Source organism: Diabrotica undecimpunctata, chromosome 6 (genome assembly GCF_040954645.1).
Source record: "Diabrotica undecimpunctata isolate CICGRU chromosome 6, icDiaUnde3, whole genome shotgun sequence".
In the NCBI taxonomy this organism is placed as follows: domain Eukaryota; kingdom Metazoa; phylum Arthropoda; class Insecta; order Coleoptera; family Chrysomelidae; genus Diabrotica; species Diabrotica undecimpunctata.
Genome location: NC_092808.1, coordinates 136,888,153 through 137,176,510, shown reverse-complemented (window position 1 = coordinate 137,176,510; position 288,358 = coordinate 136,888,153). Strand labels below are relative to the sequence as shown.

At 33.2% G+C, this 288,358-nt stretch overlaps 5 protein-coding genes and 1 long non-coding RNA gene across 8 annotated transcripts; 2 read left to right on the top strand and 4 right to left on the bottom strand.

Annotated features, from left to right (window-relative positions):
- Positions 1-39,982: 39,982 nt before the first annotated feature.
- Osi2 (DUF1676 domain-containing protein Osi2) lies at positions 39,983-91,158 on the bottom strand. Its single transcript, XM_072535520.1, has 6 exons — positions 90,859-91,158; positions 81,596-81,744; positions 76,098-76,247; positions 61,133-61,274; positions 52,882-53,076; positions 39,983-45,108 (listed from the first exon to the last, which is right to left on the bottom strand). The coding sequence occupies exons 1-6, from the start codon at positions 90,974-90,976 to the stop codon at positions 44,852-44,854; spliced, it is 1,011 nt and encodes a 336-aa protein (XP_072391621.1). The 5' UTR covers positions 90,977-91,158; the 3' UTR covers positions 39,983-44,851.
- Positions 91,159-119,091: 27,933 nt separating this feature from the next.
- Positions 119,092-128,449, bottom strand: LOC140444636 (uncharacterized). The gene is made up of 2 exons (XM_072536400.1): positions 128,433-128,449; positions 119,092-119,962 (listed from the first exon to the last, which is right to left on the bottom strand). The coding sequence occupies exons 1-2, from the start codon at positions 128,447-128,449 to the stop codon at positions 119,092-119,094; spliced, it is 888 nt and encodes a 295-aa protein (XP_072392501.1).
- An 8,071-nt stretch (positions 128,450-136,520) lies between these two features.
- Positions 136,521-283,235, bottom strand: Osi24 (Protein). 3 transcript variants are annotated; one of them, XM_072535518.1, is made up of 6 exons: positions 283,063-283,235; positions 246,379-246,780; positions 219,819-220,095; positions 201,639-201,791; positions 196,722-196,883; positions 136,521-153,222 (listed from the first exon to the last, which is right to left on the bottom strand). In XM_072535518.1, the coding sequence occupies exons 2-6, from the start codon at positions 246,755-246,757 to the stop codon at positions 153,012-153,014; spliced, it is 1,182 nt and encodes a 393-aa protein (XP_072391619.1). In that variant the 5' UTR covers positions 246,758-246,780; positions 283,063-283,235; the 3' UTR covers positions 136,521-153,011. The 3 variants fall into 3 exon arrangements, with proteins under 3 accessions (XP_072391619.1, XP_072391618.1, XP_072391620.1); XM_072535517.1 differs by having other exon boundaries at positions 219,819-220,200; positions 246,394-246,780; XM_072535519.1 differs by having other exon boundaries at positions 246,394-246,780.
- Positions 213,722-217,814, top strand: LOC140443972 (uncharacterized). The gene is made up of 3 exons (XR_011951289.1): positions 213,722-213,895; positions 216,303-216,525; positions 217,770-217,814. It is a non-coding gene; the product is annotated as an uncharacterized lncRNA (long non-coding RNA).
- Positions 251,154-251,693, top strand: LOC140444635 (uncharacterized). The gene has a single exon (XM_072536399.1). It carries the CDS (start codon positions 251,154-251,156, stop codon positions 251,691-251,693), a length of 540 nt encoding a protein of 179 aa, XP_072392500.1.
- A 1,772-nt stretch (positions 283,236-285,007) lies between the features above and the next one.
- Positions 285,008-287,420, bottom strand: LOC140444634 (protein FAM200C-like). Its single transcript, XM_072536397.1, has 2 exons — positions 287,127-287,420; positions 285,008-285,022 (listed from the first exon to the last, which is right to left on the bottom strand). The coding sequence occupies exons 1-2, from the start codon at positions 287,418-287,420 to the stop codon at positions 285,008-285,010; spliced, it is 309 nt and encodes a 102-aa protein (XP_072392498.1).
- Positions 287,421-288,358: the final 938 nt, after the last annotated feature.

Sequence of the window (288,358 nt, the reverse complement as noted above, 5' to 3'; positions counted from 1 at the left end):
CATATTTCTAGAGCCGCTAACTTCTTTATAGTTGCTACTGTTAACGTCCACCCTTCAACTCGGTAAAGTAGCGTAAAGAGTACGTAGCATTTCGTGGCGCGCCATCGGAGGTTAACGCTTAGGTGGCGGTTGCTTAAGAGCTTTCTCATTTTGATGAATTTGGATGTTGCTATTTCAATTCGGCTCTTAATCTCTACGTCTGGGTCCCACTTATCATTTACTGTATATCCCAGATATTTAAATCGGTGTACTCTTTTAATACGTTCGGCTTCAATATTCAGGTCGATATGTTGAATGTTCTTTTTACTGATCACCATATATTTAGTTTTCTTTCTATTGATCTTCAGTCCAAATTGGTTGCCAGTTGTATTATTAAGCATCATCTGTAAATCTCCGATGTTATCGGCCAGTATAACAGTATCATCTGCATATCGAAAATTACTTATTGGTACGCCATTAATCTTGATTCCCTCGTTGTACTCTTTCAGTGCCTCTAGAAATATTTGTTTCATGTACAGGTTAAAAAGCAGTGGCGAAAGAATACAGCACTGTCTAACCCCTCTCGAAATGGTTACGTTTTGACTCACCATATGTCAATTCTTCATGTGAGCTGTTTTATTCCAATATAGATTTTTTATAATCTGGATGTCCTTAGTGTCAAGTCCTGTAAGATGTAATAGTTCTATGAGTTTGTCATGTTTTATAGTGTCGAATACTTTCTCATAGTCGATAAAACAGGCGTAAATATATTTCTGTTGATCCAGACATTTTTGAAAAAGACTTGTATTACAAAAAGTTGCATCGAGTTCCAAAACCGCATCTAAAACCGAACTGTGTTTTATATGCTGTGTTCTAATTTTGCTCGTACTCTGGAATAGATAATGCGCAAGAATACTTTAAGGGTGTGACTCATTAAAATTATAAGGCGATATTCACTACACGTCTTAGATTTCGATTTCTTCGGATCGATTCGATTCGATCTTAGTTATTTTCAAAAAATATTATTTGCTTTACTTCAATATTTAAATCAATTAGTAATTTTCTTATAAATAAATTTTCTGTAACACAAGCATATAAAGCTACTAGTTCAGCTTCAGTTGTTGATACAGTTTTACAGTTTATTTCCGAATAATTTTATTATAGACCAAGTAACTGACTTTTGATCAACTCGGACACTTCCCCAATCAACATCTAAAAAACTCACTATTTTATGTTCATTTTTTCTACAATATTTCATACCCACATTTTCAGACTTCTTTAAATATCTCAATAGTCTTTTTAAATGAATCCGTATTTCATTCTCTTTACTCCTAACTTTTCCATCTTCATCTAGCATTATCAATCTTATAAAATAAAATTCATTTTCATTAAACTCTCTATTCCTGGCAATAATTATTTCGTCTTTAACTATATTCCACAACCCATAACCTGTAGGTGCATAGCCCAACATTATACACTTTCCTGCATCATCATCAAACATACTCCTTAATCCATAAGGAATGTGAGCATAACAAGTACTTCCAAAAACTTTTAAATTTCTAACATCTGGTTTTTATTGTTCCATATTTCAGCTGGTGTAATGTCTTCATCCAGCCTTTTCGAAGGTGACCTATTTATGACATAACATGATGCCCTTATAGATTCTCCCAGAAAAGACTTAAGAACCATTGAAGAATTCATAACGCATCTAGCTCTTTCCACCAACGTACGGTTCATCCTCTTTTCCTTACCATTCTGTTGAGGTATGTACGGCAATTTATAATCTAATATAATTCCATTTCCTTTACAAAACTCTCTATAAAACATATTTACCCCCATTGTCACACCTTAATTTGGAAACCTTTTAAATTAAATTTTGATTCTACAACCCTCAAATACTTCTTAAATTTACTGAAAACCTTACTTTTATTTTTAATTAAAAAAAAACATAGTAAAATTTGAAAAACCATCTGTAGAAGTGACAAAATACTTACAACGATCAATTGTTTGTAGGCTGATTGGTCCGCATACATCAGAATGTATTGTTTTTTTATTACTGTTTGTCCTGTATACATGGTTCACAAAAATTTACTCCGCCAATATTTATTCCGTTGTCTTCCATTAACTAAATTCTTTTTAATTAATTTTCTAGTGATTTAAAATTTATATTTGAAAACCTTTCATACCATCTAAAAAATGAGTTTTTTTATATATTTTACAACAACTTTTTGTTCCTAATCTTGTACATTTTAGAATCTTGACAAAGGCAAGGGTTACCTGCTGAAACGTTTATTTCAAGAAATATTAATTATTTTATTTTATATAATATATATATATATATATATATATATATATATATATATATTAGATAGTATATATTTTTGTACAAATTATTTCAACTTTGCCTTTCAAAATTATTTTCAACTCAGTAAATAATTTAATTAAGAGTCACTTTAAACTTAAAATAGCTTTTAGTAATTAACAAAAGTAAATAATACATAACCATTTTCTATTAAGATGACTGCTTTTAAGAGTTTTATTCAAGTCAACTTTGTTAGCTGAAACTCGGTAGAAAGATGTTTTTACAAGCAGATGCCATAAAGTGCATTGAAAACTTGAAAACTTATTTTATTCGTACGTTAAACATTCTCTTAGCTTTAGAAAATTGTTTGAGGAAGAAATGTAATTGAATTATGTTTATAAAGCATTGTTATTTCCAATAAACAACTATAGTTATTCGCTTCAAAGGTAGGTCTACCTTTTGAAGAAAACCTTTTTATTTTTCCAGCTAAAATTTTATTAAAATTTTGTGAAAGCACCGTTTTAATCACAATAAGCTTTTGTGTCTTAAAAGCTTTGCTTTCTATAACATAATTATTTTAAGAATAAGCTTTTCCCATGCAAGAAAAAGCTTATTAGACAGAACTTTGTAATACCAATGAAAGAATTAGAAAATATTTAATTACAGAGTATAAGCTCTTTGTATAATAAAAATAACAATAATAATACCAAGATAGTCAAGATAGACAAGACAAATAAAAATAGAATAGCTGTACGCAAACAAATTATTAACGCTAAGTTTAATATTTTCGTCCTATTGAACTAACACCATGCTATTCGATTTAGTAATTAAATAGGCTCACCAACTTATACAGCCCGTTCTTGTCGTCACAGTAACTACTTCCACTCTATACTTTGTCTCAAAGTGACTAATCTGTACAGGGTAAGATATGCAATGCCAACCTTATGGGAATTTCGCCAAGACGTTGCCAGTTTTTATGCAGTGAGCGATGACGTTCTCTATTGTCTATCTTTTAAAATAAACGGAATAAACCAGGAGTTCTCAACAAGTCCTGACGTAAAATTTTATGTAATTTACAAATATCGTTTGCTAATAATTTTACATAATACTATACTTTATTTGTTTCTTATAGTAACTTATCAAGTTTTATCTTTTATTAGTAGCAGTAGTATAATAAAATGTGCATTAAATAAACATTTGTTTCAAAGTTTAAAATAATTCCGGTACTAACTGCCAAATTTAAAATGTTATTTATGTCCCTGCGGTGCTAATTACTGCCATAATGTGTAAGGAATTTGTAATTTTGGTTGATATCAACTGCAAATACTTTCTTCTAAGTTATTAAGTAATTAAGAAGCAATTAGAGTAATTCTTGTACAGAATATGTTTAAAAGCTTGATACATCCAGGGCCTTAATTAGTCTTTATTTGTTTTTCGCAGCGCGTAAACATATTCGAATTACGATTATTTGTACCATCTTGGATGTACTGTTACTGTTTTGTTATTGTTATTATTTGTTGGTGGCTGTTGTTGTGATTTGCTGTTGGCAATTATTGTTATTTTCTTTTGTTGGCTATTGTTATATTTGACGCCGAATTTTTACCGCAAAATGGAGGAAATTGTTCAATGGAAACGTGGAAAACCTCTGAAACTCGTGGAGAAGCCGATACTAATGAATATTATTAACTATCATCTTAATCAGGGTAACAACGATTCTGTATCAAGTGTAATTAGAAAAGTGTCAGAAATGAGTGGTGTTTACAGGAAGACTCTGTTTCGCATTCGACAGAAACATTCATCACCTGCTGGATTACAATCTCCAAAGAGCAGGCCCAAGAAGCGAAAGGTTGGTAATTCGCGTGACAACAAGTACGATGAAGGTGTCAGGGGCCAAATTCGGCCAAAAAACACCATATTAACGTAACGGGCCACGCTACATCGCTTGCTGAGTGATATGGAAAAACCAGAAATCATCTCGTGGCATCATCATTATTTACGCACAATTCGTAAATACCGTGCAGAAGGATACAACATAGTGTATTTGGATGAATCATGGGTAAATATCGGGCACAGTGTGAAACAAGAATGGATTGATAAAACAATTACATCTCATTGCGATGCTTTTGTTCGTGATCTGACAACAGGTTTAAAAGCTCTAACAGCTCGTGGTGCATGGTTCATTTTATTGCACGCAGGATCTACCAGTGGATTTGTTGATGGAGCAGAGCTCACGTTTTTGTCAAAGAAAAATACTCAGGACTGCCACGACGAAATGCATGGACCGACCTTTGAAGATTGGTTCGAAAATAACTTAATGCTAAAATTTTCCAGAAAAAACTGTGTGGTAATGGTCAATGCCTCCTGTCACAGCAGAAAGTCAGAACAAATTCCCAACAGTTCAACACTAAAAAAAGATATTCAAGAATGGCTTCTGTCAAAGGACCTATTTTTTTAAAAAGACTACCTAAAATAAGAGGTATTTGATGTAGTCAAAGCCTTCAAAGCAAAATATTAGAGGTACATAATAGAAGATATTGCCAAAAAGCACAATGTGAAGATTATGAGGCTCCCACCCTATCAATGTGAACTAAATCCCATCGAAATGGTTTAGAGTAAAGTGAAATGGTATATACCTGGACTAATTACAGCAGCGTACCAAGTCATTACGCTAGAGAAATGGAAAAACTATGTAAACCACGTAATAGCAACAGAAAAAAAATGTGGTAAATTGACAATTTGTTGGATGATATCAAACCAATTATTATAAATATAAATAACGGAGATAGTGATGACAGTGACGATAATAATGATGATGATGATAGTGAAGTAGAAACTAAATGTGACAGCGATTGATAGAAAAAGGAACTAAATATAATGGTGTACAATTACGATTACTTACACACGAAATTAAATACAATAACTTCATTTATTTTCAACTTATTTATTAGTTTTATTTTCGGATATTTCTACGTTTTGTTACTGCCAACATATACAGTGCGGTTTTTAAAAGTCCTTCCCCCCTTAACCTTCGAACGAAACAATACATAAATAAAATGTTTCTTTATATTTTAGTTTTATTTTATTCGGTTTTATTTAAATCTATAAACAATGGTTTGTATCGCTAGCACATACTGTAGAATTAAAAACAAACTGCTTGTGTGACATAAATAAAAGGTATTTCTTAATTTCTATTTTATTTTAATTTAACTCAAGTATGTTGTAGCAAATATTATTTATGTTTGAGAACCACTGACAGAAGCAAGCCAGGCATTGTCGTTAGTGGACATTAGTACTTAAGCTACCCTTAACACAAAAGATGGATTAGGCTAAGTAGTAAGAAATGACGTTTATTTTAATACAAGTTTGCAAAGAAGTACGGCATCGTTGTACATTTACACTGTACAGACTAGTCACTTTAAGACAATCTATAGTAAGTTCCTGTCTACCCAACCTCTTTAACCTAATCTTTTAACACCGAACATTTTCCCAAAAAAATGTATCATTTTCACTTAATTAATCATAAGCTATAGCACTTTCGGATTGATTGCCATCAAAACCAAATCATCTGCATATAACAAAAGTCTATAACTAAACCATTTATCTACAAACAGCCTCCCAATACTCCATAATTATGACTGAACTTTAGGTAATATCTAGAAGAGAAAATATAATTGTTTTATGGTTTCAGTTTTCTATCACGTATGAGCGTTCGTCTTTTTAATCATCTAATATTCCTAAGATGTCCTGACTGCAACATCTTGACCTATTTTCTTTGCTTTCAACGCCTCGGTAGTAAATTTCCTTTACACCAAATTGTATTATTACGTTACGCCATTGGTTTTCAGATACTCCAGAAGGCAGTAGAAGTTGACAATTAAAACTATTTCATATTACTCGTAAGCTCTTTAGGCACATGTTCTGTTCAGCATTTACACTAGAAGCTCTCATCCTTGCAAACGGGGAAACAATTTAATTTTGTAAATTAGAGAAATGTAATGTATCGAGTTATACTTACGTGCTGTGTTCCATATACTGTTCTCATTTATAATTGGATGTTATTTAATACAATCACAAAAGACGAAAGATATTTACGAGAAATTTTAGATTTAACTTTAAGCTTAGGCTATAAGGGATAAAAACAAGTAATAAACAGAATGCTATTTAACAAAATATGAGATATTTGTGATAGCTTTTAATTCCATTTGAAGTACTTAATAATAAATTAAATAAAATATAAGATACATTCGACCGTTACTTGATGAAAGTTCATTTTATATAAGAATAAAACACTGAAAACTTTTGATGTTTTAAATACAAGAGAAAAGACTTACCTATATAAAAACTTAAATATGGTGACTGTGCAAAAACTTACATCGGTCAAACTGGTAGAACCTTTAACAAACTTATAGCAGAACACAAAAGGGCTGTCAATAATACAACAAAGATCCACGTACGGACTTTACTTTCTAGATTAAAATCATTGTTTTAAAGACCACTTTTCAATTCTCCACATTTAAGATAAAGGCCTTAAGCTATCTTTGTCAGAATCTATGGAAATTGACAAATTAAAAAATAGAGATATAACTCTGAATGACAAATTTAAAATACACAGCTCTCTTCTTTTCAACTCATTATATAATTTTACTAAACAAAATGTAAAATACTATATGGTTACAAAATAGAATACATAGTATCAGCTAAATTACTTACCATTTGTAAACTAAATTTCAAAAAAACGAAAGAAAAACAACAGTCACTTGAGTTACTTAGGTGCTGGCGACAAGTCTAATGGACCTAAAGGGGCTATAAAAATAAAACTATAAATCTGAGGAAGCTACGAGGAATTATATCCCGACGTCTATAGTAGAAACCACAGTTAGAATTCAATGCAGATAAAATAGGCAATGTATTTCCTACAGGAGAATGACCGACCACGTTGCCGGTTTACCCCGAGCGGTGCATCAGGAATGGATTTAAGAATCATAGCACTAGAATATACGCGCTCACAACACTTGCCTACGGTTGTATGAAAGACTATCATTATTGTTTGAACTAAAGCATGATTCAATCGTCGATGTATAAAGAAGAGAGTCACATTGTCGAACTAAACAATACCATGAAGAAAAATACTATAAAAAAAGTAAAATATATCAAAAAGTCGTTGTCGATAGCTTATCTACATTTATCAGTTTTCAATAGAAGAGAAGGGAATCAGTTTTAATGCCCATTGTCCACGCAAAGCAAACATGTCTCTTTGTCGATTTGGGTACTGGCCATTACACCAAAAACTTGTTGACAAAGACTATGAAAGCTTAGTTTTAAATTATTTTCGCAAGCGGTTGAAAGTACCTACATTATGGAACAGTTGCCAGTATCTGTCGTTAATTTCAAACAGGGTATGGCTCTTAGTGTGCAAGTAAAACTTCTGGTGTTAAATCGAAAGAGTACACACTAAACACAGCCAAAAGAATTCCTTCAATTTTCTTTTGATGTACCGCGTAGTGAGCGAACCGTAGCGAAGGCAAACAAATGCGTTTGCAATCTTTTGTTGGGGCGTAGACATTAAGGCCCATACACATTTATCGAACGCATGTGGCAAAAGGCTTGCGACCAAACGCCTTCGGTAAATGTGATTGCCTTCGCTAGAGTTCGCTCACTGGGCGGTACATCAAAAGAAAATTGAAGAAGCAATTCTTTTGGCTATGTTTAGTTTGTACGGTTCTGAGTAAAAGTGTCGAACATCGTCCCGATTTTATTTTGATTTACCAATTTGCAATAATGAAGTGGAGTAATTCTTTTTGTTTAAAACTTATTGGTTTATATCGAGAGCAGAGAGTTTTATGGAATCCACTGCATTAAACGTGTATACCAGTAGCTAAATATCGTAGGGTTAACATTAACCTTTCTGTTGGCGGTATCGCTTCTCAAAACTTTGAATCTTCTTTTGCGATTTTTGGATCAATTTCATTTAATCACCATTTAAATTCAGTAAACTTCATTCTACAAAAATTTTGAATAAGCCTGTACTCCATTCTAGCTTTTAGATAATTAAATAAGTGTATGATTCTATACCGACTTCTAATTTTGAACAATGATGTTGCCCACCAGCGCCGTTTTCGTAGTTTTTTGGGGAGGTCTTTCACTTCTTCGGCCGCTGCCTCACTAATAATAATATACAACGCACTTGCATTAACTATATGCTGATCCCATGTCATTTTTACAATTTACATAACTGCCATACCACGAATCCCCAAAAATACCCGCGAAACTGAACAAATGACTGCAAACGCGATTACAGCGAATTCGTTCGCTGTAAGTAGACAAAAGACCAACTTTTCCATCACTCGCCGAAAACATCGAATGCATTCGGTCAAAGGGCTTCGGTCACAAGCATTCGCCAGATGTGTACGCGGCTTTAACCGAACGCGTTAGGTCGCAAGTCTTTGGCCACATGCGTTCACCAAATGTGTACGCGCCTTAACACTAACGAAATGACTGGATCACAGGCGACCCCACGTTGAGGTTCTAGGGTTTAAGTCGATAAAATGTTCTAATAAAATTTAAATATGATATGCCACTGATTAAAACATATTTTATATATATTTTAGTTTTCTCTACCTTATATTTTGTACATTTTATTGATTTTGGGATCTTGTTATGCTAATAACCATCAGTGGTTGAAGCAAAATACAGTATACTCCCTCTATAACGAACACGGTTATTACGAGTTTTTGCTTATAACGAGGTACATTAGATGTAACGTGAAATTTCTATTGAACTATAACCCTCTATAGCGAGGTAAATTTGCTTAGAACGAGAGAAAATAAGATTGAAAAACGTGTTTTTTTACGTTTTAGCCCAACCGTAGCTATAAATAAATACCCTTTATAAGTGCCGTCCGCAATAAACTTCTTACAATTTATGATTCTTAGTCGGAAATATACAATTTATGATTCACAAGTGTCATTGTAGGGGGTTGACCATTCACACCTAATAATATCTATAGGTCCTAATAGACAAGATGTGGAAAGTGTTTTAAAGGTTGTCAGAAACTGTATCCAAAGAAAAAATGCAAATGAAGAAGAATAAAACTGTTTCACATCTTTAGAAAATATGATAGATAGAATACTGGACAATTTAAAGCAGTTAAAAATGACAGACTTCTTCCAATTGCAGACGCAGTAGTTTATGTTATTCTTGAAAATACGTTTTATACAGATTTACAGAAAACATATTTTTTGTTTTAACGTATATCATTGACAATAAAAGTAAACAACTCTTTTTTGTTTTAATGTATTTCATTGACAATAAAAGTAAACAACTTTTTTTCAAAAACGCCATTCAAACAATATTTATTAGTATCTTATATTGCTCCGAATGGCTTCACTATAGAAAGTTAATGTTTTAAAAAACTACATATTCATATGTATGCACAGTATTATTGTTGTTGGATATAACGAGATCCGCTTATAACGAGGTAATTAGTCTGCCATTTCAGTTCTCGTTATACAGGGAGTCTACTGTAATTAAATAAAAACTCAGTTTCAGAACCTTTTTAGTTCTTATCTTCTCGGTTTTAACGTTTGTGATTGCTTTCCTTATACAAACTTTTTATTATTAGCTTGTTTAGTAAATTTGTTTTCCGTGCAAGATTTAAGCTCATAAATAAATTTGATAATAGCAAAAGCAGCTCTTGCTTTATGACACTGATGTATGTATTATATGCTTTCAATAAATATTTATACCTGCTTCTTTGATTGTCTTACATTATGCCCGTTTTATTCAAAATTAATTTAAAGGAAAACTGTCAGAAAGATTTATTACACTACTAACATCAACAAATTATCATCTACGAAATGGATGTAATTACGCGAACGCCTCTGCTACTTTTCATTCTGAAATCGCGCCTACTCGAGATTCCCATCATCGCAAATTCAGCAATTTCCTTGATCCATTAAGAACATTGTTGAGGTTGGAAGTGACCTTTAGCATAGATTAAATGCAATGTTGTTCTCGTGAAGGAGGCCATGAACTTGAAAGAGTGCCGTCTCTCGTTCTCCGACGTGTAAACAGAGAAATGCATTTCACTAGGCATTTAAGAACCGATACAATAAAAACAGTAATGCATTTTCTATACACCTTAATGAAAATGTGTTAATTACCATCTGGCGGATGTTTCTGAGAGAGGGGCAAGTTTTATTCATATCTTTGATAAAAAAATCCATAAACCAAGAATTATTGCAAAAAGCCTATATATGTATTTGAAGTGAGCAAGATGTTGTGCTTAATTATAAATTTGTGCCAACTTATTTCATATTATTTTTAAATAAGGACACAAACAATTTTAATACATAAGTGGTTTTCACACTATCTAATTTAAAAATTTCGCCCTGTATTATTCCCAATCGACACTACATGATATAGTTCGTTAAGATTAGGTTGTTGAGGAGCTTTTAAAATTTAAAAATAGGTATACAAACTGTTTTATTATGAAAAAATTATGGATTATTTTAGATTTGTGTGAATCACCCTGTACATTTAAATTTATGTTTAAAAAGCGCACATTTATATTTAAAAGATGATGGGTCTGGCCGTTATTTTATAATTTTTTAAAACAAGGACACAAACAAGTTTATTTAACACGTTAACTCCTGGACCATCATGATATAAGTTTCCTGTCAGACCGGAACATTTTTTTAATAATTTTAAAATAAAAATGTGTATAACTATTTATTTCTATTCTAAAATAAAAAAAATAAATTTTTTTAAGTAAAAAACAGCATGTACCAACACGGTACACACGGTATATTTATAATTATTTTTGTAATTTGTTTTAATGTGGACCATTTGTGCCATATTGGCTCACACCAGGAAGATAATCAAATACCTTCTCCCTAAGATATTTTAAGTTTAAAAAAGTTTAATATTCACAAAACACTTAACACACATATATGCGGTAGTAACGGTATATCGTCGCTAAGATGTCAAAACCCCGTATCTCAATTTTCGATGGTTTTGCGTTTTTTGTGTGGCCTATATTAAGAAATCGAGCTGCATCGATTGAGAAACCTCTTATTACAAAGCATGTGAAATTGCACCTCCATCACTCGAATTTAGAAACCTTGTATCTCACATGTTGTACACGAAACCACGTAAGTCAACACGTGTCTGAAAAATTGTTAAATACTGAACATTTTTGTGCAGTTATATAGGTTTATAAGAATTATAACTGTTTATTAGAAGCTATGGTAAGTGAAAACATCTTATTACTTTGTTTTAATAATACGTAGATGCATTGTTTTACGTTAAACAGAAACATAACTATTATTATTTCAAAAAATTTGAGGTTATAATGACTCAATTATTATATTTCAATTGATCAACTGAAACAAATTATATAAATCAATTAGGGAAAAGCAAAAACTTGTCAGTTGGTATAAGAATTTCCAAAATAATGTATTACAGTAAATTTTTAATTGAAAAAAATTGTGATACAAGTTTCTGTTACCTACCAAAATATAATCAAGTATTTACAATATTGATTTACGAGGTTTTTTGGAAACAAAATAAGTGTTTTTTTGTTTTATTTGTAGGCAAGCCGGGCTTCGAGAATGCTTGAATCAACACTAGAAAGTCTAAAAGAGAAATTCTGATATTGACCAGAATGAAAGTACTACCAATCAAAATTCACATTCTAAAGAGGAGGTCGCAGAACTTAAGATCCGTCATAAAGAAGATTGGAAAAAAGCAAATACAGGCTTTAAACAACTTTATGAGACCTTTCGAGAAGAATCCTCCAGTTTCCAGCATCTTACTTCTTTATCACTCTGTTCACAAAACATTCAAGTGCATTCCTGTGTTATTTTGAACCCAAGGAGTACTGCTATTCAAACAGGATCTCTTTTAAAAAATGACGCCCAAAGCAGATGCTTGGCTAGTATTAATATAGAAGATAATGGTATGAATGTCGATGTGCAAGATTATAAATCACACATTAGTTAAAAAGATCGCGCTAAAAAGGAAAAAATCAAGGATAAAGAAGATGCATTGGAAGGAAAAGCTAGCATGCATGCATGCATGGAAAAGCAAGGCCATGCCAGCAGGCATGGTATACTTTAAACAGAAACTAGCATGCCATAACTTCACCATCTATAATTTAACAATTAGTAAGGTAGTTTGTTACATATGGCATGAGGGAGGGGGCAAAACACCTGCCAACTCCTTTACATCTTATATAATTGATTTTTTAAATGAAGAGTTAGATGCCCAAGAAAAGGACAAACCAAAAATTTTTTATAGCGATGGATGTTCTGCACAAAATCGCAATGTGACATTGGCTAATGCACTTCAGCTTTTCTGCAACGCAAATGATACGGTAATTATACAGAACTATTTAGTTAAGGGTCACTCGCAAATGGAGTGCGATAGTGTGTGTTTCACTCCACCATTGAAAGAAAAGACAAAAAATAAATGCATTTATTCACCATCCAATTATGTAGAAATAATTAAAGAGACCCGTAAAAATTCCAAAAATCCAAGTTAAATACTTTGATCACCAATTTTTTAATGACTATTACTATATTAAGTATTATTCATCCATTCGTCCAGGGAAAAAAGTGGGAGATGCATGCGTGAATAATCTGAGGGCTCTAATGTATTCCACCTTTCCAATTCAAACTAAACTTTGACGAGGAGTGGCAGTTTTTACCAGTTCGCAAAAATACAAATAATGCAGGAATCACAAGAAAAATGTATAATGACCATTTGCCCATTACAGAAGACAAATTAAAATCACCTGCAGTCTCTTAAGGCTGTTATTAACCCAAATTATCACGGTTTTTATGACTCGTTGAAGCACTATTGTTGTTTTTTTTTTGTTTTCAAAATATGCAAAATAGTTGTGTTTATTTTATTTTATATCAGAATGCTTGTGTAACATGTTTGTTTTATTTCTTTGAAGAATAAACATTTTATTTTTCTTCGGTAATATTGTTTTTTGTGTGTAAGAATAGCGTAAGAGAACTGAAAATATGCTACCAAAACCTCGTAAGACCTGAAATTAAATACTATTTAAATTTCAAAAACTCGTATCTCACTATTTTTTTCCAAAAAAATCTAACTTTATTTTTTTAGAGTTTATTCACTATCACAAATAATTCATTTCGTGGAACTACCCACATTTCAGAAAAAAAAAATCGGTTGACTGTAAAGTCGGTTTTACGGGCGAAGATTTTACGTGACAACGTCTTTTTCTCGGTAGAATATTTATTGATATGAATATTATTAAATTGCACAATAGGAACAAGGAATTGAATGAAAATAAGAATTGCACAAATTTTAACTATAGAAATATATTTTGTTTACTAAAACATTGTACATGTAAACTTAAACATAACAAATTTCTATTTGAGTGATTTTGTTGAGGATAGGACGATGATAGGAGAAATAGCATCGCACCAGCGGACCGATCATGTTTGAGTGGGAGAGAGACGCAAGGCATTCGCCGGTCCGGCGGGCCTCTCTCTCCTTCGGTGACTCATCGTAACAGACGTGAGCGGGCGTTACACTTTTTCATGAGTGACTCCGAGCCACAACCTAATTTAAGACGTTGTCACGTCAAAAATAAGTTTAAAAGTTATATTTTCTACTATGGGAAGTTTTAGGTAATTTCCCAAAAAACACTAATTTTGAGATACAAGATTTTGACATCTGAACGACGATATGCCGGACAAAAAGTGTACACCCTTTTGGCATTCTTCATCGCTGATGTTCTTCCTTCACGGTTCGAAAAGTCCTTATAATATACTGAACACTTGCTCCTTTTGTCTTTCTCGTCCAAAGTATGCAGAGTTGTTAAAGTGTTTTCAGAAGTTGTTTATGGCATTAAAAGACTTTGACCAATCTGTTCTGAACTGAACAATCTGAACGGAACTCAGTAATTGAGAGATGTTTGCCGGTAACAGATTTGTAGAGAACTAAGTAGTTCACAATTGCGGTATTTGTTAGTAATTCCACAGCCAATTTACGATACCTTTTTATACTTCGTCGAACAGGGGAATTATATGCAGTCTTTTAATCCGACACATCGATAAAAGATTTTGAAGAATTATAGTCAACAATGGTCGATGGTTTGATAACAGGTCCACGTTTTGTTTAAACATCTATCATCAAAAGAATATCCTTGGTCGTTAAAAACAAAACGTTTCGTTTATCTTTCCATTTATCGATAACAACTTTTGTATTACTCTGTAGATATTTCATGTCACCTCTTTTTAATTTTGCATCGACTACCGCTTTTGGATTATGTTTCCTATTGGCAGGTAATGTTTCGACTAAATGGGTTTTCCTATTATTTAAATGATAAACCAAGTCAACACTCGTATAAAAATTATGAGTTTATAAAATTCTGTCTGTATCTAGAAGCGGTTGTATAAGTTCCATCACCACTCTGGATGCTAACGACTTTTCAAATGGTTGCATCTCTTTTCCACCGTATACTTTTACGGCGTACGTATATCCATCTGCGACGCAAAGTTTAAACAATTTGACTCCATATTTGTGTCTTTTTCTAGGAATATATTGCAAAAAACTAAGTCTACCACGAAATGGCACTATAGTTTCGTCGATACATAACGATTCTCTAGGAGTATACATTTTCTGAAACTTTTATAACTTTGTTAACTCTGTTTCCAGGTGGGCAGCTCTCGTTATCTAAAATGTGAAAGAAGTGTAATATTATTTCAAATCGACTTCTATTTATTTCACACATTTTAGAAACTTCATTCTTGTAAAGTAAATTGTTACTCCAATAATCTCTGAGTTCTGGTTTTCTGTCTAACCCCATCCAAATAATGAGAGCCAAAAATCGAAGCAATTCTTCTCTGTCAATTGGTCTCCAGTTACTCATAAGCGAATGTTTCGTTATTGATTCTTTTACAATACCAGCAATTATTATTTGTTCGGCGTATTTATTAGTTTCAGTAACCAACAAATCTTGCACTTGACGGTCGATAAACAGTAGGTAGAAATCTATTGGTTTGTGGTCTGTAAGTTTTTCAATTTCTCCTGATTTATTTCTAAAGTAAAGGATAGTTCGAACTTATTAAGATCATCTGGATTTGGCACATCGCTCCATGGAATTCTATTTCCTGATACATCATCGTCAATAATAGCTTCCAAGCTAACGTTTGCAGATTCAGCTTTTTCTAGAAAGCAAAAATAGTAAACTACAAACAGAAATTGTGCATTCCTAAACAACTTACCTATCCTTCGTGTATCAGGCTTCTTTTGGTTAGAACTAGGACCTTCAGTAAATTCTTTGCAATCTTGTGTTTGCAAATTTTAGCTTTTTTTTCTACGAGACTCATATTAACTATTGCATGAGTCTGCAGAAGCATCAGTAACATTTTTATTGTACACTGGATCGGCATCGGAATCATAAAACGTACTTTCTGGCATACTGATATCATCAAAGTCACTCTCCTCAGCAATTCTTCGAAGTTCGTCTTCCGATAGTCCTTTACGGAACAGTATCATATTTTTTAGTTTCACTTTTGACCAAAAAACTGAAGAGTAAATAGTCTGTCTACTACATTTGACCCCAAACTAACATCTAAGTTATCACTGACATGTTTAAGTGTGAGATCTGGATTATACAGTCTACATATAGTAATTAATATATTTTCATATTTCATCTGTTGGCTTCTCCTATATTAGTATTCAAGTGGACTTTTGGTTAATGTTCACTTTACCATAGAATTTTTGAAATGTGCCTATCATTTTAATTGTGACTGCTCTTTTTATGTTATGATGTCAGATGTCATCTAAGATTTCCATTAAATGACTAATTTCCATTAAATCTAAACGACTAGGAGTCATTATGTCTTCTGCTGTTGCCAACAATCTAGCATTTAAATAATGCTTAAACTGTTTATCCTTTGTCTAGTGTTTTGTGTAGATGTATTTAAATGTTTATAACATACATCGATGTGCTGGATAGCCAACAATTTTTGACGTAGTAAGTATAAAACCATATACAAATTTTTTATCAACCAGTAACTTTTTTTCAACCAGAGTTTTTTCGAAGTTTGCTACTTTTCTCTCACTTGAAAAAACGTTTCTTGGCTTATTTCAGATGTCCCTGAAGATGCTCTGAGAGTAAAAGTACTTGGACAAGATTTAATAAAAAAAACTGTGCTCGATATCTGGCTTTATTTGTAAAATTCAATACCATTAAGCTTTATTGATCGGATGATTTATTTGACACAGTTTGTTAGTTTTAAATATATGCTCAATCTTATATTTTTATATAATTTTATTTTATATTTCAATGATTTATTTAACATTTTTATTCAGCTAGTCTATATAGTAATTTTTTTCCTGTATAATATTTACATTGACCAAAAAAAAAATTATTGTGTACTTTGATGACAGTGTTTGATGTAGAGTTAAATTTTACGATGACTACCGAAAATGAAATACAGCTAGAAGGAGATGGCTGCATTATTACCTGTGTCGGATGTAATTTTTCACGCAATATTTTAGTGTTGGCGTTTATTGAAAGTGACAATAAATAAATGTTTTAACAATTACCCGATAATAAAAGGCGCATTTTTTTTATTTAGCTTATTTCACTATTGTAAAGAAATGTATATACAGGTATAGAAAAAAATATCTGACTATAGGGCATTAAGACAATGCAACGAACTGAGAAAAAATATTATATAGACTTGTATGTCCGAGAGAAGAACAGATAAGCACATGTCTGTGATAAACCCGTAAGCACTATGGGCAGTCTTGTCTACATTGTTGCCGAAAGAAAGTTTATTTTTTAGATGGTCTAGGGAAACATTTCAACGATGTTTTTCGGTTTTTTGGTTGTGACTCTTGAAGAAGGTCCAAGTTCCCCATCGGATTGAAGGTGGATCTAGCTTTTCCGATGCGTGCTCTAATCTCCTGATTGTTGGTCCATTCTTTATTTATTATGGTGCCGAGGTAGTTGTAGTGCGTTACCCTTTCTACAGGGGATTGGTTGACCTTCTGTTATTCTTTTTTTGCTAATTATCATAAGTTTTGTCTTCTTAACGTTTATATTGAGTCCATATTGTTGACTGTAATACGTGATTAGGTTTATAAGAACTTGTAGATCTTCTAAGTTGTCCGCAAATACTATGGTGTCATCTGCATATCTGATGTTGTTTAGCCGGTAACCATTTAGTAGACAAAGCTTTTTCAGTTTCGTGCAAAGCTTCGCTAAATATTAGACAAAAGGAGGAAAGGAGACAAAATACCTTGCCTCACTCCACGCATAATTTTCACATAGTCAGTGTGTTCACCTTCAACTCTGAGATTTGCTGTCTGATTCCAGTAGAGACTTCTAATTATTTTCAGATCTTGGTTGTTAATTCCTGTTTCTTTTAGTATTTGCATCATCTTAGCGTGCCGTACTCCATCAAATGCTTTCTCGTATTCAACCAGACATGCGTATACGTCGCAGTTGACGTCTCTGCATCTCTGGAATAAGACTTGTACTGAGAACAAAGCCTCTATAGTACCAACAGCATTTGTGATCCCGAAACCCGAAGGTGGGGTAGGCACTGGTAAACAATCAGAATGTGGAACAGGTTGAATAGCAGATGCAATATTGGTGTATATTATTGTTCTTCTAATTTTCATGGACAATCCTGCCTTTATGGATGGTGTCAAATAAAAATAGCAGGCATTTGTATGATTTGTTGACTCTCACCAAATCGTAGGTACAGCAAAAGCCAAAGATCGTTACTTAATTGTTAGCAACTCTCTCAATGTAACTGAATACATGTTACAGATATTTGGAGCCCATGGTTTATCCTGGTCTCCAAGTTTTGTTTTAAAGTAATGCTGGTAATTCGTTTTCACAATTGATGTTATGTTACGTTTCTGTGACGAAAACCTTATATCATAACAAATGTAACAAAAACTGTCCACTGATTTTACACATTTCCTTGGCATTTTCAATTTTAAAAACTTTACCTTTTATAAACATTCAAAATCTATTATTTATTAATTATACGATATTATTTACACAATAAATAGTAACAAACACCAAAACACGCTTCACTTTTTCACATACCCTCAAACAACATTAGTTGTTGAGTTCTGTCATTTTACAGATGTGTCAACTGTCGAAAATGAAATATCCCCGGAAATAATAAGTTTTATTTTTGAGAATAAAGTGTCTACTGTATCTCCTCAACAAGAGCAAATTTTAATAATTTTTTATTAACATTTTTGAATTTTGCAGTTGAACAAATGGTTATTTTCAAGTCCGAAGCATTTTTATTGTTGGACAGTGATTATTTGCTTAAGAAAAAGAATGGCATTTACAAAAATGTCAGAGTTTAGTTATCTATCGCAAGAGAAAACGACTATGTTAATAACTGTAAAATTTAACTATTTATTTACGTTTTCATTTTCTAATCGGAAGTCCTTCTCAAAATCAAAAATCAGCTGTCTTATCTTAACATTTTTTATGTTAATTTTTCAAGAGATATTAAAAACCGAAAACATTAAGCCACCAAGAATTTAGTGGTGCGAAATTATGTGAATGCCATTTACGGTTTAGTCAATTTAGATGCGTAACGATAAATTTAATGTGGTGCCATCCTACCTACTTGATTCTCCTGAGCATCTCTCGAATCTCTCTCGTCGGTCATTTTGAGGTTAATAGTACACAACGACCATATGGACAGTATTTTGAATCAATCGACATTAAAAGAACATTGACGTATCTAGAAAATTATTCTCGTTAAAATATATATAAAAATGTAGGTGTGTGATTACGAAGAAGTATATATCTGGGACACAGTATGCAGAATGTGGGAATTTTAGAAGCAATTGATATGAATGAGATTATTAACTGAATTTTAGTTTGTAAGAAAAAATATTAAAAATTTTTCCAAGTACACTTCTTTATGTAACGTTTTATACCGAAGTTTAGCAAACATCATACGATATGTTTCTCGGTTCTGTTCCTCATGTATTATATTTGCATCTGATGGTATTTGGAACCACCTGCTTAACTTTCTTAGCCAGGATTTTTTGTTTTAGTTTATATTTATATTTAGTTCTTATTTTATTTTTTATTTTAAAAGTTGTAGCAGATTTAACTTATTATTACAAAATAGGTGAACCAAATTTGACGTTGATCTTTTAATATTTGTCAATTAAATTAAATTTTGAGAATAATAATACATCTTATATCTTGAGATACCATGATATTACTGATCATTCATCCGTAGTACTAAGTATTATTAATTTTAACAATATAAATTAATATAAATGGCATGCAATCCAAAATGTTATTTTCTCAATTATAAAAAACTAAATTAAGATTTAGAACAAGAAAATTGGTTTTTGGTTTATTCTGAAAAAGATGTTGTAACCTAGGAAACCTTTTGTGGATGGTGCTAGAAAGGTCACCAATGGAGACACTGCGGACGGTGGTGGAGATGGTTGGTGGAGAGCGAGTCGTGGGTTCGAAACTAGCTTTTGGAACCGGGAATGGGTCCAACGGACGAAATAAGTAAAGATATGACAGGATAAGATGTATTAGAAAAGATACCGAAATAAACAAAAAGATAGATGGGTAAAATTACCAAACATAAGATAAGATAGGAACAGGGCGCCACTTAATTTTTTTTTGGGGTTTAAGGAGAACATTAAAAAACTTTAGAAACGAAAAGAAATAAGGAAATATACTTTGGTTCTGAGACCAAACCCACTGAAAGATATCAACAGTTAATTATTATATAAATTTGGTCAACACTATATAAACAAATAATAAATATATTACGGAATTGACGGAGTCCACCTACTTACCTACGAAACTTAATCAGCTTGATCTTTCTTCTGGTCCAAGGTTTAATAATAATTTAATATAATAAGCAAATATTCAGAATTATTATCTTATCAGTAAATTTTTTAGGAGTCGACAAATAAAATTCATACATAAAACAAAAACAATATATTCAACAAAACAATGATGTAGGCGGTTGAATGTACACTCAAGTAATAAAAATACACCATCAATTATTAAATGGTGGTATACGTATAAAAAATAAACAGTATTATGATTGATAAATACCTTTAAAAATACAATATAATGAAATCATACACAAATTAAATTATCAGCGAAGAGAGTCTGATGCTATATGAAAATATTCAACTAAAGTTGATTAAAAAAGTCTCTCTTTGCTATTTAATGGGCATATCTCGAGATACTGGGTATAGTAAATATAAAATGAATAACACATATAACACAAAGTTAATTAAAGTTAAATTAAAAGAATACGACGAGAAGAAGAAGATTACAGATCTCGTGCCATAAATATTGCTAAAGGAATCATAGACTACTCACAAAGCCATAATATAGAACTAAGCAAATTATGTGTTATGGGATGTGACGGTAAAAATGTCAATACAGTCTGAAAATGTGGAATCATTCGGAGTACATTAACCATTACAGTGGAGTGTATTCCTGTTGCACTATAACACTTCCTTACGACATATGCTGTAAAATCTATCAAAAACTCGAAATCACATTCCAAAACCGCATCTGAAGCCGAACTGTATTTTACAGTTTATGGAAATATGGAATCATTCATATTATAGAAACACGAGCATATTAACTATTACAGTGGAGTAAGTGCATTTCTGTTGCACGATAATGAAATTCCCTTGCGACATCTTCTGTAAAAGCTATCAAAAAAAACTCGAAATACCGTTCCAAAACCGCATCTGTAGCCGAACTGTATTTTACCTATACTTTTTAGTTTTATTAGAGTACATCGAAATATTTCAACTATTTACATCCCCGTCGAAATCACGTCTGCATACCAATAATACCTGGATCCAAAAATCCTTTAACCATGCGACCAAGATTTTGAAAATTCTCTGCATGAATGGTTGAGTGCTAATTGCTACGTGACTCCTCATACCGAAAAAGAATAGTCAAACAAACGAGGTATTTGAAATATCTAACTGACCCTGATCGTTAGAATTTAGAACGAACGATTTTCTATCAGGAAGCAATTTGTACTACCACTCCTAAAAAATTTACATTTTTATGAGCTTTACAATGAATATTTGCTTAATTTCTGTCCGATCATACAAATTAATATATAATGTTCTTTACGATCTTTAAATCTGTTACAATCAAAATATATTTAAAACGCGATTTGAAGTTAACCCAACGGCATATTTTACCTACTTAATTTTTAATAATTATAAAATAAGTGATAGATTCGACAGTTACTTGATGGAAATTTATTTTATATAACAATAAAGCGCTGAAAACTTTATTTTCAAAACTCCCATAAAATTTATTAGTACCTTTCTCAAGTGGTCTATTTTTGGTATGTGTTTACACTTTATAGTTTTTAACTGAATAGGTTGAGGAGGGGAAAATTGTTTGTCTCAATTCGTTGAGACAAACGTCTCAACGTTCATTCAGAATTATGTCTGTATTTTTTAATTTGTTACTTTCCATAGATTCTAATAAAGATAGCTTAAGGCTTTTATGTTGGATGTAAAGAATTTGAAATTCGTCATTAAAAGAATGATTATAATCTAGAAGGTGAAGTGCGTATGTAGAATCTGTTTTTCTATTATCTCTTCTAATCTCTCTAAAAGGGCTTTCACTTTTATGTTTTGCTATACGTTTGTTAAAACTTCTACCAGTTTGACCGATGTAAGTTTTTGGGAAGTCGTCACAATTAAGTTTGTAGACTCCACTGTATAGGTGCTTTCAATTTTGGCTCTTGTTGTTTTTAATATATTTGCCTATGTTGTTGTTTGTTCTAAAAGCAGGTGTTATTCCTTTCTTTTTTTATGTATATGTACTGGGTTTTTTTCTACTGGTGGCAAAATTAATTTCATGGCGTTCTGATGTAGTTTTTGATTTAAAATTTTATTAACAATTATTTGTTCGTTGTACCCATTTTTAACTGCTACTTGCTGAGTATTATTTATTTCTATCTCAAAGTTGTATTTAGACGTCGGAATTTCTATTAATCTATTTAACATGCCATGGTAGGCTGCTAATTTATGCTATGTAGGATAGAATGATGAATTGACATCTTGTGTATAGTCGTGTCAGTATGGGTAAGTTTATGAAATAAGGAGAACTCATGTTTGTTTTCAAGTCTCATAATTTTTAAATCTAAAAAAATTATGGATTGGTTTTGTTCTGTTTCTATTGCCTATCTGTTTCTATTCTTTAAAATTGGTCAAGTTGCCTGTTAGTTCCTGTATAATATATCAGTACATCGTCCACGTTTCTGCACCAGTAAAAAACTATTTGAATACGGGATGATTTGAAATCTTTGTCTCTAGTTGATCCATAAAAATATATGACAGTAATTGGCTTAATGGGATAATAGGTTATTCTCTAAGCCCAAGTTTTGAAAACAAAGTTTTCAGTGTTTTTTCAGTTGTTTGTATTGTTATATAATTATAAAACACTTTAAACCAAGTTAGATATATTAATTAATATAAAATATTTTTAAAGATCACAAAAAATACCGATGTATTTATTTTTAAAGAAATATAGGCAAAATGTAAAAACAAAAAAACTAACCATGTTAAAAAAGTACTATATATTTATATTGATGGGCAAGAGATACTAGGAAATTTTCAAACTGAATAAAAACATAAATATGTCAAAAGGGAATTAAGATATATAATTGTCCCAATTACCTTAGAAAAACGATAACATTTTAAAGATTTGATCTCTGCCAAAAGGGTAGAGTTCCTTAACAATAATGATAAAAGTTCTCACAGAATACACTGTATTAAATTGAGCAGAACCCACCCTTAATATTTCAAAAATGCCATATATTAAAAAGAAATGCCTATAGGCAGGTTGATTTTAAAATTTAGTTTACTTTGCAGTCCATTGAAAAGTTACATTAGAACTACATTTTTGAAAGGACGCAATTTTATTTTTTTGTAGTGTAAAGGTGATTAGTTAGTTAGATTAGATAGTTAAGTTTAAGTTTATAGGGTCGCCACTATTGTACCCTGGCCGCTATCTTGGAAAAAGGGCCAATATTTGGAAAAGGGGGACAAAAAGTTTTCGCGATGTATCTCTTAAATTAGCAACCCTACAGAAAATGTAATTTAACATTATTTGTAGCAAATTTAATTGTCTACAACTTTACTTATATTCCTTTCTTTTTGTTAAATGGAAAATAAAAAAGTTATAAACAAAAACATTTAAGAACTTTTAAACAAATTTTCTTTTGGACCATATACCTTTTTCTGACTATTTTTGATTAAAATGACATTAATTCCATATTATAGGAAGTTTTTCGACGAATAATTTTCACCACAATTGTGCTCAAGACCCTTTTCCTTTTCCAACCACCCTTTTCCAAAATGGTGGCAAGGTACAAGGGTGGTGGCACCACAAACTTTAACTTAAGTTTACACTTACCCTTCCAATACATAAAAAAAAAATAAAATTGAGTCCTCTGAGAAATGCACGCTAAGGCATGAAAAATGTAAAAGTTTATTGGACTATTGACAATAAATTGAAATTCTATGAACGATAATATGTATCACTATTGTTTAAGGTTAGTAAGGTTAATGCAAGCTGTTAAAATTATTAAAGCTCATTTGATTGAGACTGGCTGAATGCCAATTTTCCAAGCCAGGAAAAAAAAAAGTGTTAAAAGTCAAATAACTAGTTGGACATAATTAGCATGTATTTAGTTGTAAGGTTGGCTTAAATTGGTTTACCCACACAAAAAATTAAAACTACATTAAAACGAAATATGTAACATTAATAAAAAACTTTATTAAATGTCACAAAAATAAAATTAACTTTATATTAAATTATTAAATTCATAATTTAAAACAGTTTACTTATCAGCTCTAATTATTTAATCGAATCTTCAAAATAATATTCACAAACGCTATGCAATTATAATTTCGCTATTCGAAATTACGACGAACATTTTGAAGAATATCATAAGCTACTAGAATATATTCCTACACTATTCGTAGTCTTAGTTATTCCATTAAAGCAGGAATCATTCAATCTTCGCTTATCCACTGCTGGACATAGATCTCCCTCATAATTTTCCATCTATTTCGATCTTGCATCCAATTCCTATGGTAACGTTTTAGATCGTCAGTCCAACGTGTTGGTGGACGACCTCTGCTTCGGTAGGCATCATCTCTTGGTCTGCATTCCAGTATCCGCTTTGTCCATCTATTATCTGTCATTCGAGCCACGTAACCTGCCCAGTTCCATTTCAGTGTTGCTACTCTCTCTACTGCATCAGCTACTCCTGTTCTTTGTCGTAGCTGGCGATTTGGGATCTTGTCTCGTAGTGAAACGCCCAACATAGCACGCTCCATCGCCCTTTGTCACACACGGATCTTTTGAACTGTTCTCCTTGTCATGGTCAACGTTTCCGCACCGTAAGTTAACACTGGCAAAACACACTGATTAAACGTTTTTCTTTTAAGGCATATTGGTATATCAGATTATCTTTCCTATGCAAATCTCATGACCTAGGTATTTATCGGCCATTACCTGGTCTATGTATGTTGTTCCTATGCATATATCTTCGCTGACTACAAGATTTGTCATCATCTGGGTTTTGGATATATTTATTTTCAATCCCCCTTCTAGCGAGGAAAGGTAGAGCTGATTTAAAAGTTCTTTGGCCTCATCTATCCTATCAGCTATTAGTACAATATCATCTGCAAACCTTAGATGGCTAAGCTTTTCTCCGTTTATGTTTATGCCCTTGTCGGTCAGTTTTGCCCTTTTACATATATATTCCAAAAGCGTAGTGAACAGTTTCGGCGATATGGTGTCCCCCTGGCGTACTCCACGTTGTATCGGGAATTTTTGGGTTTGACGATCACCTACTCTAACACTGGCTGTTGCGTTTTGGTATATGTGTTTAATTATATTTATATACCGATAGTCAATTCGGCATTCTGTCAAGGCTTCCAACATGTTTTGTTGATTTACGGCGTCGAATGCTTTTTCATAGTCGACAAATATTAAAGCTAGTGGTTTATTATATTCAGTGCATTTTTCTATAAGATTTTTTATTACCAGTAGGTGATCGTTTGTTCCATAGCCTTTTCTAAAACCCGCCTGTTCTATGGACTGATAAAATTCCAATTTATTTTCTAGTCGTTTCGTAGAAAAACTAGACTAGAAAATTAAAGCAGGAATGGTATTATAAATTCTGCTTTTTAAGTAACTTCGTAGGAAGAAATCCAGGGGAATTAAATGGGGGATCTTGCTGGCAGTCAATAAAACTTTCTCGTCCAATCTATTACCTTGGAAATCGTTTATTAAAATATCGCCTTACATTACTGCTGTAATGCGCAAATCTTGTAGGAAAACAAATCATCTTCTAAGTACCTGCTATAATTTTCGATAATATTTGTCAAAATGGGATCAACTGTATCGTCCAATAATTCTAGATATCTTTCTCCGATCAAGTTTTGTTGAAAAAGAATGGCCCATCAATACGATACCCATAAATTCTTGCCTTTACGTTTCATGTCAATGGTTGTTGGGTATGTGTTTACTGGAAAATTATAGGATTTTCATAAGCCCAGTAATTGGAATTATGACAATTGACAGTACTATTTAGGAAAAAAAATATTCATTCAAAAAACAATAATTGTTATTATTAAATTAATCATACTAAATTAATAACTATTCTTAAATAGAAAGTTTAGATTACTGTTTATTTTCTCAGTCATAATTTCAGAAAACTGTAGTCGCCTGTTTGGATCATCTTCACTTATTTAGTGTCCAAAGTGTTTTTGGTGGGGATGAAATTTATAACTCTGCGGACAGTGTTGCAACATTAACTGCTTCATGAAATTTTTTAACAAAATTGTATACGTATAGTAAAGTTGCTTATCTTGATGAAATTAATTAAATTATTTCACTGTTCTTGCATATTTGGCATCTTAAAAAAATATTGAAATAATTTTAACGCGTTCTGCGATAGCATAGACTGTTTCAAACGAATATAAAAATACTTAGTTAATATCGTTAATATCACTATTAAACGCTACCAACAGTTTAAATACCAAACCTAAAATTTCCTTTAACGTAGTTTTTGACGTGACGGACAAAATTTGTCATTAACACTAATAAAACATAAGCGTTTCGTTTGGTTTTTAGGAGAGAACACTTTTATTAAATTAATGATTTTGCACACGAACAGAATTAAAATAAAAAGAAAATCTATGTGCCCAAATTTACCCGCAAAATACCTATCTAATAATGTGTCACACATGATCTATTTCTAAAAATTGTAGGTTTGCGGTACATAAAGACAGGGGATTGACAAATGAGAGATGTCTATGATGTCTATCTGCTACTTTATGTTCAGATACTTAGAGATACGTATACTTTATACAAAATTTTTTATAGAGGTCTATACTATCGATTTTAATGAGTTAATAAATAAGTTATTTGACTTTGTATAATAGGATAATAAGCTATTTGCCTCTATAGGCGCCTTTTTCTTCAATTTTTGTTGCCTATAAAGTCGAGCTCTGATAATAATATATTTAATTATGCTCTTTACATTTCACGTCCAAAAATGTAATGTAACGTATTCTTTTTAATCACGACACTATAAGTTGTTATGCAGCTAGCTTCAAATCTAACTTTATTTTATTCGTTTGTTACACTAGAAATTTACAAAACTAATAACGGCCCTTCAAACCTAAATATATAATTTTACTCTACCTAATTTTATAATAAACCACATGTAATATAAATTGTTTTCCTCACAATTTATTATACATTAATCATTGTAAATTGTACTAGTAAATTTAATTAGAATTTAGGTGGAGTCCAAGGGAATGAGAGAATGCTATTAGTGGTTGTATTACTGCGTAATTTAGCAATATAGCTGTAAATGTAGCAGTTAATGTAGATGTCTAAAATGTACAGAATATAAAACATATAAAATAGATTTCATATGAATATATTTATTTGCGAGTATCGTTACACAAAAGGGTAAAAAAGTATTGAATAATACGTGATGCATTGTATATAATTTCTAGTATTATTCTCTTAGTTTAGGTAGAGTATGTTTGTAATCAGATCAACCAGTTAATTATTTTTAACTCAACATTTTTTTACGGAGTGTTCAATGATTTTTCCCCGAGTTGTGGATCTTTTTTTTTTGTTATTCTCCTGATTATATTTATACAGTCAGCCATTTTTGTATGTAATCTGGTTTGAATATATTACCAATATTATTGTTATTGGAAACTTCATTTTTGCTGCTGCTTTAAACTTATCTGTCCACATTATTATCCACGTTCTACAACGCTGTTTGTCATTATGAGTTTTTTTGCATTTTGCATATTAAATTTTTAACATACAGCTCTAAAAAGTATATTTTTCTTGTCTGATTTTTATTTATAAATAAATATAGTCCCAAATAATAACGGATGACATTGCCATTATGGAAAAATACTTTTGCAAATGGAGGCTATGGTCCAATGCAACGAAAATTGAAGTGTGCTGTTTCCTTCTGAATAATGCCCGAGTCAACAAAAAATTTTCCGTTCACATTAAGTTTTAAAGAACACCCACAATGAACAGCAGCCAAAATAAAAACGCGAAATAATATCTACCAATGTGATACCAAAAGCTATCTGGCACCACATGAGGGTGATCGATAGTACAAACACATGAAGATTACTGAACCCAATTAAACCACACAATGTGAATGATCTCAGGTACAATTAGACCCACATCGAACTATTATCGAACTGGAAAGAAGCCATTCTTTTCTCAGAGAATATCGAAGAATCATCAACCATCAACTACCCATCCACAATAATAAACAGACTGCGATCTATATATCCTCCATTGCTAAGAGGCCACTTCTTGCGTCAGAAACATTTCAACCTCACCAACGTTTAGAGAAGACAATGTGAAAGCGACTCACCACAGGAAGCACACCAAATAGCCTGTATCGATCAGAAACCGCCGGGCTTTGAACTGATCCGTAATACATGGACAACATTAAACAGAATAACAACAAGCAGTGGCAAATGTGCTAAGAGCTTAAATAGATGGTAAAAAGCCCTTACTCCTTAGTGTGACTGTGGTGCGCAGCGACAGACCGTCCATCACATTGTTGAAGAATGCCCCCGAAGACGATTCCCTGGAGTTTTCGATGAGTTCAAAAATGACGGTATTACATTTTTGTTTCGATACAAGGCAGCGACAAGCCGCTTATACGTATTTCGACCTCTTTAGGTCTCTTCAGAGCGGTATAGCCACTGCTCTGAATCCAAAGAAAAATCTTTCCCATCTTAGACAATAGTTATCAAAATAACTATATACGGACGTAACTACGCCATCTAAAAACAAAAAGAGAAATCAAACAATTTCTACCTGGCGAAACCGAATTTAAATTTTTACCACTGTGCCTTCTAATACTTGCAAAGCACATTAATTATTTTTGGTGATATTGCGCCAATGTTTATGCTCTTTGGGATATTAACAGTACACTCTACATCAGTAGAATCAACATTTTCATGATCCGAACGACCTGTTATTTTTTCTGTAAGCTGTTCACTATTATTGTTAGCTGAGTTTTAGGACTGCTTTGTTGTAGTGGCATATTTAGCAGCTTTTGATCCCTCGATGTTCTGAAAAAATACAAACCAAAATTAAGTACAATTGAGTTTGGGGAACCTCAACTGTACCTCTGAAATAAACTGTAAACATATGAAGTTACGTAGGCTCCTTCGTATCTACAAATTTATTTATTCACAATATTTCACTTAATTGAAGTTATTTTACAAAATTTTTTGCAGTACGCCTACCTATAATTAATGCAAAACTCCTAATCCAGTTATTTAACGAGCTGACATAACCTATTAAATTTAAACAAATATCGTATCTTCATGCTTTTATTAAACCATTACTATAAACTAACTACTTTTGCATGGTACAGGTTAGGCTTAAAAATTAAATTGTTTTGCACTTACTTTTCCATATTTAAAGTTTAAAAGAGAACTTAAATAACATCAAAATACAACAACAATAAAAGATCGATCAGCGTAGATGCTTCTCATAGAATAACATCATGACAACTGGGAGTTAGAAGTTGTGCCAACATGACAACGACAGACTGTAGTTAAGAGGTACGCTAATCCTTTAATATAACACAGAATAATTTTTTCTGGAGTTTGGAGATTTGTCAGTCTGTAGAGAATTGATTTCTTTTGAGCTTGCTATTAAAAAGTGGTTTTCACCAAAATAGGGAGTTCAGAGGTTCGCTAATTAGGGTATATATAATGAATTTGACAATGATATTATTTTAAGCATATTTGTCCCTTTTTTAAATAAGTTGTTAGTAGTTTTAAATGACTTGCAATAAAAAATATTTTAGACTATATAAGTATATTATCTTTTATTTAATAAACTTTTGTCCGTACCAGAAGTAAATAAAAAGCTGACTTAATGACAACAGTGTCTATATTCTATATAGAGAATATCTTTCTTAAACCAACCAAGATTCTCCGTGGAATATTATCACCAAAAAGTTAATGTAACGAAGTTCCAAGACTGCTCCTCTCTTGTCCATAGAGACAATATTAACTCTCATAAACTAATTTTCGTATATAGCTTGTAACTTTAATAGTAGAGTGACATTATATTAAATTAAATTTCAAAGAATATGTCGTTAATTAAATAAGCGATTTACTAAACTAGACTTTGTTATTAAGAGGCATATTCCCCTATCGGTAGTTTAGTACATAATATACTTGTATGAAATGTTGCTGGAGGTTATAAGATTGTTGGTTAAAATGATTAAATTTAGTCTATTTATTATAAACTAGGAACTCTGGAAAGGGGATTCCTAGTATACCTTGACAAAATTTTAATTAAAATACTTGAAATTTTAGATACGAATTATATACGTTGTAAGTAATTAATTAATTTATTTTTAAAGTGCCATCTCCACGACGATTATTGACAATTATCATAGCTATTCGGACTTTAGAGACGGCAGCTCCAAAAAGTTTAGTTTGAAGTACATCAGTTTGCATTTATAATGCATAAGAAATGCAAAAATGTCAAATTTTGCATATTTTTATAAAAGTGAGCATAAAGTGCATATAATTTGAAAATTTGGTGTTAACTATATATTTTTATATTCAAACACAGATTGCATAAAAATGCGAATATTTAATTTTGTTTTATAATCGCTTGGTATTCAAATTCTTGGTATAGTAACTAATAAAAGACAGCGGCTTATAGTTTTGTCACCTTTTGTCCTGGAATTAAGGGTTTGTGTTTGCCAGTTTATGTCTCTAGGTAAAAATTTTTATTTTGACGGTCAGTTTCACTTGGTTTCGCTTTTGTTGTAAAATTGGAGACATAAACAACGTGTATTTCTAATTATGAATAATTACTGTGCTTTGAAAATGCCGAAAATAGGCAATGTTTCAACTTGGATAAAACCTTGCAAAGAGCTATCTATGGATACGGATAAGGATACGGATAGGGATACGGATACGGAAGTTTATTGCTCATGTTGTGGCAAAACCGTAAGTACATACGTATTATTTTTTATTTTATTTTAAAAATTTACACGGTGGTACAAAGATTTTAAAATAGGAGATTATGTTTAAGAAAAGTACCGACACAAGACTAGTTCGGAATAAATCAATGTATTTTTTCTTTTTTTAAGCATTTTTTAAACTCCTTGCGGTGAAAAATAGGATATCTATTTAAAATTCAAATCATTCAATGGTCTACTGAAAGGTCGCTAACATTTTTTTTGTAACAATAGAATAGTTTGCTTTAATTTTGCTAAAAACAAAAACATTTCATATATTGGACTTAATTAATTAAGTGCTTTTAATTTATGCTCACAGTATTTTTTCTTTAAATGTAAACAGAAAAGACCAAGGGCCTCTTGTAAATATTTCTGGGTTCTTCCTTCTTGCACAGTTATTTCGGGACATTTTCATGATTACTACACCGATTTTTATTTGATTTAATTTGAATATTTTAATTGTTATGCAAAAATCGTTCATTATTAGTTTATTTCTACAATCTTAGATTTTAAAAATGGTTATAACTATGGAGTATTTATATTCTTTTTTAGATTCAATCTGAAAAAAAAATTTCAACTAAATCAGCATGTCAGAACTGCGAAACATTTAGCTAAAAAAGTAAAAATCACATCCGGTGAAAAATATCAACTTTCAGTGTCCAAGTGCTTTTAGTCAAGTTACAAAAAACAAACCGGTCAAGAAACTTTTAACATAGACTTGTGTCGTGCTTTAGTATATTCTAATATATCGCTTTCAAAATTATCTAATGAAAACTAGTTCTTTTTTTAAAAAATATTTCAAACAAAACATTCCTAGTGAACGAACTCTAAAGAGAAATAAGGTCAACTTGTTATACTCCTCAGTTATCCATAACATAAAAGCCGAAATAGGTAATAATTACTTTTACATAGGTGTGGACGAGATCACTGACTCGTCAGGAAGATACATTATGCACTTATTGATTGGTGTACTTAGCGATGAAAGCTTTCCAAAATCGTATTTAATTTCCTGTAAGCAAGTGGAAGAAACCATCGCTCTAACAATATCACGGTTTCTACAAGAAGCATTAGCATACTTTTTCTCCGTGCTGCTGTGTCTAATGATAAATTATTACTTATTTTATCTGATGCCGCACCATATATGGTGAAAGCGGGACAAAATATAAAAATATTTTATCCAAATACATGTCACTTGTTTAGCGCATGGAATAAACAGAGTTGCGGAGGAAGTAAGAAAAAAATTTCCACTAGTTAACAGTTTAATAGCGAGCGTCAAAACGGTATTCCTGAAATCACCTGTAAGAATACAATGTTACAGAGATATGCTTCCTGCTGTTCCACTGCCAGTTTCTACCAGCAACACATTTATTTTGTTTTTCTTTGACACAGAAATTTTTTTTGTTCGTGTTCTTGATACACAACTGAACCAGTGCGGTTAAACCAATTCTTTAATCCTTCAAAGCTTTCTGCTTTAGGCTGTCGTCTCTCAGGAAACCGTTCTCGATCAATTCTGACTGATAATAACGCATTTTTATTGCATTTCTCTAATATCCAGATTATATCTACCATTTCATCAACAGACAAATTTATCTTTTTAACTATTTAGTGAGTTAAAAATTATGGTAAACTGTCAATTTTAGACAACTCTGGATTTGCTTGATATGCACTTCGCTTGTGCCGCTGGTTAATAATCAAACTCCGTGCGAAAACAAAACTGATTTTATTTTGAATTACACAATACATGAATATATAAACGCTTATTAAGTATTATGTCCGCTCGCTCTGAGTGCTGTGTCACCGATCTCGTCTCGTATTTGAGTGCTGTCTGTCGTCTTTGGGGTGCCTTAAGGGACTCGCCTTATCTTCACATATGGCATAATATATCTCCCTACGCCACTATGTTGCCGGATTGTAAAACTGCATAAAATAAACTCGAATTGGATAGAGGCGTGAACATGGCCCCCGCCTTGGCAAACACTGCCAACAAAATCGTCTGCTAATGCTAAATGTTCAAATGTTTAAACTACACTTAGTCCGAAACGGGTAGCGGACACACCTTGGAAAAAGAACGAGTTATGATACCATTGTCTGTCTTTATCCTAAAAACTCTGGCTACACCATCACTGCCGCGTAAAAGTTCGATCACGCGACCTAACCTCCACCTTAATGGAGGTAAATTGTCATCTTTTATGAGCACTAACGTGTTTTCCGCAACTTCACCGTTAGTAGTAGTCCATTTCGTGCGTTTTTGTAGTTCGGAGATGTATTCTTTGTTCCATCGTTCCCATATATGCTGAGAAAGCTGCTAAATATGCTGGAATTTTGAGAGCCGATTAACTGGAACATGACGCAAATCTGGATCTGGATTGGTAATAAGTGGTCTTCCGATGAGAAAATGTGCAGGAGTTAATGGGGAGAGATCATTTGGATCACAGGATAAAGGATGAATCGGTCGGGAATTTATTATAGCTTCAATCTGCACAAGCAACGAATAAAATTCCTCGAACGTTAAGTGCGCGTTTCCCAAAACCCTATGCAAATGATGCTTAACTGTTCTTACTCCGCTTTCCCACAGTCCGCCAAAATGTGGAGAATAGGGAGGTATGAAGGACCACGAAATATTATTCTTTCGCAAGGATTCTCTTATCGCGGGAGTGTGCTGCTCTAAAAATTTTCTTAACAATTTGAACTCCGAACTAGCTGCTATAAAATTGGTTCCATTGTCGGAGACCATCTTTTCAGGCTTGCCTCTTCGCGCAATAAATCTTTTAAAGGCCAACAGAAATGATTCCTTAGACAGTTCTGTAACTAATTCTAAATGTATGGCCTTCGTACAAAAACAAATAAAAAGACACATGTAACTCTTTATTAGTTTACAACCTCGGCCCTTTCTATCGCGAATTAAGAAAGGGCCCGCATAATCTACACCTGTTACAATAAACGGTGGGCCACCTGCGAGACGCTGGGCAGGTAGGTCACCCATTATTGGCTGAATGGATTTAGATTTTAATCTAAAACATTTTACACATTTGTGCACGATACGTCGCGCTAAATTTCTTCCTGATAACGGCCAGAAAGTTTCTCTTACAGTTGCAAGTAAAAGCTGAGGACCAGCATGCATAAGATCCTTGTGAAAATGATTAAATATTAACGATGTAACTATATGATCTGCCGCTAAAATAATGGGATGTTTTTTGTCATACGTAAATTTGGAATGCTTTAAACGCCCGCCTACTCTCATGATGCCCTGATCATCAAGAAATGGAGATAAATCATTTTGTAAGGTTGGTCCGGCCATTTGAATACTATTTAATGAAATGCCGTTTGTAGTTGGCGCACTACAATCGAACACAACGCGCAAACGTGTCGTCAAAGAATTTTCCTTTAATACTGGATGATGTGGCATAAAATAAAATGTAGTATTTACCCTAAAGTCTGTTGCCGCTTCAGTAATTCTGCATAAACCTTTCATATGTCCTAACTCTTTATATTCCTGGATGAATTCGCTATAAAGAGTTTTAAGATTGGCATCTTTATTCAACTTACGCTCGAGATTTAAAAATCTATTTTTTGCTTGACGAAATGAATCACCGAGTGAACTTATCGATTCCTTGAATGGCAATGATACTATGAATTTGCCTGTCGCGTCGCGTTTCACCGTATCTTCGAAATGTTTTTCGCATGCAATTTCTTCGCCCGAGAGTGCAGGTTTTCCATTGAAGATATCTTCAAGTTCCCAGAACTTACTTAGCTGTTCTGTAACTTCGATTGTGTTTGTGAAATTACACTTAGTTATTCGCTTTTCTGATGCTTTGTTTTGGCTGATATACGGCCCTGCTATGATCCAGCCAAACATTGTTTCTTGCATGAATGGTTTATTTTTACCTAAACTAATTCTGTTTGCGCTAATTTTAAATGTTTAGGTATCTGCAAATCGCTAATGTTTATTTCAGATGCCGGCACGCACCCCGTAATTTCTGGTATTACGAAACAATTTAAAGTTGTATGAAAAGTTATATCGCTACGCGACTGTATATTTATTTCGCATTTGAATCGAACGGGAGATGCAATATTATTTATGCCCATGACTGATATGTTCGCGCTTGTCGTTTTTAATCTAAGTTTATCGCATAAATTTTCGGTTATGAATGAGCTTTGTGAACCGCAATCTAACAAAGCTCGCACTATGTATGCCTTACCTTGGCTGTCAAAAATATTAACTAATACTGTGGACAGTATAGTTTGATCTGCAGCGCTAACTGCCGAAACTGACAAATTGGTAGTGTTTAAACTACCTTGTATATTATCTGCAGATCGTATATCGCTCGCGTTTTCTACCGGTTGATGAACTAAAGCTGCGTTCTGTTCGCTTGACCTATCTGGATGCAATAACGTATGGTGTTTTGACGCACATTTCTTGCATGTTGATTGTCTACACCGCTTATAGAAATGTCCAGGTTTAAGACAATTCGTGCAAAGATTGACCTGTCTTACTTTATCAAACCTGTCCCTAGATGAAAGTTTTGAAAATTCGCCGCATTGATAAATGTTGTGTTCCCTTTTGCAAATAGGGCAACACTGTGTATTATCCGATTTATTTAAAGTTCCCTGTGATGAATATAGACCGCGAATGTTATGTGAATATTTCGTATTCCGTGAATATGCGCCCGCCTGAGAAATATTCCGTGTATTTTGTTTTTCAGCTTGATTTACCTCAAGTGATTCTAAGAGGTCCGCCCTTGATTTTAAAAACGTTTTAAAATCATCAAAACTAGGAATTTCATTATGTGTTTTGCTATTCTCCCATGCGCGTAAAGTCGATGTATCGAACTTACAAGAAATAATATGAATAAGGAGTATGTCCCACGAATCAGTAGGTAGCCCTAGCTGCTTTAACGCGTATAAATGCTTTGAAAAAATGTCAACTAATTGCCGCAATCTATTAGATGACTCTTTATGTATTGGCTCTATATTAAATAAGGCATTAATATGATTGGAAATTAATAATCTCTTATTATCGTACCTTTCCCTAATTAATTTCCACGCAACTGCATAATTTTCGGCGGTAAACTCTAATGTTCGTATGACCTGCGCCGCACCGCCCTGTAATGAACTTTGTAAATAATGAAAAGGCCTTATATTGTCTAAGTACTCATTTCTGTTAACTAAAGATTCAAAAAGATCTGCAAAATCTAACCAATTATTATAATTACCATCAAATTTTGGTAACTCGATAGGTTTAAGCTCAATACAATGCCCTGTATATGAATTCTTAGAGCGCTCACTTGCTTTATCGCTTTCTATACAAGCTACTTGTTGATTATCGCGAATGATTTTTCGCGCTACCGCTAATTGTGAATAATATTTGTTATAGAATTCTTCGCGCTCCGTATATTCATCCTCTAATAATTCAAATTGAACCGTATTTTCTATTTGCCCCTGAACCTCATCGAATTCGCCCCGTAAATGTTCTATATTATTTACCATTTCAATAGCCTGTAATACTTCTAAATCTGAAATCGTTTCACCCTTAGTTATTTTATCATTTAACGCTAATATAAATTTCGAAAATATTGTGAGTTTGCATTTAAAACCGCCCCTTTTTCGCTTTAAATTCTCCATAATTTTATAATGAATTATACAGTAAACAGAAACAGAATATAAATCGCTTGATATTCGACCCTAACGTTCTCAGAATTATCACATGTGCAGAATAAAGGTACAAAGACTGATAAATAAAAGGGAATGTGAAGTGGATATGCTCACCAAAATATTTGTATTCTAACAGCTAGCCTCCTGGCGCCAAGAATCTTCGCCTCAGGTCTTCACAGATTTTAAACCCCCAGTTGTCCAATTATGTAACTGTCTTAAGAACAACGTTCGACAGTCTATAACGCGCTCGGGCCACTATGAATGCACTATTTCGCCCGCTAATTTGATGACACAAATATGAGTTCGGAATTCGTTGAATTTACACTGTTTCAACACAAAAATTTGATGATTCGGCTCGAATAGACCATGGATTTGCTTGATATGCACTTCGCTTGTGCCGCTGGTTAATAATCAAACTCCGTGCGAAAACAAAACTGATTTTATTTTGAATTACACAATACATGAATATATAAACGCTTATTAAGTATTATGTCCGCTCGCTCTGAGTGCTGTGTCACCGATCTCGTCTCGTATTTGAGTGCTGTCTGTCGTCTTTGGGGTGCCTTAAGGGACTCGCCTTATCTTCACATATGGCATAATATATCTCCCTACGCCACTATGTTGCCGGATTGTAAAACTGCATAAAATAAACTCGAATTGGATAGAGGCGTGAACAAACTCAGTCATGAATTACCATTGAATACACCTAATTAATAATTAAAAAAAAAAATTTAAAATCTAATAAGTTTAGACATAGGAAGTATTAAAAAAAATTAAAGTATGGTAATGGAACTGTTTAATACTAACACAAAATGCAGGGTGTTCTATTTAAAGCTACTGAGAAAATAATTTACTTGCGTTTTGACTCACCCTGTATTCGATATAAAGAAAATTAGCTATATCAGTCATTTTTTAAAATTTCAACAATCAATAGAAAAATAGAGCACCAATAGATTATTTTTATTGTGATTTTTTTTTAATTCTACAGGGAGTTGAACTTGTTATGAATTTCATAGAAAATTGGTTATAACTTTGTAAATACCCTGTATAATATAAACAAAATATTATTGTGATGGGAAAGTGAAGAAGATAATACGAATACAAAATGAAATACAGATACAGAAAAACAAAAAGACGGAACATAAAATCACTACGCTTAAAAAGGACTGAACACATACTGAGACTACTACACCTAAATATGCTAAGAAGAATAACAAATACGGCCCAGGTGAAAAGAATTATCTAGATTATGGCTAGATTACAAAATAGAAAATATAAGAGCAATGAACATCAAGAAGTGGAAACTTCAATGCAAAGACAGTAATAAACGGAAAGAGACATGGCAGCAGCAAACCCACAGAAATTTATAATAATGGTGGCTTTTGTCAATTTACGGAACTTAAGGAAAGAAGTTATAGATTTAAGTTGCAAATGGGGGTGGTTGTATAATTTTTTTGTTCAATATAATATAGAATTCTTTACTAACTCAGTGGACGGGATCGGTAAATACACATCAAAGCTTGAATTTCTGGTGGAGTAGTAATGATTAGGTCGTACTGGAAAAACATATAGGTATTGCTCTTTTTTGTAATTTAAACATGACATCAGATTGGGCAGCTGTACTAGAACCCAAAAAAGGAAGGCCATATCAAGGATCAGACTCGAATAAAGAAATATGTTATTTTGGAATATGCTAAATTGAGGCGTAGGCTGAGGCTGGTTTCTTACTTAACAAATTGATATGAAGGGAACATTTAAGGTTGCTGTCTATAAAAATACCAAGAAATTTTACGAATTAATTAAACTGATTTGGCTATTATTAAGAAGCAAGGGTTGAAAAGCTCCTTTATAAGATAATGCTACTGTCTTATCCACGTTAAAAGAGAGTAAATTAGAGTTGGACCAGGTTTTTATTTTAAGTAGATCAGAAGTTATAATTACATAAAGAGATGCAATATTAGAGTTCCTCCATCTAATACTAGTATCATCAGCAAAAAGAAAAAATTTTTCCATCGATTTTTAAGTTAGTGATGTCATTTATAAAGATAAGGAAAAGCAGAGAACCCAGTACTGAACCTTGTGGTACTCCACATACAATGCTTTTGTGACTAGAGTCAGTATCATCTGCTCTAACTAGTTGTTTCCTATTCCTCAAGTAAGATTGGAACTTATTCAAAGAAATACCTCGAACTCCGCAGAAATTTATTTTTTTTTTATCAAAATGTCGTGATTTACACAATCAAAAGCTTTGACATAGTCACAAAAAACAGTGGCAGTATAAAGATTATTGTTTAGTGCTTGATAGACCTCATGTAGTACATAAAACTTTACCTTTGTTTTCAACGAGAAAGGACATAAGTTGGGCTTTTATAAGTCTCTCAATAATTTTGGATAGGATCGGTAGTAAGGCAATAGGTCTATAGTTGCATACATTAGATTTTTCACCACCCTTATAAAGAGGAATAAAAATGGCTGTCTTAAGGGACTCTGAAAATATACCTTTTTCAAGGGAATCGTTAATTAGTGAGACCAGGAGTTCCAACAAATTTTTTGGGAGATTTAATAAAATCTTTATATGGATAGTGCATCAGTACTATACGAAGATTTTCTTTTGATACTACGAATTGTTTGGATGAGTTCAGATTTCTCAACTGGTCTAATAAAGAATGAATTCGAGACCTTTTTTGAATTGGGGAGATAGGAAATAGGATCTTGATCATAAGTGGCTCGACAATCCGTTGTGGATCTTGGCCTGCTCACAAAGAAGTCGCCACTCCTGTCGATTCCTGGCAACTTCCCTCCATCTTCTAACACTTGGAATCTGTAGGTCTTCTTCCACATCATCAATCCATCCCATTCGTGGTCGTCCTCTGCTTCTTGTGCCTTGTTGTGTTAAAATAGAATCTTATTGTGGAAAAATAGTGCAGGTTATATTTTTACTCACAATAACGAAGTATTTATTTAGATTTTTAGGGTTTGGAAGAGAAAATGTTTGAGCTGTGTTAGTTTTATTTCCAATATCGTTTATTATGGACCAAGTTTCTTTTGCAACATTTTTAGAGCTTTCCAGACGATTCTAATAGTACATTTTTTTAGCTGTTTTGATAAGTTTTGAACAGGTTCCTTTGTACTTGGAGATATATTTAGTGACAAAGACGTTGAAATTTCTTGATGTACAGTAGTGGACGGATATTCTTGGCTGATATGCGGATACCTTTGGTAGTCCAGGGTTTGTGATGTTTTGACTTAATTCTAATTAAAGGAAATGCCTTATTGAAACTACCGACAGGCCTATCTCAAAAGCTATTTAGCTATTATCTCCAGATATTGCAAGGCCTTGATGATGATGTTTAATCAATAATATTGATTTATTAAAAAGCACCAAAAATTTAAAGACAAGGTTTTTTTTTAATAAAACAGAATGGTTTAATCTATTCATAAACTACCCTTAATTTTCTTTATAAAATTTATTATAAAAATATGCTAAAAATAAATATTCTATACATGGTAAGCATCTTAAACTATTAAAAAAATATAATTTACAAAACAAGACTACGTACATCCATATAAATAAGTGAGAATAAAAAGTAGAGACAATCTATTTTATGTAATCAGAATACTCTCCCAGGGATATTTATTATTTTATGTGATAAATTTGTTTGCCGCATAAACACTAGCCAAACTTAATTATGTATAATCATTTGCACTTTTCATAAAAAAGTCGAGCCTTTGAGCATGTTACAGCCATTGATGACGTTTATACTTCAAACTGTTTTAATAATTATCAGTACATTTACGGCATATTGGATAAAACGAGTACAGAACTAAATAAATCAGAGTAGCTACCAACTGCAATACGAAAAAATTAGCTTTTCACTTAGGAAGTAAAATATTTATTCAATCTGTACAAATCTCAAGCAAAGCTATTTAAAGAAACAAGAATGTCTAACTTAAGATCTGTGACACATAGATACACTTGACTTAGGTGGAAGACAATACAAGACGTAGAAGAGAAACATCTGGTAGATACTAAAAATATAATGGGACTCGATATGCACTTAGCAAAACTTGTTAAAACAAAGCTTGACAAATTAGACAGAAAAAAAAACAAATTTTGTCTCAAATTAAACAGTGACTTTAAAAATCATAAGAACTTATAAACTACACTATTGGCTCCATGCGTGACCATGGTAGGGGTACTTTGAAACGATGCCAGCGTGCGTAGCGGCGAAATATGACACAATTGGACCTACCTTTTTACGCATAAATTTTATCAAAAATGTGTGCAAATACATGTTGCGTATTTAATTGTGCTAATAATAGCAAAAATACTAAGTGTAGTTTTTATAGGTTCCCAAAGATTACATATAAATTAGAGAAAAGAAAAAGATGGATCCGTGCTATTAATATGAAAAAGTTAATATCACATAACTTCATTTTTATGCAATTGAAATAGGAAAAATTTAAATATTTTACCTTAAATGATATTTTATAAGGCTTCAAGCTAACTGCAGAGTGCCTGATGACTTTAGTTTTTATATCATAGCTTTTACTATTACTGTTTTTAAATATATGCTCTTTGACGTGAAAAACTTGATTTGCCAATACTAGACTTTTTCCTTTCTTTTCCGTTTGTGGTTGAAAAGATATATTATGATGAATTTTGAGAAACCCAGTTTTTAATACTACATTTATTTTGTACATAAACTGAAAAAATATAATTAAAAAGTTAATTATTAATAATTGTCAATTTCGCATATATTTAACAATGTCAAACATATGTCATATGTTTAACCTGAAAATTGGTAGGTCCAAAACTGTCAGATGAAGGCGGTAGGTGTCGCGTCAGTCACGCACGGAGTGAATAAACATGGTCATATACATAATTATGAGAAAGATATAAAATGTTTAGATAAATGGACAAACAAATAATGCCAACTTTGTCGCAAAATTGTTTCTCTAGCTGAATAAGTAAATACTTTACTTAACTTTAAATAATCTGATTCTTTCTTGGTTTTCCTATTTTTTGTTTAAAACCTACTTCCATTATTATTTTCGCTTCACGTCTTTATCGTATATAAATCCCAGCCAGAGTTATATCAGCATACAGCAACACAAAACGAAGTAAGAAATTTTTTGGTATATTCGCAACAACGCTTTGGTTTTCGGGAGGCAGTGGGTACGAGAGCAGCTCTCTTTAGCATACAAGTGCAATTTAAAAGATGTAAAGATGTGAATTACAAAATTTAAGCATGCTTCATTGATTACTATAAGGCGTTTGATACAGTAAAGCATAACAAGCTGATATAGATATTTACACATATTGGAATTAACACCTGTGATCTTAGAATTATTATCAATCTTTACTGGAATCAAACTCGTCTTTCCTTAAAAAAAATCGTGCAGGAGAATCCGATGATATCAAAATCTAACGTGGGGTCCAATAGGGATGTATAGTATCACCCTTACCGTTTAACATACACTTTGAGAAAATCTATCAGAAAGCAATAGAGGATGTTGCAGCTGGCATTAACGGAGATTGCAGCAACAACATCAAAACGAATAAAAAAAGTTAAAACATACACCTACGTTAGTATGAACATCAATGAAAATTGGGATCTTTCTCTAGAAATCAAATGTAGAATAACTAGAGTAAGCAAGATCTGCTTTTCAAAAGATGTCGTAGCTATTTAAATGTCAGGATTGATCAATACCCATAAAAATCAGGTTACTACGATGTTAAATCTTTCCTATACTGTTGTACAGAGTTCAGTCGTGAACGTTTTATTAAGAATGAAAAAAGAAAAAGAGCTGTTATCCAACATAGAAAAGCCAAAATCGAATACCTGTGATATCAGGAAATACAGCATCAACTTCATAAGCCACGAGAAGTCTAAATTTACTAAGTAAGATCATTATTTAATAAAAATATGTATTGAGATTTTGATAGCTTCAGTCGAATTAGGAAAGTATATTACAAAAAATGTTAATATTGCCAATGGTTTAAAACAGATGACCGACTATTACTACTACTTTTTAGCATTGTCTTAGATATTGCCATTAAAGAAGCTAACACAAAGCTGGAGGTTTTCTTAGAATTGTTATTCTTCTTTCTTTTTTTTATGTAGGCTTTAAAGCTTGTTTCTTTTTCAATATTAGCCTAATAAATTGTTTAAATTATCCCACCACCTTTTTTGTCCGCTAATACTTCTTCGACCATTTGGTGACTTATCTCGTGCTATTCGTATTATCCTATCCTCTGCCATTCTACTAATGTGTTCGTTCCACTCCAGTTTCCGTTTTGTCACCCAAACATTTATATCTTTTATATTGCATGATTTTCTTATGGTTTTGCTTTTCTCCCTATCCAACAGACTTTTCTCTGATATTCGTCGGAGTATTTATATCTCTGATATTTCTAGTAGTCGTCACGTTTTAGATGTGTCAGGTCTTGTCTCCGACGTTTATGTTATTATAGGTCTAATTGCTGCTTTATAGATTCTTGTTTTTTGTCTTGTCTTAAGTGTTTGTTCCTTCAGATTATGTTATTAAGAGATCCTGCCACTTTACTTGCTTTTAAGCTTTGTTTTCGTACTTTTTCTTCAACATCTCCTTAACTAGTTGCGTCTATTCCTAAATATCTAAACCTTGCCTCCTGCTATGTTATTTTTTCATCAATTTCGATTTTATATCGTAGTGGGTATTTAGGTGTTGTCATACATTGGGTTTTTTCTGCTATTATCATAATTATATTTTTTGGCTGTTGTATTAAAGATATATGATAATCTTTGGAGCTCATCTTTTATCTCGTTTATTATTGTGGCGTCATCTGCATAACATAGTATTTTAATTTCTTTGTTTTCCATTATGTAACCATGACGGTATGTACCTACTGCTTGTATGATTTCGTCCATTATTATATCAAAGAGAAATGGGCTTAACGAGTCGTCCTGTCTGACTTCGCTTTGTACTGGTATACACTGTGTTAGTTTTTCATTTATCTTTGCCTGTATTCGATTATGTAACTAGATGTTTTTGATGGTTTATGTAATATTGATTGGTATGTTTCTTTTATACAGTAGGTGTAAGACGTCTTCAATTTGGATGCGATCGAAAGCCTTTGTCAGGTCTATTAAACATAGATATGATGGTTAATTGTACTCAATGGCCTTTTCTGTGATTTATCTTAGTACAAATACGGTGTCTAAGCAAGATCTTTCAGATCTGAATCTGAAATTTTGTCATTTCTAGGGTTATTCCTTCTCCTTTGTGTTTTTAAAGCTCAATGGTTATGCTGTCTGGACCTGGTAATTTTATATTTTTGAGTGAATTTATGGCTATCTCTACTTCCTGAAACCTGATTTCTATGGTATATAATAATTATTCAAATAGGCCTTTAAATAATTCCGGGGTGCGCTGATAACATAAATACTGTACACAGTAATATTATAAAAAATACGGATAGACCAGAGAAATATGATCTCGAAAACAAAAAAAACAAAGGTTTATAGGCACTAAAGATATAATAAAATTTAAAGTGTTATTAAAAGCATCAAACATCTAAGTAAATAAAACAGTGAATTGGTCCAATCATAACATACGGTTCAGAAACCTGAAGCATCACGAAAAAATACGACCCCATAAAGTTTTTTTTAAAGCAAAATATTGAGGAAAATATATAATAGCACAACTTGAAAACATCGAATTGGAATCTATGAGGAATTGAAAAGCATATACAAGTATTTAGTTGTAATCAATGGGATAAAAGCACAAACTTTTAGTTCGACAGGGCATGTGCAGAGTGTCCAGGACAAATGGCTTAACGATCGGTTATGCGGGTAGGACCCAGTCGGCAAATTGCGGTTAGGGCTCAGAGTCAAATTAAGGGGTAAATCTCTTAAAAAATTTGAATAATATGAGAATACAAAATTGGACAGACGATGTGATAGACATGACATTTACGAGGCATTATGAATCTACAAACAAAGAGAAAGAAAATAAACAAATTAGCGTCACTTCAACCATAGCGTCACTTTGATTAAATGATACAGTGACTCTCTTCAAAAAATACCTTTTTTGGGAGCAGTATTCTTAAAACAATATGTATACATCAGTCGATAAATAAATAATGATAATTATAAAAACTTCAAAACAAAGTATAATGTTTAAAGCCTACATCAAATTGTAGGTATAAAAATCATACTTTATTTTGCAATTTCGTCGTTAACTCTACATTTTATATCAACTACTTAAACGTTACTAAACTAATCTAACCAATTTTGTTAATACTATTTTATGAGTCAGGTAAAATAGATTTCTTCGTAGGTGTAGTCTCTGCTTCTATTCCTTTGTCCTTACTTCTGTATTCCCTCCAACCATTGTAAGCTAAATTTTGAGCAGATTCTTCGTCGTTTCTGAAATGAACACCAGATCCGTAACCATGGTGAGGATAGTCGTTATATTGCTGGTGTTGATAGTTAGGAGAATAATGTTGTTGGTAAGCAATTCCGGCTGGTGAATATTGTGGACCGACAGGGCCGAAGAAAGAGCCTGTAAAAATTTTTAATTTTATTTTTATTTACCGCAATATTAAGTTTTATGACATATTTGTAACTTAAACATTAAACAAAGTAATTTTATAGAGATCAAATTAATTTTTGAATATTTTTTATGTGATATAATATTACCTATAATATAATTGATTTCAAAGCTATTGATCATAGGATATGTCGAATAAGACTAAGGGAAATTCGCTAATATTAGCAGTATTCGCATCCATGTTCCAACGGATGAAACAGAGGATGAAGAAAAAGACATGTTCTATGAGGCACTAGACTGAGAGTACGATTAGTGCCCAAAAAATGGCATTAGTATAATAACAGGAGACTTTAATGCCAAAGTCGAAAGAGAGAATATATTTTCGCTTATTCTCTTTCCGTAGCAATGACGGGACGCGTAACGGAATTGGCTGGACTTTTGCGAGAAAATGGTGTTTACTGTGTTATGTTTCATTGCATTATCCGTCAAGAGGCTCTCTGTGGAAAGATAATTAAAATCAACGATACTATGAACACTGTTGTGCAGATAGTAAACAACTTAAGAGGAGGAAACAGAGATCAGCGACACTGAAAATGCATCTCTTTCTTGGAGGAATTAAATACTGAATATAAGGACGTCCCTCTTAATTCAGAGATACGCTGGTTGAGTGGAGATAAATGCCTTAGAATTTTTTTTCTTTAAGAAAAGAGATGTTAAGAGTTATTAACACGGACGTATTTACAACAAAGCTTAACAACAAAACATTTCTTCATGAACTGGCATTTCTAACAGACATTACCTCTCACTTGAACACATTAAAAATACAACTCCAGGGGAAAAATAAAACAGTATCACAGTTGGTTGGTCAAATTGAGACATTTTACAAAAAACTTGATCTTTTCGAGAACTGCATGAAAATAAACGACCTCACGCATTTTCCTGCTTGTTTCGAAATAAATCGAGAAGAAACCATGGTCAATATCTCGAGGTTTGCAAAAGTTCTTACAGAAATAAAAAAAAAATTTGAGAAAGGTTTTCGGAATTTGATGCACTAAAACCCGATATTGAGCTTTTTAACAAGTCAATGGAAGTCAACATTCAGAACCAATCAGCAGAATACCAATTAGAGCTGTGCGAACTACAGTTTCGTTTTTCAAGAAAAGAAAAATAAAGACATTAGTACCTTTTGGAAGTTAGTCTCCAATGATCGTTTTCCTAAACTTCGCAACTTTGCGTTGAAACTATATTCAATGTTTGGTAGTACCTATATATGTGAAAGTACATTTTCTGCTTTGAAGCATATTAAATCTAAAACACGTAATCGCATGGAAAACGATTCCCTGGAAGCGTATATTAGACTCACTACTAGCATAGATGTAGAGGTGCAAAAGTTAGTAGAGGATAAACCCTTGCGTCAAAAATATCCCATTGATTTTTTATTTTATGTTAAATTTTAAACATAACATGTAACTTGTAAACCATAATAATATACTTATAAATAATATTTCGTTTGTATTTTATTTTTTTAAATAAACTTTTTTTGAACGAGTCGAATTTGGAGTCTAAAAGGTTGGACCACACTGAATTAAAATATCTCATAAATAATAGATTTATTATACCCTAATCTGAATACCTACTCTTAACGTAAATAAAAACACAATTGCTTATTACTTATATCTGTAAGCCAGTCTGAACTTCTCTAATCCTATTTGGTTTTCCCATCTTATTTCAGATTTCAATTTGTTGGAAAAGCGCTCAAAGCCATCAGACGCTTTGCTTTTATTGTTACTCAAGTCTTGCATTGACCGATAAAGCATTATGAATATTCTATCGATTACACAAAGCTGACTACGAGAAGATACATACGAAGGACTTTATAATATAATTAAAGCTTTATAATGACCGCATCATTTGACAAAGGACCTGTATTTGCGTAATGACAATGTAGAATGAGCCTGTTATGACAAGCGCAAATAAAACAATTTACAACAACACAATTTGTTGAATTTACAGACATTTCAGATTCCCAGAGAAGCCATATCTGAGCATGCATTCATCATATAATACAGTGCTTTACAAAACCACTTAAAAATATTTTTAAGAAGCTATAATCTTTTTTAAAACGTGCTAAGCAAATTAATTCAACCACTGATATAACGTATATTATAATATGAAATGTTGTAAGCAGGATCCTATATATCTGCTCTTTCTTAGATTTTTTCTTTCTTTCTTATATTCTGACTGTTGGGGTAAAATCGCTTGTTTGGATAAAACTCGCTTGTGTAAAATTGATACACTAGTTTCTACTTTATTTTTACTGCAACAAACTTACACAAAACTGATTACAAAAATTAAACTCGACTCTTAAATAAAGTCTATAGCCATCTTCATCTTGTTCTTCTTTCTTCGCGTCTGCTGTCACTTTTCAACCAAGGGTGTGGACAACTGCACCCACTCTAACCGCAACTGCACTCATGTTTAATTCTCCGTAACACCGACTAAGTCGACTAGGTATATATAAAGGTTCACCTCTATCTCAGTATGTTTACCTACAGCGTTTTCAATAGACAGGCTATGTATATAGGATGTAAGAAAACAGGCTTACCAAAAAACAGTTAAATGGAAAAATGCAGGTTAAGAGACCTATTGAAAGACCGAAAAAGCGGTGGGAGGATGATGTAGATGAGGACGCCAGAAATCTCCTTGGTAGTCGATCGTGGAGGAGAATGCCTACAGACCATAATGGATGGAGAGGTTTAATAAGCGACGCCAGGGCTCGAATTGCTTGTAGAGCCATAGGATGGATGGATAGAAGTCAATTAGGTTACGACTTTGGACATTTTTAAAAAAATGATGAGATTATCACTGAATTGAGAAAGTAAATCCACACGTTACATCTGATAGTCAACTATCCATCTTATTGAGCTATCTGAGCCACAATCATAAGTTAAAGTGGGTAACTATTTTGGATAAAATCATTACTAATATCTAAGTTTCTAGTTTTAATGATCTTTAATGATTACCACTAAATTTTGGTTATTAATTCCACTAAACAGATAAACTAAAGTAAAAAAATATATCAAAAACACTATCAACTATCAAACGATATAATACTGTTTGGTAAAGCTCAATAATGTATTTAAGTAAAATTTGAAAAGTATGTTTACGTAAAAATGAAGATGGTTAAGTGTAGTACGAGTAAACAGATCAGATTGACAACAGAATCCAAAGGAATAGTTACAATATATTTAAATATATGCAAATACTATTTCCTAAATATAATCGAACCAGTAATAAACAACGTGTGAGTAAAGCTACTGGAGTATCTTTACGTACAGTAAAAAGGATCATTCAACAAGCGAGTATGTTAACAAACGTAGAGTCAAATAATACACTAAAATTTCCAGCTACAACACTTGCTAAAAGGAAAGCAACCGTGACAAACTTGAGGGAGTATGACAGACAGTTCATTAGAAATACTATTCATCGTTTTCATGAGACTGAACGTTGTCGTTTATCATTTAAGCTTTTGCAGAAAAGGCTTGAACAGGTGTACGAGTGGACTGGAAGTGTGAGTTCTCTCTATAGAATTGTAAAAGATTTGGGATTTAAATGGAAGAAAGCAAAAGATAATCGACGTTTATTATTTGAACGGAGTTAATAGATATGAAGATATGAATTCAGAAAATTCTGAAAAATGGACGAAAGAACAGTTAATCAACAATTTGCCTGTTGGATCTGTTGTTGTTACTGATAATGCGTCATATCATAATGTACAAATTAATAAAGCACCCACCTTCTTCATGTGCCTTGTCCGTTCCGAACGTTGGCAATCAACATGGCTATTCTGACTTTGTTTACGGCAGATCTGAATAGTTCAGCAGATGACAATCCGAACCATTGCCGCAAGTTTTGGAGCCACGAGTGTCTTCTCCTCCCTGGACCCCTTCTGCTGTCTATTTTCCCTTGAACGATCAGTTGTAGTACTCTATATTTATTATGTCTCATAACGTGACCCAAGTATTCCAACTTTCTTTTCTTTATACTTATTCCTACTTCTCTCTCTTTACCTATCCGGCGTAGTACCTCTTCGTTGGTCACGTGCTCAGTCCAGGATATACGTAATATACGTCGGTAAGCCCACATTTCGAAGGCCTCTACTTTTTTCATCAATGTTGCGGTCTTTGTCCACGCCTCCATTCCATATAACAAAACCGGGAATACATAACATTTCAGAAGTCGAATTTTGAGAGGTAGGGTAAGGCTTTTAGAGGTGAAAATTTGCTTTATGCTAGTGAACGATGCTCTTGCCTTTTCTACTCTTATACGTATTTCCTTCGCTTGATCCCAATTTGAGTTAACTGTTGTTCCCAAGTAGATGTACGAATCCACGTGTTCAATTCTTTCATTGTCTAATATCAGTTGCTGTGGTGGTTGTTGGGTTTTGCTTACTAACATCCATTTGGTTTTTGTGATATTTAGTCTAAGTCTGTATTGAGCACTTGTAATTCTAAACTTCTTTACTAATGTAAAGCACCCACCAGTAATTCTAAAAAAATGGATATAATATCTTGGCCGATAGAAAAAAATTTACCATTTGTAACATCAATGTTAAAACTGCAATTGCATGAAATCATCAAACGACACAAATAAGATCATTTTTTTTTTTTTTTTTTTTTTTTTTATAACCCTTCTTCTATCCGAATTGTCGAATAAAGGCCTCTCCCATTTCTCGCCATTCATCCCTGTTGTGTGCTAGGCGTTTCCACTTCTTTGTTCCATCTACCATCTTCGAGACGTTCGTTGTGTCCAGCCCATTTCCATTTTAATTTAGCTGCTTGTTTCGCGGCGTCATTTATTTTTGTTCTGTTCCGGATTGCTTCGTTCGTTTGCCGATCTATTAGTGAGATACCAAGCATCTGTCGTTCCATGGCTCGCTGAGTTTTTCGAATCTTGTCCATGTTCTTTTTTGTGAATGTCCAGGTTTGAGCTCCGTAAGTGAGAACGGGAAGGATACAAGAATCGAACACTTTTGTTCGAAGGTTTTGGGGTATCTTTTTGTCTTTCAGTATGTATGAGAGTTTTCCAAATGCGGCCCATCCCATTCTTACTCGTCTGCTTATTTCGGTAGTTTGGTTTTCTTTGTTTACCTTGATATTCTGACCCAGATATATGTATTCTTCTACATGTTCCACTAAATAAGATCATATTACATATAAATTTGAGAAAGTTCTGCAAGAATGTGGACATGTTTCTTTACAACTTCCGCCATATTATCCAGACTTGAACCCTATAGAAATGGTTTAGCGCAAATAAAAAATGAAGTTGCAAAACAAAACATTTATTTTAAGTTAGAAGACGTAAAGCTGTTGGTGGAACAGGAATTTGCTAGAGTAACTGTAGATAACTGAAAGAAAGTGTGTGAATATGTTGTCAAGGTTGAAAATGAGTATTTGGAAAGTGAACGTCGCATAGATATAATTACTGAAAAATTAAGGATTGATTTAAATGATTCTAGTGACGACGACAGTGCATCTGATTATGAAAGTGAATAATATAATTTAACATTACGATGTATCTATATAACCTATATGAATATAAGTTTTCCAAACTGTCCTGTATGTATGTATTATATTTTTACTTTATTACAATCATATCGTATATTCTTCTATCTAAGTTTGTGACGTTTAAATGAGTAATAATATAAATAGTAAAGGTTTTAAAGTTAAAACACTCTTTGTAATTAATATTCATTACTACTGTAATCTGTAATACGTATCTGTGGTTTCACATACAGACAATATATGTATATGATATATTATAATAATATGTATTAAAATGTAGTACAATATTGCCAAAAATATAATCTAATATCATTCTTCAATAAATTTTGTGTATCTTTAACAATTTAATTTAAATCATAAGTGAATTTTGGAACGCCACTGCTTTGTTTGGTGAGGCTTTACTGTTCCTAGACATTTCCGCCAATACAGTTGAAACATACTTTACTTGAAATATTATTTTTTACAATTATTTGACCATGCAAAGTTATCATCTTATTTCCAGTATTAACTTTATCTTTAAATACACATATTACATTTTTTTTGTACAATTAAATTTTTAGCTTTTTTGACGTGTTAATTCCATTGCTCCGGTCTGAGTTCTAACGATTTTTAAAATATTTGTAAGCCACACTATATCAACGTGCAGGCAACTCATTTTTAAATTAATTGTTCTGTTACTTAGCACTTAGTCTTTACACAATCTAATTATCACAAGAACTGTATCAAATTTATCCTAGCACTTTCATAATCTTCACCGGGAACTTTTTCTCTATTAATTTCCTACCAGATAAATCCTTGAGATATTTATCATACGTTTTATTAAGATCAATAAGTGGTATATGAGAATTTGTTTATTTATTCCCATTATTATATTTTTCTTTCAGTTGGCTATCTATACTTAATGACATTAGAAGTGTTACACCTAAAAGTAATAAATTCTTGAAATTAATTTTTTGGCAACAGAATGACATTTAAAATATGCTATGACAACATTTAAAATATGCTATGATAACAATATCAATGTTTTATCTTTTCTACTTTTTGTAAAAATAAAGTTTTACCTTTAACTTTTTTTGTGAAGATACCGATTTGTAAAAACCGGTTTGTATAGAAATTTTTAGTTATTATTCCTTAGTCTAATTGTATTCAGTGTAATAAAATGCCTCGAGTTCGAAGACATCAAAATTACCACCATGTAAGCAATTTTGACAGGGGCAGAATTATTGCGTAAAGAGATATGGGTTTGTCTTATCGCGAAATAGGCCGTCGTGTTAATTGTACGGCAATGACGGTTATGCGTGTCTGTCGTGTGTATACAAACGAAGGTAGAGGAACCTCAAATTGCTGACCAATGGTTTGGAGTAGTAGGTAGATCTGTTAGTATGCGTACACTATATCGTCGCCTTCGTGCCTTTGGTCTGGTTTCATTCCGCCCACGACTAGTGCTTCCTTTGACTGCGAATCACTGTCATCAACGTTTGAATTGGTGCAGAGAACGGCAGCATTGGGTGGCAGAATGGCGTAGTGTAGCATTCAACGATGAATCAAGTTTCTGTTTAGGAATGCATGATGGTCGTAGGATGGTAAGACGCCGCCGTAAAGAGCGACGAGATATCGGGTTTGCTGTTGAGAGACATGTACACAGGACACTTGGAGTAATGATTTGGGGGGCTATTGCCTATGGTAGCCGATCACCACTTGTGTTTATTCGAGGCAATATGACAGCTGCGCGTTATGTTGATGACATCTTACAAACCACTTTACTGCCTTATCTCGACGGCCGTCGAGACGTCCTTTTTCAGCAAGACAACGCGCGTCCCCATATTGCTCGTCAAACTATGGACTTTCTCCAAGAAGCTGGCGTTAATGTTTTGCCGTGGCCACCCCTTGCTCCGGATTTAAATCCTATCGAACATATATGGGATATGATGGGAAGGAGACTGTCCACTTTGCTTTGTTTTTGTCAATGCCTAGATGTATACAGGAGTGTATTCAGCTACGGGGTCGCCAAACACATTATTAATTTTTTTTTTTGATTACTTGTTAATAAAAATTCTTGACAACGTTATCGTTTCATTCTTGATATACATCTACCATGTTGCCAAAAAATTAAGTTCAAGAAATTATTCCTTCTGGGTGTAACACTTCTAATGTCACTGAGTATATTATTATTTATTGACTAAATAACACAAACAAAAATTGATACTGTTTCTTTTCTTACCTCCATTTTGTTTCAGAATTGGCTTGCAGAAATTGAAGAATGCAATAGCTCCTGGAATAATAAGTGCAAGGAAGCCGAGTAGTTTCTTGAATGAAGCTAGTCCCAGAATGAGCGGAAGGAACAGCAATAACTTCAGTTTAAACAATTTCAAAACCAACAGCAGAGGAATGAAGAGCTTCTTCAACTGTTTTCTTTCTAAAATTATAAAACAGAATATAAATACATGTATATATGTTGGTATTAAACTCATTTTGTTACAACCCTGTAATTTTCAAAGTGTTGGTAAAATAAAATCTTTCCTGTTGTTTGTATTAAATTCACTCCACCCTGTATGCCAAGACGGCTAAAATATTCCGTTACAATAATAAAGCATCGATAGTTAAAATTATTAAATAATTTCCAAAACAAACATACCTGCTTGGCTTAAGCCAAGACGAACAACTTTTAGAAAGAATTGATCTTCCTCAATACAATCTGTCCAGTTTAATTCATGAGAGCACCCGCACACTATATAAGACTCGAATGGACTCCAAACTTGACGAAACACTAACAAATACCAAATGCATATATCAGAATATAATATCAAGTATTCATCAAACAGCACAGGAGGTCTTAGGAATCAAACAAAATAAAATTAGTAACAAGCTTTGGTGGAATGAAGACGTCGAAAATGCGGTAACAGAAAAGAAAAGATTATACCATAAGTGGTTGAATACAAAAGATGACGCAGACAAAGACCGATACAATGAAATGAAGAAGAAAACTAGAAAAATAATTATGACCTCCAAAAATGAGATATGGGATAGAAGGTGCAGAGAGATAGAATCTTATATTGGAGGAGGACAATGCAATGAGGCGTGGAAGTTTATAAACTCTGTTAAGAAGCCGACTAACGAGAAAGTGATTCTAAATCCCATAAATCTTGAGGATTGGACACATTATTACAAACATTTATTAAATGAGAACAGAAACGAATTTAAAGAAGATATGAATTCATCAAGAATCGAAATTCTGGGAGAGCATATTACCATAGATATCAACATAGTTCAAAAAGCTATAGCAGGGATGAAGAATGGAAAAGCAAGTGGACCAGAGGGAGTAACTACGGAATTAATAAACAATGGCTCAGAGAAATTACAGAGAATGATCACGGTGATATTTAACGAATATATTAATGGACATCCAACACCAGATGAATGGAAAACAGCATATATGACCCCAATATATAAAAAAGGTGACAGGAGAAATTGTAAAAACTATAGAGGGATATCGGTCACAAGCTCAATGAGTCGACTATACGGTCGAATACTACGGGACCTGATAGAGGAAGATTATCAATCGTCTAAAGACGTAGAACAAGGAGGATTTAGAGCAGGTCGTTGATGTAGAGATAACATCTTCTGTCTTAAACAAATTATAGAAAAGAAAATTGTGACAAATAGAGAGTTACATATGACTTTTGTAGATCTTGAGCAGGCATATGACACAGTCCCGCTAAATAAACTATGGGAAGTCCTGGGCACATCAAACATACATCAAACATTGGTTAGTGCTCTCAAAGATCTATATTATGGTTCAAACTCCCAAATGAAATTCGGAAACCTCTTAGCTGAAAAATTTGCAGTTACTAAGGGTCTCAGACAAGGATGTTGTATCTCTCCGACTCTATTTAAGATTTATATCTCTGCAGCTCTGAAACAATGGAAAAGGAAAGTCAAAGAAATGTGTATACAATTAAACGATCAGGATTACATATATACTTTACAGTTTGCAGATGATCAGGTGGTGATCTCAAATGACAAAGATGACATGGAATACATGCTTAGAAAACTAATTGAAGAATACCAGAAATGGGGATTAAATATCAATTTAGAAAAGACAAAATACCTCTCAATTGGAGCTGAAGCAGAACAACTCGATATCGATGACAATCAAAAAATAAATCCATGCAAACAATATAAATTCCTGGGCGTCATCTTCGACCGTAGTGAAAAAGACGAACGAGAAATTGAATATCGAATTGTACAAGCACGAAGAGCTATAGCATGTTTAAACGGAGTTCTATGGAGTAAAGAAATATCAAAGAAAAGAAAATGGAACATCTATGAGACAATGGTTAAAACTAGCCTACTTTATGGAGCTGAGACATGGAGAATAACCGAAAAATATAAGAAAAAGGTCGAAGCCACGGAAATGGATGCCATCAGAAGATCGATGAGAATATCAAGAGCCGACAGAATACGGAATGAAGTAATAAAACAACAAATGGGTATAGAGGGCACTATAGTTGAGCTCATATGGTATGGGCATGTGAGCCGAATGGGGGACGAAAGATTGCCTAAAAAAACGATGATGTGGCAACCCCCAGAGAAAAGGAAACAAGGAAGACCACCACAGAGCTGGAATCTGGGAATTAGGAAAGCGATTAGCGCTCGAAATCTGGACGAAGACCTAACTCAAGACAGAATACAGTGGCGTTTGGGAGTCGGACAACGTCCTAAGACGTTATAAAAAACCGAATATATATATATATATATATATATATATATATATATATATATATATATATATATATATATATATATATATAACATACCTGCTTTAAAAAGCAGGCTTCCCTATCTTACCACGGCTACCGTCCTAAAAAAACGAGTCTGTTAAAAACTCTCGCGGTGTTTTCAATACGAATTTTTGCGATTTTGTATTTGTGACTCTCAAAGTGTGTGACATCGATTTTCCTCGCTCTCTTTCACTCTCAAGTGAAAAAACAGAAAAAAACAACAGTTAGGGTAATAACATTTTTGATATAAGCATAACCTATTGTACATGTTTCTGTTACCTATAGTACGTAGAGAAACAAAAGTTTTTATCTAGTATTGCTCGTATTCTTTACGTACTACATTCACTCCAAATAATACCGCCAAAGTAACAACCTCACGAAATAAAGGCGGGAAAGTTCATAGAAGATTCAAAAACGCATGGAATCACACAATTCCATCTCCGAACGCCTGCATTTTCTCCATGTGATCTGGAATATAAATATATTGACCGCTTCTATACAGTCGATAAAAATATTAGTTATCACTTACAATAAAGACGTCAAAATTATGAATAAGGTTTTTTGCATAGTGCTTAGTATACCTTACAAATAAGAACGGCTTGCCAATCTTAATGAATCCCAGAGGCAATTTTAAAATGCTCTACTATAATTCTGGGGGTAGTAATTAGCTTCATTATTTTAATAATGCTTTAAAACTGCACCAGGTATAAAAAATGAAAGTGATTGCTTTGGCAGGTTCCTTCCTGATTCTAAATACCATTAAAAGTCGTAAACTAATCAACAAACGTTCTTGTGTTCATCATCATCATCATCAACCTGTATGTGTCCACTGCTAAACATAGGTCTCTCTCAGCTCTTTCCCTCTGTCTTGTGCGACTTGCATCCAGATAATGCTAACACGCTTCAGGTCGTCAGTTCATCTAGTTGGTGGGCGTTCTCTGCTCCGTATTGCTTCCTGGTCTTGGTTTCCACCGTAAAATACGTTTTTTCCATCGGTTGTCTGATAGTCTGGCGACGTGTCCTGCCCAATTCCATTTTTAAGACGCAATTTTTTCAATGGCATCTGTTGTTTTTGTTCTACGATGTATTGCTTTGTTTGGGATTCGGTCTCTCAGATAGACACCCAACATCTGGCGCTCCATAGCCCTCTGAGTCATGCGAATTTTATGAACTGCCTTTTTTGTGAATATTAATGCTTTCGTGCCATATATAAGTACCATCTATAGAATCTATTTTTATTCCCATTCCAAAACAAGCTAACTCCAGGAGATGCGCAGATTTTAGAATAATAAGTCTTATGAGCCAAATGCTTAAAATTCTATTAAAAATACTTCACAATAGGGTATACAAAAGGTGTGAAAAAGAAGTTGGATACGATCAATTTGGATTCAGAGCCGGAATGGGGACCAGAGAGGCCTTGTTTTCATTACAAGTACTGCTGCAGAAGTGTTACGACCAACAAAAGGATGTCTTTCTATGTTTTGTAGACTTTGAAAAGGCATTTGATCGCGTAAATCATAATAAAATGTTAAATTCCTTGCAGAGCATCAACTTGGATAGCAAAGATCTCCGATTAATTAAGAACTTATATTGGAGGCAGAGTGCCAAGATTAGGATCGACGATCATACATCTAGAAATATTAGTATAAATAAAGGAGTAAGGCAAGGATGCATACTATCCCCTATGCTGTTCAATCTTTACTCGGAACTACTATTCAAGCAAGCCTTGGAAAACCTTTCCACAGGAATAAAAATTAATGGAGAACCAATATCTAGCATAAGATATGCAGATGACACTGTCCTACTGGCTGATACAGACACAAACTTACAGAGGGTTATAGACCACCTTAAGGATGCTTGTCGAGAGTTTGGAATGAAGATCAACGAAAAAAAAACAAAAGTAATGGTGATCCAAAGAAAACAGAATATCCCCTTACCTATAAAAATAAATGGGAATATTTTAGAACAGGTAAACCAATACAAATACCTTGGCTGTTGGATTAATTGCAAGCTGGACCCAGAACAAGAAATTAAAGCGAGAATTGCTCAAGCTAGGGATAGTTTCTTTAAGATGCGCGTTCTATTCTGCGATACACATATAAATATTAAATTGAGATTAAAACTTGTAAAATGTTTTATCTGGTCTGTTCTTCTCTACGGAGTCGAAACATGGACTTTAAAAATAAAGAGCCTGAATAGAATCGAGGCATTTGAAATGTGGGTGTACCGTAGAATTTTAAAAATTCCTTGGACAGCACGAAAAACAAATGAAGAAGTACTAGCTAGACTCAATTTAGAAAAAGAACTATTGAGAACAGTCAAAAGAAGAAAAACCAGTTATTTAGGGCATTTGTTGCGCAACGAGAAATACTACATCCCTCAGTTGATAATAAAAGGCAAAATAGAAGGAAAGCGAGGAATTGGAAGAAAAAAATTGTCCTGGTCACGTAATATCAGAAACTGGACAGGACTTGGATTTGAGGAACTCTTAAGAACAGCTGAAGATAGACAAACGTTTGCCACCATAACCGCTAACCTCCATTGATGGAGACGGCACTTGAAGAAGAAGATAAGTACCAATAACACATTGGTCAAATATTTTCCTTTTGAGGCATAATAGCTTTGGAGAGACGGAGTCTCCTTGCCGTACTCCTCGCTGTATACCGAATTTATTTGTTTCTTGTTCAGATAGTCTTACGCTAGCTGTGGCATTCTGGTAGTAGATATATTTGGTTATGTTAGTGTAGCCATAGTCTATTCGGCATTTGGTTAATGCTTTTAATATTTTCTGATGGTTTATGGTATCGAATGCTTTCTCGTGGTCGACAAATATCAGTGCCAATGGTTTGTTGTATTCTGCAGACTTCTTTATCAGGTTATTTACCACTAGTAAGTGGTCGTTAGTGCTGTATCTCGATCTAAATCCAGCTTGTTCTCTAGGCTGATAGAAGTCAAATTTAGCGGCCAGTCTTGTTTTGATAATTTTTGTGCAAAGTTTATATATGTGTGAAAGCAAAATGATTAGACGGTAGATTTTTAAATCTATTATGTCTTCTTACTTGTGTAATAAAATAATGACTGCAATGTTCCATTGAGAAGGAGTTTTTCCTTGGTAGATACATTCGGTGAAAAGCTTGACCAAAGCCTGGATAATCTTATTTCCACCTAGTTTGATCGCTTCGATCACTACTCCGTCATCGCCAGGGGATTTGTTATTTTTCATTTCTAAAAGTGCCGTTTTGATTTCGTATGGAGTTATTTCTGGCAATAATTCTGATCTCTGGTTTGTGATTTTGAGCAGGAGCTAATCTTGCCGTTCGTCGGTACTCTTATACTTTTTCTGCTTCTTCTCGTAGTACTACAACTCGAGGTGGGTTTTGGCTGACTGCACAACTTGCTTCCATCTTAAACGGTCCATAATAGTTGGGTCAGTGGGTAGCCCCATTGTTCTTAGATCTGACCATATATTGTCCCTCCATCCCATTCGTGGACGTCCTAAGGGCCTTCTTCCTGTGGGGGCTTCCTCCCTCTCCTCTCACACATTTCGCGATAAAAGGATTCGATAACCTCAAGGATTTTGGTTCGACCAGTATTAATATTTCCATCTTTGTCTTTTATTTTGTACATATTTTTATTGCCTGTGTTGTACGGATCAATTTCGGATTGACCGGTGAATAAATTTATTTAATGTCTTCATTGTTGTGTAGTTGGAGTCGTATTTTTCTGTTAGTTATCTTCTTTTACCTATTAGCTCTGTGGTATTTTGGCTTAGTTTTTCTTTTTGGGTCAGAACGGTAGGGTAACACTCCCTTTCCGTGTCTTTTAGAGCCTTCATTATGCCATCATTTGATTGATCTACATATTCTATTTCGTCTTGCAGGTCTTGTATATGTCTGGTTAATGTATCTTCATACAGGTCGTTGTTTTCTGGGAGGATCCATTTATTTTTTCTTGTTTTTAGGATTATGTTTGTTCTTTCCCAATTTGATATTTCATAGTATCTTAGCTCGGATTAATCTGTAGTCGCTTCCTATTAAGAATTTGTTGAGTACTTCCATGTCTTTAGTTATATCTTTTCTGTTTGTTATGATATTTATAATCTATTTCATTTTTGACACTGCTATCTGGGCTGAACCATGTTAATTTACGCTGAGGCTTTTTATCGAAAAAAGAGTTCATCATGAATAAATATTCCTGGTGTAAAAGGGTTCAGCAATCTTTGACCTTGTACATTTCTTTCGCCATAGCCATACTTACCCAGTGCTACTTCTGCAACATCTTATTTAAGCCCCATTTTCGCATCAAAATCTTCTTCTTCTTCTTCGCGCCACCAGGATTACTCCTGTTTGTCTGCCTGTTATTCTGTTTCAGTCGTTGTTGACTGTACATTATCTTTCCACCTTTTTGGCGGCCTTCCAACGGGTTTTCTGCTATACGGCTTATTGTTTTTACAGATGTTTGCTAATCTATCTGGTCCCATTCGGTTTAGATGTTCGTTCCAATTTTTTTTTCTTGTTTTTATCCACCTGTTAATATTTTAAATTTTGCATATAAAAATCGCCCATAATTATTGTATAATATGCTGGTGTGGCATGTAACGCTGTTTTTGGGTCCTCAGAAAATTTTTCAATTTCTTTATCCGAGTAGGTAGTCGTTGGAGCATATGTCTGGATTACCTTAGGGTTATATCTTGCATTTCCTTTGAAGATGAGATATACAATCTTGGGGCTTATGCTAATAATTTCAACTATAATTTGTGTCTGCTTTCTATGTATAATGCATCCTATTCCACCATTTGAAGTATTTTTTTCACTTTTAAAATGAAATACGTGTTCTGATTTAAGAGTAATTTGGGCTTCACGTCTTTGTCTTTTTTCACTGAAGCCGATGATGTCTCACTTTATGTTTTTCAGCTATTCCTACAGCTTCATTAGCTTTTGGTCTAATATAAGAGTTCTAACATTCTATGAAGTAATATGCATTTGTCGCTCTTTGTAGTAGCCTGATTTTTTCCACGGATTCTTGGTACCCTTTGCTTCAAACTTGTTCTAACGGCTACCTTGGTTGGGGGTGTTGGAGACGCCGGAGACTGAGGGCCGTTCAGTAGTTTTGTCTTGCATGGAAAATACCTTTTGGGGTTTTAAATTATTAAAGCCATCAGAGCGACATATGCAGATGCATTGAAATTAAATCTAATACCGTCTTTCTATTTTAGTTCTTTACTCGGTTTTGAGGACGAGAAACAAAATTTACTAAAAATTTTTGCCGTGATGAACGGCATGTGGAATGAAAATTATTGATTCTTTGTCTACTAATTATTTATCAATATGTCTGCTTTGCAAGATGTAGAAAGCACAGTGTTAAAAATTTGAATTTAGTTTCTCCAAGTAGGAAATCTTAGGGTTCCAATTGTTGTTGTTTAACATATTCTTCACAGACCATACTTTATTAATGTTTGTTATTATTTTTTCTAACATAATAAAATACTATTGGTTATTAATATTGTATTGTTTCATCTAGTAGAAGTAATATTTTTATTTCTAAAATACCCAACATTTTTAATATAAGTCTGAAAAATATATCCAAAATGAAAGTTAAAATAGAAAAAAACAATAAGACTCTTTACAAAAAAACGTTAACATATTTTAGTTAGGTTAGGTTAGGTATAACTTTTAACATAAAAATACTTACTAAATAAAGTATCTTTTTTATCTTCTATAATATCGATTTCTCCTGCAATTTCATCAATAAATCTTGGTGAGTATCTTCCCCTCTCCGTAACTTCTTCGTCAAAGTCAAGCTCAAATACGGTTGACTTTAAGAACTTTTCTAGCTAAAACGTAATATAAGCAACTTGTTAGTCAAGGAAATGAATATTTTATTTTTGTACATTATAACTAATTTTAGTTGAAAATACTTTTATTATGACATTTCTATTTCCACTCCCAACATCGTGTATTTTGAAAACGATTTTCGAAGTATAACTCCAATCATCAAAATAAACGTTTTTTCAAATAAAATGTTTGCCTTTTAAAAAAATAACTTTGGAACAATAATAAACGAGGAGGAATAAAAAGGTAGAATCCAATTGGGAAAGTCCGATTTTTAGAAAACGTTTTACTATTTTGATTTAATGTACCAATATATCTGGAACTATAACAAATAAAAATAGTTAATAATTAAAAACTATTTGTTAAAATCACAAGAATTGTGATTCTTTAAATTCTTAATTGATTATGGCTTTCCACACACAAAATATTGAGGATTGCTTTCTTATGGCCTATGGTGGCATTCTTTTATCTACTTAATAGCTTTTACCTATGCACAGCTACATAAGCACATTCGCTACATTAATAGTTAGACAATATTCTATACACATAAGCAGAGTATGTATTATCTGGTTGGATCATTCTTGTAGCAATTCCCTCCACTTTTTTGTAAAGAATACAGCTGTTTTTGTTTCCTCTTTTATAATATTATACTAATAACTAAAAACTGCTATATATATATATATATATATATATATATATATATATATATATATATATATATATATATATATATAATTTATATATATATATATATATATATATATATATATGTGTGTGTGTGTGTGTGTGTGTATATAAATCCTACCATCATTACTGCATCATTTTATTATAGGTATGTTTGTGCGTCCACTCGAAAAATTGAAAAATATATAAAATTTTAGACTGTTGTTGACAATCTTGCAACCATGGCTACTTCGGTGTCAACTCAGTTTTCTGTATACTTTAAGAATAAAGGAGATAATTTTTACTTTCACTACGATAGCAATTTTGCATCCAGATATTTTGCAATCATTGGAACGTCCCAATATACCATATTACAGCAAGCCGACATTTCTGTGTCCGCAACGGGTATTTTAGTTCATAGGAAAGCTGTTTCTGCATCCGCAACGTTACCATTATCAAATACCTGGGTTCAGTTTATTATTCATTTTGATATGATCCTAAATACTCTTTGTACTCTGTCCTAAATATTATAATGTCTGCGTAGAAAATGCCATCTTATATTCTCAAGGTTGTCTGCTAGGTTCTGTTGCATCATTTTCTAAATGAAGCAAGGTACAGTACTTCACAATGACAAAACGAAAAGAAATTGTAAATCAGGAAAAACTGATATAGTTTTATTCATGAAAATTATTGACTCACAGGAATATCACTAATTTAAAATGAGAATTAAAGATATTAAAAACAGAATTAAAGAAAAAAAAATTTAGAAAAAAATATTCTACTAAATCAAACCTAATAAAATGTCATAAAGTGATAGATTTGAATATTAGGTTAATCAAAATATGCAGCAAATACTAAGGCACTATTCGCGAGGAACCGCAAAGTGGGCGACGCCTGGTGGTAGATTTCAAAACCATCCACTTCGGGAAAACCTTGAAATTGTCATTAATTTGTATACATATTAGCGACCGGTTTATACAGTATTTAACAATGACTTCGTTTTCAAAAAGCTATTGCAGTGTTCCTCAATGTTCATTATATTATAATTCACAAAAAAAATACATATTTAAGTTTCCGCTGGACGAGAATATGAGAAAAGTTTGGCAATGCATTTTGCGAATTGGCAAACCTATAACCAAGTACATGACTGTGTGCAGTTTACATTTTACTGAGAACGATTGCTTTCCAAGTAAGTGTTGATTAAAATATTATTTATATTTTAATATATTTATATTTAATTTACTTTATAGTAACACCTGAAACTAAATTGAGAAGACTGAAAAATGCTGTTCCATCAGCTAAATTGCCCCAAAAGTCTTATGAAGTTATTAGTAGAAAACGTAAGGCGTAATTTACAAAATATAACGTGGCCAGCTCCAAAAACTGCCTCACCCTCAACTAAAGATCTCTGCCGACCTTGCAACCACAAAAAAATGACATAATGTAAATTTTACTTTCCGTGTTTCAGACATACTGTAAAAAAAACAAACATTTAATTTTATTTTTATTCAGCTTTGGGAGTTAATTACTGTATGTATAAACTCGAATCATAAACAAATAAACTTTGAAGAACGTACTCCAACTTTTACTTTGGCAAAACACACGTGTAAATGATTTATATTAAACGTTTTGTAGCTTCGAGATCAAATGACAAAATGATTTGTTTTCCCGAAGTGATCGTCCATCTTTGAAATCTTGAGCGCCCCCTGTCGAAATTGGCTATCGCGAATACAGAATGTTCATAATTTTCTAAGCACATTTCAGTATTGCATGATATACGGATATTTTAAAAATAGTGTAAAAACTAATAACTTTATTATAGAAATTCCAAAATCCTCATATTTCCCAAAAAAGATATAATGTAAATTATGTTGCATCGGAAAACCTTTTTAATAAAAGTTATTAACAATTATCAGTGTTGCATCTTTTGAAATAACAGTAGAGTATCAAAAATAAAGAGTGAGAGAATAGAAACGTTCGTGTTTACCGAGAAAAGTTTCGGACAAAAACTCTACAGGGGGTCATGTAAGATGCCCCCATTTTCAGTTTTTTAATAATCAATAAGTTAAGTCTATTGCATTTACCTTGATAAAAAACCATGAGGATTATATTTTAATACGGATGTCCTTCGAAAGTTTTTTTAAGTGGCCATACAATGTTTTTTAACAACTTTTTATGTAAGTAGTAAAAAACCAACGTGTTATTTCTATATATTTAAATTTTAACTTGTGTTTTTTAATATTGGTATTTTTACTCTCTCTTTTAGTTAACTGATGATGGAATGTTTTATTTCCGAAAAGATCTTCTTAAAATAAAAATGTAAGCTTGTAATAAGCAATTTTTTTATACCTTAATACACAGGAACACCACGTGCTTTGTTTTCGGACAAAAGTTATGAGCTACATTTATAACTAAATTGTTTATAAATAACATTTTTTTTATTACTAATTAGTTTTGAAGTAATTGTGCTGTTTCAAAAAAATATTTTTCAACTATTTGTAACATTAAAAAATATCTTAAATGTCAGGCATAATTAATCTTATAACTTTTATTATATAAATTTTTTAAATTTGAAATTTTTTAGATTTGAAAAAATCGTATAATACGAAAAAACATTTAATTCCCTTTTTTGGGTGATAGAAAATGTTGGTTATAACGGCATCGACAATTTTTAAACGACAAATCCCATTTTTTGTAACAAAATTCGAAAAAGCTTATTATTTATATACCCAGACTAATGTTAAATATAAATCACACAGGATAATTATTGAGAAAAATGCAGGTAAAAGTTTTTTCGTTTTAATGATTATGAGTAGCTGAATATTTCAAAAAACATTATAAATAACAAACAGTTGTAACTGTGGGGATTATTTTTTTAAACAATTTTTGATAAGACCAAAAATTTAAAAAACTTTTCAGTATATTACGATTATTTTAAAATTGATTCAGATGAGACTAAATATTATTAATAAAAGATTAAGCTCTGAAACTCAGATCTGAAACTCAGAATATGGTTAACAATTTTTGTTCAAAACTTTTTTCAATAAAAGTGAAAATTTTCTCTTTTCTCACCCCTTCTTAGATTAGCAAGAGTATTATCTCCAAACAGATACAAAGTTGGCTGTAGGAATGAAGTGAAACATTTAAAATAACACAAATCAATAATTATTTTCGTTTTAATAAAGAAATTGAGTAGAAACTTAAAACTATAGTAAACTAATACAAAATACATTCTATTGAATAAAATACACTGAAATCAAATAATAACTTCGAATGTGCTATAAGCACAGAAATCAGAATAAACCATAAACTAGCGGCATGCACTAATGTATCTCGTGATGGTCAGTCCAGTGTAAAATTGCATCACAAATTACCTCAATCGGTAAATGTTTCCTATAAAAACTTTAATTTGGAGCCATGTTTTATTGCCAAAAATATTTGTATTGATGGATTTAAGTTCCTCACACTCTCCTTTTTTCGGTGTTGTCTTGTTTCTTATGTGATCTGTAAAGTTTTTTTTTTGCAATTGCTGTTTGGTCTAAAGTCCATGGCACAAGAGTATGACTTTTTTTTGTTGATAGTAGGGACATTTTCAGGTTTGACTTAAACTAACTCAGTACCATCTAATTCTGCATCACTTGTTTCGTCATCGTCTATTACCTCATTCTCCATGTTTAGGTTGATTTCATCTAAAGTATTGCCTTTATATCCCCCTGCTTCTCCTTTTTCCATCAGCATTAAGAGCTTGCAAATTTTTGCCGTTTGATTTACGTCATCAGGCAATCTATACACCTGTTTATGTACGTCATTAATGTGACCCATAAAAGTTGTTAGTTGTTCAATATCATTCGGCCACATGTTGAAGATTTGGGTGGCTAAATGTTTGCACAATCTCGTCGATTAATGGCACCAGGATTTTTTACTTCACTCATTTTGAAATGTTTTTCCTTAACTTTATAACCGGTCATCGGATTATTTGTACCCATTTTCGGGAACAAATATATATTTGAATCACCAACAAAGTTTTTTCTTCAATTTGTCAAAACACCTGTGTGTTCTTGTAGATCAGTGCTGAAGAGCACCGGAACACCCCTTCCTCATTTGTCACGAATCACCACTATTTTGAATTTAGTTAGCAATGTTTTTTCAATAGCTGTTATGGCTTCTGAAAACTCTTCATATGTTTGATGAGTACTTTTTCAGAATAAACTCTTTCACGGTTCAATAAAATCAAACAACTTGTAGCTTAGTTTACTATTTTTATTATTCTTTAAATGTTGAATAGATTCATCTGCTTTCTTTAATAAATAATTTTTAAAAATTTTTAGATCAGTTGCTATAGGTAAAATCGTTAACTTGTTCCATTTCTTCATATTTAAATCAACGCAACAGCAAATAGCAACGGTTGATATCTCAAACTTCCAAGCCTCCATCCTCCAGTAACTGCTTAAACGTTTTGAAATTTGACGCTGCTTCGGCTGTTGACAACGTGGAAATAATCATATTTCCATTTTCGTTTCATAGTAAGCAATATGGCGATATCACAGCATTGTTTTAAAGAAGTTTGAATATTCATTGTATATGTAGGAGAAGCAAAAACTTATCTGACGGCATCATACCTTGCTACTTTTTTAGTAGCGTCAACTAATAAATTAAAATATACTGGCTGAAGTGCATCATGTAAATTTTTGATTATTGGTTGTAAAGTCTGTATTTCTATCAACAATTGAGTAAGCTCTCCCATTTTTCGAGAGCAGACATTGATAAGGTGTTTTTCTCTGTGAGTTTTTAAATAGCGAGCTCGGAATTGACAAATAAATAAATCTTTCTTTGTCACTAAAGAAACTTTCCTTAACTGAGGATCTACTAGTAAATATTTAACAACTACGCACAAAAATACATCGGAATACACTAGCGTAGTGCGTAGTAGTTTTATGGTCTTTTGTAGATTTTCATTTTTGTGTTTCGACTTATCTTCTCTAAACATTTTTTTTATTTCTATAAAACGCTGTATTTCCCGCTTGAATTCTTCTTTTCATATTGACAAGTATATGAATATTTTAACCTCTTCGAAACTGTGTGCATCTATGATCAGTTTTCTCATTTGTGTCTTCTTTTTCTTGTTTACGTTCATGTATTTTGTTTTATTTTCATTGATTTCCAGTCTTCTTAGTTTGGCTTCATTTTCTATTTCTTGGAAGGATTTTGTGGGAAGATGCAGGTGTGTTTGTCCTTACACCTTGTCCTGATGCCTCTGTTTCGCGCACCAGTCATACGTTTACAAATACGTTTACTTTTCTATACTTTTTTGAAGGACCACCCAGAAAATTGGGACAAATGAAAGTTTCTCAAAGAACGTTTTAACAAGTCTATTTAAACAATTACCACAACGTATTTTGGACGCCGCTAACTTGCTTACGACAGCTGATTTCCGAAATATAGTCATCTTGAATTGATGTATAAAAAAAACTAGATAACTTGTCGGTGATGCAATATTGACACGAACTGAGTAAAAGTAATAATATTCCGACTGTGTTAAACCTTCTGAAGTGCGGCTAGCGCGAACAAGAGATTTGTCGCTAATTTAGTAATACTAAAAATTTTGTTTTGATTTTATGGTTTATTATACTTTCACTGGTTCATGTTTATTTATTTGATACAAGGTTGACGCGTCCAAGTATAAGAAACATATTAAGAGTCTCATTTGAAGTAAAAAAAATTGAAAAATTTTAAGTTCACGTATTTCTCAAATTTTCGTTTGATCATGTTATTGAACATAAGCTTTATCTTGCAAATAATCAATACATACTTACATGTTATTTCTCGTACTATTTTATACACATCAGTATTACGTACAGACCTTGTTAAACTTAAGATTTTATGACATCCGTTGTAAATAACTCCAGGCTCTTTTTATGTGAGTTTAAAAGTTATTTTGTCTGCTTTATACCCCAAATCTCTTCTCAGAGTACAGACGTTTTTTAGTATAATACCAAACCCTTTTTTGGCCATATGTTTGCTACTTAATATTCTGGGAAGGTTCGGGTAAACACAAATTCTTTCCCTACTTCAAAATAATTGCTTTCGGAAAGAAAGGAACGACTATGGAATTTTAGGCAAACGGAGACGTAATGTTGGCATATTTGAGGTAATTGAATTATCGTTATCGTCGTTGTTGCCAAATTACTATAGTGAGAAAAGCGGATATAACTCTTGGAAAGCAGACTTGACTAAGCAGAAATTATATTTTTACGCCAATATTTGTGTATTATAAAAATGAAAAAAAAAACAATCAGTAGTAATTAATATTAGTAATTAAGTTAAAACGGAAATTAATATTAAACATGGCAAAAACATTGAAGTAGGAGGAAAATTATGTGTACTAATATCTTGTTATAAATCAAACGAAAAACATTTACTATTTGCAAATAAAAACCGTTAATACCCAGTTGATAAAAATAGTAAAACTATTAGTGGAGACGGCACTAGAAGAAGAAGAAGTTTACAAAATACCGACGACTCTTCCTAAATTTTACAAAAATAAGAAATTTATTGTCAGTGTTAGATATTTTTTTTAACTTCAGAATTTGACTTTTTGTGTTTGCTTTTTATTAAACTTTTGTATACATATTCATGCTATTTATGTTTAAATTTTTTAATGTTTTTGAAAATACCACATTATATTAAATACCGTCTATTACTTTATTTATGAGTGCGGAAATTTATTCCGCACGTTAATCATTATATCACACCTGCTCAGGTTAACTCCGAAAGGATAAAGGCAATAAAAGTTTTAACTAGATTTAATTTAATCGCCTTATATTGACACTTATGAATATGAAATATTTATTATTTGTTATCATTTACGTCAAATGAAGTTGATAATTATCGACATAGCGCTCACTGGTTACGATTATGGCGTAGCCAAGGTCGGTATTAAAGAAATATGGAACAATGATGCCGCCAGCCTCAAACCTACACCATGCAGTGACTTTTGGGCATGCACTGGACGGTCTTAGATCTTATCTGAATTGATATCGTCGTAAATTCGACAGTTCTATTTGTTGGTATCCATGAATTCAAAAATGAACCTTATCCCTAAAGAAGAAGATTCTTCGATAAAAATTAGGGTCAGTTTTCAACTGCTCCAGAGCTTATTCAGCAAATACACGTTGTTGTCTATGGTCATTATCCTTCAGCTCCTGGATCAGTTAAATTTTTACGGGTACAGGCCCAAGACATGGCGCAAAATTCGTGACTTGTGAATCGTCGAGTTTTTTTGGACATAAAATTGACTGCCTAGGATTGTCTTACACACCAGGACCACGACCATTGTTTACCGATCCAGTAAACCCAAATTTATCCACCACACTGTGAAAAGTTTTTTCGATAGAATGATTATGGCAACCATAAAATGGAAGAAACGCGCAAATTATTGCTCCAATAGAACACCAATTTTGAGACTACAGTTTTATCATGTGCATGTATTGTTTTTATTGTTGATAACATATAGTATGTATAGTATGTTACACTAAAAAAGATCAAGACATGTATTTAAGTACGTACTTTACTGATCAAACTGAATCTATTTTTGCATTTGAATATTAGGGTTATCATGGAGAGCAACAGTGTGAAAGGTATACTTGATAAGGAGTTTATTAACCAGAAATAATATTGATCATAAAAAGACAAAAACTTAAGTGCCGATTGTGAGACACGTGATGAGAGGGAGACGCATTATTACACGCACAATCTATTATGTAAGCCAAAATTTGCAGAAGTATTTAGAATAACGGTTCACCAAAACCTTATAAACATGATAGTTTCCAACCCTCGAGAGAAGACCAAACCGTTACCACACTTAAAAGAGAAAAACTGCTCATATTTTATTCTCTCTAACTATTGTTTCTTGTGCTTAATGATTATATTAACCTCTTTTTGCCGTACTTGGAAGCCCTAATTAAACTTAACTTAACATTTTAAAATTGGAAAACTCCCCTTTACGGTAATTAAGTGATTAGTTGTTAAAATGATTAGCGAAGTTAAATTTTCTTTTATAATAGATGGAATATTAAAAGTACTTTCTTAAAGTTTATATCAAGATAATTGCTTATTTGACTTCCTTCGTAAGATTTAATATATTAAGTCTGAATTTTTTAAGTAAATGGTAGGCCAGAACGCTAAAAAATTAGATTGGAACAGGTCCGCACTCGCTCTTTTTCATGTTCATACTTATAAATGTAACATGACTATCGTCATCACGTTCTTTGATATATATATATATATATATATATATATATATATAATGTTTCTGCTTCTTTGTTATTCTTTTTTTAATTAGGTATCTTGTGGAGTCATCCTGTATGTTTGCGACTTATGTGTATTCTGATATTTTGTTTTTTGTTTTTTCATGTATATGTGCTTTTATTCGGACTTTGTGCAATACGAATGTATAATCACTTCCTATTTCTGCTTACGATAGTGCTCTTGCATCCAAGATTTTGTTTGTCAAATGTTTGTCCTCTGGTATCCTCAAAAAAGTATTTGTATTGTTCTTTGTAAGAGAATAATGTATTATCACGTGTTTTTCGTTTATACTACAGAGGACTATCAGAAGGTCTCCGTTTCCTCTTGTTTTATTCCTGGATGATAAAAATATCTAGTGCTACAATCTATATCTGTGATAACTATAATCTGTGAAATTTTTAGACAAAAAAGAATACGCACAAATTTGAAAATTATGCCTTGTTTCTACATCGTATCACATGCAACTATCAAGTATATTCTTCTTCTTGATGTGCCTATGTTTTAAATTAATATCCTTATACTAATTAACTTAGAAGTGGTACAATGATAAATCTCCAAATTTATTCTATCTTTAATTAATATTTAATTACCAAAAACTAACTTTTGATGTATAGACTGAATTTATTAACCGACAATCGTTTCCCAATCCGTTACGAATGTTGGCGGTCATCATGGCAATCTTTATCTTATCTGCAGCAGCAAGGAAAAGCGGCACAGATGTTGTATTGAACCAGATTCTGAGGTACTTTAACCAAGAAGTTCTTCTTCTTCCTGGACCTCGTTTTCCAAATATTTTTCCTTGCAGGATGGCTTGAAGGAGAGCATATCTGGATTTATTTCGCATACTATGTCCGAAGAACTGTAACTTTCAAGATTTAAAGGTGGTCAGTACCTCTCGGTTTTTATTCATTCTTCTGAGGACCTCCTCATTTGTGACTCGGTCAGTCCACAAGATCTTAAGCATTCTCCGATATAGCCACATCTCAAATGCTTCCAGTTTTCTGCACATATCTTCGTGCAAGGCCCACGATTCAACACCATAAATAAGGACAGAGAAGACGTAGCATCGCAGAATTCTTACTTTTGTATCAAGAGAGAGGTTGTGACTCTTAAAAAAGGCCCCCATCCGATTGAAAGTGGATCTAGCTTTTCCGATGCGTGCGCTAATATCCTGGTTGTTGGTCCATTCTTCGTTTATTATGGTGTAGAGGTAGTGGTAGTGCGTCACTCTTTCTACAGGGATTGGTTGACGTAGAGTTGACCTTCTGTTATTCTTTTCTTGCTAATTATCATAAGCTTTGTCTTCTTAACGTTTATATTGAGTCCATATTGTTGACTGTAATACGTGATTTTGTTCAAAAGAACTTGTATATCTTCTAATTTGTCCACAAACACTATAGTATCATCTGCATATTTGATGTAGCCGGTAACCATTTAGTAGAATACCTTTTTCAGTTTCGTGCAAAGCTTCGATAAATAATATTCTTTTATAGTACAGATTGAAGATTAGAGGAGACAAAATACAGCCTTGCCTCACTCCACGCATGATTTTCACATAGTCAGTGTATTCACCTTCAACTCTGAGATTTGCTGTCTGATTCCAGTAGAGACTTCTAATTATTTTCAGATCTTCTTTCTTAATTTCTGTTTCTTTTAGTATTTGTATCATCATCTTGGCGTGCTGTACTCGATCAAACGCTTTCTTGTAATCAACCAGACATTGAGTACACGTCGCAGTTGACGTCTCTGCATCTCTGGAATAAGACTTGTACTGAGAACAAAGCCTCTCTAGTACCAACAGCATTTGTGAACCCGAACTGGTTGGGAGAAATTTGACTTTCACACAGCTTGTAGATTCTCTTATGAATTATCTTTAGCAACAATTTTAGGAGATGACTCATAAGGCGTACGGTAATCTTCGTATTTTTTTGGCTCCTGGTTTTTTTGGCCATTCTGTTGGTATTTCTCCAGAGTTGTATATGTTGTTGAATATCTTTGCTATTATCGCTATTGATTTGTTGTCTATTACTTTGAGTAGTTCTGCTTGTATATTATCAGGGCCTGCCGCTTTGCCATCCTTTAACTGTGTTATTGCAGAGTAAACTTCCTGCTGTAATATTCTTGGTCCATCATTTTCCTCTTCTTCTAGCTCAAAGGTGTTATCTCTTTCGTCTTCAAATAGTTTTTCTAGATATTCTTTCCACGTTCTTATTTTACTCTGTTTGTCCAAGATAATGTTTCCGTCAGAATGAGTTATACTTCCTTTCTGCCTTCGTCTTAGTCCGCCTGTGAGTTCTTTAACTTTCCTATGTACATCGTGACTATCGTACTTTGACTGCAGAGTCCCAATTTCTTTGCATCTTTTCCTTGCTTCTTTTTCTTTCGCTTCTCTGATTTTCGTTCTTATTAATATATTTATGGATTTATTTTTGTCTGGGTCATTTTTGGCTTCTCTTCTCTCGTCCATTAGTTTCAGGATGTCATCTGTCATCCATCTGTCAGTTGTAATGACAACCAGTTTCTGAAGTGGAATGTTTTCAGAGATAAAATAATCTTGAATGGAAGAAAATATGTCTTCACCTCGAGTCCGCCCTTTTAAAGGAATAATTTTAACTAGCTAAGTTCTTCCTTAGCAGTAAAATCATCGAATATAATTTTGACAAATATGCCTAGTTGGGACGTGTCACTAATATCTATGGACTCGTCAAATTGTAAGGAGAAGAAAATATCGGTAAGATAGTTTCGAAACAAATTCAGATTTATGCTTTAATCTGGAGCCTTCTAAAAATTGCAAGGCATAGCCAGACGTTGATAAAGATGTTAATAGAGAGATGGGGAATCTAAAATTTGCATTCCACGACATGTCTCCTCAACTAAGCAGAAATCCTTAACGAATTTGTTTCTTGTACTTATACAGAGTAGATCCGAATAAAATGAAAAAGACAGAAAAGATTTGATTTCACGTTCAAAGCGTCTATGTATCTGTTGATACGTATTTTGACTTAATAAGTCTCATCAGAACAGTTATTCATAGCCGTTCTTAACGTGAAAAATAATCTTCTCTGTCTTATTAGGAAGCAACAATAAAATGGCTTCGTTATGGACGCAATAGCGACATCTGATAAAAAAATCGGTAAGATAGTTTCGAAACAAATTCAGATTTCTGCTTTAATCTGGAACCTTCTAAAAATTGCAAGGCATAGCCAGACGTTGATAAAGATGTTAATAGAACGGCTATGAATAACTGTTCTGATGAGACTTATTAAGTCGAAATACGTATCAACAGATACATAGACGCTTTGAACGTGAAATCAAATCTTTTCTGTCCTTTTCATTTTATTCGGATCTACTCTGTATGAGTACAAGAAACAAATTCGTTAAGGATTTCTGCTTAGTTGAGGAAACATGTCGTGGAATGCAAATTTTAGATTCCCCATGTCTCTATTAACATCCTTACGCGATTTTTATCAGAAGACAATATAATTTATTACTTTCATTGACCGGTCTCCATTGAAATTTCAATGCTGGAGAATAATCTTTAAAACCTATAACAAGAAATTTCGATTTTGAGTTCTTGCAAATAATATTCCTAAAAAACCCTGAATTTTAACTTCCACATTACAAATGATCAAAAACGTTAAAGACTCCTTCTTTTCAATTTCACAAGTAAGTTTTTTTAAAACAAAACTACCTTAGCTACAAATTCTTCCTAATACCGTCTTTGTAGAAGAATTTCTCGTGACGTGAGATCTTTTTTAATGTGTAAGTTTTAATCAGCGTTTGTTAGGCATATTTCAAATACTCCATATTTGTGACCAAAACTCAAAATCAAAATTTTATGTTCTCAATTTTAAAGATTGGATTTTAGCAATAGAAATTATTTTTTTTATGTGTCTGTAGATACATAATTTCCAAACCAAAATTACACTGACATCCTTCATACATATACAATTTATACAGTTCTTGAAAATATTTAAACAATTACTTCTGCACCTTGAAATTCTTCATCTGAGGGCAAAGTAAATTTTGATGGATCTATAAAATTAGCATCGATGGGTAGTAGCCCTTGTATTTTCCTCCTACGCAACTCCAAAAAGGCTTCTCTTTGTGTCCAATCTCTTAAACTAAAGTCTGACATATAGGCAAAGAAAATAGATCCCAGAACTATACAAAGGGTGACTGAGCAAACATAATTGAATGCATGGCATTTCGGTCATCTTTTTCCGACGTGTACTCATACCCGTAACTTATCTAGCTTTGCTCTGAATCTTTTGCTTTAGATTTTGCACTGTCTACTGCTTCTGCTGTAACATTATTCTTTTTTGAAGTGGATACAAATCTCCGAGCTACTATTGGTAGAACTCTTCTTATCATTTGAATTCTAGAAGACCTTAACCCTGGCATTTGTTTGAAAGGGTAAACTTTTAACTAAGTTCTACAACAGTCTTATGAGTTTCTTCTTCTTCTTATTCTTCTTCTTCTTTTTATATAGACATGACTCTGTCTGTTTTTCAATGTGCCTCCAGTAAGTTGTCATTCCATCGTTTGCGTGGTCTTCCTACTGATCGTTTTTCTATTGGGGAACCGTTTCTTGCCGCCTTTACTACTCTATTTGTTGTCATTAGGCTTATATGATCGTTCCATTCTACTCTTATCCAGTTCTTGATGTTCTCCATCTTGCATCGACGTCGTATATCTGTACTTGTAGTTCTGTTCCATAGTATCTTACCATCAATTTTTCTAAGTGTTTTCATCTCTGCTGTTTCTAACATCCTTTTTGTTCTCTCTGTGTCAGGTCTTGTTTCTGCCGCGTATGTCAATATTGGTCTGATGACTGTTTTGTAAATTCTGCCTTTCGTTTCTGTCCCGATATTTTTATTTCTCCATTTTATTTCATTTAGGCAGCCTGCGGCTCTGTTTGCTCTATTCACTTGATCTTTCACTTCGGTTTCGAGCTTTCCGTAGCTAGATAATGTGATGCCTAGAATCTTATGAGTTTATTATGATAAATATACTATTACGTACGAAAGCTGTACTTTTCACCTTTAAAAACCATTTTAATTTTTGTCGATAGGACACTCTGATCAACAGATACTGAATTTTTACCGTCGAGTTGATACAAATTTTATTTAAAAATATTCACGAGCGTAACTGACGTTCAATATCACCGGTCGCTTCAAGCGTTGTTTCCAAAATAACGCTTTATTTTACAGAAAAGGTGCCAATAAACATTTTTGTTCAAAATTAACTCAGCCATATTTTTTGCTTGAAACATTTTTTTCTAAAGCGTACAAATTTTTTGTAAATTGATGTTTTCCGTACCCCCTCCCTTCGCTGGATTCGTCGTGGTAGTCATACTTCTTGGCCGCCACGTAGCCCAGATTTTAATCCGTTAGATTTTGTAAAAATTGTTTAATGTCAAATTCTATACTTTATTAATTATCGTACTGACTTATGTAAAAAAATATTAGCTTATACTAAAATATAAAACCAAAACCTTTATTTAAAATATAAACTTTAACACCCTGTATCTCTCTTAATATCAACCTTGTACTAAAGCAAGTTGGCTAAAACCGAAGTATAGAGTTTACTGTTTCGTTTTGTACAATTACTTAAGGACCACCCTGTATATGATCTTTTTAGATATTTCAATCCCTTGTATAATAACAATGATGTCTGATTTTCATATAATAAAAGATACAGTAAATAAAGTGAAAATTGACACATTGTATCCAAATGTTTAAAAAGGTCTGTCTTTTAACAAAAAAGATGCTTTTCTAAGTAAATTTTCATTGTCAATATTGATCAAAGATAAAAAACTGTTACCCAATACACCATAATTTAAGCTGTCTTACCTTTCTCTTGCCAAATTTAAGAAGTTGGTCCCACTCTGGCTCATCGGCTCTGGGACTTTCCGAGTATTCGTAAGGCTCCTGAGATAACTGTCGAAGTTGAGTTTCGGGCATCCTTCTAATCCGGGCATTTTCACTGAGATAATATTCCGGCTAAAATACACAATCGTGTTTAGAAAGACTTTTATTGTTTATTTTCTTTGAGTTTCTGTTTTGATACTTCTTTGTGGTTGAGTGTAATTAAAGAGAGTGCTATCAGTAAATTATTTTTCCAATCGGAACAATTTAAACCAGGCGCTATTTTTATCGATAAGTTCTATTCATTTTGGAGTGCAGTGTTTACTATAATTTTAAGAAAAAGTGATTTATTTTGAAATACGTACATTTTAAAGAAGAATTTTCTCATTGCTTAAAAAATACTATTTTTGACTTATAATACGTTGATTTCGTGTTGATTTTTTAAATTTCTTGTTACCTTAGCAATATTGTTTGCACGCGTACAATTAGCACTCATGGTCCAAGTTTTTAACTTTTTTTCTTTTTTAACTTTTTCCTAACTTTTTTAAAATCCCTTGTATTGATGCATGATTTACAATTGGTCGTCTATTGAGATGTCTTATAATAAGAAGAACTGACAGACACTATTGCCTGAATAAAACCTCTTTATTATTGCTATTTTCTCCTCACTAAATCATAAAATAAAAATGTTAACAATTCAAATATTGTTAACATTTAACTTCCTTGCGGCCAACAGCAACCCGTTATACACATTCTACACTACGTGTGGCCTAACTTTAACAACAATACTCTGGCAAATGCATTACATTTTTGCAACATTTTGGAATGTTTGATGGATTCGACCGTTACTTGATGGAAATTCATTTTATGTAACAATAAAACACTGAAAACTTTGTTTTCAAAACTTCCACAAATTTTTATTTTAAATTCTTATCACTACAGCTGTTTCGGCTGATTGCCTTCTCAAGTGATCTATTTTTAGCATGGGTTTACACTTTATAGTCTCTAATGAAATAAGTTGAGGAGGGGAGAACTGTTTGTCTCAAGCTGGTCATTCAGAATTATATCTGTGTTTTTTAATTTGTTGATTTCCATAGATTCTAACAAAGATAGCTTAAGGCCTTTATTTTGAATGTGTAGAATTTTAAATTCGTCATCAAAAGAATGATTATGATCTAGAAGGTGAAGTGCGTATGTAGAATCTGTTTTTCTATTATTGAAAGCCCTTTTATGTTCTGCTATTCGTTTATTAAAATTTCTACCTGTTTGACCAATGTAAGTTTTTGGGCACTCGCCACATTTAAGTTTGTACACACCACTGTGTAAGTGTTTTTTATGTTGGCTCTTATTGTTTTTAATATATTTGCCTAGGTTGTTATTTGTTCTGAAAGCTGGTGTTATTCCTTTCTTTTTTATGTGTTTGGCTATTTTTGTTGATATTTTGCCTGTATATGTAATCGAGCAGAAGGTACTGGGTTTTTTCTCTGGTGGTGGAAATACTAAGTTCAGGGCTTTCTTGTGTAGTGTTTGATTTAACATTTTATTAACAGTTTTTTCGTTGTATCCATTGTTTACTGCTATTTGCTTAATGATATTTAATTCTGTCTCAAAATTGTATTTTGACATAGGAATTGCTGTTAATCTATGTAACATACTATGATAGGCTGCCAGTTTATGCTGTGTGGGATGGGATGATGAATTGTGAATAGTCGTGTCAGTATGGGTAGGTTTATGAAATATGGAGAAGTCATCTTTGTTTTTAAGTCTGGTAATTTTTAAATCTAAAAAATTTATGGATTGATTTTGTTCTGTTTCTATTGTAAATTCAATATGACTATGAAGAGAATTAATATAAGATAAAAATTGGTCTAGTTGCCTGTTAGTTCCTGTGAAACATACCAGTACGTCGTCTACGTATCTCCACCAATATAAAAACTGTTTGAATATGGGATGTTTTGAAATCTTTATGGATCATCTAGAGACAAAGATTTCAAAACATCCCATATTCAAACAGTTTTTATATTGGTGGAGATACGTAGACGACGTACTGGTATGTTTCACAGGAATTAACAGGCAACTAGACCAATTTTTATCCTATATTAATTCTCTTCATAGTCATATTGAATTTACAATAGAAACAGAACAAAATCAATCCATAAATTTTTTAGATTTAAAAATTACCAGACTTAAAAACAAACATAACTTCTCCATATTTCATAAACCTACCCATACTGACACGACTATTCACAATTCATCATCCCATCCCACACAACATAAACTGGCAGCCTATCATAGTATGTTACATAGATTAACAGCATTTCCTATGTCAAAATACAATTTTGAGACAGAATTAAATATCATTAAGCAAATAGCAGTAAACAATGGATACAACGAAAAAACTGTTAATAAAATGTTAAATCAAACACTACACAAGAAAGCCCTGAACTTAGTATTTCCACCACCAGAGAAAAAACCCAGTACCTTCTGCTCGATTACATATACAGGCAAAATATCAACAAAAATAGCCAAACACATAAAAAAGAAAGGAATAACACCAGCTTTCAGAACAAATAACAACCTAGGCAAATATATTAAAAACAATAAGAGCCAACATAAAAAACACTTACACAGTGGTGTGTACAAACTTAAATGTGGCGAGTGCCCAAAAACTTACATTGGTCAAACAGGTAGAAATTTTAATAAACGAATAGCAGAACATAAAAGGGCTTTCAATAATGGAAAAACAGATTCTACATACGCACTTCACCTTCTAGATCATAATCATTCTTTTGATGACGAATTTAAAATTCTACACATTTAAAATAAAGGCCTTAAGCTATCTTTGTTAGAATCTATGGAAATCAACAAATTAAAAAACACAGATATAATTCTGAATGACCAGCTTGAGACAAACAGTTCTCCCCTCCTCAACGTATTTCATTAGAGACTATAAAGTGTAAACCCATGCCAAAAACAGATCACTTGAGAAAGGCAATCAGCCGAAACCGCTGTAGTGATAAGAATTTAAAATAAAAATTTGTGGAAGTTTTGAAAACAAAGTTTTCAGTGTTTTATTGTTACATTTTGGAATGTGTTTAATTCGTAGAACAGTTTGTATTTAATATAGATTTCAGTCCTCTACAAATAGTTTGTGATGAGTTTTTATCTAAAATTTAGAATTTTCCATTGCGTTTGCTATGGCCCACTTGACGATTCACCACCCAGTATACTTTTAACGGACTAGACGAAAATGGAGACTAAGAAAATATGATTAAATTACTATTGAAATGATATTTTAAATTTTGTATCAATAAAGTAATTGAGTCTTCTAATAAAGGATGAAATATGAATTCCAAATAATTTCATTGATTATATGGTCAAGCATGCTTCGCTAACAATTTTAATAAATGAAGTATGAGACTCAGTAGCAGCAAATAAATTTCGAATTTAATTAATTTTAATTAAACCTAAAACATTCCCTTCCATTAAGTTCGTCTGATTGTTTTATAAATGCTCATTGTTGTGTTCATTTGCCATGTATAAATTTTGACATGATTAATTTAAGATCTGTATTAGGGTGTGCAGACAGCAATAATAATTTTTCTACCCGGATAAACATGTTTAATGTTGATTAAAATGAAACATAAAATTATTTATTGTATATTCTTCTCTTCTCTATATATTTACATATACATTTGTACGTATATTCAATTAAAGTTCTAGAAGCTTTGACGTAATATCTCCAGAGCTTTTTAATCTAGCCCTAGAAGACGTCTATTAAACTACAAATTTAACTATAGTATCAACGTTAATGGCCACAAGTTAAAACACCTAAGTGTGCGTTCATAACGAGGCGCTGACACTCGATCGGACCACAGGATGGTATTATATTATCATCGCCACGTAAAATAAATGCATTATTTTAAATGCGAGCGTTCATGCTATGGTCCCCGTAGTGAACGCACTCTTACATTTGCTGCCGACATTGTGATTATAGTGAGCACATTTGAGGAATTACAAATGATGACAAAGGAACTCGCAGACAGCTCCCAATATGTCGACCTTAAAATGGATATGATAAAAACAAAAACAATGACTAACACAAATGATAACTATAAATAATGGCAGTGAGATAGAACAAGTCCAGACATATATATCTACCTAGGCCAAATTATGAAACTTGACAAAGGAAAACAAAATGCAGAAATCACAAGAACAGCCTTTCATTAGCAGGATTTGGAAAACTCAATTCAATATTAAAAAACCTCAAAATACCTCAATACTTGAGGAGCAAAGTGTTCAATCAATGCATCCTTCCTGACATGACATATGGATGTCAAACTTGTACCCTAACCACATCAAATATAAATAAACTAGCCATAACAGAAAGGGCAATGAAAAGAGCAATGTTACATGACATTGCCAAACTCAAATGGAGCTCCATAGGTCACACTGCTAAACAAAAAGACCAAGGTTAAAACGCCATAACACAACATTGCAGTCCTTACAACGGTAGACGACCAATAGGAAGACCATAGATGAGATAGATGGACGAGATCAAAAGAATAGCCGAAACAAATTAGAAGTATATTGCTCAGGATAGTGATCGATGAAAGAAGTTGGGAGAGGCCTATGAAATGGACAAAAAAAGGCTAAAAAGAAGAAGAAGAAGAGACTTTGACAATAATAGACATAAATTATCGAGACACGTTCTAAGAGATTGTTCAACTATAATAGAATCTTCTTCTGATATTTTACCAATTTGTCATTATGTTCCCTGCTTATTTCCTTTTTTTTTTAATTATTCTTCTATTTCGTTAAGTTTGTTATCATTTTGTTTTTTTTTTCTCTATGTTCTCTTCTGGTATACAAGGGTCATGCCAAATAAGTGTAGCAAAACAAACGTTGGATATATTTCAGGCACACAAAATGAAGGAGGCCGCGTTACTCAGAATCGGAAGAGATGTGGGCTTGATTATTTGGACCGTTCTTACTAGCTTAAAAACAAAAGGAAAACGGATAAAAAGAAGAATTTGGGAGATAATAGCTACTAAAGCTAAACCAGAAACATGAGAAAAACAACACACAGAAAACAAGTTATGAAAAATTTGCCAAAAAGGAGGTCGCCACTTTTATTTTTTTTAGTGAGGAACACAGATACCTCAAAACCAAAATGCCTATATGAACAAATACAATAAGTAATAACCAAAATACGTATGTAGACAAATAAAAGATATTTATCAAAGCCAAATAAATATTATGACGTTGGAGCAGTACGTCAATTCAACAGACAAATAGGTTGTTTAGACCAGAAGTTACTAAAATGAATTATTTGTATAATATTTTTAGATTTGTAATGCTTGGTTATATTTTAGAAATAGATCTACACAACCTATTAACCGTTGATAGTGTATGTATATTTACATAATATGTAAAAATGATTTATTAAAACATCTTTTAAATTAGATATGTTTAAAACTTACTTTTGTAAAAAAGTCCTCAAAAGACGCTAGAGCTCTCGATTTAAAACATTCTGCTAGATCACCATTTAAACAAGCACCGTTGGCCTGAGCTAAATAAGGATCAGTCTCTGGACCGGTGCCAAATCCAATCCAGTCTAGTAAGTTTCGACCTGTAATAAAATTAATTTTATAAATATATTAAAAAAGTTAACTCATTCTAAACCATATAAACAGGAGGCGTTGATACTGAAAATATATTATGTGCTTCACACTAACTTCATATTATTCCATATGCTGCGTCTCAATGCCAAAGACGTCGACAGCGACAATTTCACGTCTGAAAACTAATCACGACGCATGACCAGCTCACTTGGCTAAAGTAAATATTATTCCAGTTTCAAGTACCATAAACACAAGTATGAAACAGATCAGCTGTATTCAAAGCTAGGTGATCTTAAAATTCGGACTCCCATAAACATCACCCATTTACTTTCCTAAGAGAGTACAGAAATATATAAACCAATACTTTCTTTTTTAAGTTGGCTATATTATTTAATAAATCTGTACAAGTGGTCGGATATGCAGATGACATAGACATTATTGCTAGGTCCACAGAATCTCTGATCGAAGCATTTCGATCAATAAGGGCGTATGCACTGAGAATGGGATTAAAAATAAACGCACAGAAAACCAAGTATATGTATTATAGTAGATCGAGCAACCAGATACCTAGACTATTAATTGATGGTCTGGAACTGGAAGGTGTGGACACCTTCGTCTACCTGGGCTCGCTGCTGACCAAAGATAACAATGTCAACGAAGAAATTAAAAAAAGAATAGTGCTTGTCAATAAGTGCTATTATGGCTTGAAGAAACCGATGGCCCCAAAACTACCCAGAAAAAGTTACGATATATAAAACACTAATAAGGCCAGTGTTAACATATGGGTCAGAAACGTGGTCACTTACACAGAACGACCAAGAATTGCTTAAACGTTTCGAGAGAAAAATTATAAGGAAAATATATGGAGGAATCCAAGAACAGGGTTTGTGGAGTAGGCGCTACAACTTTGAGTCATACAGAAGTTTTGGGGAACCTGACGTTGTAAAATGTATTAAATTAGCACGCCTTTGACGGATAGGACATGTAATTAATCGAGATGAAGATGCAACGATCAGAAAAATTTTCGACCGAAGAGAACCAGTGGGAAGATGAGCCAGGGGAAGACCAAAACTTAGGTATCAAGATAACATAGAGGATGATCTAAAATCTATGGGAGGTAAAGCATGGAGAAGAGTTGACAGAGACAGGGGCGAATGGAAGATTTTTTTGAAGAACGCTTTGGCTCATAACGAGCTGTAATGCCACTGATGATGATATTATTTAAAAACCAATATCTTATAAAACAATTCTGTGGCTAAAAGACATCTTTTCTGAAGTTAATTTGTTTAACAGGGTGACAACACGACTTATTTTTTATTAACTTGCCATATACATTTTTAATCAACATTTATTTATTGTTGAGCTATCACCTGTCACCCTTGAGCCTCTCCAAGCTATGCCAGTCCCGCGCTGATCTTCACCAAGTTCTCATGTCTAGCAAATTTTGCGCGTTTGTTGTCACTACATCCTCCCACCTTTTCTTTTGGAAGGTAAAATCATTTAGATTCATTTGTTTACAAAAACAAATATATTGGTGATTAGTTAGGTTAGGACTTAGTTCGTGGAATTCTTTTAAAGTACACGCCTATGAATCGTGTAGCTGAAAATTCTTGAGTGATTTAGTGTACTGTTTTTTCAGCAGCATTGCAGTTGTTACGTAGTTAGCTGTCTGCAATTCCCATTGGTTAAATAATTGTGCCTTCAAAAGGAAAGAAATTGCTTTTTTAGGTTTTATATGCGCTAGTTTTTTAGATTTGTTAAGTACTTTTGAGCACAAATGAACCCATAATAAAAAATTTTATATATACATGTAATATTTTCATTAGGATAAGTCCAAAAAGTGTTCTATGAACTGTTTTAAGTACATTTTAGGCAAAAAATATTTTTTCGTAACTGAAAAAAAACTGTTAACAAATAAAATACTGAAAACTTTTGATCTAGACCCTTCCATAAACAAAATAAAATCACAAGTTTTCAGTGTTTTATTGTTAAATAAACTGAAATTCCATCAAGTAACGGTCGAATCTATGACAGTACTCTTAGTTTTTATATTATTCCAACATAATGAGGTATACTGTATATTAAGATCATTATATTAATTATTATAGCAGAGGGTCAACAACAAGTTGCTCCCGCTTTACCCATTGACAAATTATACTCATGTTCAAGATTATCGCACGACTACAAATATTGACATGTTTTGTGGTATTGTAATGTTTAGATAATTTAATACTAGGATAATATTAAGGGGGTTAAGTAAACAATACTGTGTAAACGGAAGGGTTTTCTAATAGTCTCCAATGAAAAAATAGTACTTATTGAAGGTCTTAATGCAAAAGTAGAAAATAACAGCTGGGAAAATATAAAACATCGATTTAATTAAGAGACAATAATTCTTTAAAAAATCTTTGAGAAAACACATAAAACTTTGAGAATAACTAACAATTCTTTCTACATAAACTTCAAATCGATTATACTTAGCAGAATATACAAGTTCAACAATAATTATAAACTACAACATAATAATAAATAGATGTACCAAATAATACCAAAACAAATTCTCAACGAAAAAGCTTTAAGATCACCGAATATAGGGTCTGATTACAACCTAGAGTCCATTCAACCAACTTACACCTTTAAACTATTAATGGAATTCGCAGAAAACCTTTCGTTGTAGTAAAAGGCACGGTAAACTGCACTGGAGCTTTTCATAATCTTTTTAATTTTCCATAATCTTTGTTTAGAATATTTTTACCTGTATTATTAGCACAGTATAAAGAGGTTCCTCTGGAATTCTGGTTCTTCCTGGAACCTCTTTATACTGTGTTATTAGTTAAAGTTAATTTGTATAAAATAAGGAGTAAAAATTCAAATGGAATTTTAAATATTATTGTTTATTTGGCTAATAATGAATGTATAAATATAATGGTTAACCTGCTGTACAATTATTTTGTAAATAACATTATAATAGTGTACTTTCTGATTATTTAAATTTATAAATCATCATCATTGTCGCTAAATTCACTACCGCTATCATTATGTCAATCTAGAATCACTGGATCAATTTCACTAAAAGTGCTTCTTGCCACATTTAGCTAACTGCGTCACTCTATCCACTGCATCCAACGTGATTATCATAATACGTTTTACATATGCCCCATATGTGTCTGATGAGGTTAAACTGGCAGTCATACGGCGGTAACCGTAGTACTTGATGTCCATAACTTGATACAATTTGGTTAACTATATTATAAACTATCGGTTTTTCATTACGTTTCGAAATTTCCAGTAGCTTTAATTTGAAGGCGTATTCCGGAAAATTGTTATTATTTTTAACTAACCAATTTTTTATGCTCGGTACGTTCCACGACTGTTTTGGTTGTTTGTCCAAAATCTCCGAATGGTAAGATGCATTATCTAAAACTATAACTGATGGTTCACTCAGACAAGGTATCAGTTTCTCCTTAAGCTATTTAACAAACATGTCTGCATTTGATTTTGATATATTTCTATATACATTTGATTTCTATAAATAAATTTTCTTTCCCTCCAGCATCAAGATTGATGTGTCTTTTGCCTTCGCTATCTGTGTGTTTTATTGATTTTATGCTGTCTCTTGCCAAATTCCTTTAATTCCTCTCGTTTCAAATATCCATGTCTCATCTAAGTATACGAATGTTGCATTTTCAGATTTAAGTCTAGTATATTTTCTCAAAAATTTAATTCTTTTGTGAATCACACTACTCCTTTCACATAAAAGTAAACTATTATTTTCTTTTTTACATTTAAATCCTTAATCTCTCAACACTTTTCAAAGGCTTGTCCTTTTAATTTCAGTAACTCATGTTTCTCTTATTTTGGCCAGTAAAGTATCCAAACTGACATGTTGATTGTTTTCACGCATTCGATACAAAATATTGCGAATTTCAAATTTTTTCATCCATCACGTAAGATAATGCTCCTAGAATGCTTACGAGTTGTTTTCTTGTCTTCGTGATACTCAGTCACAGTAAGATCTTTTTGAGAATCTCTGACAGTCTTCATTACAGTTTTTAGCTTACTTTCACTTATCCAGAATGCATCACAAACGCGTTGATTTATACTTAATAACGACTTTAAAGGTCCATCATTGTCTCTTTTCATGGCAAAGTATTTATGCACATTTGCAATTAATTCATCAATATCTAACTTACGCCAAGGCATGATGGTTACTTGAAATTACACGTATGAATTATAATATACTGAGTTGAGATCAATATGATAAAAACTTTCTAACCGTTGTGATTAAAAGGTAAAATATAATAGAACCGCTTACAAAGATCCTAAACACATTGGGCAAATTAGCCTAATAGTCATTAGAAATGCCGATTCTAATTTAATTATGTATGATAAAAAGTTTAGAAATGGTTTGAAACCGTATATAAACAAATTAAAATGTTTCCCACAATTATTTTATTTTTATTACAAGTATTTTCATTTCAAAATATAAAGTTAAATATATTTACCAAAACCCTAAATTTAACCCCTAAACGCAGACCTCTCAAAAACGGTACCAAACAAAAACCACTCTAACAGACATAATATGGTCAATCTAAAAATCTAAAAATCTAAAAGTGATATTTTAGTACTTTGTATATCTACTATGAATATAAACTATTCTTAGCACGGTAGTATTTGTTTCAGAAAAAAATTATTAAACAAGTAGGCGAAAGAAATTTACGTTAAATAACATTGTGCAAGAATAATATTAAAATTGAACAAAATATGCAAAACTATGAACAACGGGTTAATGGCCCATATATTTATTTTATACCTAAAATTTAGCAAAAAGTTAAACATTCTGGAGAACACTAGTGCAGTTTACCGTGCCTTTTACTACAACAAAAAGTTTTCTTCAAATTCCGTTAACCGTTTAGAGATGTAAACCGTACATCAATAAATAATTATATTGCAAACATTTTTAAACTTCGACCAAACGTTAGTCTTGACGAGATAGTGTAATTACAACACACCAATTCTTCTCTAGACCCTATCACGTCTATTTAAAGAAATTAATTTAAATTTGGGTTTCATTTGAATTTGCTGCAAATCTGTCTTCATTATTTGCAGCAAAATACCAAACATTGCATGCGAAAGTTACACTTTTCACCTTTAGAACACATTTTAATTTTTCTCGGTGGGACACTCTAATCAAAAGGTATCGAATTTTTACCGTCGAGTTGATTCAAATTTTCTTTAAAAATTTGATTTTACGCGCGTAACAGACATTTAAGCGCCAGTCGCTTAAAGCGTTGTTTCTGAGAGAGTGGTTCGTTTTACACAAAAAATGCTAACAAACATTTTTGTTTAAAATTATCTCAGCTACATTTTTTATTTAAAATATTTTTCTCTGCGGCTTACAGATTCTGGGCAAATCAATTTTTTTCGTTTTCTGGGTGAGAAACCTCGGAGTAGGAATGGTAAACTTTTTGCACCTTTTTGTAGTTCCAAAATCTAGATTTTTAGAAAAATTTAGCTTGTTCCTATGCGTTTTAGGGGTCAAATCTCTGATCACTGGACTAATTCAGAACTGACAAGCCTACAGTAAACATTAATATTGCTTAAAAAAAGCAAAATAAATTAAAAACTCTAAATACTACGGTACCTAGTTTGGAACTTTATTTTATATAACCGAGGTTAATTGCATTAATATAGAGCAACTTAATAATCGCCAAATGCAGATTTCAGGATCTAGGATATGAAACCGAGCACGGAAATTTAAACCCAACTGGTAATAATTCTAAGTTACAAGTTTATGTAGTAATAGAGTTGCGGTAAGTTGGGAATCAGAATCGTTCTCTTCACCAATTCCCTCAGGAAAATTTAAAATACTAAATGAACTAAAACTACAGAGTAGCGACTTGTTCTTGCTAAACTGGGCCAACCAGAGCGTAGATATTATCGGTTTATATAAATTTTCCTTGCTAGTTTATGTAGTGACTGCTCGAGTCGACTTCCTTTTGAATATAGTTAGAGAATATAAATATAAGTTTAAATAAGAAAAGATAACATATGCTCCTATTGTGTGAAAGAATAAGGTTGTTTTATACTTTTTTATCTTCACGGGAACTAGACTGCAATAAGAAAATAAAATAACTAAGCAGAAAATGCACGAGAAAGTAAATAAGTAGAATAAGTTTATCTGTAGCCTTGCAATTCGATGAATTTGATAATATTTTATGGTAATAGGAGTAGAAAAATTATATATATATATATATATATATATATATATATATATATATATATATATATATATATATATATATATATATATATATAATAAAAGTAAAATGTAATGGCATATCTAGCAAAACAAAAAAACTAAAAAAGATATATCGATGAAAGGCAACCATATATACGTGTTTCTGACTAATTGGTCGTTTTCGTTCAGTACGGAGCAGCCAAGTTAGAAAAGAGCATGTTAACTTAGGAAAGAATCACTACAGGAGCAATGTGACCAATTTGTAGCGTTAGAGTTTTAAAAGACGTTGAAGGTTTCCAGGGCAACATTTGCTAAAGGAATGCCAAAGAACGTTTGGCATTCCTTTCCCAGGTAGCTGTAGCTTCCTCTGTGGTTATTGTTAGTTGTTGCCCTGGAAACCTTTAGGGTTTTCTAACTTTAATGTCACAAAGTGGTAGCATTGCTACTGTAGTGATCCTCTCTCAAGTTAACATGCTCCTTTTCTAACTTACTGCACCGTACTGAAGACGACCAATAGTCCGAAATACGTATATACGCTTGCCTTACATCGATATACCTTTTTTGGTTGTCTGTTTTGCACGACATGCCATTACATTTTACTTTTGATATTCACTCGCATTATCCTTTTCCATATATATATATATATATATATATATATATATATATATATATATATATATATATATATATATATATATATATATATATATATATATATATATATGTATATATATAAATATATATATATATATATATATATATATATATATATATATATATATATATGTATACATACGTTCCGAAAGATTGGAAGAATTATTATAAAACTCAACAGGCTTGAGGGTTGAACCGCATCTTCCGCCGATCTTTCGACATACTCTCTGATGTCTTCTTCAGAGCTTCCGAAGGTCTCAGCCTCCCGAGCTCCCAGGCTACTACATTGATCACTAATCAATGCATTACACAGTAAGTCGAAAGCTCGGCGGAGTGATAATCGACGCGGTTTATCCCGGAAGAATGTTGTAGCGGAAAACTGACAAAAGTAGATAAGAAAAACCTTCTCATTCGCAATACTTAATGAAGACAACGTTACTCAATTTAAAAGCATCATTGGGAGTGGGTAAGGATATAGATGGTAGAAAAGTGTAGATCAAAGAAAAACAGGTAAATGATAGATAATAATTTCGATCAATTAGATGAATTTTAGACAAATTATTATTATGTTATTGGTTTTTATATATAGAAAATAAACTATGGTTAATTGTTTTTATTGTTTTTTATTATTTTGTGTTTGAAAAAATGCAATAAGACAAGATAGTATTATTAAGGAGAGTCTAATATACTTAAATGATTATTTTTTGTTTCTAGCATTAGCAGAAAGGAATAAATTTTACTTAGATGTTGTATATCTGATTTTGTGTTAATCACATTATTAGTTGTTGTTGCAATGAGTTGTTGCAAATTTGTTGCAATGTGAGAATTTTCAAAAAGTTTAAAGAACAGTATCATGATAAAGCCTACAGTCACTTTTATGAGTAGTGATGCGGTCTTTGAGACGCCTAGAAGTTTGAACAATATATTTACTGTTACAATCATTACAAAGAATGGTGTAAACTACATTTGATATATGTTCTTTAGGCGTTTGATCTTTTAGTTTTGAAAAAAATAGAATTGACGGTTAAAACTGTTTTATTGGCTATTTTAATGTTGTCATAGGATTTGAAAATTCTTATCAGCTTAGGTGTTAGATCCTTTATAAAAGGAAACACAATATTTTGGAAAGGTTTGGGTATTCACAGTATTATGGGTATCAGTATTGGTGATTATGTTAGTAGCTATTAAATTTATTGGAGTGCTTAATGTTTCCAATGGGGTATTATACAAAAGCCCATTTAAGAGAAGTGGTGGATAGGAATTATCCATAAATAAATCATATTTATTAATGTTGTTGCCTTTGTGACAACATTTGAAACTTTGAAACATAACATAACAGTGGCTCGCAAAGACAGCAACCTTTTAAATAAATATTTCACTAAACTAAAAACACAAACTCCAAAACTGAAAAAATCACATGTTGTTTACAAGATACCATGTATTGGCTGGGAAGGTATCTATATAGGGCAAACCAGTCAATGGGTTCAATCCAGAATTCGTTCTCACAAATCTGACAAGAACAACGTCACTGCGCTCATAAAACATAAGAATGGGAAGAAGCATACATTTGACTTCAAAAACATCAAAATTTTAAAAACCGAACAAAACAAAAAAAAGGGGGATATACGAATCAACAGAAATAAAAATAAATACCAACGCAATCAATGACAAAAAAGATGCACAACCCAAATAAAATATATTTTCAATCTGATTTAAATAATAATAAATATATCAACATAAAAAACTATTAAAGTCATAACATATCTTCACTTTACCTTTTTCGAAAACACTAACGATACGCCCATATAAAAATAATTATGAGATATCATGAGATATCAGATAACAATTTTACTTCAGTCAATTCATTATTGTCAGTTCCCGTTTTACGTTTTGGTAAGTTTTTTTAAATATTTTACAATAACTTGTTGTTCCTAATCTTGTACATTTTAGCATCTTGACAAAGGCAAGGGTTTCCAGCCGAAACGTTGATTTCAAAGGACAATAAAATCTTGTTTCAAATTTAATATTATTTATATATATATATATATATATATATATATACATTATATATATATATATACATTATATATATATATATATATATATATATATATATATATATATATATATATATATATATAATAATCTACACAGAAAATCACATACTTAAACGGGGTTTATATAAATTTATTACACAAACGTAACGCCACTGTTCAAGTTCACTCACCTTGGGGTCCATTATCGATAACTTCTTGAGGTCGGAAATTGCCGTCTTGACCGATCGACTGTAGCGCCACTAGCGACATATATGATAGTAAAAATACCCATTTAGACACTTCAAACATCACTGAAAGTACTAATAGAACCACCAATTAACACCCAAAATGTGTTTATTTCTAAAGAGAGTTTCAGAAGACGCGTGTCGATTCAAGAATTCGCGAACGGGTACAAGTAACGGTACTGTCTACCAAGAGATCCCAAATTAGGCGCTCCCGAGTACTCCAGTAACATTAATTCGGTGTCTTGACGTTCGAGTTTTATATATAGATATTAGAGGGGTTTGATGTTGTGTGCAATTTTTGGTTTTGGATTCTCCAGTTAAGTAATAGTTAGGTAAGAGGGGCAATACCCAGAGAAAGTGATGCAGCGTGTTGTTGTTGCGGTATCATTTTGTTCAGTAACCTTGTTCTATTCTTGGTATTAAACTTGAGAACTATATCAGTATCCGTTTTGGCGGGAGAATATCTTACATAATAATATTATTATGGATAGTAGTTTTAAGTAATCCATTACAAATAAATTATTTATTAGTTTTATAGATTTTCATAATAAATTGTATCTGTGTATTTAAAATATTAATGACTTTCCTTACGATTATTTATTTTAGTCTAAGATATTTCATATTTCGATTCAAATGTTAAGAGCTCAAGTTCTCGGTTTGTGGTATGATTTTTTTGTTCTTACTTTAATTATTGATTTCATTCTTTCGTGTAATTATTTAAGAAAATATTTCCAGATATTTCTTTACTTCAATGATTGATTTTCTGGCATATTTTCCACATCATTTTTTTTATGCATCTGTATTCAAAACTATCAGATCTTTTAATTTTACTTAGACAGTAGAGAAATATATGAACTAATATGTTACTTTCTGTTTAATTATTTAAAAACAAATATATTACAAGTCTGTAGCTAAAGGACTAGCGTCCAAGCCAACGCTCCAAACACAATTATAGGGGTAAATATTTAGATTTAATGTTCATAAACATATCTGAAGTCAAAGTAGAACCAACTGTAGAGATTCTAATGCCTTTGCATAATAATATAGCTTACACATTTGATCTTTTATGTAGTACTAAAATTAACCAAATAAAATCAACATATATGAAGAATACTATTTTGACTTCAGAGATGGTAATACTTATGTTATGAATTAGATATAGAGTCTGCTGTACAAAAGTTTTATGAAACTCTAGATGCTGTTTTTAATGGCCAAGAAAACTTATTAAAACCTCTAACTTTCCAAAATGGTTTTTCCCATATTTAATATAATTATTGCAAAGAAAACTGGTCACAAAAAATATTTACAAACAAAGACTAAAGCAGACTACTTGATATTTTCTAACTTAAGATCTAAATGTATAACAGAAACTTAAAAATGTCACTCTAATTATTTTAAAACTGTTGGTAACAACCCAAAAGATAATCCAGCACATTTCTGGAGATACATTATTGATAAAAAAAATCAAATAATGATCCAAATCACAGGTACCTTAACAAAAAATTGCAGATAATGCCCAAAACATAGCTAACTTGTTTGCCGAACATTTTGCTAGTGTATATTATGATTCATCCACATTCCGATTGCCCAAAACAGACTCATGTTCAAAAGCAAATATTTCTGTATATACTATTAAAATTTCTCATATTTATGATAGTATATGTCAACTCAAAAACTCTTTTTCAACGGGACCGGATATTCCAAATTATTTTTTTAAACATTGTTCATTTACAATTTCCAAACCAATAAGTATACCTACTGTTTAATTTATCTTTGCTTACATGTTCCTTCCTGACTAGATAGAAAGAAAGCTATGTATCACCTTGCAAATTCTGCGGTTTGTCTCTGCGGTAGTATTATTTTCAGTGTTAAGGAGCGCTACCAGGTATACAAATTTGTTCACTGCTTCGATGACGTCGTTTTTTATAACAAGTGGCCGTAGGATTTGTGGTTGCGTGCTTATTTTCATATACTTCGTTTTGTTGTTGTTTGTTATTAAACTCATTTTTGTAGCTTATTCTTTTAATGCTACATACGTTTCTTGTACAGCGCTTTTCTTTCTCCCAACAATATTGATGTCATCAGCATAGGCCAGGATTTGCACTGATTTATTATATATCTGTATCTGTAGAGTAGGGAGGGCGAGTTAAGTTTCACAGCCCTTAGGCCACAATTGACACATTGTGTATCAAGGAGCTGTCACCCTTAGCTCATTGTCCATCCTGCCAGTTCTAGGAAGGTGTACAAGTCACCAGGAGACATCTCTCTTATGTGGGCAGGTGTGGGCCAGGACTCGCCGAACGCGTACTCTCGTATTAACGATAACTCCGGGCATTCACATAGGACATGCTCTACAGTTTCGTCTTCTCGTTCACACTTCCTATATAGAGGTGCGTCTGGTAGCCCAGTATGTGGAGGTGTTTGCTTGGTTGACAATGACCAGTTAAAAAACCAACTGCCAAACGTAGGTTTTTCCTGGTAATTCCCAAGTACTTCTTTGATGTTGACTCTTCAAGGTTACTTAGTGTTACCCTGACAAGTTTACATCCTTTCCCTTCTTATCTTTGTACGGTTTGCGTATGGGAGTGACATTTGACAATTTCCGCGATTGTTGTAGTTGACCAGCCAAAAAGATCCCCAGGTCCTAAGAGTCTAAGGCCTGCGCCTTCCTAGATAATTGGTCAGCAATGTGGTTGCCTTTATTCCTATTGTTTATTATACATTTAACCAGTGGTTGTGATTTGTGACATACGTATTACTTTTTCCAGGGCCAGATTTACCAGTATACAGGAGAAAGGGTCTCCCTGGCGTAGCCCGTTATTTGTTTTAAAAGGTTCAGACAGTTCCACCTGAAATCGTACTCTACATTTAACTTTTTCAAGATTAAGGTTCAAGAGTTTGAAGCATAATTCCTCTGTAGTTAGAGCATTTAAAGATATCCTGTTTTTTGTGTATGGTGCAAAGTATTCCGATATTCCAGTCATTGGGGAGATATTGTTGTGTTCACATGTCTTTTATAAGCTGCTGTAATGCCATTATGGTATCATTGCTACCTTCTTTATATAGTTCAGCTCGAAGATTATCTATTCCGGGTGATTTGTTTCTGGCTAGTTGGTGGCTCCTCTTCCCTCTCGTGTGTTCTCCCTACCTCATCACTTTCGTCTTCCAAGTTTTCTTTTTCTTCCTCCATATTAAGTGTCTGGTTAAAGTATTCCACCCATCTATTCAATACATCTTTCCTTGTTGTTAATAGGTCGCCATTCTGACTTCTGCGTTGTCTTTTGGTTGCCTTGAATTATTTTCTGTTGATGTTAACTTTCTTATATAATGCTCTAAATTCTTCCTCTTTGTTGAGGTTTTCTATATATTTAAGTTCCTTATTTAGGTAGTTTGGTTTTTTTCTTTTGTGTATTCTCTTTTCTTCTCTTCTCTTTGTCTGGCAATTCTCTACAGTTGTTCTAGTTCGTCGGGTAAGCATCTTTCTGTAGGCTTCATTTTTTCTTTTATTTCATTTTTGCATTCATCGTCAAACCAATGATTTTTACGGGAAAGAATTTCTGTTCTTATTTTATCTTTAGCTGCTGCTTCAATGTCTTCCTTTATTCTGGTCCAGTAGAAGTGTATATCTGTCTGGCCTTATTTATTTACATTTTGATTCCTTAGCCTATTGGTGATGTTTTAAGAGCACCGTTCTGCAATAGTCGCATCATTAACATGTCACGCTTAGTTACAATACATCAAATTTGAAACGAAATACTATATTTTTTTTAACGAAATTTTCAGGACGTTTAGGTATTCAAATGGAATTTTTTAGCATGAACCGGTAGTTGTATGAGAATTCTGTGTATGGGAAAAGAACAAGTGACAAATTTTATGAAAGAAAAGTGTAACAGTTTAACCCTTGGACTTGAATTGACGCCAAAAAATCCGATCAACGAATTTTGAAAAATTACCTACACTCTACCCGCAATTTGGCAAAAAAAAAGAAAAATCGCAATGAAAATTTTTCAGTTTTTTGTATCATTTATGTGTTTTCATATTGTATATGTATATATTTTTATATCTAGCATGTCATGCGTAATTAAACTATTTAAAAACATATCTTATGAACCACTTTAGAGTCATACCTTTTGACATATTTCTGCACTAAAATATGTATTGCTTGTCAAATTTAACGTAATACTTGGCCGATTTGAAATTAGGCTCCACTCACGATGCGCATTCGACCACAACACAATTCGTCCTTATTATTTCTTGGCCCTTCGAAGTGCAAGGTACTTGTATAGTCTGCGACAAAGTTTTTTTTATTTTACTTATGTTTAAAGTTACTGTGTGTTGAAGAAATATCGTATTACAATAGATTTGACTTTTTAAATAATTATTGTTAAGTATTTTAAATTAACATGGATTTTCATTCAAAATTAGAAGGCAAAGTCTTGTATGGACAAACGAGGGAGGTAATAGCAAATGTAACTATTTTTATGCAGAGAGAAGCGATGCAAAATCCGCATGTTAAAGATTTTAAAAAAGTTCAAGAGCGTGCTTCCTTATCAACGGGAGTAAGTATAGCCACTATAAAACGGATCTCTCGTGAAATAAAAAATATAGAAGAAGGTGCTTCTACATCATTTTCGACGCCTAACAAAAGAATGAGATCTGCCCCAAAATCCAACTTGGGCAATTTTGACAAAGGTTTACTTCGGCGTATAATAATAAATTATTATGTCACGGAAAAACGAGTTCCTACATTGCGATATATAACAAAAAAAATTAGTGAAGACAATATTTATACAAGGTCGCATAAAACTTTCAGAAAAGTGAGAGATATGGGATTTCGATGGAAGAAAGCGAAGAATAACAGGAAAATCCTAATGGAAAAATCCGATATACAAGTGCTCCGGAGGAAGTTTCTCAGAAATATTAAACAATATAGGGAAAAAAATCGGCCCATAATTTACATGGATGAAACTTATATTCATTCCTCTCATACCCATGACAGATACTGGGGAGACAATACCACCGAAGGTTTGCACAAGCCAGTGACCAAAGGGCAAAGGCTGATTATTGTTCACGACGGCGGCCAAATGGGGTGCATAAAAAAATGCATGTTTGACATTTAAATCTGGTACGAAGTCTGAAGATTATCTATAAGATAATGAACTATAATAATCATAAAAAATGGATTCATGAAAAATTTAGTCCTAATATACCAGCCCCTACTGTATTGGTTATAGACAATGCATCATACCACAATGTCCAAGTGCAAAAATGTCCCACTATGCGGCGTAGAAAAGACGAAATGAAGGAATGGTTATGACAAAAGAACATTTCCTTTTCAGATGAAACGATAAAAGCAGAATTATATAATCTAATAAAAATTCACAAACCCAGAAATAAAACTTAAAATAAGACTATAATATAAAATATTACGATAACTCTAGTATAAAAATTAAGTAATAAATGTTTCGTCGGTATGTTCCAGGTATAAGATTAACTACTGTTCTTTTATTCTTATACAGTTTACTGTAAAGCAAATGTAAAGCTTTCATCTCTAATAATATTCCTCTTATAAAATTACAGAACGAGACATTTATAGAAGTGTTCGAAAAAACTGCAGCTTCAACATGACTGAATGAGTCAAATAAAATATATTTATTAGAAGAATTTTTTTAACAAGTAACAAAAACAAAATATTTTGTGTTTTGAGAAAAATTTCCGAAGGATAAATTGAAACGTTAAAATAACATACAATATAGACATATAATAGAAGTTTCATTAATAAATAAGGTCACTCTCTGTAAACTTGTAGTATGGAGTGTACCAACGAGGCGAAGAGACCGAGCGCATTATGTATATCTTTTCCTCCGAATGCGTTCTCACTTAATTTTCTACGCAAGTGGACAAATTTGTCAAGTATCACCTTAAATTTGACAAGCTGTGCTTATACTTGAATAATCACAAACTGTATTAAACTCAGTTTTGATAAAAATGTCAGTTAAAGCGTTTCTGAAATAAACGATTCAATAATGTACATACCTAATGCATATTATTACAATAATATATAGTAATATAATAATTTTTCTTTGTAGTAAAATGCTGTGGCGAGTGTTACAGAACTAGCCCCTCGAGAAGGCGTCACTGGTAGCGTCACGAAATAGCGGTCATCACATCGATCCACTACTCTCCATCAATTCGACTATAGTCATCATAATAAATTCTTTTCAAACCATACACAAAATATTTTTTTTTAAATAACTTATTAAGTTTATATATTAATTAAATTTACTATCAAATGATATTTATTTATCAGTGAAAAATAAAGAACGTATTCTTGGTTAATACGTTAGCAGATGGCATTAGAAGCAAACATAATAATTTAATAAATTATTTTAAATAATATAAATTGTTTATATTATAAAGAATAATATTTTTTTTTTTTTTATTTTTTTATTTCAACTTTAACGTGCTCGGCTACTATGGCCACTTACACAGGTACTATAACATGAGTTTTCATTACACAAACATTAAGTGTTACATTAAGAATATGTTACAATAATACAGAATGATAATAATATGTTATACAATGTCTAAATTAAAATCTAATTATATTTTTTTATATAAGTGTTCATCTCTAAGGAATTGTAGCACAGCTTTTATTTGGTCAGGGTTGTTTAGGATATCTCGTACTTCACTTTTGAGTTTGTATTGTAATCTTCTGGCCGAATGTTGATGGCATTCAGTGAGAATATGTTTGATTGTCAAATATGATTGGCAGATTTGACAGGAGGGACGGATGCTAGAGGACATTAGGTAGCCGTGTGTGAGTTTTGAATGTCATATCCGAAGTCGTCTTATCACAATGAGATCTCGTCTTGAGAGGGCTGAATAGTCAAATGTAGGCTGACTGGTTATTGACGGTTGTATTTCGTGTAAGATCGAACGGTTAGAGTTCCAATGCTGCTGCCAAAGGAGTCTGGTTCTTCTTTTAATATATGATTTTAGGTCCTTACAAATTTGAATTTTATCGGTGATTTCAGGTGATGCTGTAGCAAGTTTAGCATAGTGATCTGCAGTTTCATTGCCTTCTATACCAATATGAGATGGCAGCCAGATTATGGTAACTGTTATGTTTTGGGACAAGATAATTTGGTAAGAGTCTAGGATCTTTTGGACGATTGGATGATCAGTAAATATATTTTTGATAGAATAGATTGATGCTAAAGAGTCTGTGCATATGGCAACCTGCTTATTAGGTGGACATATATGGTTAAAAGCTTGCAATATACTAAATAATTCGCCAGTATGAACGCTGCTGATGGCTGGTATAAGTGATGACTTAATTAGTGAATGAGAGGTTGTAACAGAGCAGCCTACTCCTGTGTCATTTTTTGAGGCATCCGTGTATAATATTAGGTCGTATTTATTTGTATCTATAATGTCTTTAAATGCATTTATAATGATCTCTTTCGGATGTTTATTTTTATCGAAGTTGGTGAGCGAGGTGTTAAATTTGGGCGTGGACATGATCCAAGGAGGAGATTGAGGGAGATAAAGAGGAAGGGTATGTGTAAGAGAGATATCATTAAGTGTCTGTGCTAAAATTAGTAGAATAGGTTTTATTGGTGGTAAGAAATTGGTATTTTGTAAATTATACGTGGACATTACAAATAAAGGATGCACTGGATTAGAGGGGTTAGCTGATACCGATGCTGCATAAGAGAGTAGCAGTTGTTTTCGTCTTATACAAAGAGGAGGTTCGTTAGCTTCGCAATAAAGATTATCTACAGGACTAGATCGAAAAGCGCCAATACAAAGACGAAGGGCTGTGTTGTGAATTGAGTTTAGAAGGTTAATATATGTTTTGGAGGCGGATATATATATGTGACAACCATAATCTAGCTTGGAGCGTATTAGTGATCTGTATATTTTAAGAAGTGAGTTTTCGTCAGATCCCCAATAATGATGTGATAGAGTTTTTATTATGTTTAGTCTTATGCTCGTTTCTCCTTTTATTGCAAATATATGTTGCTTCCAAGTTAGTCGTGAGTCAAACGTTAATCCGAGAATTTTGCATTGTTTAACAACAGGAAGAGGAACATTGTTGATCAAAATAAGAGGAGATGGAGAAGGGGGACGTCTACTAAAGTTTATAATTTTAGATTTTACATAGGATAAAGATAACCCCATGTCACTAGTTTTTTTTTAAAGTGTGTCAACAGCAGTTTGAATAAGCTTCGAGGTGGTAGAAGAGTTTTGTCCATGACAGTAAATTACTAGATCATCAGCATACATGATATGTTTAATAGGGGAAATGAGGTGAGAGCATAAATCACTTATTGCTAGATTAAAAAGTGTAGGACTTAGTACCGATCCCTGAGGTACGCCATCAGTTTGAGTATGAGTAGAAGATAAAATACCGTTGACAGAGACTCTGAACGATCTAGAAGATAGAAAATTTCGTATGAAGTTAAATATATTACCATTAATATTAAGAAGGATAAGTTTGTTTAATATACATTGCCTACTTATAGTGTCAAAAGCACCTTCAATATCAAATATGGCAGCTATGACTTCTTGTCTTTTGTTTAAGGCCTCTGATATATGAGTTTGGAGGATTACAAGGTTGTCTTGGGTTGAACGGTTCTGACGAAATCCTGACTGTTCACTAGCAAATATCTTATGTTTTTCAATGAACCATAGGAGTCTTTTATTAATCATTTTTTCGAATATTTTGCACATCGTACAAGTTAGTGATATAGGTCTATAAGAGTTGGCCAAGGAACGTTCTAGGTTAGGCTTTTTAATAGGTATTACGATAGAGGTTTGCCATTGATTGGGAAATTGGTTAGATGACCAGATTAAATTATACATCTCAAGTATTTTGAGTAGGCTACAGTTCGAGAGCTTTTTGATTAATATGTAAGGAATGTCGTCAGGACCAGCGGCATTGTTTTTACAAGTTTGAATAACTGATACTAGTTCTTTAAAAAGAAAGGGAGAATTAAGATGTGTGATGTCCATTATTGTTTCGGGTGAGGAACAGCGTGGGGCGTTAGGTAATGGTTTTCGTAAGGAGGTATCTATTTTACTTTTGAATTTAGTGTCGAAGTGCGTTGCTAGGGTTTCACCGATTTCTTGATTGTCAGTGATTGTAGTGTTATTTACAGCAATACTAGAAATTTTGAGGTTGGTGTTGTTTCCTTGGATTTGCCTAATCTTTTTCCAGAGATCCGCCGGATTGGTGCTTGAATTAATAGGGGATACATATTCTCTCTAAGATGATTTTTTACTTTGTTTTATAATAAATCGGGCTTTGGCTCTAGTTTTCTTTAGTTCAATAAGATTCTCCAGATTTTTGTTTTTACGGTAATTTTTAAGAGCTAATTTTTGTTGTTCTGTTGCAGTTTGGCAAGATGTATTCCACCAAGGTACTGCCTTTCTTTTATGGGAAATACTATTTTTGCCTATGTGCAAATTTGCAGCTTTAAGTATGTAATCTGTGATTAATAATAGATTATTGTTAATATTGTCGGATAGGGATAGAGAAGGTAAGGTGTTATCTGTTTGTGAAGTATATTCTATCTAGTCGGCATTTTTTAGCCGCCAGAAGTTTCTGGTTATAGTTTGTTCATGGCTGGAGATATCAGATGATACAAATATTGGAAAGTGGTTGCTGTCATATAGATCATCGGAAGATTTCCAAGTTAGTGAAGTATATGTTTTTGGGTCGCTAAAACTAAGATCTATCGCCGAAAATGTGCCAGAGGAAAAGTTCAGATGCGTATTAGAGCCTGTATTTAGTAGACAGAAGCCTGTGCAATTGATAACGTTTTCTATAGTTTTACCTTTGCCATTAGTGTGGTTTGACCCCCACATAAAGTTATGAGCATTGAAGTCACCTACTAGAATATATGGAACGGGGAGGTGATATATAAGATTTAGAATTTCAATTTCTTTAAGGGGGTAGTTAGGAGGAATGTAAACACTGCATATCGTAAGTTTATTAGGACACCAAGTAGTTACGGCGATAGCCTCGAGTTCGATGGTGATGAGAAGATGGGATGAATATATTTCACTTGAAATAAAAATAGATGTCCCACCACTGGCTCTGTCACAATTAGTTCTGATATAATGATATCCTTCGAACTTTTTTAGTATGGGAAGCTTAGATATTTTTGAATTCGTTTCTTGTAGACATATGATATCGGGTTATTTTTCTGTCACTAGTTGTTGGATTCTTTCAATACGGGGAAAGAACCCATCGCAGTTCCATTGGATTAAATTGAAGGTGAATCTTGAGTTGAAGGGGTAAGGGGCAACTGAGATGGTTGTTCTGGCTGTTGGGAGAGAAGGGTTTTGGTTTCATCATCGGTTAGGAGTTCAGATGAGACGCTGATATTATCAGAGTCATCTGGGTTTAGCTGTCTTTTAATTTTCTTTTGAAGTCTCGTAAGTCGATTTTTAAGGGATCTTTCCTTAGTTTCTGAATGGAGAACTGTTATGTCTTGTAATAGTCCTTCAATATTTGACGTAAAAACAAAAGCTTCATTAAGTGGACTAGGATTACCATGTGTATTTTCTAGGAAAGCAATAAACTGAGTCTCGGTCAAAGTTAGACCAGATGGATTATTTTTATAAATGGCCGCTACGGATTGTAGTGAACTAGCTGTTAGATTATGTTCCTCTGATTTTGTAGTTTTTGTTTTTTTTTGTGAGGTTTGGAGATAGTGTTTGTTTTTGTGGATAACGGAGGAAGCATTTGATTAGACGCTGGTTCGGGTGTACTTACTTGCTGAAGATGATAGAGAAGGAATATCAGAATTGCTGTCTGTTGATATAGCTCTTTTTTGTCCTTGTGTGGGTGGAGTTGATGGGTGTATAGTTTCAGAATCTATTTCAGTGTGGGTTTCTGTGCAATTTAAAGTAGTTAGGTCTGATTGAAAAGGAGTGTTTACGTCAGAAATTATATCAGTAATTTCAGATGTAGAGGGCTCTAGATGGGGTAGTTCAGTTTGAGAAAAAGTAGTTGGATTATTGGTACATGAGTCAGCGGTATGTCCGACCTCTTTACATAAAAAATAATGCAATTTATCCGTAGAAATAAATATTCTATAAGGTGTGTTTTCGTATGTAATAACGAAGTTTCTATCTACTGAAAAGTTCTCTTTATCGGGGATAATATACGTTACTCTTCGGAAGCTCATTATGTGTGCATAACCTTCTCCGAGTGCACCACATTTCACAAATGACACAGGAGAGACCAGCTGTAATCCAATATCTTTAAGGGTTTTCTCAATTATGGAATGTGGAATTGAAGGAGATACGTTAGAAATAAGAAGGCGTTTAGCTGGGGTGATAAGTCTTCTGATGGGAACTACTGTAGAGTTGATAGAGATATTTTGATGTGTTTTTAGAAGGTTATCGACAACTGTAGGCGAGGAAAGATAAATACAGATGCGGTTATTCGGAATACGTGATGCAAAGGTAATTTTTTTTGGGATAACATTGTCCCCTATAGCTTTAACATAGTCAAATAAAACAGTATTTGGAATAGCGTGCATTAAAATGGCTTGCTCCTTACGTGGGAAAGTAGGAGGTGGAGGTTTGGATAAAGTAGCAGCGACATATGATTTTGTGGGGAGGACTTGTGGAGTGGTGAGGTTTTGATTTGAGTTCATTTTTGTGAGTGTTCCTGGATACCAAAAACACTTCACTTAATTTTTAGTATTGCAACAGTCGTCCTATTAGGACACTGTGGATAAAATAATAGGAATATAACAGTTACCTGTATCTGCAGTTTTTCTTCAGTTGAATATAATAATATTATAGTCCAATAATATTTGCTGTTTCCATAACACATAAAATAATTCGAATTATCACATCACAAGGTAATGTTTACTCGTTGGCCATCTCAATGGGAATCTTGAATACTAATTAATTGTAATATAACTATTAAATACTGTTTAATATACACAAAATTATTAAAAACTAATAGGAGAACTTTTAATTATCAAGTTTAACTTTGACAGTTATTTGACAGATCCAAAGAATAATATTACTTTACTCAATTTTAAAAATACTATTTAAATTTTACAAATACAGAAAAAATAGGATGAAGCTTCGCGTCAGTCTATTATACCGCCCACTGTAATCTTTGTTTTTACTTTAACATTTTTTCATTTGATTGGAAACTTACGTTAGTAAAAATTGTTACTCTAATACCCACTAAAAGTCGTACGGTGTATGTAATAAATGGATGACCAAAAGTTTTCAAGCAATATTTTCTACTTAAATATTTGTTCGCCGTCTAGAAAGATATATCGTTTCTCTGGATTCCACAACACATATCGATTTCTAAGTAAATACGTTTGGCTCTTAAGAATGTTAGCTTCTGTCAGACCGTATCGCAAGTCTTTAGTCAAATAGTTTTACAATTGAAGTGCACTGAATGCTTGTTGAAAATCGTTGAATAGCTAACTCCAATACAATTCTTTTGCATGGGCAAAAAAGAGATGAAAACGGATTAACGTGTTACTAGTTGAAGATTTTCGTATTTTCTGACAAAAATTCTTTCACTTGTCAGGACCTTCACGAATCTTAGGAATAAAGAAAACAATTTATTTGGGAGATCTTGAAGCTCGCATTTATTTACATGAGAAAAGTTCAAAGCAAAATACACAGGTACACAAAAAACCTAACACTTGGATGTTTAAAACTCAGAATATTAACTATTTTTGTGACGCGTAATACTAGTGAGGTCAGAACGGATCCGTAATTTTCTACTATACATTGTCAAAGTGATAGTCTGTACAGGATAAGACATGCAATGCTAACCTTATGAGAATTTCGCCAAGATGTTGCTAGTTTTATGCAGTGAGCGATGGCGTTGTCTATTGTCTATCTTTCAAAATAAACAGAATAAACCAGGAGTTCTCAACAAGTTTTCACGTACAATTTTATGTAATTTACAAATATCGTTTGCTAATAATTTTACATAATACTATACATTATTTGTTTCTGATAGTAACTTATCAACTTTTGTCTTTTATTAGTAGCAGTAGTATAATAAAATGTGCATTAAATAAACATTTGTTTCAAAGTTTAAAATAATTCCGGTAATTTCTACTAACTGCCAACTTTAAAATGCTATTTATGTCCCTGCGGTGGTAATTACTTCCATAATGTGTAAGTAATTTGTAATTTTGGTTGATATCAACTGCAAATACTTTCTTCTAAGTTATTCAGTAAGTAAGAAGCAATTAGATTAATTCTTGTACAGAATATGTTTAAAAGCTTGATACATCCTGGGCCTTAATTAGTCTTTATTTGTTCTTCGGAGCGCGTAAACATATTCGAGTTACGGTTATTTGTACCATCTTGGATGTACTGTTACTGTTTGTTATTGTTATTATTTGTTGGTGGCCGTTGTTGTGATTTGCTGTTGGCAATTATTGTTATTTGCTGTTGTTGGCTATTGTTATATTTGACGCCGAATTTTTACCGCAAAATCGAGGAAATTGTTCAATGGAAACGTGGAAAAACTCAGAAACTTTCAGAGAAGCAAATACTAATGAATATTATTAATTATCATCTTTATCAGGACAACGATTGTGTATTAAGTGTAATTAGGAAAGTATCAGAAATGAGTGGTGTTTGCGAAAAGACTCTGTTTCACATACGACAGGAATATTCATCACCTGGATTTCCATCTCCAAAGAGCAGGCCCAAGAAGCGAAAGGTTATTCATTCTCGTGACAACAAGTACGATGAAGGTGTCAGGGGCCAAATTCGTAGAATAGCTCATCAATATTTTCGTGACAACATACCACCAACACTATATTATCTGTTGTAAATGTCGAAGAAACTTTGCCCAAATTTTCACGGGCCACGCTACATTGCTTGTTGAGTGATATGGATTTTGTGTTTATAAAACAAGGCAGCAATTCAATTTTGATTGAAAAACCTGAAATCATCTCGTGGCGTCATCGTAAATACCGATCAGAATATCGCAATTCGTAAATACCGTGCAGAAGGATACAACATAGTGAATTTGCATGGATCATGGGTAAATATCGGGCAGTGTAAAAAAAGAAAAGGTTGATAAAATATTTGAATCTCATTGCAATGCTTTTGTTCGTGGTCTGACAACAGGATTAAAAGCTCCAACAGCTCGTGGTGCACGGTTCATTTTATTGCACGCAAGATCTACCAGTGAATTTGTTGATGGAGCCGAGCTCACGTTTTTGGCAAAGAAAGATACTCAAGACTACCACGACGAAATGGATGGACCGACATTCGAAGATTGGTTCGAAAATAACTTAATGCTAAATTTGCTAGAAAAACTGTTGTGGTAATGGACAATACCTCCTATCACAGCAAAAAGTCAGAACAAATTCCCAACAGTTCAACACTAAAAAAAGATATTCAAGAATGGCTTCTGTCACCCTATCACTGTGAACTCAATCCCATCGAAATGGTTTGGAGTAAAGTGAAACGGTACATAGCTAGACGCAACGCGAATTTTAAAGAAGCTGAAATGCGAAATTTAATTACAGCAGCGTACCAGGTCATTACGCCAGAGAAATGGAACGACTACGTAAACCACGTAATAGCAACAGAAAAGAAAATGTGGGAAATTAACAATTTGTTGGATAATATTAAACCAATTATTATAGATATAAATAACGGAGATAGTAATGACAGTGACGATAATAATAATGATGATGATAGTGAAACAGAAACTAAATATGACAGAGATTAACAGAAAAAGGAACTAAATATAATGGTGTACAATTACGATTACTTACACACGAAATTAAATACAGACTTTTTTATTTTCAACTTACTTATTAGTTTTATTTTCGGATATTTCTACATTTGGTTACTGCCAACATATACAGTGCGGTTTTTAAAAGTCCTTCCCCCCTTAACTTTTGAACGGAACAATACGTAAATAAAGTGTTTCTTTATATTTTAGTTTCATTTTATTTGATTTTATTTAAATCTATAAATAAATGGTTTGTATCGCTAGCACATACTGTAGAATTAAAAACAAACTGCTTGTGTGATATAAATAAACGGCATTTCTTAATTTCTATTTTATTTTAATTTAACCCAAGTTTGTTGTAGCAAATATTATTTATGTTTGAGAACCACTGAGAGAAGGAAGTCAGACAGGGTCGTTAGTGGGCATTAGTACTTAAGCTACCCTCAACACAAAAGATGGATTAGGCTAAGTAGTAGGAAATGACGTTTATTTTAATACAAGTTTGCAAAGAAGTATGGCATCGATGTTGTGCATTTACCCTGTACAGACTAGTCACATTGAGACAATATATAGCCAATCTTCGACCTAATCTGTAAACTGCGTAACTCCATTTGTCCAAATTTTACAGAAGACACAAAAAACTATCTCCAGCGACGTAAATGTGTTGTATTCGTCCAATTTTTTTGTACTGGTTTTGGATTTTTTCTTTTTTATAACTGTTTGTTAAATTAGAGTATATTTTGTTTATTTTTTGGAGATACGCAGTTTTCTTAGTATTGAACTTGGAGATACGAATTTTTCATTTAATTAAAAGTACATACCGAACATGAGAAAGTTTACTGAAAAATTCAAAAATGTAAATAATAATAATGGTTTCATTAGTAAATGTTAAATTCAAAACCAATAAGCTTGTTTTCTGGTTCTATTTGACACCATCGTATGGAAAAGAAATGCAAACAATGTCTGACAAATTAGGATTATTTGAGAAATAAAAAGGATCAAAATAAACATTATAAACTAAAATAAACCAAAAAACAAACATTTTTCGAACTGTTTATTTGTGCGGTAACTCATCTGATAGACAGCAAACTTTTTTTTAAAGCTTGAAGATGATTGTATTTTTCTAGAAAAGTTTTTATTCTTTCACTGTAGAGGGATAGTAAATTATCAAATGATACAACATTTTCCAATCTTGATCTAAATGTCTCAACTTGTAAAAAATTTTATCTCTTGTGTATTTGAGTTGTTTCAGGTCCGTCACATGGGGGTCACCAACATTTTTTCCAGGTCTGATTGAATTTTGGTATTTTAAAGAGTTCAGTTCCATTCAGTTCCATTTTTTTTAACGTATGGTTTAAATATTTCACGGAGTGAGGGTATTTGCATGCACTTCTTTAATTTTCTCTCATTTGTTGAATGAACAACTTCCATTTGAGTATGTCCTTTTAAAAGAAAGTTCTGAATAATTACACAAAGTAGGTAAATTATCTGGTAAATCTACGTTTAGTTCCAACTGTAAAAAATGCATTCCCTTGAATTGGAATTCATTGTTCAAACCTAAACAAAATTTAAAAATATACGAAAAAAATAAGTACTAATATTTTATTAACTTCTGTTATAAAAAGCCAAAGAAATTTGGCGACTTAATAGAAAACTAAACATCCAATACGAAAAAGAATAAATCTAGAGGAATACATTTTTTTATTCATACATCTTTTTAGATTAAACCTTTCTTCTTCCTTTGCCCTATCCGTTTCGGACGTTGGCTATTAACAAGGCTATTTTGACTTTTGTTTACGGCACCTCTGAACAGTTCGGTCGATGTTAGTCCGAACCATTGTCGCAGGTTATGCATCCATGAGTGTCGTCTTCTTCCCGGTCCCCTCCTACTGTCGATTCTTCCTTGGACTATTAACTGTAGCAGCCGGTACTTAGTATGCCTCATGACATGTCCGAAGTACTCAAGCTTTCGTTTCTTTACGGTGAAGATTATTTCTTTGCGTTTGCCTATTCTCTGCATTACTTCCACGTTAGTGATGTGGTCTGTCCAGGATATCCGAAGAATACAACGATATATCCACAGCTCAAAGGATTCTAGTTTCTTCAGGGTGGCTTCCGTTGTGGTCCATGCCTCTGCTCCATAGAACAAGACCGGGAAGACATAACACTTGACCAGTCTTAATTTTAGTTCCATTGAGATTTTGCTTGTGAACCACTTTTTCATATTGTTGAACACGTTTCGCGCTTTTTCAATTCGTGATCTTATTTCTGTTGACTGGTCCCATTTTGTGTTGACTGTGGTTCCAAAGTATGTGTATGTCTCCACTTGTTCTATTTTTCGGTTGTTTAATGTCAATTGCATCGGAGGTTGTCGTGTTCTGCTGATGAGCATGCATTTAGTTTTGGTTGTATTGAGTTCTAAACCATATTCTTGACTTGCTGTGTGTATGCTTTGCATGAGTCTTTGAAGCTCGTTGCAGTCATTTGCGATAATAACTGTGTCGTCAGCATATCTAATATTATTGATTACCTCTCCGTTTACTTTGATACCCTCCGAAACTTCTCCCAGTGCTTCTCTGAAGATTTGTTCAGAGTATATATTGAACAGGAGCGGCGAGAGGACGCATCCCTGTCGTACACCCTTTTTAATATCTATCTTCCCACTGTGTAAGTTGCCCATCTTTATCTCAGCACTTTGGTTCCAATAGAAACTGGTTATTATGCGCAGATCCTTGCCATCAATACGCATCTTCCTGAGCATTTCCATGAGTTTATCATGTTTGACCTTGTCAAACGCCTTGGAGAAGTCGATGAAGCACAAGTGGACGTCCTTGTAAAGTAAAACTGCAGACTGCATGTAAAACTTGCAGACTGAAGATCGCCTCTCTTGTGCCCAATGCGCTTCGGAATCCGAACTGTGACTCCGATATATTTGCTTCGCATTTGTTATATATTCTATTGTGTATGATTTTGGTGAAAACTTTGGTAATGTGATTTATCAAGCTTATTAAGCGGTGTTGATCACAGTGTTTTGCACTTGGTGTTTTAGGTATGGCTACAAAGGTCGATCGAAGCCATTCCTCCGGAATCTCCCCTTTGTCGTAAAAGGTGTTAAAAAGGCCTGTCAGAAAATCGAGGAAGTGGTCATCCGTTTCGCATAGGAGTTTCGCATAGGAGCATTAAACCTTTACGTTATCTATAATTCTCTGATTGCTTTCAATATAAAGGAAATATTGTATTTTGTCAAAGTTAAAATAATAATAACAAGATATTCGATTTCCAAATACTTCGTAAATCCACATATAGCAATATGACCAATACTAATACTACGTATCTCCCATTTAGAAGATAGGATGGTAAAACGGATATTTTATAGATACACATATCACTAATATTTGTATATTGTTTAATAAGCATTTAATACCACTTACCACCAACTTTTTCTTGAAAGTATTTTAAAATAACGGTAAACAACACCTTTAAAACAGTGATAGGTCAGTCGTTTGGTATATTCTACGACAAACTAAGGAGTTACGTATTTTTCGTAATAGATTTTTTGGCAAGGGAGATACGGTGTATTCGAAGAGGTCGCTATGTACTTATCTGGTGACTTTTTAAAACAGATTTCAGTAATAACTCATTTTCAGAGAATTATGGAGTTACGCAGTTTACAGATTAGGACGACGCAATGCAATTACGATTAAAAGAAATTATATTTAATAGAAATTACTGATATAAATTTCCTATAGAAGACATTTGAGTTGTGGTGCTATAGAAGGATTTTGAAAATACCATGGACCCAACGAGTTACAAAAAATGCAGAAGTATTAAGAAAGCTATAAAAGGATTACGATGTCATAAAGCACATCAAAACAACAAAGGTGGAATATTTAGGCCACATTACCAGAGGTACGAAAAATGAGATATTAAGGCTCATAATGCAAGGTAAAATCAAGGGTAAAAGATCCGTAGGAAGACGAACAATTTCCTGGCTCAGAAACCTAAGAGGGTGGTACAGCTCAGTAGATCTTTTCAGAGCAGCCGCGTATAAAGGATATGGATAGCTGTGATGATAGCCAACCTCCGATAGGAGAAGGAACTACACGAAGAAGAACTGATATAAAAAAGTTGGTACAATAAGCGGTACTGTGGACTAGCGCGAATACTATGTTTTCTGTATTTTTACAATTCCTTTTCTTATTGCGCCGTCTCCTTTCGAAGGTTGGCGATCAAAATGGCAATTGTAGCTTTGGAAACTGCTGCACCAAAGATTTCTGTGGATGAGCGGTCAAACCATCTTCTCAGGTCTTTTAGCCACGAGTTCTGGCGCCTTCCAACTGATCTTTTGCCCTGTACTTTACCTTCCAGTATGATTTGGAGTAATTCATATCCTACACCTCTCAATACATGACCCAATTATTGTATTTTTTTCTGTTTGGTTATGCTGAGTAATTTTTTTTGTTTACTCATGCGCCGAAATACCTCACCATTAGTAACTTTTTGTATCCATGGAATTCTCAGCATCCGTCTATATATATATATATATATATATATATATATATATATATATATATATATATATATATATATATCTATATATATATATATATATATATATATATATATATAATATATATATATATATATATATATATATATATATATATATATATATATATATATATATATATATATATATATATTAGAAGTGATTATTTCGACCAAAAAATAATAATTTATAAATAAGTTCAAATTATCGGGTATAGTGGTCTATAATAAAAATCTTTCTTTTTTCTAAATTACTCAATATTTCGCTATTTATTTAAAAGCTTCCTCAGGAGTAAACTAAAAACAATTTGAACATTACAAAAAATGGCGTACAAATACATTTTAAAACACTTACAGAATTTAAAAGATTTTGCAAATAAAAGCTGACATTGAAGTATTTGAAATATTGAATGTCAAGATTAAATTGTCTTAAGCACGTTCGTTACAGCTATACGATAAAAAATTAAAATTATTTCAAATGTAAAAATAAAAATAACAATAAAAGAAAAGTTAGAAGAATAATATTTATTTGATGAATTATTAAGGTTAGTTGTTATTAAAATGAATGTTGGCTATTTTTAATATTTATAAATTTTGTTCAATATGTTACAATATATGTTACTTAACTGTCCAGTGTCAGTTTTATAATTTAAAGTGTTTTTATTTTTATTAATGTAATACATTTCAAGAAATAATCTACTTTTGTAGTTATCAGTCTGTGCCAAAATGTGAGCTTTGTTATAGTCTAGCATATGACCAGTGTTTTCATAGTGTTCAACCACTGCGCAAGTATTTTTTCTTAAGCGGCAATCACTTTTATGTTGTGTGATGCGTTGTTTTAGCCATTGTGATGTTTGACCAATATAGCTATTTTGACATCCTAAACACGGTATTTCATAAACGACATTACTTTTATATAAGGTTGGTACTGGGTCTTTGATTTTTGAAAATAGTTGTTTGCTGTTCATGGTATTATATTTAGCTATACTAATATTAGGAACATTTTTGAATATGGATATGACAGAATGAGTTAGACCATTAATAAAGGGAAGTTTTTTATATTTGATTGATTTGTTATTAGAATCATGGACGGGACCGTCATAGAAATTAGTGCTGTAAATCAGTTTTTTTTAAATTTGTTTAGGATATCCGTTGTTACGAAAAATTTTGTATATTATGTTCAGATTTTTTTGTAAAAAGTTGTCATCAACAATGGACATTATCCTGTTTTTCATACCTAGTACGGTATTATATTTTTGACGGGTGGTATGGTTTGAATAGTAATTTATATATCTGCCTGATGTTGTCGGTTTATTTTATTTTATTTTATACATTGGATTGGTACCAAAAACCGACAGCATCAGGCAGATATATAAATTACTATTCAAACCATACCACCCGTCAAAAATATAATACCGTACTAGGTATGAAAAACAGGATAATGTCCATTGTTGATGACAACTTTTTACAAAAAAATCTGAACATAATATACAAAATTTTTCGTAACAACGGATATCCTAAACAAATTTTAAAAAAACTGATTTACAGCACTAATTTCTATGACGGTCCCGTCCATGATTCTAATAACAAATCAATCAAATATAAAAAACTTCCCTTTGTTAATGGTCTAACTCATTCTGTCATATCCATATTCAAAAATGTTCCTAATATTAGTATAGCTAAATATAATACCATGAACAGCAAACAACTATTTTCAAAAATCAAAGACCCAGTACCAACCTTATATAAAAGTAATGTCGTTTATGAAATACCGTGTTTAGGATGTCAAAATAGCTATATTGGTCAAACATCACAATGGCTAAAACAACGCATCACACAACATAAAAGTGATTGCCGCTTAAGAAAAAATACTTGCGCAGTGGTTGAACACTATGAAAACACTGGTCATATGCTAGACTATAACAAAGCTCACATTTTGGCACAGACTGATTACTACAAAAGTAGATTATTTCTTGAAATGTATTACATTAATAAAAATAAAAACACTTTAAATTATAAAACGGACACTGGACAGTTAAGAACATATATTGTAACATATTGAACAAAATTTACAAATATTAAAAATAGCCAACATTCATTTTAATAACAACTAACCTTAATAATTCATCAAATAAATATTATTCTTCTAACTTTTCTTTTATTGTTATTTTTATTTTTACATTTGAAATAATTTTAATTTTTTATCGTATAGCTGTAACGAACGTGCTTAAGACAATTTAATCTTGACATTCAATATTTCAAATACTTCAATGTCAGTTTTTATTTGCAAAATCTTTTAAATTCTGTAAGTGTTTTAAAATGTATTTGTACGCCATTTTTTGTAATGTTCAAATTGTTTTTAGTTTACTCCTGAGGAAGCTTTTAAATAAATAGCGAAATATTGAGTAATTTAGAAAAAAGAAAGATTTTTATTATAGACCACTATACCCGATAATTTGCACTTATTTATATATATATATATATATATATATATATATATATATATATATATATATATATATATAAATATTTCTTTTTTCAAGGCATATATTTTTTTTTCTGTTTGAGAGTCTATTGTCCAACTTTCACAGCCATACAGCAAAACCGAGAAAACGTAACATCTGATTTTTTTTTTTTGGTTACACTGGCTGTTGATATTTGCTCCCAAATATTTTATGGAAGATACCTGTTCTATTATTTGTCCCTTTGCGTACAAATGTATGTTTGTTAGTATCTGAAAATACTAAAATTTTAGTTTTGGAATCATTTAAATGTAAACCGAACATTTCGCTATGACTAACTACCGCATTTATTATATATTGTAGTTCTTGTGCGTTGCTTGCTATTAGGATGCTATCATCAGCGTACCTGATGTTATCTATGCTGGTCCCGTTAATTTTGATTCCACCTTGAGCCTCGTCTAATGCTTTATGTCTAATATAGATTCCGAATACAGATTAAATAATACTGCTGAAGACGCAACCTTGTCGCACTCCTCATCGGATTCGCATATCTTCGGATGTTGTGTGCTTTATTTCAATTGTTGCCATTTGGTGCCAATATAGTTCTGAGATAATTCGCAAGTCTTGTTCGTCAAATATTAGATATTGAAAGGAAAAAATCACCGCCTTCAAAAACATTAAAAGAACTTCTAGGAGAATCTACATACATAGCTGACTTGGTAGAATTTTAAAATCTATGAACTTTAATAATAAAATTTGACACAATACATCAATAATTAAAATATGTATTCATGTCGTTTCTCTCTTTCTTGTTGTTTTCTTCCAATATTCCTAACAGTTTTTCTCCATTGATCTCTATCTTTAGCTGCTCTGAGAGCTTCGTAAAATAAGTTTTCAGCTGAATTCTTAATTTCGTCGGACCATCTAGTTGGTAATCGTCCTTCTGATCTTCTCTCCGCAATATTTCCAGAAACAATTAATCTCTCCAAACTATCGTCACCTTTGCCAACCACGTAACCGAAAAATTGCAGAATACATTGCAGACATATTAAGAAAGGCCTTCTTTTAATCTCGAGTTGGTTTAGAATGAAGACGTTTATCGTATGAGCTGTCCAAGATATGCGCAGCATTCTTCTCTATCACCATATCTCAAAGGCATCAATTTTTTGGCGCTCGCGTCCGCGAAGAGTCGAAGCCTCTGCCCCGTATATTGAATATACAAGGGCATTCACCAGTCTCATCTTGATATTTTGAGAGATAGATATGTCTTTCCAAACTTTAGTTAGGTCACTCATAACATTTGTTACCATACCAATACGTCTACGAACTTCTGCTTTACAGTTACTATAGTTAATTATACTAGACCCGAGATATACAAAACTGTCCACTATCTGGTATTCCTGTAACAGAGTCAGTTAAATAGTGTGGAATCTGTCGACCATCATTATTGTTGTCTTAGCTTTATTGATATTCAGACCAACTTTATTGATGTAGTGTCATCAGAAAATCTTAAATTGGAGATTTTTGTACCATCCACTCCATCGGCCCATCCATTTAAAGCCATTCTTATGACATGTTTACCATAAATGTTGAATAAGTCAGGTGACAGCACGCATCCTTGTCTACCACCTCTCTCGGTCATGAATTGGATTAAGAACTTCTGATCTAGTCGTACTGTTGCTATATTGGACAGGTACAGATTTTAAATAAGTGTCACCAGGTCCATTGGTGTGCCCATTTCTATTAAAAGAACCACAGATTTGTCCAGCTTAAATAAACGTCAACAAAGCATATAATCATAAATACTTAAAATTCTCTAGACTTTTCAAGGAGTTGTCTCAGGTTTAGGATTTGTTCCCGTGTACCTTTACCCTTTATAAACCCCACTTGTTCCTGAGGTATTTGGTAATGTAGATAGATTTTTAATCTCTTTTTCATGATATGCAACATTATTTTACTTCTTCTTCTTAAAGTTCCATCTCCTATCGGAGGTTGGATATCATAACGGCTATGGTCACTTTGTTGGCTGCTGCTCTGAAAAGTTGTAGTGAACTACAGTTAAACCATTCTCTAAGGCTCTTCAGCCAGGAGATGCGTCTTCTTCCTATGCTTCTTCTTCCTTGGATCCTTCCTTGCATAATAATTCTCAGCAGCTCATATTTTTCTCCTTTGGTTATGTGACCCAAATATTCTAGTTTTCTTCTTTTTATGCTGTTCATAATTTCTAACTCCTTATTTAGACGTCGTAGTACCTCAGCATTGGTAATCCTTTGAACCCACTGAATTTTTAATATTCTTCTGTAACACCACATTTCGAACGCTTCTATTTTCCTTATGTGTTGTTTCTTCAATGTCCAAGCTTCCATTTCGTATAGTAAGATAGAAAATATGTAACATCTTAGAGCCCTCAATCTGAGATGCAACTGAAGGTCTCTGTTGGTAAGCATTGTCTTCATTTTCACAAATGCTTGCCTTGCAGTTTCAATTCGGACTTTGATTTCTCAACTTTGGTCATTTTTGTCATCAACCCAGGTTCCCAGATATTTATATGTCTCTACTTTTTCTATTTGGGTTTGCTCTATCATTAATCTTTCATTTCCATGTTGCGTTTTTGAGACAATCATAAATTTAGTTTTTCTCTTATTTATTTTTAGTCCGTATCTAATGCAATAATCGTTAACTCTATTTACCAATTCCTGTAGCGATTCCAGGGTGTCTGCCATTATAACGGTGTCATCAGCGAATCTTATGTTATTTACTATTCTTCCGTTTACAGAGATTCCATCACCCAGATCCGCTATCGCTTCCTGGAATATGGCTTTACTGTACACGTTAAACAGTAATGGTGACAGAACACAGCCCTATCTTACTCCTCTCTTTATATCTATATTTTCGGACTTTTGTTCTTCTATCTTTATATTGGCCTTTTGATTCCAATACAGATTGATAATGATTCGTAAGTGTCGTCTGTCTATATCTTTGTTTCTCAGTATTTCTATTAGTTTTTCATATCGGACCCTGTCGAATGCCTTCTCGAAGTCGATGAAACAGGAATAAATATCTAGGTTCATATCTAAGCATCTTTGAGAGAGGACATTAAAAGAAAACAATGCCTCTCTCGTTCCCAGTCCCTTGCGGAACTCAAACTGAGTATCATCCATATCATCTTTTAGTTTTCTATATAATCTTCCATGAATCACCTTTAGAAATATTTTGAGGGTATGGCTTATTAGTGATATTGTCCTGTAGTCTGAACAATCTTTGGCATATACTGTTTTTGGTATTGCTACAAAGGTGGACACCAACCATTCCTGTGGGATTTTTCCAGTTTTATATACTTCATTAAATAGGTCCAGAAGTACAGGTAGAGTTTCATCATCTAGACATTTCAGTAGTTCCGCAGGTATTTCGTCTGGACCTACAGTTTTTCCGTTTTTTGCGTTTCGTATTGCTTGTTCGATTTCCTCTATTATAATCTCTGGCCCCGTTTCGCTGTCGATTTCTTCCGGTTCTTGCCGATTATCCTCAAACAGATCTGTTATGTATGTCTTCCATTTTTTTTAATTACTCTTTAATTTCTATAATTATTTTTCCATTTGCGTCTTTCAGAAGGGCATCTTTCTTTTTTCTCAGTGTATTTGTCATTTCCTTTATTTTCTTATGCATGTTAAAGCTATCATACTGTTTAGCATATGCCTCTATTTCACTGCATTGATTAGCAAGCCAGGTGGATTTGGCATTTTTAATTTTCTTTCCTATCAATCTCTGTAGTTCCTTGTATTTTGCTTTACTTCTGCCTTTATGTTTCCTTCTTTCCTCCATTAGATCTAAGATTTCTGAAGTCATCCATCTCTGTTTTTTTCTTATTTTTGTCTGCAGTAGCTTTTCTCCTGCCTTTATTAAAGTTTCCTGTACCATGTTCCATTTGTCATTAACATCTGTTGTTTTTATCACGTCTTGTTTGATTTTCTTTAAGTTATCATTTATTTCTTGTTTTAAGCTCTGACGTATAGGTTCTTCTTTTATCTTTGAGACATCAAACCGTGGTATATTTGTTTGTTTTTGGATTTTCTTCAATTTTATCTGCATTACGCCTACTAATGGATTATGGTCTGAATTTATGTCAGCTCCGGAGTATGTTCTCATTATTTTACTAACATGTGTTATTAGTGACAGTGTGAGGTAGTTTTTACATCTGGTAGTAGTTCCTTTTTTGTGTAGCGGGATATAAATTTAGGTACACCAATCAGATGGCCATTTTCATGAATTCCAATTAGCGATACAGATATAATGATGATATGTAATGCCTGGGGATTTATTTTTCTTTAGCGATTTACTTGCATCTTTGACTTCAGCGAGTAAGACAGTAAATTCTCTAGGGTAGTCAGAGGGCCATTGATTTTCTGCGGGTACGTCGTTATTTTTATATAGCTCGCCACAGTAGTTTCGCCATGTTTCCAATATATTTCGGCAGTATCGGTCTTTAGAGATAGCTTCCTTATCTATAATAATATAGTAGTATAGATAAATAAAAAAAGTACATTTGTATTGTTCTTTGTTTAAAAGTGTAATATTGACCACATTTTGTAACAAAAATATTCGAGGAACCAAAACAATATTTCTTAATACAAAATTTTAATTTGAAACATAACTCACTTAAGTCTAAATGTCATAAAGAAAAAAAAGTACGAAAGTAAACCGACGAAATTAGAAGATAACTCATAACATTGTATGCCTTGTAATTTTCACTCTAGCGGTGTACGTGTACAGAATAATATCGTGTATTAGGTCCTCGAACTTCAATAATTAGAGAACGTGCAATTACATAAATCGTTATAACATAATTCGCATGAGGTAGTTTATCAGGTGCAAATGTTCCTATTATTGCCGAAGAGCACGCTGCAGTTCTGAATTATTTCTGGATCGTTTCTACGGCTCCTAATAAATTTTCTAATTTTCTGTAAGATACTTTGTTTCAATATCTCAGGATATTTTAAAGTTAAAATATCCTGAGATTTTGTAAGAATAAACTACAACAAATAAAAAATAAATTATACAATAATATTTCTATATTTTATTTTCCTGTTCATTCATTTTTTCATATCCCTCAGTATATTTGGGAAAAAATAATTGATTTTACGTAAAAATCTTATACAGATATTTGAAGGTTCTGAAAGGTAGAGAAGAGATGTGGGATGGTTGATCTCTGTTTTAGTGTTTAAAGATTATTTCAGACCATAATAGTCATTTTCTTAATTTTAATAAACAGGTTCATAATGTGGCTATCTCCTTCCACTGGGTCTTCACCTAGAATCTCTTTCTTGTAGAACAAATAAGGTAGATCAGTTCTTGTAAAACACTAGTGCGGTCAAGAACTCCTTTCCATGAGGGATACTTGATCCCCGGGAGGAAAATACTTGATCCCTGGGATAAAGTATCCCACCTATAATACACAGCATAAGTAATTATTGCTAATTATGAAAGGTAATTAAATTAAACAATGAAACAAATTAAACTACCTAGTTTATTAAATAAAAACATTAAATAAAAACATACAAAAATACAAAAATAAATTGATCCAAAAAAAAACAATTCTTTAGAAAACAGCATCAAATCTATGGTTAAATTTTATAATGTCAGTCAGCAGTACTGGCCGTTCTACTGACGCACGGCTGCGACAGCTTTTGTACGTCTGTCTGATCCACTTCGCTGACGTCCTTTACTGTTGGAAAAGTGAAACAGCTTCCTTCTAGTCACTTCCGCCTTAAAAATTTAACTTCCAATGTATTTTCTTTCGAGCACAAAACTTTTTCAACATAAAACTTCATTGTTTTTTTAGTACAACACTTGACTAAAACGTAGTCGTCGGGCTCAGGATCCATGTTATCAATAAGCTCATCATCTAAAAGAAAATCAGAGCCACCGCTGCTATCTGGAAGGCTGGGAACATCATCCTCCTCTTCATCAGTCGAATCGAAAAGTTCAGTGTTTCCAAGTGTTGGAAGCTTTTCTGCTCTTTTCTTATTGATTGCGGCTTTCTTAAGAGCAAGTTCTTCAATTTCCGCTTTTTTAGATGTATCAGTTAGGATGCGAGAGCGCCCCGTTTTCTACCTCGAGAAGATTGGGCACGAAGTGCTGCCTTGGAATAGGGCATGATGTCTTGTGGAGAAAAATGTTTCACAGACATTATATCCGATGTTGGAGTGCAAGTTTTTAGGGCCCCAGTCAACGTTGGTTCTATAGAAATTAATGTACTAGCACTAGGAGTTGGCTGTATTGGATCCAAAACTGATTCCTGAATCCAAATTGGGGTTGGACGGTCCGTGAAAGCGCTGGTCAAAAGTTCGTCGTCAGTAAATATGTTTGGATTTATTGGCCATATTCTAGACACTTTGAACCCACTTATTTAACTTTGATATTTACAGGAGCAATGGCTTGGAGTAACGCATCTCCAAGCAGTTCTGCAATGTCGTAAATGGTTATAGTTCTCCCGGGAAATTTGAGCATAAAATTGGAAGCTGCTTGGGAGTAGTAAGTTTTTAGTAGACCAAAAACCTCGCGGTCCAATGGCTGTAACTTATGAGAGGTGTGCGGCGGAATTGTAAGAAATACGATGCCGTTGTCTCTCGCATAATTTACAGCCTCCAATGAGCAGTGGCTCTCATGGTTGTCCATAACAATTAAATGTTTCTGATCAAGGCTTGGCTGAGCTAAACGAACAAAGTGTTCAAAAAACTTCAGAAAACCAGAGTAAGTCATCCATCCACTGGGGTATGTTGTTGCATTGCTGCCAGGAGGTGCATGGCTTAAATACCTGTCCTGCCAGTTTTTTCTGAGAAATATCATGTAAGGAGGTATGTGACTCCCTGCAGAATTGATGCCAGTACACACCGTAACCAGTTCGCCTCGTTCTGCAGATGTAATTTTCCCCACCCGTTTCGATCCTTTCACAGCAATTATTTTAGCAGGTTTGTGTACTGTAGTGAGGCCAGTTTCGTCAATACTCCATATACGTTCAGGAGGAAACTGGTACCGTGTACAAACATTTGTTAATTGATTAAAGAATGTACCAACTATGTGACAATTAAAAGCTGAGCTTCGTGCCAAGCTTGTAGCTTCTGGTGTCTTTAATGACAGCGTAGGATTTCTATCAAGAAAACCTCGGTACCAGTCGCGGCCAGCTTGCTTTGTTTTATCCCAGGCAGGGGAATATGATATCCTATTTGTTGCAGCATAGGAGTATGTCAATTTGCGTAATTTCACCACAGTAAGACTAAGTAAGTAAGTAAGTTATAGAAACAAATAATATACCGATTGCGAGGGGGGTTAGGCAAGGATGCGTCTTGTCTCCGACGCTTTTCACCGTGTACTCACAGGGCATATTCAGAAAAGCATTATGGGAAAGAAAAGAGGGAATAAGAATTGGTGGAGAAATCATAAACACCATGAGATTTGCAGATGACACGGTAATTATGACTGAGAGTATAGAAGAACTACAAACTTTACTAGATGCAATAAATACTGAATGCATTCAAATGGGATTTGACATCAACACAGATAAGACCAAATTTATGATAGTATTAAGGAGTCCAATAAATAATGAACAACTAACTCTTGGTGGACAGCAAATAGAGAGAGTGACAAAATATAAATATCTGGGAGCTTACATCAACACAGAATTAGATCCAGACCAAGAGATCCGGCTACGAATAGAAATGGCAAGGGCAGCGTTCTTAAAATTCAAACAATTGTTCTGTGACAAAAATCTGAATATTGCGCTGAGACTGAGGTTTGTTGAATGTTACGTCTGGTCGCAACTATTGTACGGGGTAGAAACATGGGCACTAAAAGCGCAAATAATTAAAAGATTGAAGCCTTTGAACTTTGGATATACCGGAGAATGTTGAGAATCCCATGGACTGCCAGGGTCACCAATGAGGAAGTGCTGAGAAGGATGGGTCGAGACAAAAAATTGTTGAGAACGATAAAAGTACGCAAGACTGCATACCTTGGACACATACTAAGAAATAATAAATATAGTCTTCTGCAGGTCATCATGCAGGGTAGAGTCGATGGCAAAAAGGGAATAGGTAGAAAGAGGAAGTCATGGCTGCGAAATATTCGAGACTGGACAAACATGACTGTAGACGAATTATTCCACGTTGAAAAAGACAGAGAAGCTGTTAAAAATGTGGTCGCCAATCTCCGTTAATGGGGACGGCATAGGAAGAAGAAGAAGAAGACTGTAATACATCTTGGACATATCTTTCGAAAACATACCAAGTTCTTTTTCCTGGTCAAGTGAAAAAACCTGGCGCACCTTGTAGCCTGGAAGAGATATCATATTTTTTCTGCACAACCTCTTCAATGTCATGACATTTATTCCGAACTACCTAGCGGATGCGTTGTAGCTTCTTCCATTTTTTACCGCATTTACAGCCGCTTTTTATGGAACTCTTTTCTTTGCTCCTATTTTAGTTGAGTACTTATATGGCATCTGAAAAAAGAAACATGAATAAAATTAATTACATTAAACACGAGATTAAAAGAAACACAAAGTGGGATACTTGATCCTGGGATCAAGTATCCCCCATTTAATAGGATCAACTATCCCTGCAATGACATTTTTCTAACAAGTGCAACTTTTAGATTAAAACAGTTACAATTTAAATATCAATGTTTTAGTATTTAGTGCATAAAAGTACAAATGTTTCACCTCTTTGGGCAGTATAATTATAAACTAAACGAATTAAAGATAACTTACCTCGTACGCGTAAAATAAACTTTCAATGTCACAAAATAGAATAATCTTGATTAAAATGTCAAGCGTGTTCTGAAGTAGCAGCCGTTTGTCAAAACAAAGTAAACAGTATGGCCTCTACTACCCAAGTGGGTCAACAGAACAGTAAAAGGATATCATTGGGCGCAAAATTTAAATAGGAATCAAGTATCAACCAGGATCAACTATCCCACCTCTCCCCAATATAAACGTACATAAAAGATAAATGTACATAAAGAATTCACCAAGATAGTGCCAAAAAAACCCTTAATTTTGCAGCCATTTACAAATGTTAATAACTTTGTTTTTGTATGGCATGTAATATAACGGCTTAAAATTGTAGCAGTCAGGGCCGCCGCTACCATGTGTGCCAAGTGTGCACCGCACACGGGCGGCCAAGAATAGGGGCGGCCAAAAGTAGTACACTGATGATAATACTTTTTTAAAACGAAAATAAATTCACATAATTAAATAATAATGATTCAGATAATTCTGTGAACTCTAATATTCCAAACAATAAGAATTATTCAGTACGTGATAATACTTAAATGCGTTTCATTTATCATGTATACTTCTTATTTTCATCCTAATCTAAAAAAAATGTCAGAAAATATTATCTATTGTATGAACTGCCGCACTTTTTCAGGTACAGTCATAAAGCAGTTTCGGAAATACTTTTTAATTCAAATCGGCTGGCGGCTTTCGGACTTCAGTTATTTGAGATTTTACACGTAGATACTTTACAAGAATTTAGGCAAGTGGTTGTAAAGTTTCTGTTATAATATTGTTCCTATGGTTATGTTTATAGATGGGTTATTATGTCTTATGTTCAGTCTTAGTTGAGAATTCGATAGTAACAACGAATTTGCACAGTAGGTACTGTATTTCGCAGTAACGTCGAAATCAGAGCAATTTTATTCATATACGCGTTACGGCTACATATTATTTGGAGAAACATTATTTGGACAACTTATTTGCAGTGTTTTTGGATTTATTTTGTTAAATTCGGCCGGCTTCGTTCTTAAGTGATAATTTCAAAATGTCCGAAAGAAAAAAAAACGACCTTCAGGTTTTTAATATAGACCAATAAAAAAGGCAAAAACTGAGGAGAAAAAAAAATTAGCGGTGCACTGGAATCATTTTTGATAAAAAACATACATGAAAATATAGAAGACTCCGATATAAATTTAGGACCTTCAACTTCAAGCGAAGTCCAAACCATAGAAAAAAGTACCAAACAATTGAATATTCTTGCGGATAGAGACGGATGATTTGATTACAATAATAGCGATAGTGCGAGTGCTGATGCTGAAACGTCTGAACCTGAAACCACCAACCAAGACAGAACAATTAATGTTCCAGTTAATCTGGATTGCAGTGTAGGAAGCTCCAGCATATACTTGGTTTAAGATGATCCCGGAAAATGTCCTGCAAATATAAATCCAAGTGAAGATCAATTTGTTGTTGAAAATTTTCCTCAGCAAATTACAAAAATTAAGTTGCCCAGAGATACAAATAATAGGAAATTTTCATAAACTTATTATTATCGCACATTACCTAATCAAGACCAAATTCATCGCCCGTGGTTACTTTACTCATTATCACTAAATAGTGTTTTTTGTGCACCTTGTAAACTGTTTTGTTGTGATGAAAGCAGCCGACAATTACTTAGTGGAATTAATGGGGTAAGTGACTGGCAACATTTAGCTATTATTTTAAAAAGACATGAATCCGGTGCAGCTCATATAAAATATTCTCAAAAACTGTTAAAACTATCTACAACATAAAAAAAAGGATTAACAGTTGACTCTGTTCATCAAAAATTATATGAAATGGAGAAAAAATATTGGGGCGCACGTAGAACAAATAACAATTGTAGTAAGATGTGTTTCTGCTTTCTTCAATGTTATCTATAGAACATGAAGTGTGTGCGACATTCGACATTAAAGATATTGTCAAAAAGTTTTCCGAGACGAAAGCCCGAAAAGTGCGTTTTTAGTTATTTTATGTGTTTATGTTTCTATTCACGGTTTATTTTAATTAAATGGACGTTTAAATTAGGATATTGGGATATACATATTCTGGACGTTGGATCATGGTTATTAAATTAGGATAATGGACGTTTAAATTAGGATATTATGATGGGATATTAGGATATAAATTAGGATAATATATGGACGTTGGATCATGGAGATTAGTCTAAATGTTCAAGTAAGTATTTATCTATTTACAAATTATTATTGTTATATTATGCATCTTCTGCACATTTCTTTAAATAATAGTATGTATGTCTAAAGTGTTAGAAGAGGGGCGGCAAATATTAAGTTGCACACGGGCGGCCAATACCTTAGCGGCGGCCCTGGTAGCAGTTAATGAGTTATTAAAGTGTGCTAAATTTGAAACAGATTGACTGAATAGTTTATAAGTTATTTAATTTGTTTATCCCGAAAAGAGATAACTTAGACAACTGCTCTTACCAAGACACTCACTCTTAGAGGTATTCTGTAAGTCGAAATCGAATCTTTAAGGGTATATTTTTAACCTTTTTTTTGATTCAAGCGATTGATTTTTTTTTAATTGTTGCGTGTCCTTGGATCCTTAGAAAAGACATGGGACACATATGTCCTATTAGTGTTGAATGGCGGGATAAATAAATCCTATCAGCACAGAAACAAACTTATATTCAAAATAAAAAAAGTACATTACACAAAAAAAAATAACTTCTTAGAATTATGTAATGAAAAACAATTTTGCATTGAGACACATTGCATGTTGTACAAATAATCGTAGTTCGAGTTTCTGATTTATTTTATGAGCATCTAAAACACCTTCTCCTAGTAGGTATTTGTTGTGGCAAATGGTCTCCAACGTTGATTATCCGTTTCTGCCGTTTAGATATTCTTTCAGAACGGCCACTTATCCATCTTTTTATATTTGATTTCGATCTTCCTAATTCATTTGGCTGTTCTGCTAGTGGCACCAGAAATATAAAAATCTATCCATTGACAGTGTTTTTGTGTAAAACTTAGAGGTCGCTGGATAAATGAAATAAGAATAACAATCGAAGAAATAATTCAATATTTTGCCTGTAAATAAATTAGCGCAAATAGCAAAAATATTATTTGTGAATAAATTACGAAAATTAGCTGGCTTTAACTCATTGCTGTTATCTGTACAAAGAATAGGACTTACCTCTTGAAATATTGGCGTGTTAATCGTAACAGGCAGTAGAAAATATAGTTCCACGTCCTGACGCTCCGCGCCGAAGATCGATTGGGCGTAACCGATAAACCGGATGTTTTCAGTACGCTGTCTCAATAGAAAGTGTTCGCATTTGTAAGGATAAAAAATCTGCACCTACAACTTCTAAGGGATGGTCAACGGTTCGTGGGGCAAGGACATCCCATAAATCAACTCTATTGTAGGGCGTTTTTGAATGGCGATAATCTAACCTAATAGTCACAGTAATATAATACTTTACAACGTTTTCTATGGTTTGCAAGGAAGTGACCCAAAATAACAAAGAAAAGTCGAATCTTTGAACTTAAAAACAGACATGTGTTCCGGCCAGTTTAACAATGAGATTTTACTGAATTACAGAAAATAATATCTTTTACAGTAAAGTAGTTAGAATATACCAATAAATTAGATCATATTATAGTACAGTAAAAAAAATATTTTAAAGTTCAGAGACTTCGCTGGGCTGGTCATATAGTAAGAATGGAGACAGAAAGATTGCCGAAAAGAGCCCTAAATAGTAAAATGCGGGGCGCAAGACCAAAAGAAAGATCACGGAAAAGATGGGAGGATGAAGTGGCAGCGGACGAGCAAAATTTGCTAGACCTGAGAACCTGGAGAAGATCGTCGCGGGACCGACAAGGTTGGAGGCATGGTTTGGAGGAGGCCAAGGCCCGATTTGGGCTGTAGCGCCATTGGAGAGAGAGAGAAAAAAAATATTAAATATAAAATATGAAAATAAATATTAAATTCTTTCCCAAACAGACAGTATGCATATTTTTTAAAATAAATGCATATTTTTAGGTAAAATAGTATATATTTATGCGCATATTGTTCACTTTTTCTTTGCATATTTGCCCAAGTCTATTAATAAGTGACTGTAGATGACGATTCAAAATCACTAGTCCATGATAAATAGATCAAGATTTAAATTTTACTTCGCTCTAAGAGTATTTTCAAAACCATTTTATTAAATAGGAAAAACAGAAATCGAAATAATTCTTAGGTTATAATTAGACTTAGGCAAATATGCAAATTGCATATTTTGCATATAATGCATAAAAAATGCAAAAATGTCAAATTTTGCATATTTTTATAAAATTGAGCATAAAGTGCATATAATTTGAAAATTTGGTGTTAACCATGTATTTTTATATTCAAACTTACAGATAGCATGGAAATGCCACTATTTAATTATGTTTTAGAATCACTTGGTATTCAAATTCTTGGTATAGTAACTAATAAAAGACAGCGGCCTATAGTTTTGTCACGTTTTGTCCTGGAATTAAGGGTTTGTGTTTGCTAGTTTATGTCTCTAGGTAAAAATTTTTATTTTGACTGTCAGTTTTACTTGGTTTCACTTTTGTTGTAAAACTGGAGGCGTAAAAGACGTGTATTTCTAATTGTAAATAATAATTGTGCTTTAAAAATGCCGAAAATAAGCAATGTTTCAACTTGGATAAAACCTTACAAAGAGCTATCTATGGATATGGATAAAGTTTATTGCGCATGTTGTGGCAAAACCGTAAGTACATACGTAATATTTTTTATTTTATTTTAAAAATTTACATGTTTAAGAAAAGTACCGACACAAGGCTAGTTCGCAATAAATCGATGTATTTTTTCTTTTTTCAAGCATTTTTTTAAACTCCTTGCGATAAAAAATAGGATACCCATTTAAAATTCAAATCATTTAATAGTCTACTGAAATGTCGCTAACATTTTTTTTCTAACAATAGCATAGTTTGCTTTAATTTTGCTAAAAACAAAAACATATCATATATTGGACTTAATTAATTAAGTGCTTTTAATTTATGCTCACAGTATTTTTTCTTTAAATGTAAACAGAAAAGACCAAGATCCTCTTGTATATATTTGGCGGTTCTTCCTTCTTGCACATTTAATTTAAATATTTTAATTTTTATGCAAAAACGGTTCATTTTTAGTTTCTTTCTACAATCTTAGATTTTAAAAATGGATACAACTATAGAATATTTATATTCTTTTTTAGATTTCATCTGAAAAAAAAAATTCAAATAGATCAGCATGTCAGAACCGCGAAACATTTAGCTAAAAAAGTAAAAACCACATCCGGTGAAAAATATCAACCTTCAGTGTCCAAGTACTTTCAGTCAAGTTCCAAAAAACAAACCGAACAAGAAACTTTTAACGAAGACTTGTGTCGTGCATTAGTATCTGCTAATATACCGCTTTCACAATTATTTAATAAAATCTTTAGTTCTTTTTTAAAAAAATATTGCAAACAAAAACATTTCCAATGAACGAACTCCAAAGAGAAATAAGGTCAATTTGTTATACTACTCAGTTATTCACAACATAAAAGCCGAAATAGGTAATAATTACTTTTACATGTGTGGACAAGACTGCTGACTCGTCAGGAAGATACATTGTGCACCTATTGATTGGTGTACTTAGCGATGAAACCTTTCCAAAATCGTATTTAATTTTGGTAAGGAAGTGGAAAAAACCAACGATCTAACAATACCACGGTTTCTACAAGAAGCATTAGTAAACTTTTTTCTTCCTGCTGCTGTGCCTAATGTTTTTTTATTGCTTATTTTATCTGATGCCGCACCATATATGGTGAAAGCAGGACAAAATGATTTAAAAATATTTTATCCAAAATTAATACATGTCACTTGTTTAGCGCATGGAATAAACAGAGTTGGGGAGGAAGTAAGAAAAAAATTTCCACTAGTTAACAGTTTAATAGCGAGCGTCAAAAAGGTATTGATAAAATCACCTGTAAGAATGCAATGTTACAGAGTATACTTCCTGCTGTTCCACTGCCACCGCAACCCATTTTAACACGTTGGGAAACATGGTTGGAAGCAGCTAATTTCTATGCTGATCATTGTGTTGATTAAAAAATAATAATTAACGGATGATAGTTGACAATCTTTATTGGAAGCTAAGCAAGTCTTCCAAAATAACATACTCCAACAGCAACTGTCATTCATAAAATCAAATTATAGTTTTGTCCAGAAAACTATAACTCAATTAGAATCCTCTAAATTATCATTGTTAGAAAGTACAGTTTTAATAAAAGAATTTGAGTCATTGTGTCAAAACGATAAAGGTACTATTGGAAAGGAAATTTTTCTAAAATTTAAAGTAACCATGGAAAAAATAGGGTTACCAGGTTCTTTTTGAAGTGGTTCAGGTACTAGCTGGGATATTTTCCGAACCACTTAATTTAGAACCATCTATTATACTAAATTTGAAAAATGCCCCAGTTACACCAGTTGATGTCGAAAGAAGTTTTTCTATTTACAAATATATGTATTCAGATAGAAGCCATAAGTTTTGATTAGAAAATTTTGAACATCGTTTGATAATCTATTGTTACCATAATTCAAAATAATATTTATATGTTAAAATAATTGTATATGTTATGTATTTATAATATTTTAAGTATTTTTGTAAATAAAAAAATATTGTAAATATTTTTTATTACATGCATATTTTCTAGATAAATATGCATATTTTGCATAAAATACTGCATATTTTTGTATAAAATATTGCATATTTATGCGCATATTTCATACTTTTTTATTTGCATATTTGCCTAAGTCTAGTTATAATAATAAATGATGATATTTGTACAAATTGTTCAGATAGTTTTGCAAAGAATATTGTACTCATGAATAACTTGGATAATTAAACAAGTCATAAACTTTCGTTGATCTAGTTTCATCGATCTAACCTAAGAGTACTACTCATGTTCTTTTATCATAAATATAACTAAAAATAATATTTTCTTTAAATGTATTTCTAAATACATCAAATTTTGTTAAACAAATAGCTTTTTTGTATAAATTCAACTCTTTCAATATACTCTCGGTTACATAATTTCAGTAGATGACTAAGCCTCACGACCGTATTTTAACCATTGATCATAATCCGTTTGAAATTGAATTATTCTGCATCGGAGAGAAAGTTTATTAAGTCCTGTTCGAGATCCGGTTTATATCCGTTGGAAAGTCCATTGTAATAGTAAGAAGGTAGTTGTTGGCCCGAATTTTTAACGGGTCATTGTCGTTTATATTTAACTTGTACATACGTCGACTATATTACAACAAACAGACTTATATCATAGATTCAAATAAGCACACGATTTTTTTGTTTTGTTTATAATACTGACAATAGGTTAATATTAAAATTTATAAAGTATATATCAATTTTGTCTCAAACTTCAAGTAATCAGATATATTAAAAGAAAAACAATTAAAACATTAAAGTAACAGTAAATCATCAGCGCAAATATTAAATATGCAAAATTTATACAGTGCTAGTCAAAAGTCCGTTCCCCCCCTCGTATCTTTTGAACGGTTATTGTTATAATAGTGAAATTTGGAGGGAGGTAATAAACAGACGTAGGCTTCTCAACTAGTCATAACAGGTGACGTAATATTGACAGATGACGTTACAGCGCCACTGTGATAGATAACTTTAAATGGGACCTTATGGCAAGTGATACCTCATTTGGAAGGTATTGAAAATACCTATTCAGTCATAATAATTTTGTTTGAGTTAGAGCTCATTTTGATGAATAAATTAAATAAATACTAAAATTGTAGCTTCTCATTTAATTGATAAATATTTAACAACCAGTTCTTATAGTAAGTGTTCAAAATGTGCTCCATCTACTTCGTGACAGTAATGCATCCTATTTCTAAACTCTTGCCGTACTTGTTCAAATGTGTCGGGGGAAATTTCCCTACCTTCTTCAACAATTCGTTGTTTTAAAATGTCAATATTGTCGGTTGCTGTAGCGTAAACTTTAGATTTCAAGTATCTCCACAGAAAAAAATCTAATGGTGTGAGGTCCGGTGACCGAGCTGGCCATTCTATCGTACCTCGTCGTCCAATCCATCTACCACGATATTCCTCATCTAGGTAACGTTTTACTGCACCATAATGGTGTGCAGGAGCACCATCTTGTTGAAACGTTATTTCCAAGTTGCCGAATTCATCTGGATTATCCTCCAGATTTTCAAGTATTAATGGTTCAATTGCATTTTGTAACATCTCCAGATACACTTCACCGGTTAACTTAGTATTGAGAAAAACAGACCCAACTATGTGGTTTCCCAAAATACCTGCCCGAACATTTATTTTTTTTTTTGGAAATTGAGTATGTGTTTCACGAAAGACGTGAGGATTTGTGTCACTCAAATTCCTCACATTGTGTGTGTTAACATTTCCCTTGAGAGAAAAAGTACTTTCGTCACTAAAACAACTTGTTTTTATGTAATTGGGCTGTTGGTTAATTTTAGTGGACCTATTTTCACAGAATTCTGGTCTTCGGTCGGGGTCATCATCTGAAAGTTGGTGCACAATTTTTAATTTGTATGGATGAAATTTGTTTTCAGCCAACACTCGGTGTACTGTCTTTTGACTGATTCCATAGATAGCTGCAACTTGGGCTGTAGAAGAAGTAGGGTTCACTACCATTTCTGAAATTATGTTAATTTTTTTGTCGTCACTAATTGTTGGTCGACCAGATCGTTTGACATCTTGAACACTACCTGTTTGTTTAAACTTCCGAAGAAGCTTCCTCAAATAAGCTCTCGATGTAGGGCGATCGGGGTACCTCTCATTAAAACGGGGGAACTAATGATCGGGGTACCTCTCATTTCCAAATTATTTCCACATTCACCAATTATTAACACAGGTGCTACTTTGTCGGCTACAGTACGTACCATTTTGCCTTGGTAAAAATTTAAACGCCTCGTTAAACAATATTTAAACTAAATATTAACTGAGAACAACTAACTAAAAACAACTTGACTAAACTTGAATTGACTAAACTAGGCAGAAACAAAAACTAAATATTCAGGTATAAACGCGTTTGCCAACTAAAAACAACTAGAGAATTGACAAACGTCAAATTTTTTGACAAATAACCAAAGGCGGACGTTAGAATTTTTATTAATTAAATGTCAAACCAGAATTTTAATGTTTATTTTCTTTATTTATTCGTCAAAATAATAAATATTCTAACGTTCGCCTCTAGTTATTTGTAAAAAAAAAAAAATGTGATGATGACCTACAAACAATTAGAGAATTGAAAAATGTTAACTTTTTGACAAATAACCAGTGGCGGAGGTTTTAATATTTATTAATTAAATGCGAAACTACAATTTTAGTATTTATTTAATTTATTCATCAAAATGAGCTTAAACTTAAATAAAATTAGTATGGTTGAATAGATATTTTCAATACCTTTCAAACGAGGTATCACTTTTCATAGGGTGCTATTTAAAATTATCTGTCACACTGGCGCAATCACGTCAACTGTCACTATTACGTCACATGTTATGACCAGTTAAGAAGCCTACGTCTGTTTATTACCTCCCTCCAAATTTCACTATTATTAGTAAAACCGTTCAAAAGATAGGAGGGGGGGAACGGACTTTTGACTAGCACTGTTTATTAGGTTAAATATTATGTTTTTTTGTTTTTTAAATAGTAAAAACTAGAAATATAATTATTAAGTATTGCATTGTCTGAAATAAAACTAGATTTTTGCAAAGCATATATCGGTCATAAGTTGATGAATAAAATTATCTACACAAGGAATATCAAACGGTATTGCAAAATATCACGTTATTGGCAGTATAAAGCATTAGACCATAAATCAATCCCTAATAAGAATTTTTTTGTGAGATACTCTACAAAATTTGGCTTCAAAATAATTAGTGAGTGTGTTGGAAATTAATTGGCTGTCATAGATAACTATGTTTCTGAATATTAGAGGAAAAATCTTAAGGTTAGTTTTATTGCCTTGGATTTGTGAAATTTTTTTCCAAAGTTGAGAGAGGTTTGTGTTGTGTGTTAGTGAGAAAGTGTAATTTTTCCATAAGGATCTTTTGCTTTGCTTAATAATGAATTTAGCTTTAGCTTGAAGTTGAAGATTAACTTGGGTTTTATTTCATCGACATTTATTTAAATCATGCTTGAATAAACGGATGGCTCTATTACAATCAGAGTTCCACCAGGGTACCGTTTTGTAAGTTGTTTTTTTACCGATATATGATTCAGCAGCAGTAAGTAAGCATTGGTTAACCAAATTTAGGGTAATGTTAATACCCTCTGTAATAACTAAAGAAGATAATAATATATCGGTTTTAGAATTAAATTTTAACCTATCAGCGTGTTTAAGGTTCCAGCAACTTCTAAGTAGTGGTTTGCTTATTGGAGGAGTTGAAAATGATAATAGGAAAGTGGTTGCTGCCGTGTAAATCATCAAAGACTTCCCAGGAGAGAGAAGGTGCAATTTCAGGGTCGCAAAGCCTAAGATTAGCTGAAAATGATCCTAAAGAGATGTTCAGTGAGTATTGTCCAGTATTTAACATAAATGGGTCGTTTTTAGTAATTCAAGACATTTTCAATAATTTTGTCTTTACCAAAAATACGCAATAATCCCCAAATTCTGTTATGGGAATTAAAGTCACCAACAAGAATGTACGGAAGGGAAAGTCGAAACATTAAACCGACTAACTCTTTTTCATTGCGGGTATGGTCAGGAGGGATGTATGTGCTGCAAATGGTTGTTTGGACACTAAGTAGTAACTGCTACTGCTTCTAAAGTTGTCGTTAACGTAAGAAAGGAGGTGTATACATACAGCGAATTATACAAGATCGTAACAACATAAATATTTCAAAAATGTTACAGAGTGTTGAAGAAAAACTAAACATAGGTTATACTACTTTAAAATATGCGAATGGTAAACATTATGAATACATTAAAAAAAACTGAGGGTGTGGCTGTCATATGGTAAGGTGTTTATCGAAATACTGAAACTTTGATCGCATTAGATATTCGAAGAAATTTAAAAATCGGCGTGTGTAAGAGATTTTGTTGTATCGTTTGTTAATGTAGTTGAAGAAGAGAGGAATACTTTATCCTCACACTGTATAAATATAGTTATAAATTTTTTGATTAAATAAGGATCAAATACGTTTATTTTGTAGTTTTTTATCACAATCTTCTTAAGCCGTTTCACGATATCAAATTATGGTTTTATATACAACATTTATTTCGCCTCTAAACATACTCGGTTCCAAAAAAGTATTTTTACAGAGACTGATCCATATACTTTTCTCTTCTGAGATGATTTTGTTTTTTAATGTATATATAATAAAAACAATCAACGTAAGAAGCTTTCCAGCGATCTTTTCCATCGCTCTTTGGCTCATCTTCTTTTGTTATTGTATCGATTTGCTGTCTTACAGTGTTTATTCATCTTAATTTAGATTTTTAGCCTCGATGCTTGAATTTCTCGGTATTTGTAGTCGCTTTTTAACTTGTTTTTGTTGCCAAAAGGGATACTGTGCGGAGACGTAAATTGAAAATTACCTTAATAGAGCTTACAGCTTTGCGAAAATAACAACGATGTTGTAATTTATTTATACCATCCCTATTTTGTATCATTAAAAAGATTATGCTGCAATTTAGGGCTCAGGAATATTTGGGTGTTTGCGCAATTTATTCTGGTAATTTTAAAAGTAAGGAATATATGTATAATTACATACCAAAGTGTACAATACATTTGTAACGTAAATTTGTAAGTAAAATAATTTTAAATTTAATAAATTTAATACGTTAATAATTTATAGGGTTTATGGTTAAAGATAAAAGATTTGCTAAATGTAGGAGAGTCACAAAGATATGTTTTTTTCATATGAGTTTATATATTAATATATTTATTAAATCAGTCGCATTAAGCTCTAGGGTTATTTATCATCAATTGGCTACATCCATTAGTGAACCCTGGCCTGCCTCAAAACGTTCTTCCATTTTTTTTATTAAGAGTCTGTCTTCTCCCTCCCCTTACTTCAATCTTTTTTAAATCGTCTTGCACATCATCCAGATATCTGTGTTTAGGTCGCCCTTTTCTTCTTTCGGTTGGTCTATTTAGCATAGTGATTTTAGCAAGATGGCCCACCCATCTTGGGCGGTTTATTTTGATGGTTTTTACGATACTTGCGTAACCAAAAAGTCTATAGAGTTCGAAATTATATCACTTTCTCCACAGACTCCGTTTGTTAACTCCGCCTTATATGGTCCTCAATACTATGCTTTCAAATATTCGTAGTAACTCTTCATCTCGAGCATTCTCGATCTGTGAGCCTTGGGCGTATCATTGTTTTACAACATTTGCACTTTGTTGCTTTTATCATTACTTGTATACTACGGGTATATATCGTACCCTTTAAGCTTTTTCCCAAATCTGTCGGTTGTAAACATTCGAAAGTTACAATATTTCGGTCATATAATGATACATCCAGAGAGGTATAACCTTCTACACCTCATAATATAGGGTAAGATCGCCGGAAGGAGAGGCCCAGGCCGACGAAGAACATCCTGGCTCCGAAATCTCCGGGAATGGTATCAAGAGACCACCGCTAATTTATATAGAGCCGCCGCAAACAAAGTTATTATTGCCAATATGATCGCCAACGTTCGATAATCGGACAGGGTACTGAAAGAAGAAGAAGTCGGTTGTAAATGGTTTTGAAAGATCTCCTTGTACCCGCACTTTACATTTAACTTTCCCCATTGTCAGTCTAGTTAATTTTACGAGTTCTCTTGGTATTCCAAATTCAATCATAGCCGAATATAATTGGAGTCAACAATATCGTATTCTGCCCTAAAATCTTCGAAGATGTAATGGCACTTTATGTCACACTCCGCCGTTTTTTATAACATTTGGGTGATGGGTGATATGTGATCAATGGTAGATCTTTACAAAATTTGTAGTATTTCTAAATTCTTTGGATATGTATTGAAATCCCCTCGTATTTGATAAAGTATCAAAGAACAATCTTAGTGTATTTCTGTTTCCTTTCGTACGAGTTAAAACCCAAATAGTTATTTCGTTCTTTTTCGTCGCCGAAGTAATATAAACACATTTCTAGAGTTTGATTATGTTTTACAGATGTGCACGTCTTCGGCATTCTTTTGCGTTTCATATTCTGCGTTTTAAATAAATATTTCCGTCAAGTGTTTTGTTATTCCAAATTATGTTAATGAATTTTAAAGATAATTTCGCCATTCTAACTTGGGTCGCTGTAAGAGACAGTCAGCTTAGGTGTGGATCCAAATTTATTCGTCGAATTTGTAAAGTTTTCTGTTTTTACCCCTTTTCATGGAAAATAAGTTTAGTGGCAGTTAATTGTTTATTTAATAGTTACAGTTAAAGTGAGGATTTGAAATATAACCACAATTTTCCAGTCTTTTTAAGAAGCAGAGCTCCAAAGTTTGTGTTCCATGCCCAATTTCCCATCTCAATTTTGTCTTGTCCTATCACAGTGGAGTTAAATTTGTTCGAGTGGTACAGAGTTTGAGTTCCAGCGAAGTTTGGTTTCTACCCCCAGAATTTTTGTGTAAAACCCCAGTGCAATCCAGGTAACTTTTTGTGTTAAAATTTAAAATAAAGACAGACATTTTTTTAATAATAATAATTTGCTTTCGCAACCAAAAAATTTGTAATAATTAATATTGTACTATCTAATTATATTTGACATTAATTCATTTGTTTTGTTTTTAAAAAAGGTTAACCTTCTTTGCAGTAACAATTTCTTTGTAAGTTTTTGTCGTATCTCCAACTCCTAGAGTTTGTAAACGGCTAGGACACATGTTTGTGTCATTAATTTTTGTAACTGTTTGTGGTGAGACACTAAATGTTTAATTTTTTTTCTAACCATTTTGTTTATTTCCCTCTCTAACCCCTTTTTTGAGTTCTATTTGAAAAGATATATTTTTTATGTTTAATAATGATTTTAATAGTTGCAACCAGCTGTTGTCATGGTTATAATTCGACACCTCGAAGCGACGTCCTTTTAAAATTGCTAGAGGTATTTCCTGTTTCCTTTTGTTCTGTTTGTCCCAAGAGATTCACGTTAGTACTCCTTTGTTTCATTTTTTGTAGTTGCCCCAATCCGACCCCTTGCCATTTACTTATCCACGACCCCAGCTCTCCTAACAAACCCTGAGTACCGTTCGCACAAGTATCTATTTATTTTGCTTACCATATCTCCGCCCCAATAATTTCTGTCCCCAATTTTCTACCCCTTATAATAATACCCTATTTGGTAGGCAAAATATATTCGTTACAAATTAGATTTACATTTTCTAAGTTTAGTTTGTCGTTTTAAGCTCCTTCTATACACACCCCTGTCGTAAGCTTTGTCACGTATAAATCCCTGGACAGTTTATTTTAATTTTTAGTAATGGATATGTTTTATAATACCTTCCCTAGCTTGCTTTTGAGAGCTAAATGAATATGATGTGCGTTTCCAGGTTAACTGCTATTTTTGTTTTTATATCTGTTTTATACAAAATCACTTGTCGATGTATGATTTTCCGACTCTAAATCCGCATTGCTCTTCTGCTTCCAATAATTCTTTTTCTATCAGATCTCTCAGTATACTTTACTGCCTTTTGTGAACATTCAGGAAATTGTTATTAATTTGTGTCAAAGATGTTACCAATTTCTTCGTGTCATTTTTTATTAATTCTAACCAAATATCTACTTGCTTTAAACTGACTCTTATCTTTAAAGATGCTGGTTATCAGTGTCTTTATTACATCAAGCAGACCTCGTCATTTTCTGTTTTTGCTTTAAATTTTCGGTACATCTTGGTTGCTATGCTTCACATATTCCTGAACTATGAAACTATGAAGTTTTTTGTTTGCTTGTAAAATTCATTATTTCCTAAAAATATCGTAAGCGGCTTTTACAAGTTTTATTAGGTATTTGATAAATTAAAAATCAAATAAATCTACCAGTTTTATTAAGTTAAAAATAATTACATCAGAAAAATTAAATTACTTAAAATGTAAATATTTAAGTACTCAGTTCGAATATTTTAGCTAATAATTTAATAAATAAATAAATAAATAAATAAAAATAAGTAAAATCACAAAGACCAAAACCGTTAATAGCTCCCTTGACATCAGCTTAGGTATACAATCATACATATAACAAATATTATTGAACTCTCTCATTTAAAGATCATTCGAAATATACAGTGTGTTCCAACGAAAATTTTATCCCACCACCAGAAACTCAGAAACCAAGAGTTTCTTCAAAATTTCAGAAAACACGTCAATTTGTATTGGGAGGGGGACGAATTTTCATGCAAAATTTATACCCCCAAATGTAACCCCCTACTGCCCTGCATCAACCCTCAGTTTTTTTAAATAGCAAACGTGGTCGAGTGGTACATCATTTGAAAGGTATTTTTTTTCTCTACACGACACTCGTTTGTTTTTTTAATTTTTGTATTAACTTTGGATTTAACTAATTTATTGGTTGAATATTAGTAATAGCAAGAAGTAAGTACATAAAATTTCACCCAATTAACCAATTAAATATTCTTAGTGATCTCCAATACAATAATTCAATTAACCTGCAAATCGATATCAACACGCCACTGGGTTGAAGATAATTTTTTTTCTTTTTGTAAAAATATCACTTTTTCATATGAATTTTTCTTAAAGATCATAAATCCTAATTGTTTTATTTAGTGTTTCCCATGTAACCTTCAATTTGGGTTTTGTCTACGACCGATTAATCAGAGATAATAATATTCTAAAGGCTTACAAAAATGAGATATTCTAGTGAAGGAAGAAAAGAATTAGTTAAGCTACACTATAAAAATAATCAGTGTGTTCAGGCTACGGCAAGGATCTTTACTACGAACCACGCAGAAAAAACCGTAATTCACCAATACGTTAAACATTTAACTTATAAGTTTGAAGTTACAGATGACGTTAACATCACAAAGCACGAAGTAGACCGTCGAGTGCGAAATGAAGCAGTTGAAGTGGCGGTATTGGGTCATTTACAAATGGATAATCGACAGTCATCATAAAAAAATAACCAACATCGATTATACAATACGTGTTTTCCCGACAAGTCTACTTTTATGTTAAATGGTAAAGTTAATAGACATAATTGTCGTTATTGGAGTAACAGTCATCCTCATTTATGTATGAAGACACATACACAAACACCTCAGAAATTAAATTTATGAGTTGATATTTTAGGGAAATGAAAATTTGTCTTACTCTCAATACAAATTGATCTGTTTTTTTTTATTTCGATAAAAATCTTGGTTTCTGAGTTTCTAGGTGCTAAAATTTTCGTTGGAACACACTGTATGCAAAAATGCTAAATAAAATTTAAAAAAGAACATTTCCTGTTTTTAGTCATAAATCTTTAATATCGATATGTTTTGCCCTTAGTTTGAATATTAGTTTAAATAATGACTAATGTTTAGAGTTCATAAATTTGGGAATATCAAGTAATTAGAGAATTAGAGGGATGTAATGGGATAGTGAAGCGCAACATATAGCCACTCCTATTCAAATGTCAACCTCACCTGCTCGTATGGTGATCTAGATCATGGTCTTCTGGTACATCCTGCTAGATAACTAACGAGGGTCTGACGTCCGAGTGTTTGCCGGGATAAGCAATCCATCATTTACTAGCCAACGGCTTAGGGGGGATGAGCTAGTAAGTGGAAGGACACTCTGTTGTCCTGAGACTGAGAAATTGGTCTCGAAGGCGGAAGAACCAAGAAAGTGGTCAACGGCATCAGAATGCAGAAGGCAATGAGAAACCACTGCATTAAAGGTCCCTGATGACTCTAGTATAAATTATAATGGCTAGCACTATTTGCTTAAGAGACATTAGACGTCCAACCCAACGCCTCCTTGGTCGTCAACATGTGAAACACTTGCACAAAAAAACCAAAAGCAAAATACTCATCCCTCTCAGATAAAAATAGCTAACTGGAATGTATGTATCAGCCTGGAAAATTACATAATGTTATTAAAGAGAAAGGGAGGTTAAATATAGATATACTTGGGGTTAGCGATGTACAATGGTCAGGAAATGGAGAGATATCAATAAATAACCACAATATTTATTACACTGAAGGAGACAAAACTGATACGAAGTGGCTTTCATCATAAGCAACACTATTAGAAAATCAGCGCTAGGGGTAATTCAAATCTCAGAAAAAATAATAAAGCTAAAAATTCAAGCACGGAACTGTAATATTAATATGATCCAAGTCTATGCTCCCACAGCTGATAAGACCGAAGATGAAATCGAAAAGTTCTATTTAGAATAGCACAATACAATCAAGTTAACAAAATCTAGAGATATTACATAGATTTTAGGAGACTTTAGTACAAAAATTGGATTAGGTACAGTTGAAAATATAGTTGGACAGTTTGGAATAGGAACTAGAAACGAGAGAGAAGAAAGGCTCATAGAATTCTGCCAAGAAAAGAATGTGGTAATTGCCAATACTTGGTTTCAGCTTTCTAAGAGAAGACTATATACATGGACGTCTCCTTCACATACAGAAAACTACATTGTCAGAAACCAGATAGACTTTATACTCGTAAACAGCAGATATAAAAACTCTATAACCTCAGTTAAAACTTATCTTGGAGCAGATGTTAACTTAGATAACAATCCGTTAGTTGCTGTCGTGAAAATAAAATTAAAAAAAAATTGAACTCAGAAAATAACAACCAAAATTTAATGTAAGTGTGCTAAAAAAGGAAGAAAAAAACGAATTTAAAAATAATGTGAATGTTTACATGCAAAAAACACTAACTGACAACAAACAAATGATGCATGTAAATAAAAAGTGTTATAATATAAAAAACACATTACTGAAACCAGCTCAAGAAAGTTTGATACAACATAGGTCAGAGGCTAAAAACAGTGGATGACGGAGGAGAACTAATAATACTCTATTAAGAAATAGACATCGTTTTCAGATCCGAAAGATACTGTCCCTCTGGAGTATTCTTTTTTATGTGATGACGAAATGGATAATTGTGATAATGATCCAGATTTTAACAATACTTCGAGTAGTGATGATTTTGACGAAGACAGTATACACCCTGCAAAACTAAAAAAGAAAAGCAAGACCGAGAATAGGCACGCATGTCCTGAAAAAATAAACACGAATGGTTTAAAAACTGTCCTGGAAATGCATGAACAAACAAAAATGGTAGAAACGCAGAACATTTTGAGAAAAATAGTAGTCGATTTTTCGGAAATATTTTCCTTAACCGGAAGTTCTGAAATTGGACCAGGCAGAAAATTGAGAAAATGAAAAGCAGGGAATATTAAGATCAAGAAATTAGTACTTTGTCAGAAATTGCTGTTATTTCCAATTGAACTGTATAATTTAAAGATGCTCAAGGCATGACAAATTTTACTTATGTACAAAATCAACAAGATGATGCAAAGAAAAAAAAAATATTTTAAAGAAAGTTAAATAGGATTCAAATAAATATAACGACCTGGATATCATTGGGTATGATGTAAATGAGGACAATCATTTGAAGAAAATAGAACAAAAGAAAAAACGGCATAGATGTTTAGAAACCCAAATGGCAAACAGCAAAAATAAATATTCAATAAGACAACCCTGTAATTGTAAAATGCAATGCTGCGATAAGATCATTGCTGAAGATAGAGTTCTAATCAAAGAAGATTACCGGAAATTGAATCGACATTAACAGCGAATATAGCTTTCATCTAAGGTTACCAAAGCACTTTCGAAAAGAAAACTTGAAGAGGGAGGTCGAACAAATATTACAAAGAAATATGTATTACCAAAGAAATATATGTGAATAAAAAGAAAAAATTGTAGCAGATCTTGTCTATAGAATGCCTGCAAATAGGAAGCAGTTTTGGGTCGACCGGGTGTAGTTCATTTTTACTTGTTGACAATATTTTGTATGTGACGAAAATTGGTGACAATGTATTTTTTCGTTTTTTCTTGTTAGCTAATGAGTATGAACTGTAATGTTAATTCAAAATGATGTTTTAATAAATATGTTTTTTTCCCATGGTAAAACGGTTTATGAATTATTTATACTGTTTTTCTCTAGTAACAAAAAATATAATATTCCAGAGTAAAATAAGGTAAAACAGTATATATCATTTTACAAGTACATTTAAAAAAACTGCACGTATTTGTTGTTATAGTAATTATTAATTATTAATAATAATATACTTCTCTTACATTCCAAATTTCATTTATCTAACTTTATAAATGACAAAACGGCACGGTAAAGAAACAAAAAGTCATTTATCTCAAAACTCACTTTTTGCAGGCAAGATTTGACATTTGACATAATTATAATATCTTCAACTTGAAAGACAATAATGTTTCTTTAACCTATAAGTTTATTATATTAGTTTATTTTGCATGATTGTAATCCAGTTTTTATAAAGACTCATACTTAAAACAAAAATGACGTGCACTTAACTCGAGAGATTTTTTACACCTAACGTAATTAAAATTAACATCCCTCTTAAGAGTCCAATTACAAAAAATAAGGGCAATTAAAAACTCTATTAACAGGAAACGTTTTTTTAAATTTTGCGGTCTACCTGAAAACTTTTAATGGTTAAAACTCTAAAAGGAGTTTTATAAAACATTTAAAAGCAAATTATGCGAAACTCCAGCAATTATTGAGCGGTTTTTCATTAAGTTATATGTACAATAAGTATACTGATGTTTGACCCTCAACCTAAAGTTAAAATTTCAAAACACTTTTGAAGTACTTAAAATGCGTTATTTTCGTAGTTATTTTAAATTAAAAAACAATTTATAAATCAATAAATGCATGAATTAGAATTTAATGTTAACTGTATCCTTTTAAACACAATCATCTACGCTAACACAACTTAAACTAAATAAATTTGCCAATTTTAATAACATGTTAAGAATTTTCAAAAATAAATGCAAAATTAAAATTTTATGAAAAAGACAGAAAAGATTTGATTTCACGTTCAAAGCGTCTATGTATCTGTTGATACGTATTTCGACTTAATAAGTCTCATCAGAACAGTTCTTCATAGCCGTTCTGAATTTGTTTCGAAACTATCTTACCGATTAAAATTTTATATTTCAGAAACAACTGAAGCTATGGTCTCTAGAACATTTTCAATTTTTGCTGTTCTAAACACAATATATAAATGATATAATACCTTTCAAGGATTATCTGGATTTCCAAAACAAGCAAATCGTTGCTCTAACGAACGAGGACACCAGAAATATAGACAGAAGTGGAATAATACGACTTATGACTAAATTCTACAATGAACTATAGGAAGCCCCGGAATCACTTGAAAAAGAAATCGGTAATACCGAAGATTTACCAGAAGTCCTTCCGGAAGAAGTAGAATCGAAAATTACAAAAATGAAATACAGTAAAGCAGCTGGAATAGATTGGATAATAGTATAATTGCTTAAATATGCTGGTAAAACAAACCTGAAAAATCTTAGCAGGCATATTTATGAACTGCCTTAAATCTAGATGCATATCAGACCATTGGAACACAGCAGACGTAATTTTAATTCATATGAAAGGTAGCAAAGGGGATATCAAAAACTACAGACATATAAGTCTACTACAAGTCATATACAAGATATTCACAAAGATAATTAACAACTGATTAACTAATGCATTAGATGCTCCACAGCTAAGGGAGCAAGATGGCTTCAGAAGTGGATTCAGTATCCTGGATTATAATCCATATGCTTCTAATAAGATCTAATAAGTAGAGCTAAAGAATATGAAATATCGCTAGCATTAACCTTTATAGATTTTGAGAAAGCTTTCGATTATATTTATCCCACGGCAGTAATAGAAGCTTTGACCAATTAAGGCATTGACAAACCGCACATAGAGACTATAGGAAATATATACAGACAAGCAACAGCTAGGTGAAAATTTATAAAAACACTCCAGAATTTCCCACTACCAGAGTGGTCCAATAAAGAGACGCAATATAAACATATCTTCTCACTGTAACTCTAGAAAATATATTCAGTAAAATGATCTGTCAAAACAAATGCTTATGCATACCTAAGGAGAATACTTCACCCATCTAGGATTTGCATAAGACATCGTTCTGATTGCTAATAATCCTGTAGAACTACAAGAACTTAAAAGCGACCTAAATGCAGCTAGCAATGTAGTTGGCCTAAAAATGAACATAACAAAATAAAAACCATGTACAAGGAGCTATTGGTTGTCCAAGGTGTAATAATAAACAACACTACTCTTTACCTCCAGAAATTAACAGAAGAATCGCATGACTGGCTTGGACATCTATTGGTAGAAATGCAATTATATTCAAATCGAAGATGCCACTCTATCTGAAGAAAAAAGAATTCGAACAGTGTATACCAATCATGATATACGGCTGCGAAACTTGGACATTCTCCTTCTTCATGTACCATGTCCTTTCAGAACGTTGGTTACCATCATAGCTATCTTAATTTTATTCACTGCCACCCTAAATACCATGCTTGTATCAACACCATACCAATCTCGCAAGTTCTTTAACTATGAGGTTCTTCTTCATCCTGGACTGCGTTAGCCTGCTATTTTTCCTTGCATGATATTTTGTAGCAACCTATATTTTGGACCTCTCATTACATGTCCGAGATACTCCAGCTTTCTCTGCTTGATGCTTTTTATGATCTCAGTAGTCTTGCTAAGACGTACTAGTATTGTGGAGTTTCGAATCTTCTCCACCCAGGAAACTTTTAAAATTCTTCTATAGCACCAAATTTCGAAAGCCTCAAAGCGATTTAGATCGATTTTATTTACAGTCCAGGACTCGACACCATAAAGTAAGACCGAGAACACGTAGCAGCGAAGTAGGCGGATCCTCAATGCCAATTTTAGGTCTCTGTTACATAACACCTTGAAAATCCTTCTAAAAGCCGTTCTAGCCTGCTCTATCCTAGATCTAATTTCGTAGTGACTTTGTGCGTTACAATTTAATTGCTGTCCAAGGTAAACGATTTTATCAACTTGCTCAAGTTTGGTATTATTCACATATATAGACGGTTTTATATGCTGCTGTTTACTTATTACAAGTATTTTGGTTTTTCGTATGTTCAGATCCAGACCTGCCTCCCTACAACTCTCAACGAGTTTGCAGATCTTCTTGACTAGAAGCTAGGAGTAGTGCATATCGCAAATTGTTGATAACTTCACCGTTCACAAGTATTCCTTCTTGTTTTTCAGAAAGTGGTTTTCTAAAAATTCTTTCGGAGTAAACGTTGAAAAGCAGGGGTGACAAGAGGCATTTCTGCCGTATTTCTCTTTTAATATGAAGAGCCTGTGATTTTACACCATATACCAAAACTAAAGTTGTTTGATTCCAATATAAATTTGCAATTATTCGAACATCTCTGCCATCCAAGCCAATGTCTTTTAGAGCTTTGATCAATATAGAGTTCTAAACACGATCAAATGCCTTTTGGAAGTCAATAAAACATATATATCTACAAATATATCTCGACATCTTTGAGCAAGTACGTTCATTCCAAACAGTGCCTCTCTCGTTCCAAACCCGTTACGGAAACCAGACTGTGTGTCATCCAGGTATTTTTCGCATTTATTGTAGATACGACCATGTATTACCTTCAGAAAAATTTTCAATAAGTGGTTTAACAAACTGATGGTTCTATAATCAGCACAGGTTTTTGCTTGCTGTTGTCTTCTTAGGTAGAGCTATAAACAGTAAATTAGACCAACTATTAGGTAGTTGTTTGCTGGTATAAATGGTATTGGAAAACGAAGTTATAGCCTCTGAAACATTAGTATCATTTATATTTCAGTTGGAATTTCATCAGGACTAGTCGCTCTGTCATCTTTTGATGATTGTATGGCTTTTATAACCTCAGAGCGTGTTATTAGGGGTCCGTCGCAGTTAATAATATCGGGAGGTGAACTACTCCTGTCGTCTTCGAATAGCTTCTTATTGAAGATACCAGCCGCTTCATTCACTTTTTTTATACATGTTAAACGTGTCGTTTGTGTTTTCAAGTGCTTCAATGTCATGACAGTGTTTGGCTAGATATTGACTCTTTGCTTTTCGTATTTTACGTCTAATTTCTTTTTGTATTTTGATATAAAGTTTTTCGTTGTTTTTCGCTAGTCGCCGTTGTTCCATCAAATCCAATATGTCGTCTGTCATCCAAGCCTGCTTTTTTAGCTTTGACCTGCCTTGTAAATTTCTCACACAGATTTCTTTTACTCTTGTTACGATTTTGTTTAAGCCTTCATTAACTTTCTCGTCTTTTAATTGGACTGTATCAATATTTTTGCGAGACTTCTTTTTGATCACCTTTTTTGTTTTTAATTGAACATTAAAGGCAGAGATAGTAGAAAAACTCAAAGTCACTTTAAGGCCAATGGGGGAATGCATACTAGGTATAATTAAGAGAGATCGAAAAATAATAGAATGAATCAGACAGAAAACCCAGATCATTGATAAATTCCTAAGTATTAATCCTTTAAAATGGTATTGAGTAACACATTTAGCGAGAAGAACTGGTCCACTAAAATTACACTGTGGTATTAAAAATTGCGGGTAAAAAAATTGCCTTAAAAAAATTTTATTAAGCTCCAAAATAAATTTTAACACTGTGGTAGTAAAAATAGTCAAGAGACTAAGAGAAATCAAGAGACGTCTAAATTTAAGATAAGACTATATTATAGGGAAACAAGTCAGTACATTATGGCTCAGAAAAACGAATATTAGACAATCGTTGGCATAAATAATGCACCGTAATCCGTAGAATTCACTGAGAGTGATGATGATGATGATATAATGCTCCATATAAAAAGTCGTTTTTTCTGACTCAGCGTCTAAGGAAAATATTAAAAGTGAAGCAGATAATAATATTCTATCACCTATAACTGTTTTATAAAGCTCTGAAATTTTAAATTTAGATACGTAAAAATCTGTGTAGTACATGTATTTTATACAGACCCAAATATTTAAACAAAAAATCTTTATACCAATATTATAGTTATGAACAAACTTACAAGCCGTGAAGCTATAAAAACGTTTATAGCTTCACGGCTTGTAAGTTTAGGCCTTAAAAAAATTTTATTAAGTTCCAAAATAAATTTTAACACAGTTTTATAAACAAAAATTATTCTGGAAAATTGTGTTTCTTTTATATAACTAAACAAACAGAAGTTACAAATTAATAAAAAGAGTTTGGATTTCAAGAAAGTTCAAAAAACAAAGTTGCTCAAAATTAATTAAAAGCTACTTACGCAAATAAGTGATCCAGAAGAATTAAATAAATTAGAAAAGGAAAAATTATTTACTGTTTTAAATTAATATCCTTATACTAATTAACTTAGAAGTGGTACAATGATAAATCTCCAAATTTATTCTGACTTTAATTAATATTTAATTACCAAAAACTAACTTTTGATGTATAGACTGAATTTATTAACCGACAATCGTTTCCCAATCCGTTACGAGTGTTGGCGATCATCATGGCAATTTTTATCTTATCTGCAGCAGCGCGGAAAAGCTGTACAGATGTTGTATTGAACCCAATTCTGAGGTTCTTTAACCAAGATCTTCTTCTTCTTCCTGAACCTCATTTTCCAAATATTTTTCCTTGCAAGATGGCTTGAAGAAGAGCATATCTGGAGTCATTTCGCCTAATATGTCCAAAGAATTGTAACTTTCGAGATTTGATGGTGGTCAGTACCTCTCGGTTCTTATTCATTCTTCTGAGGACCTCCTAATTTGTGACTCAGTCAGTCCACGGGATCTTAAGTATTCTCCGATATAGCCACATCTTAAATGCTTCCAGTTTTCTGCACATACCTTCGTTTAGGGTTCACGATTCAACACCATAAAAAAGGGTCGAGAAGATGTAGCATCGCAGCATTCTTACTTTTGTATCAAGAGAGAGGTTGTGAATCTTGAAGAAGGCCCTCATCCGATTGAAGGTGGATTTAGCTTTTTCGATGCGTGCTCTAATCGCCTGGTTGTTAGTCCATTCTTCATTTATTATGGTGCCGAGATAGGTGCAGTGCGTCACTCTTTCTACAGGGAATTGGTTAATGCAGAGTTGACCTTCTGTTATCCTTTTCTTGCTAATTATCATAAGCTTTGTCTTCTTAACATTTATATTGAGTCCATATTGTTGACTGTAATACGTGATTTTGTTCATAAGAACTTGTAGGTCTTCTAAGTTGTCCGCAAATACTATGGTGCCATCTGCATATCTGATGTTGTTTAACCGGTAACCATTTAGTAGAATACCTTTTTCAGTTTCGTGCAAAGCTTCGACAAATATTCTTTCAGAATACAGATTGAAGATTAGAGGAGACAAAATATAGCCTTGCCTCACTCCACGCATGATTTTCACATGTCAGTGTGTTCACCTTCAACTCTGCGATTTGCTGTCTGATTCCAGTAAAGATTTCTAATTATTTTCAGATCTTGGTTGGAAATTCCTGCTTCTTTTAGTATTTGCTTGAATCTGCTTGAAATAAAATTGAAATACAAATTTTTCCCAGACATTTTTAGTATGCAAAAATTTTTACAGATTTTTTAGATCAAAGAAAGGATGTTTTTCTTTGTTTCATTAATTACACGAGAACCTTTAATAGGGTGAAACACGGATTAATGGTAAAATATCTACAATAGTTGGGATTTGATGCCAAGGATATAAGATTTATCAATAATCTGTATTGGAACCAGATAGCTACAGTACGTCTTGAAAATTTCAAACGGAATATTTCAAAAAAAAAATTTTGTAAGGCAAAGTTGTTTTCTATCTTCAACATTGTTTAACTTATATGTAGAAAAATAATTCGCAGAAGCAGTGGAAGACTCTAATACGGGTATTAAAGTAAACGACATATTTATGAACAACATTATGCTGATGACACATCGAGAGTAACTGATAACATTAAAAAACTTCTTTGGGTTTGCTTTGGGTTTGAAAATGAATATAAAGAAAATAAAATCACTGATAAAAGGTAGAAATAATTAGCTAAATGCAAAGCTAATAAACTAAAAAGTTTAAATGACTTATTAAAAAACGAATTATTTATTTAACTTTCCAAATACATCGCTGTAAGCTATTTTGATTCTACGTGATTTTTATTTTAATAAAAATATGGAAAACCGTTAGATTTTTTGGGAAAAGGAAGATTAAAGTTTATACAGCATGTTCACGAAAAAATTAATGATGTAAGTTAATTTTATTATTTTTTTTTATTGTCATGTCAGAAATATTTTTATATTGAACGTTTTTGGATGCATACATTAAGTATATTATTAAATCAATATGTATTTAATTTTGTATTTTTTCAAATTTAACAAGTGTATAGTAGTACAGCGATAGAGTCCTGCAGTTTTAAGCATAATTTTAAACACAAAATATCCAATTTTACCCGAATAAAAATTATGTATTGCAAAAATATAAATCATTTTAAAATATATTTTAAAACCCCGAAGATGAATGTGTTTAATAATTACTGTTACTGTGGTATTTAAAAATATATACACAATTTTGTTTACAACTAACGAAAATATATTTAAAATGTAAGAACAACGGGACACAAATCTAAAAGCTCTAGCTTATTAGAAAAAGAGAGGAACAAAGTGGGCGGAAATATCATTTTTGCGTCAAAATAAACAATTTTAAACAGTATAAAAGTAGAAAATGTGTTTGTTGGGACATATAGTTATATTGCCATCTTATTTACAGCGTATTTTCATCCATAAACTTTTGTAACAGTTAATATTGGCACCTTTTCTTTTTCTTTGCATTTTTTTACATTTTTATAAATTTCATATTAATATCACAAAATTTGTGTTTTTTTTTTGTTCTGATGGAACAGTTTAAGTATGGTATATTTTAAGTTTTGATGGAATATTTTAAGATTTGGTTTAATGCAGAATTTATTGTTATAATTAATTCAGTGGCGCACCCAGAATTTGTCTTAGGGGGGGTTTTGAATTTTTTTTATGCTACCTCTATTTTGAGTCCCTAAAATTTGGGTTTTAGTTTAATTTAAAGTACTAAAGATAGCGGTGCCAAAAATTCAGGTATCTGTTATCCTGCCTACCAACTAAAACCACCCTCTCTTACTTGTGCGCAGTTGACTGTCGCACGTACCGTACTCCGAAAGTGGGGTGGCCACTGTAAGGCTGACGACATTTTTGGAACACTCCCTTCTCGTATCTAGATCTTATCTATTGTTCTGAAGCTATTTTCTTGTGGCATTTTAAAGTAATCACTATTTTAATGGGAATAAGCCACAATTGAAGGTTAAAATAAGGTTATTGACGTTTGACATTAATCCAACTTGTAATCTAATTTGAGACGGCTATCGCCGTATTCCCGTTCTCCTCCGCCAATCTTCCCGGTCCAAGGCATGCTTCTCCTTAAACCTCTCGATTCCATTGATCTTCTAATTCTTTTATTCCATGAGCGTCGAGGTCTACCTCTTTTTCTTCTTCCAGGGGGCTGCCATTTGTGAAGTTTTTAGGGCCAACGTTCTTCGAGCATTCTCAATAGATGTCCAAACCATTTTGAACCTCTTCTTTCTATTCTGTCAATGACCGTTTCTGTAGCATTCATGTTATTTCTTATAGATTCGTTGGTCTTCCTTTCCTGCCTTGATGTTCTAGCACTTCTCAAATAATCCATTTCAACTGCCAACAATTTTCTCTTCAGGTCTGCGTTAATTGTCCATACTTCAGAGCCATAACAAAGAACTGATTCAACCAAATATTGTGATCCCACCATAAGGAGTTCAGACCTCCTACAATTTTACGTCCCTGGTTAATTCATGTTTAATTTCGGTTTCTTCCAACCCGTTCTTAGCAATGAGTGGACCTAAATATTTAAAATTTTTCACTTGTTTGATTTCTACGTCCTCGTCTATCAACGCTTTAAACCTTGCATCTGAATTGATAACTAAGTAAATATTCTGCTTTATCATAAAATCTAGATCATAAGAATCTTGAGCTAGGATGACTTGATCATACGCAAACTTCAGGGAGAAGAGTACGTCATTTTCTATGGGGATTCCCATTCTCTGGCAGGGGTTTTTCCAATTTTGGCCTCAATATACAAATTAAACAGTAAGAGGACATACTGTATCCTTGTTTTAGTCCTTTAGTTACTTTTATTGGCTCTGATAGTCTATATCCGATTTTTAGGTAAGTAGTGTTATCCGTGTATACTTCTGTGATTATTCCTAAAAGGTATGGACTAATGTCGAGTTGTTGTTAAGCTTGCCACAATTTAAGTCTTGGAACTATATCATACGCCTTTTCTATGTCAATAAAGGCTAGATGTACTTCGGTACCAATCGCTATTCTTTTTTCTATTAATTGTTGGAGTATAAACAAATTATCAGTGCAAGATCAAAGATCAAAAATTCAAACGTCAATAAACTTATTTTAACCTTCAATTGCGACTTATTCACATTAAAATAGTTATTAGATCTTATCTCTGTCGTTAGCTCAGTTGGTGTTTCTCTTCTTCTTCTTTATTTTTAATGACTACTCGGATGTAATTGTGAACACTATTCCATCCCTCCGTATTTCCCGTCATCTTCACGATCATCTCTCTTACAGTCACAGGGTTCATACCTATTTCTTTATACATTTTGTTTCGCTTCACTGTACATATATTACACTCCAACATTGTGTAAGTAACAATGTCGGAATATTTGCAGTATAGGCATTTATCTGTATTTGTCTTTCTGAACCTATGAAGATACGCCCTAAAGCAAACAATCTACCCAGTCCCTTAGGCTCGGGATGAGCATCTTTGTCCACTGAGCAACATCTTCCTTGTTGTTCCACTCTTCTTGCCATCTTTCCATTAACCTTTCCTCCTTTTCTTCTTTTTTTTTTATAGCTGTTGTCAAATGCTTCCTTCTCCCATAGAGATGTCTCTTTTCTACTGCTAACACATGCAGAGGAACACAACCCGTGATAGTCCACATGGCCGCCGCAGATACATTGCTGTAGGCGCATACTACTCGCAACAGAATCGTTCTGTCTACTTTTTCATAAGCCTAATATTAGGTATCCATATCTAAATATAATGCAAAATATTATTAATTATTGTGTATTTATACAATAATACAATAATTATTGTGTTCTACATATTTAAAGTGGTAATTGAATTATTCAATCAGCGTTTTGGATATTTGTATTATGTGTGAAAGACAAGTTACATTTTCCTGCTATTCTTTATATATTGTTTACTTTATATGCCCGGGGGGGGGGGGGGTTAACCCCCAAACCCCCCCCTGGGTGCGCCATAGAATTAATTGAACAATTACTTTTAAATAAGGGTCGTAAAAGCACGTGACAGTTTCCTATCGTAGTACTTATTTACGTTTTTCTTTACATACCATACCTGCTATACCTGAAATGACACATGTTTCTATGACTTGTTTATTAAAGCTTATAGCTTAAATAATTCCACCACTAACTTATCTAATATAGAACCCCACATTATGAAAATATTCCAACAAAAAATAATTAATACATAAAATTGATCCAAAGACAAAGATGCTACGTCATCATCAGTGCCTGTTAGAGAAACTATTAAAAGAAAACACAGGATGCTTTTTTTTAAATATGTAAAAAAACACCTAAACAACTGACACCTAACGGTAGAAGAGGAACGATTATTGATAAATGTTTGTGAGTACAAAAAGTAAAAGCAAATCAACAATTTTCAGAATAATACGATGTAAAAGTAAACGTGCATCGAAATTTCATTTACTAAATTTAACATTAAGTAATTCTAGTAATGAAATTAATTATTTCAAAAACATAGAATTGCCCGATGTATGTGTTTTAGTTTTCTTAGAAGTAAAGTCTTCTTATTTTATAATTTTCTTCTATTTCAATTTAAATGTTATCCGTTTTTCATGTCATCAGCAATAAAATGGCACCAGAGCAATATTATAGAGGACTATAGTATTTTTCATTTAAAAATGCGTACACGTCACAATTTATATAATGTGACGTCACTTATATTTAAAATTTCCAGAACGCCAACGTTGGAGTTCAAATTTTCCTAACACAGCTAATAATACGAAACCCATACGGAACTGCTCGATCTTTCATAGGCGTCAACATGGTATAATAATCAGAAAAATGTAATCATGATTATATTGGGAATTTTAGAATTATAGTCATTAAGTAACCAAAATCATTTGTTATTATTAATAATATAAATTTTATGAAATAACTGTAAGTCTAATATTCCACAAAATAATAATTTTAATTAAATATATTAGACAATTGTACGCAACTGATACGGGAATACTTCAAATTTTTGGACAGTTCAGCGTGTGGTAAAATTGTTTAAAGTGTTGTCGTTTTTTTAGAGTAAAAATTTTGTTTATGTTTTGATTTCTTACACAATTTGATAATAATATATTATATAAATAAATTGTATTTATAAATACATATTAAATTTAGATTAATAGCGTTAAAAACTAATTATTGTTGTGTATTGTGATTGAGCTATGTCAAAACAACTAAATAGTCTGTAGAAAGCTGAGAAAGCTTTGATATAAGTTAGATTATTTTGAACAAGAAATAATGGCGGGACGTTTTTATTATTAATGCTCTAAAAGTGGTAAGTTTAAAATTTAGAATATATAATTTTGTATTAAAATGTTTTCTTATGTATTTTAGTGTGTTGCAGTAATCTTAAAACTACGTAAGTGTAGTTACTGTTAATATAATAGTTTGAGAAATAGTTGACATTTTAAAAATTCCTCACTTTCTAACTATTCTGAAGTTTTGGCAACGCTGTGGGGTTCTGATGTCTTGAATGACGTGCACGCACTTTTATATGAAAAATACTATATAATATTTGATGGTTTTTTAGTTTTTTATTTTTATATTTATTTTTTATTTTTATATATTTGATTCACAGATATTGCCGACGGTGGAATCGGATAAGCAGAGTGAGCAGTAAGGGGCCAAAAATATATAAAAGTGTAATTAGCAAGATGAAGATTAAAATGTGAAAGAATGACTTCTTAAAATAAAGAGTTACAAATAAAGAGTACCTACAGTGTGATTTATTTTAAGTATTCTTAAAAATTTTAATTATCCTGCACTAAAATTATTCGATAAAGGAATATTATTTCTTTGAAATATATTTGGCTTTTTTATTTTATTGTATTTCTTCATTCTTCAGGAATCTATAAGAATGATCAATTGTTCATGAATATCGTTCAAGTAAGATTCTTAAACCAATGATAATTTACATTAAATGTAAATAAAATATACTTTTTTAAAATATTTGGTTGGTTTTATCAAAAAATGTGTCTTGTCCGCTTTAAAAATCATTACTACAAAGTAAATATGGCTAACAAAATACTACGTTTAATACATTATTTCAGATTTCTCGCTAAAACTAACTTATTAATGTCGTTATAAGTAGTGAGCATTGCTGGACTAGCTTTGTGGGCAGTTAGGGATGGACATCCTCCGTGGGCATGACACTCTTCGCCATCTTGTCCATCTTTGGCAGCTTTCATGTAACGGAAAAACCGAAGGATATCTGGATTGTCGCTAGATGGTTTGCGAAGTTCGTTTAGTTCCCTGCAATTATAAAAGTTGATTAAATAGATATAAATATTTTTTTTTAAATTTATAATCAAATAAAAAAACGAGTCTCTGACTTCCGAGTGATTGCCGGTATAAGCATTCGCCTACTTATATTATACGAGTATAGAACCGATGGTCGAATAATGAGACAGAGCTTTACATATATACTTAAATTACGAATGCTGAGCGATATCGTAAAAGCGTCAGAATTCTACTAAATAAATATATCACCGCGAAGTTTATCTCCATGAGTACTTAAAAGCAAAAGAATACAGTTACAGAGAACAAGTCGAAAGCATCGAGAAACGCTCCAACTTTTGTAAAAAGGTGCCATGAAAGGGCTGAAAAATACCGTTTGACTCAAACACGATATGATACCGATAGATCAGCTCTGGCTCGTTCAATAATAGATGACAAGTCTCTCTGAGGTAGCGATATGCATCCCGATATTAAAATGGTGGAAAGGGAATATCGGGCGATCTTCTCATCAAGATCGCCAACAGAGTAACGACTTGTGATCAGAAGAAACCGCTACTGATGAGCTATGCTTAACAGAAGCGAAAATCCCCGGGGACTTACAAACTATGAAATCTTAAGCAGCCAGTCCTGACTTTATTAAGATCGAGGAGCTGGGTAAGTTTCCCGCTCAAAAATTGGTCCTCGTCTATAATACCATGCTCCAGTTTGGAGTCACTCCGGAGATATTAACGGATTGAAGGACCATCTCGATACTAAAGGGTTGCGATCCGCTGGAGGTAGAAAATTGTTATAATAGGCTATAATTATTTCTTCTATAATGATAAGGGTGCTTCATCAAATACTTCGAAAGAGGATTGCGGTGCTAGATTATTACGAGAACCAGAGAGGATTTAGGCAGGCAGATGGCGTTCTGTTAAATAACCTGACGTTTAAAATGGTCATCAAAAAGAGGAGAGGAGGCCCATGGCCATATAATACCATATCGGTAGATCTTCGAAAAGCTTTCGACACAATCCCTAAGCGATCAATAAATCGCTTCGTGGTAGATGCGACATTTAAGCGTTACGTGATGTACTCGTACATAAACTGTCTTACGAGCGTCACCGCAGGTAGTAGGTCCACTAAGAACATCGAATTGCATCAAGGCGTTAAACAGGTAGATCTCTTATCGCCCTACCGTTTCAGTATGGTGGTCGATCAGCTGATATGAAAGCTGAAGGAAGACAGGCTTGGCCTTTCGATTGCAGATGGCGGGAAGATCTCAGTGTTGAATTAAGCTGATGATTTAATCATGTTATCCGAATCGCCAAAGATGGTACCAGACAGCTTCGGACAGCCTTTGAATTCTTTAAGAAGCTGGTAATGTCGTTAAGCGCTGGTAAAATGTAGCTATTACGATTAATATTAACCGTAGTAATAAGCAATCTTACTGCGCAACACGTTTTTTCTTCTCTGTTGGTCAATGGATAAAGGAATATAAAGAGTTAATATTGTGTTTCCTTAATAATGCTAAAAAAATTTAGCTTAAAAAAATTCTATAAATATGTGTTTATGTTACAATAATACAGGGTGTTAAAGTTTTATGTTTATTTATGTTTATTGCAAGTAATATTTGAAGAAATATCGATATTTGGATGAAAATTTGGGTATATTTTGACAAACAAAATTTGAATATGACCTCAGTATTGGATCTTTTGGATACTAGTTTCTTCAAATCTCTGGTGGTATTCTTTCCTCAGTTTTTGTATGGATATAAAAAGAATTTGCATAAGTTTTATACATGTGAATTATGTGCAGATTTTCTTCCATATTTAGACTATGACATAGAGAACTAATTTAGACACAGAAAGTGAGCAAGACAATAAGGATGAATGTAAGTTGATGATTTTAATGTATATTATATTTATATAATATTATATATAACTGTTTCCATCTCTCTCTGTTATCCCGTTCTTCATCGTTTAGGCCTCTTTTACTCATGGTGTCGTCTACTTTGTTCTTCCAGGATTTTCGGGGTCGTTCTTTTTTCCTCCTTCCTATGGGACTCCATTCGGTTATTCTCTTTATCCATTTGCTGTCGCTAGTTCTTCTTACAAGTCCATATCACCTAAGTCTTTTTTGTTCTATATATGTTGGTATGTCTGTTTCTATTAATGTTCTTTGATTTATTTCGTCATTACTTCTTCTATCCATTCTTGTTACTCTGCAGCATCTTCGCAGGCATTCCATCTCTGTTGCTAATATCTTACTACTGTTTTTCTTGTTTAGGATCCAATTTTCAGCCCCATATGTCATAAAATTTCGCACTAATGTTTTATAAATCTGTGTTTTTGTCTTCATATTTAGGTGTCCATCCACCATACTGAGTTAAGTTGTCGGATTGCTGTTCTTGTTTGTCGTAATCTTTGTATAATTTTTTCCCTGTTGTTGCGTTTTTCGTGATTATAAACTCCAAGTATGTAAATTTATCCTTTCCTTTGATTGTTACGTTGTCATCAATCTGTAGATCTTCTACGTCTTCTTCACTTGTAGATAGGTACTCTGTTTTCGCAAGGTTAATATCTAGGCCAGCCTTGGTATATTCTTTTTGAAGATTCTTCATTATGTAGCTGAGGTCACTTTGGTTTTGTGCAATCACTACTTGATCGTCTGCAAAGCTTAACGTATATAGGTATTCGTTCAGTACCGGCAATCCCATGCCTGCGCATTTTCTTTTCCATGTAGTCAAGGCTTTCTCTATGTATATTTTGAATAGGGTTGGAGATGTGGAACAATCCTGCTGTTCCTTTTGTTGTGGTGAAATCTTCTATGATTCTTATTCCTATTTTAATGGACAGTTTATTTTCTTTATACAGAGCTCTTGTAGCTTCTATGAGTTCCGTCTGTATTTCTAATTTGTACATCGCCTCCCATAGTTCTGACCTTGGTACATACGCCTTTCTCAGGTCCACAAATGCCAAATGTATATCTCTATTTAAATAAATGATTTTAATGTGCTATATTATAAAAAATAAAAATATATTATTTAGTTCAAGTGTTTAAGTTTTACGGGAGCAAATAAACTATTAGTTCAATCTCCTGGTGGCGAACCATATGACTGGTTTAGGATGCTAATCGATGAAGCATTTTAGAAACTGTAGTAAGTGAAAGTAATTACTATGCGATTGAAGTACTGGATACTAATAAAGGATCTGTTTGATCAAGAGTCACCGAATGTAAAAAATTGACAGTAAAAGAGTTCCTTGTATTCTTAGGATTGATTTTACTTACTGGTACTGTCAAACTTCCTGAATTACAAGATTATTGGAAAAACACAGGTTATTAACAACTTGTTTTTCGAGCTATATAAGTAAAGACAGGTATTTATTAATTATGCGTTTTCTTCATTTTTGTACAACTTAAATGGAAGGTGACCAAATCCCCAAGATTGTCTTTTTAAAATTAAACCTGTAATCGAACATTTCAACAATATGATAAAGAAAGTTTACTATCCTAATAAACAACTTTCGATAGATGAGTCAATGTTCTTGTGAAAAGAAAAACTAATCTTCAAACAATAACTTCCAAATAAGCACCACAAATATGGAATCAAACTCTATATGTTGACAGAACCCAGTGGACTTATTTTGAAATTTGTTGTTTACGATACTGAACGTGCTAGGAGCTAAAGGCCATATAAAAAAAATAGTAATGCATTTACTGGGTGATGACTTGGACAAAAGCCATTCAGTTTTCATGGATAACTATTCTAATAGTTTCCAGTTGGCAAAAGTGTTACTAGATAGAAAGACTTACTGCACGAGAACGCTACGTGAAGATAGAAATAGTTCTTCAAACGAAGTTATTCGCGCGAAATTAAAGAAAGGTGTAAGTCAGGCCATGTATCTCGATAACATTATGATGGGTAAGTGGCGTGACAAAAGGAATGTAATATACATAGCTTCAGAATTTGAAAACCATATGACGATAGTGACGAATTGAAGAGGTGTTTAAAAGGAAAAACCACAACCTATCGTTGAATATAATAAGGTATATGGGTGGCGTAGATAATCAGGATCAATAAATGGCCTACTATCCAGTAATGCGAAAGATTTTACGGTGGTACAAGAAATTAGGAATACATATTTTTTAATTGATCATGAATAATTCACATATACTATATAATAAGTATCACGTTAAAAACCTGACTCTCGGTAAATTTTCGTTCCGTTAGTAACGTACGAACGTTAGATTTAGAAAGGTTGTTACCAGAACCCCAATCAGTAAATATGAGTAACGTGAAAAATGCCTAACATATGCTTAGAAAAATTACTATAACTAATGAAAATGGTCATACCATGCGTAAAAAAATGTCATATCTGCACAAGAAAAGAGCTACGAACAGATACTTTGTTTCACTGCCTCCTTCTTCAGACCACCCCGGACTATCATAAAGAAAATTAGTTTAATTTTACTTATTACTTACTTTTTCTATACCATTTGATAGAAATTTCTGTTTTTGTATATATTTTTTTTAATAAAAAATAAGTTTGCATTTTTTTAGTATTATTTACTTAACCTTGACAAAATATTTTTTGGGTTACAAAATTAATTTGGTGAAGAATAGTTAGTTTTTTATTAACTTTTATTGGGAAGCGAATTCGCGCTTTCCGCAGTTTATGCAAAATTTCCAAAAATGTGCGAAGGTCGCGCATTCGCGTCTAACAAAAAGTAAGTAAAATGACCACCAGCGGCAGGTTCTCAACATATTTCTTTCACATAATTCATAAACCATATTTGAAGATACGTAAAAAAATATTTCCGCATATATCTACACTCCTATATTATTACCGCAGTGAAAGAGCTTGTCTGTTTAGACAAGATTTTGCCTTCTAATCTCTATTGGAATATTATTAATTTAAAAACTGTAATTTTTAAACCTCACTTACTTTGTAATTACTAATAACCTCTAAAACTATTTAACATCAGTTTTATATAAGAAATATATTCGTGAAGTGAAAGAATTTTCATATTTGTTTTAATTAAGTTATGATGTTATAAAGAAAAGAAATAAAATGAGTAATTTGCTTTGTGTAAGTAACTTTAGATCACTTAGTTGTACAACATACACATAATATGTTTGTAAAAAAGAACAGAAAAACTCAATTACTTTCAGGAAACCAAATTGAAATGGGATACTTTTCTAGATGATATTTCAGTATAAGTATTCTGATGGTGTAGTGAGATTATATAAAAAATAAAGTATAAAAATATTGTTATATGAGTTAGAAATTGTTTTTAATGGCTTTGGATAATCCATTCAGCCACGATAGATAATAAATACTGTTTGCTACATGGTAATAAATATAAGAATATTATGTTCATATGCACATATGTACATTCAAATTAAAGTTATAAATTAAAATATTTAATTTAGTTTCCATAAGCTCCAGTATAAATAAACATTTAAAAACTCCAGGGGCTACAATTCTATGATTGATTTTATAGTCATTAATAGAAGAACCCACCCAAAGCAGAATCTAGATATCAGAACTTAAAACTGAACAAAAGAAACAACAACAATACACCATGGTTCAGAAAGAAAGAAAAGAGAAATGTAAAGAGAAACGAAAAGCCTACATGAAGTACAAAACATCAACTACTCCAGAATCCAGAGACACCTATAGAAGAATACGAAATGAAACAAAGCAGTTTAGTAAGATAGAAAGATGGAAAGCGACTTACACGGTACACAAAAACAAAAATATGAAGATTCATAAGAAACCAACGGAAAGAAATGGCAGAATTGAAGGAATATAATAACATACCAGCAAACGAATAAGAAATATATCTGACGGAGGAGAAATCCTTAAGATAACAAAACTTATACAAAAACTAATATTGCACTGCAAGATACCAGACGCATGGAGAAATAGCATAAGGATACCAATGTCCAAGAAAGAAGATACAAAAGACCCCAAAAATTAAAGAGGTATAAATCTACTGAATACCGTACATATGGTTACGACAAAACTCCAAACCAATAAAATCAAGAAACTAACTACTTTATCAGATGAACAACAAGGATTCAGATCCAGAAGAACTTACGTAAATGCCGTATTTGTACTAAGACAAATCACAGAAAACCAACGTATCTATGTTTTATAGGCCTGACAAAGGCTTTCGATCGTATCTAGTCGACGACGTCTAACACCGACTTTATAAAAAAAACATACCAATCAATATTATACAAACCTTCGAAAACATTTACTTCCATAATCAAATACAGGCAAAGGTAAAAGGAAAACTAACACAGTGTGTATCAGTACAAAGCGGAGTCAGACAGGGTGAATCGTTAAGCATACTTCTCTTTAATATAATAATGGACGAAATAATACAAGCACTACGTAAAGGTCATGGTTACAGAATGGGGAGCAAAGAAATCCAAATATTATGTTATGCAGACGACGCCGCATTAATCGCCGAGACAAAAGATGAGCTCCAAAGATTATCACACATCTTTAATACAACAGCCAAGAAATACAATACGATACTATCAGTAGAAAAAACCAAATGTATGACAATATCTAAATACCCACTATAATGTAAAATCGAAATTGGTGGGAAAATATTAAAGCAGAAAGCAAGGTTTAGATATCTGGGAAAATATATAACCACTTACGGAGATTTTGAAGAAAAAGTACAACAACAAAGCTTAAAAGCAAGTACAACGACGGGATCTCTTAATGACACAATCTGGAAGAACAAACACCTACGACAAGACACAAAAACAAGAATCTATAAGGCAGCAATTAGACCTATACTAACATACACGGCGGAAACAAGACCTGACACATCTATAACGAGACGACTACGAGAAACAACAGAGATGAAAATACTCCGACGAATATTAGGGAAAAGTTTGTTGGCTAGGGAGAGAAGCGAACACATAAGAAGAGCATACAATATAGAAGACATATGTAAATGGATGGGTGACAAAACGGAAACAGGAGTGGAACGAACACATTAGTAGAATGTCATAGGATAGGATAGTACGAATAGCACGAGATAAGTCACCAAATGGACGAAGAAGTATTGGCAGACCAAGAAAAAGATGTAGTAGTCACATTAAGAATAAAACTAAAGATCATTCAAAAACACATACAGAAACAAATTGACGTGAGAAGACTGAGTGAACAACATATAAAAGAGAAAACAATAGTGAACATCAAAGAAAATTTACAAAATATAGAGAAACTGAATAGAAATACTGATAACATAGACCAAAAATGGGAGAATATTAAACATGCCGTAATGCTGGCAGGGAGAGAAAATTTAACACGGAAAGAAAGGAAACATAAAGAATGGATGAATGAGGAAATACTACAGTTGATGTGTGAAAGAAGGGTACACAAAACAAATAATCTGATAAGATACAAAGAAACAGATAAACTGATAAAAAAGAAAATAAGAGAAGCTAGAGAAAGATGGCTAAGTGAGCAATGCCAGGAGTTGGAACAACTGGAGCGAAAATATGACTTTTTTAATGTACACAAAAAGATTAAAGAAATGACAGGAAGGAGAAGAACAACACAGACAGGACAGATCAAAGATACAGATGGTTTACTCATAACAGATTTACAACAAAAAATGAATCGATGGACAGAATACATATCACAACTTTTTGATGACAAAGATAGACAAGAAATCTCAAACGAATATACAGATGATACAGGGCCTGATATAATCAGAGAAGAAATAGATTATGCAATCAAACAAGCGAAAAGTGGTAACGCCCCCGGTCCTGATGAAATTCCCGTAGAACTGCTCAAACTTATGGACGATGAATCTATTAAAATACTCCTAGATCTATTTAACACAATATATAGAACTGGAATAATACCTAGGGAATGGCTCCGTTCGACCTTTATACTACTGCCAAAAAAGGCAAATACAAGGGATCTATAGGAAATTAGACGTAGACATCAGTAACACTCAGATGGGATTCAGAAAAGGGCTGGGTACAAGGGAGGCTCTGTTTGCAATGAACGTTCTCTCACAGAGATGCTTAGACATGAACCAAGAAATTTACACCTGCTTTATTGATTTCGAAAAGGCCTTTGACAAAGTACAACATGAACCACTAAGACAAATTCTAATAAAGAAAAATATAGACAGCCGAGATATTCGAATTATATGCAACCTATATTGGAATCAAACAGCAAATGTGAAGGTTGAGGGTAGGCTAACAGAAGAAATTCAAATCCGTCGAGGAGTCCGGCAGGGATGCATCTTGTCGCCACTTTTATTTAATCTGTATAGTGAAGCTATTTGTGAACAAGCACTCGAGGAAGAAGATCTTGGTCTGATAATAAATGGTGAGACGATCAACAATATAAGGTATGCTGACGATACGGTTCTCCTAACGGGAACGCTAGTAGAACTACAACATCTCGTTCAAAGTCTCAATATATACTGTAACAGTTACGGCTTGAAAATTAATTTGAAAAAAACTAAATTTATGGTAATCACGAAATCAAAGAACATCAGAGCTAATCTTGTAATAGACAATACAACGATTGAGCGTGTGTCCTGTTATAAATATCTAGGTGCTTGGATCACAGACGATACTGATCAAACAAAAGAGATTAGATGTAGAATAGAAATCGCTAGATCAGTCTTTAATAGAATGCGCAAACTCTTTTGCAATCGTGATATCAATATAAAGTTACGAATAAGAATGCTGCGGTGTTATGTCTTTTCTACCCTGTTGTATGGAGTAGAGGCTTGGACACTAAAACAGTTGACCACAAAAAACATCGAAGCTTTCGAGATGTGGTGCTATAGGCGCATTCTCAGAATATCATGGATGGACCGCGTCACTAACACGCAAGTACTCCAAACTTTAGACAAAAGATGCGAAATTCTAAATGAGATAAAAACTAGAAAGATGGAATACTTGGGGCACGTTGTGAGAGGTGAAAAGTACGAACTTTTAAGAAATATCATGCAGGGCAAAATTAAGGGCAAAAGAAGTGTGGGAAGAAGAAAACTATCGTGGCTTCGTAATCTACGTGAATGGTTCGGGTGTAGTTCGATTGAACTTTTTAGGCGCGCTGCTAACAAAGTCGTAGTGGCCATGATGATTTCCAATCTCCGCTAGGAGTGGCACGAGAAGAAGAAGAAAGAAAAAGAAGAAGAAGAAAAAAATTTACTTTAAAGAATATATAGGGATGGAACGCCAGAAACTAGACTTAAAAAAAAAACACATCTGGCAAAAGAGTAAATGTGTTGCCACCATTATGTCCGTTTATTAAAGTTTATCTGCCGATGAACCTATTACCAAAACTATTTAGACCAGAAAAAATATTCATATTGATAATTTCCAATCTTCATAGTGAAAACGTCAGTAAGAATAGGAATTTTTTAGTTGTAAAATATGTAAAAGTGGCACACTAGCCACATCTTTTTTATTCATTTATATTAATTGACCGCATCCAATTTAATGTCACATCTTTTATTCTAAGTACCATATCGTACCATATCGTACGAGGTCTTAATTTTTTATAGCTACATAAAAACTTTGACCCGTTAGTTAGAAAGTATTGATTAACTGATACACGATAATAATTCAGTGATCATTGTAATTAATTTAATTTAAGTGAATGTGTAATATTTTTAGTGGCACATTTTATCTTTTTTATATCGAATGTAGTTCATACGGTTATTTTTAAGTGTTTCCGTTAACAAGGAAAATTACTTTGCCTAAAAATATCCTAATTCACTCATTATCTTCTCGAAACATTATGCTTTCAAGTAATTTGTTAAACATTAAATCAGTAATTATTTGTGAAATAAGTCCAAATTAAAGCTAGTAAACATTAAAAAATATTTACTTGAGTCAACACTAAAAGGGTTTAATACGTACACAAAAACTTCATTCAAGTATTAATACATTTTTGTTCATATAGGGTTTCTCGTTTAGAATGTAATAGAAGTTTTAAATAAATTATTATTTTCACTTAAGTAAGTAAGTGCTATTCCGTGTGGAGTGGTCTGTCTCCCATCGGACGCGTCCCCAGGTGGTGGATAGGGGAACGCCCTAACCGGTTCTAGGACCGGCGGGTAGGTGGGAAACAAAATACCACCCGTGAACCAAAACAGACTAAGGTATGGTAACCCCAACAGAAGAGTCCCTGGCCCTCCAGGTTGGAGGTTGGGCGTAGGGCTAACAACTCTACCCCGTAAAAAAAAAAATATCGTTACGAGATCTACAGCTAAAGAAACCGGACGGAACTTACGACGACGACCAATGCAACGAAACAAGGACAAAGATTTAAAAATTTACACGTGGAATGTGCGGTCACTTTCTGAACCTGGAAATCTTAAAAAATTAATAGACATACTAACTCAATATAAAGCACACATTACTGCTGTGCAAGAAGTAAGATGGACTGGCCAAGGAATTATCCAAAAGAGACAATGCGATATATATTACAGCTGTCACAAGAATAATCACGAATTCGGGACCGCATTCATTGTTAACAAAAAAGTAAAACATCTTATTATGGACTTCAAACCAATAAGTCCAAGAATATGTTACCTAAGAGTAAGAGGTAAGTTTTTTAACATCAGTCTCATAAATGTACATGCCCCAACCGAAGACAAAGAAGAGGATGTCAAAGATCAATTCTATGAGGAAGTAGAGACCATCTACGATAGAAGTCCCAGAAACGACATCAAGATCATAATTGGAGATCCTTATTCAAAAATAGGGAAAGAAAATATATATAGTCCATACATCGGAAAATGCAGTGCTCATGACGTCACCAACGACAATGGAAATAGAATAATAGGATTTGCAGCATCCAAGGGCATGGTCGTTGGAAGTACCTACTTCCCCCATAAGAATATCCATAAAGTAACATGGACGTCGCCTGATGGTACAACCAAAAATAGATCACATCCTAATAGAAACCAGGCACTTCTCTAATCTAATGGATGTACGTACTTATCGTGGAGCTAATATAGATTCAGACCACTTCTTAGTAGGCGCAAAAATAAGAGCAAGAATCTCAAAAGCAAAAACAGAAAAGGGCAAGAAAAGTACTCGCTACAATTTAAAACTCTTGAAAGAGTCCCGTGCACTAGAAAGGTATCAAAATTACCTTGAACATGAAAGCACAACAGATGAGAATTTAACAGCTAGCGAGCAATGGGATATATGTAGAAGAACAATTAAGGAAGCGGCAAACAACGTCCTAGGACCAGAAGAATCCACTCCACGCAACAGTTGGTTCGACGATGAATGTGAAGATATCACTAAAAGAAAAAATTATGCATATAAACTTATGCAACAAAGAAGAACACGGGATAAGGAGCAAATGTACAAAGATCTTAGGAAGGAGGAAAAACGCATATATCGAAGGAAAAAGCGGACCTTCGAAAATCAGATTATGCAAGAGCTTCAATCATTAAAGGGGCAAAATGAAACTAGAAAGTTCTATAATATCCTAAATAAAACAAGAAAAGAATTTAAACCACGGCTGACGATGTGTAGAGACAAAAATGGACATATAGTCAGTACCGCTGACGCAGTACAAAGCAGATGAGTTGAGCACTTCAAAGAACTACTTGGTACCGAAGTGGAAAATGATGCGTCACCCCAAAAACCAAGAAATAACACTCACGTAGAACCTCCTTCAATATTTGAAGTGAAAGACGCAATCACACGACTCAAAAATAGCAAGTCCCCAGGAGTGGATTGTATCCCCGCAGAGCTCATCAAACATGGAGGTAACAGCATTATGCACCAAATTCACAAAATAATAGTCAAAGTCTGGGAAGAAGAACAAATGCCAGAGGAATGGTGCACTGGAATCATATGTCCACTGCACAAAAAGTGAGATTTGTTGGAATGTAAAAATTATAGGGGTATAACTCTTCTGAATACCATGTACAAAATATTCTCCAACACCCTGTACAGCCGTTTAAGTACGTACGTGGAAGAAATCCTTGGTGAGTATCAAAGCGGTTTTAGGCCAGGTAGGTCAACAATTGACCAGATTTTTGTGCTACGTCAAATCTTAGAAAAAACCAATGAATTTAATATTGACACGTTCCATCTCTTTGTGAACTTTAAGTCAGCGTATGATAGCGTCCTAAGAGGTAAATTATACGAAGCCATGAATGAACTTAACATTCCCCATAAATTAATAAGGCTCGTAAAAACAACTATGAGTAAAGTGATCTGCAGAGTGCAAATACAAGGCGATATGTCACAAGCGTTTGAAACATATGCAGGGTTAAGGCAGGGAGACGCGCTGGCGTGCCTTCTCTTTAATATAGCGTTAGAAAAGACTATAAGAGATGCCGAGTTACACAATAGGGGAACAATCTTTAATAAATCAACGCAGATTATGGCTTACGTTGACGATCTGGATTTGATCGCACGTACTACACGAGGACTTAAAGAGATGACTTCCACCTTCTTGACAGCCGCACAAAATATGGGCCTTAAAATAGTTAAAATGTTAGCATCTATTCCAAATAACAGAGATAGAGCTAGAAACGCCGAAGAAAACTTCAGTATAGACCAATATAATTTTGAGGTAGTAAATAAGTTTACATATTTGGGTTCTCTCATAACAAACGATAATGACACATCTGAAGAAGTAAAACGGAGGGTACTGCTAGCAAACAAATGTTATTTTGGACTAAGCAAGCAGCTAAAAAACAGAAATTTAAGCCAGAAAACCAAACTAATATTATATAGAACACTCATCCTACCAGTGCTGACATATGGGTCAGAAACATGGACCATCTCCAAAACAGACGCAAATCTTCTGCTCGTCTTTGAAAGGAAGATACTAAGAAGAATAATGGGCGCATTCTGCGAGAATGGTATTTGGAGAAGGCGATATAATTTCGAATTGTACGAGAAGTATAAAAAAATAGTAAATGGTAGAGATGTAATATCCTTCATAAAAATAGGTAGGCTTAGATGGGCTGGACATGTGTCAAGAGCAAATGAATATTACCCACCCAGACGAACTCTATTATCGGTCCCAGTGGGAAATAGGAGTAGAGGCAGACCACGACTGAGATGGAGGGACGGTGTGGACGAGGACGCAAGGAAAATCGGCGCGGCAAATTGGCAACGGTTGGCGATGAACAGAAACGACTGGCGAAATAGACTGGGGAAGGTCAAGGCTCAACTAGAGCTGTAGCACCACTGATGATGAAGTAAGTGCTATGGTTTAATTCCTAATAGATAGATAATAAATTAGTAGATAATTAATGTAACTCGGAAAATTATTTGAAATGTTTTTCTGAAATGTATTGAAATATAGCATAATTTTAAATCTCTTCTTCTTCTTCTTCTTCTACTTCTTGGAGATCTTTCGATCTGTTTCATTCTGAAGCTACCTCTGGTTAATTTCCTGGGAGGTAGATTGCCAACTATCCCTCCATCTTTTAGGTGGTCTTCCGGAAGGTCTTAAACCAGGCGGGTTGTTTTCTAGGATTTTTGTGACTCTATTCTCATCCATTCGTCTTACATGACTGTACCACATCCTTTTACGCTGCCTTCCCCATCTTACAATATCTTGAATTTTGCACTGCTCTCTAACGTTTGTATTTCTCACCCTGTCTCTTCTTGTTTTGCCCACTATTGTTCTTAGGGTTTTCATCTCGGCAACCCTTAGCATCTGTTTCGTTTTGTTGGTATCTTCGCGCACTTTTATGCCATATGTCATGATCGGTCGTATGCAAGTCTTGCAGATTCTAATTTTACTATCTGTGCGCATATATGAATTTGACCAGACTATGATATATCTATGCCCAGATATCTGAATTGTATCACCTGTTCTATGGGGTTGTTCTCAACTACTAACTTACATCTGAGCGCATTTTTTGCTATTGTCATACAGTTTTGTTGGTCAAAATGGTCATATTTAGTTGGCGGCTTATTTGAAAGAACTGAAAGAGCTGTCTCTGAAGATCATCTTCTGATTCGGCAATAATTGCTGCATCATCTGCGTAACACACCATACCAATTCTTTTATTGCCCATTCTGTATCTGAGATTGAGAGATGTCACTTTGTTTATAATTAGGAGCTTAAACTGTCGCCTTATCTAATTCCTCCCGGTGTTAGAATATTTTCAGTGAATTGGTGTCCTGCTCTAACTGTGGTTACATTGTTGTTATTTAGATTATGGACTATCTTTGTTATGTTTTATTTTCTATTAATATATTTAGAATGTCTCCCAGGCGAACCCTATTAAACGCCTTCGTCAGATCAATGAAGCAAATATACGCTGGCATGCCAAACTCTATAGCTTTTTCAGCCCTCTTGTAAAACCTTGTTGTTCTTCAGCATTAGTGATTTGCCTTTCCAATTTGTCCTTAATAATATGAAAAGTTTCATCGTTGTATTTAAGAGGGTTATTCATCTGTAGTTTTGTGTGTAAGTTTGTCACTTATTGCACTATATCTATGTTTTGAATCAGGAAACCCCGATGTACGTATGAGTTTACACCATCCAATTTATCAATTTTGTATTTGCTATCCACAACTGTGATGTTTGTCTTCGATGTTTTTAACTGCAGACCAAATATTTACCTATTTTTCAACTAGTCGTTTAAGATCAATTACCTTTTCCAAAATGTTCGCAAAAAAGGCTTTGTCGTCCACAAAACGCAGATAGCTTATTTTTCGAACAATTCTTGAGATGCAATTTTCGCATCCGTTAAGGCGCTGCTCCTAATATGTTTCCGTATGTATTAAATAGTTCTGAATTTAGTATACATATATCCATCCCTGATACGTCGTTCTGTATAGAATTTATTTATTAGTCAGTCAAGCGCACTTTTATTGATCCAGTGGTGTTTTTGAAGCTGAGTAGTATATATCGTGTACGATCCACGCATCCAGATATAATCAACCGCAATATTGACAAATAGGATAAACCAAAGTAAAGGGTTATACAAAATATAGCAAATCAAGTTTATAAAAAGTCCTACCAATACTTCTTCTGCAAACACACTCATGGTATTTACATGCTTTCAATCGCGGTTGTTCTTCGTACGGGGAAACTTTCTTTGCCTGTTTCTGAATACGTATCTCGCGGTACTAACACTGAGATCACGAGATAGAGCACATTTACGTTTGTATACGATTTAAAACAGTGTTTATGGTATTTTTCTTGTAACTATAAGCGGGAAAGAGAGAAAATGTCTGTTGTTAGATTCAGTCAACAGTAGAGAGAATACGTCTGTTGATAACGATAGTCAACAGGGAAGAGAAGAGAGTAGGCGAGAGAGTATGGCTGTTCCTAACAATAGGCAACAGGCAGTCTTTTTCATTTGCTATTTTCAAAACTGTCTGTTTTTCTAACGGAGATGAGTTAAGGTTTAAGTAGGAAGGGTTGGAGTAGGGTAATGATTGAAAATTTTGGCAGAATCATAGTAATTAATACAGAGAAAAATTTACATGATTTTTCGCATGTGAAAAATTGAACACTTTCTTTGGGCAATAAGCATAGCAAAGCAATACCCTCTTCTGTTTTTTACTTCTTCTTTCTCTTTTCTAAGTACATACACCCATACCTTAATGGGGTGAAAGTGTATAGCAAGGTCGTATAAGTTGACCAGCAGAGAAACACTTTCAGTCAGCGGAAGATAGTTAGAACAGTTGCTGCATCGCTTTCAAAATGCCTTCTGCAACAGCAGACGAAATCTTAGAAAAAAATAGTTTCGGACGATGACCTGTAAACCTAAATGTTTTATTACTTCTTCAATTAATTAGTTTCGCATATTTTGTGTAAATATATTAAAAAAATATATTGCAAAAATAACGTGGATAAATTTTTAAAATTAAATTGTAATTATAAACGCCAAAAATAAACAGTACTTTATAATTTATTCCCAAAAATATATTTAAAATACTTGTATAAATAGCTTTCGATTAATAAAAAAGCCTCAATATGTAAATAAAGTATAAACTCGCAGGCGACGACAATAATTTGTTCTGAAAACACTTCGCTAACTTCAGTGTATTTACAACGACCTTGAAAAAGCCATAACCCCTGTTCTGTCACCATGGGAATTTCATCAAGTTATTAAAAAGAAAAACAATTTTGAAATGTGATTGAACTGTCATTTCTTAAGTTCTAAATGATATAATTAACCATATTGGTCCTAAGAGAACTCTCAATTTTATTTTTTTACTTTCGCCATAGTGGCTATCAAATGAACTTTGCGTCCCATAGGATTATTTTTTAAGCCACAGTACACTTTTAAAAATGTTTGTTTGAGTTTTACTAAACTACTTCTTCTTCTTCAAATTTCGCTCCTATAGGAGATTGGAAATCATTTTGGTAATTATAATTGTGTTCGTTACGCGCGTAAATAGGTCGTAAATACTCGTATTTAGTTTTATCACGCCACAGCGAAATGTCGTGTTCCAGAAGCTGTGGCTCGTCGAGGATCGCGTTTGCCGTGCTTTCTTTTGTATAAATTTGTGTAAACGGTCTGTGGTAAACAATATCAGAAGTTGGTCCGTTAAACCACGTGTTCACAAACAGGTTATATTATAATTTCTAACATACTTCAGTCAGTATTGGTTCGAACGTCTAACGAGGCTAAGACTATTTTCTCTTCAGTTTTTTGTTAAAAAGTGGAACTAAAAAAGAAGATATGTTCCGTAAAGGACTATCGGAAGACGAGCTTCGCAGAATTGCTGAGGAGAGTGACCTGAAAGTACATTTTATGATTCCGATGCCGATCCAGTGTACAATGAAAATGTTACTGATGGTTCTTCACACGTATGCAGTTGTGAATATACCTAAGTCTCGTAGAAAAAAAGCTAAAATTTGCAAACAAACACAAAATTGCTGATAGTGTCCTAAGACACTATCAGCAATTTTGTGTTTGTTTTTTCGTAGATTTTAAATTGGCCTATGATAGTGTCCTAAGAAATAAATTGTATGAAGCCATGGATGAATTCCACATTCCCGATAAACTGATAAGATTTGTTAAGGCTACAATGCGTAAAGTTGTTTGCAAAGTCGAAATACAGGGCGAACAATCACAGGCATTTGAAACGCATGTTGGGCTGCGACAGGGAGATGCGCTGGTGTGTCTCCTTTTCAACATAGCTTTGAAAAAGGCGGTCAGGGATGCCCAAATAGACAGCAGAGGAAACATTTTTAATAAATCATCCCAAATTTTGGCATATGCAGATGATGTTGATCTAGTTGCCCGCACAACACGCAAGCTAGAAGAAATGTATACCACCTTGTCAAACGCCTCAAAAAATATGGGCCTGCAAGTAAATGAAAATAAAACTAAGATATTGGCATTAACACCCAACAATAAAGCCAGAAACATCGGCCACCAATTCACGGTTGATAATTCTACCTTTGAAGTGGTGGACAAATTCACATACTTAGGCTCCCTGATCACCAAGGAGAACGTCATGACGGAAGAAATCAAGCGAAGAATAATCCTACCAAACAAATGCTATTTTGGACTGAGTAGACATATGAGAAGCAGAAACTTAAGCCAAAAAACAAAAATAACCATATCCAAAACCCTTATACAACCAGTGTTGACATATGGGTCGGAGACATGGACCATTTCCAAGGCAGATGAAAATCTCCTGCTTATATTTGAACGAATCCTGAGAACAATATTTGGTGGCATCTGCGAAAATGGTGTTTGGAGAAGGAGGTACAACTACGAGATATATCACAGATATAAACATATATTTGTTGGTAAAGACATATTATCCTTTATAAAAATAGGAAGACTAAGATGGGCAGGACATCTGGCAAGTTCACAGCAGAACAACCCTCCTAGAAGAATCCTTATGTCACAACCTGTGGGAAGTAGAAGTAGGGGTAGACCAAAACTCAGATGGAGGGTTGGTGTAGATGAGGATGGTAGACCAATAGGCGCAGCAAACTGGCAACAGTTGGCAATGGATAGAACTGACTAGCGTAATAGACTTGGGAAGGTCGAGGCTCTTTTATAGGGCTGTAGCACCAATGATGATGATGATTGTAAATGAATCAATAACGAAACATTCGCTTATGAGTAACTGGAGGCCAATTGACAGAGAAGAATTGCTTCGATTTTTGGCTCTCATTATTTGGATGGGATTAGATAGAAAACCCGAACTGAGAGATTATTGGAGTAACAATTTACTTTACAAGAATGAAGTTTCTAAAATGTGTGAAGTCGTAGAAGTCATAATATTACACTTCTTTCACATTTCAGATAACGAGAGCTGCCCACCTGGAAACAGACTCTACAAAATTTCTCCTTTTGTACAAATACTAAATGAAAAGTTTCAGAAAATATATACTCCTAGAGAATCGTTATGTATTGACGAAACTATGGTGCCATTTCGTGGTAGACTTAGTTTTTTGCAATACATTCCTGGAAAAGACAAAAATATGGAGTCAAATTGTTTACTTAGCGTCAAATTCAAACTTAGCGTCGCAGATGGATATAAGTACGCCATCAAAGTGTACGGAGAAAAAGAGATGCAACCATCTGAAAAGTCGTTAGCATCCAGAGTGGTTATGGAACTTATGCAACCGCTTTTAGATACAGGCAGAACTTTATATACTGATCATTTTTATACGAGTGTTGACTTGGCCCATGATACCTTACGTGCCAATAGGAAACATAATTCAAAAGCGGTAGTCGATGTAAAATTAAAAAGAGGTGACATGAAATATCTACAGAGTAATACAAAAGTTGTTATCGGAAAATGGAAAGATAAATGGGACGTTTTGTTTTTAACGACCAAGGATATTCCTTTGATGATAGATGTTCAAACAAAACGTGGACCTGTTCCCAAACCATCGACCATTGTTGACTATAATTCTGCAAAATCTTTTATCGATATGTCGGAACAAAAGGCTGCATATAATTCCCCTGTTCGACAAAGTATAAAGTGGTATCGTAAATTGGCTGTGGAATTACTAACAAATACCGCGATTGTGAACTCCTTAGTTCTCTACAAATCTGTTACCGGCAAACATCTCTCAATTACTGAGTTCCGTTCAAATTGTTCAGTTCAGAACAGATTGTTCAAAGTCTTTTAATGCCATAAACAACTTCTGAAAACAGTTTAACAACTCTGCATACTTTGGACGAGAAAGAGAAAAGGGGCAGGTGTTCAGTATATTATAAGGACTTTTCGAAACGTGAAGGAAGAACATCAGCGATGAAGAATGCCAAAAGGGTGTACACTTTTTGTCCGGCATGTGCCGTTACTACCGCATATATGTGTGTTAAGTGTGTTGTGAATATTCATACATATGTTCTTTGAAAAAATAAATTGTTTTTGTATTTTTAAACTTAAAATAATTATAAATAGACCGTGTGTACCGTGTTGGTATAGGCTGTTTTTTACTTAAAAAATTGTATTTTTTTTATTTTAGAATAGAAATAAATAGTTATACACATGCTTATGTCAAAATTATTAAAAAAATGTGTTAACTACATTTTGTTGAAATTAAAAATTTTAAGGTGTTTTATGTTGTTTTATTTTTGAACATTAATTTCCATCTAAGTACCGGAAATTCCATTACTATTGTTTTATATAATTTATACTTTTCACTTCTGAATAGTTATATGCAAAAGTTAATGACAATAATTGACCAAAAGTTAAAGTGGCCAGCAAATGTGCTTCCGGCTCTTGAAACATTAGTTGCTAACTGCATAACAATTTGAAAGTTAACGCTTCAGGACAGATCGTTACACGAGAAGTTGTTACAAAAGTTTACACCAAAACTTTCAAGGATAAACTAAACAGTTTATCAAAAGTATATATACTTTTGAATAGGTTTGTTTCACAATTTGAAACTTTGTGAAAACACCTAATCCAAAGAAAAAATAATAATAATTTTAGCAGCAGCATTTTAGTTTTTCCTCTTAGCAAAACGGAGGTTTTTATTTAAGCTGTAAAGTGTGATTGTATTAGTAGACCAGAAAAATTAATTCCATTTTAATTAAAAAACAAGTGTCGTGTAATGTTTTATTATGGAAGTGGTAGGTGGGTAAAGTAACAATAGACGGCGAAAACCTTAATCATCTCAGTTTCGCAAATTGTAACGAAAATATTTTGCCTACCATAGGGGTATTAATACAAGGGGTAGAAGATTGGGGATTGAAATTACTGGGGGCAAAGATAAGGCACGCAAAATAAACGCTACTTGTGCGAACGGCACTCAGGTTTTAGTAGGAGAGCTGGGGTCGTGGATAAGTAAAAGACAAGGGGGTTGGATTGGGATAACTACAAAAAAATGAAATAAAGGGGTACTTATACAAATCTCTTGGGACAAACAAAACAGAAAGAAACAGGAAACACCTCTTTAATTTATATAGAGCGCCACTTTGAGGTGCCTAATTATAACCATCACAACAGCTAGTTGTAACTGGAGATATAATTATTAAACATAAAAAACATATCTTTTTCAAATAAAACTCAAAAAGGGTTAGTTAAAAAGGAATAAACAAAATGTTGAAAAACAAAATTTAATATTTATTGTGTCTTACCACAAACAGTTACAAAACATAGAGAACACAAGAATGCTCAAAAAAAATACAAAATATTACCACAATGGTCGCAAAATACAAAAAACCTACATGCGTTCTACTGATTTACAAATTCAGGAAATGCTACAAAAACTTACTAATGATACTGACGTATAAACTGTGGTAAATATAAAAATTTTTACAAATAAAAAAATTATCCTTTTAAACAATGAAAGCAATTATTACTTTAGCAAAAAAATGTCTGTCTTTACTTTAAAATTTAAAACATTAAATGTTACCTTGATTTTTCACTAGCAATTTTGCACTCAAACTTCTGAAAATCAAACAGGAACTTACTGGAACAACAGGAAACCATTTCCATAATCTGGAACGAAGATCTGACGTAGATGGAGTTGGATCAAACAGGAAAATGACAACAAAACTGGTGGGACATCCTATATACTGCTTCAAAATTTCATCAGTGTACTGCACAAATCCCCCAACTATTAGGATACACTAACTACTTAAGGATTCACTGCTACATACTTCTACACAAAGGGACCAAAAACAGGAAAACACAAATTCGACGGTGAATTTGCGGATCCATACTTGTGATCCACACAGCGAACCAAGTAAGAATTTGATCTACACCTGCACCTACGGCGACCCAAGTACGAATGACGAATTTAAAAATTCGTTCATATAAGTTGAAAATAAACAAACACTTGACAGGAATTAAAACGCAGAAGATTCCATTTCTACGACGTACCAAAATTATAAGGCGACTTCAAATAAAACATTAAAAGAAAATGCTGAGAAAGTACAATCTTTAAAATAATAAAACAACTCTAAAATGATTTATATCACTTTTCGACGCTAAGAAAGAATTGAAAACATTTGGGTTCCAACAAGTATGATAGGAACAAAATTACATCAAAAACATTCTTAGATCTCTTAAACATATATGAGGAGACCTCAATATATCACATATACGAGGGAACTTCAATATAAAATGCTACAAAATGACATTATCCTTATCACAGATAATTTAGGAGAAGCCACAGATATGTTAAGTGAATTGGACTTTGCATGTTCGTATGTGGGCCTCAGAATGAACTTGTCCAAAACTAAGTTTATGACAAATATGGTCCCCAATAACCATTTACCTATTCAAAACTAAGTGGTAGAACTGGTGGAGAAATATACGTATTTGTGTTATAAAATAAGAATCAGCAGGAATAACCAAACATGCGAAATCCAAAGACGAATTACTTTAGCATGGGCAGCCTTTGGAAAACTGCGAGACACACTTAGGGCCAACATACCAATTAGCCTCAAAAGAAAAGTATTTGAGCAATGCGTCTTACCGGTCATGACCTATAGAGTGGAAACTATGAATCTAACCAAGACTACAGCTTCAAAACTAAGAGTTGTGGAACGCATAGCTGAACAGAAATGGAACTGGGCAGACCATGTAGTGAGAATGGACGACTCACGATGGACGAGCCAAATTACAAATTGGAGGCCAAGAGCAGACAAACGTAGTAGAGGAAGACCACCTATGTAAAGAATATAGTTTAACGAGTGTAAGGGAGGCCTATGTCCAGCAGTGGACGTGATAAATTAAGGTTAGATGATGATAAATATGAGGTGAGTGTATAATACACACAATAAAAATGAATTAAGCAACTGAAAACTTAAACGGGTGATTTGGGGGGTGAAAGATGATAATAAAAAGTTTTTTTTTAATTTCCGACGAAATTTGACATCGTATCAAAAACTTTCAAATACAAAAGTTGTAGTTAACAAAATTTTCTACAACTTTGCTTATATAACAATTTTAACATAACTTTAAAATTACGTAGTAAATAGGTTATGTATGTTCTAGCGCATTTCCCATGTAAAATCCCATAAGAGATCGCTAAGGTTCATTCTGGTTATTTATACCGCTTTTTGTGGTGAAGGGTAAAGCGGCTCGTCGGATCAAGACGTAAGAAATCTCGTTAAAAGGGAAGGAGGGAGTAAATATGTTGGGACAAAAAACAAAAACACAACGACATTGCTGAAAAGGCACTATATCGTATCTTCGTTGTGATTAGTTCGATTTTGACGTCTTTGGAACGTTAACTAAAAAGGGTGGCCGTAATAAATATGTTGAGACAATAAACAACTATAACGACATTTCCAAAAGGGTACTTTATCGTATCTTCGTTGTTATTGGTCCAATTTTGTCGTTTAAGATGTTAAATGAAAGTGAAAGCAAATATGATAAGACAAAAAACAAACACAACGAGATCGGTCTTGGGTGGGTAGAATATGATGAACTAAGAAAAGCTTTTAACACTTTTGCTGCTCATGACTCCGATCGGAGTCAAAGTGGTCCTTTGCTAGGTGCGCATGGCTCCGATCGGGGATAATAACTCGTTGATTTTGACGACGGTATATTTTACTTAGTACGACGCCGACGTTAGTTAATATTTGTCAGGGTGTGAGTAAGGACTTAAAATTTCAAAAATTTTAAGACCTTTACTTATTAAGAAAAATTTCACAGTTCTTTGCTGTGGTAGTTTCGTGATTCAAAATGGCGGAAAGTATGCCGGTCCCTTTAAAGTGTGAAAAACAAAAAATATTCCTGCCTCCAGAGATAGTATTTCAAAAATTCCTATGGTTAATAAGGGACGAACAAAGAGAAAGCGTTGCAAAATATGCTCCAAAAACAAAAATAGAAAGTAGACAACATATTACTGCGAAACATGTCCTGATCAACCCGGATTTTGTGTTGAATGCTTTGAAATAGCTGATATTTGAATCAAAATTAAATCAATATGTAAATCTTTCTGTATTTTATTGAATAAATAAACTTATTTTTTCTAAAATTCCGTTATATAATTATATTTTTAGAAAAACGTTCTAATTTGCCTTGTGCCTATCGGAGTCAGTCAGCGATACACTAGAAATTCTTAGCCAGGTGCGCATGACTCCCATCGGAGTCACAAATACAAATCACATTTTATAAATAAATATACACTTTATTTAATTAATGTAATATTATTATATATTTTATTATCAATTACAATGACATTTTAGAAAAAAGATATTGCCGTTCCTGGGAAAGTTGCCGTTATATGCCGTTCCTAACATAGTACCTATCGATTACCAAGCATCTGTAGGCCGTAAAAAAATATTTCAAATAAAAATGTAGCTACAATAATTTTAAATAAAAATTTTTATTAGCAATATTTATGTACAATGAACCGTGTTCTCAAAACCAACGCTTGAAACACATTTTGAGTAGTAGTTTCGCGCACAAAATCAATGGTAAATAAAATATTTATCAACGCGATGGTAAAAATTCGATATCTTTTATTAAAAAGAGCGTCTATCGACAACAATTAAAATGTTTTAAAGATGAAGAGTGCAGATTTCGTATGCCAGATTTGTATTTTGCCGCAAATGAAGTCAGTTTCTATAAATATGTTCAATAAATAAACGTTGCGCTATTTTTTTCCGTTTATACGATTCTCATGAGATCAATAAAATTTATCACTTTCATTGACCACTCGTTAATCAATCTTCATTGCATTCCCCTTCAATCTGTACGGTGTTTAGACGTTCATTTATTTTTTCTTTGGTATTTTCTCTGATTTCTGGATCTCTTAGTGCATTTATATCAGTTCTTTCTTCTTTTGCTGTTTTCTTTAATTTTTTCATAAGAGATTATGGTTAGATTCTATATCTGCTCCAGATTGTGTTTTGACTTCTTCTTCTTCTCGTGCCACTCCTAGCGGAGATTGGAAATCATCATGGCCACTGCCACTTTGTTAGCAGCGCGCCTAAAAAGTTCAATCGAACTACACCCGAACCATTCACGTAGATTACGAAGCCACGATATTTTTCTTCTTCCCACACTTCTTTTGCCCTTAATTTTGTACTGCATGATATTTCTTAAAAGTTCGTACTTTTCACCTCTCACAATGTGCCCCAAGTATTCCATCTTTCTAGTGTTTATCTCATTTAGAATTTCGCATCTTTTGTCTAAAGTTTGGAGTACTTGCGTGTTAGTGACGCGGTCCATCCATGATATTCTGAGAATACGCCTATAGCACCACATCTCGAAAGCTTCGATGTTTTTTGTGGTCAACTGTTTTAGTGTCCAAGCCTCTACTCCATACAACAGGGTAGAAAAGACATAACACCGCAGCATTCGTATTCGTAACTTTATATTGATATCACGATTGCAAAAGAGTTTGCGCATTCTATTAAAGACTGATCTAGCGATTTCTATTCTACATCTAATCTCTTTTGTTTGATCAGTATCGTCTGTGATCCAAGCACCTAGATATTTATACAAGATTAGCTCTGATGTTCTTTGATTTCGTGATTACCATAAATTTAGTTTTTTTCAAATTAATTTTCAAGCCGTAACTGTTACAGTATATATTGAGACTTTGAACGAGATGTTGTAGTTCTACTAGCGTTCCCGTTAGGAGAACCGTATCGTCAGCATACCTTATATTGTTGATCGTCTCACCATTTATTATCAGACCAAGATCTTCTTCCTCGAGTGCTTCTTCACAAATAGCTTCACTATACAGATTAAATAAAAGTGGCGACAAGATGCATCCCTGCCGGACTCCTCGACGGATTTGAATTTCTTCTGTTAGCCTAGGTTGCATATAATTCGAATATCTCGGCTGTCTATATTTTTCTTTATTAGAATTTGTCTTAGTGGTTCATGTTGTACTTTGTCAAAGGCCTTTTCGAAATCAATAAAGCAGGTGTAAATTTCTTGGTTCATGTCTAAGCATCTCTGTGAGAGAACGTTCATTGCAAACAGAGCCTCCCTTGTACCCAGCCCTTTTCTGAATCCCATCTGAGTGTTACTGATGTCTACGTCTAATTTCCTATAGATCCTATTATGGATTATTTTCAGGAACAGTTTTAGAGCATGACTCATCAAAGCTATCGTACGATATTCGCTGCATTCCCTTGTATTTGCCTTTTTGGCAGTAGTATAAAGGTCGAACGGAGCCATTCCCTAGGTATTATTCCAGTTCTATATATTGTGTTAAATAGATCTAGGAGTAATTTAATAGATTCATCGTCCATAAGTTTGAGCAGTTCTACGGGAATTTCATCAGGACCGGGGGCCTTACCACTTTTCGCTTGTTTGATTGCATAATCTATTTCTTCTCTGATTATATCAGGCACTGTATCATCTGTATATTCGTTTGAGATTTCTTGTCTATCTTTGTCATCAAAAAGTTGTGATATGTATTCTGTCCATCGATTCATTTTTTGTTGTAAATCTGTTATGAGTAAACCATCTGTATCTTTGATCTGTCCTGTCTGCGTTGTCCTTCTCCTTCCTGTCATTTCTTTAATCCTTTTGTGTACATTAAAAAAGTCATATTTTCGCTCCAGTTGTTCCAACTCCTGGCATTGCTCACTTAGCCATTTTTCTCTAGCTTCTCTTATTTTCTTTTTTATCAGTTTATCTGTTTCTTTGTATCTTATTGGATTATTTGTTTTATGTACCCTTCTTTCACACATCAGCTGTAGCATTTCCTCATTCATCCATTCTTTATGTTTCCTTTTTTTCGGTGTTAAATTTTCTCTCCCTGCCAGTATTACGGCATGTTTAATATTCTCCCATTTTTGGTCTATGTTATCAGTATTTCTATTCAGTTTCTCTATATTTTGTAAATTTTCTTTGATGTTCACTATTGTTTTCTCTTTTATATGTTGTTCACTCAGTTTTCTCACGTCAATTTGTTTCTGTATGTGTTTTTGAATGATCTTTAGTTTTATTCTTAATGTGACTACTACAGGATTGTGATCCGAGCCTATATCTGCTCCTGGGTAGGTTTTAGCTGAGAGTATAGAGTTGCGGAATCTTTGTCTAACAAGGACAAAGTCAATTTGATTTCCGACTACTCTACCTTTGGTGTCACTCGGAGATTTCCATGTGTACAGTCGTCTGTTAGGTAACTTGAATTTTGACTACAGTAATACTATTCCGATACCTTTGATCAATATGTAATCTATTTGATTTCTCATTATCTGATGTTCATTATCTCTTGGCGATTTCCACGTGTACAAACGTCTATTGGGTAATTCAAAGAACGTGTTTGTAACAATCATAGTATTATCTTGGCAGAATTGTATTAACCTATCTCCTCTTTGATTTCTACTACCTAATCTAAAATTTCTCACTACGTTGCTTATGCTACCCTTTTCAATTTTGGCGTTCTGGTCACCCATTATTATTGTACACGCTGAAAATATATTAGAATTTAATTTCTTCGTGTTCACGTATATTAAAATAACTTATTTCGCTAACAGTTATCAATGAAGTATTATTTTCATCAAAAAATTATTAAGATTTTTTATTGTTAATTTAAGAGAAATAAGTAAATCCCACATATTTTGTTACTGTATACGAAATATACTAATAAATGAATAATTATTTTATGTAAATAAATAAGTAACAATTTGTTTTAGCATACCTATTTCATAAATAATCAATGTACTTTAATATTGACAGTTCAATATTCAAGAGTAAAAATAAAATATTAATATACATTTACCTGTATTGCGATTATATACAATAATTACTTTGATACCGGTTAAAATTGCCTGGTTGTATAATAAATGTACTTCGTTTTTTCGTGACAAGTAAGCCTATGGAGAGCTTAGATGTTACGGGACTCGACTGAAAATTTAATTGGTGTTCATAAGAAAATAAAATTGTCTTTTTTTATAGAAGTAGTGAAAAATTAAATAAGATTGAATCTTATTAATTTTGATCTTTAAAATGGACATTAAAGAAACAACGATATTATTATGTAATTAGCTTAATAAACCCAAGATTAAGGGTTTTAATACGAAATCATAAAATCAAAATAAAAACACTTCTTATTCTAATTCAGAGCTTTTATTACAGTGAATCTTCTTTATGTGCCATGTTCTCCTTTTTTATTCCTGCTTATTTATGTGTACTATTGATCTAGATTTTGTGTCCCTTGACCTATTTTCCTTTATTTCCGCTACTATCTGGTATAGGATTTGTATCACCTCGAAGGTAAAAATTCGATATCATTTGATCAGACTGTTGTATCGACAAAAATCAAAATGGGTTTTAAGTGTAAAGAGTGCAGCTAATTCATAGCATGAAATTTTAGTTTTAAGTTTGGACAACAAATGTGAGGCATTTGAAAAATGCCACTTAAAAACGCTGAATTTAAATTTTCACGTTACAAATGATCAGAAAGATCAATGAGCAGTTCTGTGGAGTCTTAAATTGATACTAATAAATCTTAAAACTATATTTCTACTTAATAATGTTTCTACAGGATCTTTCTTACTTACAGTACCGTAATTTCGGGTGACTTTGGCCCACCAGGGTGACTTTGGCCCATTTTGGGAGAAAGATATTTTAGTAACTAGGGCGTTTGTACAATATATTATCAAGTAAATTTCATTGTACCGCACCATCAGTACCATATGAAATGTAGGAAAATTTTAATAAATTAAGGTAATAGGTACTTGTTATAAACCCTGCGGTGCACGGGTGAAAATTTGATACACGAAGGGACGGGTTGGGTCTGAGAAGCCCAAAAATTAAACTAAGAATTTTTTATGTTTAATTTTGTAACAACAGGTTTGCGTTGCATATATTAGAACAACTACTAAAGAAAACTTACATGTACATAAAAAAATGAACTGCTATTATAATATTAAAACTAAAAATATAAAAGAAATTACATACTACAATATGGCAGATGTTTAAAGAACACCTTGTATATAACTTATTTAGTCATTTTATCAATACATATGCGACAAACAGGTACGGTATGTTCTAAGAAAATAATTTTTTTACAGTAATATAACACATGTAACACATTTTTTATACACATTTTATAACACATGTAGCAAGTTTTACGATCTCTACAAAAAGCGCAACGGCCCCTTTTATTTTGCAATTCCGCAGGTGCTTCTACTGGTCCAACACCACTGAGTTTAGCAGCAAGTTCTCTTATATCTCGTGTCAAATGAGAAGATTGAGCTCTTTCTTTTATATTGTCCATCACTAACTGAAGATCTAGTTCTTTAAAAAAAAATCTCCTTCTTTTGCTTGTTTTTAGATCCGGTGTGTTACTTCTCTGTATCACAAATGCATTTATTGCAGCAACATTAAGCAATGCATAAAAGATGACCATGGGCCAGCGTTTTGTATTTCTTGCGACAGTATAGGAACCTCAAAGTTGATCAACGGTGTCCACACCACCTTTCGTAGCGTTATAGAACATTATTGTTTCAGGTTTGGCGGTCAATTGTTCATTAAAAATTCGGTTGGGATATGCCTTTTGTTTTTCCGTAGGGTGCCTACAATTGTTAGACCATGATTTGTCAGTAAGTTTTATGCGAGTTCAATTGATGTAAACCAATTGTCCATTGTGACATTCCGGTTGGATCTGGAGATTGGTTTGCAAAGCCGCTCAACCACATCGTAGACTGCCGAACTCATAGAATATAAACCTGGTGGTTGTGTACCGGCATATATTTCTAATTGATAAGTATAGAACGTGCGAGAATCCACCAAGGAAAATTCCTTCAGACCGTATCGGGCCGGTTTTTTTATAAGATACATTCTAAAACTACAGTGACCTCTAAAGCCTAAAAGCATCTCATCGATAGTGACATATTGGCCAATGGTATAACATTTTTGAAAATTTTAAACTACATCCTCAAATACGACTCTAACTGCTGCTGCTACTTGTCTCCGTTCGTCCTTTGTACGAATATCATCTAGTCGTAAGCACTTCATAAGAAATCGAAATCTGCGGAGAGCCATCGTTGCCGAAAATATGTCAATGCCTGTACCATTTCTTTCCCAAAACTTAAAAATTGAAGTTCTACCTCCACGGTAAACTCCAGCTAAGTAAAGCAGACCGATTAGAGCTTTTAGTTCACATATATTTGTTAGCCTCACATCGGAACTGTCTTTATATCTCATGGATACACTCTTGATATATACATTAGTACATCCAACAATATGTTTTATAATACATTCTTGTACGTTTAATTCGGTGTCTGATAAATCCAATTCAGACTCTGAGTTATGATTAGCATCTTCATGTTCTAAGTTGCCAACTATAAACTCATTGGAATCTGAATCTTCATAATTTTCTTCCTCGTCGGTTGCAACTTCCTCGTAGAGACGTTGCAAATGTTTTCCCTCTTTCTCGTAAGAATACATTGTTTTGCTAAGCTCTAAAAACAATACACTGCAAATTTTGTTTTGTTCTTTCATAAAAAAAAACTTACATTAAGGAACGGGTTGGGTCTGAGAGAACGAAAACAGATATATCATCGACACTATTGCTTCAATGCGCATTCGTAACTGAGGGATTATAGCTAGCTATGCCGACGAAAGGTATCTAGACCACCAGGACCGTAATTAGACTCGCTGACCGAATAGAGATATTAGAAGAACTGAATGGGCCTGACAGACCCAACCCGTGCACCGCAGGGTTAAGAAAAAAACGAATTTATAAAATGTAGCCATTTTACATTAGATTTTTTGACCCGGAAAAATTGGTTGACAATTAATAATACTTCCAAGAGTAAGATTAATTAAATAGTTGCGTATTGAAAATCTGAGAATTCTCAAACGCCGTGCAGCATTATTTCAGTCTAAACATAGACACTAAGAAGGTCGAATATTATTTTGAAGGTGCTACATGATTTAATGGTTTTCGGGTGACTTTGGCCCAGTTTGTGGGTTGTCGGATTTTGGTCATTCGTTGGTTCTATATTAAATTAAAGTAAGTAAATGCTGATTTTAAATTTGAATTTAGCCTTGTAACAACTGCAGGGTTTATTAACTTTATAGCACTAATGACATAGGTAACCTTTTTTCTCTTTTAGGTGCCCTTCAATGACAAACGTGTTATTGGTAGTAAAAATTATGGAAATTACACGGCAGACACAGTCAAAAGAGCTCTAAAAGCTATCAGAAATAGAGTTCTATCTTAGAGAAAAGTTGCAATAGAATTTGGAGTGCCAGTAAGTACTTTAAAAAATAGATTAAAAAGTAGGCATACGAAACAATATGATGGTCAGACAATTTTTATAACAGCTGAATAGGACGCCTTCACATCTCATATTTGTACTGGTTAAATGCTTTCCTTAACGATCCTACGATCAAGAGCAGAAATCAGTGAAACCACTATAAGAGACTACTGTAACAAATACTAGAATGAACTCGTCAATGTCCCATTTAACAACATTTGGAACTACGATCAAAAAAATTTAAGTGACGACCCCGGCAAAAAAAAATTAACAAAACGTGGGACTAAATATCCTGAAAGAATGATGAATTTTAGTAAATCGGCAACATCATTAATGTTTTGTGGAAATGCGGCTGGAGAAATGCTACCTCCATACATCCATCTTTAATCGGATGGGGGCCTTCTTCAAGAGTCACAACCTCTCTCTTCATACAAAAGTAAGAATGCTGCGATGCTACGTCTTCTCTGTCCTTTTTTATGGTGTTGAATCGTGGACCTTGAACGAAGATATGTGCAGAAAACTGGAAGCATTTGAGATGTGGCTATACCGGAGAATGCTTAAGATCACGTGGACTGACCGAGTCACAAATGAGGAGGTCCTCAGAAAAATGAATAAGAATCGAGAAGTACTGGCCACCATCAAATCTCGAAAGTTACAGTTCTTCGGACATATTATACAAAATGAATCCAGATATACTCTCCTTCAAGCCATCCTGCAAGGAAAAATATTTGGAAAACGAGGTCCAGGAATAAGAAGAACATCTTGGTTAAAGAACCTCAGAATCTGGTTCAATACAACATCTGTGCAGCTTTTCCGCGCTACTGCAGATAAGATAAAGGTTGCTATGATGATCGCCAACATTCATAACGGATAGGCACATCAAGAAGAAGAAGAATACATCGTATATAAACTCAATAAACTGTGGTCGACTTGGGTAGAGAATGGACCAAATGGGGCACGGTACAACAGATCGAAAAGCGGATGGTTTGACACAGCTTGTTTTGAAGACTAATTCACTTCTCTTTTATTGCCAACATTGGAACCAACTGGCCAACATTACTGGAATTAAAGTGTTAATTGGTGACAATTTATCATCCCATATATTATTAAAAGTGAAAACAGCTTTGTGAAGCAGAAAACATTAAATTCGTTTGTCTTCCTGCCAATTCTACGCACCTAACATAGCCATTAGATGTCGCCTACTTTCGACTGTTAAAAATAGCTTGGCGAAATATTTTGGTAAAATACAAAACAATAAATGTTTTAAAATACCACCTTAATCCTAAAAAGCACCTTTCCCACCCTTTTGAAAAAAAAACTGGTTGAAATAATTAGTGTAAATGACGTACAAAAATTGGAAAGTGGCTTTAGAAAATGTCGTATTTTTTCCATAAACGCAGAGGAAGTACTAACCAGAATTTTAACCTATAAAACTGATGCTGCGCAAGTTCCTTCGAGAGTAAGTGACGCTGTTTTAAATTTTCTTGTAGAAATAAGGGGATTACAGTCTACAGCTAATGGATTTGTTAAAAGAAAAAGAAAAATAGAAATTGCAGCAGAAAAAAGTATCTATGCTGAAGATGTTAAAAGCCAAAAATATGCTACAGTTGCAAAAAATGCCGCTAAGAAGCCAGTAAAAGAAAATGGCAATACAAGAAAATCAAAAACGAAAACTAGAATGGTAGCAAAACGTAACATTGGAAGAAAAACTGAACAGGCGAGCAATCAAGCCAATAATCATATTTGCGAAACACAGAAAGAAAATCTACAAAATGAGGTCCTCTAACACGTTAATAACGAAGTTTTTCTTGGCAGTAGCCCAGATCAAGAAATCTCTGAACAAGCGACTATTGCTGCAGCTGGCTCTATTGAATTGCCTAAACATAAGATGGTAAAAAAAACGTTTCAATAAAATACAAGATTTTGGAAACACTGCAGATACTACGTCTAATTATGCATCTAATGAGAGCTATAGGAATAATGCAGATCTACAAGAGTTTTCCATTCGAGTTAGAGACGTAATTGTATCCGACTACTTGGACAGCTTTCCAGGAAAATTCGATTATTTTGTAAGAGTTAGTAATAACTGTTGCGGTTGGGTGCAAGTAATGGTACTAGGTGAAAGAAGTTTATGGCAATGGCTCGAAGTCGCCGTAAGAAAATCCTACCATTTGGGTAGTATTGATTTCACAGAGCCATTGGAACTTAAATATAACCGATATTTCTTTCCAGATTAAAAAAAAAGGTTGTAAATCGTTTTATTGTTCATTTTTTGTTAAGAAATTATGTTTTTTGTGAACTTAGGGCCCTATAAAGAGTTTCATGTTAGTTTTAGTTTTTTTTTTGCTTGAAATTTAAATAAATATTTCTTATACCTAACAAAATGTTTGTTTCTGATTCATATTGTAGGGTAACTTTAGCCCAAATAATAATAATCACAGAGAATAAATGTAAAATGTAGCTTGAGACAAAGTCACCCGACACTACCAGGTGACTTTGCACACCACATATTTATTTTTTTTTATAATAAAGTAAGCGCTTCTTTGTGTTTTAGTGTAATTTTTGTGAAAAAGTAGTCAAAAACTCAAATACAAATAAATAAAAAAACATACTTTTATGTATTCAGAATACTGAAATCTACATTTGATCTTCGAAAGTAAGTCAAAATCACCCCAAATTACAGTACAGAAACACATTATTGATACTGTAGTGATTTTCTAAATAATTAAAATATTTTATTATCTTAATTGGGAATACGCCACAATTTTACTTTAAAATAAGTTTATTTTGACATTTAGATTGTCAAAGTGGAAATCGAAACGTCAAAATACACTTATTTTAAAGTAGAATTCTGGCTTAAAAATACCGCAGAAACATAGCTTCAGAACAATACTGAAAACCGTTATACAAAATATAAACATTTTTAACTTAACACAAGAATAGTTTAAAATAAGAATCAAATAATCAATCATAAGTGAATAAAGAAAACAAAATTTTTTACCAAGCGTATACCTCTGTATATAAAACAAATTAAGTTTTTTGTTTTGATCGTACATTTCCTCAACCGAAAATCCTTCCTTAACAGGTGCTTCAGACAGAATAACTTTCATCCCTTTAGTACGGTTTTAGAGATAACTTAACGAAAAGGTTCTCTAGTATATAACTTGCAGAGGAAAACGATACTCGATTTATTGATTGATTAATGGTGTTCTAAAATGTTTGCGGAGAAATTAGTATGTATTTTATACAAAGAGAATGTTAGCTACAGAATTGTTTTCCAGTTTTTTACGGAAATTAAATGTTTAGTGTTCAAGGAAGTGTATGAGCTTCAAGGAGGTATAAAACTCGCCAAGTAAAATTTTTGTGAAATTTTCGTTTGATACAGGATTTTTTTATTTATGTGTATGTATATACATAAGTTCAAACATAATTTAGGTGCAAATTCCACTTAAATCGAAGTATTTTAAAGGAGAAATTACACTTAAGCTGCAAAACCCGCCTTGTCCAAAAAAATTTTGTTGCAAAGACCTCCGACTTACACGTGATTTACCCTTTCCCTACAAAGTGGTATGTGGCAGCTTCTAACCATGTAATGTTTTTAGTGCTGTTTAAATGTTATTCAAATAGGTGAGGTGCAATTTATGACGAGCCTCTATGCAAATTTTGCGCGTTAAAAAAAAAAGAATTCAGGATGTGGTAAAACGATTTTGAGGGATCAACTCCATCAGAAAAACGAGTAGGCGACCGTGTTCTGGAAAAGAATGATCAAAAAAAGTTTGCTATGAGTAATTTTATTAAAAGTTTTAAATGTCTGGCATCTTATTAAGCAGGATTCAAGTAAAGGAAAGAACCTATCTACCATGTGATCTTAGTATAAGAAAGCTCTTTAAACTTTACATTACATCTTATTCTTAAGAAGCATTATTTTATTTCATATTTTGAAATGCACTATAATATAGGTTTTGAAACGCATGCTCTCTTTGTTTCAGATATAAGAAAGAGATAAAGAAGGAAAAAGGTGAGCAGAAAAAAAAGAACTTATGTGTGAATATTTTACAGGAATTACAAAAAGTTAAAGCAAAAGCATTGTACAAAATTTATAAAACCAACAGCAGCGATAGAGAAGTTTTTTCAATGGATTGTCAAAAAGACTTAGCCCTTCCGAAGTTACTTGATTAGAGAGCTTACTTCCATTCCTAATCTAATTTTTACAATTTTTCAATTGTAGACTATACTTCTGATATGAAACTTAACTCTGACACAGTTTCCGCTTATCTATTATTAAAAAATTCAAGTTTTATAGCTTCAGCGTTGTTCCATAGGTTATCAAAACAGAATTTTCCAAAGATGTTAAAGAAATTTTGCTTTATGCAGATGGCTGTCTACATCATAATAAAAATATTACAATGATCGGTATGGTTGCAAGTTTTCTAGTTATTGAGTTAATACTTCCAGTTGTAGGACACAGTTTTATGCCGCCAGCTAGAGTTTCTCTTATTTCTGGAGGAAAAATTAAAAAACAGAAATTATCAAAAATCCAGAGCAATAATAAAACAAAACGTCACAATCTATAAATTGGTCGAAGACTGGAAAACCCTCGAAAGTCGACTATAATATTTCCATTGGTGTTCCAAAGGGCATTTGTAAGAAGGGACAACGTAATCGTTCGATTAATCCGGATAAATTTGAAGCTGGCAGAGTAAGTGATGGTCAATAAAATTCCGATTTGAAGTTTTATAAATATGTCATACATTTCTCTAAAAAATGACGAGAGTGATCCACAACTATTGACAAATGAGTTATGTGAAGAATTTCCTCTAGAAAAAACAACTGGGAAGTGAAATTTATTGTATTAAAAAAGTTTATTTTTATGAGTTTACGTTATTTTTAATTTATAAACGCTAATTATATAAATATGAACAAATAAATATGTTGTGAGTAATCAGAGTCTAATGTTTAAAATAATTTATTAAGTGAAGTTTAAAAAAACACGTTATTACGAAGTTTTCGGAAATTGTCAATCCAAATTTGGTAAATTTTATTGAAAATCCCGCCATGTCCATAAATAAAACCAATATTATCCTAAAACTGCAGCTCAAATATTGTTTATTTTGTATTCTTCTAATAAAACATTTTTTTTTATTTTATTTATCCGCATCAACCAGTGTGGTTATTAGCGGTAGGTTTATAATACAAATAGAGAATATAAGGTACATTTTATAAGTCATGACTTATTGACAACAATATGGTACATTGTACATGTATGTACATGTAACAAAAATTAAATCATAATTTATTAAAGAGTTTACAGTAATTTAAAAAAGACAGAACTTCATTGTGTGAATTTTGTAACCAGTGCTTCTTTCAGACTGTTGGGTATCTTAAATATCACCTTGGCTGAGGTGTACTCTGGACATTCTATTATTATATGGTTGACTGTGAAAGGTGTTTGGCATCTTTGGCACATTAGTAGTGGTTTTTTGGAGATTATGTAGCCGTGCGTAAGTCGTGTATGCCCAAGCCGGAGTCTGCTGATAATTACCTGGTGTTTTTGTTTTGGTGGTATAGGAAGATTTTTTAAATATACATCTGATTTGATGAATTTGAGATTTGTGTTTGTTTGATCCCATATTTCTTGCCAGATTTTATTTACATGAGTCTTGAATAAAGTTTTAATATCTGATATTGGTATAACTGTTGTAGTCGGAATGTTCACATTGTTTATTGCTTCAAACGCTGTTATGTCTGCTAGCTCATTACCAGTTATTCCGGCATATGATGGGACCTACATAAATGATATGGTTTTCCCAGAAAATTGGAGCTGCTGCAACGCGTCTTTAGTTAGGAATAGATTGATGTATGTATAAACATATTTAATGGTCTGTGAAGAAATTAATGGATCTGATAATATTAGTATTTGTTTTTAACTTGTGGTTTTACAATAATTTAGTGCGTCAAGTATTGCTTGAAGCCGTCAGTTAATCTAGTGGCAGAAATTACGTTTTCTGATAAAGTAGCAGCTGCTACTCCGTTGCAATCTTTGGAGGCATCAATGAAGTACAATTTTAAGTGAAATATTTCAGTAAATTGGTACTACTACTGGTCTACTATTGGTAAAGAAACTGTCCAGGAAAGTGTCTGGTATATTTTTATGGGTGCAAGGTGATTTGATTGATATAATACGATAGTCTTTTAACTCGTTCGTAAAATGGTACTGTCTTGGTGGTGTAATTTGTGAATTGTTCTAGTGATTCTTCTGATACTAAATTTGCAAGAAACGTATGATCCTTTGTGTTTAGAATTTTTGAAGCGTAACATAGTGATATATATTGTCTTCTGATGTATAGTAGCATTTCTGCAGCTAGCACTTGAAGGCTTCTTATTGGAGTAGTTTAAAAGGCTCCAAAGATTAGTCGTAGAGATGTGGTTTGAATAATATCCAGTTTTTTTAGTTGATTTTTATTTGCTGTTTTATAACAGATGCATCCGTAGCCGAGTTTGCTTCTTATTATTGTCTGATATAAGTTTAGAAGAATTTTAGTATCTGAACCCCATCTATAATTAAATAAAACTCTTAGTAAGTTTATTCTTTGTTGACATAATTTGATTAAATTGTTGATATGTGAAGTCCATGTGAGTTGTGAGTTAAATATTACACCCAAAAATTTGATTTCGCGGACTTGTTTTCGAGAATGACCATTTAGATACAAGTTTAAGTTGTATTCTGCTCTTCTTTTGTCAAACATTACTACTTTAGTCTTTTCAGTTGAAAAAGTTGAACCAGTCTCTCAAGACCACATTTCTAAGCTGTTTAATGTTTTCTGTAAAATATGCGTAGCTAATTCTCTATTTTTACTTTTAACATATTATAATACTAGATCTTCAGCAAAAAGATTAGCTTTTACGGGAAGTTTTATGTGGTTTGTTATGTTACTTATTGCGATTAAGAATAATAGTGGACTTAAGGCCGATCCTTGAGGAATTCCATTATGGAGTAATTTCGATGTTGACATGAATCCATCCGTTTTTACTTGTATGGACATGTTTTGAAGAAACTTTTTGGTGAAAGCAAGAAAGTAACCACCTATGTTCCAGTTTTTCATAATTTTGAGGATTTAATCCGTTCATATTGTGTCGAAAGCTTTTTTGATGTCGAAAAATATTGCGATTACATTTTGTTGATTTGTAAATGCTTTATGAATTTCGGATTCTAGTGCAACAATGTTATCAGCTGTCGATCTGTCTGAACGGTACCCGCTTTGTATTGGAGTAAAAAGTTTTTTCTTTTCCAAGTGCAATTTCAGTCTTTTACTCAATATTCTCTCCATTGCTTTGCAAATGTTACTGCTGAGAGTTATTGGACGATAAGAGGATGGTAAGTTTTTCGGCTTATTCATTTTTAAAAAAAGAATTATAATCGCCTGACGTCATATTGAAGGAAACGTTTTATTTGTGTAAATATTGTTAAAGATGTCAACTAAAATTTTCTTTACTGTTTCAGGTAGTTTCTCAATAAATATTGTTGTAATATCATCAGGTCTTGAAGAAGTTTTTTAGCATTGCCTAGGCTTAATAAAACATTATACTAGAATACAAGTGAAAACAGAAAGTTCAAAATATCGCAGGAGTCCTCTGTAACAGTTTTTCACGTCTTCTGACAATTTTGGTAGATATGATTTGTCGCACTAAATCATATAATTTAGTGCGACAATAATATAATGGATTAGTGGTATATGTTGCCTTCATATTATTGCATTTAAGTAAGAGTACAGTGTATTTCTTTATTATTCATCTATTTTGGGTAACATATAAAGCATAGACTGAACCGTTTATTTTAATTTATTATTCGATTGTAAAGTGGATTATTCAAATCAATTTGTTGTTTACTCCGCAGAGCGCGCTTCAAGAATCATAACACTTTCCATTCTAAGTTTCAAAATGTGTAAATAACTATCCGATATTTGTATAATATACGATCTTGCCAAAAATAAGTATAAAATAATATTGTATATTATTATAACGCTCATCAAACAGAACTACTTGCAAAAGCTTTAAACATTCAGCAAAGGATTTAAAAGTCCATCGTAGAGCATCGTAAAGAAAATGGGAAATATAAAAATACACACAAAGATAGATACAGTGTGTCAAAACTAAAAATGGGCTATCTCACGAACAAAAGCTGATATCGAATAATGCTTGAAACCGTTTCTAGGATAGTAATGGGAAACTAAAATGACATGGAAGAGAACTCAACCCCATCAACCTAGGTCCCACCTACTGCAGCCAAAGAAGATCATATTTGCCTCCCAGAATCAGTGTTATTTACGAACAGCTTAAATATTTCATGAAAAGCATACGTACAAAAATGTAAGTCGTCCGCGATTTATTTGAAAAGTTTAAAGAAACGGGATCAGTGCAAAATAAAAAAAGGGATACCTCAAGATTACTGAATGAAGCATCCCAAATAGGGGTCGATGGAAGTTTTGCAAAATTAAAAAAAAAGGATGCCCCAAGGAAACTGAATGAAGCATCCCAAAGTGACGTCGTTGGAAATTTTGCAATAGAGCCTACTGCATCAGCACGTCAAGTACCTGCAATGGCAGGACTTTTACATGAGTCGGTTAGAAAGGTGTTAAAATTACATAAGTTTCACCCGTACCAAACGCAAATTCTTCAAGAACTAGACGATGATGATCCAGACCGACAAATTGAATTTTGTCAACTCATGACTGACAGAATTCGCGTGGAACTGAGAATGTTAAAAAATATTTGTTTCACTGATGAATGTACTTTTATGCTGAATGGTAGTGTAAATAACCAAAACTGTGGGTACTGAAGTGATGCGAACCCGCATCGATTTAGGGAAGGTCACACTCAATATCCAGAAAAACTGAATGTTTGGGCAGGAATATTAGGCGATGCTATAATTGGCCCCTTGTTCATATCAGGTAATTAAGATGGAGACATTTATCTCGATATACTGAAAAACACCATCGAAGCTTTAATTGTGCATGAATTAGAGAACCAAAGGGACGATCAAGGCAACCTAGCTCTAGATGAAGATTTGCTGCACTCCAACAAGATGGAGCAGCTCCTCCAGTTAGGCACTGGTTTGGTACTAATTATCCGAACAAATGGATTGGAAGGAGAGGTCCTATTGAGTGTCCACCGAGGTCACCAGACTTACCGCCACCTGACTTTTTTCTATGGGGTTACCTCAAGTTAGTTGATTATAAAAATCAACTTGCGTCACTTTAGGAATTGCGAGAAAGAATTACGCAAGCATGTCGCGCTATTACTAGAACATTACATTTGCCAAAGTTCGTGTAGAATTTGAAAATAGGCTGTATTATTGTGTATAAATCAACAAAACCCACTTTGAACATTTACTTAATTGACATTTTTAACAAATTTGTAGTTTAACAAAAACCTCATTAAATTTTTCATTTAATCCAAAGTTTCACAATTATTGCTTAACGCTGTATAATTATTATTTATACCATTGGATAGCATTTTTTATAGTATTTTCAATAATGTATCACAAGTAGGGGTTGTCAATTTAAACTTTTTTGGTTGTGGTGGCTGGAACCTAGGGGGATGATGGGCTCAGTTCTCTTTCATGTCATTTTAGTTCTTCCTTACTATCCTAGAAACGGTTTCAAGTATTTTTCGATATCAGATTTTGTTCGTGAGATATAGCCTATTGTAAGATTTAAAATTTACACACTGTATATATATATATATTTTTTTTATTTAAACAAAAATGACCCTGCATCAACTGCTAAGAGTTATTAGCAGGGGGTACAAACACAAATTACAAGTATTCAATTTCTTACAATGTATATATAACTTAAATATATTCTATTAAATATTGTAAAATTTAATGTCTTTCAAATATTTCAGCACTTCATTGAACTGGCAGCTTAGTAGATCCTTCATGTTGGTAGAGAGGTTATTTTTCTTCTTTCTTGGGTGTATGTTTTGCATTCTAACAGAATATGTTTCACAGTGATTTGTGTCTTGCAGTTGTGGCAGAAAGGGATAGCTTCTTTATTTATTAAGTAAATATGGGTTGGTATAGTATGTCCTAATCGTAGTCGAGTTATTATCACTTGTTCACAACGTTTGAGTGGGAGTGGTAAGGTGGTGCCGACAATCTCTATGACATCTTTTAATTTGTTCAGGTTCAGGAGTATAATTTTTTAGGTTTATTATAGGATTCTCTTTGAAGTGAGTTTCTTGTATACACAGTATTAGTGGAGAATATTTTTGAATTAATAGTTTGGGTGATTCGAGGTGAGCGAAATACCCATTTGGGTTCCATTGAAGGATTAGTGATTTATCCATTGGATTTTTCGGTCTCTTCCGTTGAAGATGTGTAAGTGGGGTTAAGTTTTTTCTTTAATCTGGTAATCTTGTTTTTTAATTTAGAGTTGTGAGAGTAACAATGAATAAAGTTAAGGATATTGGTTAATTCGGAAGGTTCATTTGAGTAGTTCTTTGAGATAGTTTCAGGATGTTTAGCATGAAGAGTATTAACTAGAAAGTCGCATATTTCATTAAAATTTAATATGAATGGGGGTGATCGGTTTTCAATTTTGTCTTTTATCAATTCTAGAGAACAAATAACGTCGTCGTTAGAGGTTTTAGTTTGTTTTCTAGGTTTATTTAGTTTATGTGTGATAGGAGGAGTAAAGATTTGTGAGTCCGTTTCTGGGTTATTTTGGTCGATGTCAGGTGAGGATGAGATTTGTCTTTTAACTTGAGTAGATACTTGAGTAAGTTGTTTATTAATATTAACTGAAGGCTGCAGAGTTACAGTTTCAGCAGGATTATTAATATTATTTAGATTTGATGATATTGTTTCTTTTGGCAAGGAGGGTTGACTTGCGTTTTCTATAGTTTCAGTTATGCTGGCGTTCGATTCCATGTTTTGTTGTGTTTCAGGATCTCTATCATCTATTTCAGGTGTCGTATTTGGAGAGGTTTCTAAGGGTACGGTTGAGGAGTTGGCAGTTGTTATGATGGGACACTCAGTATCGTTATGTCCAATAGTCTTGCACTTAGAGCAGTTTAGTCCATCAATAGAGAGGAATAAACGATAAGTTTTATTGTGGAATATATTGAAGGAGTCAGGAATGGAGGTATTATCCAAGGGCGAAATAAATACTTGCCGTCTGAAGCTTAGGACGTGGCTATATTCGGTTTCTGCCATACCCACTCTTAGGAAAGTCATCTTGGAAACTGCAGTGATGCCTAATTTTTCTAATTCTGCTTCAATGATATTGTTTGGAATTGAAGGACATGCGTTAGAAATTACAAGTCGTTGTGCTGGTGTGATTAATCTTCTTATCTCTATTTCTGACTCATTTATATTAATATATTTGTAGGAATGAAGAAGCATATCGACTATGTTTTTGGTAGAGAGGTAGATACATATTCTGTTATTTGGAATTCTAGATGCAAACAAGACGTTACGTGGACCAACCAGTGCTCCAATTGCTACGATGTAATTGTGGATTTTGATGCCTTCGATACTGGAGAGTACTACTGCTTGGTCCTCTGTTGGGTGTTTGAACGTATTTACTACATTGGAATAAGTATTTTTTGGTGTATTTTAAGTAGAAGTAGTCATGTTGTTAATTGAAGTCATTTTTATTTTGTTTCCCGCGTTGCCGCAGGTCCTGTCCTGTCACCGGCCAAAGAACCGATCAGTTCCGAACGGTTCCAAAAAACCAGTTGATAAAAGCAGTAGGTTGAACTTGATTCGAATTGTATAGGTTATATTTACTATTGTATTATCTTATATAAAGGTTTTTTGTTACTTACGTCGGGTTGAGTCGATTGGCATTAACACTGCACTATTGTTTGTTGATAGTATTTAAGGATATCAAATTTTTGTTCCGTATTTTACATTTAAAAATTGAAAAATAACAGAGCGGTTTAAAACGTGGTATAATCATGTATATATATTTGTATTATATCTTGTATAGACTTTAATTATTTCAAATCAATAAATATTTTCCAATTTTGCTAACGTAATTTTTACTCTAAAACAATTTTAAAACTGGATTTATTAAAAAGATAAAACAACTTGATATTTTTATAAAAATTTAACTTTTACATATACCATTAAAATATAAAAGTGAGACGTTGTCATCATTAAAATTATATTCCACATATAATCAATTTTTTATAAAATTGATACCTTTCGCGACAGATCGTATATCTTTTTAAAATATGCTTTATCTTTTTCTAAAGACAAATAAAATCTTATGTTACATACCAACAAACAATATACCTTTGCTTTTATTTTAATTTTGGTAATTAGGTTTGTTTCATAATATCTAAAAAGTGTCACTAAAATTGTGTAGTTTAATATTGCATCGAAACTTATCCCTTATTATTATGCTTTCCATATTTTCTAATAACTTCGTTAAAAGTGATCAATAATAAAATTAATTTCTCTATCTATCTATCTAATTAGCCTTCTTCGGTCCATCTTTGGACATAGGCCTCCCCAATCCTTTTCCATTCTTTTCTGTCTGTCGCTACAGTCATCCACCTAGAGCCCACGTGCTTTTTGATATCATCTGCCTATCTCATTTGGGGCCTTCCTCTGCTTTGTTTATATTCCCAAATTAATTTCTCAGAGCTACTACATAAATATTCAGCAGATTATTTTTAATTAACAGTGTAGAAAAATGAAAAATATAACTGAATACATTACTGACAGTTATTTAATTAAATAAACTTTTAAAAAATATAACAAACAATTTACAGTGTAGTGGCAGTCTTTCAGGTCTTTCCCAACACCTATCATGGGAACAGATATTTATCAATTTGGTGTAAATTTGCAAGAAGTTTATCTGAAAAAATGTATTAAAATAAATTTTTAATATTACCTGCTGAGTTGTGCCGAAACCAGATTGCTGTAGGGTGCGTATTTGGTCGGATTAGCGTACATCATGCACACCAGGCGTTCTCGACACCTTTCCGTCCCAGGAGACTTGTCGGTCCCGAGGCCAAGTTGTTGAAAGATAGCGTCCAATCGGGAGAGCAGAGGACTGCAATGTGTTTAAAATTATACGTATAAAATTTCTATAATATACAGGGTGTTTCAAGAAGGTATCTCATAAATTAAATCACGCATTCTGGGGACAAAAATAAATTAATTGAATCCAACTTACCTTAGTACAAAAGTGTATACAAAAAAAGTAACAGCTCTTTGAAGTTACAAAATAAAAGATGTTTTTTTTGCATTACATCCTAAACAACTTGATATTTTGTAATAAAAATGAACACTTTATCTTTTTCATACAAAAGAAATAACAAAATCTAAGCGCACAGAAAAATTTTAAGGGGGGTGTGCAGCCCTTAATCTCCCCAAACTTTTGAGTACGTTTAAATCAAATGAATTTTGTGGCATCATGTGGCACATTATTTTTAAAACTTTTTTGTCTCTTATCACTTTTTCGAAAAACTAGTGTTTTCCTAGTTGGCCATAAAATTACAATTAGTTTCTACGGATACAATAATTACAAACAGTTTCATTAATAATAGTCAATAATTTGAAGCTATCATTTATTGTGCGAATAAGATTAATATTAAAAATTTTGATATTACAATCGCCTACACATTTCAGGAAATGGCAGATATGTACTCAACTTTGGTTAAGTTAGATCAGATTAAATTATGATTTCAATAAACTATCGGGAATATCGTAAGTGAATGTCAATGAAATAGTGCGGCAGCCGCAAGGCGTTATGCAGTAAAATACCCCAATCGAAATATACCCAATAGACGATTATTTCTGACCATTGATCGTCGTTTACGGGAAATGGGTACATTCCAACCACAAGTTGCTGGCAATAGTGGCCGTCCAATAATGGATGCAACCGATAAAGACATTTTGGAAATCATTGAAGAAATCCCTGGAACAAGTACAAGGGTAATAGCTGCTCAACTAAATGTTCCTCACGTAAGGGTTTGGAGGTGTTTGAAGTCGAAAGTTAGATTTCAGTAGAAATCGAATAACAAACCATCATAACGAGCACATTTGGGCCGACGAAAATCCTCACGCCAAAAAACGACACATCACCAAAGGACTTAATTCATAGTTAATGTTTGTGCAGGAATTGTGGATAACAATCTAATAGGCCCAGTATTTCTTCCTAACAATTTAAATGCTGATAATTATTTGCAGTTCTTGGCAAACGGTTTACAAGATTTTTTGGAAGAAGTAAATATTGCAATAAGGCAAAATATGTGGTTTCTACTTGATGGCGCTCCACCGCATTACAGTAATAAAGTCCAGGAATACCTTTGCAGGCAGTATCCTGGTCGTTAGATTGGAAGGGGTCGTGACGCACCTATTTCTTGGTCACCCAGAAGTCCAGGTCTTAACCCCATGGACTTTTGCTTTTGGGGGTTTATGAAAGAGAAAGTGTATTCTGTACCAATAGAGGACGAACAACAATTGAGGGTTAGAATAATTGAAGCTGCAAATCAATTTCAGAAAAATATGATTTTTCGACTCATTTGGTATTCCTTATTAAAACGATACCGAATGTGTATTGAACATTTACTGTAATATCATATTTATAGAGGTTATAGACATTTTTTGTACTTGATAATTCATTTAAGCCATTTATTTAGTTGCACATAATTGTTTAAAGATTAAATAAAAAGGGCCGTAATTCAATAAAAACTATGTTTTGAAAAAACTGATGAAGCAAAAATTTTTTTAAAATAATGTGTTAAACTGATGATGCCACAAAATTCATTTGATTTGAACGTGCTCAAAAGTTTGGGGGAATTTAGGGCTGTACATCCCCCTAAAATTTTTCTGTGCGCTTAAATTTTGTTGTTTCTTTTTTATAAAAAATGCATTGAGAACAAAAAAGTAACGTGTTCATTTTTATTACAAAATGTAGTTTAGGAAATAATGCAAAAAAAAACAATTTTTATTTTGTAACTTCAAAGGACTGTCACTTTTTTTGTGTACACTTTTGTACTAAGGTAAGTTGGATTCAATCAATTTATTTTTGTCCCCGGAATGCGTGCTTTAATTTATGACATACCCTTTTGAAACACACTGTATTATGAAACAGATATAAACATACAGACGGTGACATTTCTTTTTAATTCGAGTCTTACCATTCTCCTATTTCGTAGTTTTCCACTTATCAAAAAGTACTTGTGGATACCTCAAATTAAAAAAAAATCAAGTTAACTGGACACGTTATAACGACCTTAAGGCTTTCGTCTCTTTATGGAATTGCTGCTGTTCTTTTATTACGGAAGTCTGAATTGGGGAATTTTTAAACCATCGTTGTATTCTGATGGTGAATTGGTGTAGTAAGATGCTAGAATGGGATGAGGTACGTAGATCACATTTATTTCTCAGAGAGCGATTCTGCTACAAATATGCCCATAGGAACGGCTCTTGGATTAGCGTTTTTGGCTACTGCAGGTTGTCACCTAGGCAGTACGCTTTCAGAAATGTCACGAGCACGGTGAATGTGGTAATATAAGATTTTCGGGCGTTGCGAGGGTTGAAGGTTAACCAGAGGTGGGCGATCCTACTGTTGTTTGACGTCAACAAATTAAAATGGAAAGAGGTAATACAGGCGTTACGAGAGGGGTGTCCGAGTTACTTGATGAGTTTGGTCTTGGAGTATCTGTAAGAGAGAAAAATTGTGGTAAAAAAAAGAAGTCCTAGCTGACGTGACGACTGGAGTACCGCGGGGGTCGGTGCTAGGACCCACGCTGTGGAACTTGGCATATGACGAGATTGTAAGCAACAATATGGAGCGGGTGTAGCCCCTTTTGCATTTGCAGACAACCATGCTATGCTTGTAGTGGCGAGGGAGAGAGAGAGAGTATCGTCGGTGCACAGCATACATGCGACCAAGTCGAGGAATGGAAGAAAATGCATAACCTAGAACTGGCTGCTGGTAAAACCAAGGCTATAGTTCTCAAAGAACAAAAAAAAACGAACTGAATAATATTCGAATGTGCAGAAAAGAGAGTGGATCCCCTCAGGAGGAGCCCTTTATTCTGTTGTGCAATCGAGTGTCCTCTACGCTGCGCCTGTCTGAGGTACTACAGTTTTAACAAAAGCGTACAAAAAGCAGCTCACTCCAGCAGATAGGGGTCTTTTTAGGTGGCATGTGCATACAGAACAATTCTGCCGATACGCTGGGAGTTATCGCCAGGTGTATTTTGATGCACGTGCTAGCGAAGGAAACAGAAAGAATATACGAGAAACTAAATAAAGACATAGCAACAGAACGTTCAGAAATAGAAAAAAGGGAGGGGTCCATTGTGGTGTGGTAAGAGGAATGAAACGAAATGAGAAGTCATACCTTTACAAATTTGGAAAGGAGGAAAATGACAAATGCGTGTACTGTGAAATATCGGGCACTATCTCTGACACTCTATTGCTATGCGATAGATGGATAGACTAAAGGACCCTGCTTAAGAAAGGGCTAGGAAGTAGAGTACAATCAGTCACGGAACTTGTGAAGGATATGCTTAGGTCATCAGATCTATTGAGAGCAGTTCAGAGATATGTGAAGAGAACAAAACAAGAAGAAAGGCGAACCGAAGGGAGGCAAGGTGCCCAGGAGCAAGCAAGAAGATCAGGCAGAATGAGAAGGATTCAGTCATAATAAGAAAGTGCGATAATGCGTGAGAAGAATTGTCTGTGAATGAGAGATTGGGTAAATACCATTCCGACGTGGTGTCTTAATCAGGGCGGTCCTGCCGGTAATTAACAGTTAAGGAGGATGTTTTTTTAGCACGTAGGTCTCTGACATTGACGGTGATGGTGTCCGAGCAACTCCTGTGTACGGTCTCGGATATCATCGTGGTTACCTTGAAGGAATCCTGCATAACCGAGCCTGGAAGGCGTTCTGCCTACCTTCTAGAACCGAGATATCTTTAGAACATTTAGACCACCCCCCCTCATAGAAGACAAGAAAAAAGTGGTAACCTGTCATATATTAGGTGGGGGTTGATTCGAGAATGTTAAATAACTTGTTAATAAGTTGGTTGTCTACTAAATTTAAAAGTTTAGCTAGCAGAAAGCAAACTTTGGTTTTTGGGTGCCTGGTAAGTACATGTCTTCGGTGATAACATGTCGTTTTAAAAACCTCCTCTGTTCTATTGTTAGAACTTTCGATAGTTCGTAGAACGGGTATTTTGTTTAAAATTTTCAACCGATTATTGGATGATGGGAATAGTGCTAGTTTGTGGATCAATGGTGATGAACATTTACGTCTTTCTTCCACAATTCTCGTCGGCGTTTTTTTCTCGGTTGCCATGATTTAATTCATTAGTCTTTTGTTAATGGCTAGGAAGAATGTGGCTTTGTATTCGATTATTGGCCTGATGTATGTTTTATAAGTGTAAAGGAGAGTAACATGGTAAGTGTACCCAAATTTACTACTTAATACTTTTAGAGGGTTGGCTCTGTTTCTAAACCTGTTTTGGGCTTGGGTTATTTGATATCAGTGCTCGAATTCAAGTAACTCTTTATTGAGCTTTATGTAGGTGATCTTTCTGTTTGGTTTCGAAGGTTTCGACGTATCTAAATATCATTAACTTTGTTTTTGTTAGGTTTAGAGGTACTCTTTACTAATTTCACAACTTAACTACTAAGTCAAGCTGTGTCTGTACCTGGTCAAATACAGAGCGTTCTCTTCTGTTGCTGTTTGGATATTTTGGAATGAGTAGGGCTAAGTCATTAGCAAAGAGAAGAATGTAATTTCAACTAAAAAATAAATTATTTTATTTAATGAAATTGACTGACCTACCTGTAAAAGGGATCGTAACTCGTTAGAAGAAGGGAAGATGATGGTATCTTGTGAAAAACCTTATAATCGGTTTTACGATTTGGTCTTCTTAGGTAGTAATTATCACTTTGAGGTGATACAAAAGCAATTCTTTGGTTAGCTGAGTTTCCTAATCTGGAATTAAAACAAATGTGTAGCATTCTAATAAATTTGTTATAGCTTTAAAATGTAAATTAAAAGTGTATTTTAAATTACTTATATTAGGGAGATATTTATGTTATTTTAAAAATAATTTATATTTCATGTTTCTAATTCATAGAAAGTATTATTATACCACACTTATTGACTTTGTTAACAAGTTAAGTCATGATACCACAAGTATCGAGAAATTTTATCTTACGATTGATAAAAGTTTCTATAGAAAATATGGATTGAGGGAGAAAATAAAAGTCCATAGATATGTAGAAATCTTCCAGAACAGCTTTAAAAACATAATCAAGGAAGTTAAACAATTGCACACTTTCTAAAACAATAATTTTTGTAAAGTGTTCAATTCTTGTCCTTGCGCACCAAATCCAATAACAATTGTATTGTTCTTTGTGTTGTACCTGTCGTCTATGTCTCTGAGAAATCATTTTTTCCAAAACTCAGAATTTCATCTATCTTAAACATCAAGGTGAGTACTAATACAATTTTAAACAATTTCCGAAGAACTATAATAAATCACTGGGCACCCTACCCTATTGGTTATACAGTATAAACGTATATAAAGCACTTTAAGAGGTACTATCTGAAATCTATACCAGATTTAGTCATACGGCTCATACTCCCTCTAAGGGGAACATTCACTCATCCCAAATACCTACGGTATCAAAAGGATTGAGCTGTGATAGGAGTCGTTCCGTATTATCGAGTGCTGGTTGACTTGGTTAGGAGAAGTAATGACGAAATAAAGCAAAGAACATCAATAGAAACAGACATACTAACATATATAGAACAAAAAAGACTAAAGTGGTATGGACATGTAAGAAGAACTAGCGACAGCAGATGGATAAAGAGAATAACCGAATGGAGCCCCATAGGAAGGAGGAAAAGAGGACGATCCCGAATATCCTGGAGGAACGAAGTAGACGATGCCATGAGTAAGAGAGGCCTAAACGATGGAGAATGGAACAACAGAGAGAAGTGGAAACGGTTAAGCGAGGGAAGGCAGTGAATACTGTAGAATCTTTAAATATATATATATATATATATATATATATATATATATATATATATATATATATATATATATATATAGGGTTGACTTGGTACGATAAAGTATCTTTCAAAAGTTTTCGTACACATCTGGAGAGAGTAGTACAGCTTTCTGCATGATCTTATATAGGTATTCACTTAATCCTAGCTGTTTTATGTTTTTTGTGAGGTTTTTCATAATAACACTAGTAGTATATAGAATAATAGGTATTGTCTCTCTTTATCTCTACTTCCAGATCTCTGTACTAATAATTTTTCGATGTAATTATCATCATTTTGGCTTTAAAACCCTGCGTAGGTCCCAGCCTCCTCAAGAATGTCTCTCCAGAAGTCCCTATCCGTTGCCTTTCTCTGCCAAGTACGCATTCTCATATTTCTCATGTCTTTCTCGATGTTATCAAGGAACCTTGTTTTGGGTCATCATCTTCTTCTCTGACCAATGGGTTTATCAAGGAGCATTTTTCTAAGTGTGTCATTTTGTTCCATCTGCATTACATGCCCTATCCACCGCAGACGTCCTATCCTAATATGTTTTACGATATCAGATTGCTGGTATATTCTATAAATGTAGAAATTGTTTCGTCTTCTCCACAGTCCATTGTTATCGACTGCTCCATAGATTCGGCTTAGTATTTTCCTTTCCGAATATCCATGTTTTCATAACATGTTTTCATAATTTTTTGTTAGCGTCCAGGTCTCTGAACCATATGTTAGGACTGAGCGTATTTTTGTATTTCTCGATATAATTGTGGATTTAATCAGGAGATTGAGCCCGAAATAACATCTGTTGGCAGTGCGAAAGTATTATTTTTAGTGTTAAGGAGCGCTCCCAGGTACACAAATTCGTTAACTGCTTCGCTGACGTTGTTTTCTATAACAAGTGGTCGTAGTATTTGTGGTTGCGTGCTTATTTTCATATACTTCGTTTTGCTGGTGTTTATTATTAAACCTATTTTTGTAGCTGATCCTTTTAATGCTACATACGCATCTCGTACAGCGTTTTCCATTCTCCCAGCAATATTGATATCATGAGCATAGGCCAAGATATGCACTGATTTATTATATATTGAACCAGTGGTTGTGATTTGTGACATACGTATTACTTTTTCCAGAGACAGATTGAACAATATACAGAAGAGAGGATCTCTCTGGCGCAGCCCAGTATTTGTTGTCGTCGTAGACTACGTTGTAGTCTATAAATATATAATGAGTATCAATGTCACATTCCAGTGTTTTTTCTAAAATTTGTTTTAGGGTTGAAATCTGATAATTTCTCGATTTACCACCTCTGAAACCAGCCTGGTATTTTTCTACTATCCGTTCTGCATAATGTGCCATGCGATGACATAGTACTGTGGAAAATATTTTATACGCTGCATTTAGAAGCGTTAATCCTCTGTGGTTAGAGCATTAAAAGATATCTCCTTTTTTGTGTAGGTACAAAGTATTCTAATATTCCAATCATTATGAAGGGATTTCTGTGTCCATATTTCTTTTATAAGCTGCTGTAATGCCATTATGGTATCATGGCCACCTCCTTTTTATAGCTCAACTGGGAGATCTATCTATTCCAGTTGTCATTCTGACTTCTGCAGTGTCTTGTGGTTGCCTTGAATTCTTTTCTATTGATGTTAACTTTTTTATATAATGCTTTAAATTATTTTTCTCTGTTGAGGTTTTCTATATATTTAAGTTCCTCATTTAGGTAGTTTCGTTTTTTTTTTTCATTTGTGTATCCTCTTTTCTTCTCTTTGTCTGGTAATTCTCTACAGTTGTTGTACAGTTGTACAGTTGTACAGTTGTTTGAGAGAAGTCTCAGTTTGCTAGTTAGTTCTTGGTGAAGAACATTTCCTACTGAGTCAGGGCGTTCTTTGCAATAGGTTCCGACAAATGCCTGGTAGCCACCCGTAAGATGTTGGGGTCTTAGATAATATATTTTAGGAAATTTTTAGTTGGAATAACCTGATCCTGAATGGCAAGTAGGAAACCTTCTGTCTCGGAAAACATCTTTTCTGATGTCAACCAATAGTTTGACGCTGTATTTTTGAGATATTCTTGGCTGATTTTATTGAGATGTCGCCTATAAGGTGCGCACTTTTCTTGCTTAGTTATGAGGTTGGTGCTCATTTCTTGTTCCCTCAATTTAAGCGGCATTGTGTCATCTACTGCACAAATTGCTTGATGTAAAGTAGATGTCTTAACCTGCACCAGAAAATAGGTGGTTTTTAAATTAATAGCCTGTTTATCAAGCTGATCACCTATATTCACAAGTCCTCTTCCCCCTTGATACGGCTATCTTACTTACCACTTAAGACTTTCTATTTCCGTTTTTGACCACTTTATAATACCAAATAAGTAGGTAATTATTATTATTAATATTTTCACAGTTTTTCTATCTTTTGTCTATGTCAGTATAAGCTGATATCCCAGTATTAACACCAAAATTATCAATAATTAGAACATAAAACGAACTATTGGCAAAAGTCACGTTAGGTTATAATATATGCAGTAAATTATTACATAATCAATGTGCCAAACCAAAGGACGTTATTCCAAAATCTTTTGCATTGTGGAGAAAGCCAATTAGCAAATTATCGTGGATAGATTGTGGCTAAAGAACTGCAAAAAATTCATAATAAACAAATAAAGAAACCAGATCTGCCTAGGCAACCGAAAAGAGTAGCACATAGAAATACAGATTCAAAACATTCTTAATGAGAATAATAATCTCAAATGGCAAATAAATATGTAAAACAAATAGTAAGACTGTTAGCACAGTCAAAACAGTCAAAGCTAAGGTAAAAGATTATACGGAGAGAAAAGATATATATAAAATTTCAGAATATTTCTCAGTGGTGCTAAAATAAAGAAAATATATCATAATTAAAATATTTTAACGGAGGGAATGGTGGAGATAGACTAGCTACATAAAAATGTATACTGTTTTATTATATCTGTTCACATTTTAATTCATTCATAAAAATGATATTTTTTAAATGTTGCCACATAATAAAAGAATTTTTTTTTTAAAATGATTAACTAAGAACATAAAATCCGCCCATACGCTAACAGGAAGTGTCCAATCGCGTGCTTATGAATAATATATCTAGACCATAACAAGTACAGAATATTGATATGTCATTCGTGTGTGAAATTATACATTTGTTAGTACAATGACATTCCGAAATAAGTTTTTATGCTTGACTTAAATAATCATTTTTTTCCAGTTTATTTAGTTTTGTATTAAAACCTATGCAAGTAATTTATTACATCACAAGCATATCTAAAACTCACCGTTATATTAAATATCTTTATATATAAAAATTTCGTTTGTCTATTGCAATAAAATTTTGTAAAAATATATTTGTTGGTTCAACTTAGGTGATATGATATTTTTTATCTCGATGAATGACCCTTATTTTTTTTAGTTGTAAATTCAAAATGTTTTATACGACTTCATTTCTATAGTTTTAGTACATGTGATACACGTAATTATAAAATATCATAAAATGACCTTTAACAAACGTCATTTTATATTTTTATACCTTTTTTGTAATAAATCAAGAATGACTGAATTAATTTGGCTAATTTTGGTTGAGATATTTATTTAAAGTCCTAGGGAGGTCTATTACTTGGAAAATATGCTGAAATTACAAGGAAAATAGTAAAAGCAACGGTTTTATTTTCATATATAAACAATTACTTTATACTCTTATACAAAATGTTTTATGCAATCCACTGTTATAGTGGTAGTTCATTTAAACATAAAGTGACGTTTAACAACTTCACGTCAATTTATTTTTTTCGTTTCGCTTAAGCTCGAGAAAATATAATGAAATTGTAAGGAAAATAGTAAAAGCAGTTTTATTTTATATACTGATCTATACCATATACCATCAAATATCAAACTTTAATTAGGTGTATATAATGTGTTTTAAAAAATGTGATTTTTACTCGAGAATAAAATATTTTTGTTGTTGACATTGAAAATTAATATAAACGAAATATGTTTGGAATTAAAAAAATAATTTTAAAATGTTCAACATTGTGTAGTTACAAAAAAAGCTATTTTTCAAAATTGTCTCTGCGGTAAAGTTAAAAATTTAAGTTTCTGCATTAATTCAACACATTTTAATAATTATAAATTTAATGAAACAATTTTAAATTAAGTTAAATTGTAAAATCTACTTAAAATTGTAGCATTTGAAAATTCTTTGGATATGTATTGAAATCCCCTCGTATTTGTTAAAATATCAAAGAATAATTTTAGTGTATTTCTCTTTACTTTCATACGTATTAAAACACTGAAATCTTTCAAATTCCTCTTAGCGTCGCCGAGTAGATACAAATACATTTTTAGAGTTTGTTTATATTTCACAAGATGCGTATTTTTTCGATATTCTTTGATCGAAGCCTCTTTTAGGATATTTTGCGTTTCCGTTGTAAGTGTTTTGTTTATACCAAGATTGTGCGAATAAATTTTAAAAATAATTTCTCACTCTCGGTAAAGCCGACCGCTGATTAAAGCGTGTTTAGTTTTGTTGGAGTCCGAATTTATTTTCAAATTCGTAATCTTTTCATTTTGCTTTTTTGTCATGGAAATGTAGTATAAAGTGACAGTAGCCGTTAAATGTGTAGTATTGAGCAGTTTTATAACAGTTTTTTAAGATGACCTTATGTTGCCGTTGTGCTGTCCCTGTTTCAGTCTTTAAAGGAGACCAGTTTTCGAGGTTTTTGTTCCAGCCGATGCTCGCTTTCACCCTCATCTTCTTGTCCCTGGTCATCATCCCAGATCTGTCTCCAGAGGTTTTAGTGGATCCAGTTCCCGACCCCAGACATGCAGAGTGAGATTTAGTCAGGTTCAGGTAACTTTTTCTGTGTTTAAATTTTAAAGTCAAGATGAACACTTTTTTAAAAAAATAATTGCTTTCATTATTTAAAAAGATAATTCTTTACTTATAATAAGGTTTTATTTGCCACAGTTAATAGTCCAATAACATTTATAAGTTTTGTTGCAATTCTCACTTGTAAACGAATAGGACACATGTAAGTTTTTCTTTGTTATTTTTATATTTACTTTTGTGACTATTAATATAGTCTTTATGTATTATCTGTATTTTTGTAACTGTTTGTGGTGAGACACAATAAATGTTTAATTTATCTCTCTAAACCATTTTGTTTATTTTAGAAAAATCTCCTAACCCCTGTTTGTGTTCTTTATTTTAGAAAAGAAGAGCCTTTTTTGCTTTATCCAGCAAGATTAGGATTCTTCAAAGAGGCGTCCTTATTTCAAATAGCTAGAGGTCTTTCTTGTTTTTATTTGCCCTTTTGTAAAGGACATATATGTAAGTATCCATTGTTTCAAATTTTTTTGTAGTTGCTTCAATCCGACCCATTGCCATTCAACTTATCCACGACCCAGCTCTTCAAACAAACCCTGAGTGCCGTTCGCACAGTATCGTTTATTTTGCTTGCCCTATCTCCACCCCAATAGTTTCTGTCCCCAACTTTCAAACCCCCTATAATTATACCCTACGTGGTAGGCAAAATATTTCGTTACAGAATATTTAAATCTAATTGAGTATACTAAATCTATAAAATTTTCCATATTTTATTTTTATCGAATGTATAAACAAAACTGTATTAACTCTAAAAAAGTATATTTAAAAAAAAATTATAATAATTTACAGTTGTTGAGTTGCACCAAATGTAGGCAACTTACATTTGTTCTAAGCAATGTGGAGAGCTGGGGTATCATTTCACTTAATATTTCCTTAAAGTAAGGAATAAAATTCAATATTATTTAATGTTAACATTATAAATTCAAAGTAATGATTACTAAACGAATTTCATTATTTACTGAAAATCAAGCGACACTATTTTGTGATTTTATATTTCAATTGAGCCGACAAACGTAGTAGAGGAAGTCCACCTACACGTTGGGCTGGCGACATCAGGCGTATCACTAAAAATTGGCAACAAAGAACAGAAACTCGCAAAGGATTAAGGAATTTATGGGAGGCTTATGTCCAGCAGTGAACGTGATAAGTGAAAGCTGGATGATGATAATGGCCATTCCTTCTTTTAGAGTATTATGTTATTGAGTTTCTAGGATAATGATGTAATATGGCTGACTGGCTAGATCGGTGCATCTTCTGTCTTGATTATGCTCCAGCTAATCTTTGTACAAGTTTTCTCCATTCTTTGATATTTTTTGCTGTGTTTTTGACAATTTTTTCACTAATTCCAAATTCATTATGGATCTGTTATTAGATGTTAACTTCAATACTCTAATGGGTAGGTTTATATATCACGAAAAAGAAGCAGAGTTTAAAAAATTTTAATTTTATTTGATTTTAAGGTGTTTTATAACAATCGCAATTTTTATCAAGATTATTTTTTGCTAAAATTAACAGTAATTCTCGTCTAAGACACATTCTGAAAAAAATTTAATACCTACTGTTTTATGACTTTATAAAAAAAAAACATGAAATATTTTCCTCATTAAAACAATCATTATACTAAAATTGTTAAACTTTATACTCATTTCATTAGATAAATTAGAATCCCTACACCACTGTACGATTATTGTAAAGTGTCGTAAAATATCAATTTGGCGCCTTTGCATTTGTGGATATGTCCACCATATTAAGAGGCCACTTTTATGAATTTTGGTCTTCTTTTCATAACGATTAGATTCCTGGTTTTGTCTCTATGCTCGATGATTTACAGACACATCGTACAGTGCGTAAAGAAGACGTTGTTGCTGCTCTAGAGCGTAGCATACAGGAAGACCCGAATCAGTCTATCTGACATCATGCACAGCAGTTGGATACATGTCCATCCACTTTATGGAAGATTTTACGGAAACATGTTGTTTTGCATCCCCTAGCAAGACGTAGAAGCGTAGATTCGATAAGAGGGTCTAAAAAGAGATTGCCGTTGATTGCGATTTTCATAAGCGAAATTTGTTTAGCGATAAAGTTCACTTTTGGTTGAATGGCTACGTTAACAAACTAATCTACCTTATTTGAAGTTAAGATAATCCTCAAATGTATGTTAAGAACGATTACATCTAGAAACACTGACTGTTTGGTGTGCTTTATGGTCTGGTGGAATCATTGGACCGTACTTCTTTAAAAATGATGCTGGCCAAAACGTTACAGTTGATCGTTACCGCTAAAGAGCTGTGATTACTACCTTTTTTATTCTCCAATTAAACAACCATGATACGCAGAAGCTGTCGTTTCAATAAGACGGCGCAACGTGTCACACAGCTTGTGCCACAATTGATTTATTGAAGGAAACGTTTGATAACCTAATAGTGTCACGTTTCGGACTGTGAATTGGCCTCCAAGATCATGCGATTTAATACTGCTAGACTATTTTATGTGAAGATATGTGAAGGAGCTAGCCTACGCCGAAAAGTATAAAACAATTGACCACTTGAAGGACATCATTCGCCGCGTTATTACCGATATACGGCGACAAATATTGGAAAAAGTGATCAACAATTGGTCTACAGATTGGGCTACGTCAGAGCTAGCCATGACGGTCATATGCCAGAAGTTATATTTAAATTATAATACCAAAAGATTATCTTTCTAATAAAGTCCATTTAATGACAATTTATAAAAATCATCTGTGTTTTATTCAATTACAAATTTTTATACATCTAAAAAACACCCTTTACTATTGATTTTTTAAGAAAAAAAGAATAATATTCATAAAAAAATATACACAACACTGCTGACATAATCAAACATCAAACATCACTTTAAGCAGACATTGAACGAAAAAATTCGAGACAACATCACACAAGTATACAATGTACCAACAGTCGAAGAAAGATGGGATAACATAAAGACTGGTATCATCGATACAACAACGCAAAGTGGAACTGTTACCCATTATAAAAAGCAAGCGTAGATGAAAGATGAAATAATCGAAATGATGGACGAAAGAAGACAGCTTAAAAATAGAAATAACTCAGAGTATAAACGAAAGCATAATCTGATTCGAAGAAAAATCAGGGAAGCCAAAGAGTTATGGATGCGAGCAAAATGTGAGGAACTAGAAGAATTGCAACGAAAACATGAAGAATTTAACAAACATAAGAAAATAAAAGAAGTTACAGTACACAAAAGAAATATACCCATAACATTAACGAATAATGAAGGTCATGCACTATCCCTAGAAGACGAAGTAATGGAGGAATGGGAAAACTACATTAAAGCATTATTTAAGGATGATCGAGGATCACTACCTAACTTAAGTGCAAATACAGGACCATCGATCTTAAAATCTGAAGTGGAAAAAGCCATACACCAAGCCAAAAACAACAAAGCCAGTGTACCAGATCAAATATACACTAAAATTACTCTCAAATGACAATATAAAAGAACTCACTGTACTTTTCAATCAAATATATGATACCAGTGAAATTCCATCGGACTGGTTAAAATCGATCTTTATTCCTCTACCTAAGAAACCAAACGTTAAGAAATGTAGCGATTGTAGACTCATTAGTTTAATGAGCCATGCCGTTAAAATACTGTTGCATATTCTTCTAAACCGAATTAACAACAAGTGCGAAGAAATAATTAGTCAAGAGCAGTTCGGGTTCCGGAGATGCCTTGGAACTAGAGAAGCACTATTTTTTATGCAAACACTCCTTCAACGATGTTGGGAGGTAAGAAAACCCGTATATATGTGCTTCATTGATTTTGAAAAGGCATTTGATCGCGTTCAGCATACCAGACTAATTACCGCCTTGCAGAGCATCCAACTAGATGAGGAAGACATCAAACTTATTGCCAAACTTTACTGGAACCAAACAGCCATTATTAATACCAACAACAGAGAATCAAAGCCAATCAGTATTCAACGAGGCGTAAGACAGGGCTGTGTACTGTCTCCCACCCTCTCTAACGTATATTCTGAAAATCTATTTAGGGAAGCTTTAAAAGATCAAAAAGGAATTATCATAGGAGGAGAAATAATTAACAATATACGGTACGCCGACGATACTGTGATTCTAGCTGAAAACATCGACGATCTGCAGGAGCTAATCAATAGAGTTGACATGGAATGCACAAATTGGGGACTGTCGGTAAATACCGATAAAACTAAATACATGGTGACCAGTAAAGTGGATATCGGCGCAACCCAACTGATATTAAACCAACAACCGCTGCAGAGAGTTCAGAGATTCAAATACCTTGGATGTTGGATTACCCAAAATCTGGATCCATCCTTCGAAATTCGATGTAGAATTGAACAGACAAGAAACTCATTTTAAAAATGCAAGCCTCTATTATCCAATAACTCATTAAATTTGGAAATCCGTGAAAAGTTTACAAGATGTTACGTGTGGTCTGTACTTTTGTATGGATGTGAAACTTGGACTTTAAACGCCGATATCATGAATAAAATCGAGGCGTTTGAGATGTGGTTGTATCGAAGGATACTAAAAATTCCATGGACTAGCAGAACCAGAAACGAAGAAGTTCTTCGAAGAATGGGACATCAACGAACTCTAATAAATATTATTAAGAGGCGTAAACTAGAATATCTTGGACATATAATCAGAGGACTAAGATATGAGTTCCTTCGGCTAATTCTCAACGGTAAAATCGAAGGAAAGAAATGGATAGGACGGAAGAAACTCTCTTGGTTGAGGAATTTGCGGCAGTGGACAGGTTTGACAGCAGACCAATTGCTACACGTAGCGCAAGACCGAGATCAGTATAACAATATTATAAGCATGGTAGTCGCCGACGTTCCGTAGGGATATGGCACTCTAAGAAAAAGAAGCTGACATAATACATTTATATTTATCGAATACCAGGTACCTAGAAAACGAATTCTTAAGGCGGGTACACATATGCGAGCAGAACTGTTAGCAAACCGTTTGTGAACGCTATATTCGTTAATTTGTACGACGGGACGAACCGCTTGCGAGCTGTTCGTTTGTTGCTCGTCAGGAACCACAGCCTGTCGGTTTTTGGGACGAACACAAAGAATGTTCGCAGTTAAATTTGGACGGTGTTCGAGACTATAAATTGTTTCTGCTAAGTGTGCGATGAGATCATTCGGTTAAACAAAATTGTTGAACGAGCGCGGCTTATTCAAAAGTAACGAGAGAAATTAATAACAGATAATGTAAACAAAATACCGAAATGATTAGAATAACGAAGTAAATTAATTCTCGGTTTGTTATTAGATACTTAGGGTATTGAATAGCCTGAACATAAACATATTTTCAACGAACTCTTCGCGAACAGCTCACGAGCAGTTCGCAAACAGTTCGGCTCGCATATGTGTACCCACCTTTAGAAGAATTTTGGGGAATATTTTTTTGATGGTGATAAAGATTTTGTTATGCAGGGTAAAGTATTTGGCAGAAGAGGACCGGGACGCCGTCGTATCTCGTGGTTGAAAAATCTCCGACAATGGTTTGGGATGACCTCAGCGGAGCTGTTTCGCAGAGCAGTCAACAAAACCATGATAGCCTTGATGATCGCCAACATCCGGACCGGATAAGGCACTGAAGAAGAAGAAGATAAAGATTTTCGCCTGATTGTCAGGAGATGTTAGACTGAAACGTAATTTATTGATCGCATTAAGAGGTAAAATTCGTGTACCCTAATTTTATATTTCTTTTTTAACACTTAAATCTTTGTCACATGATGGAAAACTCATATCAATGTCACTATATCAAGGATATTTTAAAAATTCGTTTGCGGTTGACTGAACCATTATTGTATCAATATGAACCTGACGCACGTTTACTGTCAGATTTGCAGTTTCAAAATAATTATCAGTAAACAAAGATACGAGTTTAATTTTGATTGCTGTTTACATTTGACGAATACGATTTAGTCAGATTACAAAATTTGCATACATTTATTGAGTGTTGTTTCGTTCTACAGTAGGCCTGTCACATAGCTTATCCCAGATTAAGGTTGATATGTACATGCCAGGAATGTAGAAATTAATAAGTAGCTCTGGATTTCATGGTATATAAATTTAACATTAACTAAATACTCGAAGCGGTCCTACTCATACTGATGAAGGTTATATTATCTTTAATTATTTATGTTAAGTTATGTTTAATTATTTAATTTACCTTAATTTGCAATATTAACGTTTATCTTTCACTTACTTCACTTAAAATGTTTATGGATGGAAGTTAAGCTTTTATCTCCTTGCCATAAAATATCATGTTTCAGTATATGTCTAAATAAATTTGTTTTTAAAGGTCTTCTCATCTACGTAACAGGTTATTAGTTCAGGAAAGTAAGCAAAACAAGTATTGCTTGTCAAATTTAACGTGATACTTGGCCGATTTGAAATTAGTCTCCACCCACGACGCGCATTCGACCACAACACAATTCGTCCTTATTATTTCTTGGCCCTTCGAAGTGCAAGGTACTGTATAGTATGCGACAAAGTTTTTTTTTAATTTACTTATGTTTAAAGTTACTGTGTGTTGAAGAAATATCTTATTACAATAGATTTGACTTTTTAAATAATTATTGTTAAGTATTTTAAATTATAAACATGGATTTTCATTCAAAATTAGAAGGCAAAGTCTTGTCTGGAGAAACGGGAGAGGTAATAGCAAATGTAACTATTTTTATGCAGAGAGAAGCGATGCAAAATCCGTATGTTAAAGATTTTAAAAAAGTTCAAGAGCGTGCTTCCTTAGCAACGGGAGTAAGTATAGCCACTATAAAACGGATCTCTCGTGAAATGAAAAATATAGAAGAAGGTGCTTCTACATCATTTTCGACGCCTAACAAAAGAATGAGATCTGCCCCAAACTCCAACTTGGGCGATTTTGATAAAGGTTTCTTCGGCGTATAATAATAAATTATTATGTCACGGAAAAACGAGTTCCTACATTGCGACATATAACAAAAAAAAAATTGTGAAGACAATATTTATACAGGGTCGCATGAAACTTTGAGAAAAGTGAGAGATATGGGATTTCGATGGAAGAAAGCGAAGAATAACAGGAAAATCCTAATGGAAAAATCCGATATACAAGTGCTCCGGAGGAAGTTTCTCAGAAATATTAAACAATATAGGGAAAAAAATCGGCCCATAATTTACATGGATGAAACTTATATTCATTCCTCTCATACCCAGGACAGATACTGGGGAGACAATACCACCGAAGGTTTGCACAAGCCAATGTCCAAAGGGCAAAGGCTGATTATTGTTCACGCCGGCGGCCAAATGGGGTGCATAAAAAAATGCATGTTTGTCATTTAAATCTGGTACGAAGTCTGGAGATTATTTATTCCTAATATACCAGCCCCTAGTGTATTGGTTATAGACAATGCATCATACCAAGTCCAAGTCCAAGAAAAGACGAAATGAAGGAATGGTTAAGACAAAAGAACATTTCCTTTTCAGATGAAATGATAAAAGCAGAATTATATAATCTAATAAACATTTACAAAGCCAGAAATAAAACTTAAAATAAAACTATAATATAAAATATTACAACTCTGGTATAAAAATTAGGTAATAAATGTTTCGTCGGTATGTTCCAGGTATAAGATTAACTACTGTTCTTTTATTCTTATACAGTTTACTGTAACGCAAATGTAAAGCTTTCATCTCGGCCAATATTCCTCTTATAAAATTACAGAACGAGACATTTATAGAAGTGTTCGAAAAAACTGCCGCTTCAACATGATTGGTTGTAGTAAACGACTGAATGGTCAATATGAATGAGTCAAATAAAATATAATTATTAGAAGAATTTTTTTACCAAGTAACAAAAACAAAATATTTTGTATTTTGAGAAAAATTTTCGAAGGAAAAATTGAAACGTCAAAATAACAAACAATATAGACATATCATAGAAGTTTCATTAATAAATAAGATCACTCTCTGTAAACTTGAAGTATGGAGTGTACCAACGAGGCGAAGAGACCGAGCGCATTATGTATATCTTTTCCTCCGAATGCGTTCTCACTTAATTTTCTACGCAAGTGGACAAATTTGTCAAGTATCACCTTAAATTTGACAAGCTGTACTCTTTGTGCGAAACTGACCACGCCAGGTAAATGACAGTTGTTTTGAGTGGTTAATCCAGTAAATTACCGACTTGTAGAGTAATTTTTCTTGTCATGGCGGATGTGCTTGATAATTTGGATTTAGATTCCTCTTACTCCCTACTTCAGTTTTGGACTCGAGCTCAGAGTTGATTTTACTTGGGTGGTGAAAGACACCCTTCTCTGACTAATTCATATCATCTTTTATTTTATAGAGATTTCTTACTTAGTTAATACTTTTTTTATTTAGTAGTGAGTGAAAATGTTCATTTTTCAAAATAAAAATCACGTTTCCAGGCGGTTTTTTACAGATAAATCAAAAAGTAAGTATCTATTAAAAAAAATATATTTTTAGCAAAAATCGACGGCGGAAAGGCAGGACCTCGTAACTAACAAATTTGCGTAAGTGGAGTGCATCCAGTGGTTAAAGCTGGGAAATTTCCGGAAGGCTTTAATTTTGATGATGCAGTACCCCGGAACCATGCTAAAGTAAACACCTCGATTCTGTGCATTCTGATAATTGCTTTTCTAACTTATTTGTCGCTATATATTGACTTAAGACTTATAATATTTTACAAGTAAGTATTATCAACCTAATTTAGAAAAGTGTTGTCATGTTATTTTAATATTATACTTTTACACACAATTTATAATTACATGATTTATTTATAACGTCGTAAATGTGGCACCAACAAATTGATTCTTTTAGTTATGATAACGGATATATTATTTGGAGAAACCGTAAGTTTCTACTGAAAATATAAAAACACATATGTTGAGGGATGCAGTCAAAGAAGATCTAGAGAAAATGGGAGTGCGACAATGGGAATTACTGGCACAGGATCGACAAACATGGAAGGCAATAGTAAACGCGGCAAAGACTCGTTGTAGCGCCATTGATGATGATGATGATATGTTGAGGGGCCAGAAGCACTTGAAATTACAGAAGCAACTACTAGCGCAATTGACAATTCAGAAGATTACCAGCCTGAAAAAGATTCTAACTCGGATTCTAGTAATAAAGCAGCCAATGACTCCAGTGATAACGACAGAAATCATAAAAGGAAAATGGTCAAAGGACAAAACAACAGACATATAAATAAGCAGTTCAGAATGAACGAACATAAATATTTAGGATTAAGGAAACCCAGAAACCAAACAAACACATTTTATGATGCACATAGAGAAAAAAAGGACATAAAACCTCGTTGTACTTGCAAAAAAAAGTTAAGCAAAAAATGTTCTGAGATTTCTAAACAAAACACAGAGAAAATTTTTTCCAAATTTTGGTCACAAATGAATTGGGACCAGCGCAGGACTTTTGTAGCCAATACTCTCAGTATAGACGAAAAAAGATTGCCTATTGAGACAGAATCTAGACAATCTATTAAATTACACTATAACTTGGTAGTAAATAATATGTATATGCCTGTATGCAGGACAATGTACTTAAATACATTATCTTTGGAGGAATGCTCTGTGAGATCTTGGGCTATAAGGACAGAAGAAGTTATGAGTTCCAGTACAGACTTAGAAGTTGCTTTGAGACCAAAGCGCAAGGATATTTTTTTTGAGGACACAAATTTTTTAAATTATTTTTAACTGAGCTAAATAAACTTCCATTATACTATTGTCGAAAAACTACAGATATATTGTATCTGCAACAAATGTTTCAGTCATTTGTTGATGTGTACAAGATTTAAGCACAGTCTCTTTGCACTGTTTCTCGAAAGAGAAACGGTGCAAAGAGAAAAATCATAAAGTACTTTTCCTAAAACTATTTAAGAACGTGGCAAACCAAATGAAAATTTCTTTGTTTCAGCCTGGCAAAGATCAATGCGATATTTGTTTTATGAATAAAAATGGCAATTTGAAACAAGAAAATTACGAAAAACATATTTTAAAGAAAAATTTGGCAAGATCCGAAAAAGAACAAGATAAGGAAAATACCAATTTGTGAGTTTTTACTTTGTCTGCCTAATCAATTTCTCATATTAATAAACACAGACATGTAATATTGGCATAATTACTATAAGTTTTTTGATCTTTATCTTTATAAGATAAAGCATAAAGCAAAGTCTTGTGATCAACATCGGATGATAAGTCTAATTAACCACATTTCGAAGGCATACACTAAGGTTATTTACAACAGAATAAGCAAAAAATTCGAGGATAACATTGGAGATTCGCAGTTTGCGTTTTTATAATTCTCTTGGGACAAGAGAAGCACTTTTTAGTCTACAGGTACTCATCCAGCGCTGCAGAGATATGAACAAAGACGTGTACATATGCTTTATAGACTACGCAAAAGCATTCGATAACGTAAAGCACGAAAAGATAATTGAAGTTCTCCATAAGATCGGAGTCGACTACAGAGACATTCGCACAATAGCGAGTCTCTATTGGGGTCAAACAGCTAAAGTGAAAGTAGGATCTACATTGACCAATAAAATTGAGATCAAGAAAGGGGTACGACAGGGCTGTATCTTGTCTCCTATTCTCTTTAATATATACTCAGAAGAAGTATTTAAGACAGCGCTGGAGGAAAGCACAGAAGGCATAAAGATAAATGGAGAAATAATTAATTACATAAGGTATGCTGATGACACTGTGATTCTAGCAAGTAGCATGGAGGAACTAAGTTGCCTAATGAGTAAGATACAAAAAACAAGTGCACAATACGAACTCAGACTAAATATCACAAAAACCAAATGGATGTTAGTAAGCAAAACCCAACAACCACCGCAGCAACTGATATTAGACAATGAAAGAATTGAACACGTGGATTCGTACATCTACTTGGGAACACCAGTTAACTCAAATTGGGATCAAGCGAAGTAAATACGTATAAGAGTAGAAATGGCAAGAGCATCGTTCACTAGCATGAAGCAAATTTTCACCTCTAACAGCCTCACCCTACCTCTCAAAATTCGACTTCTGAAATGTTATGTATTCCCAGTTTTGTTATATGGAATGGAGGCGTGGACAATGACCGCAACATTGATGAAAAAAGTAGAGGCCTTCGAAATGTGGGCTTACCGACGTATATTACGTATATCCTGGACTGAGCACGTGTCCAACGAAGAGGTACTACGCCGGATAGGTAAAGAGAGAGAGGTAGGAATAAGTATAAACAAAAGAAATTTGGCATACTTGGGTCACGTTATGATACATAATAAATATAGAGTACTACAGCTGATCTTTTAAGGGAAAATAGACAGCAGAAGGGGTCCAGGGAGGAGAAGACACTCGTGGCTCCAAAACTTGCGGCAATGGTTCGGATTGTCATCTGCTGAACTATTCAGATCTGCCGTAAACAAAGTCAGAATAGCCATGTTGATTGCCAACATTAGGAACGGACAAGGCACATGAAGAAGAAGATCTCTATAAGATAGCACCCTAATATGGGCTTTTATAATTTCAGCGTTTAATTTACTGTGTACTGTTTGACCTGAAGATGCTTTGCAAAGTGTAGAAAGCGAAACCGGTCGTTTTGGTAGTAAAATTAAATCGATTTTAAGTAAGTCTTATTTTATTTATGATTTAAAATACAGTCATGATTTAAAATTCCATTTGAATTTTTGCTCCTCATTTTACACAAATTAAAATAATCTAAACAAAGTAAGTAACTAAAAATATTATGGAGAACACCAGTGCAGTTTACCGTGCCTTTTACTACAACGAAAGGGTTTCTGCGAATTCTATTAGTCGTTTATAGATATAAGTTGGTTGAATATACTGTAATATTAATCATAATAATAGTTTAAAAATAATACTAATAATAATGATCGTTTAAAAATTAAAATAAATCATACACTTTTTATTTGTAACATCTGTTATTATGCAAAATCAAAGCAAATAAACAACCTACCTAATATCATTGCCAGATGTACTGGAATCCACTTCTGCCAACTGATTCGTTGCTGCAGCTTCCGCATTGAATTGATGTCCCACACCAATCTCATTATTATAAGGACCTACATCTTTAAACTCGAAATCCTCAATCTGCTGCTGATGCTGATTGAGTCCTGTCGAAGCGCCAGATATTCCAGAAAACGTAGACAGTCCTTTACCGACAATTTTTCCGAGGCCTCCCAAAATAGACGGCAGGAACATAGCAATCAAAACGCTCTTGATCAATTGGGCACCTATAAAGAATGGCAGCAATAGTTTCTTCAGTCCGAAAGCTAGAAAACCCATACCGAAGCCGGTCAAAAAAGAACTCTTGCCAGAGTCCCCTTTATTTGGCTCACCTAATAGAAAAAGTGTATTATATTTATGACTTAGTAGCTGTGATGAAAAATGATACATGTTTGGAAAATAGCTGAAAATTGCAATATTATGGTTGAAACTGAAAAACACGTCAATATTTTAACTACATATATATGCAAATTTACAAATTATATGATTGTAAATATTTAATTTTATTTTGTTATTATTATTTGTACAAAATTTAAAACATTTAAAGCATTTAACATAGAAAAACTCTGCAATATTTTTTACTATAATTTCAAAGCAGTGCAATAATTCTCTTACCTGAGAAGCGACGGAACCATAATATGATATTATAAAAGCCGAAGAATAAATATACAAACGCATTATAAATCCGACAGCTGGGTTACTTTCTGTATGCATGAAAGGGTGGATAGTTGAAAACTATGGTAATTGAGCCTTTCCTGTGACTAATGTGTACGTTGTATATTTGTTGTAAAATAAGATTATCAGATTGGTTATACCCAATAGAACTAATGTCTCAATATAATATATATTTTGCCAATCTCTCAGTTAATTAATGATGTTAGCTTACTGGTACCTAGGAGTGATTTTGCACCAGAGTGGAAAATGGGGGGAGCACGTACGGAAGGTGACCCAGAAGGCTGCGAATAGTGCGGCTACGTTGGGGAAGGTTATATCCAATATGGAGGGACCCAAATGCGAAAGGAGCGGAGCTTTACATGGTGTTTTACGTTCGATGGTTCTCTATAGATACCGGCCTAAAGGAGGCTAATGTCACAAGTGGACAGAAAAAATCTCTTGCGAGTTGCATGCGCCTTCGGAATTGTGTGTGCGGCAGCTTTGTGGACGATCACTGGATGTGTTCCGTTGCATATTTTTGCCTAGGAAGGAAAAAAATTCTATGAGAGAAGAGACACTAACCTTACTATGGCCAAGAGAAAACCGGAAAGGGAAAAGTCAATTGAAAAACGGCAAGAAGAATGTCACAACACGGAGGATGTGGTACAGAGGAAAAAGATGCTGATCCCAAACATAAGAGATTGGGGGTGGACTGTGGTGACAGGCGACTGGATTATTTCCTAACGCAGGTGCTCACAAGACACTGGTGTTTTAGGGCCTACCTCTCTAGGTTTATAAAAGCTGACACAGATGGATGCCTATACTGTGGACACTCAGACACTGTGACACACACGATGTTAGAGAGCAACAGATGGGTAGTAGAAAGGAACAGAATGGAAAGAGAGATAGGTGCGATGAGAATCTTCCACGCCCTACCTGGAACGAGACAGGGAGCGTTCCCACTCCCAGTCCCTCCTTTATTCAAATCAAGAGTGACCGTTCGCAAAGATTTCGTTTTTTTTTGCTTACCCTATCTCTAGCCCAGTAATTGATCAGTTCCCACTTTTAGCCCCCTATAAATGATACCCAATGTGGTAGGCAAATTATACCGTCACAAATCAATGCTTGCAAATCCATTACAGGTATGTTTAATTAATTTAAAAACTGTTGAGTGATTCTAGCATTGTGAGGCTTGGCATTATCTTGCATCAGAACAAAGTCATTCCCAACAAAACCAGCATAAGGCACCAAAATGTTTTTGAGATTTTCATCAATGTACCTGACAGCTGTTATGGAGCCTCTTGGAACTATGTACAATTCTGTACTTGCCTCTAAAGAAATTCCAGCCCACACTATAATTAAGCTTCCTTGATAGCCTAGCCTAGAACTTAAGGTACATTCTGCAAAATGCTCATGTGACCTTTGCTATACTCTCTCGCGGCCATTTAGAGACCTCAAGGTTAACCTTTACTCATCGGTAAATAAAACGTGCCTCCAATTAATAACAGTAAAATAAGCATGGTTTCTGCCAAACTGAAGCCGCGCAACTCGATGGCGCCTAAGAAGTTGTAGGCCTGTTGCAGGTCTGCTACTGCTTAAATTTGTTTCTCCAAGCCTTCGTCTAATTGTTCGTTTACTTACGTTAGTATTCCAGACGTACTGAAGTCGATTTCGCATTAATACAGCCGTGGGATGACGATCTCGTAGACTTTGTAAGATAATGAAGCGATCATCACGATCACGGGCACTAGTTATTCGTTGGGGATCGGTTCCAGGTAGTCTAGTGTAACCTCCGGTTGCCAAAGAATATATAAAAACATAGTGCACAGTACTATTGAATATTTGATAATTTTGAGCAACATATCGCTCACTACCCCCGTCTTTAAGCAACGCAACAATAGCAGCCGCTGTTTCGGGATTTACAACTATAATTCTTGGGATTCAATTAACGCAATTAAGCTTAAAATGGTGCTTGACACTTGATTCGACTTGACAGTATACTCACATCACCAGGGACAAAAGAGTAACACTAGAATCCCAACAGCTACCGTTGCACTTTTAAAAGTAATAAAAATATTGATTTTTTATTTCTGATGTTTTATGCATTTTTTTGGATAAGCACTTAAGTTTCATTAGAAATTACTTAAAACAGTTTGTTTCGGTTGTGTTTACGTTATTAAAATAATAAAAGTTTATACAAAATTAAAATTTTAAGTTTTTATTTTAAAAATGCAATTTTTTGTGCCTGTGAGTGTATTTATTGTATTTTTTTTTATTTTTGTTTTATTAATAATATATTAATTTATAATAGGCGTTCGGATTTCTATGTCTCGTAGTATACGCGGAAAATAAAAATTTAATGTTTTATGGCGCCCGTTATTCCGATAAGATTTCCGAAACGTTATTACTTTTAGCTATACCTCGTGTATCACTGTAACATCTAACTGTATTATACTGATATCAGGCTTAACTGTTCGCATAAAGAGCAGACCTATTCTCAGGTTAATGCATTAATCTAGAACTTTTATTCAAGAATTAAACATTACATTCTTAAGATTAATCACAAATGTGTTCATTAAAACATATCTCTAAAAACATTATTTTTACGGCATTTACAGGAAATGATTTTATTGCAATGAAGACTAAAATTTAATTATAAACAGACAATATTTCGACCAGCTACCTTCCAATCTATCTACTTTATAAATTGAAGTTAAAAAATTAGTGTTTATAATGCATGATATAAGCAGGACATCTAGATAAAATCAAAGCCATGATAACCCCATAGCAATAACTGTGTAGTATACAGTTTCTACACCTTACCACATTTATATTACCTTACCATTAGCTGCATGCCAAACTAACTACATTTCCAGTAAGCTAAATCTCCTAAATTTTGATATATAATTTGTTAAATTACTAAAAGCTAGTTTATATTACTATTATAAATTTATAGATTCATCGAGAAAAATCGTCTACAGTTCAAGTGACTATTAAAATAAAAGAGTTAGGTTAAAACTTTAGCCTCTTCTTAGACATTTTATTGACAACAAAAAGTTTCAGAATAATAATTAAAACGAAACATTTTGTCTATTATTTCAAAAGCTATTATTTATTGTTGATATATTTAGGGTTAGTTAGGATACTTGTAAAGAGGGTAAGATAACTTTTGAATTTAGTGGGCTTAAATTTATTGGAACTCCGCCTGCAGTTTTGTTGGGGGGATCGAGTAGCTTAACCCAACTGTTGCCGGTCCTAAGCCCGGATAAAGGAGGAGGGGGTCTACAGCCAGGTTAGCACACACTACTGATAGACTGTAAAACCATACAGCTCATAGAAACGGGATTATGCCTCGGAACAGGAATGATTTTATTACGACGACTAACTCGAGAAAGAGGATCAAGAATTTATGGAAAACGAGAAAGATACTTCGCATCGGTACTTGAAACGTAAAGTCTCTAAACACAAAAGAGCGGGAAATTACGAAAGAGCTTGTAGAAAAAATTATAGACATATATGCACTACAAGAGACGAAAAAAAAGGAAAGAGTCAAATTATGCTAGATGACTATCTAATTATTTACAGTGGTGTTGTTAAAGAAACCAAAGCCATAAAAGAAGTCGCCCTGTTAGTACACAAAAATTTTTTACACTAAGTACAAGAATGTGAATGTACCTGTGAAAGAATATTAAGTGGAAAACTTAAACTGGTTGTCAAACCTCTGACGGTGATAGCAATCTATGCACCAGAGAACAACAGAGATACCACCACAAGGAAAAACTTCTAAGAACACCTTCAAACTGTAATAAACGAGACCCCAAATGATGAATATATAATCATTATGGGTGACTTTAATGCCCGTGTTGGCAATGATACAGTTCCAGGAATAAAACAGCGATATAATTAAAATATCAGAAATAAAACGGAGACCTTCTGACGAACCTCTGCAGCATCAACGAAATACATACATACGTATTAATATTACATTTTTCATTCACAAAGTATGAAAAATATTTTCATACAAATACATTTTTGAAAACAGAAGAAGACAGAGATCTATGATAGACTACATTTTGTCGAATAGAAAGTTACAGCACTCTCAAATCTTGTATGTAAGAGCACTAACACCAGCAGAAATAAAAAGAGATCATAAATTGATATTTTGCAAAATCCGAATGAAAACACATACATGCAATAACAAAACACTAGAATACACCACAAAGATAAAAATTGAAAGCTTACAAGATGACTCCACAAGATACCTCTTCTAAAAAAGAATAACAGAAAAAAGGAGAAACACATATATCACAGAAAGTCATGAAATCGAAGATAGCTGGGCAAAAATTTATTCTAATATCATAGCAGTATCATAAATTTAATCTAATATCATCATTTCTTGGTGAAAAAAATATAAATAAAAATAAATCCTTTCCAAGGTTAGGAACTCCATGGTTTTGTACAAAAGTAAAGGAAAAATGTTAAGAAAAGAAAAAAGCTTACCTGAAAAAGAAGTCAACCAAAACACATGAGGCATACAAAAATTACAAAACAATTAGAAACGAAACACATGCACTTGTAAGGAAAATAAAAAATGATCATTGGAAACGCTTTTCGAAAGAAACACCAAATATTACAACAAATAAGGAACTTAATATAAATGTACAGGAAGTTCGAAAAATGCTTGAAAGCCTGAAGAACAGAAAAGCAGTAGGTATAGATGGGATACCAAACGAATTACTAAAATATTGTGGAGGAGTAATGACAGAACAATTAACAACATTAATTAATAAAATTATAAATCACAATAAGATACCGAAAGAATGAAGAACGAGCGAACTAATTCTACTATTTAAAAAAGGAGATGAAAAATATGAAAGGAGATGGAAGTTCGTAGACAGATGCAATACTCCTTACAAAGCAAATTACTGAGGTATCACTAGAGTGTAGTAGACCAGCATCTCTGTGTCTGATTGACCTAAAAAAAGGGTTTTACAGAGTAAGACAAATAGAAATAGGTAGCGGAATAAGACAAGGATTAAAAGTGTCAAAATCGTTAACAAAGGAGGAGAATACAAAACGGGAAACAAAGAAATAAAAATAATCTGTTATGCAGACGTCGCAATATTGATAGCTCAAGATGAAGATAGTCTGCAAAGACTGGTCCACATATTTAACGTAAAAGCAAAAGAATTTAATATGACAATCTTATTTCCAAAAACTAAAACAATAGTAGTCAGCAAAGAACTAACCAGATGTAAAATAGAAATTGATGGCATCAGTATTGAACAAGTAATGCAAATAAAATACCTGTGAATTACACTGTCTAGCTATGGAGACTTGAACAGAGAAGTGAAGGATCAAGTACAAAAAGCAAATAGACCGGCAGGATGCCTTAATAACACTATTTGGCGAAACAGACACATTAACACTAAGATGAAGTCAATAATTTATAAAGCCAGTGTAAGACCAATAATGACATATGTCTCAGAAACAAGACCCGACACAGCCACAACGCAAAGGCTACTGGAAACGGCAGAGATGAGAGTACTGAGAAGAATTATAGGAAATACGCTGAGAGATCGAAAGGGAACCAGATAAGCAGAATGGAGAAGACTCGTGTTGTTAAAATAGCAAGAGATAAGTCACCAATCGGCAGAAGAAGTATCAGACGACCGCGCAAAAGATGCAGTGATAACCTTCCTTAGAGGTATTAATCCGCCAATGAAAAAAAGAATTGCTTATAAAGAGGAAGAAGAAACCTAATGACTATGTTGGCGATCCAACGTAGCGACCCGAAAAACGTTTTAGTGACAAGCTGGTGAAAAAATTGTAAAACATATTTGGGGGTCTTAAAGTTTCAGTTGAAAATGTCTATTTGTGTTAGGTTAAATTAGGTTTGAAGTAAAATTTTACAAGAAAAGAAGTACACGTGTATTTACAAACACGAGAAAGGATAGTATACTGTTGATTTCTTACAATATCATCTCATACGTCAAACCACCTCCAGCCCTAGATTTGACATTTTTTTGATTTTTAAATAAATTTTTTGTGATGCATGGTATACAGCTAGCTACAGGAACTTAGTTTCTGCGGATTTTAAATATTAATAAATTAAACAAATTTTGTTTTTTGGTACTTGGTGAAAAATTCTTCTATAATTCAATTTTATTTGACTCATTTATATTGACAACTTAGATAAATAAACATTTTAAAGTAGACGACTTTAAAATGATATTGCCAATACTGCTGAGTTGCGTTCCTGGGACAAATTTATTGTAAGATAGTTCATTCGATTACATGAAATCAACTTTAACTTGAGAATATCCGTCAGAAAAGATCATAACATGTAATTCGTCTTGAAAAAGACAACCACATGCCATTATGACAGTAAAATTCTCCTGTTAGTGATTTCATAGTAAATTATGAGGAAAAAACCAGGAAAAAAATCCCGACATGGAAAGTATTTGGTGTTACATTTAGTTTACTTTCAATAAAGACCAAATTCTGATTTTATATGTTTGTCATTTAAAAAACATAAATGATGTATTCTCGATATGTTACTGATTTACTTATAGTGGTATTTTCCTTTTCTTAACCTCCTCTTTTATTATGGTTAACCTGACCCTACTACATTCTGCCGAGGAATTTGCGACACAATTGGTCTCATTTAGCATAATTAGAGCCACTTCTTTGACTTTTCTCTTTTTACCATCTGTTTCTTTTGGAACTATACTTAAATCATTCCATTAAGCCCTATGTTCATTTTCCCATGCGTATTTACATATTTGAGATCTACCAAATTCTCTATTTTTAATATTAGATTATTATTATTTTATATATATTTATTTATTTATATATATTTAATATTAGAATATTAAGATTAATGTTCAGTTATTCTTATATTTATTGCCTTCATGTTTCACCTAAATGACACTGATCTGATCGCATTTACACGGTATATTATAAATATAATTCTTTGTTTCTTCTTGTCCATTGTTAGGTTTAGTTGTAGACAAAATAGATCTCAATGTGTTTGTTGTTTTGAATGTTATTGAAATGTTGAATTTATTAAAATTTAAATAAAAAAACAAAGAATTGTATTTATAAAATACCTTGTGAATGCGATCAGTTTTGTTTAGGAGAAACATTAAGGTCATTAAATGTTAGAATAAGTGAACATCAATCTTATATTAAAAATAGAAAATTTGATAGATTTTAAATAAGTAAACACGAATGGGAAAATGAACATAAAGTTCAATGGAATCATTCAAGAAGTATAATCCTAAAAGAAACAGATGGTAAAAAGAGAAAAATCAAAGAAGCGTCTCTAATTGTTCTAAATGAGACCAATTGTGTCGCTAATTCCTCGGCAGAATGCAGTAGGATCTGGTTACCCATATTAAAAGAGGAAGTTAATAATAGGAAAATACCACTATAAGTAAGTCAGTAACATATTGAGTATACATAATTTATGTTTTCTAAATAACAATCATGTAAAACCAGAATTTGGTGTTTATTGAGGGTAACCTAGTAAGTCCAATTCTTATCATCATCATCATCATTATACAACCCCTACTGTCCACTGCTGGACATAGGTCTCTCCCATTTTGCGCCATTCTTCACGGTTCTGTGCTTCTTGTTGCCATTTCTTGGATATTCGTCTAATGTCGTCCATCCAGCGTGTTGGTGGTCGTCCTCTGCTGCGTTTGTCTTCTCGTGGGCGCCAGTCAATTAGTTTTCTGGTCCATCTTGTGTCTTTTAGTCTCGCTATGTGACCTGCCCAATTCCATTTCAGCTTGGCTATACGTTCGACGACATCACTAATACCAGTTCTTTTCCTTAAGTCTTGAAGTCAAGAATACTTATCATGTCAGGAGAGTATTATGAGGTTTTTTTCTGGTTTTTAGTCATAATTTTTTACGGAATTACTATGATTTTTTTGTAACGGATATTCTCAAGTTGAAGTTACTTTGATGTAACCGAATAAACTATCTTACAGTAAAGTCGTCCCACTCAGCAATATTGGCAATTTAATTTTAAAGTCGTCAACTTTAAAATGTATAATATGTGTCTGAATTTTCAATATAAATGAGTCAGATAAAAGTAAATTATGAAAGAATTTTTCACCAAGTAACAAAAAACAAAATTTGTTTAATTTATTAATGTTTGTATTTTGAGAACGATTTCCGAAGTGAAAATTGAAACGTCAATAAACTTATTTTAACCTTTAATTGTGGTTTACTCCTATTAAAATAGTAATTACTTTAAAATGTCACAAGAAAATAGCTTCAGCAAAATATATGGAAAAGGTAATATGAGGTTTTAGATTAACCATAATATTTCGTTTTAACCCCACCAAGTTTTCGGAGGAAGACTTTGTACCACTTGAACAGTTTGAAGAACTAGTTTTAGAGATTAAAACCATTCCTGAATCAACACCATCAAGATCAAGCGTTACTGCGAAACAGACACCATCAACAAAAAGAGTTACTGCGGAACAGCTACCTTCTAAATCAAGAGCTATTGCGGAGCAGACACTTTTGACATTAAGACCTTCTGCGAAGCAGGCACCATCAACATATACAGTTAAACTTGGTCCTTTACCTGCAAATTCAGGTGTCGTTAAAATTATCACATGTAGCTCCTATCCCAAAGAAACTATTTAAAAACTCTACCACAAAAACAAAGAAACAACAATCAGAAATTTGGACTGCTACATCGGTGAAGGATATTTTCCTGAAGAAAAACGCTAAGCGAGATACAAAAACTGAGAAGCAAGCAACAAGAGAGCAGAATGGTGATATAAAAGTAAAAAAATTGAAACAAAAAAATAATATTGCTAAAAATAATAAAACTACGGAAAAAAAGACTTATTGAAGATGAAGATGATTCTGAATCATGCATAAAAATGGATTTATCATATAGTAGCGATTTGGATCTCGTTGAATTCGTAAAATATCACAATTAAAAAAAAAACAAGAAACTTTGGTATCGCTGCATTGAGTGTGGAGTATGGGCAAATAAAGCTTGTCGTGGTTGGGAGTCAACTTTGGCTTTTATTGCGAAAGATATAAAACAAGTAAAAACATGTTACGAAGGCAGATTTATGAAAACAATATTTTAAAAAATTGTTAAGTATATTGATAATGTGTTAGATTGTTTCTAAGTTTATTAAATATTTTTTTAATTATTTTTATTTTTTGTTACTTTTCCAGCTCAGCATACACGATAGTGCCCCACTAGCTAAACGATATCACCCCTCCTACCCTAAATCTGAAATATTGTTAAATGTATTATCTATATATGTATATTTTCTTTTCACAAATTTCTGCAGATATATTAACGACTATCAGGGTAATACACTTTAATAGCCAAATAAGGAGGATCGTAAAGTTCGTGTAGCTTTAATGCACCTGATTCTTTCTAAGGCATAGGGATTAAATCAAAGCAGTAGATGAATCAATAATGTTTATTATGAGTTATAAAAGAGTCCATAAAAATAAACAGACTAAATAAAATTTCCAAGGACATTTGCCAAGACGTAAATATTTAGATATAAAACGAAGCATCTAAAATGTTTATTATAAAGAATCATGTTGATTTTTAGAAAATAGGTCAAAAATAGAATAGAAAAGAATATTGTTAGAAACAAAAAGGAACCTGAAACGACCATATCATTTCAGGAAATAATAATGCCAAAAAAAAAATAATATTTCACAATATGTCAAACAATTTAAACTTAACCTATGAACAAACTCTTGACTTTTTTGAAAACTATTCTAGCTCGTCTGATTCCCTCAGCTTACTACAAACATACACATCGGATATACCCAACTTTATGAATATGATAACAACAATTAAGCCGTATTTTTCAGAAAAAAGTATGAAGACCAAATGCACTAAAATAATAAACAAAATACAAAAAATGCTAGACTCAGATGATGCCGCTCATCAAGACTGTAATACTACAACAATTTATCTCAAGAAATAAACTAAAATCTTCGATCCAATTCTTCAATGGAATGTTAACGGGTTGTATACCCGTTTAGAAATGCTTAAGCAATTATGTTCAATAATCTCACTATCAATTATTTGTTTACAAGAAACAAACTTTAAAAGACAGTATAGTTATACCATAAGGAATTATTCTTGTTTCCATAAAAACTGAATAGACTAGTGTTGCTAGTGGACTAGTACTTACATATGTTAACCAAAATTAAGAATCGGAAGTAGGTAGTATTAATCAATAGTAAATTAGAAGTAGTAGGAGTATCAGTGTCCTTTCCACAAAAAATAAATATCTGTAATATATATATATTCCACCTGACTTACCAATCACAGAAGCAGATATTTCCGATTATTAAATCAAATTATCACTCCCAGAATAATTTTGGTGATTTTAATCGGCAGAATCCAATATGAGGATCTCTCGGAATAAATTACAAAGAAAAAATTTTAGAAAACATAATTACCTTAAAAAACCTAAACTTGCTGAATGATGGATAATTAACACGATATAATATTCATACAAGTACCTCATCAGCTATCGACTTATATATAATATGTGATCCTGTACTGCCGCCCAAGTTTTCAAGGGATGTAATCCCATTTTTATATGGAAGTAATCAATATTTCAATAAAATCACTTTCAATAATAATTATGAAGATATTGATAAAACTCCAATTCCAAAATGGAATCTAAGGAAAACCGATTGGTATTTGTTCAAAAAGTATATCCAAGAGAACTGCTACACCTTAAAAGATTGTGAACTTAAAAGAAGTCACCGGAAATCATCACATAGATAAACTTCTAAATTCGTTTATATCACTAATCCATTTTGTTGGTGAAAGACATAAGGTAAAACACAAACTCTACATAAAAGAAATTCATTAGCATGGTGGAACGCAGATTGTACTGACATAATTTAAAATTATAAAAAATCCTTTAACAAATTAACACGTCACAAAACACCTGAAAATACCATAGAATATAAGAAATTACGGACTCAAGCTAGATATATAACTAGAAAGAACAAAAAACAATTTTCTCAAGAATTTATGTCTTCTATTAATACCAATATGTCTATAAGCACCGTATGGGAAAATGTTAGAAAAATATCTGGAAATACACATAAAAGGATTTCATTTTTATGCAAAAATAAACAGTTAGTAACATCTAATAACGACATAGCAGAACTACTAGCAAAACAATTGGAAATGAACTCCAGCAACAACAAATTTTTATCAAGATTTTATCAATACTAAGATGATTTCGAAAAACCAATTAATAGATTTTGATTGCATTGAAGATAATTGTCTTAATACAACATTTACCATGGAAGAGCTTAATCACTTTTTAAGTACCAGCTAAAAAAATCGGCACCAGGACCAGACGATATCCCTGTTAGTTTCTTACAAAATCTACCAGATAATAGAAAAAAATATCCTCTTAACCTATATAACAGAATTTAGATAAATAATGAGTTTCGCACAAAATGGACGCAGACGATAATAATTCTATTATCTATTATCTATTATCTATTATCTATTATCTATTTGGTATACCAAATTTATTTTACATCACAGTCACTCATTGTTTGACATTCTCCCCTCTTTTTTAAAATACCAAAAATTGCGATTGATACTACTACACACAAAACACAATTCTTCACTAAAAACGGCCTATTCACAAACTGAAGCACAATGACTTTTGCTCCTACTACATCATTCCACTTGACATTGACGGCTACTAACTGATTTTTCATACCATCTTTATATCAGTTAGCCCTAGACTCCAGCACAGATCAGAGGTAATGTAAGTCGATAAAACCTCACCAGCTCCAGGGGGTCATGTAAGATTTTTTCCTCCCCCATTTTCAGTTTTTATTAATTAACAAAATTAACAGTCTATTGCATTTACCTTTGTAAATACCATGAGGATTGTTTTTTAATACTGATGTCCTTCCAATGTTTTTCTGTGGCCATACAATGTTTTTAACAACTTTTTATGTAAGTAGTAAAAAACCAACGTGTTCTTTCTATTTATTTAAATTTTAACTTACTTGTTTTTTAATATTGGTATTTTTACTTTCTCTTTTAGTAAACTGATGATGGAATGATTCAATTCCGAAAAGATCTTCTTTAAAATAAAAATTTTAAGCTTTTAATAAGCATTTTTTATACCTTAATACACACTAACACCACGTGCTTTGTAATTATTATTAATATACGCATTATCCATATGTGCGATAAACTCGCATCCCACTTTCCATCACACTATCGCTGAACGTTTCAAAAAAACTTATATAAATAAGAAAAGGATAAACCCTCCCTTTTACGAGAGAATCAGAAGATATCGCTCTCTCCATAATATTCAATTCCCAAAATTTTTTGATCAGACAAATACAGTCACACCTCCCTCCTGGACCTTTCCTCCTGCGATATGTGATCTAAATCTTTTTAAATACAATATGCTTAAGACCCCCATGCCACAATTATTCAATTATTTTACAACATACTTGCTTCTTCCTCAGATCATTGTCATGTCTATACAGATTCATCCAAAACTATTGATGGTGTGAGACCAGCAGTTATAACTCTGAACATTGTATTACAGTTTAAATTATCTTCCAGTCACGGTATTTACTCTAGAGTCAATTACTCAATTCAACTATACTCAATTCTGCAAGCCCTCATTTATATACGTACCCAAAAAATTCCAAAATCTGTCATAATTACCGACACCCTCAGTGCATTACATACGATAGAACAGTTATACAAGTAATCCCATAGGTAAAAAAAAATTACATTTGCTAAACAACGCGAAGCAGTAAGTACGCTTTATATGGGTTCCATCACACATTGGACTTCAAGGAAACGAACAAGCAGATTTTCATGCCAGGGAAGCAATACGCAGTGCCTCTTCAGTGTTAGTGAACTTAGTGTCTCTTTCCGACTACAAATCGTTCCTTAAAAAAATGACAAATAAATGGAAAACCGAATGGGATCTTTTACAATCGACTCTACACATCGTAAAGCCTTTAACCGAATCTTGGAGCGAGATAAATTTAAATCGCCAGCTGTTTATCAAGCTAACCCGCTTACGTATAGGTTATAGCAGACTAACTCACAGCTACATAATCTTCAAATCAAATTGCCCTATGTGCGACATTAACGTAAGACATATCTTAATAGAGTGTCCTAAAAATATTCTTCTTCTTCAAGTGCCATCTCCGCGGCGGAGGTCGGCAATCATCATAGCTATTCGAACTTTTGAGACGGCTGCTCTGAAAAGTTCATTTGATGTACATCCGTACCACTCTCTCAGGTTGCGCAGCCATGACATTCTACGCCTCCCTAAAAATATTAGTTAAAGACAAATACACTCACTACCTAACAATATAAAAGCAGTCTTAGGAGCAAATTGTAAATTTACAAATATGTTTAGTAACCTGAAAGATATTAATCTTTAAAACAAATTGTAATTCGAGTCCCCCCGATATCTGGCAGATCATACAGCTTTCTATCGGTTGTGACAAATTGTTAATTACTAGTAGTTAAAATCGGGAACCAGCGGGAAGATGGAGGAACCGGAATCAGCTACTACCTCACGAAATATACCCACTACGTCACATATATCTTACTCCAATGCATTAAACAGTTTCAAATATCCTTCAAAAGACCAAGGTAATATACTTTCAACCATTCAAGGAATAAAAGTTTTCGAATATGTAAAAGCTGTTGGATCAATAGTACAGCCCAAAAATGTTGTTTGGGCATCCAAAATAGCAAACAACTGCATCTGCATCCACCTCTCCTCTAAATATGTAGTTGATCAATTTCTTAGTTCCCACAAATATATAAATATATAAGTCCTTTATAAAATGCATCAATTCCTGACTCATTTCTAATCTCATTCGACAATACATCATATCGACTATACATTTCCATAGATGGTTTAAACTGCTCGAGATGCAAGATTTTCGGACATCACGATTCTGACTGTCCTTCTTTATCATCATCAAGCAACTCAATTAATCAAATGGAAACTGACCACCAGGTGAATATACATAACTCTACCAATGAAAAATATAATCAGCTACAAGATCAACCACGAAACCAATACCAAGAAGATACCGAAACATTAATAGAACCAGAACCCAATACCATACAAAATCACGCATCAGCTACAAAGGACCAAACCACTTCCTCACAAAAAAACAATGAATTACAAATTTTGAATCAACCAAAAATATTCCACGATAATTCCTTAGTAATTGAAAGCGATAGAAAAACCACTGAAATTACTCCTACAACTAAAAGACAAATATCCTCTCCTGAAATTCTTGAAAATGACCTACCTCCTCCCGATACTCAAAAACCTAAGAAAAAGCCTAAAACCCAAGAAGATATTCCAATTATTCTAAATCAAATTAAAGAAAAAAATGAAAATAGAAACCCTTCCTTTACACTTACTTTTCATGATATATGTGATTTTCTGGCAAATTCCCTTCACTCAAAACATCCTGAACTCATTGTTAAAAATTATTCAAATGAAAGCCAAGAAATAAAAGAAATTTTAAATTGTATATATTCTCAAATACAAAATAAAACTTTAAAAAACAATATCACCAGATTGAAGAAGAAACTGCTTCTCAACAGTCCTTCTTCTACTGACGAAACTGAATAAGAATCAAGTTCTCAACAATAAATAGTTAACACATAAAGAGTTAATGGCCAGCACATTCATATTACAGTGGAACCCCAACGGTTATTTTACACATATTCTAAGTCACGTAGGAACCAAACTCATCTTACCAAATAATAGAAAAGACCAAGTCATCATCAACCGACTCCGAATAGGACATACTTTCCTTACACACAAGCATATCTTCAACCAGGAGGCTGCTCCGATGTGTACCAAGTGCAACACTCAGTTGTCAGTGAAACATATAATTGTTGAGTGTCCAAAGTACCAGAACGAAAGAATCGCGTGTGCCCTTAGTGATAATTTAAAAAGTATACTAACGTCAAATTTACAGTCTTTATTAAGTTATCTTAAAATGACTAAACTATATACCAGATTGTAAAAAATATTTTTTTATGTAACAATATGTATCTTACTGTTTGTGTATGTCTCCCCGCTAATAACCCTTAGTGGTTGATGCCGGTATATTTGTTTAAATAAAAAAAAATTGTAACTATTAATGTTTTGTAAACCCTATTTACAAATTGTAAAATATGACATTCTTACCTAATAGTAAATCTAGCAATTAATCAAAAATACTGTTTAGATTTAAGTATATATGTATTTACCTATAGTACAGCTAATAACCAAAGTGGTTGATGCTGTTATTAAAAAAATAAAAAAAAAAGAATATTGTTGTAGCTTTCTGTATATTACTCGCATTATCGATTTTTGTTAAATTATTTATTCTTTTTATTTATTCTCATTTTTTTAAATATTATATAATAAGTATAATTCTGTGAAATTGGCAAAAGTCCTAACACAAATCATTCAAATTTCAGAGTTAACTCTAATTAAGATTTTTCTCGATTTCTCAGTATACCTATATACGATTGTTATATTGTATGTACTGCAAAAATTACAATAGCCCCATGGATTTATTATCCAGCCAGTGCTACAGTAATTGACTTTGAAGCTGCAATCTCTATCTATATTACAAATATCTCTAAGCGCTATATATGGAAAGCAATACAAGCCTATATAATTAGTGCACTATTACCCGCTTTTCAGAATATATATCGTTTACACATGAAACTAATTGCAACGAAATCTATGCTCAATTGCATCGTAATTGAAATTTTGATATTACCAAAATCTGCTAATTTAGTTAATAAACTTAAGCTATAAGCTTTAAGCAAATAGTTAAAGAGTTAGTTAAGATTTTCGAAAATTGTAAAATAATAGAAGACAATGGTAATTATATTATACTTCCTACACAGACAAGAGTGTATAGGATACATCATAAAATAATATACCATTGAAAGTACATAAATAAAAGAAGTAGTTGTGTACAAAAAAAGATCCAATACAAACTCGAAATATGACAGGATTGTGCGACTCATTTGTTTTTGGCTTAGATTAAATGCCATTTAAAGGATAACTAAGATATTACAACATAAAAGCCTGTTGAATATTATAAATTTAAATAACATCGGCACTTCTCTTATATGAAAGTGCTACATAGTTCAGGAGGTGAATCAGCATGAAAAAATATTGACAATTTGCTACATAAACGTATGTTCGCAAATGCTTTGTTTTTCCGTTCCACGTTTGTGTTTCCAAAAAAATACGGGCCGTTGAAATTTTTTAAAGCGAAACTTCTATACTGGCGTTGTATTTTACTTTTTAACCTATAGTGAAATGCTGAGGCGAGCGTCACGGAACTAGCGGCACAAAATGAAATCATCACGAGTAGCGTCATGAAATAGCAGGTTGGCACATTAACTCACTACTCTCGATCAATTCGTTTCAAGTCATCTTATATTTACTCTAAGCAGGTTTAAATTAAAAATTTAATGAAAAATACCTAAGGAAATATTGATATTGAATTAAGAGAAAAGTCATAAATGTAATCCAATCTAATTAATAACAATATAAAATATATAATTAACAATATAAAATCAAACTCCTGATATGATACCATTAAATAAATTAAAATTCAGTTTTCTCCAAGGTCGAATTAATCCAAAAATAAATTTATATATTATGTACACTATAATTCTGACAATCTTTTTTGTTTTAAGTTTTTTTTATTGTCATTTTGTTCGAATTTAAAACGATGCTGATAACTTCTTCAAGATCGACTTAATCCAAAAATAAATTTATGTACGTACGCCACTGAAACGATAAGAGAAAAGAAATAATATTACTAACAAATATTACACAAGATTGTCAAAAAACTGTCAAAGTGTTTAGACGCATTTCAAAGTTTCTCTTAAAAATTTAAATATTTAAACCATTATTTCTTTAGTTCTGAACGTGTAAATAGTGAATAATATTAAAATCAAAATCCTGTTCAAAGTTTAATGTGACAGTGTACTGAAAATCGTAGAATTCTGTGAGTACAAAACTGCATTATTAATAACCTTAAAATCAGAAGTTTAAAAGGCAAAATATTTTATCGATTTCAATTCAACTTATCGATTATTGACAACAACTTTTTGCTGGTTCTTGCTACTAACAAGTAATTAGGCTAGGCTGCTGTTTAATTTTATTAAGTGGCCAAGTCCGGCTTTAGATCCTCTGTGCCAATGTACGTAAATTCTCAGCGGGAAGATGGATGAACCGGAATCAGCTGCTACCTCACGAAATATACCCACTACGTCACATATATCTTACTCCAATGCATTAAATAGTTTCAAATATCCTTCAAAAGACCAAGGTATTATACTTTCAACCATACAAGGAATAAAAGTTTTCGAATATATAAGAGCTGTTGGATCAATAGTACAGCCCAAAAATGTTGTTTGGGCATCCAAAATATCAAACAACCGCATCTGCATCTACCTCTCCTCTAAATATGTAGTTGATCAATTTCTTAGCTCCCACAAATATATAAATATTGATGGTAACCAGATTGAAGTAAGAAGACTTATAACCCCCGCCCAGAGACTCATCATATCTAATGTATGTCCTACTATACCTAATAGCTTAATTGAAGAGCACTTAAAAACTATGGGTATAAAATCCGCCTCCAATATGACGTTTCTACGAGTAGGCATGCAAGACTCAGAATACAGCCACGTACTCAGCTTTAGGAGGCAAATGTTCATAAGTCCTTTAGAAAATGCATCAATTCCTGACTCATTTCTAATCTCATTCGACAATACATCATATCGACTATACATTTCCATAGATGGTTTAAACTGCTCCAGATGCAAGATTGTCGGACATCAAGATTCTGACTGTCCTTCTTTATCATCATCAAGCAACTCAATTAATCAAATGGAAACTGACCACCACGTGAATATACATAACTCTACCAATGATAAATATAATCAGCTACAAGATCAACCACGAAACCAATACCAAGAAGATACCGAAACATTAATGGAACCAGAACCCAATACCATACAAAATCACGCATCAGCTACAAAAGACCAAACCACTTCCTCACAAACAAACAATGAATTACAAATCTTGAATCAACCAAAAATATTCCAAGATAATTCCTTAGTAATTGAAAGCGATAGAAAAAGCACTAAAATTACTCCTGCAACTAAAAGACAAATATCCTCTCCTGAAATTCTTGAAAATGACCTACCTCCTCCCGATACTCAAAAACCTAAGAAAAAGCCTAAAACCCAAGAAGATATTTCAATTATTCTAAATCAAATTAAAGAAAAAATTGAAAATAGAAACCCTTCCTTTACACTTACTTTTCATGAAATATGTGATTTTCTGGCAAATTCCCTTCACTCAAAACATCCTGAAGTCATTGTTAAAAATTATTCAAATGAAAGCCAAGAAATAAAAGAAATTTTAAACTTTATATATTCCCAAATACAAAATAAAACTTTAAAAAACAATATCACCAGATTGAAGAAGAAACTGCTTTTCAACAGTCCTTCTTCTACTGACGAAACTGACCAAGAATCAAGTTCTCAACAATAAATAGTTAACACATAAAGAGTTAATGGCCAGCACATTCATATTACAGTGGAACCCCAACGGTTATTTTACACATATAGAATCCATTAAGCTTCTTATACACGAATATCTTCCTTTAGTCATATGCCTAGAAGAGACCCATTTCAAGCACCAAAGTGTGACATTAAAAAATTATGTTCCTTTTCTAAGAAACCGAGTTGCAGATCACTCAAGCGGCGGAACAGCAATTTTTGTAAGGGATGACATAGAGTCAACTGAAATACAACTACAAACAAATCTCGAAATAGTTGCAGTGTCAGTCACCCACAAAATGAAAATCAATATTTGCAATGTATACTTACCTCATCCTACTGATTTAGACATAACTGAACTAAGCAATGTTTTAAACCAAATTCCACACCCAAAAATAATATTAGGCGATTTTAACTGTCACAACAGTACTTGGGGAAGTAACAAAACCGACAAATGTGGCAATCTCCTAAATAATCTCATTGATAATTTAAATTTAGTCTTACTAAACACTGGCAAATCTACTAGGTTCAATTCATACAATGGTACATTTTCTGCCATAGATCTCTCTTTATGCAGTCCGTCGCTAGCTCCTTTATTATATTGGGACACATTGGGGTATTTATATGATAGTGATCACTTCCCTATCACGATAACCATAAACACTAATGATAAATCAACTTTTCCAATTCACCAGACATGGAAAATAAAGTCAGCTGACTGGAATTTATATCGAACACTGATAGAAGAACAAACAAACAAATATAATTTAACCAATAACGCAAACCAAAACCTGGAAATATTTAATAACATTATTATTTCTGCAGCAACAATCGCAGTGGGAAAAACAAAATCGAGTCAAAGGCAGCCAGTTCCTTGGTGGAATAACGAAATTGCACAAGCACTCACTTTGTCTAAACACGCTTTTAACGTTTACAAGAAACATAAAACTATCGAAAACCTTTTAAGGTTTAAAAATCTCAGAGCTCAAAGCAGACAACTAATCAAAAAAGCAAAACGAGAAAGTTGGAAAAAGTACGTTTCTTCAATAAATCCTTCCACTCCCTTAGGCAACATATGGAACAAAGTCCGTAGAATAAAAGGTACAAAATACTTTCGAGGTATAGATACTCTATCATATAATAACCAAATGCATTCAAACAAAGAAGATATTCCAGAAATACTAGCAGGTATATACGAACGTAATTCTAGTGATTCTAATTACAGCCTATCCTTTCTAGAGCACAAAAAACTAACAGAGTCTACAAATATACAAATCACAGAGAGTGGCAATCCAATAAACAAACCAGTAAGTCTTCAAGAATTAGAATTTTGTTTAAGTGCTAAAAATTCGAGTCCAGGACCTGATGATATCCACCCTCTTTTCTTACGAAATCTTCCTCTGAATGCAAAGCTAATATTAGTTGATATTTTTAATAATATTTTTATTCATCATGACTTTCCTGATCTATGGTCGCAAGCAACTATAATTCCAATCCTTAAATATAATAAACCAAAAGACGATCCAAATTCCTATCGTCCAATATCACTTACGTGTTGTACCTGCAAACTTTTAGAAAAAATCCTTAATTATCGTCTTAAATGGTACCTCGAAAACAATAACCTAATAAGTATCAGACAAAGTGGATTTCGTACGGGTAGATCCACAACAGACAATCTAATAACACTTGAATCAAGTATACATGAATCCTTTCTGCACAACCAAAAACTTATTGCCGTGTTTTTTGACATAAGAAAAGCGTTTGACACAACATGGAGACATCTTATACTAAAAACACTTCAAGAATGGGATGTTCAAGGGCACATGTTGTCCTTTATTAAGAATTTTCTAGAAACACGAACTTTTCGAGTCAGAACCAATGGATTTACATCCTCCAGACGAGTACTTCAAAACGGCACTCCACAAGGATCTACTCTAAGTCCTACTCTTTTTCTAGTTGCAATAAATAGTATTATACATCAAATAAAACTACCTGTATTTACTAGCCTATATGCAGATGACTTAGTCATTTATCTAAGAACAAACAATGTAACTCTGGGAACACATATACTGCAAACTACCTTACACACAATTGAAAGCTGGTCGCAAAACACGGGTTTTATATTCTCTAGTGAAAAGACACGTTATTTAATTTTTAGCAAAAGAAAAAATTATCCTAATGTTCAATTAACACTAAATGGAGTTGTTTTGAAACAAGCAGAAGAAATAAATTTCTTAGGACTTTCTTTTGAACGTAACTTAAACTGGGAAACCCACATCACCAATCTGCAACGTTCTTGCCAATCCAGAATTAATCTACTAAAGATGCTGTCAAATACCTCTTGGGGGGCAGATACAACAACCTTACTTACTCTATATAGATCACTAATACGAAGTAAACTAGACTACGGCTGTTTATGCTACGAAACTGCTAACAAAACATCTTTAAAAAAACTTGACTACATTCAAAATATGTGCTTGAGATTAGTTTTAGGTGCCACAAGAACTAGTCCAGTAAGTAGCTTACAAGTTTTGGCTAATGAACTGTCCTTAAGCCAACGAAGGCAACTCCTATCACTAAATTACGTTGCCAGAATTTCAGCAAACAACAGCAACGTAACCTACTCAACAATACTTTGCAGAACAAATATAACGTCCGATCTTTACAGAAACATTGCAATAAAAAAACTACCATTTCCCGAACGAATAAAACGTATTGGTCTTAATTTAGAACAGTTCAGTCTTACTATGCCTATTCATGTAAATGTTCCTCCTTGGATGATTAAACATCCAAAAATAGACACGTCTTTAAAAGAACTCCCGAAACATTCCACACATCCTTTCCTTATACAGCAAGCTTATAAAAATGTAATATCCAAATACCCAACAACCCATCAAATCTTTACTGATGCTTCCAAATGTCATGAAGGACATGCTGCAGCCTACATTTACGAAAACGTCAAGTCTACCATACGAATCCCAACAAATTGTTGTATATATACCGGAGAACTTACGGCAATTCATCAGGCCGTGAAAAAATGTTGTTCTATCAATGAAAGCAAATTTGTTATCATCACCGATTCAATGAGCGCATTACTTGGAATAAAACAGCTATATACAACTCACGCCATACTTCTCAAGATCAAAGAAGAGTTATCTTATCTACAGACTCAACAAAAAGATATTTCCTTTATCTGGGTACCTTCCCATATGGGAATAAGTGGTAATGAGGAAGTGGACTCTCTGGCAAGCAATGCAACCACCGACCAAAGTATTGCTATCATAAATCAAATGCCTTGGACTGATCACAAAGTAAATATCAAAGCCCACGTATACAGAGCGTGGCAAACTACTTGGGATCACACTGCTAATAAACTCAAAGAATGTCTAAGTCAAGTAGGAACCAAACTCATCTTACCAAATAATAGAAAAGACCAAGTCATCATTAACCGACTCCGAATAGGACATACTTTCCTTACACACAAGCATATCTTCAACCAGGAGGCTGCTCCGTTGTGTACCAAGTGCAATACTCAGTTGTCAGTGAAACATATAATTGTTGAGTGTCCAGTGTACCAGAACGAAAGAATCGCGTGTGCCCTTAGTGATAATTTAAAAAGTATACTAACGTCAAATTTACAGTCTTTATTAAGTTATCTTAAAATGACTAAACTATATACCAGATTGTAAAAAATATTTTTTTTATGCAACAATATGTATCTTACTGTTTGTGTATGTCCCCCCGCTAATAACCCTTAGTGGTTGATGCGGGTATATTTGTTTAAATAAAAAAAAAAAATATATTACACAAGCTTTATTTAAATATTTGAAAATCTTAATATTTTAAATGAATGTGAAAGGAACAGTTGTTTGAAATATTTATATTTCTGTTTTTCAAATTAGATGAAATCAAATTAGATTAGAAGAAATGCTGTTCAAATTAATACTACCGATATTCTCGGAAGCCAACGGGGTTGTACTTCCATTAATGGCACTCCGAATAATGTTTGAAAGATTCTTTTTATTCTTTTTTTAAGCAATATACAACCAGTAATAACAATTATTAATCTGATGTGACAGATTGCAAATTAATTTTTGTTTTCCTCATTTCCATAATAACGAAAGGTATACTGATGTTTATCAAAACTTCAACCGTTTTACATTACTAACTCTTAATTAAATTTTTTGTAGTAATAATACATGATTTCAAAGTGTACCAATAAAAAAAATAGGCTGCGCCGTCATGCTCGAAAAATCACGCGTGTTTTAATGACCTCATTATCCTGATCCTCTTTTTAGGGTGTTTTAGGTAAAACACCTCTTACGAGTGGGTGTTTTAAGGGGAAGCCGAGGTAGGAGTGGTACACTTTTTTGTATATTTTTTTATGTCCAAAATTAACATTCTCAGCAAAATTCAGCTTGTTCGTACGATTTTTAGAGGTTCACTGACATTTTCATCTTTGATGACTGAACACTTTTTCACAAATGCGGATTATAAGCTAAATAGGTAGATTTGCCATGCTTTACCTGCACACTAAAATTTTTATCGATGGAGCTTTGCCCAGTGGCGATATAAGGAATAATATATCAAAACGTAGTAATTGCCAACGAACAGTTGCTTATTTAATATAACCTAGCAAAGCTTTTGGAGCGGTGATTGGGTGTACTTCTTCTTCTTCTTCTTAACATGCCATACACCAAAGTGCGTAGGCGACTATCTCATTACTAGAATTCTGTTCTTGGCGGCGTGACACAGCTCGCCTGTATTGTGTATTCCTGTCCATTCTTTAATATTCCTTAACCAGGATAATTGTTTGCGGCCGGCTCCTCTAATACCTTCGATCTTCCCTTGTAGGATTAACTGTGGTATTTCATATTTTGCTCCTCTCAATATGTGCCCAAGGTAACCAATCTTGCGTTTTTTAATTAATTTAAAGAGTTCTCTTTCCACGCCGGCTCTCTTAAGGACGTCATCGTTTCGAACTCTATCCACCCAAGGTATGCGCATCATTCTTCTTAATGACCACATTTCAAATGCTTCAAGTTTGTTGATAGATGTTTTTTTCTAAGTCCACGTTTCCATGCCATAAAGCAAGATGGACCATATGTAGCACTTGACCATTCTGTAGCGTATTTCGAAATTTAGGTTTTGATTACATAGGAGCGGTCTGAATTTCACAAAAGCTTGTCTTGCCATTTGTATTCGGGTTTTTATCTCTTGTTGTGGATCCGATTGGTCATTGATTGTGGTGCCAAGGTATTTAAAAGTTTTCACGCGTTTTATGCGATCGTCACCTATGCATATTATCGGGTTTTCTGGAGGGTTTCTCGGGATTGGGTGTACTGTTTTCGAAAAAAAAATTTATATTCCTGAAGATATACGTGCCAAAATAAAAAAGAAAAATTACTGGAAATGTAAGAGAAGATGTAAAACGCAATAAAAATTTTGGAAGTGCATACCTAACTTTAAAACAAAAGCGAGCAATACCTGGCAAACTTTTTTGCGAAGAGATAAAGTAAAAAGTTTTAATTTTTTTTGAGAGCGTATAGAGCTCATTTGCCTGAAGGGAATTGATATATTTTATTAAAATATTCTTTTACGTAAAGTGCAGCTATCAGTACTCTTGTAAGCTAATTACTGTTGTTACAAGAAAAAGGGAGTTTTAAGCAGTTTTGGGAACTGACAGACAATAATGCGCAGCAGAACTTTTTACGTTTTCTTGTTTTAGGATTTTCTTGTTTCAGACCACTGCTTATTTCGAAAGATTCTGAGAGTTTGTTACCTTTCCGTACTCTGGATCTACAGCTTTTCACACATAACTTAACAAGCTGAATAAGCTTTTTTGAAACTGAAAGTTCTGCCATTTCATTCCACATCTGATCCCTTTTAATGTTGTCGTACGCTTGCCGGAAATCTATGAAGAGATTATGGATAGTTCTATTGAATTCCCATTCTTTTTCAAGCAGCTGTCTTAGAGTAAATATCTGATCCATGGTCGATATATGTTTTCTGAAGCAGGCTTGGTATTCCCCCATAAAATTTTCTACAAACGGTGTCAGCCTACTTAATAAGATGTTCGATTAGATTTTATATGCCGTATTAAGTAGGGAGATGCCTCCATAATTAGAGCACTTGGTTTTGTCTCTCTTTTTATGGATGGGGATTATTACACTTTCGTGCCATTTTGTTGGTATTTTTGTATATATAACATAGAAGTATTATTAGTTTTTGTATTTGTGTATGTAGAGTTTCTCCTCCGTACTTAAGGAGTTCAGCCAGTATATTGTCAGAGCCTGGGGCTTTTCTTAACTCCAATTTGGTAATTGCTTGCAATGTTTCATCTATTTTGGGGTCCTCTACCGGTAGGTCCACCCCAAAATATATATTTTCTTCATGTTTTTCCTCTTGATGTATGTTTAGTAAAGCCTGGAAATATTCATGGGTGGATCGTGTGACTAATATTGAGGTCCTACGTAGAATCGGCAAGCAGTGCGAGACCACTAAGACAATCAAAGAGCACAAATTAGAATAAATTGGCCATATCCTGAGAAATGCATACAAATATGGCTTATTACAACTTGCAACTTATTCTTCAGGTCAAGGTATTTGGAAAGTGAGGACTAGGGAGAAGAAGAATATCTTGGCTTCAAAACCTCAATACGTCTACAACCGGACTATTCCAAATAACTGCAAGTAAAGTTAGGATAGCTATGCTGATCGCCAACATCCGGAATGGATAGACTCCGTAAGAAGAAGAAATACATTTATTGGAGTGGCATGCACTAGAGTTAAAGCAAAACGGTTGGAACTGTGGGAATCGAGACCTGTCTTGTATGGTAGAAAAATCTAACAAAACTACAAGATAATTTTTTTAATACTGCTATAAGACTAATTAGCATTTTCGGCATTATAGCTTCTATAGTTTTAAAGTGAGAAAAGTATCGAATGCATTTAGAAGAAATGATAATGGCTATATGGATTGGTGCTATAAGACAAACATAAGGAGGAAACATAAGGTTTAAAACTAAAAAACCGTAGAAAGAGTGGAAAGAATTTAAAGCATAAATAAATGACAAAAAGGAAGACAATAATATATTTTTATTCAACAAGTTTTAAAAAATGTTGTAAATTGCTAGTATGTCAACTAAATATGCATAAATTTTGTTGCAATCATTAATTATAGTTTTAATAATAAAACATTCACATACTTAGGTTTAAAATACCTGAAGAGAAGAACCTCGCCGTCTCTGGTAAGCTTATAGAAAGCAAATGCCTGGCTGAAAACTGTTCAATTTTCTTATCCACATACTCCTGCACAGTTTGCAGGCTACGTCCGTTATCGCAACTTTCCGTAAATGTCCGGTTCTCTTCTGGAACATGTTTTATTTCTTCTATTTTAACTCCTGGCACTATACTTATTTCACTAACACTAAATACACTGTCTACATAATTTTTAAGTTCTTGGTCTAGGTCGTCTTCCTCACTGTTGTTGAGTTCTACTTTGCAGGATGTGACTAGAAGTGAAAGGTGAAGAATCAGAAGGAGCTTTGTTAGCTGGACATTACGAGGAGTCCATAGTAAATCCATTTTAAGACGAGCATACCGTATATCTGAAAAAAAAAGACTGTATTAGATCAATACAAAAATAAATAGTATTTGTATCAGTTTTCCATAATTGCATTGTGAAATAACGTTTTTTGAATGGGATCAATTGACTTTCTTGGTTAAAACCAATTATCAACTATTATATGAATATCAATAATCAGTTAATTAGATAAACTAAATACGTTTAGAGAGCTATTCTCTGTTCACAAATTGTTGAGAGCACGAAATATGCCTCAAACTCATAAAACGGTCGTAAATCATAGGCGTTCCTAAGGTGTTTATTCATTAAATAATAATATAATGTTTTAATACTGTTATATATAATATTGATAATATTTTAATACTAATATATTTAGCAAAAAAACAATTAAAACTTTCACGACTAATGTTGGTTATTATATTATATTAATAAAAATAAGAATTTAACCTTTAACAATTTTGTAAATAAGAATTATCTCTTTGGATATTTCAATACTAATCTTCGCGTTTAATCACTTTACTAGAAAACCTGGAATTCATATCCGAATGTACTATTCGTTGCAAGATAATTAAGATGGAATTCCCCAGATTTTTAATAATATAATTATATTCGAAACTTAACTTGAAAGGGTGAAGTTATTACGAACAAAAACAATTTTTTTGTTTAGTACGTTTTTGATCGCATGTAATTTACGGCTCGTCGGTGTTTCCGCGTCTACGGCAGTAATTAGCGTCTCGAATATTTCTTTTGCGAATTATATGCAGTGCGTTAGTGATTTTTTATTCCATATACCTACGAACATATACGTACCTTTCGCTCGTGCTCGTTTTGTTGGATTGTTTGTGATGGCTTCATCATCAAGTTTTACACCGGTACTGTTGCGTACAGTCAGTAAGTCTGTCTATTCACCAAGAGAGAAGACTATTGTCCTGAATGTTCACGATGCTCTGGTTTCTCAGAATCTCACAAACACTGTTCGCAACATAGTCGAAAGTTGTGCCAACATGACTGGCGTAGGAGAGTCAACTTTATATAGGTTCCTATCAGAAAGAAAAAAACACGGTATAGCTAACCCAAACACAAACCAAAACTTAAAGAGAGGGAAAAAGCCTATTGAAATTGATGAATTTGCCAAAAATGGTATTCGAAGGAAAATTCATGGATTTTTTTTCAAAAAAGAAATACCAAACCTAAACAAAATTTTACAAGAAGTTAGAGACGACCCGGATTTGCCTCATATCGGACGAACTAAATTGTGGCAAGTTTTAAAAGAACTAAATTTCCGGTGGGAGAAATCAGACCGAAAATCACTTTTGATTGACCGGGAGGAGAAGATGATGTTGGAGAAGAAATTATCTAAGATTCATATGAAAATTCCGGGCTGAAGAAAGGCCCATCTTCTACCAGGATGAAACGTGGGTAAACTCAGGTCATACTCTAAAAAAAATTTGGTCAGATAAAAATATATTAAGCTCCAGGCAAGCCTTTATGGAAGGTTGGTCTACTGGTATCTCCCCACCTTCTGGTAAAGGCAGTAGATTAATAATTTCTCACATTGGCAGTGAAAAAGGATTTTTTAAGCATGGTTTGTTGGAATTTTATTCCAAAAGCACAAAAGACTATCACGAGGAGATGACAGCTGATGTTTTCGAAGAGTATTTTGAGCAAATGATTGAACACATACCACCAAATTCAATTATAGTATTAGATAATGCACCTTATCATTCACGGCTAGTAGAAAGACTTCTAACGAATGCGTGAAAGAAACAGGATATTCTTGACTGGCTGCGGAATAAGTATCTGCCTTACGAAGATGGAATGGTAAAAGCAGAACTTTTAAAAATTGCCCGGCAACACAAATCTAAGTTCAAGAAATACGTAGTTGACAAAATGGCGGAAAGGCGAAACATCACAGTCTTTAGACTTCCACCCTACCACTGCGAAATAAATCCAATTGAACTCATTTGGGCACAAATGAAAAGTTATGTGGCTAGAAAAAATACGTCATATAAAATACAAGCTGTACGTGAATTGTTATACGAGTCTTTATAACATATTATAAAACAAAACTGGAAAGATGCAGTAAGACATGTAATAGAAGAAGACAAAAAATGTGGGATCTTGATAACATAATTGATGCGACCGTAGAGATTATTAACCTAATTATTAACCCTCAAGACGACTCGGATTCCGAAGTTGATCCTATTTATTTTGAATAGTTTTCTAATCGTAATTGTATAAGGTAAGTAATAGTAGTTGTTATCGTAAGGTATTAAAGGGGAAAGGCGCAAAATGTCGCCTGTCAAAATCTTCAATGTGTTTTAAATGTATCCATTTTTTTTTCAAATCCTGAGAAAACTAAAAAGCATTTTTGAAAAATTTAAAGGCAGAATGAAATATTTTTTAGAATAAATAAAAAGTTTCTTTTGTATGCAATATTTTCAATTAAAAATTATACTATATTTTCTCTTTTATTTTCACCCCTGTTACATAACATATTAAAATAAACATTGTAGAAGTTTTAAGGGACTTTTTGCCCTGAGTAATAATGTAATCTTTCATTCTGCGTTTAAATTTTTCAAAAATATTTATTAGTTTTCTCCGGATTCGAAAATAATGGATACATTTAAAACACATTGGAAGTTTTGCCAGGCGACATTTGGCGCCTTTTTCCTTAATTAAATAAATGTATCTTTTACAAATGGCAAGAAACTTTTTATTTTTGAATAAAATAAATAAGTTTTATTAAAAAATACAATTTACATAAGTACAATTTAAAAAATCTATTTATTTAGTTCAAATAAATGTTTCAATCATATACTCTACGACACTGGTCGTTCATATAGGATTATAAGGTATTGTATTCCTTCAGATATAAGGTGGGTTTGTCGAAAACGTCTTAAACCGTCAGTTTTAGGTTGGTTTTTACTATTATATCGTATTACCTATCCTCTCTGTATTTCAGTTTTCTAATTAGGGTTAAACTTGTAGTGAGCTATCAACAAATTGTGAACCGTGTATAGTACTTTTTTCTGGATTGACTCGATACTGGTCCTTACGAACTCCCCAGCACTAAACGGAGAAAATGTTGCTCTTGTTAGTGGATTTTTAGTGCGTAATCACATCCTACACAAGATATTACTATTAACGCAAAATATTACTGATCTAGATCGAAAGGTAAAATATTTCATTACTAATATACGTGAACCGCTAAATTATGGAATATTATCATTATTTCGAGAACCGTCAAGTTTTGAGGGAAATCCCGAAACAGGTCGATTTTTGTTATAAAATACTCATGTTATAACGTACATGGAGTAGGGATGATGTCACCGGTGTAGGTGTAGTGACGTAATCGTTAATTTTTTTAAATAGAAATCGGTATAATGCGACACCGAGAAATGGATTTCTGGAGACGTTTAGCTGGGAAATCTAGACTAGAAAGATTAACGAACTACAGAATTAGAGAAATTATGAAAGTAAAACATACAATAGTAGACAATATTGGTACCCAACAACTGAGATGGTACGGTCATGTACAGAGAATGTCTGAAGAACGTCTCCCAAAACAAGTCTTAATGTGGACCCCTCACGGTAGAAAAAAAAAAGAAGACCCTGCCTTAGTTGGAGAGAAGGCATCAATAGAGAAATGAAAGACAGAGAAATAGATGAATCGAGAGGAGTGGCAACTGGGTATCGGTTGACTTAGAAAAACGTTTTAAACCGATCTATATATATATATATATATATATATATATATATATATATATATATATATATATATATATATATATATATATGTATATACAAGAAATACTAGATATGTATATCCGAAGAGGATATGGTTCTGCTAGCGTAGATTTCCTAAAACAATGGGCCAACTTTAACATCAAGCTTGCATCACTCAACAACAGAAGGATTTTCCTTCTAAAATGTAGAAAAAATCTTTGTTTTGCTGCACACATAGAGAATGGAAAGTTTAACATCAATAACTTGTTACATCATAAAGGAGGTAAATTAGGTAGTAAAATTCAAAACTTTAATTCAAATTTAAAAACTAAAATCTTAAACTTGGAAATTTCAGTAACAATAAATGATATTACTTACATAGAAAAGACAGTACATCAATTAAAAAATATATTAGAGCAGCATTTACCTGCTCCTTTACTACAAGAATTCTATAGAAGACAAAAAATCAAATACAATAAAGTTTTTTTCCAAATTAGAAATAACAATATCAAAAAATTTAACAAAATAAAAGTAGATCAATTTTCAAAAATAACATTCCAAGAAAAATGGTTCAAAAATCTAACTAACATCACTTTTCCTTATATTGTCAAAAAACTTTTGTCTTTGGGTCCAAAATTTTGCCTTTTCCCTAGTGCTAGAGATTTTAAAATGTCTTCTCTTCTCTCAGATATTGAGTTTCTTATTTCTGGCCTAGAACCCCAAGAGAAGGACATCTTGAGATCTCAAAGCACTAATGTTATCACTAACTTTCTACACAAAACAAGTAAAGAAGGACACTTTTTGAATACAATATACAATGAGTTCAAACAATTTTTAAAATCACATCCAAAAATTTACATTGTTAGAAGTGACAAGGGAAATGTAACAGTGGCAATGTATAAGAATGATTACATTGAAAATAGCAATAGTTTACTAAATGACACAAAAAGTAACATCAAACTTAAGAACAGTCCAGTGTGCACCCTCCAACAAAAGGCGAACAAGCTGGTTTCGGATTTAGCTTCTTCCAAATCCATAACAACAGAATTTGCAAAATCTTTGAAAATTTACAATGCAGTTGCACCCAGGTTTTATACACTTCCTAAAGTTCACAAACCCACTCTTTCAATGAGGCCTATTGTCTCTTCCATTGATGCTCCTAATAGTAAACTTGCTAAACACCTTACAGATATCCTCACAATTTCCTAAAACTAATCCAATGAATTCTATATTAGAAATTCTTTCACATTTAGTAACTTCATTAATAATGTTAAAGTTCCGAATAACTATATACTAATTAGTTTAGATGTTGTGTCACTATTTACAAACCTACCACTAGATGCTATTCTCAACAGCATCAAAAATAACTGGAACAGCATCTCTCTGCATACCAATATCAGTTTAGATGATTTTTTAAGAATTTTAACATTCATTTTTGACTCTAACATCTTTTTGTTTAATGGTAATTTTTTTAAACAAATTTTTGGCACTCCAATGGGCAGCAAAATATCCCCCATACTATGTAACTTTGTATTGGATGAACTCATAAGAACATGTTAGGAAAAGATACCTTTTCACATACCTTTTATCAAACGATATGTAGATGATTTGATCGTATCGGTCCCTGAAAACAAAGTAACTGATGTTTCTAAACACTTTTAAAGCCCGGTGTGAACACTTAAAGTTTACGGTTGAGAGAGAAGCTGATAATATTATTCCGTTTTTAGACATGCCTATACATCGTGGCAGTGATGGCATGCTAAGGACGGAGTGGTATCGTAAACCTTGTTTCCGTTTCGTAAACTTTTATTCTCAACATCCATCTATGATGAAAACAAATTTGGTTTTGGCCCTTAAAACTAGGGTTATCAACTTATCACACATCGAGTTCAGGGACAAGGGACTAAAAAAGTTGAGATCTATACTACAAGAGAACTCCTATCCTACAGGGCTTTTGAATAAACTCATTTTTGGTTCTCCTTTTCCATTGCAATTTTCTGACAACCAAAATTTTCATAATAATGAGGTGAATGAGGTCCTACAACTGACACAGACATTGACACAGAACACATCGGAGCTACTACAATCTAAAATAACGTATGGTTGCCTACCCTATATTCCAGTTCTCACACCTAAGCTACTGAACATTTTCAAAAATGTTAGTGGCTTAAAAATTGCAACTAAGAATGTGAAAACGGTATCGAAGTTGTACACAAAGACAAAGGACCCTTTCACAATACAGGAGTCATCGAATGATGTTTATTCTATACCGTGTGCCAACTGTAAAAACGTGTATATCGGAGAATCATCTCGTAATTTTCACAATAGAGTAATATCAGATCGCAGCGACATAAAAACCAAAAAGATAAACGCATGTGCGCTCACAGAACATGCATTAACTTTAAAACATGAATTTAATTTCGAGGATTCCTGTATTCTGGCTAAAGAAAAAAAAATCGGTTGCCTGTAAAGTCGGTTTTACGGGCGAAGATTTTTACGTGACAACGTCTTTTTCTCGGTAGAATATTTATTGATATGAATATTATTAAATTGCACAATAGGAACAAGGAATTGAATGAAAATAAGAATTGCACAAATTTTAACTATAGAAATATATTTTGTTTACTAAAACATTGTACATGTAAACTTAAACTTAACTAATTTCTATTTGAGTGATTTTGTTGAGGATAGGACGATGATAGGAGAAATATGAAATGAAAGGAAGTGTTTCTGCTGTAATGTGTCTTGAACGCCAAGAACGCTCGAGAAAGACAGAGACACAAGCACGGAATCACGCACCGATTCAACGCGCCTAATTCTCTAGTGCTGCGCGCGCAGCGGACCGATCATGTTTGAGTGGGAGAGAGACGCAAGGCATTCGCCGGTCCGGCGGGCCTCTCTCTCGTTCGGTGACTCACTGTAACAGACGTGAGCGGGCGTTACACTTTGTCATGAATGACTCCGAGCCACAACCTAATTTAAGACGTTGTCACGTCAAAAAACATTCAAAACATGTTTTCTTGGAAATGTGTTTCATAAAATCTAATACGTCTTGTATAGATAAAAAGTCAGATATAGATAAATTGAGCAACATTTATTGTTACTTACTGACAAAACATCAAAAATAAAATAAAGATTTACTTTTACATATACACACCATAATTCACCAGCATACAAAACATGCTGCATACTATCAAGACAGGTTTAAGATACTACTTCCATTAATATAATAGCAGAACTCCTAATTATTTTTTAATCACACTATTTTTGTTTTTTTTCTGTTCTCTATGGATCAGTCAAAACACACCATGAAAAGATGTCACTAACAAAATTTTAACTTTCCAACTGAATTTTAAAATGTATATTGTCCATTATTTTAAATGTTATATTTTATATGTGTGTTTTTAATGTTGAGTGTCGTAAAAGAGTGTTTCTATAACATCCCGGCCAAACCTACTGACTGCAGCCCTAATAAACTGTGTTGTTTGTATATGTATATATATATATATATATATATATATATATATATAGAAAAGAAATTTAATCTTTGCAGATTAGTTAAATAGTAAACTCTTAAATATTGGGGAAATCTGCAAGAAATACTCTAATGTGTATCAATTGTTTCGCCGAACGTTTTCGCCAAAGAGAATTAATTTGGCTTCTTCAGGGCTGAAAGAGAATAAATTATAATTAGCTACCATATATTATCTATTAAAACATTATTGATCTTACCGTAACTTAGAATTGTAGAGTTAGAATATTAAAAAACTTTGCTAGTAACATAGTGGTGTTTTTTGTTACTATGTGCAAAAAAAGTTTTTTATAAGAATTGAAATGTATGGTAGCTTTGAACTTGACACGTAAAGGCTTACCCAAGGTTAATCGAAAAACCCAATGCAACTACATTTAAAAGGAGGTAATTCTTTGAAATGTCGGCAATAACTAAATTTTTGATTTTAAATAGTTAAAAGTGAGGTTCTGTTAAAGCCAGAACGCAAGCGCTGACAACTTCATTATACCAATTCATACCAATTATAATGAAGTTGTCAGCGCTTGCGTTCTGGCTTTAACAGAACCTCACTTTTAACTATTTAAAATCAAAAATTTAGTTATTGCCGACATTTCAAAGAATTACCTCCTTTTAAATGTAGTTGCATTGGGTTTTTCGATTAACCTTGGGTAAGCCTTTACGTGTCAAGTTCGAAGCTACCATACATTTCAATTCTTATAAAAAACTTTTTTTGCACATAGTAACAAAAAACACCACTATGTTACTAGCAAAGTTTTTTAATATTCTAACTCTACAATTCTAAGTTACGGTAAGATCAATAATGTTTTAATAGATAATATATGGTAGCTAATTATAATTTATTCTCTTTCAGCCCTGAAGAAGCCAAATTAATTCTCTTTGGCGAAAACGTTCGGCGAAACAATTGATACACATTAGAGTATTTCTTGCAGATTTCCCCAATATTTAAGAGTTTACTATATATATATATATATATATATATATATATATATATATATATACATCAGATTTTAATATTATAATAATATATAGTATTCCCAAAACGAGAATGATCGTACATCTGATTCTAAATCAAGCATTATTTATTATTTAAGAATTCATTAAAACACAAAAGACGTTCTCTATAAGCAACCAACAGCCACTAAAACATCTTAAAATTTAATCTACAAAACCATCGCTTTTACTTCCTTACTGTGCATTATGCCTTCAGGATATATCTTTTTTCCCAACAAAGCGAACAAACGGGGCTTTCAAAAAAACAAGACAATAAAGGGTCGATTTCATCGAATCCAAACATTCAGAAACGGTTTTGGGTAAAATTCTCCAAAACAAGGGTTGAATAAATTTGATATTAACGTCTACGACGCAGAATATAATTTCTCCGAGATTTCGAATCTGTAAAAATTGAACATTAATTTCAGTTTTGCCTTGTAAATGAAATTTAATTAGGTATTTGCAAAATGTTTAAGAATTCAAATATTAAAATGATAAAGGGCAATGAAACTTAATTGGGAAGAAAAAACACAAAGTCAATATAAAATGTAAACAAAAGAAATAGAAACCATAAGTAATATATAAAAAAGAATTACGGGATCATACCAGTTGAACAAATATAACGAACTAGAACTTAATTTACGATGATGTCAAAGAAAAGCAAGACAAGACTTTAAAGAAAAAGTAAACAATTACTTCGAGTAGTTGAATTAAGACAACTGAAAAAACTTGGCCTCGATATGGTAGGCAACTAGTCGTATTTTAGTGAAACTAAAATGTGTTGTTGCACTTTTGGATTTATATCAAATTCTGATCTTTCTTTACTTATGTAGTTAATTCAGACTCCTTAATTTCCATATTTCTACGAAATAAACCTGTTAGCCAATTTCTTCTTGTCTCTTCTAAAGCCGCTTACACTTTCTTAGCAATATAATCTGGTCCAACTGCATTACCTTTATTATTTTTTAAAATTGCTTGAACATCTTTTTCGTTTGTTACTTTGGCGACCATTGCTGTTACTGTTTCCATAAGTTAACCTGAATTTCTGTCAAATAAATTTTTAATTTAATCAATTCTCAAAGTACTTTTTGTATTGCTTTTTGACATCTTTTTCGTAAACCTATCTTTGTTGGCGAATAAACAGTTTTGAAGATCTTTATGCGGTCAATGTTCTTATTACTCTTTACAATTTTTTTCCTTCATTTTTTTCTTAACCTAATTTAACCACCATTAAGTCTTTTTATTCTCAAACTAGCCTACTCCACAGTATCTCTCACCACATCTGAATAGTATCAGTCTTTTAGCCACAATTCCAATAGTAATACCACCTAAACTCCCCTGAAATAAATTGATAGTAGATTTTAGTCTCTCGTTAACCCTTAATAAGATAACGGGAACATATTTCCCACTTTACTTTGCCGCCAAATTTCGATTGTCGCTGTCAATACACAGAATGTTGAATTTTGTGATATTACGTATTCATTTCATGGATAAATACACCAACTATTCTGACAGTTATTCTATGGATCTGATTTTTAGTTGACAATCGACAACTAGATTTTCATAAGTTATGATATTTCTTGCCACTAAAAGTTGATTTTTGTTACAATTTTGCAAATTATTTGGTAAATCGGCTCCAAAAATTCTGGTAAGTACAAAGTTATTGTATTATTGATATATATATATTGTTTGGTCAAGCTAAATACATTGTAATTTGTTATACAAATTTATGAAAAGATAGTTATTTTTGTCTTTGAAGTTGGTGGGAAAATTATTCCCCTTATCCAATTCCATAAAAAAAAAAACGTAAGAGTCATGCACCAGAAACATTAAAATTTCTGTTATATTTTAGGATTATGAATTCAAGAAGGGGATTATCAGAACGTGAACTCCTTGCTGCCTTAGAAGAACATTGGTCTGATGTTGATCTCGACACTGATGATGATGATGACATTTTTATACCATCCCTATCTACTTCTGTTTGCGGTAAGTCCGATGGAGATGTTATTGATAGCAGAATTGGGCAATTGCTTGGTGAATCTGATGAAATTGTTCCTTCTACAACCGTTGATGTAAATTCCACAACTGAAAGAACATCTGAGAATGACCCACAAGAAAATCAAAGTGTTTTGGTAGAACAGAGTCCAGTGGTTACGCTAACTAATTTTACTGGACAATGGACCTCTGAAACAGATGTTCCAGAAATACCAAAATTTGAGCCTGTGTTACAGTCAAATGTTCAATTCACCCATAAAAGTCAACCAATATTTTATTTTGAGAATTTCTTCCCTTGTGATCTAATAGAACAAATTGTTGCTCAAACGAATTTATATGCTGTACAAAAAGACAGCAAAAATTACAAAAACACTAGCCAAGAAGAAATAAGGGCATTGCTAGGTGTTTTTATTTTAATGGGACTGCACCCTGTACCAGACAAAGATTTATATTGGTCAAGTGATCCTTTTTATAATAAGCTGCAGAGAGAGGTTCACCTAACTTTGATATACTGTATAAGATAAGACCATTTATAGATAGACTAAATGAAGTTTTCAAAGAACAAGCCAAACCTGGAAGTCGATTTTCTATTGATGAATGTATGGTGAAATTTAAAGGACGTAGTTCTATCAAACAGTATATGCCCAAGAAGCCGATTAAGCGTGGTTATAAAATTTGGGCAAAGTGTGATGCTATTACTGGGTATCTGTACCAGTTTATTATCTATACTGGAAAAACTGAAGGCATTGAAAATGATGGCTTGGGATACAAGGTTGTAACAGAATTATGCCAAGATATACCACACAAATCTTTGGTTGTTTTTGATAACTTTTTTACGAGTTGCAAACTGTTGGAAGATTTATATGCTAAACAGCTGTATGCTATAGGTACAGTTAGACCTAATCGCAAAGGTTTGCCCGATTTCATGAGGAAAAAGCAAACCAAAAATGAAAAACTTCGAAAGAATGAATTCTATTGTTTGAGCAGTGGCCCTATAACAGCAATAAAGTGGTTGGATACCAAAGAAGTCACGGTTATTACAACTGCTAATCAACCACATGAAGTAACCATGATAAAACGTACACAAAGAGATGGCACAAAGAAAGATATAATGTGCCCAAAAGTTATTGCAGATTATACACTAAACATGGGAGGAGTTGATCACTTTGACCACTTTAGGGCATCATATCCCATAAGCAGGAAGTCTAGAAAATCGTGGATGAGATTGTTCTTCTTTCTTTTAGATGCAAGTGTAATTAATGCATATATTATGTACACAAGAATTCATGATCAAAAAAATACTTCTCACAAGGATTTTAGGTTTCGCCTTGGAAGAGCTCTCATAGGTGACTTTACAGTAAATGCATCTCGACCTGTGATATTTAAAAATAAAAAAACGGGCAACTTTGGTGTTCCAGACGAAATTCGGCTGAGAAATGTAGGACCACATTTACCAGATGTTCAAAAAAATTATACAAGATGCAGATTTTGCTCAACAAAAAAAGAAGAAAAACGAACGAACATTATATGTAGTTATTGTCAAGTAGCTTTATGCCCAAAACAATGTTTTAAATCATTCCATACTGCTGTAGTTGAGACCTAAATTAGTTTTATGCATTTTTGTATTTTTGAATTAATAAATTGTTTCACAAACTGTATAAGGGTAATTAATTTCCCACCTACAAAATTTTTTTAAAGAACAACGGGAAAATAGTTCCCACCACTATTTTTTTATTACTTTTTCAAATTATTTTATATTTCAACAAAAATATGTTTTATTTACCTCCTTTAGATACCAAAAGTATATAAACAAACAAATTAATTCTCCTTATATCCCGTCTTATTAAGGGTTAACTAATTATGATAATCATCAGACAAATCCACAAGTTCTAAGGCAAACCTTTAAAGAATTAATTGCTAATAACAGATTTAACCAACAAATTTAAATAATAATTTTTGACCACAAAGACCAACACAAATATACATTTAATAACACCCGTAAACAAAGATCTATGGTAGATTATGTTATAACCAACAGAGATATACATCCATCGAAAAGAATCGATAAGATGCATAAACTCAGCAGATGTAGGTAGCGACCATAGTCTAGTATTATGTAAAATAAGAATCATCCTAAAATACTTCCCACCCAAGAGAGCGACGCCAACACAAACAAAAATCAAAGTCGAAGGACTAAATACGGAATCCACGGAATACTTATACAGGAAAAGGTGAAAACCTTTTTACAATACAGAACACAGCAAACACAACAGGCACACAACTACTATAAACGAATCAGAAATGAAACGAATACTTTAGTTAGACAAACAGAAAAGGAACACTGGCAGAGTTTCTCAAAAGAGATGGAACGCGACTTCTACGGAACATAAAAAGAAATATGGAGAATAATCAGAGGACAAAGAAAAGATATGAACGAACTGATAAAAACGAAACACATTCAGAAGGAAACATGTAGACTACTTTCTATCCCTGTTTGCTAAAGGTGGCGATAATGAACCCACAACACCAGAGGTGACGACAAACGAAAAAATAAATATTGAGGAGGAAGAGGTAAAGGACACATTAAAGAAATTAAAAAATAGAAAATTACCAGAAGAGGACAGAATACCGAACGAACTCCTAAAGTACGGAGGACCAGATCTGATCAAACGACTATTAAAACTAATCCAAAAAATAATAGAACAAAACAGAATTCCTCACGAATGGAGATCAAGCATTATAATACCTCTCTTCAAAAAGGGAAACAAATCGGACGCGGAACATTACAGAAGAATTAATTTATTAAACATAACACTAAAATTAACAACCAAGTGATAACAAATAAACTGAATGAAATTATAACACTAGCAGAAGGACACAACAAGGTTTCAGGTCGGAAAGATCATGCACCGACACTATATTTATAATGGGGCAAGTGCAAGAGAAATCATTAGAATACAACAAACCGGCATATCTATGTTTCGTGAACCTGACAAAGGCATTTGACCGGGTCAAATTAAAAGACCTTATCTCTGAGATTCCCTGAGTCCTCTATTGTTTAACCTGATTATGGATAAAATAACAAAAAAAGTAGGAACTAAAAAAGGATACCAAATAGGAGAAAAACAACTTAAAATAATCTGCCATGCAGACGACGCAATACTACTCTCTCAAAGTGAAGATAATTTACAAAGTATGCTGCACCAATTTGATATAATCGCCAAAATATTTAACATCTTAATTTCCAGACAAAATGCATGGGTACAACAACAAATTTACTAATGTAAATTGGAGCTAGAAAGTCAGATAATAGAACAAGTGATGGAGTTTAAATATCTAGGCATAACATTATCTAGCTACGTAAAGCTCGAAACTGAAGTGGAAAATGAAGTGAATAGAGCAAACAGAACCGCAGGCTGCCTAAATGAAACCATATGAAGAAATAAAAATCGGGAAAGAAATAAAAGAATGACAAATTTTACAAAAGAGTCATCAGACCAATAATGACATACGCGGTAGAAACAAGACCTGACACAGAGAGGACAAAATGGATGTTAGAAACAGATGAAAACACTTAGAAAAATTGATGGTAAGACACTATGAGGCAGAGCTAGAAGTACAGATATACGACGTAGATGCAAGGTGGAGAATATCAAGGACTGGGTAAGAAATAGAAGAGTAGAATGAAACGATCATATAAGCCGAATGACAACAAATTAAGTAGTAAGGATGGCAAGAAACAGTTCCCCAATAGGAAGACGATCAGTTGGAAGACCTCGAGAACCATGGAGCGACAACTTACTGAAAGCACATTGAAAAACAGACAGAGCTATGTCTATATAAAATAAAAAAGAAGAAGAAGAAGAAGAAGATTTAACTAAATTGTATACACGGATGCTTCTAAAAGTCCTTTAGCTGTTGGATGTGCTGTAACTTCAAACACAGATTGAATCATATCTTGTAATCTTTCGCTCTTCTGCTGCATACATACTGCTGAATTATCCTCTATTCTCCAAGATACAAACTTACTATCACCCGAATATAAAAAAGTATCAATATTTGCAGACTATTTAGCGTTTATCTATTCTATCAAGAGTATGTACACGGTACATCCTTGGGTTCAAGCCATTCAAAACTCTTTCGATAGTTTTATCTCACTGGGAGTATCCATAACCATGATTTAGATTCCGGTTCTTGTACTAATCCTTAGCAACGAACTAGCCAACCGATTTGCAAAACAAGCCTCGTCTTCTAATGTGGAGACTGAAAACAAACAATAAGATACAGATTTACAGTCGAATTTTAAAAATGTCATCCAAATGTCTTGGGAAAATCACTGTAATAAAATTCCTTCCAAGCTTCGTGATATCCATTCCAGCATTAAAAAGCTTGAGTTTCCTTCCATGCCACGAAAAAACAAGATCTTAATTCCCGACTTAGAATTGGCCATACAAGACTTATTCATAAACATTTTCTCTATGGAACCAGGCTTTACCAGGAAATTAAGAAGAAAAAACGTAGAATTTGATAATTAATAATTGTACCAATTTTTAATATATTTCTTTATCGATTGTATGTTACTGTATATTCTTGTAATGTAATGTAATAAAATTGTACCTGTGTCAGTGACCTACGCTGTCGACACACGTAAAGCTAAATAAAAAAAAATATTCTTAAACTTTTTTCCTGAGGTTTTTCCTAGTATTTCAATAGCAGTATCTTTAATGTACTGGCCATAATCCTACAAATTGTATTAAGACTTCTTTTTAGGTTCTACCTATGATTCTACTATTCTGGACCTAAATAAACCTTCGTTATCATTTTTAACGTCCACCATTTGATTTTTTGTGGTTCGCTTCAATATCTCGATTTAACTTTGCCTTTGACTTCGATGTCCAGCACAAGTAACTTTTCCTGTTGGCTTGTGGTCTCAGTAACTATTACCTTGTATGCCTTACATTTATGTACATCTTCTTTATCCCTTACGCACCCAAGATATTTTTTATAAATTGCAGAAAAAATTTTACCATATTACTTATTAATAGATTATGAGAAATCCTGATTTCTCTTAGAAACAAATATTGACGTTAACCAGGAATTCAGGGATCCAAATAATCGACTCAAAAGCAATATTTGAGATAACACCTTCTGTTTTAATGTAAGAAGTATAAAAATAACAAGATGTAATGTGCAAACAATAACTTTATTATTGAACTTACAAAAATCAATATGAAATACAAACAGAGTTTCCCAAATATTCATCATTGAAACTCACCCAAGAAAGACGTTATGAACAGAGAAATCATCAATTACAAAATGAATTTTTTTATTTTTCAGTATTTGATATTACTACCTCTATTTCTAATTACACTTTCCAATCGATTTTGCATGGATCGGATGACTTTTCTAATAAATTCTTGAGGCATTGCTTCCCATTCTGTTCCAGACCCTTTGTTTAAGCTTATCCCAAACATTCTCTATTGGACTTATGTCCGGGCTCAACGTGCTTTATGACATCGTGCATTATCATGCAATAAAATAAAGGCATCGCCAATAAATCTCGCGTAGGGAACCACATGTTCCTCCAAAATGTCTCTGATGTAACGATCCGCCGTTAACCCTCCTCCACGTCGTCCACCAGGCACGAAAACCAACTCGGTTTTCCCATCCATGGAAATGCCTGCCCAAAACATACCAGGACCGCTTACATATGACACAATTTCTCGTATACAACATTGAGCAAATCGCTCTCCAGGCCTTCTATAGAGTCGACGCCTCTTGTCGTTGCCATGTAAGCAGAACATACTTTCGTCGGAGAATAATACCTGACTCCATTGATAGTCGTCCCAATCCAGATGTTCGCGAGTAAATTCTAATCGCCTTTGCTTCTGGGTTGCAGTTAGGTTGGAACCCGTAGCTGCCCTTTTTGGTGTCAGGTTGGCTGCTATCAGTCTCCTTCTGACTGTCCTCGGTAACCACAGCTCGGACCTCTCTAAGCTCTTCTTTGAGATTAGCACCAGTCAAATGCCGATTTCTTAGAGATTTAGATACAAAAAATCGATCATTTATCTTCGTTATTTTACGGCCTCCTCCTTGTCGGCGGACATAATCACCAGTATCTTGGTACCGACGATACACTCGGGACACAGCAGATTGGCTTAAATTTAGTCGATTTGCCACGTCCCTCTGGCTCAGTCCTTCTCTCAATAATGCTACTGCTGGAGCTGCTTGCGTTAAGTTGGTGCGTGTCGATTTCAATGAGTCAAATTCTGACCCCCTCTCTACGTGTTGCATTATTTATTTGTAATAAGTACGTCACGTACGATCTCCTACTGTCAAATATTCAGGGACTAAATCAATTTAAAATGGATTGTTTATTTGCTGATTATAAGGAGTCTGACTTGAAATTTCTTTGTATGACTGAGACGTGGTCAGCTGATGGCGAGGTGATTCATTATAGTTTTCCAAATTTTAATATTGTAAATTCTTTTAGTAGATCCCAATATAAATGTGGTGGCGTTGCAGTTTGGTCAAGTGATGATATGAAGGTTAGTTCCATTTTACTCGATCAGTACTGTGTTGAAAAAGACATTGAGGTATGTGGGCTGAAGTGGCATTATAATTTAAATCAACACACAATTTTAGTTTGCTACAGATCTCCTAAAGGTAAATTTGATGTATTTTATGAAAAACTTAATCTTATTTTAAATTCAAATTTTAAACCAAATCAATTCTTATTTTTAACAGGCGATTTTAATGTAAATTCTATGACACTAAATAATTCACACAGATTTTCTGGTCTTCTAGCATCTTATGGTTTGTCACCCAGAAACTTTACACCTACAAGGTCGACTTCCACATGCGGAAATATTTTGGATCAGGTATATACAAATTGTGATGATTGTATAGGTACTGTAAATGTAAATACTGAATCGGATCACGATATATTCCTATTGAGGTTGAATTTCATTAATCTAACTATGACATCAGTTCTAAATACTTACAGAGTAACACATGCAGGCGCTATAGATGCATTCAACAATCTCTTGAGTAAAGAAACATGGCAAGATGTTTATCATGCAACTGATGTTGAGAGTAAATATAATGCCTTTCATGATAAATTACAGTTCTATTTCAATATTAGTTGTCCTATTAGAAAAACCAAACATTACCAAAACCAAATAAAAAAACATGGGTCACACAAGAAGTAAAATCTTCTTCAGAAAGTCTGAAGGATTTGTATATTTTGAGCAAGGCATACCCTGACCTAAAAACTCTATACAGGCAAAAAAAATATCAGCACAAAGTTCTTGTTGAGGCCACAAAGGGTCAGTTTTATTTTAACAAAATCTCTGAATCCTCTAATAAAAACAAAACCACATGGGCTGTTACAAATGAACTTAATAGAAAACAAAAAAATCACAAAAATATCTGTCTAAAAATAGATGATACTAGGATTACAGATTCAGATATAATATGTAACAAATTTAATGATTACTTTATAGATGCACCAATAGATATAATTAGTAAAATAATTCAATCAGATTTAAATTTTCAGCATTCCAACGATTTTAATCAAAATAGTTTGTTCATATCCTATGTAACAGAGGAAGATATCTTAGACATAATAAAATATAAAATTAAAAACAAACCATCGTGTGGTTTTGATGAAATATCAGGTATAGTTATTAAGAAAATTGCGTCTCAGATTTTGACACCACTTGCTCACATTATAAATGCTTCTTTTAATGCTGGTGTTTTTCCCAGTTTGCTGAAAACTTCTATCATTTCACCGGTATTAAAACAAGGTGATCCTGAATTAATGTCAAATTTTCGACCATTGTCTGTTCCATCTGTGATATCTAAGATTATTGAATATGCAATGCTAAAACAACTTTTATTATTTTTAGATATCAACCAAATTATCACAAAGCATCAACATGGATTTCGAAATAAATTTTCTACTTCCACAGCCATTAACAGTTTCTATGAGGAAGTGTTAATCTCTATTGAAAACAGTGAAAATCCAACTGCCATTTTTTGTGACCTCAGTCGTGCTTTTGATTGTGTGCAACACGATGTACTCCTCGATAGATTGTACAGATATGGTGTTAGGGGAGTTGCCCATAGTTGGTTTGGTTCCTATCTGAAAGACCGGCATCAAATAGTTATAGTGAAAAATAACTTCAAGATTTCAATGTCTGATCCGATTGTTAATAAAAATGGGGTACCACAAGGCTCCATATTGGGCCCGATATTATTTATTTTGTATATTAATGAACTACCAAATGTAATGTCTGATGCATTTGTATCAGTTTATGCTGATGACTCAACAATGCTATATCGCGATAAAGACATAAATTTTTTACAAGATAAAATAACAAACTCACTGAAGACCTTCTCTGATTGGTCCAGTAATCAGTCGCTCCTGTTTAATGTTCACAAAACTAAATTTTTATCATTTACATCTCGTTCAAATTCTACTAAACCAAATTTAAGTATTTCCATCAATGGTGAGGGTATTTTGAGTTGTAGTGATGTGAAGTTTTTAGGAGTGACTTTCGACTCTCATTTATCTTTTAAGACTCATTGTTGGAATGTATGTAAAAAACTCAATTCTAAATGTTATCAATTGAGAAATTTGGGTAGAATACTTAGTCTGCAACACCTTCGTCTTTTTTATTTTGCTGAGGTACAATCGACAATGAGTTACGGTATAACTGTCTGGGGTGGCTCTTCTAGTATAAAGGACGTTTTTAAGGCCCAAAAGCGTATTGTCAGATGTATTGCAGGTGTTCCGTATGGTTGGTCTTGTAAAAACCTATTTAGAGATTTAAATATATTAACAGTGTATGGAATTTACATTTTGGAATTATTGATACTAATTCATAAAAATAAAAGAACTTTTTTATGTAACAGTGATATTCACTCACACAACACAAGAAATAAGAGACAGTTTGTAGTACCCTATCGACATTTAGAAATAAGTAGGAAGTCATCTACTGTCTCTGGTTTACTACTGTATAATCAACTTCCTCAAAAATTTAAAAACATTCATTCAACTACAGCTTTTAAAAACCAAGTCAAAGAGTACCTAGTGACCATGTGTCCTTATACATTAGGTGAATATTACCAGAGTGTATCTGTGAATGCCCAAGCTGCAACATAACCAAATTTAATATTATTTTTATTATATTATGATGTCCATATTGTACGTTTTATATGTATATATTTTAATGTTTTAAATATTTTTGTGTATTGTTTTCATTTTTTTGTAATGACTTTATAGTGATTTATATTATACTTTGTAATTATTTAAAATTTATATTTATAACTTTAGTTTTGACTTGCTGTAAACCTTGTTGTAACTTACAGTCAAATAAACTATCTATCTATCTATCTATCTATCTACCCGATTTAACAAAAAACAAAACATTTTTCAAACTCAATAGTGAGGTTAATAATTGTACACTAAATATTTTTAAATTTACACTTTTTAGATAGAAAGAGGAGACATACTTTCGCAAAATAATTTTGAGTCGATTTTTTTGCATTCATGTAATATATATAAATATATATATATATATATATATATATATATATATATATATATATATATATATATATATATATATATATAATATATATAATTAAACTAGATTATTTTTTTTCGATTAATTTAACGAGATATCGTTAAAAATTAATGTAATTAGATTATTATCAATATTCATTTAGTTCCACTTTTACACTAGGTTTGCATATACCAGTATAGACGAAAGGAAATTTTAAATAGAAATCAAAGACCTACTAACCTAATGCGTCAGTTTTACTCTCTTGCCCAGTCTAGTAAGTTCATTATCTTATTTAAATAGTCAAAGTTTTTATGTCGCACAGAATCGACAAAATTGAATTTCAACGCAATAGTCTAGTCAACAAAATTAAATTTATAAATAACGGCGACGAGGACGTAGACAATGACCAACTTTATTGGTAAAACTGTAGAAACGATGCTCTTTAAATGCATGTTGTATAGTAGGCAACAAACAAGAACGCGTATGAACATTTTGGTAATGTTTTTTTATAATAGAGATTTTTTTATGATCTGAAGATCATTGTAGTCTTTTTGTTTTGCTTTCAATAAGCAGTTTATGACGGATTTTATCAAGCGCCCTCTTATCGTCTATGAAACAGCTATAGACAGGTAGCGGCAGATAAACCGCCAATTAGAAATATCTATATGATGATGACTTTAACCCTTAACTTGGCAAAAGGTTAATTTTGAATCTAAAAATCTGAAAATTGGTATGTTTGCTGTTTGGGCATCATACAAATATTCTATAACAACAAAAAAAAATACATGATATCTATATGTCAAAAATTTGGATTGTATACCAGAGTATACATCGCCAAATAGACCGAAAAATAGGTCTGTATAGCATATCATACATTGCCAAATTATGAAGGACAAGGAATATGAATAAGAACTATCAAAATTTAATCAAAAATATTTATTTATTATTGTGAACATCCATAAAACAATTCCTGCTCTGCACTAAACATAGTCTAATATTACACTTGTTACAAAATATGGCAGTTTGTCCCTTCTTGCAATTTCTGCACCTGTCCATTGCACCATACACTAGAAAATGGAGAACAATATCACTACTGGAGAAAATTGTGGCACTACTGAAGGAGTAGCTGCTGCTAGTCCTCCTTTACTGACTGAAACAGATAATATTTCTACAGCTTCTTATATATCTTCTTCAGAAGGTATATTTTCTTCATCATCTGTGTCTTCTGTGGATTTTTTCAAATAAATTACGAGATAATACCTCTTGTTCGTCATCACCACTATTCTCTGGGTCGCTTTCAGCACCAACTGGAGGCAAAAGAGTCATTATTCTATAAATTCTCCTTGTTTTAGTCTAAAAAAAAATTAATGTCAAATAAGCCATATCGGGCGGTGTATACTATACAATACATAAAGTTTTGAATCGATTTCCTGAAAAAATATTTACATTACACCAAAAATTTGTATATACATAACCGGTATAATGTTTCAAAAATAAGTTCCCAAAAATTAGCACTGTACAATGAAAAATAATAAACTAATAAAAACACTTACCATTTGTTGGTTGGAACAACACGCATGCTCAGCCATTTTGTCGAGACTGTATCCATACCATCAGAACTAAATGCGCGAAATTAAGAATTTTCGGGCTGATTTCCACTCAGCTACTTACGATAGTGTATACTCAACTATACAGTGCCAAGAACTGGGTTTCAAATACTATTGATTGTCACATAAAAAATTTGAAATATTATGTATATTATAACATACGTTGCCAAGTTAAGGGTTAAATCATGAATCATGTAAATAATATTATAGATAAGTTATAATCAATTTCCAGTATAACCGAATCATACACGGATCTTAGGTCCCTTTGGAATGGATTACAAAAACGCTTAAATGCTTTGAAAGTTTCGGAAAGTCCTACCAAACACTGGGATAACATTATATCTTATACATCTTATATACTTATTGACCAGCAAATTTGATGAGGCTACTAGATACTCCTTGGAAAACAAAATTAATGAAAACGAAATTCACACCCTCTCTCACTTAACTAAATTTTTGGAAAGTAAATGTCGAATGTTCCAGTTACAATCTTAGACACTAAAACCAAACAGTCTGTAAGTTATTGCAGAACTTTAAACAAAGGGGAAAAACAAAATCTTCTCTTACCAGCACATTAAAAAATGCATTTTATTTAACAACCAACACAATATTTACTCTTGTAAAACTTTCCAAAAGTAACACCTTCTGAACGCTTAACTGCGGCTTAAGGTTTGCTATATCTTAAACGTTGCTTATTGTCTCAACAAAAATTATTTTACGAAAAATTTTCACTCTTCTGTATGAAGAAAATGTGGTAAAATACACACTGTTACATTTTTAAAATAATCCTTCCGTTACACAAACTTCTGTAGGTGCTGACATTCCTGCTGACATCCCCCAAGTTAAACAGACTTATTTTAACCATTCTGCTTTAACGTGTCATTCCCCTGTCAAATCACAAATTGTCCTGTTTACTGCCAAAATCTATCTAAAATGGCAATCTATCTAAAACTCTGCAATGGATTGCAATGGATTGCAGAGTTTTTCTTGATAGCGCTAGTCAGTCAAACTTTATTAGTCAAAGGTTATACAATATTTTTATCATTATTATCATTAACCTGTATGAGTCCACTGCTCCATAGCAATAGCTTTGGAGTGTGTTCAAACTCCTCGCTATATACAGAATTTTTTTTTTGTTCAGTCTTACGCTAGCTGTGGCATTGTAGTACTACTACTACTACTATCGGTTTACAGCGTTCTCCGACGCCTTCCGACTCCTAACCGCCATTCTTCTCTATTCAGCCATAGGCCTGGAGGGATTTCTCTTTCCTCTAGTTCTTTTTCAATTCCCTCTCTCCAGCTTTTTCTCGGCCTTCCTCTTTTCCTTCTCCCTTGTGGTGTCCACGTCAAAATCTGTTTTGGAATCCTGTCATCTGGCATTCTCTGTACATGGCCGTACCATATTAACTGTTTTGTTTTTATGTCATCAACTATTGTATGCTTGACTCCCATCATTTCACGTATTCTCTCATTTGGTATCCGATCTCTTCTTGATTTTCCTGCTGCTCTTCTCCAGAAGTCCATTTCTGTTGCTAGTAAGTCCACAACGGCATTCAGGGCGGAGAAGAAGGTCTTCACAACGGTCTGGAGGACGGAAATGGCAGCCCCCGATTTTAGGGCTTGTTTAAAATCGAAGGGTAGGTGAGACTCTCTAGCTGTAGTGGAAGCAACTCGCATAGGAGAAGGATACTCTGATGTAAAACCCTGGCCCTCCAGGTTGGGGGTTGAGGCACCGGGCCAACTCCTCGGCACTCATAAAACACGTAAAATGTTAAGAAGCCTAACCAAAGCCTCGGGGGCATTGTAGTAAATATATTTAATTATGTTAGTGTAACGATGGTCTATTCAAGATTCTCTCAATGCTTTTAACATTTTCTGATAGCTTATGGTATCGAATGCTTTCTCGTAGTCTACAAATATCAGTGTCAATGGTTTGATGTATTCTACAGACTTCTCTATCAGGTTTTTATTATTAGTAAGTGGTCGTTAGTGCTGTATCTCCATCTAAATCCAGCTTGTGCTCTAGGCTGATAGAAGTCTAATATAGCGTCTGGTCTTTTTTTGATAATTTTTGTAAAAAGTTTTTGTGTGAAAAAACATTGTGTGAACACATTGTGTGTCACATTGTGTGAAAGCAAACTGATACGACGGTAGTTTTGTAGATCCCTTGCTTGTATAATAAAATAATGACTGCATTGTTCCAATGAGAAGGAGTTTTTCCTTGGTAGGTGCATTCGGTGAAAAGCTTGGCCAAAGCCAGAATAATTTTATTTTCGCCTAGTTTGATCGCTTCGATCACTATTCTGTCATCGCCAGGAAGTTTGTTATTTTTCATTTCTAAAAGCGCCGTTTTAATTTCGTATGGAGTTCTATCTGGCATTATTTCTGATCCCCGGTTTGTGATTTTAGGCAGGGGCTGATCTTGCCGTTAAAGATGGATGAAAACGCTCCAGAGCTATCCCCCACCGAAGAAGAAATTAGAAAAGCCATTTCAAAACTAAAAAATAACAAAGCTCCCGGTTTGGACAATCTTCCTGCCGAACTCTTTAAAAATGTTGGTGACACCCTTCTTAAACACATGCATTAATTAGTAACCGAAATCTGGCAACGGAGGAAATGCCCGCAGACACAAAAAGGGAGATATGATGGTGTGTGATAATTATAGAGGCATCACCCTACTTAACATGGCATATAAAATATTCTCCAACGTATTGTACAAAAGATTAATTCCCTATGCTATACAAATAGTTGGGAACTACCAGTGCGGTTTCCGACCCAATAAATCAACAACGGATTAAATCTTCACAGCCAGGCAGATTCTTGAGCAAACGCTTAAGTTCGGAGTCGACACCCATCACATATTCGTGGATTTCAAAGCCGCATACGACTCAGTCAGCAGATAAAAACTTTTACAGGCTATGGTGGAATTTCAAATGCCGCTTCATCTTGTTCAACTAACGGAACTTACACTCACAGGCGTAGAGAGTGTAGTCAGAATCCAAAACGACTTTTTAAGACCCTTCCATTTTAAAAATGGACTGATACCGGGAGATGGACTGTCGTATCACTTATTTAACCTTACACTAGAAAAAGTAATTCGAGAGTGCCATATTAATACGAATGGAACCATCTTTAATAAACCTGTACAAGTGGTCGGATAAGCAGATGACATAGACATTATTGCTAGGTATACGGAATCTCTGATCGAAGCATTTCGATCACTAAAGGCATCTGCACTGAGAATGGGATTAAAAATAAACGCACAGAAAACCAAGTATATGTATTGTATTAGATCAGGCAACCAGATACCTAGACTATTAATAATTGATGATCTGGAACTGGAAGGTGTGAACACATTCGTCTACCTGGGCTCGCTGCTGACCAAAGACAACAATGTCAGCGAAGAAATTAAAAGAAGAATAGTGCTTGCCAATAAGTGCTATTATGGCTTGAGGCAACAGATGGCCCCAAAACTACCCAGAAAAATTAAAGTTACCATATATAAAACACTAATAAGGCCGGTGTTAACATACGGGTCAAAAACGTGGTCACTTACACAGAAATACCAAGAATTGCTTAAACGTTTCGAGAGAAAAATTCTAAGGCAAATATATGGAGGAGTCCAAGAACAGGGTTCGTGGCATAGGCGCTACAACTTTGAGTTATACAGAAGTTTTGGGGAACGTGACGTTGTAAAATGTATTAAATTAGCACGACTTCGATGGATATGGTATATAATTAGGCGAGATGAAGATGTAACGATCAGAAAAATTTTCAACCGAAGAGGACCAGTGGGAAGACGAGCCAGAGGAAGACCAAAACTTAGGTATCAAGATAACATAGAGGATGATCTAAAATCCATCGGAATTAAAGCATAGAGAAGAGTTGCCAGAGACAGGGGCGAATGGAAGATTGTTCTGAAAAAGGCTTTGACTCATAACGAGCTGTACTGCCACTGGTGATGATAATGATCTTGCCGTTCGACGGTGCTTTTATAAATTTCGCGATAAAAGGATTCGATTATCTCAAGGATTTTGCTTTTATTAGTAGTTATTTTTTCATCTTTGTTTTTTATTTTCTACATATTTTTGTTGCCTATGTTGTTCGTACAGTATTTTACAATTACTCAAAACAAAGTGTCTGTACATTTGATCCTGCTACTTTAAATATTCCATAACACATTACACTTGCAGACAAGAATTTCTACCAACCTTCCAACTTTCAATATTCACTTACTTACTGTTGCAGACACGTTTTGGGACTTATTGTGCAGTAGTCAATTTAAACTGAGAACCAAGTATCGTCCCATTCTACACAAAAAAACTAGGTTCAAATATTTCAGGTCCTGTTTCTACAACTAAATTACTAAATTCTGGGAGTTGGAAGAATGTCCGAAAACTAACTATCTTTTAGATGAAAACAAATTCTGCGAGACTTATATTAACGAGACAACTTTCCAAAACACTGACGGTAAACTTACTCTATCTATTACTCCCAAACACACTTCCTATAAAAGCTAATGATACCAAACAATTTCTGAACTTGTGAAACTTGGAAAAAGAAACTGAAGCAAAATCCCGATCTGAAACGACAATATCATGACTTTATAAATAAATACATCAAACTTGAGTACGTGTCAATTGGCCCCAACCAAGAAAGATTCCTCTACCACTACAAAACTTCTGGCGGCATCATACTGAGACTTAAACTACCCAGTGTTGTTTTACTAAGTGAACGTAATGCCAAAATTAAAACTTTACTTAGATACAGTGTAGATAACATGTATCACTCATGCGACTCCACAATTGAACTTTCTTTTTTCAACACTTCTCCTCTCTTATTAAAACTTTTTTTAGCCAACGGAATATCATAAATACAATGCTTAACTAATCCTAAACAATGGAGATACTTCAATACCTCCGACAATTCTGCTGATATTTTAACAAGAGGTATTGATCCAGAACCACTTCTTACTTAAGGGCTTCATGGCCCTGTGAGACTCACTAACTCTGAGAATGAATGGCCCGACTCATTATAATTTCTACTTCTGATTTACCAGAAAAATTATACATGACTGCAGACGTTGCCTCAAATTCAATTCAAGAAACAAATCTCCTCGTGGGAAATTTTCACAAACACTACTTCTTTATTAATTTATAAAATTTATTGTTTAAAATCATTCACAAGTACGTCTGAGTTAAACTGTAACTTAAGAAGTGAGAATGAAATTTGATTACTGTTCAAGAAATCGGTCAGTAGAAAAGAAAACGTAGAATTAACTAATGTACTCATTAATTACTATTTTTTGTGAAATTCCCATGCTTCATCAAATCTTTTGAATGGTAAAGATGAATACAGATGTATTTTATGAAACTTTATATACACGTAGTATACGTCGTTCATGTGTCTCATTAGAAAAGTTATTCAGACAAAAGAAATAAAATTAAACAAATTCTTAAACACACATAACCTATTGTGAAATTATCACATTATCCAAGCTGCCAGGATTGGCTTAACAAGATATCTAAAATTCGTATTTTTTTCTACCTGTTATTGATAGTAAATTGTTTATTTTTTTGTAAAAATTTTTACGATGATAAACTAACGCTTAAATAACTCTGTTCGAGTTATTCTAGCAAAATAGAAGTAGTCAATGTTACAAGGAGACGGAATGTTAATAACATCTGAAAGACCGCTCTATCGGTCAAAGTGACAAATGAGGCCAAATATCTAGAAGTAATATTAGATAAGCGATTTACATGTAACGTGCATCTGGAAAGAATCTCCACATAGCAAAGCTTTCCGTTTAGATATCTCGAAAGACATATGAGTAATCTTGGGATGTGAAACCATAACAGATATTCTGACTATATATGACTGTAATTAGACCTCTAGGATTATTAGTAATTATTACATACAGAGTACTAGTATCGTCGTCTAAATGCTACCAAAAGACTAACAGAGAGAAGCTGACTAATATTGAATAAGCTTCAAATAGCTGAATATCAACAGGATTATGATCGGAATTTATCTCTGATGAATAGGTTCCTTTCTACTTGGAGAGATATTCAGTGACAAAGACGTTGGTAGTAAATTTCTTGATGTACAGTAGAGAACGCATATTCTTGGCTGACATGCAGATACCCTTGGTAGCCCAGGGTTTGTGATATTTTGACTTAATTGCAATTAAAGGAAATGCTTTATTGAAAATACAGACAAGCCTATCTAAAAAATAACTGAAATGACAGTCCACGTCCAGAGAGGGAAAGTGTCACCCAGAAATCAAGCACAAATTTTGAAATTTACGAAAGTTCTGAGTGGAAAAAATCATACCTTAAAGTTGGGTTTTCGAGGATTGTTTGTTAAGGGTACTAAAATTGGTACATACTGCTTTATGATCAGATAATCCTGCATTATTAATTTTAGAGCGTACATCAAGAGGTGAAAAATCTGAGACAATATAATCAATTGGTAGATGGTAGATGTTGCGTTAGTAAGTCGAGTGAAAGAGTGGTTAAGTATCCACTATGGAGACCTATAAAAGAGAAGAACGATCGAGATTGAGCGACTTTGAAAATGTGTGTACACTATTTTATCTGTTTGGTTGGTTTGTCGCTAGAGCGGCGAAGGTGTAGAGACGGGTGCTAGTATCACATTGCAAATTAGAACTTGCTTCGTAACGGGACATATACCGAGTTATCGTTGTAGTAAAAAATTGAAAAGGGAAGTTCTTCTTCTTCTACACTGGCTTTACAACTCGGGTGAGTCTTCGCCGCATCCACTATCGCTCTCCATCCTCTACGATCTTGCGCTTCTATTTCCCATTGTTGTACCCCAATTCTAGATAAATCGGCTTCAACATCATCCTTCCCCATTTTTCTCGGTCGGCCTACTGATCATCTACCATCTGGTATTTCAAAAAACACCGTCATCCTATGATCGTACCACTTGACCTGCTCATCTTATTCCGTTTGCCTTGATATGTCTAACTATGTTTCCAGTTCCATACAGAGTCACCAAGAAAAGGGTTAATGAAGTTAATATATATATACACATCGGTTTAGAACGTCTTTCGACGTTGTCCGATACCTAAACACCATCTCTTCCTATCTTCGCAGTCGTTTGTTGTTAAATTTCTTTCGCTCATGGACTTGTTTACGCCGTGTTGCCATTCTAATCTGGGTCTTCCTCTTTTCCGTCGACCTATCGGTTGCCATTCTATTACTTTTTTGGGTCTTTTGGGTTTGAGTCTTGATGCTGGCATCCGTTGAACATGCCCATACCACCTTAATTTTTTCTTCTCTATATCTTGAGTTATATTTCCTTCTATTCCCATACGTTGTTTTATTACATCATTTCTGACTAGGTCTCGTCTGGAAATACCTAAAGATCTTCTCATTGCATCCATCTCTACTGCTTATATTCGCTTTTTGTTCTTTTCACTAATTCCCCATGTTTCAGCGCCATAAAGAAGAGTAGTTTTAATCATGGTCTCATATATATTAAATTTCCTTCCTTTCGTTATCTCTTTACTCCACAGTATCAGTTTCTGTATTGTCAAAGGCAACACCCAAGTAGTCATAGCTCTGACAGCAGGAAATATGTCCGTTTTCGAGGTCTATGTTATCTGACTCGTTTCCAATACAAAGATATTTGGTTTTTGTTGTATTGATATTCATTCCCCAGTCGTTATATTCTTCTATCAGTTTTCTTAGCATGTACTGCATGTCTTCCCTGTCGGTCGCTAGCACTACCTGGTCATCAGCAAACTGGAGTGTATATATACATTCATTGCTAAGCTCTATACCCATCCTATGTACCTTTCTTTTCCATCTTTCCAATGCCGCTGCAACATATATCTTGAATAAGGTTGGTGAGATACAGCATCCCTGTCGCAAGCCTTTTGTAACCAGGAATTCTTCCGTTAGATATTTTCCTGTTTTTATCTGTGCCTTTGAGTCTCTATATAGTTCTTGTACAGCATTTATCAATGTGTGGTTGATGTTAGATCTTTTCAACGTTGTCCACAGTTTTGTTAAGGGGATGTTGTCATATGCTTTTTGCAGGTCTACAAAAGTAATATGAGTTTCTAGATTCTTAGCCGATCTTTTTTCTATTATTTGTTTAAGACAAAATACGTTATCGGTGCACGATCTTCCTGCACGGAACCCGCTTTGTTCTTCCTCTTCATTGTGCTTATATTCTTCCTCGATCATATTTCTCAAAATTCGTCCATACAGTCTGCTGAGGGTGCTGGTTACCGATATGCCTCTATAATTATTACAATTCCTTTTGTCCCCCTTTTTGTGTATTGAGGACATGTATGCCATTCTCCATTGTTCTGGTACTGGGTGTCCATTTAGACACTGATTGATCACATAAGTTAATATTTCAAATAGTTTATGAGTTCCATTCTTAAGCATTTCAGCATAGATTCCCTCAGGTCCAACGGATTTACCATTCTTTAGGGTCATTACAGCCTTCCTTACTGTTTCGATGTCTACCCTCGCTTCCTCTCCTTGTATATGTACTGACTGTGTTGGGGAGGTCGCTAGGTATTCTTGTCTTGTCTCTGTCAGCAAGTTTTTATAGTGATCTTTCATAATGAAGTTAATTTAAGCATTGAAGCCTTTTTAAAAATATCAAATATCTTAAAGAAAGGTTTATTAATAATTTCATATTAATTTTTATAAGTAGGCATATTAATATTATTGCTTATTTTTGTACTAGAAATAATTATTGTACAGCTTCAGTGACTAAGTGAGTAAAATATCATGATTTTTCAATTCCCATCAATTTATGGCTTATTTGAGATTTATTTTTTGTTCTCACTTTAGTCTTGGTATAAGAGAAAAAATGCAGAGGGCAAGACCGAAAGGAAGGCCATGAAAAAGGTGGGAGGATGAAATGGTAGGATGAACGTTTAGCGCAAAATTTGCTAAACGTGAGAACCTGGAGAAGATTGGCTCGGGACTGGCAAGGTTGGAGGCATAGTGTGGAGGAGCTCAAGCCTCGATTTGGGCTGTGATGCCATTGAGGAGAGAAACGAGACAATATTATATTCACAGAATGTGTGCTATTTCAGCCCTATAAAAGAAAATGTTTTGTTCTACCTATTATTGATTTTTATTTTAACCTGAAAATTATAATGATAATAGTAAGAGGAACTTGAAGTTTTTCTATCAAAAAAGGCATTTCTTTGGGGCAAAAGTATTTTACAAAAATTAATATTAATTTTGTAAAAATCAGACTGTCGTTAATAGTTAATTTACATATATTTTTATTAACCTAACTTAAACATCTTTATCGAAGACTTTAGAAAATAAATATAAAGTGTTCAAAAGAAAAAGCATTTTAAATTTTGATAAGAAGAGATAGATATATGACAATAAACTTCAAATAATTTAAATAACTTTTTAAAAACAATTACAGTTACGATTAAACTTTATTAGTTTGGCTTGAGATTATAAAATGCAGAAATATTCCTACTATTTGCTTAATATACAGGGTGTTTCAAAAAGGTATGTCATAAATTAAATCACGCATTCCGGGGACAAAAATAAATTAATTGAATCCAACTTACCTCAGTACAAAAGTGTACACAAAAAAAAGTTACAGCCCTTTGAAGTTACAAAATAAAAATTGTTTTTTTGCGTTATCTCCTAAACTACTTGACATTTTGTAATAAAAATGGACACGTTGCTTTCTTGTTCTGAAAGCATCTTTCATAAAAAAGAAACAACAAAATCTAAGCGCACAGAAAAAATTTAAGGCGAGTGTGCAGCTCTAAATCCCTTCAAACCTTTGAGTACGTTCAAATCAAATGAATTTTGTGGCATCATTAGTTTAACAAATTATTTTTAAAACTTTTTTGACCCTTTTTTTTCGAAAAACTAGTTTTTTCCAAGTTTAGTCCAATTACAATTAGTTTCTACGGATACAATAATTACAAACAGTTCCATCAACAATAGTCAATAATTTGAAGCTATCATTTATTGTGTGAATAAGATTAATATTAAAAATTTTGATATTACAATGGCCTACACATTTCAGGGAATAAATCCCAATCGATATACACCTGATAGACGATTATTTCTGAAAATTGATCGTCGTTTATGAGAAACGGGTACATTCCAACCGCAAGTTGCTGGCAATAGTGGTCGTCCAATAATGGATGCAACTGATGAAGACATTTTAGAAATCATTAAAGAAGCCCCTGGAACAAGTACAAGGGTAATAGCTGCTCAACTAAATGTTCTTCGCGTAAGGGTTTTGAGGCGTTTGAAGGATCGGCTGCTTAAACGATTCTCCTTAACGAAACTCCTAAAAGGATTGGACTTTGCGATTGTTTGTTAACGGAAAACACTCGAAATGTTAATTTTGGTAATAAGTATTTGCAGTTCTTGGCAAACGATCTACAAGAGTATTTGGAAGAAGTGAATATTGCAATAAGGCAAAATATGTGGTTTGTACAATATGGCGCTCCATCGCATTACATATATGGTGGCAATATCCTGGTCGGTGGAATGGAAGGGGTCGTGACGCACCTATTTTTTTGGCCACTTGGAAGTCCAGGTCTTAAGACTTTTGCTTTTAAGGGTTAATGAAAGACAAAGTGTATTCTGTAACAACAGAGGACAAATAACAATTGAGGGTTAGAATAATTGAAGCTGCAAATCAATTTCGTCAGAAAAAATATGATTTTTCGACGCATTCGGTTTTCCTTATTAAAACGATACCGAATATGTATTGAAGAAAATGGGGGTCACTTTGAACATTTATTGTAATATCGTATTTATAGAAGTTATAGACATTTTTTGTGTGATAAGAGACAAAAATTTTTTAAAATTATGGTGTTAAAATAATGATGCCACAGAATTCATTTGATTTGAACGAACTTAAAAGTTTGGGGGGATTTAGGGCTGCACACCCCCCTTAAAATTTTTCTGTGCGCTTGGATTTTGTTGTTTCTTTTATATGAAAAATTCTTTCAGAACAAGAAAAGACCGTGTCCATTTTTATTACAAAATGTCAGGTAGTTTAGGAGATAATGAAAAAAAAACAATTTTTATTTTGTAACTTCAAAGGGCTGTAACTTTTTTTGTGTACACTTTTGTACTAAGGTAAGTTGGATTCAATCAATTTATTATTGTACCCGGAATGCGTGATTTAATTTATGACATACCTTTTTGAAACACCCTGTATACCATTTCCGTTACACTTTATGAAATTAAAAGTGTGCATGTAAAAATTCAGATTTACTTATTAATCTTGGCAGATATTTATGTACATTTGCTGCAATCGCAATTGGATGATTATAGGAAAGTGTTAAAGTATCGATATAATTTGTCGTTAATCAATATCGAAATATCAATAAGATTTGCCTGTATAACTAGCTATCCCAAAAATCAGACGAAGGTGCTCTAAGAAAATTATTAATTTGGTTCACTAATAATTTGATATTCTCAACTAACAAATTTTTTAATACCAATTAATTTGTAGTTAAAATTCCATTGGTATATAAATGAGGCGGTTAAATAATAAGGTGACAAAATATTTCCGCTTCAAAATAAGCTGTCCCAAATTAGAGTAGTGGTAAATTTAAATTTGATTTCACATCTCCATCTTTGGTCAAAAAATAATATTACATGTTTGACCACACGTCGATATGTTATAATGTTGGAATAATTTATTTATGATATAAAACGTATTCGGCACTGATCGACCAATAAATTAATGTCTAATAACGCTAAAAATATGAATAAAATATATTAAATAATTAATAAGTCTATAAGATACTATTGATTTGTAGCACCCTTTTCAACACGTGTGTCTCTAGCGGCGATTAAAAAAGCTGAATCAGATATTGAAAAGTAAGCACACAAACGTTTCCACTAGTTTTTACAGCTTTAGTGCCCACATTATATATTGAACCCATAGACCTATCATACAAATAAACTGACTGTTGCAAAATACAGGCAGAATAAAGAATGCAGGCTAGATTATAGATATACTAAATTATTATACAAAATATACCTGCAGGCAATAACCACTGTCAGATTACATACTAACAGTAATCGGATAAAAATAGAACGGGGGGTTAGACAAGGAGACCCAATGTCACCTAAACTTTTTAATACGGTGCTAGAACATGCTTTTAAGAATTTGGATTGGATGACAAAGGGAATAAAAATAGATGGAGAATATCTAAACAACTTACGTTTCGCCGATGATATACTTATAATAGCTGAAGATCTAGGTATGGCAAGAGAGATGGTACAGGAACTCGTTGTGGCTACAGAAAGTGTAGGTTTAAATATAAATATCTCGAAAACAAAAATCATGACCAATTTGGTACCCAACCAGAACATCAGTATTGGTGGGAAAGAAATAGAACTCGTAGATATATATAAATACCTGGGACATGAAATTATGATTGGCAGGGATAACTAGACTCATGAACCGAAGAGAAGAATCGGCCTTGGGTGGGCAGCATTTGGAAAACTGAGAGAAACTTTTAAAAGTGAGCTGCCCACATGCCTAAAGAGAAAGGTATTTGATCAGTGCGTCCTCCCAGTCTTGACGTACGGAGCAGAAACACTTACCTTAACAAAAGCAGCAGCTACCAAACACTGAGAGTCACGCAGAGAAGAATGGAGCGGTCCATGTTAGGAATAACTCTGCGAGACAGAATAACCAACGAAGACATCAGGAGAAGAACCGGAGTGACTGACATCATCGAGAAGATAGCCAGACTAAAATGGAGATGGGCAGGACACATAGCCAGAATGACAGATGGGCAATGGACAAAGAGGTTATTGGAATGGAGGACAAGGGAAGACAAGAGACCACCTACAAGATGGACTGACGACGTAAGAAGACTCAATAAAAACTGGATGAGAGCGGCGCAAGATAGACGGGGTTGGAAACATGAGGAAGAGGCCTATGTTCAGCAGTGGACTCTTGAGGCTGGATGATGGTTGCAAAATACGGGCCCATTTCCCCAATGCGACATAGAAAACTGACGGAAAGCAGTATCTGTATCAGTATCACGTGACCTTAACGACCATTGAGAATGTCACGTCACAGAGATGCAGGGCTGCTTTGCGTCAGTTTTTTCTGTGGCTGTGGGAAAGCGACTGTATAGCAGCAGTCTATCTTGTATCAGCTTAATCCTCAAAATACTAATCAATATTTGCTATTAAATAGTTACAAAAGTTAAGGCGATGTAATAATTTCACTTAAAATGGTTAAATTAAAATTGTTTTTAAAATAAAGAAAATCTAAATTTTCTAAAAATCCAATATCATCCCTTTTTAGATATGTTATTCAACTAATTGATTATTTTAAGTGAGATTTTGAAGTGTTTACGTTATATTTTAATAAAAGTATAATTTTAAAGTTTAAAGAATTAATTGAAATACCTTGTCTTCAAACCGGTAAGTTCCAAGATTATGTGATATTGCAATTCTAATAGTGTAACCAGTAAAACGTTATAACCGGTAAACGTATAAAACGAAGACCACAAATTGCTCACAAGTATGTTCTTGAGGTTCGGTACGATGTTTCCGGTATACCTTCTTTACAAGATTTTACGTAAATATCAGTTACTACTTCGATTTAATTTTCGGAGGCAGAAAGATATGCCTAAATATTTATTATTGACTGAATAGACTTATTTTTGTTTTTGGTTATAGTTGTAGTAATGTGTCCACATCATGTAAGTGGCTATTAAACAAACCATTTCATTACAAAGTAACAAAATATTGCACAATATCAAACAGGGTCATATACCTTGTAATCTCTCTAAATAAAACTTCGAAGATGTCGAAGAAAAATCGCTTAGAAATTTTAATACAAACCTGGCGATAATGGACTTTGTCATTAATCATGAAATGATCAGTACCAAAAGAGAATTAAAATAGAAATACAGTAAATACTCTTCGATATTAAAAACGTATTACTCCAGTGGGGAGAGACGAAAATGCCAGGGAACTTTTAAAAATCATACGAACAAACTTAATAATATAAATTTTGTGACACCAAAAGAGATGCAAAAAAGTTTACCATTTTTTACCACTAAAACATTAAATTCTGCGTTTTTTATTCATATTTCAAATGCCTCATATTTGTTGCCACATCTCAAAATTAAAATTTCATGTCATAAGTTTGAAAGATTAATCTCTAAAAATAACAGTATTGCTACGACTGGAAAAAGAAAGTGATCAATTTTATTGATCTCATGAGAGTCGTAAAAAATGACAAAAATTGCGCCACATTTATTTATTTACCACCTTTATAAAAACTGAGTTTATTCTCGGCACAATACAAAACTGCATACGGAAGCTGCCTTCCTTACCTTTCAAACGCATCTTGATTTTTATCGATAGGACACTTTGATCAACAGATATCGAATTTTTACCGTCGAGCTGATACAAATTTTATTAAACATTCTGTAACTGACGATTAAAATCGACAGTCGCTTCAAGCGTTGTTTCTAAGAGAACGGTTCGTTCTATACAACAAGTAATTATAAACATTTTTTTTATTATCTTATTATCTTAGCTACATTTTTATTTGAACCATTTTTTTCTACAGCGTAAAGATTCTTGGTAAGTCGATTTTTTTTTTCGTTTTTACCCCCTACGAGGGGAGTTTTAGGGGGAAGCCCAAGGGTAAAAGTGGTAAACTTTTTGCGTGTTTTTTGGGGTCTCAAAATTAACATTCTCTGCAAAATTCAGCTTCTTTTTATGATTTTTAGGGGTCAACACTCTGACGACTGGACTAAAAGTATTGTTTTATGTTCACAAACTTTCTATAACTAATACTAAAAAATAGGGGCCTAATAAAAAAAATATATATATAGATTTTAGTAAACTTACCCTGACTAAAAATAAATTACTCCAAAGCTATTATGGTAGACCAACAAAATGTTTCCTTTAAAATATTAATGATATACATCAGTCATGTCCATTTTCAAATACGTAAATTATTGTCACGCGCACAACCAGACTACACTAGATACTAACAGCCACTCTCTAGCACTTGTCGGATTTAACGCTAAAACAGACCTGGTACGTTTCAGTCAAGCTGAAGACGTTAACGATAGTCTTCAAGAATCCAGGTCATTGGGTCACTGGTCCGTGACAGGACTGCCCACTGCAGGAAGGTACATATCAGCGATGTGGTTTGTTTACTTCGTATCGATGCCGATGACTCCCCAAGTCTGTTTTACACCGGGATTTCCCTTTATTTTTTAAAATATGCTGGATGAGTAACACCAAAAATTTGATTTCTTTTTTTTTAAGAAAGTTTCAGTATATCCGCTACTTTTAAGAATATTTATAATATATTGTTTTGTTGTATAAAAATAATAGAGTACTCATAAAATTAGGAGAAGGATGTGAAAAATATAAAATATAATTTTTTTTTAATTTGAAACTGCTTCAACCACAAGAGTTATTATTATTAGCAATAGTCGATAACATAATTATAAAAAAAAAACAAAGAATACAATATTATGTGTACGATTGTGGTCACAATGTTCACTTAAAATGCCTTTTATTGTTGTAGGTAACTGTTCATGTTGTCTTTTAAATGCGTACAACGGACACTCCACTAATAAGTGATGTACTGTGAGATCACTATCACACGCATTACACAAAGGTTTGGGTTGCTTCTATAGTAGGAAATCATGTGTGATCTTGGTGTGTCCTAATCGTAGTGTGGAGATGATAACTTGACCTCCACTAGCATGGCATCCAGTCGTTCTATTATTAAAATATGGTGTATAGTTTTTAAGATTGTGACACGAATTTCCTTTGAAATGTGTTTCTTGCAAACATAGGATGGACGGATGAAATTTTCTAGAACAAATCTAGAACAACAAGATTTAAGATATCTTGGACTTAACATAGGATGTAGTTGCATTAGAAAATCTATCAATTCTTCGATATCCTTCGAGTAAGTTTTGGCGACACAGATGATCTGAACAACCATGCGCATTTTCAAAGAAGTCAATAAGTTCTTCCTGTGTTAAGTATTCATTGTTGGAGTTGTCTTTAAAGAATTGACTGGTGCGTTTAATAAGATCTTCTACTAGGTTTCTGTTGTTTTCTTGTTGAGTTTTTGGTTTTTTGCTTCGTGGCTTCGGTTAAACGAAGGCATTTTCGTTATCTCTTATTGGGGGGGGGGGGTGATATTATTTTAGATACGTTTCGTTTAGGGTGCTGGGATGAGGATGTATCTTGATCTAAGGTGTCCATTTGAGTCTCATTGGACAGATCGCAGTTTATCAGAGAATGCTTATTTGATTGCGATGTAATAATTTTTCTAGACGTTTTAGCCTCAGTACGAGAGGATTGTGTAGAGGAGTTTATCGACAAAGGAGCTGATTATTGTACTATAGTTTTAGTCTCAGTAGGAGAAAATTGTGTAGAAGAAATTGTCGAAAGAAGAGCTGGTTGGTGTATTTCCTGTAGAGAGTTTAGATGAACAGTATTTTGGGTCTTGTTTGAAGAAGTCTGATTATTTTTATTGGGACAATGAGATGCAAAATGTCCTTGCTACTTGCATAAGTACCAAGACTGTTTTTCGTTGGAAAAGAAAATTCGATAGTTGGTAGCCTCATGGTTAATTAACATAGAATCGGGTAATTTGTCTTAGTTAGTTGGCGCTATAAAAGTGTATCGTCAGAGACTGAAGATATGCTTAAATGCTGAATTTGAAGTCCCTATCCTGAGGAAATCAATTGGAGTTATTAGAGGTATACCTAAGTTTTTCAGTTTTTCTTCTATTAAGCTGTGCGGAATAAATGACATACTTTGTCTAAACTTGTCTTGACTAAAAATCAAACTTTTTTATAGCCTTATAGCAATTCTTACAGCAATTTCCCAATATTTATTAAAAAAAAAAAAATTATCATAAAAACGTAAAATGTATCTCAAGCAAACACTCAAAAAAGTAAATGGCTATAATATATAATATAAGGTTAAATTATGAAATAAACATTCTTGTAAAAAAGTTTTTTTGGAAACCGTTCAGCAACCCTCTCAGCTCTTTAACGCGACCACTAGCGTAAAGGATAGTAAAAATTTGATGCAGCAGTAGAACCGATTTTTTGTTATCTTGTCATAAACTTTAATATTAAACTTACATAAATTATTATTTAAAACTGTTTTTTTTTTTTATTGAAAATTAACGTGCTCGGCAACAAAGGCCACTTACACGAAAACGGTTACAAATGTAAAAATGTAAAACTGTTACAATAAATTACAAGAATATGTTATAGAGTACATATTGTTAGAATACAATCAAAATTATATTTTATAATATAACTGAACGTCTCTGAGGAATTTTAGACTTGAGGTTATTTGATCCAAGTTATTGAGTATGTCTTTTAAATCACTAAATTGTTTTTATATAAAAAATAAGTTTGATAAAATTTTATATTAAGTAAAGATTAATTTCCATAATTGTGTCGTAAATTGATATCACACCAGTTGTGAATCAACATCTTCTGTAAATCTTATAAAATTTCTCTTCCACTATTCACTTCGACCTTGATTCAAAAGTAAAACATTTTTGACCTCGATATAATAACGCCAGACCTTTTTATATAAAGTCTGTACCGAAACATTCTAATTACTATATCACCACTGAAATTGCGTCAATTATGTGAAAATCATGAAAATAGTTAAGTGGTGGGATTGACGGAGAATCAAGCTGTTCATGCAACACAGATTTTATATAGAATATTTTTTTGGTCATTTTTATGACTAGGTATATACTGAAGTTAATGTTTGTTTTAACTGATCGTAATTTAAACTTCAAATTGTTTGGACACAGTTTTATTTGTTAGGTTAGATCAGTGGTTCCCAACCTTTTTCTCATGATCACCCCCTTAGACAGGTTTCACCAATTATGAATACTACAATCGCCCCCCCCCCCCTCCCACCCAATTAAATTGAAACAAATATTGAATCTATACAAAAGGTAAGTATCCATATTTATTTATTGTTACATTTCGTAAAATGATAAATGGTTATATGTGTGTGAAAGAATTGTTAATGGCTTCCTTGGGCCTGGTGTCCCTCACATAATTTCTTTATGTCTGGCTCAATGTTGGTGAATAACAACCTCAAATCCCTTCTTTCTATTATGTCGAGCCTATTTCTTTGTCTGTTTTTCAATATACACGCAGAACTAAAACCTTTCTCCAATAAATATGTTGTGGGGAATGCCAATAATAATAATTTAATTGCATTCCACAAGATTTGATACACTTCTTTTATCAGCGGCCAAAATCTTTCGTACCCACACTCCCGAAGCAAACTTTCAATTTCAACATCATGTCTTAAATCAATCAAGTTTTCTTGAAGAGAAGAACATACCGTTGAAACTTCCACGCTGAAAGAATTGATAAACCAAGTTGGCACTTTCAGACTAGTCAAATCTTGGAATGGGGACTGCAGATCTTCTTTCAGTGTTTGAAGGTGGAGGCAGTATGTTTGAAGATCCTCAGAATCACCACAAGAAGATTTCAAGTTGGGGAATTTGGTGCATATTTTCTTCTCTCTCTTCTCTGCATATTTTCTTCAAAAATAGATAGTTTGTCAATAAATGCTCCGCCTACTCCCTTCGCTTTTTCCATATTTATGTTCTTCCCCTGTAGTTGCAGGTTCATTTCATTTAATTGTTGAAAAATATCTGATAAGTAAGCGATGTCATTTCGCTTCTCTTGTAGTTCTGTATTTAGTGTGGGGTCAGTAGTAATAAGAAATTCAATAACAGTATCCATGAGACTGAAGAACCGCCTTAAGCAATTGCCTTTAAAAAGCCAGCGGACTTTCGTATGTAGTAGCAATGTATTAAATATCTCATCATTTTCTTCACAAAGTGTACGAAATATTCGATCGCTCTTTGGTTTTGCTTTAATTTTATTTACCGCATCTATGACAAGTCGAAGAGAATTGTGCAACTTTCCACTCAAATTCTTGGCAGCCAAATGCTCTCTGTGAATGTCGCAGTGAACACATAAAATTCCAGGTACTGCTTGTTTCAGATGAGCAATAAATCCCATATGGTGTCCTGTCATTGCTGCTGCATCGTCACTAGCACAGGCGATTATATTTAATAAGGGAATCTCTTTTTCCTCAAAAAATTTCTTAATGACCTCAAATATGGAAGATCTTTTTGTATCAGTAATCAGACTTCTAACAAATAGCATTTCCTCGGCCATTTCTCCATTGTCATCAATGAATCGGACATATAACAGCAGCAAAGCTGTACTGTCATTCAGGGTACTCTCGTCAAGTTGCACAGTAAATTCTCTGCTTTTTAATTTTTTTCAGAGAACATCTTCGACATTCGCTTCCATTTCATCAATCCTTCTGGAGACAGTATTATTGCTGAGAGGAACTGCATCTGTTACTTGGCTGACCTGACTGGGTCCCAACATAGTATCAACTATCTCTTTGACAGCTGGGAGGATGAGTTCTTCTCCAATTGTGTGCGGCTTGCCACTTTTTGCTATTAAGAATGATACCTTTTAGGAAGCAAGTAAACCCTTGTCGTTTTCTTGGTAGCTTTTGCAATCAATGACCCAACAGTAACTCGCCTTTCATACTTTGCCTTGAGTTCCTGTAAACGAAAGAAATATACATTCACTTTAATTATTATAAGTAATGGTAATAAAGTTTAAAAAAGGTTTTCTTTCAGTCTGACTTTTGGTAATAGAAAGTAAAAATAATTATAATATGTTGATACCTAGGTACAATTACGATCACTAAATAGTTTACACTTTAATTTTTACATTGTAATACTTTTGACGTAAAAGGTGCGTTTAAAGGGGGTAAAAATTTAAAAAATAGGCTCCTAGATACGTAAGTCTGTAAAGTATTCAATGATTGTAACTGTACATGGAAAAATTACATCCTACAAATAAAAGACTTTTACTCACCGCAAAATATTGGACGGGTCTGTCTGACTTCTCTGGATGAAGTGAACTCTTTAAGTGATCCATAAGACGCGGCGGCTTCATGGATCCGTTTGACAAAGATTTTGCACAAATGAGACACAATGGTAGATTCGTATTTCCTGGGAATTCAATGAATCCATATTTCAAATACTCCGTTGAGTACTGCCGGCACTTTTCTTAGGTGCTGACATTTTGAGAGC

Coding starts and splice junctions, on each gene's coding strand:
- Osi2 (XM_072535520.1), bottom strand. CDS start 90,976: ATGTTTGAAGTGTCTAAATGGGTATTTTTACTATCATATATGTCGCTA. Junction 81,745..90,858: donor TATCGATAATGGACCCCAAG/GTGAGTGAACTT, acceptor ATTTTATTACAG/GTCGAAACTTACTAGACTGG. Junction 45,109..52,881: donor AATTCTGAAACAAAATGGAG/GTAAGAAAAGAA, acceptor AAATTTTTACAG/GCTCTTTCTTCGGCCCTGTC.
- Osi24 (XM_072535517.1), bottom strand. CDS start 246,757: ATGGATTTACTATGGACTCCTCGTAATGTCCAGCTAACAAAGCTCCTT. Junction 220,201..246,393: donor GGCGAGGTTCTTCTCTTCAG/GTATTTTAAACC, acceptor TTTTTCTATTAG/GTGAGCCAAATAAAGGGGAC. Junction 201,792..219,818: donor ACATCTGGCAATGATATTAG/GTAGGTTGTTTA, acceptor TTTTAATTCCAG/ATTAGGAAACTCAGCTAACC.
- LOC140444635 (XM_072536399.1), top strand. CDS start 251,154: ATGTCTTCTCTTCTCTCAGATATTGAGTTTCTTATTTCTGGCCTAGAA.
- LOC140444634 (XM_072536397.1), bottom strand. CDS start 287,420: ATGGCCGAGGAAATGCTATTTGTTAGAAGTCTGATTACTGATACAAAA.